Consider the following 279,792-nt stretch of genomic DNA (forward strand, 5'->3'; position numbering starts at 1 on the left):
ATCCCCACTGAACTTCTGGAGAGAGTTTGCTGCACTGAAAGTAAAGGGGCTGAATAATTTTGCACGCCCAATTTTTCAGTTTTTGATTTGTTAAAAAAGTTTGAAATATCCAATAAATGGCGTTCCACTTCATGATTGTGTCCCACTTGTTGTTGATTCTTCACAAAAAAATACAGTTTTATATCTTTATGTTTGAAGCCTGAAATGTGGCAAAAGGTCGCAAAGTTCAAGGGGGCGAATACTTTCGCAAGGCACTGTATACATTTAAAATCATTCAAGAGGTTTTTTTATTGAGTACTAGTGTTACTTTCCCCACTTCAAGAAAAACATATATTTTTTTAAATGTAATTTTGTCCTTGAAACATATAATTGCATTCATTCCTATGGAGTGCCAATAGACGGGTGGCTTCAAAGTCTCTCAATGGCCAATACCTAGCATCAGCAATCCAGGGTTTATAAACTCCTTTTTCAGGACCCTGTCTTTCAAAGATAATTTGTAAAAATCCAGATAATTTCACAGATCTTCATTGTAAAGGGTTTAAACACTGTTTCCCATGCTTGTTCAATGAACCATAAACAATTAATGAACTTACACCTGTGGAACGGTCATTAAGACCGTACAGACGGTAGGCATTTAAGGTCACAGTTATGAAAGCTTAGGATACTAAAGAGGCCTTTCTACTGACTCTGAAAAACACCAAAAGAAATATGCCCAGGGTCCCTGCTCATCTGCGTGAACGTGCCTTGGGCATGCTGCAATGACGCATGAGGACTGCAGCTGTGGCCAGGGCAATAAATTGCAATGTCCGTACTGTGAGATGCCTAAGACAGCACTACAGGGAGACAGGACAGACAGCTGATCGTCCTCGCAGTGGCAGACCACATGTAACAACACCTGCACAGAATCGGTACATCCGAACATCACACCTGCGGGACAGGTACAGGATGGCAACAACAACTGCCCAAGTTACACCAGAAATGCACAATCCCTCCATCAGTGCTCAGACTGTCCTCAATAGGCTGAGAGAGGCTGGTCAGAGGGCTTGTAGGACTGTTGTAATGCAGGTCCTCACCAGACATCACTGGCAACAACGTTGCCTATGGGCACAAACCCACCGTCGCTGGACCAGACAGGACTGGCAAAAAGTGCTCTTCACTGACGAGTTGTAGTTTTGTCTCACCAGGGGTGATGGTCGGATTCGCGTTTATCGTCGAAGGAATGAACATTACACCAAGGCCTGCACTCTGGCGGAATCGATTTGGAGGTGGAGGGTCTGTCATGGTCTGGGGCGGCATCACAGCATCATCGGACTGAGCTTTTTGTCATTGCAGGTAATCTCAATGCTGTGCGCTACAGGGAAGCCATCCTCCTCCCTCATGTGGTACCCTTCCTGCAGGCTCATTCTCGCATGACAATGCAGCCATACTGCTCGCTCTGTACGTGATTTCCTACAAGACAGGAATGTAAGTGTTCTGCCATGGCCAGCGAAGAGCCCGGATCTCAATCCCATTGAGCACATCTGGGACCTGTTGGACTGGAGGGTGAGGGCTAGGGCCATTCCCCCCAGAAATGTCTGGGAACTTGCAGGTGCCTTGGTGGAAGAGTGGGGTAACATATCACAGCAAGAACTGGCAAATCTGGAGCAGTCCATGAGGAGGAGATACACTGCAGTACTTAATGCAGCTGTTGGCCACACCAGATACTGACTGTTACTTTTAATTTTGACCCCCCCCCCCCTCTTTGTTCAGGGACACATTATTCAATTTCTGTTAGTCACATGTCTGTGGAACTTGTTCAGTTTATGTCTCAGTTGTTGAATCTTATGTTCACACAAATATTTACATATGTTAAGTTTGCTGAAAATAAACGCAGTTGACAGTGAGAGGAAGTTTATTTTTTTGCTGAGGTTATATGTCATTATATTGAACCAATGATTTATCTATTCACTAGATGACTGACCGAGGACGCTGTGTTGATGCCACCGTGCCTCAGTCTTGGCACTCCCCCACCAGTGTAAAAAATACATTAATAAAACCCATAAAACCTAGCAGTCAAACAGGGAAATGGTTCCAATATTTTTTCCACCTTTCATTTTTCCCATAGGGGATTTTAGAAACACTTTAAAATATGGGCTGTTTTTCGTGTAGGCTCATGCTGGCGTGACGTTTTGATTACCGTGTAAATCTCTGTGTTTGCTTGTATAGAGTGTCGTACCCCATCAGAACCCAAAATATATGTTTGTTAACAAGGCAATAAATGTAAACATTTTGGGGGGGGGGCAGGTGGTTAGAGAGTTGGGCCAGTAACCGTATAGGTTGCTAGATCGAATCCCCGAGTTGACAAGGTAAAACATCTGTTGTTCTGCCCCTGAACAAGGAGGTTAACTCACTGTTCCCCGGTAGACTGTCATTGTAAAGAAGAATTTGTTCTTAACCGACTTGCCTAGTTTAATAAAGGTTAAAAATGTAATTCCCCACGAATGTTGAAGCGCTCCCCTTGGGCCAATTGAGATATTGCATGCGACTAACACATTTCTGTGAATTACTACAGCTTCCGCCTTGGGCCAATCAGTGATTGTTTAAAATGCCGGATCTCTATGGCAAGACGCAGCATTCACCCAGGTTTCATCAAAATCGGGCCAGTGCTGTATGAGATATCGCGTGTAACTAAAGTACTTATGGATGGAGAAAGATTCACAGTCCCCTCCCCGATTTCATCGTGGGGGCAACAAACACTGTATAGCCTCAAAACATGGTTAAAACGATCATTTTGATATCGTGGAGGGTCAGTCCTTGCATCTATTAATTTGAAAGTTCTCAAGGCCCATCAAAACTGAGGCGGGTTGTGTCTTTGTTATTGTTTCAGTTAAAGACTCTAGCTTTAACAGTAGGCCTATTCAAACAGTTGTTGGAAGTACATCTGATCATGTCTTCATACAGGGGAATTTATTTGAGTCATGGATTGTAATGAAGTGTGCATCTGTTTTCTCTTCCACTGAAAATGTTTTCTATTTTATTTCATTTATTTGTATTACAATAATACATGATACAAAATATGAATGAATACAAGTATACTTAAATAATTTACAAAGGACAGTTGAGTTAGTCCTAGGGGGTATTATAACACGTAACAACACTAAGACCTTCAGCGCCAATAAGACAGAAACGTTGGATGAGGGGTGGGGCTACATCGGACATCATATTCGCGCTCGTCAGAAGGTCATCGCTACCAGTGAGGAAGAGGCGAACGAAAGGGTCAACTTTCGTCAAATTTTGTCCAAGCGGTAATAAGCAGACCGCCTGCATTTCCGATTTTGGGACAACGACTCCAATTGTAGGGGCGGAAACAAAACCATATTATTATACAGTGTCGCTAACGGAAAATTACGGCACGTGGGGGCGGGTTACCGAACATTTTTTTGTGTAACACTGATGGTACATAAGCAGGTAGTATGATAACTTGCAGGTCAATGTTGCGGTGGGTTACCGGGAGTTTAGGGCATATTAGTCTGCATGTTAATTAAGAGTAGATCGGGGCATTTTATCTTGTTATATGTCAGGCAGTTATTGAATGAGATGTCTGATGCCTACAGTCTAGATAGCGCACGTCATAGACTTTAAGCTACTTGCAATACAATTGTGTTTCATAAGGAATTTAGTTGTCGGGATTGTCTTTAATTGACTTAGACATATCTTAGTCGTGTGTCATCAATTTCTTGGTCTATGCTTTGTCATAATATGCCGAATAACGGTTATGAAATAAAGGTTTTCGTCACATTTAGCGTATGTGTAAATTGGAGTGATATTATCTGTTTAGTAATAGTAGCATAATAGGCCATATCGTAATTGAAATTGTTTGGTGGGAGTTAAAGACTACTAGCCTACAAGTTAAAATGGGAGTGGGGTCCGAAAATGCAGCATCCACCACCAAACTATCCATTCGTCATGGGGTATGCAAAGAGGAGACGAATATCGCTCTGAAAGCACCCTTAAACGTAGAGGGTATGTTACCAAAGAAAGTGGGGCACGTGACTGCAGAAAGAGCCACCTGGGGTCGCCGCATTGAGTTTGTCCTTGCATCGGTGGGGTACGCGGTTGGACTTGGGAACGTGTGGCGGTTTCCATACCTCTGCTACAGGAGCGGTGGAGGTAAGCACATGTAGGCTATTGTTGAGTCTTTGGGTCCATCATCTATAAAATACTGTCAGAACAACGGAAGGAGAGGGGTAATGTCAATAATCTAGATTTAAAGTGTGTGCGTTCCATACTGCTATTATGCATAAATCAGATCCTGAACATGTGGAAATGTAAATACAGAATTTTGGTTTGTTTAATTTATAAACCAGTCTAATTACTGAACCAGTTTAGGCACATGCCATATGTTTGCAACCCTGTAGGCTAACCTTCATGAGCCACATGTGAGTGCCTTTGGTTGAACAATGGCCTCAAACAAAGATTAGTGTTTTCACAATTAAACAAGGACTTGCTTTCAGAATAAAGATAATGTATTCATTGTTTAACCCATTACAGTCAAAGCCCTGTCTAACTGAGGCTTAGACTTTTATCACATTTTTTTTTTTTACATGTATTTAACTGCTTATTTTTGTCACTAAACAGTCTCCATATTAACTTCCGTAATTGTTTCCAACTGGTACCGGTGAACATACAGACAAGTCTTGGGAGGTCTGTAGGTGTCCTAGAGCAAAACAACCAACAAGTTTGTGAGAGTCATCTTTCCATAGAAGGGTAATAGTTTGTTGGCCAAACCGTTCGGCTGCTACAGACGATTTTGTGAGAAGACTGTTTTTTGGGATGTCTCATGGTCTGACAAACACTGCTCTAGCTCTGTCACCTTTCACTGCAGATGTGTGAAGTGCAACATTGGCGGATACAGTGGATTGAGACGCATCCAATGTAAAAAAAACAACATATTTCTAGCTAAAACTGACACATTTTTATGGGGATTTTTTAAAATGATGCTAATTATATTTCAGCAGGAGCACAGATGTCGACTTTTATTGATGTTGGATGTTTGTTTCTAGATGGATGTATGCCATTTGACCCACTTCGTGCTGATCTAGTCTTACTTGCAGGTCTAATCTTACTTGCAGGTCTAATCTTACTTGCAGGTCTAATCTTACTTGCAGGTCTAATCTTACTTGCAGGTCTAATCTTACTTGCAGGTCTAATCTTACTTGCAGATCTAATCTTACTTGCAGATCTAATCTTACTTGCATGTCTTTAGAATAGGATTTAGCTAAACTACGCCAAGGCTACGCCAGGTTGGAATTAACTTTGATGTTATGAAGTGGACTTCTTGAAAGAGCCAAGAGGCAATTCTTCCCCCATGTTACTATGTACATTTTTTGGGGAGAAGAAACCAATGGTTGTAATCCAGTATGACTCACTGCACCACCCTCACTTTTTAGACTTCTGATCTATGAGTTGAAAATGTGCCACAAAAGAGATTTTGAAAAGTTAGTTCTTGGCCAACCGGTTGGGGTTTTCCTGTTTTTGCAACAACAACAACAAAAAACCTTGAACATAACTGACAGTAATTAACAAGGTGGTAAAGGTCCTGAAACAAGACACACATAAGTACATCAGAAGAAGTATGTTCCATGCTGAAAATGAACCGCTAGGTAAATTATTATGATAGTTAACTATAAGTGTGAGGAGGACACAAATACACAACGATGACCAAGCAATTTGTTTCAATGGCATCACTGGTTTTATATTTGTTTAATGTCATTTACTTTGCATTGCTTTGGCTTGTCTGGCACAGTTGATATCTAGCTGAGATGAAGTCCAATCAAGAATGACACAGCAAAACAACAAAAACCTCAACAACAGACACTGATGATTGTGTTCTGTTGTATTTCCCTGTTTATAGTTTATTCGATCCCCGTTATCTTTTGCCGAAGCAGCAGCATCCTGGGGTCCACACAAACATGACAAGTAACAAAACACAGCTACACTGATAGACAAGGACAGTCACAGAAATGTAAAATGCAATGATATACAACAACAAAAAATAGTACATACAATACAACAACAAATATTGTGTAATGTAATGTGTGTGTGTGTGCGTGTCCCCTCACTGTCCCCACAATTCCATTAAATGTTGTTTAATTGTTTTTAATGGTAATTTTGTTGTTTGCTTGAGTAATTGGAGATGGAAGGGAGTTCCATGCTAACATGGCCGTGTATAGAACTGTACGTTGTCGTGAATTCATTTTGAACTTGGGGATTGTGAAGAGACCCCTGTTTGTGTGTCTGAGCTGAATGTTATTTGATTATGCAAACTACAAGAGAATCAGTTAATCTCTCGTAAACCCTCAAAAATGAAAGACTGGCATGCATGTTGTTGATGTTAGTTCTGTAAGTGCAGTAAAGGGCAAGGCGTGCTACTCTGTTTTGAGCCAGCTTTCTTTGCTGCACTTGACCATATTGCCGGACAGTAATCAAGATGGGACAAGACCAGAGCCTGAACAACTAGTACAGTTGATTTGTGTCAAACGCAGAATATCTTTTTATAACAGACATACTCCTCCTCATCTTCACAACAACGTTGTCAATATGGCTTAGCCATGATAACTGGTCTCACCCTTTATACACAACTCCAGTTGAGGTTTCGGTCTTAGAAAATGTTTTGAACCAAATACATTGCTTATCATTTTAGATGTATTTAAGACCATGTTATTGTTAATCACCCACTCTGATACTGACTGGAACTCTGTTAACATCCCACACACTATCAAGCATTTCACACACATGATCTAGATACTGACTTAGCACTTGGTGGCCAATAGCAACACCCTAAAACAATAGGCCTTAATAGGTGACGCTGCAACCATAACACTTGACATGGTACTCCCACCGGCTTTGGTCTTTGTCATGGTAGCAACGTAGGCTACAATTTATTTTCAAGAAAACCCTCTCAAAATCAAACGGAGCTCTTTCGTTCCACGTTCAGCATGCGTTGCCCTCTTCTGCCTTGCCATGGGGTTTCCAATAGCTTCACTAACCCCAAAGTCAAAGTTCAGGGATGGTGTCTTTGTGTTTATAAACCTTGCCACGGACCTCACTGTATAACAGAAAGGTGCTACCTTGACAGACAAGTCACACTGGTTTGCTCAGGCACTAAATTAGCAGGCACTAAATTCCTCTGTCATTCATTCACATCCCAGATTATGTACAGTGCCTTGCGAAAGTATTCGGCCCCCTTGAACTTTGCGACCTTTTGCCACATTTCAGGCTTCAAACATAAAGATATAAAACTGTATTTTTTTGTGAAGAATCAACAACAAGTGGGACACAATCATGAAGTGGAACGACATTTATTGGATATTTCAAACTTTTTTTTAACAAATCAAAAACTGAAAAATTGGGCGTGCAAAATTATTCAGCCCCCTTAAGTTAATACTTTGTAGCGCCACCTTTTGCTGCGATTACAGCTGTAAGTCGCTTGGGGTATGTCTCTATCAGTTTTGCACATCGAGAGACTGAAAATTATTCCCATTCCTCCTTGCAAAACAGCTCGAGCTCAGTGAGGTTGGATGGAGAGCATTTGTGAACAGCAGTTTTCAGTTCTTTCCACAGATTCTCGATTGGATTCAGGTCTGGACTTTGACTTGGCCATTCTAACACCTGGATATGTTTATTTTTGAACCATTCCATTGTAGATTTTGCTTTATGTTTTGGATCATTGTCTTGTTGGAAGACAAATCTCCGTCCCAGTCTCAGGTCTTTTGCAGACTCCATCAGGTTTTCTTCCAGAATGGTCCTGTATTTGGCTCCATCCATCTTCCCATCAATTTGAACCATCTTCCCTGTCCCTGCTGAAGAAAAGCAGGCCCAAACCATGATACTGCCACCACCATGTTTGACAGTGGGCATGGTGTGTTCAGGGTGATGAGCTGTGTTGCTTTTACGCCAAACATAACGTTTTGCATTGTTGCCAAAAAGTTACATTTTGGTTTCATCTGACCAGAGCTCCTTCTTCCACATGTTTGGTGTGTCTCCCAGGTGGCTTGTGGCAAACTTTAAACAACACTTTTTATGGATATCTTTAAGAAATGGCTTTCTTCTTGCCACTCTTCCATAAAGGCCAGATTTGTGCAATATACAAGTGATTGTTGTCCTATGGACAGAGTCTCCCACCTCAGCTGTAGATCTCTGCAGTTCATCCAGAGTGATCATGGGCCTCTTGGCTGCATCTCTGATCAGTCTTCTCCTTGTATGAGCTGAAAGTTTAGAGGGACGGCCAGGTCTTGGTAGATTTGCAGTGGTCTGATACTCCTTCCATTTCAATATTATCGCTTGCACAGTGCTCCTTGGGATGTTTAAAGCTCGGGAAATCTTTTTGTACCAAATCCGGCTTTAAACTTCTTCACAACAGTATCTCGGACCTGCCTGGTGTGTTCCTTGTTCTTCATGATGCTCTCTGTGCTTTTAACGGACCTCTGAGACTATCACAGTGCAGGTGCATTTATACAGAGACTTGATTACACACAGGTGGATTGTATTTATCATCATTAGTCATTTAGGTCAACATTGGATCATTCAGAGATCCTCACTGAACTTCTGGAGAGAGTTTGCTGCACTGAAAGTAAAGGGGCTGAATAATTTTGCACGCCCAATTTTTCAGTTTTTGATTTGTTAAAAAAGTTAGAAATATCCAATAAATGTCGTTCCACTTCATGATTGTGTCCCACTTGTTGTTGATTCTTCACAAAAAAATACAGTTTTATATCTTTATGTTTGAAGCCTGAAATGTGGCAAAAGGTCGCAAAGTTCAAGGGGGCCGAATACTTTCGCAAGGCACTGTAGCAGACATGAGGGTCTCTTGATGAGGGAGCCCTCTTGGTCTAATGGTCAAGACGGGGATTTCTCCTACGTGAGACCAGTGTTCAGAGGAGGTCAGAGGAGGGGGTTGAATGTAGCGGCCATGAGTCGGGCTCGTGATGAGGTAGCCCTGTCTGCGACTTCAAAATCAGATCACACCCGTCAAAATTACAATGAGGAGCCTGTATCTCATTCCCTCACCGGAGGGCTTGAAACAAGTATACTGCTGTAATGACTATCCTAGTTGTAACATAGGGAAATTAGACACTGTCATTATAGTAAGACACCATGTGTTGTCTATTCATCCTTCTTAGTGTTTAGCTAGTTGTCATATGGGAGAACCTCCCGAAAGGACAACCATCTCTGCAGCACTACACCAATCAGGCCTTTATGGTAGTGGCCAGACGGAAGCCACTCCTCAGTAAAAGGCATATGACAGCCCACTTGGAGTTTGCCTAAAGGCTCTCAGACCATGAGAAACAAAATTCTCTGGTCTGATGAAACCAAAATTGAACTATTTGGCATGTTGGTGGCAGCATCATGCTGTGGGGATATTTGGCAGCGGCAGGGACTGGGAGACTAGTCCATATCGAGGAAAAGATGAACGGAGCAAAGTACAGAGAGATTCTTGATGAAAACCTGCTCCAGAGCACTCAGGACCTCAGACTGGGTTGAACCTTCTAATAGGACAATGACCCTAAGCACACAGCCAAGACAACGCAGGAGTGGTTTCAGGACAAGTCTGAATGTCCTTGAGTGGCCCAGCCAGAGCACAGACTTGAACCTGATCTAACATCTCTGGAGGAATAAACAGTTACATCAATTTTAGAATAAGGCTATAAAACGTAACAAAATGTGGAAAAAGTCAAGGGGTGTGAGTACTTTCTGAAAGAACTGTATAGTGTATTTACTGTCATCTGATATGATTTCTAGCCTAGTCCTTTGTCTTCTCTAAACTAATGATCACTTCTGGTTAATTTTTCTAACAGGTTTTGTCTACGAGACCGGAATAGACTTTCATAGCATCTTAGAACTTAAGCAGCAGGTTAGGAGAATTAGGTGAAGGTTAGGAAAAGGGTTAGGGTTAGCTAAAATGCTCTCCTAACCTGCTACGAAAAGTCACTTCCGGTCGTAGCTGTTCTTTGTCTAGTCACAACCGTGGAACAAATTCACGGTCGTCTGTAATGACTCACAAATTAATCAAGAAAATGATTTTACTGTTCTTATATTACTAATCTATTTGTGTCCTTCACTTCCTTCTTTTAGGTGCCTTCCTCATTCCTTACTTTCTCATGCTGTTTCTGTGTGGAATCCCCCTGCTCTTCATGGAGTTTGCCATTGGGCAGTATACCCGACTGGGACCAGTGCACGCTCTAGCCAAAATCTGCCCCTTGTTCAAAGGTGAGTGATATCCACAGTCCTATTGTTTACCAAGGCCTCACATTCTATGCAAGAACAGCCACAGGCTGGTTTTATTAAGCATTTAGCTACCATTTCCTGTTTTTAGTCAACGTGGAACAGTCCAGCAAAGAGGCAATGGTGTTTTAATAAGTGCATACAAACAGTAGGCCTACTTGGCAGAGGTAAAGGGATTAACACATGGAGGCTCAGTTTGCCATTGTTCAAAAGGGGAAGGGATAAATAAACTGTCTTATCAGGTTCCGGTGTCACTCAACATTGTGCATGGTTACATGCACCCGGTAATGCGATTATAGTCTGGTCAGATTTAATAAAATAGTTTGATTACACCGATTTCCCTAATAATCCTGTTTACACGGACACATCTGAAATCAAGCTACCTGATGGCACTCTGATAAATGCAGAATAAATGTTCTACCACAGAGACCATGTTATTTTTGGGAAGCATATTTGATTCTGAGTTCAGACATGTAAAGTTTGTATGCGAAAACTACTTCTAAGATTCATACAGTGCCTTCAGAAAGTATTCCTATCCCTTGACTTATTCCACATTTTGTTGTGCTATTGAAAATGGATTCAATCATTTTTTTCCTTCATCAATCTACACAAAATACCCCATAATGACAAAGTGAAAACATGTTGGACATTTTTGCAAATGTATTGAAAATGAAATATCAAAGAGCTTTCCAACATTTGTCCATTTTATTATTTTCAAAATTATTCAAGCTCTGTCAAATTGGTTATTGATCATTGCTAGACAACCATTTTCAGGTCTTGTTATAGATTTTCAAGAGGATTTAGGTCAAAACTGTAACTCGGCCACTTGGGACATTCACTGTCTTCTTGGTATGCAACTCCAGTGTAGATTTGGCCTTGGGTTTTAGGTTATTGTCCTACTGAAAGGTGAATTCATCTCCCAGTATCTGGTGGAAAGCAGACTGAACCAGGCTTTCCTCTAAGAGTTTGCTTGTTCTTAGCTCCTTTCCGTTTTTTTTTTTTATCCTGAAAAATTCCCCAGTCCTTTAACGATTACAAGCATACCAATAACATGATGCAGCCACTACTATGCTTGAAAATGGGGAGAGTGGTACTCAGTAATGTGTTGTATTGGTTTTACCCCAAACGTAACACTTTGTATTCAGGACAAAAAGTGAATTGCTTTGCCACTTTTTTGCAGTAATATTTGTGCCTTGTTGCAAACAGGATGCATGTTTTGGAATATTTGTATTCTGTACAGACTTCCTTCTTTTCACTCTGTCAATTAGGTTAGTGTTGTAGAGTAACTACAATGTTGTTGACCCCCCCCCCCTCAGTTTAATGGCTGAGATATGAGAAACTATGTAACTGTTTTAAAGTCACACCATTGGCCTCATGAGCAGTTTCTTTACTCTCCGGCAACTGAGTTAAGGATGCCTGTATCTTTTTAGTGACTGAGTGTATTGATACACCATCCAAAGTGCAATCAATAACTTCACCATGCTCAAAGGGATATTCAGTGTCTTTTACATCTTTACCCATCTACCAATAGATGTTTGTCACCAAGGGAGTCCACACGTTGGCAGTTAAGGAGTAACAAAAATATTTATTAATAAATAACTAACCAAGTATAAAATTACAAAGGAAAACTAACCTGTGATGTGTGAAAGTAGGCATGTGAGGGATGTAATGGAGATGCATGGACGAAGGTAAAATGTGTGTAAGTGTTGAAGGGTGCACCTAATCAAAAAACATAATCAACCAGATCACAAAGCAAAATGGTGCTGGTGTAGAGAGAGAGCCATGACTGGGCACCAGGAACTTTTATCTCCTAGTTGATCCCAAACACAGGTGCAACTTGTCACCTTAACAACCCAGTCAGCTCCAGTTGTCCCCAATCTGCAAATAAAAGCAGAAACACAGAGAACGTGGCAGGGAGCGTGAGGGGGGAGTAACACCCCCTCCCATAAAAATTGGGGACTAACGAAACCCCGAAAACAAAACCCACAATTACAATTGATCAAAAAACATAAATAATAAAGGTTCAGACACAAAATACTATAATACCATAAAGGTAAGAGGCCCACCAGGTGCCCATGACACCAAACCAATTGACCCCCCCCATCCAACCTCCGCCACGGAAGCAACAATTTAAGAGAAAGAAATGGAGACCGGGTGACAGGAGAGCAGAAGCCAGAGCAACGGGAAGGACAAAATAAACACTGTACAGACCGCCAACCGAAAAGAAAAACAAACGCAACAAAGATTGACTAAAGTGGTGCACAGGAAAGCGCATCAGCCACCACATTATCTACACCTTTTACATGTCGTACATCCAAATGGAACGCCTGCAGGAACAAACATCAGCGCATAATCCTGCGATTTTCCTGTGCAGGAAAGTAAGGGGGTTGTGGTCAGTGTTAACCACAATAGGGACCACACCCAACCCCACATATACCTCAAAATGCTGCAACGCCCAGATTAAGGCAAGGGCCTCCTTCTCCTCCACTGAATAATTCAACTGATAGCTGTTAAACTTTCAGGAGAAATGGCTAACAGGATGTTCAACACCCCCTTCATCTGTTTGAAGCAACACGGCACCTGCCTCCACATTACTGGCATCCACATATAGGCTGAAAGGCAGTTCCAATCGTGGGGCAGCCAACACAGGGTCAGAGCTAAGAAGCAGTTTCACATTTTCAAAAGCACTCTGACAGCAGGAAGACCAGATGAAATCAGCCCTCTTCAATAGATCAGAGGTGCTACAACTGTGGAGCAGTTGCAGCAAAATACCCAGCCATACCTAGGAAGCATTGCAGCTCCTTCTTGGTGGTGGAAACCGATCGATAGCGGCCACTTTAGCCCGCACCAGGAGAACAAGACCCTGCCCGACCACTCTGCCGAGGTAGATCACTGTTGCCTGGGGAATCTCACATTTGGCTAAGTTCCCAGTGAGACAGGCCTCAGCCAAACGCTCAGAGTCCGTATCCGCACCAGATGTCGCTCCCAAGTGTCACTATAAACAACCACATCATCTAGATAAACAGCACAGCCTTCAAGGCCAGAGATCACCCTATTCATAAGACGCTGAAACGTAGCAGGAGCGTTGCGTATGACTCATGTCTGTATAGGAGAAAAGACCTGAAGGAGTAATAAAAGCAGATATTTCACAAGCTTTTGATGACAAAGGCCAGTAACCCTTCAGCAAATCAAACTTGCTGACAAACCGGGCAGCACCAACCTGATCAACACAATCTTCCATCCGTGGGAGTGGCTAACAGTCCGGTTTTGTCACACTAACCTTACGGTAGTCAGTGCAAAATCTAAGAGAACCATCTGGCTTGCTCACCAAGAGACACGGGGAGGCCTAACTGGAGAATGATGGTACAGCAATATCATTAACTAGCATGTACTCAATCCAAGTGACGTAGCTTCTCCAATGAGACACAATAAAAACGTTGTTTAATGGGGACAACAATCCCAACAATATCATGCACTACCAAATGTGTACGAGAAGGTGTCAGCAAACAGACAAACTCAGTGATCAAATCAGTTAACTCTGCTTGACAATCATCAGACATGTGACCCAACAAACCCAACAACAAAAAGTTTGCAAGGGACTCTGAATTCATCAACCTACCCTGCAAAATACCATCAGAGCCCGGCACCCCCTCACCATCACACTATGTGGAGTGATTGACCTCAGATCAACTGATTCCACCAAAAGAAGAGGACTAACCACGTCAGTATTAGCACACAGTTCTGATTTAGCAAATTCAGAAGAGAAACGAGCGCAACTCGCCGGTCAAACAACCTTTTCAGCCTCACCTGAGAGGATGCTAGTTTCTCTTTAGTCATTTCACAAGCTACATACAACCTGTGTCGGAAACTGCTAACATATGACAAAACATTTTGGGGAGGCTCAACCACCTTCCAATCCTCCTTTTAATACAGCAAGGGGACCACACAGTATGCCCAAAAACAAGGTCATTAGGACTGAACCCAGTGCTCTCTTGTGATACTTCTTTAACAGCGAGTAGCAACCAGGGTAACCCCTCTTTCCATTCACGTTCTAATTCAGTGCAGTACGCACGTAGCATTGACTTCAAAGTCTGATTAAAAACGCTCAAGGCCCCCTTGACTCTGCGCATGATAAGAACTGGCCTGATTATGTTTTATACGCAATTGTCGCAAGACTTGTGCAAATATGTGCGAAGTGAAGTTGGAACCCTGATCGCTCTGAATCACCTTAGGTGTTCAAGAAATTGAGATGAACTGTGACAAGCCTTCACAACAGACTTAGAGATAATGTTGCGAAGTGGATAGGCTGCAGGATGTCTTGTAGTCTGACACATCACAGTTAACATGTAGGTGCTACCAGCTTTAGAATAGGGTAAGGGTCCAACACAATAAATAATCAAATGCTCAAATGGCTGGCCTGTAACAGGAATAGGTTGTAGCGGGACTGGCCTTAACATCTGATTAGGCTTCCCAGTCAGCTGACGAGGCCACAAAATTCGATCATAGGGCTTAGTAAAACCTAAGTGACCAGAAACGTCATGAGACGTTTTCAAAACTAGATCTCAAAGCTTAGAAGGAACAATGGTGTCACCCACAAAACCTTTGCTGTGAGGCATTCATTTCCTCACCAACAACTGATCTTGAATGTAGTAACCCTGGGCAGCACTCCTTACCACCTCAACCGGAGGTACTTGATCAAATAAACCTTTTTAAGGTAGGATCAGTGGACTACTCCATTACAAGATCACTACAGGACATAGGCAAAGGTAAATCATTTAACGGATTATCAAACTGTTCGCCAATGTGTTGTGTAAGTTTAGTTTTGACCGTAGTGTCAGCACGGCTCATAGCACGAGTCACGGCGCATGCAGAGAATACCTCCGGGAATCTCTGTACATTTTCATCGATAATCCCTACATGGGATGGGTATAAGAAACCACCAGAGGAGACACGACTACCGGCTAAGTTGTTACCCAAAATCATATCACCTTTCTGCAACGTTCTGAAACGCTATCTATACGCTTCAGGGACCAACTCGTAAGCATGCAGGACAGCAACCTTTTACGTAATCAGCACTATCTGTAGCGCTAAGAGATGAGTGAGCCTTACCGGTCAAAACACACTGTAGCATCAAAGTACGGTCTGCATCAGGCCAAGCCCGAGCGTCTGTTCAAATAACGTAAAAAATAGCTCAGGATCCTTTTCAAAAAATTTTTAGGCAACAACTGGAGATTAATAGCAACATCAAAAGGCGGAGAACGACCAAGGGAAGAGTGTCCCATTGGGGAGCTCGAATAGTCTTTCGCAAAAGAAAATTCGCCTAAAAGCTTGCCTTCTCTGACAAGTTCTAACCGCTGATGTTGCAACCGCAGTTTAGCTTGTTCCGTATCCTGCTTCAAACTTTCCAGATCTTTGTCACGTTGTAGCTGCAATAAAAGCAACTCCTTTTTCTGCTCAAATGTCAAACCAGCACTGGACACAATTTGGAACATCCAATACAGCTGGACGAGGCCCTTCTTTGCGAGGCATTGGAAAACCTCCCTGGTCTTTTGTGGTTGAATCTGTGGTTGAAATTCACTGCTCGACTGAGTGACCTTACAATTATCTGTATGTGTGGGTTATAGAGATGAGGTAGTCATTCAAAAATCATGTTGAACTAAATTATTGCACACAGTGAGTCCCTGCAACTCATGTGACTTGTTAAGCACATTTTTACTCCTGATCTTATTTAGGCTTGCCTTAACAAAGGGGTTGAATACTTGACTCATTTCAGCTTTTCATTTTCATAAAATGTGCAAAACTTAATTCCATTTTCACATTATGCCGTATTGTGTGTAGACCAGTTACAAAAACCTCTCAATTTAATCCATTTTAAATTCAGGTTGTAACACAACAAAATGTGGAAAAAGTCGAGGGGTGTGAATACTTTGAGGGCATTCAGTTGTGCCGAACGCACTTCACTCGCGCTAAAGAGGGAGGCTCGCTCGGCTGGTGCTAGCACATGCGCAGATCAAATAGCTGTAACGCCTATTGTAAGGTGTTTACTTGTTCTAATTATTTGAAAGGTTGCTCAGAACCAGGTGTTTTAATTGCCGTATTCTTAAATTTTGACTTTACGCCGATTTTTAAGTTAAGGTATATGTGACTTTTGCATAATCTGCCTACTGACAATCTGTTTTAATATCAAATTATTACTGTGCAAGTAATCGTACTCCGACAAGGCTCAAAATTGGGTCTTAAAAATATGCTACACCTTTTGTTGACATCAGTTATTTACACATTATGCATTGGACGGATAGCCTACTGGGTTTGGACTTCACAGAATAAAATATTAGAAAATGAATGCAGTCAACTCCCACTCATGAGTATTTACACTATACCATGCATGCAGTAACAATGTGTAGCCCACTTGTTAGTGTAGTGATCAATAATATTTAACAATCTACAATTGATAGACCTGACTAACTCCATTTGATATTAATTTGTCCTTTATTTCTGAACTGTTGGGAGAGGCCTGTAAGTAAGCATTTCACTGTTAGTCTATACCTGTTGTTAACGAAGCATGTGACAAATACAATTTGATGTGATTTATAGTAAAACCATGTGCATTCAAGTATTGTGCGTTTTTAGCTGACTAAGATCAAGGAATGGTCATGAGAAGCGAATGCAAAACGCAAGTATTATTTAATAATGTTGTAGTATGAATGGATTCACAAAGGCATAAAGCTTAAGATACAGAGCAATACTGACATTTAACATAGCAAAGAATGTACAAAGAGATGCCTACTAGGCCTGAGGCCTAGAAGTCTAGGAAATGAGAATTGATCATACAACCTTCCTCCATGGACAGTTTACAGGATAAGAGGGCGAACAACAGACCTTCATTCCATTTATACCAGTTCTGACTTGTTTGTATTCAAAATCAAATTGTTGACCAAACCAAAGGTAATAAAACTAAGATATCAGATTAAACCAGCCAACATCCTCTAGGAAGGGAGTCACATCTACACTATATATACACCAAAATATATGGACACCCCTTTTGTGGACCCGTTGCTGACAGGTGTATAAAATCAAGCATATAGCCATGCAATCTCCATATACTAACATTGTCAGTAGAATGGCCTTACTGAAGAGCTCAGTGGATTTCAATGTGGCACCGTCAGAGGATGCCAACTTTCCAACAAGTTAGTTCATCAAATTTCTGCCCTGCTAGAGCTGCTTCGGTCAACTGTAAGTGCTGTTATTATGAAGTGGAAGTATTTTTGAGCAACAACGGCTTAGCTGTGAAGTGGTAGGCCACACAAGCTCACAGAAAGGGACTGCAGAGTGCTGAAGTGCGTAGCACGTAAAAATTGTCGGTCCTTGGTTGCAACACTCCCACTACCGAGTTCCAAAATGCCTCTGGAAGCAACGTCCGCACAAGAACGGTTCGTCGGGAGCTTCATGAAATGGGTTTCCATTGCCGAGCAGCCTCACATAAGCTTAAGTTCACCATGCACAATGCCAAGTGTCGGCTGGAGGGGTGTAAAGCTCACCACCATTGGACTGGAGCAGTGGAAACGCGTTCTCTGGAGTGATGAATCACGCTTCACCATCTGGCAGTCCAACGGACAAATCTGGGTTTGGCGGTTTCGGTGGAAAAGGTATAATAGTTTGTGCTAGGCCCCTTAGTGCCAGTGAAGGGAAATCTTAATGCTATAGCATACAATTACATTCTAGATGATTCTGTGCTTCAAACTTTGTAGCAACAGTTTGGGAAAGGCCCTTTCCTGTTTCAGCATGACAATACCCCCATGCACAAAGCGAGGTCCATACAGAAATGGTTTGTCGAGATTGGTGTGGAAGAACTTGACTGGCCTGCACAGAGCCCTGACCTCAACCCCATCGAACACCTTTTGGATGTATTGGAACGGTGACTGCGAGCCAGGCGTAATCGCCCAACATCAGTGTCAGACCTCACTAATGCTCTTGTGGCTGAATGGAAGCAAGTCCCTGCAGCAATATTCCAACATCTAGTGGGAAGCCTTCCCAGAGGAGTGGAGCCAAGAGTGGAGCCTTTTTTATAGTATCAAAGTGGGGACCAACTCCATATTAATGCACATATTTGAGAATGGATGTTCGACGAGCAGGTGTCCACATACTTTTGGTATGTAGTGTATGTGTGATAACCCAAGGGGGTGGGCTGGGAACACTTGCATATTCATCAGTCTGTTCCATGTCCATTTTTTGCCTAACCACACATAATCTAGTTCCCAACCCATATCTCCACAGATGGCCAGGTTAGGAGTCAGTTTGTGCACACCAAGAAAGCAGTGGATTACTCTGTTTTGAACATTGTAACAATTACACTTGCTTCATGACAAATCATTCAAATTTAGTGTTTTTATTTGTTCATTATGGTTTGGCCTTTTTGAATTACAGGGATGTGTACTTGATCTGGGTTGTGACTCTGAAAGCACTCATTTGTCATTTTGCTGGACTGTGGTAATAGGAGCACATTATCCTGAGAACCGCCTGTGTCTGCTTGTTTAATCAATTATGTGCATTGTATTGAGTGTGATTGATATTTTATTGAATATACAATTCTGTCTGTCACAAAACCAAATGATTTCAGATTTGTTGTTGGCTGAGATCTTGTACAATGTCAATTTTAGTACCTCAATTAGTCTCCAATTATTTGGCCCTGCTTTTCTGGAAGGGATATTTTGATTGAAATTTAATCAGTGGGGGCTTTTGATTTGAGCTGACGCGCACACATGTTCAGTACATTCTGAATAACAGCAGCCAATTCAAATCTAAATTTGGAATCAAGTATGGGTGATTCAGCATGTTCTTGATATCCACAATATTTCTCTTGATCGAAATTCACATTGTTTTCATGAGCACCTCTTAGAACCCCCCCACCCCCCCCCCCCCCCACCCCCCACCCTTAACACATCTAATTAGCTTAGGATCAGTGGCTCTAAACAAATGTCTTCAGTGTTTTACTTATCACATGAGAGATGAGAGCATAGTATGTTCTCTTTCTAGTGTCCGCTGCAGGGCACTATTTTCCATCTAAGTTAAAGATTTCAAACTTTCTGCCTGGATCTTGTTCTGCAGTCCAGGAGGCACACTTAAGTATTAAACTTTCTAAATAGTGAGTTGTATTTTGTTTAATTCATACTCAATTCTTTTTACATTTTTTTTTTTTTACTCAAGTTCCTTTTGAACACCGACTGGCCTCTGACTACAGAACACTAGCAGTCACGTAATGCTCCCTCCAATGTACAAGAGCCCAGCCATCAACATCCGAATGGCCTCTGACTACAGAACACTAGCAGTCACGTAATGCTCCCTCCAATGTACAAGAGCCCAGCCATTAACATCCGAATGGCCTCTGACTACAGAACACTAGCAGTCACGTAATGCTCCCTCCAATGTACAAGAGCCCAGCCATCAACATCCGAATGGCCTCTGACTACAGAACACTAGCAGTCACGTAATGCTCCCTCCAATGTACAAGAGCCCAGCCATCAACATCTGAATGGCCTCTGACTACAGAACACTAGCAGTCACGTAATGCTCCCTCCAATGTACAAGAGCCCAGCCATCAACATCCATTGACTCTTGGGGTTGAATCAATAAGGTCACGTGTTCTAACTGAAGACTTTTCTCCATAGTTTTTATCTCCTCAAAGACAGAGATAGTCTACCCGGTCAAAGCGTATGGTTCCGTCCCTTGATTTATCGCTCATTTCAGACTGGTAATGGCTCTGTGCTAAGCAGGGGACAAAAGCAGGTAGTTCTTTCTGTATATTTTTTGGGTTGATATTACTATGCCACACTGTGATACACATCACTCCTCTGTTAAATAAAAACAATGTAAACACTGGACTGATGTCCTACAGTGTAATTACTTAATAGTATATGAATGTATCATGGTAAAATCCTCTCCTATTCCTCTCATGACCCACCATTGTATATTTATGTGGGTTGTATTTGTAATGTGATTTGTAATGTGATTTTGGGGGTTGAGCTTGGATACAGAATGCAGCACATTCCTATTAATTCGTAATGTGATTCTATTACAAATCCCATTCCACTCCACATGGCATTGATGAATTTATCATACACCAAACTCATAAGCTCACATTCTATACAACTACGTCTGATGGTTTTCTTCCGTTTCACGACAGCTAAAACTAAGCTGACGGCTCTTCTTCTGCAAAAAGCTTTATTGCTTCTAAAAACCTTCTGGTTTAGGGGCATATTTAAAAATATATATATATTATTATTAAAAAGACAAAGCTTTGCTTTGTTTTCTATTTTGAGCGGCCTTGTATGTACTGTGTTTTGGCTGATTGTCTGTCTGGTATCCTGGTGTCCCTGAGATGTCATCTAATTCGTCAGAGGGTTTGGGTTTGAGTGGGGGGTGTTTACTCCTATGGGGACCGGGAGGGGCTCAGCTTACCTGATTGCTGCTAGCAACGACTGATAACATTTTGTGTTTTGCTTTGGAATTAATCATTTTTTTGGTTGTGTGTCCATTTCCTTGTTTAAGTATGTTTTGTGTGGATTTATATACACAAACAAAACAATGATTTATTTTATTACCAGATGGAACCAGTTCTTCTTAATCATAAGAACCTGTGTCCATTTTGTTGTTGGCGGTATCACAGGCATGTCAGGTGACTTCACCATGACTTAGCTTTACAGGTGCAGTAGCAGAATCTACACAGGGAAACTTTGGTCATGAAAAGGTTCAGTTTAACACAATGGGTTAATATTTGAATAATAGATGTACGTGTAGCATTGGATCAGAAGAGCTTTTGTTTCTGAAATCATAAACCCTGCCAATTAGTTTAATGGCTGGCAAGATTAGCCCAAAAATGTGTTGCAATAGTAAAAGACAGAGATAGTATCAATGCTGCAGTGAAAGATTGAGATCGGCTACATGACTACAGCATGTGTTAGGGGCAAGGTCAAGCTTACTTTATATTCGTAAACGGAGGTATTTGCTTTTATCTGCTTTTTCTTAGTAATTACCTGACAAAATAATTCTTACAGTAACTGAACATTTAGAGGTCGATCCATGACTTACAATTCACATAATGTAAATACATAAAATTTCGCAATTCATAAAATGTTCTAATGTTTTGTACTACTCCTACTGAATTCTCCCTCGTCGGCAGTATTGCAGCCCTGGGTTGTTATTAAACTCGTTTTGACAGGGAGAACGCAAACAACATTACGCCACTCTGGGTGTGTTTGACAAGCCAATAGAGGAGACCATCCCCTTAATTAGTGGTGTGAAGGGAAAGCGCGAACTAGGATGGATGAAAGGAAAGGAGGCTTATGGTGTGCAGTAGTTCCAACTGATCCTGGAGGTCAGTAGGGTTATATTGGGTTGAGAGGTGTGTTCTAGTCGACCCACCCTCCATATTGTCCACAGCATTCCATTATTCTTTCTCTGCGAACAATGCCAATATACACTGAGTGTACAAAACAGTAGGAATACCTTCCTAATATTGAGTTGCACCCCCTTTTGCCCTCAGAACATCCTCAATTTGTCGGGGCATGGACTCTAAAAGGTTTCGAAAGAGTTCCACAGGGATGCTGGCCCATGTTGACTCCATTGCTTCCCACAGGTGTATCAAGTTGGCTGGATGTCCTTTGAGGTGTGGACCATTCTTGATACACACGGGAAACTGTTGCGTGTGAAAAACCAAGCAGCGTTGCAGTTCTTGACACTCTCAACCCGTTGTGCCTGGCACCTGCTACCATACCCCGTTCCAAGGCACCTAAATCTTTTGTCTTACCCATTTACCCTTTGATTGGCACACATACACAATCCATGTCTCAACCTGCCTCCTCCCCTTCATCTACACTAATTTGAAGTGGATTTAACAGATGACATCAATAAGAGGTCATAACTTTCACCTGGATTCACCTGGTTTTGTACACTCAATGTATTTTTTAAAGTTTGGAGCATGAAGCATTTGAGATTATTTTGTGAGGCATCAAACATGACCTGACCTCACAGGGATTTGTTTGTCAAGACACAGTTCTTCTATCGGAGTACATTAATGTACAGAGTCCAGTGGAATGCTTTATGAACAGTAGACAGTCATTACACAGCTGCTAAACTGTTGGAGCCTCGCTACATATTCTAGGAGCGAAGGACTAAACTTTTTTAATCAAAACTATTTAGAGAAACACGTCACTGTTTCTGACTAATGCAATTATAAGATTAACTTGTGGATAATTCTAAATCGGCTGGCTGACACAGTTAATTCCAGCTCTCCGTGATGTTTTCTTATGAGAAATTGCACAACGTTTGGTTATTCAGTGTCCAACTGAGCGACACTTGACCCAGCACAGCAGAGGACCCATGTCAAGTTTGGGTAGTAAACCTGGACTACTCTTATCACAAGGTCTAATCATGCCACGGGGACATTGTTCTAATACTTGAGTCATTGTGTACGCTACTAGAAAAAAAAACGTTTGTTTTTTACCCTCAACAATAAAAAAGAAACTGCAACAAAAAGCTAATGAATAAACAATTGAAACGATGTATGCCTGTTTCGTTTTTCTAAATTTGATCAATTTTGTCATGTTGTTGGACTGTGTCGCAAATGAAATCCCAACTCATTATATCCACAGATGCCTGGAACTGGATGTCCATATGACTCTTCTTCAGTTCCCATAAAATAGAGTGGATTTATTCAAAATTACAAACTGCTTACCTATTTAGTTGTGACCTGGTTATGGCCAATGTCAGGGCCGTGCACAGACGTTTCAGGGGGCAGGTGCATTAAATAAATAAAAGAATAGGCCTATTTTATTTCTGCAACAACACACTCATCACAAATTGTAAGCAAGCTAGTTGCCTCCTAAAGACATGATTGATATCGGAAAAGGTGGGTGGGCTGTCAGCCGATCGTTGATGATTGATGTAAATCTGCTAGCAAGCTGGTTCAATAAATCACAATCCGTAAAATAATTATCTAAATAACTGTATAATATTCATAATCTTCTAACTCATGATATGGCTGGCTGGTTAGTGGCCTGTGGATATTTTAGTATATGATGGTTAGCTAGAGTCGACTATCTCAGGTGCTGCTGCTGATAAACATGTGCAACTCCCAACTAAAGAAAGGATGGAGTTGGGTCTGTAGAAGCAGCCGCTCCTCTGTCTTTTTACCCGTCTCTGTTGCTCGTATCAGCCAACCAGACCTAAATATTGATGAGGTAAATGAAATGTTATGCTGCAGCTTCTGTGGCAGTACTGTTGATACAGTATTCAAAAGAGGACCAGTGCGCTCTCAGAAGTTTGGTTGGTGTGCAAAACCTGTGAATTCAGCAGAAGGCTGCAGAGCCGAAACGGGTGTACGCTATCCCTGATGCAGTGAAAATAATTTTTAAAAATGAATATTTTTGAGTGCGGACCCATCTTTTAAATACTGTTGATATTTAAAATAGGGACTGGCTGTTGGGTGGTGACTTGCGGTCAGTTGGTTCAGAACATAAATGACAAACTGTTCACAACAAAAATATTATGCCACCACCCAAAAAGGCACTTGGCAAGTGGGAGGGCAAAGGGGCAGGTGCTCAGGCAAGGGTAGATCTCTATCTGTGTACATGCCTGGCCAATTTTGCCTTCCAAACACACCGCTTTGAACCGGTCAGTCCTGTTGGTACCGGAACATAACATTATTTGTTTAATTTGAGGAAGCTCAAAGGACTTCTTCTTGAGCTTTCCTGGAAAGTGTTTGTTGGATTTTAGCCACATGCATGGATCTTTGTCCACAGCTAATTGGTAATGGGAGCACTACCATTGTAGTTTACCCATGCTTACCTTTATAGATCTACATACAGTACATGTCCGAAGGAGGCCCACACACAAAAGACACCAGAGGAGAAAGTAGCTACTGCTGCTGGGGCATCACCACTGTAAGAAAGTTCTATGACTTTTCCCTTTTGCCCTACCTGTTGTTCTACAGGTGTGGGCATTGCCACAGTCGTGATCTCCTTTGTGCTCTGCACCTACTACAATGTTCTCATGTGCTGGGCGCTCTACTACTTCTTCAACTCATTCCGAGCCACCTTCCCCTGGCAGTCCTGCAACAACACCTGGAATGCTGTCGGTAACTGCTCCATCGGTTTCCCTGGCAACACCACCCACTTGCATTCGGCCAGTCAGCAATACTTTGAGTAAGCATCAATCTTCTTCAATGAATCCCATTTTTATTGATGTAGGGTCTAGAAGTCACTGGCATGGGTAGGGCTCAGGACTCTTGTGGTTATTGTTATAGCTTGTTTTATCACAACAGAGGTCCCATCCAGATTACTGTAAAGTCAGGGTTCTTGTATTATTGAAGGATAACATCCCTTACTTCTTCTCTCAGTCACAGGCTTCTGGAGATAACCAATGGTATTGAGGACGCAGGAGGACTACGCTGGGAGCTGTTTGGACTCCTTATCCTGGCCTGGGTCATTGTCTACTTGTGCATCTTCAAAGGTGTCAAATCCACTGGCAAGGTCAGAGTGCATTCTCTTCCCGCAACAGCAGCTACTTATGGATATTCCTCTTTAGAACAGTAGATTATTTAGTGTTAGTCATTTGTGGTATTGGCTAACAGAAATGTATAGATATTACTGTTTCATTTTAAATGGTTGCATTCACCAGATACTCTTTGTTCTTAAATGTATACATTTATAACTTGTGTATGCTCTCAGGCTGCCTCATCGGTGGGGAATCATTATTCAAATCTAAAGGTTTTCCATTGCCTTTGGGTCTTACATTGTTGGTGGGTGTTGGAGGAGAACAGATGGGTGTCAAATATCATGTTTCTCCTCCTGGTATTTAGAGGAGACAGAATTTGCTCCACCTCTGTTGCTTCATACATCTTGTATGTTTTGATCTACAATGCATTTAAAATCATGTTATACTTACTGAGTATTTTTATTCTTCTCACTCTGTGCTTTAGGTTGTTTATTTCACCGCCACGTTCCCATACTTCATGCTGTTTGTCTTGCTCATCAATAATGTCCAGCTTCCTGGAGCCAAGAATGGGATGCTTTACTTCCTGAAGCCCAAGTGGAGCAAGCTGCTTGATGTTCAGGTGTGACATACTGTATTAGAGGATGAATGACGATTTAATGGACAGTTTCCCGGACACAGATTATGCCTAGTCTGGGACAAAAAAAAGGATCCATTGAAAAAGGTTTCTAGTCCAAGATTAGGCTTAATCTGTGCCTAGGAAACTGCACAGAAGTGTATTTGTGTTATTGTTTTACAGTACGAGTAAAAACATTGTGTGCATTGCTCACCTTTATCCGCTTATCTCTGCCTTACTACAGGTGTGGGTTAACGCTGCAGCCCAGGTATTCAACTCCATTGGAATAGGATTTGGTACCATGATCTCCATGGCCAGTTACAACAAGTTCAACAATAACATCCTCAGGTTAGAGATGCAGTCTCCTGTACCACTATAGGACCACTTTGTCTTTGTCATCACATGATTTATCTGCAGATACACAGTGTAATTCTATAGTTCAAAAATAACTGTCTCATGGTAACTAAGAGCAGTTAACTGTGTCTTCTCAATAAGACCCAACATGCTTTGTACATCAAAATATCTGTCAATCAAGAGAGGGCATGTAATAGTTGTCAATTATTAAAACTTAATTTACATGTAGGTAATTTAGCAGATGCTCTTATCCAGAGCGACTTAGTCGTGAGTGCATACATTTTCATGTTTTCTTCGTACTGGTCCCCCTTCATACATTCTTCAAAGGGAGGCACTTCTGCGACTCCTTTTTGAAAACCTAGTTCAAATGAGTTCTTTGTTCTCTCTTATTTCTGTGACAACAGCTAAATAGACATAGTATGTGCGATGGGGGTGTTGTGAGGGGGTGTTTTGCAGATGGTCTATGCGAATTGAGAATACTTGGCTTCAACAAAGGCGTAAAGCTGTGGCAATGGTTTCTAACTTCTTACGGCTAGGGGTTCCGCTAGCGGAAGGCAGAGTGAAATTCCAAAATATTTTTTAGAACTATTTAACTCTCATACATTCACAAGTGCAATACACCAAATTAAAGCTTAACTTCTTGGTAATCTACCCATCGTGTCCAATTTCAAAAAGGGAAAGCACACCATATGATTATGTTAGGTCAGAGCCTAGTCACAAAAACACATACAGCCATTTTCCAGACAAAGAGAGGAGTCACAAAAAGCAGAAATAGAGATAAAATGAATCAGATGGCACTCATAGGACTTCATGTTACACAATACATGTATGTTTTGTTTGATAAAGTTCATATTTATATCCAAAAATCTCAGTTTACATTGGCGCTTTGTGGTCAGTAATGTTGTGCCTTGAAAACATCCGGCACATTTTCAGATAGCCACATCAATTTACAGAAATACCCATAATAAACTTTGATAAAAGATACAAGTATTATGCACAGAATTATAGATATACTTCTCCTTAATGCAACCGTTGTCAGATTTCAAAAAAGCTTTATGGAAAAAGCAAACCATGCAATAATCTGAGTACGGCGCTCAGACCCAAAAACAAGCTATGCAGATACCCGCCATGTTGTGGAGTCAGTAAAAGTCAGAAATAGTGTTACAAATATTCACTTACCTCTGATCTTCATCAGAATGCACTCCCAGGAATCCCAGTTCCACAATAAATGTTTGTTTTGTTCGATAAAGTCCATCATTTATGTCCAAATACCTCCTTTTGTTAGCCGTTTAGTAAACAAATCCAAACTCACGAGGCGTGGACAAGTCCAGGCGAAAGTTCAGACAAAGTTCAAAATGTTATATTACAGTTCGTAGAAACATGTCAAACGATGTATAGAATCAATATTTAGGATGTTTTTAACATAAATCTTCAATAATGTTCCAACCGGAGAATTCCTAGAAATGCAATGGAACGCAGGTCACTCTCATGGGTGCGCGTGTGATCAGCTCATGCCACTCTGCCAGACCTCTGGTTGAATCGGCTCTCATTCGCCCCCACTTCTCATTAGAAGCATCAAACAAGGTTCTAAAGACTGTTGACATCTAGTGGAAGCCTTAGGAAGTGCAATATGACCCCATAGACACTGTATATTCGATAGGCAATGAGTTGAAAAACTGCAAACCTCAGATTTCCCACTTCCTGGTTGGATTTTTCTCAGGTTTTCACCTGCCATATGAGTTATGTTATACTCACAGACATCATTCAAACAGTTTCAGAAACGTCAGAGAGTTGTCTATCCAATACTACTAATAATATGCATATATTAGCTTCTGGGCCTGAGTAGCAGGACGTTTACTCTGGGCACGCTTTTCATCCGAACCCCTATCCCAAACAGGCTAAACAAGGGCCTGGTTACTCCTCAGAAGCAACCAAGCACATGGATTGTCCGTCCCTTGCTTTGTGACTCTGGCCAGTTACTGTAGTTTCTCACCACAGACTAGGGCAAGTCCAAAGGGGGAGGGGTGTGACTCTTCATAAACAACAACTGGTGCACTGCTTCCAGTGTGAAGGAAATCTCAAGCTTTTGCTTCACTGATATAGAATACCTCATGGTAAGCTGCAGACCCTTTTATCTACCAAGAGCTTTCTCCTCTGTAATTATCATGGCTGTCTACATCCCTCCACAAGCCAACGCCACTTTGGCATTCAACAAACTGTATGGGGCCATAAACAAACAAAAACCGCAATCCAGAGTCAGCATTTCTGGTGGCCGGCGACTTTAACACAGGGAGACTTAAAACTGTCCTACCTCAGGGCCTCCCGAGTGGCACAGCGGTCTAAGGCACTGCATCGAAGTACTAGAGGCGTCACTACAGATCTGGGTTCGATCCAAGGCTGTATCACAACCGGCTGTGATCGGGAGTCCCATAGGGCGGCACACAATTGTCCCACCGGTTTAGTGGAGGGTTTGTCCGGGGGGGCTTTACTTTGTTCATCACGTTCTAGCAACTTCTTGTGGGGGACCGGGCGCCTACAGGCTGACCTCTGTCGTCAGTTGAACGGTGTTTCCTCCGACACATTGGCGCAGCTGGCTTCCGGGTTAAGCGGGCAGGTGTTAAGAAGCACGGAGCACGGAGTGGCACACTGGTCTAAGGCACGGCATCGCCGTGTTAGCTGTGCCACTAGAGATTCTGGGTTCGAGTCTTGTACCGGTCTCCCGCGACCGGGCGCACAATTGGCCCAGCGTTGTCCGGGTTAGGGGAGGGTTTGGCCGGCAGGGATGTCCATGTCCCATCATGCTCAAGCAACTCCTGTGGCGGGCTGGGCGCAGTGCACACTGACACAGTCGTCAGGTGTACGGTGTTTCCTCCGACACATTGGTGCGGCTGGCTTCCGGGTTAAGTGGGAATTGTGTCAAGAAGCAGTGCGGCTTGGTTGGGTTGTGTTTCGGAGGAAGAACGGCTCTCAACCTTCACCTCTACTGAGACCGTACGGGAGTTGCAGTGATAAGGTAAGACTAACTACCAATGGATAGCACGAGATTTGGGAGAGAAAGAGAGAAAGAAACATTTTCTTTTTTTTAAAGCGCAGTTTTATGGGTCATGTTTTGGAGGACGTATGACTCGACCTTCACCTCCCAAGCTCGTTGGGGAGTTGCAGCGACGACACGAGATCGAAAAAGGGGGTAAAATACGGAAGTGGTCCAATGAAGCAGACAGAATGCTACAAGGCTGTTTTTCAAGTACAGAATGGGAAATGTTCCTTGATTCATTGGATAGCGTTGCGGCTGCATCAATAAGTGCATAGACAACATTATTCTCACAGTGACTATATGAACGTATCCAAACCAAAAAACATGGATTACAGGCAATATCCAAGCTGAACAAAAGGCAAGAGCTACGGCTTACAAGGAACAGGACATGGACGCATACAAGAGAGCCCACTAGACATCTAGCATGCAAAAGGACAATATAGGAGGAAGGTGGAATCCTAATACACTGGCTCCAAAGATTGTCGGATGTGGCAGGGCTTTAATACTATAACGTGAAACCCAGCCGTAAGATGCCCAGTGTTGCAGAACTCCCCAAAAAGTTAAATGCCTTTTATGCTTGCGTTGAGAAATACAATGCTGAGTCTTGCGTGAAAGCCCCTGTTGTTCCGGGTGAGTGGTCCACCATTGGGGTGCCAGGACAGAGAAGAGTTTGGTCATTGTTTTCGGGCTGGTTGTATTGGTGCTAGCTAGGTACCAAGCTAAAGCTAGCTACCCCAGAAGTTGCGGTCAAACAAATTATGCTTTACCAACGCGGTATTGTAAACACATCGTTTGTGGTCGGTGTTTTCTTGTTTGCTGACTTTTTTGTAAAGCTTTGACAGTGCTACTGTATCGTTTTGACACGCAAAGACCTAAACGGCGTTTCATAGTATGTATGTTGTGAAGCTAATAGCAGTGACACTATTACTGTGTAACTCCGGTAGGCAACATTAAGAAAAATAGCGCACTTGGTAGTGTGCACCGGTGCTTGACCAGTCGGCTAAAGCCAACATCACTCACGACAGAGAATGATTGATTGTCAAGGGCAATGAATTAAATTGTCTTGGCTTTAATGGATTTCACCTTTGAGTTGTCTCGCTGAAATGTTCTTACTCTTTCAAATGACTGCTCGACTTGTTGACTGCTCGATCCACACAGCAGACATTGTGGGCTAGGTTAGGAATGCTGAGTTGCATATGTAGCACAATTTTACGTAGCATCATTACGTCATGTTATATAGGTATGCAAGGTATCTTTGACATCGGTTTTTAACATTGGCGTTAAACTAGACATTGGCCGATGTTGGCATTTTTGGCCAATATCAGCCGATTCCTAAATGTTCACCGATATATCGTGCATCCCTACTCAAAATGTTATAGGAGCCAGCCTAGGCTACTGCTCAAATGCTGCTGTAATAGGCTTACATGTTTCTCCTTTGCATGTTTTTTTGGGGGGGTTATTCATTGTCAATCTTTAAAACCGAAGCCAGACTGCAACATTTTAGTAGCCTAGCTAGGTCTATGGCATGTGTCTGTACACTTTCCCTCCGCGGACGCGGTAAATGGAACACATGATGGCAGCACAATTTACATTGAATTCACTGATGCAAGGGCATCAGGCTGTAATTTCATAAAGTAGATGATGCAACTGTTGACTCATTTATACTTGCTTGTGTATCCTATTTTTCTTTTAGTAGTGGCGTGTGGATCCTTTTTCTAAAAACTTTTTGACAACTAAGATGACATTTTCTGTAGGCAACAGCAATGACCATTGGAACCAAAACTTGGCATTGACATTTAGCCTACAACATGTTTAAACTTTTGTTCCGGTAGAAGATTCGGTCCGTGCCATTTAGTGATGATATGATGCACTACAGTGTGGGTGTGGATCTGGGAGGAGGGGTGCGTGTGTGGCAAAGTACTGCCGTTTGGCGTGCAGCACATTTGCAGTACTTGCTGTGACTTGTAGTGCAGCACATCGTGGGCTATATGGAAACAGGCCAAAAATGAATGACAACCTAAATAATTGTGAGGGCCAGGCAGAAGTGTGTCTCGGGCCGGAATCGTCCCGTGGCCCTTGTTTGGCACAAGCTCTAAGGGCACATGGTGTGCGATCAATGACAGCAATGTTAAGTGGACAAGTGACGGTGACTGCATGGAATTCAAATGAGGAGATGGTCAGGTGAGTGAGGGAGAAAAGAGAGAATCTCCACTTAGGAGGAACGAGCTGCCCTGTGCCACCACCGCGATGACCAGAAGCTGTCGGACTATGAGAGAAAATGTAGTCGGATGAAGACAGAGCAGCTGGAGTAGCAGTGTTCTCTGGGGTGATCCATGTCTCTGTCAGGGCCAAAAAGTCTAGGGACTGGAATGAACTCAGCGTTCTTGACCACATATCGGCAGTTCCAAATCCTGCCGGAGACTAGGAATTGCGCAAAGGGTACACTAAATTAGAAGGGTTGCAGCCAAGGGGTGGGGAGTGTCTGTAAAGTGAACTGGGATAGAAAATACATGCCAAAGCTACAAAACAGCAAAATGAGAGAATCTGAAAATAACTAGGTAAAATACTCAAGTGAGAGTGGTGTGGAGCCTTCTACTCTTCCTTCATAAAATAACTAGGCAGAACGTATTTGTTTTGCCGACGATCTTAGTTTTGACACTGACACTGATTACCAAAACCACAACAGTCACAAATTTCTCTGCCCCTTAATCCTGGTTGATGTGTCAACAATCACCTGCAAGTTATGAGTAAGTCAGCAGTTCACACACCAAGTAGGCTAATAGGAAGACAGGCAGCATTTAAAGTAGATGGCCCTAGCTAGCAAAAAGACAGTATTTGACAACCGATTAAGACAATAATTATACTCCTCGGGATATCAGAAGTCCTCTAGTTACAGAATGGTTCTGTTCCCTGAACCTGGTCTCAACAGACTTTTTCAATCTCTCCTTGTCCCAGTCTGTAATCCCAATATGTTTCAAACTGAACAAGAACTCCAAGGTAACCAGCCTAAATGACTATCAACCTGTAGCACTCACATCTGTAATTATGAAGTGCATTGAAAGGCTGGTCATGACACACATCAACACCATCATCTCAAGACACCCTGGACCCACTTCAATTTGTGTACCTCCCCCTACAGATCCACCGATGACGCAATCTCAATTGCACTTTACACTGCCCTCTCACACTTGGACAAGAGGGGAAATAACTGTGTGAGACTGCTGTTCATAGACTACAGCTCAGCGTTCAACACCATAGTCACCTTCAACCCTGGGTCTGAAAACCTCCCTCTGCAACTGGATCCTGGGCCCTCATTTGTCAATGTCGCGTAGAAAAACTTCTAAATTAACTCGTACGAAGAAAATTTATGATGTTCGCAAGTATAAAAAAAAGTTGGTATTTACACACACCTGTAAGTATTTTGCCTTGATAAATCAGACACGTTCTAAAACACTGTGCTAGTGCACGTGCATGCTCATTTACACAAAGAAACACCCTAAATGACCATTTATGGTCACAAATATTCCCTTTAAAGCTACAAGAAATGTCACTAATTTCTGTCTGCCAACATGGAGAAATCAAAGAAGACAAAGAAAAAAAACTTTTGGAGGGAGAAATTGAACTTTTGATCACCTAAGTGGAACAAAAGCCATACTTTTGGAGCCCTCAGCAATGGCTTGACAAATAAGATAAAAAAATATTGCTTCTAGGACTCAATCAGCAGCTGGAAGATGTATGCAACGGCCTAAGAGAGAGAAATCAATCATTGAAAGAACTTGTTGATTGTGTCAAACATGTGAGACAATAAATTCTTGTGAAATGTAAATGTGTTTTCCTTGTTGATTTGATTACAATATTTGGAAGAACAGATACCTTAAACTGTTGTATGATATTGACTCTTGTCCTCAGTGCCGGAGGTATGGATAGTGGGGAAACACTCCGTCAGGCATGGGCTCATCGGGTCTGGTTGGATCATTCAGTGGAATGTCATTTTTGATTGCAATGTTGTGGAGCACACTGCAAGCCTTGACGATGTAGAAAACCTAAAAAATGAATTTGCACATTGTATTACATTCATGTAATGGCATTTAAAGTAATGTCATTTCAGAGGCAAACCTTGCTAGGCTGGTATTGCAGTGCCTCCTGTCCCAGACAAGCACAGCCAATGTTCTTTTGGCAGGTCTATGGTGCATTCCACTGTTCTTGTGCATGCATGGGCTTGGTTGTACCTTGCCTCTTGTTGGTTTGAGGGGTTTGTGAGGGCAGTCATCAAATCAATTTAAAGTTTATTTGTCACCTGCGCCGAATACAGAAGGTGTAGACCTTAGTGAAATGCCTACTTACAGGCTCTAACCAACAGTGCAATTTCTAAGTTGAAAAAGTATTAGGTGAACAATAGGTAAGTAAAGAAATAGACAGTAGCGAGGCTGTATACAGGCACTGGTTAGTCAGGCTGATTGAGGTAGCATGTACATGTAGATATGGTTAAAGTGACTGCATATATGATAAACAGAGTAGCAGTAGCGTAAAAGAGGGGGTGGTGGGTGGCGGGAGACAATGCAGATAGCCCTGGTAGCCAATGTGTGGGGGCACCGGTTGGTTGGGATAATTGAGGTAGTATGTACATGAATGTATAGTTAAAGTGACTATGCACATACAGTGGGGAGAACAAGTATTTGTTACACTGCTGATTTTTCAGGTTTTCCTACTTACAAAGCATGTAGAGGTCTGTAATTTTTATCATAGGTACACTTCAACTGTGAGACGGAATCTAAAACAAAAATCCAGAAAATCACATTGTAGGATTTTTAATGAATTTATTTTCAAATTATGGTGGAAAATAAGTATTTGGTCACCTACAAACAAGCAAGATTTCTGGCTCTCACAGACCTGTAACTTCTTCTTTAACCCTTTGCGACGAGCAAACCCGTATCCGGGAGCGTAATCATAGCCTCAAACGCATTAGCATAACGCAACGGACATAAATACCCCTATAAACTTTTCCTATTCATGAAAATCGCAAATGAAGTGAAATAAATATATTCAAACACAAGCTTAGCCTTTTGTTAACAACACTGTCATCTCAGATTTTCAAAATATGCGTTACAGCCAACGCTAGACGAGCATTTGTGTAAGTTTATCATGGCAGAATGCTATGCTAGGCTCTGCTGGCAGCAGGCAACATTTTCACAAAAATAAGAAAAGCAACCAAATTAAATCATTTACCTTTGAAGAACTTCAGATGCTTTCACTCAGGAGACTCCCAGTTAGATAGCAAATGTTCCTTTTTTCCAAAAATATTATTTTTGTAGGCGAAATAGCTCCCGTTTGTTCATCATGCTTAGCTGAGAAATCGACCCTAAAATGCTACAACTATAACGCCAAACGTTTTACAAAATTTGCTCCATAATATCGACAGAAACACGGCAAACGTTGTTTAGGATCCATCCTCAAGGTGTTTTTAACAAATATATTTGATAATATATCCGTCGAGGCAATTGGTTTCTCATAAGAAGCGATTGGAAATATGGCTACCTCAGTATTTTACGCAAGGTTTTCTGCGGGAGACACCATGTGACCACATGCCATATATGGTCCCTTACAGCCATTCTTCAAGGGAAATGCCTAAAAAGACGTCACAATGCTGTAGACACCTTGGGGAAAACGTGAAAAATGTAAGCTCATTCGTAGCTCATTCACAGCCATATAAGGAGTCATTGGCATGAGGCGGTTTCAAAAAATGCGGCACTTCCTGGTTGGATTTTTATCTGGGTTTTGCCTGTAACATCAGTTCTGTGGCACTCACAGACAATATCGTTGCAGTTTTGGAAACGTCAGTGTCTTCTTTCCAAAGCTGTCAATTATATGCATAGTCGAGCATCTTTTCGTGACAAAATATCTTGTTTAAAACGGGAACGTTTTTCATCCAAAAATTAAAATGGCGCCCCCTAAATCCAACTCGTTACCTGTATTAATGGCACCTGTTTGAACTTGTTATCAGTATAAAAGACACCTGTCCACAACCTCAAACAGTCACACTCCAAATTCCACTATGGCCAAGACCAAAGAGCTGTCAAAGGACACCAGAAACAAAATTGTAGACCTGCACCAGGCTGGGAAGACTGAATCTGCAATAGGTAAGCAGCTTGGTTTGAAGAAATCAACTGTGGGAGCAATTATTAGGAAATGGAAGACATACAAGACCACTAATAATCTCCCTCGATCTGGGGCTCCACGCAAGATCTCACCCCGTGGGGTCAAAATGCTCACAAGAACGGTGAGCAAAAATCCCAGAACCACACGGGGGGACCTAGTGAATGACCTGCAGAGAGCTGGGACCAAAGTAACAAAGCCTACCATCAGTAACACACTACGCCGCCAGGGACTCAAATCCTGCAGTGCCAGACGTGTCCCCCTGCTTAAGCCAGTACATGTCCAGGCCCGTCTGAAGTTTGCTAGAGAGCATTTGGATGATCCATAAGAAGATTGGGAGAATGTCATATGGTCAGATGAAACCAAAATATAACTTTTTGGTAAAAACTCAACTCGTTATGTTTGGAGGACAAAGAATGCTGAGTTGCATCCAAAGAACACCATACCTACTGTGAAGCATGGGGGTGGAAACATCATGCTTTGGGGCTGTTTTTCTTCAAAGGGACCAGGACGACTGATCCGTGTAAAGGAAAGAATGAATGGGGCCATGTATCGTGAGATTTTGAGTGAAAACCTCCTTCCATCAGCAAGGGCATTGAAGATGAAACGTGGCTGGGTCTTCCAGCATGACAACGACCCGAAACAGACAGCCAGGGCAACTAAGGAGTGGCTCCGTAAGAAGCATCTCAAGGTACTGGAGTGGCCTAGCCAGTCTCTAGACCTGAACCCAATAGAAAATCTTTGGAGGGAGCTGAAAGTATTGCCCAGCAACCGCCCCGAAACCTGAAGGATCTGGAGAAGGTCTGTATGGAGGAGTGGGCCAAAATCCCTGCTGCAGTATGTGCAAACCTGGTCAAGTACTACAGGAAACGTATGATCTCTGTAATTGCAAACAAAGGTTTCTGTACCAAAATATTAAGTTCTGCTTTTCTGATGTATCAAATTCTTATGTCATGCAATAAAATGCAAATGACTTACCTAAAATTCATACAATGTGATTTTCTGGATTATTGTTTTAGATTCCGTCTCTCACAGTTGAAGTGTACCTATGATAAAAATTACAGACCTCTACATGCTTTGTAAGTAGGAAACACTGCCGATTTTAAGGTTATCAAATACTTGTTCTCCCCACTGTATGATAAACAGAGTAGCAGCAGCGGAAAAGAGGGGTTGGGGGGGCACACAATGCAAATAGTTTGTGTAGCCATTTGATTACCTGTTCAAGAGTCTTATGGCTTGGGGGTAAAAACTGTTGAAGCCTTTTTGTCCTAGACTTAATGCTCCTGTACCGCTTGCCATGCGATAATAGAGAGAACATTCTGTCAAAGACGCCAGCCACCCCAGTCAATGTTTTGGCCCTTCCTCTGACACCGCCTGGTGTAGAGGTCCTAGATGGCAGGAAGCTTTATCCCAGTGATGTACTGGGCCGTACGCACTACCCTCTGTAGTGACTTGCGGTCGGAGGCACCAGGCAGTGATGCAACCATGCTCTCGATGTTGCAGCTGTAAAACCTTTTGAGGATCCGAGGACCCATTTCAGATCTTTTTCGTTTCCTGAGGGGCTTTGTCGTGCCCTCTTCACGACTGTCTTGGTGTGTTTGGACCATTCTAGTTTGTTGATGATTTGGACACCAAGGAACTTAACTCTTAACCTGCTCCACTACAGCCCCGTCAATGAGAGTGGGTGTGTGCTCGATCCTCCTTTTCCTGTAGTCCACAATCATCTCCATAGTCTTAGTTATTCTGGCACCAACCGGCCAGGTCTCTGACCTCCCTCTAGGCTGTCTCGTCGGGGATCAGGCCTACCACTGTGTCGTCTGCAAACTTAATGATGGTGTTGGAGTCGTGCTTGACCACGCAGTCATTGGTGAACAGGGAATACAGGAGGGGACTGAGCACGCACCCCTGAGAGGCTCCAGTGTTGAGAATCAGCGTGGCAGATGTTGCTACCTACCCTCACCACCTGGGGGCGGCCCGTCAGGAAGTCCAGGATCCAGTTGTAGAAGGAGGGATTTAGTCCCAGGATCCTTAGCTTAGTGGTGAGCTTTGAGGGTACTATGGTGTTGAACACTGAGCTGTAGTCAATGAATAGCATTCTCACTTAGGTGTGTGTACCTTTTTGTCCAGGTGGGAAAGGGCAGTGTGGAAAGGGCATTACCAGCCTTTCAAAGCACTTCAAGGCCACGGACATGAGTGCTACGGGTCTGTAGTCATTTAGGCAGGTTGCCTTCATGTTCTTGGGCACAGGGACTATGGTATTCTGCTTGGAACATGTTGGTATTACAGACTCTATCAGGGACGTTGAAAATGTCAGTGAAGACACCTACCAGTTGGTCAGCACATGACCGGAGCACACGTCCTGGTAATCCGTCTGGCCCCGCAGCCTTGGGAAGGTTGACCTGTTTAAAGGTCTTACTTGTGTCGGCTACGGAGACCTTGATCACAGTCGTCCGGAACAGCTGATGCTCTCATGCATGCCTCAGTGTTTCTTGCCTCGAAGCGAGCATAGAAGTGATTTAGCTCGTCTGGTAGGCTCGTGTCACTGGGCAGCTCGTGGCTGTGCTTTCCTTTGTAGTCTGTAAAAGTTTGCAAGCCCTGCCACGTAAGACTAGTGTCAAAGCCGGTGTTGTACGATTCAATCTTAGCCCTGTATTGACGCTTTGCCTGTTTGATGGTTCGTCGGAGTGCATAGCAGGATTTCTTATAAGCTTCCGGGTTAGAATCCCGCACCTTGAAAGCGGCAGCTCTACCCTTTAGCTCAGTGCGAATGTTGCCTGTAATCCATGGCTTCTGGTTGGGGTATGTACGTACAGTCACTGTGGGGACGACATCCTCAATGCAGTTATTGATGAAGCCAGTGACTGATGTGGTGTACTCCTCAATGCCATCAGAAGAATCCCGGAACATGTTTGTCTGATAGCAAAACAGTCCTGCAGTTTAGCATCCGCTTCATCTGACCACTTTTTTGTAGACCGAGTCACTGGTGCTTCCTGGTTTAAATTTTGCTTGTACGCAGGAGGATAGAATTGTGGTCATTGCCGCACCACTGAGCGCCGTCTTAGTGCCAGCATCTGTCTGTGGTGGTGTTTTTAATGGGTAGCCCCGGTCTCCTGCAGTTATGAACACAACATTCAGATATGGTTTCCCAGTATAGATCTAACATGGCAAATAAAACACAAGTCACTTACCAATAAGCCATCCATCCTCAACAGCTTCTTCTGGAGGTTAAAGCCGACTGAACTGTTCTGCAACAATGAATGAATCGTGTCCCACCTGGCCATTTTGCCACTACATTCAACAAAGCCAAATGTGAGTCACAGATGACCTGCACATTGACAGAATAGAAACCTTTTCTGTTGACGAAGTTGAATTCGTTCAATGATGGTGCTTTTATTGCGATGGGTTTGTAGTCAATTGCTCCAATGTCATTGGAAATGGTATGCAAATCCCTTTTCACTCTGTCCTGCTGTACAGCAGTGTCTGGAAACTGTATGTATTGTGGTGGTCAATGAAATAATGCCATGAAGGACTGCAGGCAATATCCGGCTCATGGTTGGTTGTGAAATGCCAGACCGATCCGCAATATCGCGTTGGAATGTTCCAGTGGCCAAAAATCCCAGAGTGGAGAGGACGTGGGTTTCAACTGGGATGGCATTGGTGCGTTTCGTCTCCCTTTCTGGAGAGAGTTGGTTGGAGAGATGCAATAAAATATGCATTGGAAAACGAAATCTACTAATAAGCCAAGTGTCGCTCTCAGCACAAAAAAAAACTGCTCATTGAAAACACGCTCCCTGCGTAACGCAGCTTGTGCCAGATCCTCCAGCAATGCAAGATTTGCCATTTTGGAGAAGTCACAATGCCTCTGTTGCCTTTTTATATTGTTTAACTAAATTGCCTCCAACCTTGCATACCACTCTCTTTCTAATTTGACTTTTTTTATTCAATTAGGCTTTAATGGCTTCATGTTTATGAATTTGATAGCACCCTGAGAACTATTAGTAGCTTAAGTGTCTATAAAAGAACTACATGAATAAACTATTCATGTATTATCTTTTTCTTCATAGTTTATGATTTGGTCCAGTATGTCAATCCTTTCTCCATTTGGTGGATGGTATTTCATTATCAGTTTGACTTTTCACCCATAAGGTGCTGTTGGTACGCATGGTCAGAGGTGTGCTTAAATTTACACACATTCTCAAGTAGATGTACAAATTGATAAGTCCCACACATTTTCAAGTGTCAGTACGAATTGATAAATCCCACACTTTGCTTAGAAATGATTGCACGCATGGTTTATGAACATTTATTTTCGTACGCAACGTTGATAAATGAGGACCCTGGACTTCCTGATGGGCTGGCCCCAGGAGGGGAGGGTAGGCAACTACACATCCGCCACCTCAGGGGTGTGTGCTTTGTCCTATCGATGGTAGGTCTGATGGCGATGAGACAGAATACAGAGTGGAGGTCAGAGACTTAGCAGTGTGGTGCTAGGACAACAACCTCTCCCTCAACGTCAGTAATACCAAGGAGGTGATCGTGGACTACAGGAGAGAGAGGGGAGAACACATCCACAGGGCTGTAGTAGAGCAAGTCAAGAGCTTCAAGTTCCTTGGCGTCCACATCACTAAGGACTTTAACATTGTCCACACATGCCTCCCGGGTGGCGCAGTGGTTAAGGGTGCTATACTGACAGCTGTACCACCAGAGACTCTGGGTTCGCGCCCAGGCTCTGTCGTAACCGGCCGCGACCGGGAGGTCCGTGGGGCGATGCACAATTGGCCTAGCATCGTCCGGGTTAGGGAGGGTTTGGCCGGTAGGGATATCCTTGTCTCATCGCGCACCAGCGACTCCTGTGGTGGGCTAACCAAGGTTGCCAGGTGCACGGTGTTTCCTCTGACACATTGGTGGGGCTGGCTTCCGGGTTGGATACGCGCTGTGTTAAGAAGCAGTGCGGCTTGGTTGGGTTGTGTATCGGAGGACGCATGACTTTCAACCTTCGTCTCTCCCGAGCCCGTACGGGAGTTGTAGCGATGAGACAAGATAGTAGCTACTAACAATACCACGAAATTGGGGAGAAAAGGGGGGAATTTTTTTTTAAATAAAAAACATTGGAGGAGGACGCATGACTTTCAACCTTCGTCTCTCCCGAGCCCGTAAGGGAGTTGTAGCGATGAGACAAGATAGTAGCTACTAACAATACCACGAAATTGGGGAGAAAAGGGGGGAATTTTTTTTTAAATAAAAAACATTGGAGGAGGACGCATGACTTTCAACCTTCGTCTCTCCCGAGCCCGTACGGGAGTTGTAGCGATGAGACAAGATAGTAGCTACCCAACCAAGCCGCACTGCTACACACCCTCCCAGTCGTGAAGACTGCTCTCGGACCAACAGGCTTCTACGTCCAAGCAATAAGACTGATAAATACTTAATTAAATGGTTACCCAGACTATCTGCACTGACCCTATCTTGCACTGACTTTACAGTACAAACCGTGCATTCTGAAAGTATGCACAGATCACTTGACTTTAAATATATATATTTTTTAATGTTATCCTTATTTTAAAATGGATTAAATAGTTTTTTCCCTCATCAAGTCGTGGCCAAAAGTTCTGAGAATGACACAAATATTAATTTCCACAAAGTTTGCTGCTTCAAATCAAATGTATTTATATAGCCCATCGTACATCAGCTGATATCTCAAAGTGCTGTACAGAAACCCAGCCTAAAACCCCAAACAGCATGCAATGCAGGTGTAGAAGCATGGTGTCTTTAGATATTTTTGTCAGATGTTACTATGGAATACTGAAATATAATTACAAGCATTTCATAAGTGTTAAAGGCTTTTATTGACAATTACATGAAGTTGAAGAGTCAATATTTGCAGTGTTGACCCTTCTTTTTCAAGACCTCTGCAATCTGCCCTGGCATGCTGTCAATTAAGTTCTGGGCCACAACCTGACTGATGGCAGCCCATTCTTGCATAATCAATGCTTGGAGTTTGTCAGAATTTGTGGGGTTTTGTTTGTCCACCCGCCTCTTGAGGATTGACCTCAATTTCTCAATGGGATTAAGGTCTGGGGAGTTTCCTGGCCATGGACCCAAAATATCGATATTTTGTTCCCCGAGCCACTTTGTTATCACTTTTGCCTTATTGCAAGGTGCTCCATCATGCTGGAAAAGGCATTGTTCGTTACCAAACTGTTCCAGGATGGTTTGGAGAAGTTGCTCTCGGAGGATGTGTTGGTACCATTTCTTTATTCATGGCTGTGTTCTTAGGCAAAACTGTGAGTGAGCCCACTCCCTTGGCTGAGAAGCAACACCACACATGAATGGTCTCAGGATGCTTTACTGTTGGCATGACACAGGACTGATGGTAGCGCTCACTTTGTCTTCTCTGGACAAGCTCTTTTCCAGATGCCCGGAAAATGACTTTACCCCAGTCCTCAGCAGTCCTATCCCTGTACTTTATGCAGAATATCAGCCTGTCCCTGATGTTTTTTCCTAGAGAGAAGTAGCTTCTTTGCTGCCCTTCTTGACACCAGGCCATCCTCCGAAAGTCTTCGCTTAACTATGGTTGACAGAGGAAGACCAATGATTCCAAGCATCACCCTCCTTTTGAAACTTCCAGTCTGTTATTCAAACTCAATCAGCATGACAGAGTGATCCCCAGCCTTGTCCTCGTCAACACTCACATCTGTGTTAACGAGAGAATCACTGACATGTCAGCTGGTCCTTTTGTGGCAGGGCTGAAATGCAGTGGAAATGTTTTTTGGGGATTCAGTTAATTTTTATGGCAAAGAGGGACTTTGCAATTAATTTCAATTCATCTGATCACTCTTCATAACATTCTGGAGTATATGCAAACTGCCATCATACAAACTGAGGTAGCAAACTTTGTGAAAATTAATGTTTGTCATTCTCAAAACTTTTGGCCTCGACTGTACACACAATACCCCAAAATGACAAAGCAAAAACACGTTTTTAGACATTTTTGCAAATGTATTAAAAATAAATAAAAAAACATTTACATAAGTAGTCAGACCTTTTACTCAATATTTTGTTAAATAACCTTTTGGCAGCGATTACAGCCTTGAGTCTTAGGTATTACACTACAAGCTTGGCACACCTGCATTTGGGGAGTTTCTCCCATTATTCTCTGCAGATCCTCTCAAGCTCGGTTAGTAGAATGAGGAGCGTCACTGCACAACTAGTTTCAGGTTTCTCCAGAGATGTTTGGGCTCTGGCTGGGCCACTTATCTCCCGAAGCCACTCCTGCGTTGTCTTGGCTGTGTGCTTAATCGTTGTCCTGTTGAAAGGTAACCCTTCGCCCCAGTCAGAGGTCCTGAGTGCTCTGGAGCAGGTTTTCATCAAGGATCTCTCTGTACTTCACCTCAATGACTAAGGCCCTTCTCCCCCGATTGCTGAGTTTGGCCGGGCGGCCAGCTCTAGGAATAGTCTTGGTGGTTCCAAACTAATTCCATTTAAGAATGATGGAGGCCACTGTGTTCTTGGAGACCTTCAATGCTGAATAAATATTTAGATACCCTTCCTCAGATCTATGCCTCGACACAATCTTGTCTTGGAGCACTTCGGACAATTCCTTCAACTTCGTTGCTTGGTTTTTGCTCTGACATGCACTGTCAACTGTGGGACCTGATATAGACAAGTGTGTGTGCCTGTTTAAAACCATGGTGCACAGGTAGCCTAATGGTTAGAGCGTTGGGCCAGTAACTGAAAGGCTGCTGGATTGAATCCCAGAGCTGACAAGGTAAAAATCAGTCGTTCAGGCCGTCATTGTAAATAAGAATTTGTTCTTCTTGCCTAGTTAAATAAAGGTTAAATGGAAGAGGGGGAAAAACCTATAATCACTCACACACTTCACTGACACTCTCACACAAAACCAATTCACATACACGTACACTTTTACACTCACCATATGCTGCTGCTACTCTATTCTTTATTTGACTCTGACTAGGCATCAGGATAGATAATAATCACTTTACCCTGTCTTCATGTACATATCTACCTCAAATACCTCGTACAACTGGTACTGGTACTTCCTGTATCTAGCTACATTTTTTTGTGTATTTTATTCAACTTGTGTTAATATTCTCTTTTATTATAATTTTTTTACTCTGCATCGTTGGGAAGTTCTCGTAAGAAAGCATTTCACGGTTAAGTCTCCAGCCATTGTATTCGACGCATGTGACATAACATTTGATTTGACTGTCCTTCAGTCAAAAAGGCTGGTTTAGTTCTCCTTAGTGATCCATTTGACCATGTTTGTGACTGTTTGTGTTCTGGTCCTCCCCTAGGGACACATTGATTGTCTCCTTAGCTAACTCAGCCACCAGTATCCTAGCTGGTTTTGTGATATTCTCAGCCATTGGCTACATGGCTCATGTCCACAACCTCCCAGTAGACAACATCGCCACAGATGGTAAGTACTTCCTGTTCAAGTGAGACGTCTTTGATGTTATTCATCCATCTATTTTTCTATTTAGTGTCTATTTAATGTTTGGATGGGTTATTGTCTCCTAAAACTTCCTCTCATGGTCCCAGGGGATCATGATTCATCATCTTTTAACCACTAAGTTTGTTAATTCCTTGAATAGTGTTCATTTGTCATAGTCAGTGGTAACATGACATACTAATAGTACCATCAAACAACTTCACCATTGACAGATAGATGTTTAGGGCAGTGTATGAAGGGAAGTAGGTACAAATGTGACCCATATACTCCTGTGAATAACTCTTGGGTATAATACTCATAAAAGTCCAATTGAGTTCAGAACTAACACCTTCCTCATGTTATTAGTTCCTGGAAAACTTACACTGACACAGCGTAGAATACAAAGGTATTAATTCACAATGATGCACTTCTTCTTTCTGGGGTGCTAGTGTGGGAAAACTACAGCATTTGGAGTAATTGCTTTTGTAGAGGCAGACAGTCCTCCCTACCTAACAGGCAGGCGGAGCTCAGAGGGCTGGGCCAGGCTGCATCACACTGGTTTGAGTCCCAGTAGAAGTGTGCACTTGTTCACTTCCCTTCATGGATTTGAATGGAAATGACTTGTACATAGAAAACTCCCTTTAGCCCATGTCTACACCAATCTAATGCTTTTTAAATGTGTGTGGAGTAGTGAATGAGTGCACACTTCAGGAAGAAGGAGAGATTATTTGGACACACCCACTGAGTAGACCTGGGTGACCAGTTAGCATGCCCGTGAGACAAGCGTCACCAGAGCTTCCAAAGTAGTTTCTGTCATGACCCGTGTAAAGACATTTGAATCAACAGAACAGTATTTCTAGCCTCAGTCCTATCCTAAGCTGTGACCGAATAGTAATTTCCCATATTACAATTTGGGAAACCGGATTTGGTGAGGCTCTAAAATACACACAGATCATTTTGGAACTATAAAAAAGGACACTTTAGTCACTAATGACTTGTGGAGTGGGTTGTTCTTCCCCAAGTAAATTGAGAACATGATGCGGTCAAGAAATGAACCTTTTTTAAAATGAACCCTTTCTATTTCTCTCCCTCGTTCTCTCTCTCTCTCTCCCTCGTTCTCTCTCCCTCGTTGTCCCTCTCTCTCTCCCTCGTTGTCTCTTTCTCTCTGTCTGTCTCTGCTATCATTTAACAGGCGAACAATGTGACTTATGTGAAAAGAGGTATAAATCCTCTGATGGAATACCATAACTACTGTACTGGTTATAGGGATAGACAATGAAGTAAGAGATGAAAGTGGTCTCTTTCTCACCACAAGTGTTTTATTACTGGCTCAATATTATGGATTATGAAGTAGTTATTTCATGAATGAGTGTCATAGTCGGTGGATAACCAGGACAGAAAATACCCAGCAAACAGGGAACATTCCCAGAACATTAGTTAAGATTCCCATTCAATTCCTGTGAAACTTTCACATAACCTATTTTGGTTTGCTGTAAAGTAAATACCCACTGTAGTTATTTAAGTTTTTCTATGCGGAGACGATAGGAAAGGAGGGTGCTCTGAATAGTGGATGTCAGCTTACCACTTGGATGTCTACCTCTAGGATTTTGTTCTAAAACAAATACTCTATTATATATGTAATGAATGGGGAATTAAACTTGCATTAGCTTGAGATGAACTGTAGGTGTAACAGCAAAAGTTTATATTGTTCACACAGTGTATTAGGACCTTTTTTGAAGAAAGTCAATTAGGGATTAGCTGCCTGCTGTGTTCTACTGATGAGCACCTGCTCTGGCTTGGATCAGTCCCAAATATGGTCTTGGATACCACTGACTCACTGCTGACCAACTGTTTGACACCCACTGACCTCTTGTGACTTCAGAAGTGTTCAGTGTTCAGTTGCCTCTGAGTTAATAATTTGTGGAAGATTATTTATGATGAATGATTAGATCGTTTTGTTTCCCATCCCTAGCATGACACTTCCTCAGGTAATTGTGAATGGAATGAAACCGACCCAGATATATTTATTACATGACCATTGCTATCATCTTTCTGTATGCCACAATTTTCCATTAATGTAACATTTTTTGTTAGGTCATATTACTAATGAGGTCAACTGCATGAGGGTGGAGAAGGTGTCCCGTCTACCATGTTTTGTTATTGAACGCTTTGACTTCCTAGTGTCGGATGAGATAACCACTGGTTAATCAGTGCCAGGGAAACCGGTTCATTAATCTGTACAATGTTTCCAACTTGGCATCGTTGGCCTTGTCAACCTCTAAACCAGTGTCTTTACCCGTGCTAATGTTGTGGGTGTTTTCCTACCCTTCTTGTTTGATATCCTATGGTGCGTTTGTGTGCCACAGGTCCTGGGTTGGTGTTTGTGGTGTATCCAGAGGTCTTCTCCACTATGCCTCTGCCCCAGTTGTGGGCTCCTCTGTTCTTCTTCATGCTTCTCTGCCTGGGACTGGACAGTCAGGTTAGACACTCATGTAATCTATTTTCAGAGACCACTTTTGGTAAAAACAGACATTGTAGGTCATACAACAATTACTACCTTTTTAATATTTAACTAGGCAATTCGGTTAAGAACAAATTCTTCTTTTCAATGACGGCCTAGGAACACTGGGTTAACTGCCTTGTTCAGGGGCAGAACGACAGATTTTTACCTTGTCAGCTCGGGGATTCGATCTTGCAACCTTTTTGGTTACAAGTCCAACGCTCTAACCACTAGGCTACCTGCCACCCCAGATTGATTACATTTGACATTTACATTTGAGTCATTTAGCAGATGCTCTTATCCAGAGTGACTTACAGGAGCATTTAGGGTAAGTGCATTACTCAAGGTCACAACAACAACAGATTTTTCACAGAGTCAGCTCAGGGATTCGAACCAGCAACCTTTTGGTTACTGGCCCAATGCTCTTAACTGCTCGGCTGACTGATGAGGGAAGAGAGGACGCAGGGCTGCCGGCAAACGTGTGGCGAGCAGGGCATTTGCTCCACCACTTTTATTTAGTTTAATACCCTTTTTATTTGTTACTTTTCTCCCCGATTTCATGACATCCAATTGGTAGTTAGTCTTGTCCCATCGCTTCAACTCCCCTACGGACTCAGGAGAGGCGAAGGTCGAGTGCCACGTCCTCTGAAAAACGACCCTGCCAAGCCGCACTGCTTCTTGACAAACTCTTCGCTTAACCCATAAGCCAGCCACACCAATGTGTCGAAGACACACTGTCCAGCTGGTGACCGAAGTCAGCTTGCAGGCGCCCGGTCCGCCACAACGAGTTGCTAGAGTGCGATGGGACAAGAATATCCCAGCCTGCCAAACCCTCCCCTAACCCAGACGAGGCTAGGCCAATTGTGCACCGCCTCATGGGTCTCCTGGGCATGGCCGGTTGTGACACAGCCTGGGATCAAAACCGGGTCTGTAGTCACGCCTCAAGCATGCCACTCGGGAGGCCCATTAATACACTTTTTTTTGCCGTAAAAGCGTTGAAAACAGGGACAAAGTAGACCTGTTTTTTTTGGGACTGACTTGCCTCATTTGTCAACTTGAGCACAATTCGTAGCCTATGTCCTGTGTGTGTCTTGACCAATAAGATTCATGGAAATCTTATTGCGCACATCTATAGAAAGCAGAGCTCGCTCTCCACTTTACTTTGCTGTTGATACCTAGCCCTACCTTGTTTTCTTGCTAGGTGACTACCGCTTGTAAAGTAAATCCCACCCCCCCTGTGAGAGCAATAAAATAGTGGCTCGCTCTCCACGCCCTGACCAAAAGTTACGTTTCCAGTGTAGCAGGTTAAAAAAAACAGACCACTTTTGCGACGCCTCAGTGTAAATATGTTAGGCTTCAGGAATTTTTTGCAGTTTGGTTCTTTTAATTATTATTATTTTATTTTTTTTATCCCCTGCCTAATGGAACAACCACAGAGCAGGCTCAACTTGCCTGGCTGCCATAAATTGTCTGTCTTTCGCTTAAACAATGGGGATAGGATAGGCCTAGTGGAATTCCTTAGTTTAGTTTTTTTCAGAAAAATAAATCACCTGGAGCAACTTTAGAGCAGCCTCAACTTCCACAACTGCTCAGTTCACTTTCCCCACTGTACTTTGCTCTGCAGTTTGCTATGGTGGAGGTGGCGGTGACGTCCATAATGGACGGCTTTGGCCCCAAGGTGCTACGTGTCCTGAAGAGACAGGAGATCATCGTTCTGACTGTCTGTGTTATTGGCTTTCTTCTAGGCATTCCTCACATCACTAAGGTAAGGTGATCTGTCAGATATTATTACTATCCATCGGGTAACGCCCCGCCCCCTCCTCTCTCTCGGAATGAGACAGTATACTCGTGTTTGGACCTGTTTTATTTTAGCTTCTATCAGTAGACGACTAAGACACATACAGCCAGTAAGTAGTGCATGGTTGACCAGATGATTCTGTCTTGTGGAGTGGGTTGCTTTTCCCCCAGTAGACTGACAACAAGATGCAGTCAGGAAATTAACCTTTTTATAATTAAACCTTTCTCATTCTCTCCCGCTCTCGTCCATCCCCCCCCCCCACACACACACACACACATATACAGGGGGGAATGTACGTATTCCAGCTGATGGACCACTACACTGCTGTGGTGTCTCTCATGTTCCTGGCCTTCTTTGAGGTCCTCGCTGTCTGCTGGGTTTTTGGTAATAACCTCACCTTCTCTCCCATTTATGATGAAATTCAACAGCCTGTTGTGTATTTATACAATACAATAAAAACACTTTGCTTTATAGACAGTATGTATGTCTGAGTAAATGTAAGTATTTAATGCAATGTGTTATTGCAGGACTGCGGCGGATGACCATCGTGATCAAGAGGATGTTGGGAAAGGCTCCCAACATCTATTTCTGCTCCTGCTGGATGTTCTTCTCCCCTGTGCTGGTCATGGTGAGTGCTATGGCCAACTCATGTCTTTTTGATGATGGTGATGAGGACAGTTAGCGTAATGACGGTGATGAGGATTAGTAGTGATAGCCGTACCTACGACTTTATGATCCATTCGTTGTATTAGAGGTTTCATCCAAGTGTAACCTCCTCCCCTGCAGTGCATTCTGATCTCCAGCATCGTCCAGTACACACCCGCTCGCTATGGGAAGTCATACACATACCCTGTCTGGGCAGAGGTGGTGGGCTGGGGAATCTCCCTGGTCTCCATCGTTTGGATCCCCCTGGGAGCCCTGCATGAGATCTGCAGAAATAAGGGCACACTGATGCAGGTGAGCATCTGTTCAGTAAACCAAACAAAACATGCATACTGATACATATATACAGTGCCTTGCGAAAGTATTTGGCCCCCTTGAACTTTGCGACCTTTTGCCACATTTCAGGCTTCAAACATAAAGATATAAAACTGTATTTTTTTGTGAAGAATCAACAACAAGTGGGACACAATCCTGAAGTGGAACAACATTTATTGGATATTTCAAACTTTTTTAACAAATCAAAAACTGAAAAATTGGGCGTGCAAAATTATTCAGCCCCCTTAAGTTAATACTTTGTAGCGCCACCTTTTGCTGCGATTACAGCTGTAAGTCGCTTGGGGTATGTCTCTATCAGTTTTGCACATCGAGAGACTGACATTTTTTCCCATTCCTCCTTGCAAAACAGCTCGAGCTCAGTGAGGTTGGATGGAGAACATTTGTGAACAGCAGTTTTCAGTTCTTTCCACAGATTCTCGATTGGATTCAGCTCTGGACTTTGACTTGGCCATTCTAACACCTGGATATGTTTATTTTTTTAACCATTCCATTGTAGATTTTGCTTTATGTTTTGGATCATTGTCTTGTTGGAAGACAAATCTCCGTCCCAGTCTCAGGTCTTTTGCAGACTCCATCAGGTTTTCTTCCAGAATGGTCCTGTATTTGGCTCCATCCATCTTCCCATCAATTTTAACCATATTCCCTGTCCCTGCTGAAGAAAAGCAGGCCCAAACCATGATGCTGCCACCACCATGTTTGACAGTGGGGTTGGTGTGTTCAGGGTGATGAGCTGTGTTGCTTTTACGCCAAACATAACGTTTTGCATTGTTGCCAAAAAGTTCAATTTTGGTTTCATCTGACCAGAGCACCTTCTTCCACATGTTTGGTGTGTCTCCCAGGTGGCTTGTGGCAAACTTTAAACAACACTTTTTATGGATATCTTTAAGAAATGGCTTTCTTCTTGCCACTCTTCCATAAAGGCCAGATTTGTGCAATATACGAATGATTGTTGTCCTACGGACAGAGTCTCCCACCTCAGCTGTAGATCTCTGCAGTTTATCCAGAGTGATCATGGTCCTCTTGGCTGCATCTCTGATCAGTCTTCTCCTTGTATGAGCTGAAAGTTTAGAGGGACGGCCAGGTCTTGGTAGATTTGCAGTGGTCTGATACTCCTCCCATTTCAATATTATCGCTTGCACAGTGCTCCTTGGGATGTTTAAAGCTTGGGAAATCTTTTTGTATCCAAATCCGGCTTTAAACTTCTTCACAAGAGTATCTCGGACCTGCCTGGTGTGTTCCTTGTTCTTCATGATGCGCTCTGCGCTTTTGACGGACCTCTGAGACTATCACAGTGCTGGTGCATTTATACGGAGACATGATTACACACAGGTGGATTGTATTTATCATCATTAGTCATTTAGGTCAACATTGGATCATTCAGAGATCCTCACTGAACTTCTGGAGAGAGTTTGCTGCACTGAAAGTAAAGGGGCTGAATAATTTTGCACGCCCAATTTTTCAGTTTTTGATTTGTTAAAAAAGTTTGAAATATCCAATAAATGTCGTTCCACTTCATGATTGTGTCCCACTTGTTGTTGATTCTTCACAAAAAAATACCGTTTTATATATTTATGTTTGAAGCCTGAAATGTGGCAAAAGGTCGCAAAGTTCAAGGGGGCCGAATACTTTCGCAAGGCACTGTACTTTTAGATCACAGATACTGTTTTAGCATCGTGCATACATACTGAACAAGTACACTGGTACTCACACATATATACACACAGTCACGCACACACTCACACACAAATCAATAAATCAAATGTATTTTATAAGGCCCTTTTTACATGAGCAGTTGTGATTTACAGATACCCAACCTTAAAACCTCAAAGAGCAAGCGATGCAGATGCACGGTGGCTAGGAAATACTCCCTATAAAGGCAGAAACCTAGAGAGGAACAAGGCTCCGAGGGGTGGCCAGTCCTCTTCTGCCATTGCCGAGTAGAGATTATATGGCCATTAAGGACAGATTGTTCTTCAAGATGTTCAAATGTTTATAGGTGACCAGCACGGTGAAATAATAACCACAGTGGTTATAGAGGGTGCAGCAGTTCAACACATCAGGAGTAAATGTCAGTTGGCTTTGAGCGCGAGCGAGAGAGAGCGACTCAACCGAGGGGACTGTGTGTGTGTGTGAGAGAGAACACACACTGTACATTTATTCCACATGGCAGTCATATAAATATGTTCTGGGCATTGGCAGAAACCGTAGAAGTTAAACTATGTATGTGACTCTGAACCTCTTCTTTTATCGATTCTGTGCCCCCAGAGGATAAAAACAGCCATGACTCCTACAATAGAGTTGGACCCCGTCAACCATCTACCAGAGAAGGAGAGAGTGGACATCCCGGAGTCTGTTGTCTTTATCACTCATCTGTGAACAGGGACAAAAGCACTGTGTCTAGGTTCGTGAGTCACAGTGACTGTGTGAGTCCTCTATTAGGATAGGGAGGTGGGGAGGTTGTTGGGTAGTTTATGTAAATAACTTTTCAAGTATTTATTCTATGAATCACTGATACCATGACACCTAACCTATAGTGAAATAGACAGGGTAAACAGTCAAGGTAAAACCATAGGTTATGGACCTCAAAGATGTCCTTCAAGTGCCATGACATGTCCTTGCCTGGAAGCACTTTATTGCCTTACAGGTACTGGATACCCAAGTGCTTACACACACTTTTTTTTAATAATACAAATATTACAGGTTAGCCTACTCTGACACTTACAAACATATTAATAAAAACGATGATGTCCGATTCATATAATTGGCCAACGAAAAGGGGAGACACCAATACAATATGACGTCCATCTAACCTGGAGGAGGAAATGATTGTCCAAAAACAAAAGTGGCGCAGACCCAATGACAAAGACAGTGAATATGCACACTCACCTGGGATATGTCAATACAAAAAAATATAAAATCATTCAAAATAGGCTACACCAGAAAGCATGATTCGGCCACAGAGGATCAATGGCTTCTTACTCACCTGGGATATGGCTGATGTTCTCCGCTGCTTCCAATAAGATGGGCTACTGTTCGCTCAATTAAGTTAAGCATTTTGATAACTAACAGACCGGTTGGAGTCTCTTCATTGTCATGTCTTTATAGCAATTTGCTTTCCAAACAGTTTTTCCGCGATTGTATTTTTTAAGTATTGCGATATGCCTGGCTGGGTCTTAACTTAATTGAGCGAACAGTAGCCCATCTTATTGGAAGCAGCGGAGAACATCAGCCATATCCCAGGTGAGTAAGAAGCCATTGATCCTCTGTGGCCGAATCATGCTTTCTGGTGTAGCCTATTTTGAATGATTTTATATTTTTTTGTATTGACAGGATCAAGATAATTAGGCTATATCATGTTGGCAATTTAATTAAATGTACTTTAGGGATAGCTTAGCTTCCCATAGCCTTTTGTACACGTCGCCTATGCCTTTTAATGTGGCATAAACACAACGTTTTCATCTAATTGTCAAACAATGACTTAACAACGGCGCTCTAGTAGGCTACACGCGCACGCACATTCGTCCAATCCAAACCCCATCAGTGCAACCGCAATTTGATGAATGGAAAGAGACATCTGTTATAAAACATCTACGTGTATTGTAATGACATTCTGTGATTGTCATTAGGTCTACACTTGTAGCCTGAATTGATGCATCCACTGTTGTCCACGCGCGCCTCAGTGTCCGCCACTCATCTTCGCCTTTTCCGTGTGTGTCTCCGCCACTCATCTCCGCCTCTACAAAGTGGAGGCTAAGTGTTTTCCTCAAACCACAATGCAATTTGGCGCATATACCACCCAGTTTCAAGTCAAATCGCAAATTGTTCATGCTGCTGACATGCAGTAATGTTAAATAATGGTGTAATAGGCTCACGTTTTACTAGTACAGCGTACCCCCCAATATTTAATTTGCCAGGACGCGGTACCGCCTTACTTTCACCCCTGATTATGATATGGTAAAACATCATTCATCATGCCACTAGACTATGAACTCCGGAGGACAACTCGTCCCTCTGGTAATCTCTTCAATCAGCTATTCTCTCCGCTGGACCTAACACATTGTGTCTCCCAACATAAATTGACGAACAATTTTCACCAAATGTAAAAGCCAATGTAGCCAATACACACACAAGCGATAGCCTCCGATAGCGGCATATTTCATATCATCCGAAAGTCGCAAATCATCGTCACCTTGTGGCCAAGGTTTTTACTCACAGTGAGGTCAGATGAGGCTCAGGTGAAATATTGATCAACAAAGTAAAAATCTGTCGTTCTGCCCCTGAACAAGGCAGTTAACCCACTGTTCCCCGGTAGGCCATCATTTTAAATAAGAATTTGTTCTTAAAACTGACTTGCCTAAAGGTAAAAAAATATATATATGCAATTAGATGTATAGAGGTTAACTGTGAGGAAGGAAACCACTGCAGTGCTGCTATGACATCCGTTAGTGGGATGAGTCCAATGTTCTGACATCATTCATCAGCAGTTTTTACACTTGAATGGACTTTGAAGTTTTGTGGTTCTGGTTGGAGTTTTCTATTTTACTTATTACTCTGCCAAAGTGTGTGCCTCAGTTGTGTGTCTTTGTGTTTGTTACAACAATGACAATTGGATCTCAGCTTTACAAGGAGTGCCTTTTATCATTAAAAGATCCAATGACATTGGAATTGTCATGGACTGAAAGGCTCAAATAAATAAATATGATTAGACATGATTTAGATGGTAAAATGTATGAAATAAATACAATGGGGTCTTTTGAGGGGTCACTTAAATATGTGACTAAGTGAAGATACATTTGCCACAAGTGCCATGTATCAAAAATATTGATTTTGGATTGTCAATACTTTGATGAAAATACCCAAAATATATCATAGAGATTATCACCAACCCATCTTAAGGATCATTAAAACATTCACACAATTATAATTTAGTGTTAACTCTCTTTTGATATAAAACAAGATCAAATTCCCATTTAGTTAGCTGTTTAGATGCATTTTGTGTCTGTTTGTCAAACAGCATTTAGTTTTGACTAATTTGTTTATGATGACAATCGTCTATTTCTACCATTGCACAAACCACAATAAGGGGTTAAAAATATAATCATGCCTGATACACTTTTGTTATTCTATGCAATTGTATGGTTGTCACAAAATGCGGGGTTACTGCTGCTGGTTGTTTTTTATTCATTATTCTCATACATTCAAACCAAATATTTTATACATTTTTATTTATTTTCAAATGTTTTTTGTTGTATCAAACAAAATGGTTTATGAAATAACAAACACACTGTTACTATTTCTCCATTGAGTTCTCCATGGTGGTACTACTTTCATGGTAGAAATGTTTATGCTCATATTACGCTTTTAAAATAGCAACTTTCTCCTTTTTTAAAATTGATTTAGCATAAAATAATGATTTCTCTTTTTTATTTACATGTATCTTGTTTAAAGTGTACTTTCAGTTTGACTTATTTTTTTATATCTGAAACATTGAAAAATAAAATTTGATTCATAATACCTGTTTATCACGCAGAGCTATTTGTGTCAAATAAAGAACATTTGGCAAATATGTTTTGATTTTTACGAGCCCTTTCAATTCATCAATGTGTCTCTTCTGAAGAGCATAATTTAACAGTAGATGGCAGCAATGTACAGACAGTAATAATATGCAGCTCAGGGGCATGTTGCCATCCAGGCCAGTACAAATGTCTATGATTATTCTTAACAAGAATTTCTATGTACATCAGCTTATGTTAATACAATTTTGAAAATTTATCATTTTTAGTTGTGGTATTCCTAAAAACTAATTCAAGCTTTTTTAGTCACTTGTATACAGGAGGTGATAACTACAAGCTAGTACTAATATGCTCATTACACATTTTTAGCAGACTGTAATCCTATAGTATACCCTACCTCAGAAACTAGTGGACATCTTTCAGCACTTTAGACAAATATTGTATACTATAGTTCTAATTTGGCGTGCAAACTCACAGCTGAATGTATCTGGTTTCCTGCTTGCAGTTATGCACTCACCAAATCTTATTTTTAATTGATCTAATTAGTCATTGTGAAGAATTATTGGCATAATTAAGCACATCCATTTCCATTCTTCATTTGAGAATGTTTTATTGCACACTGCAGGAATCCCACAGGGACAGATCTGTGCATGGAGAGCGGGAGTCAGAGCAGAGCCTATTTGACTGTAATGCCTTTGGAGGTAGGTAGTTAATTAGCCTCACAGTGGAGCAGTGAGCAGGGTCAGTACCATAGGCCTGCAATGTGATCGATATCCCCTCCCTTCCTGCCCCCTTCGTGAAAAATGTATGGCAGTCACTAAATTACTGCTGGCGGGGCTGCTAGATCAATGGCCATAGACTTCTGCAGCCAATGGGGCAGGAAAGGGTGGACAGTATTGTATGTGGGACTGTCTGGTGTGATGGAAGAGGAGGTTTTTAAACGATGGGCCTCTGGTAAAAGTGGAACGGCATCTGGGAGGAAAAAATCAACTAGCACACTGGTATTCTTGAATACTTCAGAGCACATCTGCTTTCTCAGCCTCTCGACCCATCTGATTAGCATGGCCTCAGACTCCCAGTAACACTGCAGGTATTTGAGAAGCTCTGTGTTTGTGCCGAACAGGGTTCAGTGCCTGTGAAAGACGAGATCAGCAATCATGGGAAATTAAAACGTCTCTTTCCCCGGCTCTGACAGACTTGCAGAGCAGCATTGCTACAGTATATTCTCTCACTCATTCTGTATGTTTGCCATTATAGTGAATGACTGACTATGTTCAAAATAAAATAAGGATAAAATAAATACTATTAAAAACTTACATTTAGAATGATTAATGTTCACTAAATCATTATTTAGAAACATTTACAAATGTCAGTTAAGATGTGAATTTGGGGGTGGTTGTGGCTGAGGATCGTCACGGCCTTCAGATCTACAATGTCATAACCCATAAGGTTTGCTGAGTGATAGTATGGCTACATTGATATGCTGTTAGTTGCAATGTTGAGGCTTGGTTCTGTGTTGACAATGATGTGTCCAATTGTAGCTAAACTATACAGATAAGAACATTACATTATTGAAAGAGCCTTTTATTCTCTCCTATTTGTTTGTGATGCTCCCCTAATCTCCGATGGCAAAGGCAATTCATCTCAATTTATTTTCTTGTCCATCAAAAGAGCAACCCATTTGCTGGGCTAAAGTAAATGTCAGGGACGTTCTGTTGGCAGAGTGAGTGAGGCTGCTGATGTGGCGCTGACCGATGAATCCATGTTCTGATGTCACATTTCAGCCCTCCACCCTTTGGAAACAAATATATCTGACAGTTTGGACATGGAGGGGGAGGTAAATTGATGTCATCATCTGACTTGTTCTTTCCATGTACAACACCAGTTGAGGTTGCGAAAGGTCGCTGGTTCGAATACCTGAACCGACAAGGTTAGAAATCTGTTGATGTGCCTTTGAGCAAGACACTTAACCCTAATATGCTCCAGGGGTGCTGTACTACAATGTCTGACCCTGTGAAACAACACATTTTACTACACCTATCTGGTGTTTGTGACACTTTTTTTCTACAGATTTTTTTCTATGGGAAACATTGTTTTGGTCTGATGTAGATGACAAAGTACATTGCTTACCTTAGCTGGTTAATGTGACCACTGTTAATTTTCATGTGCAATTAATTGTAAACTCCTTGGTTGGAAAGCAATTTGAGGATGCAGTTACCTTTGGAGAAATGAGAAGTGCAATTAGCTAAGAAAACATCCAGACCAAAGGCTTGGTGCTGATTAGAGACCTGGGTTGACAAAGTGGAGGAGGAGAGGAGAGGTGCTGGTTTGAGACTTGGGGCTCTACTATTTGTAGTGCCAGGTAGTGGCTGAATTCAGTAGACCAGGAGCATATGCTCAGTTTATTTGAAAATAATCCTCCAGGATCCCTTCTGTTGTCATGTAGGCCTACACACCTTTAATCTTGCATTTTTTCATTATTTATATTTTCTACCTATTAAAACAGTAACTATAACAACTATTCATTCTTTATTTAACTAGGCAAGTCAGTTAAGAACAAATTCTTATTTACAATGGCAGCGGGTTAACTGTCTTGTTCAGAACAACAGATTTTTACCTTGTCGGCTCGGGGATTTGATTTTGCAACCTTTCGGTTATTAGTCCAACACTAACCACTAGGCTACCTGCCGCCAGATTCTACAGATTCTACAGATTGCAGATTCTACAGATATGCAGATTCTACAGTGAGCTCCTGTGGCACGTTCGTTCGTTCTACTTTCATTTAAGGGTTGTTGTTTTCGTTTTGGTAACAAACGAGCCGAGCCCAAAATAGAGCTCACCTCCCAACAGATAATGAGGGCAAAGATCAAGGCTTCACTAGGACTTCCTTTCTTCTACAAGAAATGCATTGTCTTCAGATTCTTTTGTAGTGACAATTCCCATGAGTCCTTGCTGAGGATGCTGTTGTGTGTATGCCCAAGTAAACAGGAAGAGTGGTTTGTATGTGAGACAGAAAAAAACAAAGGTAGCTAGCTCACTTTTGAATGAATGGCTAAGCCCAACATGCATATATCAACACTTTACATGGGCTTTTACAGGCTGAGGTTCCACGTATCTGAAAAGCAATGCTGCATTTGACATTTTAAGCTATTTTACCCCAAGTACCCACATTTTCCTATTGGCTATATGGTGATGGGAGGTGTCCTCTCCAGTCCTCTCCATGCATCCTTGAGACAGCATATTGGCTGTTTGCTGCTAACAGTCCTGAGAGTGAATGAGTGCTCTTAAGGGCCATCAGATTAATGTGTTTTTCTTGTTCCCGCTGATTGAGCGGGAGGCTGGGGTTCTATTTGGAGCCTGGAGCCAGCCAGGCAGGCGGCTGCAGCTGAATATGCATGAACTCTGGAGGAGCCCGATTGATGGGTCTCCAAATAATAAGAACTTTGGTGAAGTGTGGGCGTGAATCTACCAGCCATCCTCAAAGAAGTCTTCAAAGAAGGATTATATAAAAAGACATGATGGGTTTAAAACAGAGAAAATTATGCAAGGTTGTAGGATGATGGGATGATGGCATAGCTGTGATGTGTTTGGTATGTGTGGGTAGGCATAGCTGTGATGTGTTTGGTATGTGTGGGTAGGCATAGCTGTGATGTGTTTGGTAGGTGTGGGTAGACATCGGGTGCAACTTTGGTTTTAGACATGCAGAGACAAACGAACATACTGTTTGCCAGAATTCAGGCAGCCTTCACAAGACCAAAACATATGCAAATATGTCCCCTTTTGTGCTTTACATCTCCAGCAGAATAATACATTTTCTGAGTGCATGATATTCAGTTTCACTTGCATGTAGTACGTTCTACGGATGGTCTTAAACTGCAGTAATTTATTTCTGTAATTATGTGAACATGACTGGGCATTTTTAACATATGTGTCCATTCATCATCATCAATAGCGTCTCCCAGGTCTTCCTCACATTTTTGTTTAACATGTTTTGTGTCAGCTGTTAAAGCCTCTATGAACCCAGTTTGGAAATCAACTTTAGAGGTTTTTCAGACTGCCTTAAAATAGTTCAAATCTTTGAAGCTTCTTGCTTGTCCAGTGTTTGCTGCAAAGAGAGAAAAAAGTTTTGTATTGGCAAACGTTCACCTCTGTGCTGTCACAGACTGGTCTTCCCTGGCTGTCTGACCCTGATGAGACCCCTGTCACCATCTGATCTTGCTCAGATAGGGCATGACAAAGAATTACCTTGGTGTACATTTATACATTATATTATCCGTGAATAGAATCAGTGGTTAAATAAATGAAATGACCATTATTCCCAGATCCCAGACGGTAGCCTACCCATAAACTCAAGATGGAACTTTGTATCAATTCACTAATAATATACTGCAAAATTCACCTGAGCTCCGTAGATTGGTCTTCCCTGGCTGTCTGACCCTGCAAGGACACCTGTCACCATCTGATCCTGCTAAGACATGATGAGCGTAGTGTTGTGTATTGACCATGACAGTAAAGCCTGTAGAGCTGTTTATACCGTGTCAGTGCGAAAAGTAGGGAATTAGCTAGGGAAACTGATAGATCAACAATGCTACATTACTACACTGACTAATAAAAACGAACATTGCGCTGAAAAAACTCCCAATATCGGTCTTCAATCATTTAGCAGCTGGTTTCATCGTTTGATTCAGGTCTCGTGTGATTGAGCAAAAATAATAGCTAAAGTTGGTGAGCTAGCTAACGTTAGCCAAATTTTGGCTAGCTCTAGCTAATGGTACATCATCAAATTACTTCTGTTGAAACGGGACACAACACAGGCTACAAGACATTTCCATACACACAACAGCTGTTAGAGACTGCTGCCTGAAAGATAGCTAGAGGCTAGCTAGAGCTGAACTGGCTGTGGTAGGTACTAGCTAGCTAATTAGCTCTATCTAATGTCTGTCAAAGTGTTGCCGGTTTCTGCTCTGCTTGCTTCTAAAACTCTGAGAAAAAGTGCAACAGACATCAGCTGGCTCTGTTCATCTCTCCTGTGTTGGTCCTATACACCAGCTTTTCAGAAGCTTTGCCTTCACACAGTCTGTCAGCACGCTCTGTGGTGTCCCTGGGGTCCTAAATCCAGCCAGCTGAAACCGGAAAACAGCCTACCCGACCGCTCTGAGGCATCTGCATTGTCCTAACGCACACCGGTGCCATGTTTTGTATCATGGTGCAATGATAAAACTGGGGGGGACAAACATGCTATTTCAAAATGTGTAAGGGGTCATGTCCCCACCCCGTCCCCAGTGAAAGTTGCGTCCCTGGTAGACATAGCTGTGTTTGGTAGGTGAGGGTATGGTAGACATAGCTGTGATGTGTTTGGTTGGTGTGGGTAGACATAGCTGTGATGTGTTTGGTAGCTGTGGGTAGGGTAGACTCTCAACCATTGTTACTCTTCCTTCCAGGATGGCTACAAGGCCTTCCCCTGACCTCCCTTCGGTAAATCAGATCACAACTTAATTTTGCTATAGGCAGAAACTCAAACAGGAAGTACCCGTGCTAAGGTATATTCAATGCTAGTAGTACCAATCAGAATCCATGCTTCAAGACTGTTTTGATCACGTGGACTGGGACATGTTCCAGGTTGCCTCTGAGAATAACGTTGACGTATACACTGACACAGTGACTGTGTTCATAAAGAAGTGTATAGAGGATGTTGTTCCCACTGTGACAATTAAAACCTATCCAAACCAAAAACCGTGGATAGATGGCAAAACTGAAATTGCGAACCTTCGCATTTAACCACAGCAAGGTGACTGGGAATATGATAGAATAGAAACAGTCCAGTTATGCCCTCCGTAAGACAATCAAACAGGCAAAACGTCAGTACAGAGACAAAGTGGAGTCTCAATTCAACGGCTTGAGACGTATGTGACAGGGTCTACAAACAATCACGGATTATATAGGGAAAATCAGCCACATCGTGGACACCGACGTTTTCCTCCCGTACACGCTAAACACCTTCTTTACCTGCTTAGAGGATATCAGAGTGCCACCGACATGGGCCGCTCCCAAGGACTGGGTCCTCTCGTTCTCCGTGGCTGACATGAATGAGACATTTAAGTGTGTTAAACCTCGCAAGGTTGCGACATCCCTAGCTGTGTCCTCAGAGCATGTGCAGACCAGCTGGCTGGAATGTTTACGGACATATTCAATCTCTCCCTATCCCAGTATGCTGTCCTTGTACCCAGTCTGCTGTCCCTTGTTCCTGTACCCAAGAAAGCAAAGGCGACTGAACTAAATTGCTATCACTCCATAGCACTCACTTCTGTCATCATGAAGTGCTTTGAGAGGCTAGTTAAGGATCATATCACCTCCACCTTACCCGACACCCTCGACCCACTGCAATTTGCATACCGCCCCAATAGATCCACGGATGATGCAATCGCCATCACACTGCACATTGCCCTATATCATCTGGACAAGAGAAATACCTATCTAAGAATGCTGTTCATTGACTACAGCTCAGCTTTCAACACCATAGTATCGTCCAAGCTCATCATTAAGCTCGGGGCCCTTGGTCTGAACCCCACCCTGTGCAACTGGGTCCTGGACTTCCTGGCGGTCTGCTCGCAGGTGGAGAAGGTAGGCAACAACACTTCCACTACACTGATCCTTAACACGGGGCCCCACAAGGGTGCCTGCTCAGCCCCTTTCTGTACTCCCTGTTCACCCATGACTGCATGGCCATGCATGCCTCCAACTCAGTCATCAAGTTTTCAGACGTTGTTGATTACCAACAACGACAAGACAGCCTACAGGGAGGAAGTGAGTGCCCTGCTGGAGTGGAGCCAGGAAAATAACCTCTCCCTCAAAATCAACAAAACGAAGAAGCTGATCATGGACTTCAAGAGAAGGCAGAGGGGGGCCTCCCAGGTGGCACAGTGGTTAAGTGCGCTGTACCGTCCAAGCTCATCATTAAGCTCGGGGCCCTTGGTCTGAACCCCACCCTGTGCAACTGGGTCCTGGACTTCCTGGCGGTCTGCTCGCAGGTGGAGAAGGTAGGCAACAACACTTCCACTACACTGATCCTTAACACGGGGCCCCACAAGGGTGCCTGCTCAGCCCCTTTCTGTACTCCCTGTTCACCCATGACTGCATGGCCATGCATGCCTCCAACTCAGTCATCAAGTTTTCAGCGCCAGCTGTGCCATCAGAGACTCTGGGTTCGCGCCCAGGCTCTGTCGTAACCGGCCACGACCGGGAGGTCTGTGGGGCGACGCACAATTGGCCTAGCGTCGCCCGGGTTAGGGAGGGGTTGGCCGGTAGGGATGTCCTTGTCTCATCGCGCACCAGCGACTCCTGTGGCGGGCCAGGCGCAGTGCGCGCTAATCAAGGTTGCCAGGTGCACGGTGTTTCCTCCGACACATTGGTGCAGCTGGCTTCCGGGTTGGATGCGCGCTGTGTTAAGAAGCAGTGCGGCTTGGTTGGTTTGTGTATCGGAGGACGCATGACTTTCATCTTTTGTCTCTCCCGAGCCCATATGGGAGTTGTAGCAATGAGACAAGATAGTAGCTACTAAAACAATTGGATACCACTGACAATCTGAAATGGTCCACCTACACAGACGGAGGGTGGTGAAGAAGGCTGAAGAAATTTGGCTTGGCCCCTAAGACCCTCACAAACTTTTCCAGATGCACAATTAAGAGCATCCTATCAGGCTGCATCACCGCCTACAGCAACTGCACCCAACGCATCACCAGGAGCACATTGCCTGCCCTTCAGGACATCTACAAAGGAAGGACAAGAATATCATCATCAACCACCCCAGCCAAGGCCTGTTCACCCCGCTATCATCCAGAAGGCGAGGTCGGTACAGGTGCATCCATCACTAGCCGGCTACCACCCGGTTACTCATCCCTGCACTTTAGAGGCTGCTGTCCTATGTACATAGACAATGAACACTGGTCACTTTAATAATGGAACACTGGTCACTTTAATAATGTTTACATACTGTTTTACCCATTTCATATGTAAATACTGTATTCTAGTCAATTCCATCCTATTCAACAATTACTGAATATATACCATTATATCCACATACTCTTCAGATGTATTATACAGCTCTGGAAAAAATTAGGAGACCACTGCAAAATTATCAGTTTCTCTGGTTTTACTATTGTGTTTGGGTAAAATTAAATTTTTTGTTTTATTCTATAAACTACTGACAACATTTCTCCCAAATTCCAAGTACTAATATTGTCCTTTATAGCATTTATTTGCAGAAAATTACAACTGGTCATTGGTCAACAAAACAAAAAACAACTGGTCAACAAAAAAATATGCAGTGCTGTCTGACCTCGAATAATGCAAAGACAATAAGGTGATAGCGGGGTAAACAGGCCGTGTGTCACGCCCTGATCTGTTTCACCTGTTTTTATGATTGTCTCCACCCACCTCCAGGTGTCACCTGTTTTCCCCATTAGTCACTGGGTATTTATTTCCTTCACGTTCCTTGTTTGTCTGTTGCCAGTTTGTCTTGTCAAGTCAACCAGCGTGGTTTTCCGTGCTCCTGCTTTTACCTTTTTGCTAGTCCTCCCGGTTTTGACCCTTGCCTGCCTTGCCTCTGAAACCGTCTGCCTGACCATACTGCTTGCCTGACCATACTGCCTGCCACTCTGTACCTCCTGGACTCTGACCTCGTTCATGATCTTTTGCCTGTCCACAACCATTCTCTTGCCTGCCCCTTGGATTATAATAAATATCAGACTCAAACCATCTGCCTCCCGTGTCTGCATCTGGGTCTCGCCCTGTGCCCTTATACAGTGGCTCAGTTGGTTGATGTCTATTTTCTTACGAATTCTAACTAGCTGGCTAAAGTTAGTTAGGCTAGGGGTTGGGGTTAGGGTTAAGTTTAGAAGTAAGATTAGCTAAAAGGGTTAGCTAACATGCTAAGTAGTTGCAAAGTAGCTTTCCACCCCGAACGACACCCTACTTTTGTTTTTGCCTTAAGCCAGCATCTGTCTCATTTAACCAAACGTAACATAGCATACTAATTTGAATGTTCCGGATTTACGTTTTTATGTCTAGTCTGAGACCAGGCTGTGCCAGCTCAGGGATTTAAACCAGCAACCTTTTGGTTACTGGCCAAACACTCTTAACTGCTAGACTGCCTGCCTCCCCAGTACGTCATGATGCTACTGTAGGACACAAGAGCCATAAAGAATGCCCACAGTGTTATCTGGTCAGATAACATTTCCAGAAGCTGACTGGGCTTTTAGAGACACTGAATATTGCATCAGTTAAGATTGATTGACTAAAATTACTTGTCAGAGTTTAAAAAAAATACTTGTCAGAGTTAAAAAATTACTTGTCAGAGTTAAAAATTACTTGTCAGAGTTAAAAATTACTTGTCAGAGCAACTTAAAATTAAGGTGTTCCTAATGTTTTGTACATTGTGCATATTCTCATTCTGCACCAATTAACTTTCAGCCGTGATGTTTATGGCTGAGACAATCTTCCCAGGATTCTCTCTGCTCCAGTATTTTCCTAATGTGGTACGCTCACCATGTGAGCTGAATCTCTGAGACCTGGGCTGAGTTCCAAATGGCCCCCTATTCCATTTATACTGTAGTGCACTACTTTTGACCAGGGCCCATAGCCAACGTGCACTATGTTGGGAATATGGTGCCATTTAAAAAGCAGACCTGAAACAGCTCTCTGTACTCCCACCGTGAGCATCCCGAGCAACAAAACCCACCTGGACTACATTAGGCAGCCAGTCCTTCTCAGGTTCATGCACCAAACACAAGGTCTCAGAGCACTCATGGATCAATGATGATGAAACTAGACATCATGTACTGTACACTGCCTGTGCCCTTTTTTCTTTCCCTGTTAAGAGTTAACCCAATGAGGGTACATTTAGCAGCAAGGGCTACAATGCAGTGGCCGCAGTACCCAGGAAATGTGCCTACTGAAACTCACTGAAATATATAATTATAATTTCTAGGGATCATCACACAACCTTGTCAAAAATATGTACAGTAATGTCAGCTCAGGGTGCATTCCCGAGAGACGCTCCCTGAATGAAGATTGGATTCACATACATCTTTACTAGTCTTCATACTGTATCAACACTTTCCACCAAGTAAAAGAAATGCCTGATCTTTGGTCTGTTGATTTCCCCAGTGTTATAGCTAAACTAAATGCATGCTCTTCAACCGATCGCTGCCTGCACCTGCCCGCCTGTCCAACATCACTACTCTGGACGGCTCTGACTTAGAATACGTGGACAACTACAAATACCTAGGTGTCTGGTTAGACTGTAAACTCTCCTTCCAGACCCACATCAAACATCTCCAATCCAAAGTTAAATCTAGAATTGGATTGCTATTTCGCAACAAAGCATCCTTCACTCATGCTGCCAAACATAACCTCGTAAAACTGACCATCCTACCAATCCTCGACTTCGGCGATGTCATTTACAAAATAGCCTCCAATACCCTACTCAACAAATTGGATGCAGTCTATCACAGTGCCATCCGTTTTGTCATCAAAGCCCCATATACTACCCACCATTGCGACCTGTACGCTCTCGTTGGCTGGCCCTCGCTTCATACTCGTCGCCAAACCCACTGGCTCCATGTCATCCACAAGACCCTGCTAGGTAAAGTCCCCCCTTATCTCAGCTCGCTGGTCACCATAGCATCACCCACCTGTAGCACGCGCTCCAGCAGGTATATCTCTCTGGTCACCCCCAAAACCAATTCTTTCTTTGGCCGCCTCTCCTTCCAGTTCTCTGCTGCCAATGACTGGAACGAACTACAAAAATCTCTGAAACTGGAAACACTTATCTCCCTCACTAGCTTTAAGCACCAGCTGTCAGAGCAGCTCACAGATTACTGTACCTGTACATAGCCCATCTATAATTTAGCCCAAACAACTACCTCTTTCCCTACTGTATTTTTTTATTTTTTTATTTTGCTCCTTTGCACCCCATTATTTTTATTTCTACTTTGCACATTCTTCCACTGCAAATCTACCATTCCAGTATTTTACTTGCTATATTGTATTTACTTTGCCACCATGGCCTTTTTGCCTTTACCTCCCTTAACTCACCTCATTTGCTCACATCGTATATAGACTTGTTTCTACTGCATTATTGACTGTATGTTTGTTTTCTCCATGTGTAACTCTGTGTTGTTGTATGTGTCGAACTGCTTTGCTTTATCTTGGCCAGGTCGCAATTGTAAATGAGAACTTGTTCTCAACTTGCCTACCTGGTTAAATAAAGGTGAAATAAAAAAAGTAAAAAATTGCCACGGATTGTAGCGGAGCGCTTAGGATAATCTCCTTATTAATTCAGAACCCTGCTAATTAAATCTGCATGTCCTGTTAATAATGCAGGGTCTATTTTTCATGGTTTTCAGAGAGAGCCTGGTGAATTATTGATAACATCATTCACCAGATCTAATAAATATAGGTTGCTATTTCAGTTCAGTTCTCCTCCTGCTTCAGTCATGACTTACTCACTCTCAACTGCCTAGTTAAAGCCTGGTGATGGGGGCATATTTATGTGTACTGTATTTAGCTTCTATTTCAGTTTAGCATTATCAGGTTGCTTGATTGACTGTCATTCCATTAACATTATAACCATGTTGCTAAGCTGCTGTGCCATTAAGCACTGCTAAATACGTACTGTAGGCTATGCTTATGAGAGAACTTTCAACTTGTATGGACTGGCCATTTCTCCCAGAACCACAGAACAGAAGATGCCCTCTAACAGTTGATGTCGATTAAGAGAAAAGTTTTTATGCAACTAAGCACATGATCTTTTGTTTGTGCTTCAGGAGATAAGAGCAGCTTAGCAGAGAGCTGTGCTTAGGGCATTCTACCCTGCAGCCTCCACAGCCTTCCTTAATGGCATGCTATGAAAGGAATTGGGTCTGGGATATCACTCAGTTAGTCTGCTTGTTCATGCAAGCAGTACATATAGTGCCTTGCGAAAGTATTCGGCCCCCTTGAACTTTGCGACCTTTTGCCACATTTCAGGCTTCAAACATAAAGATATAAAACTGTATTATTTTGTGAAGAATCAACAACAAGTGGGACACAATCATGAAGTGGAACGACATTTATTGGATATTTCAAACTTTTTTAACAAATCAAAAACTGAAAAATTGGGCGTGCCCCCTTAAGTTAATACTTTGTAGCGCCACCTTTTGCTGCGATTACAGCTGTCAGTCGCTTGGGGTATGTCTCTATCAGTTTTGCACATCGAGAGACTGACATTTTTTCCCATTCCTCCTTGCAAAACAGCTCGAGCTCAGTGAGGTTGGATGGAGAGCATTTGTGAACAGCAGTTTTCAGTTCTTTCCACAGATTCTCGATTGGATTCAGGTCTGGACTTTGACTTGGCCATTCTAACACCTGGATATGTTTATTTTTAAACCATTCCATTGTAGATTTTGCTTTATGTTTTGGATCATTGTCTTGTTGGAAGACAAATCTCCGTCCCAGTCTCAGGTCTTTTGCAGACTCCATCAGGTTTTCTTCCAGAATGGTCCTGTATTTGGCTCCATCCATCTTCCCATCAATTTTAACCATCTTCCCTGTCCCTGCTGAAGAAAATCAGGCCCAAACCATGATGCTGCCACCACCATGTTTGACAGTGGGGATGGTGTGTTCAGGGTGATGAGCTGTGTTGCTTTTACGCCAAACATAACGTTTTGCATTGTTGCCAAAAAGTTCAATTTTGGTTTCATCTGACCAGAGCACCTTCTTCCACATGTTTGGTGTGTCTCCCAGGTGGCTTGTGGCAAACTTTAAACAACACGTTTTATGGATATCTTTAAGAAATGGCTTTCTTCTTGCCACTCTTCCATAAAGGCCAGATTTGTGCAATATACGACTGATTGTTGTCCTATGGACAGAGTCTCCCACCTCAGCTGTAGATCTCTGCAGTTCATCCAGAGTGATCATGGGCCTCTTGGCTGCATCTCTGATCAGTCTTCTCCTTGTATGAGCTGAAAGTTTAGAAGGACGGCCAGGTCTTGGTAGATTTGCAGTGGTCTGATACTCCTTCCATTTCAATATTATCCCTTGCACAGTGCTCCTTGGGATGTTTAAATCTTGGGAAATCTTTTTGTATCCAAATCCGGCTTTAAACTTCTTTACAACAGTATCTCGGACCTGCCTGGTGTGTTCCTTGTTCTTCATGATGCTCTCTGCGCTTTTAACGGACCTCTGAGACTATCACAGTGCAGGTGCATTTATACTGAGACTTGATTACACACAGGTGGATTGTATTTATCATCATTAGTCATTTAGGTCAACATTGGATCATTCAGAGATCCTCACTGAACTTCTGGAGAGAGTTTGCTGCACTGAAAGTAAAGGGGCTGAATAATTTTGCACGCCCAATTTTTCAGTTTTTGATTTGTTAAAAAAGTTTGAAATATCCAATCAATGTCGTTCCACTTTATGATTGTGTCCCACTTGTTGTTGATTCTTCACAAAAAAATACAGTTTTATATCTTTGTTTGAAGCCTGAAATGTGGCAAAAGGTCGCAAAGTTCAAGGGGGCTGAATACTTTCGCAAGGCACTGTATTATTATCAACCTACATGTATGGAGAAAGAGAGGAACACAAATGGGAAGTGAAACCCCCAAAATGTATCTTACAAGCGTGGATGACTGGGATGGCATCCATCAGGACACAGTTGCGGTCCGCTCAGCTATGTGTTGTGTTCTTAAGTGCCTGAGGATAATTTCTAAATCAACTATCCCCTTGACTCTCCAAGCTTTGATTCACTATAAAGACAATTTTATCAGGATACACAGGAGTTGGCATTGTCCTCATCAAAACATCAGTTCACTTTAAACCTCAACTCCTGTCACAAGACTAACAGCAGTGTGTCTCTCTTTCTCTCTAGCTCTGTTTCTAGTTTATTGATATCTGTTTACTGCCATTAGTGGTGTACAGTGGTGTATAGTTCTGTTTTACAGTAATCTAAGGACTGACTCTGTGCTCCTTAGACAACATTGTGAGTGTGATACATGTGTGTGTTGGTTCATTGTGTTCTCTCAGTCCGACCCCTCTCTGTACCCCTGCAGGGAGCAGTGTCAAGGTGAGAGTGATGATAAACTATAACAGCTCCGTGGCAGCTCCTCATAGCCTGGAGCCACCAGAGGAAAATGGGCTTTTATTTTTAGCCCCTTGCCTTGTTAGGATTCAGATGCCGGGTTCACTAATGATGCTTAATATTCAACAGTGGATGCTTTCCTAATGGCACCACATTCCCTTTACAGTGCACTGCTTTTGACCAGAGCAGTGCACTATGAAGAAAATAGGGTGCATCAAGTGTCTGACATTGTTATGCATGAGCAACTGACCACTCACATTCATGAACTAGAGGGTGGAAGAAAGGGTTTAAACTGGCGGTGGCATTATGTCAACAAAATGATTCATATGTGAACACACTGTACACACTCTCATGAAACTAGTTTGCTTAGGAAAATATGCACTTTTTATGTTTTGAAGTCATTAGTATAGGCAAGTAGTAATTCTGACACCAAAAGTAATCGAGGAGGATTGAAAGCATTTCATAGAGGTAATCTATTATTTTGATTGAAAGCATTTCATAGAGGTAATCTATTATTTTGATTGAAAGCATTTCATAGAGGTAATCTATTATTTTGATTGAAAGCATTTCATAGAGGTAATCTATTATTTTGATTGAAAGCATTTCATAGAGGTAATCTATTATTTTGATTGAAATCATTTCATAGAGGTAATCTATTATTTTGATTGAAAGCATTTCATAGAGGTAATCTATTATTTTCTTGATGGTTGCACAACAGTGTTGTCAGTGCAATGCCATTCCCAGAGGTCAAATAACACCGAAGCTGACAACCGGGTGATTGAGTTTTTTTCCACAGCCGATATTCTGCTTGTTTTGAATCAATGCGTGCTATTCTGGGAGAGGAAGGAACTAGGGGAAATGAGATATCTGATGAACGAATGCAACCCATCTCAGTATTCTACACAAGGTTACAACATACTCCCTAAGTGATGCTGACGGCTTAATATGGTGAAATATAGTTTCCTCCTCTAAAGACTATCCTCTTCATTCCTCTGACCCATTCAGACTCATAGTGTACATGCAAAATGGCACCCTGTTCTCTATATAGAGAATAGGATGCCATTTGGGACAAAACCAAAGACATCATCATACATCCACATCCTGTTAGACCTGACTGGATGTTAGCTACTACACAGCAGGTCCCAGTGAGGGACACTTAGTATTTATTTAGTATTTTAGTATTTATTAGGATCTACAGTGCCTTGCGAAAGTATTCGGCCCCCTTGAACTTTGCGACCTTTTGCCACATTTCAGGCTTCAAACATAAAGATATAAAACTGTATTTTTTTGTGAAGAATCAACAACAAGTGGGACACAATCATGAAGTGGAACGACATTTATTGGATATTTCTAACTTTTTTAACAAATCAAAAACTGAAAAATTGGGCGTGCAAAATTATTCAGCCCCTTTACTTTCAGTGCAGCAACTTCTCTCCAGAAGTTCAGTGAGGATCTCTGAATGATCCAATGTTGACCTAAATGACTAATGAGGATGAATACAATCCACCTGTGTGTAATCAATTCTCCGTATAAATGCACCTGCACTGTCATAGTCTCAGAGGTCCGTTAAAAGCGCAGAGAGCATCATGAAGAACAAGGAATACACCAGGCAAGTCCGAGATACTGTTGTGAAGAAGTTTAAAGCCGGATTTGGATACAAAAAGATTTCCCAAGCTTTAAACATCCCAAAGAGCACTGTGCAAGTGATAATATTGAAATGGAAGGAGTATCAGACCACTGCAAATCTACCAAGACCTGGCCGTCCCTCTAAACTTTCAGCTCATACAAGGAGAAGACTGATCAGAGAGGCAGCCAAGAGGCCCATGATCACTCTGGATGAACTGCAGAGATCTACAGCTGAGGTGGGAGACTCTGTCCATAGGACAACAATCAGTCGTATATTGCACAAATCTGGCCTTTATGGAAGAGTGGCAAGAAGAAAGCCATTTCTTAAAGATATCCATAAAAAGTGTCGTTTAAAGTTTGCCACAAGCCACCTGGGAGACACACCAAACATGTGGAAGAAGGTGCTCTGGTCAGATGAAACCAAAATTGAACTTTTTGGCAACAATGCAAAACGTTATGTTTGGCGTAAAAGCAACACAGCTGAACACACCATCCCCACTGTCAAACATGGTGGTGGCAGCATCATGGTTTGGGCCTGCTTTTCTTCAGCAGGGACAGGGAAGATGGTTAAAATTGATGGGAAGATGGATGGAGCCAAATACAGGACCATTCTGGAAGAAAACCTGATGGAGTCTGCAAAAGACCTGAGACTGGGAGGGAGATTTGTCTTCCAACAAGACAATGATCCAAAACATAAAGCAAAATCTACAATGGAATGGTTCAAAAATAAACATATACAGGTGTTAGAATGGCCAAGTCAAAGTCCAGACCTGAATCCAATCGAGTATCTGTGGAAAGAATTGAAAACTGCTGTTCACAAATGCTCTCCATCCAACCTCACTGAGCTCGAGCTGTTTTGCAAGGAGGAATGGGAAAAAATGTCAGTCTCTCGATGTGCAAAACTGATAGAGACATACCCCAAGCAACTTACAGCTGTAATCGCAGCAAAAGGTGGCGCTACAAAGTATTAACTTAAGGGGGCTGAATAATTTTGCACGCCCAATTTTTCAGTTTTTGATTTGTTAAAAAAGTTTGAAATATCCAATAAATGTTGTTCCACTTCATGATTGTGTCCCACTTGTTGTTGATTCTTCACAAAAAAATACAGTTTTATATCTTTATGTTTGAAGCCTGAAATGTGGCAAAAGGTCGCAAAGTTCAAGGGGGCCGAATACTTTCGCAAGGCACTGTATATTAGCCTTGAGGTGATTGGCCTGATTGGCCCCAATTGGCCTGATTGGCACAGAGGGAAACACGCCAACAGACAAATGACAATACAGCTAATCAATAAACACAACATATGATTATGTAAAGCATTTTGTGACAATTTCTGATTTAAAAAAAGTTTTATTGATTGAATTTGATTGATAATCATCTGGGATTGAAAAGAGCAACGATCAGTTCCAGCAACATCATCATGGAGGATGACAAAGGAAGGGTTCATTAATTCAGGACACCAATTTACATAAGTGGCTCATCAGAGTTGTCCCAAAATTGCACAATTCTGGACTGCTTCAATGTGATTTCATTGTGGGATATCCATAACCTGGTATTCCAAATGTCAAACAAATTATTATTTGCTTATGGATGGGTAATTTTTCTCATGTGAAAAGATTAGTTCTTAATGGTCTCTGTAATCTCTTGATTTGCCTGTGCTTACTGTATTTCCTGTACTGGAATTAAGTTTATTATGTTGTATGAAATGTATTGTGACAAGTAACTTAATTTTCCTGATGTCCGCGGATGTCTATTTGTGTTGGATGAGTGTACGTGGGAAGAGAAGGGGGTTATGGACGGGACATTACAGCCTTATCAAATCCATGGCCTCCTGGAATCCATTAGACGATTGCACCTCTTAGATCCCCATTGTAAATAATCCCTGTTGGTCTGACGACACGGATAGTCGGGAGTCCCACACGCACATTGTGTGTTTGTTGATTATTTTTAATAGGGAAACAGCACATATTAAATTAAAACATCGCTGTAGACCTTCAAGCATTTTCACTACCACCATATTCCACTTAATATACTATCTTTCTTTCTTTCTCTCTCTCTCTCTCTCTCTCTCGCTCTCTCTCTCTCTCTCTCTCTCTCTCTCTCTCTGCTACCATTTAACACAGGGGAACAGAGTGACTTATGGGAAAAGAGGCATCAATAGTGACTGTTATTCTCCATCCGACCCCTTCCCCCTCAGACAGAATACCATAACTACTGAACTGGTTATAGGGATAGACAATGGAGTAAGAGATGAAAGTGGTCTATGAATAAATGTTTTATAGAATATTATGTTACGAATGGATTCCAGAACACATCTAAGAGAGGCCAAAGGGCAAAGGATATGGTGTTCAGAGTACAAAGAGAATATGTTGTTTTGGGCCAGCATTACAATGACACATGACACTGTCTCTCTGTTCCAGCAACTGTCAGTAGAAGACATCTTATGTGTGGAATAATTAATTTAGGCCAAATGTATTTAACAGTGCCTTGTTTGTTAGGTAGGGATTCCTGTGAATAATATTGATGTGATGTTGACAGTACCTTCTCCAAGGAGAGAGATTGCTTTGATGCTTTTATGCAAATCATGTACACCTTTCATACAGATGTAGGATCTTAATTTAAGTCAGTTTGCTACAGCAGGAAAATAATCCTACAGCAAATGTGAATTATTATGTGGATTATAATTCATAGAAGTTTTTGTAGGGGTTGATACATTTTTCGTAAGGGTAAATCAAGTCTGAAATGTAAAAGTTGAAATACACTAAAAGTTAAAAACATGTCTTGCTTTGCAGGAAAGTTCTCCTGCATCAGGGTGATCAAATTAAGATCCTACAGCTGTATGAGGTGGTAGAGTTACTGAAATGGTTTTGTTACTATGGTTCTGGAGGTTCCCACCCAGGACCTTTACCTTAACTGGATCTTACATGATTATCAATCCATGTTTAACAATTCCAAAAATGGATTAAGAACAGACATTAACAATGGCTCCCTGACAATGGGGCTTTTGAAATGTGCAGTCACAAATCGGGTTGAATTCTTGGTCTATTTCACAGCTCACTATGAAGGTAGGGTAAAATGGTTTGTTTTCATACTATGAGAGCTACCATTAAGAGGAGAGCTACCATTAAGATGGTTGTTCACATAAATATCAGGTCTCTCGCACCTGGCATTCGATGTGACATCTAACCCAGAGGACTATTACTCATGATCAGAAATGACGAGCAGCAGCCCAGTATTCTGGGGTAATGGTCATATGGAATACATGTTTACTGTTCTAAAGGTATTCAATGACAGATGAGGTGCCCTTTCTCTTTCTCATAGCGAGACAAAGAGGAATTTGCATGCTGTATGTAGAGAGCTACACCATAGCTGTAGCCTTAGATTTCCCCTGAGACCCTTGTTTACAGGATAAAAGCAGAGCTGGGTTGTTGATGGGGACCTCTCTATGAATACTAATATTAATGGGATATAAAATCATACATATAATTTTTTTCAGAATTTGACAAAGGTTTGTATTGGCTTTCAAGGCCTTATTTGTATTGTGATTGAGCGGAATATGTGTCACGTTCTGACCTTTATTTCCTTTGTTTTGTCTTTATTTAGTATGGTCAGGGCGTGAGTTGTGGTGGGCAGTCTATGTTTGTTTTTCTATGTTTGGTTTCTGTTTCGTCCTAGTATGGTTCTCAATCAGAGGCAGGTGTCGTTAGTTGTCTCTGATTGAGAATCATACTTAGGTAGCCTGGGTTTCACTGTTGGTTTGTGGGTGTTTGTTTCCGTGTCAGTGTTTGTCGCCACACGGTACTGTTTCGGTTTAGTTTCTCCACGTTTCTTTTGTTATTTTTGTATTTCAGTGTTCAGTGCTTTCTTTGATTAAAGTTATGGACACTTACCACGCTGCATCTTGGTCCGATCCTTACTCCTCTTCAGACGAAGAGGAGATCTGCCGTTACAGAATCACCCACCAACCAAGGACCAAGCAGCGTGGTAAAGGACAGCAGCAGCAGCGGCAAAGTACACAGGACTCCTGGACATGGGAGAAGAATCTGAACGGCAAAGGACCCTGGACTCAGCCAGGGGAATATCGCCATCCCAAGGCAGAGCTGGAGGCAGCGAAGGCAGAGAGGCGCTGGTATGAGGAGGCAGCACGGCAGCGCGGCTGGAAGCCCGAGAGGCAGCCCTAAAATGTTTATGGGGGGTGCACACGGGGAGTGTGGCGAAACCAGGTAGGAGACCTGCGCCAACTTCCCGTACTTACAGGAGAGAGAGAGGGACCGGGCAGGCACCGTGTTATGCGGTGGAGCGCACAGTTTCCCCAGTACGTGTGCATACCCCGGTGCGGTACATTCCAGCTCCTCGTATCGGCCGGGCTAGAGTGGGCATCGAGCCAGGTGCCATGAAGCCGGCTCTAAGCATCTGGCCTCCAGTGCATCTCCTTGGGCCGGCGTACATGGCACCAGCCTTATGCATGGTGTCCCCGGTTCGCCAGCACAGCCCAGTGCGGGCTATTCCACCTCGCCACACGGGAGTATTCAACCAGGTAAGGTTGGGCAGGCTCGGTGCTCAAGAGCTCCAGTGCGCCTGCACGGTCCAGTCTACCCAGTGCCACCTCCACGCACCAGCCCCCCGCACCAGCCCCCCGCACCAGGCTGTCTCTCCGTCTTCTGCCTACAGGTGTTCCCGCCTGTCCAGCGCTGCTAGAGCCTTCCTCCTCTCCAGCGCTGCCAGAGTCTCCCGTCTGTCCTGAGCTGCCAGAGTCTCCCGTCTGTCCTGAGCTGCCAGAGTCTCCCGTCTGTCCTGAGCCGCCAGAGTCTCCCGTCTGTCCTGAGCCGCCAGAGTCTCCCGTCTGTCCTGAGCCGCCAGAGTCTCCCGTCTGTCCTGAGCCGCCAGAGCCGCCAGTCTGTCCTGAGCCGCCAGAGCCGCCAGTCTGTCCTGAGCCGCCAGAGCCGCCAGTCTGTCCTGAGTCGCCAGTCTGTCCTGAGCCGCCAGTCAGCCAGGAGCCGCCAGAGCCGTCAGCCAGCCAGGAGCCGCCAGAGCCGTCAGCCATCCAGGAGCCGCCAGAGCCGTCAGCCAGCCAGGAGCCGCCAGAGCCGTCAGCCAGCCAGGAGCCGCCAGAGCCGTCAGCCAGCCAGGAGCCACCAGAGCCGCCAGCCAGGAGCCGCCAGAGCCGCCAGCCAGGAGTCGCCAGAGCCGCCAGTCAGCCAGGAGCCGCCAGAGCCGTCAGTCAGCCAGGAGCCACCAGAGCCGTCAGCCAGTTTTCTTCCGCCTGTCCGGCGCTGCCGGAGTCTCCCATCTGTCCGGCGCTGCCGGAATCTCCCGTCCATTTGGGACCCATGGCTAGGATCCCCAGTCGGAGGTCAGCGGCGAGGGTCGCCGCTCATAAGAGGCCACGGGGGCGGTTGAGGAGGCGGAGAAAAACTGTGATGAAGTGGGGTCCACGTCCCTCGCCAGAGCCGCCACCGCGGACAGACGCCCAAACAGACCCTCCCCTATAGGTTCAGGTTTTGCGGCCGGAGTCCGCACCTGTTGGGTTGAGTTGGGGTGGGCAGTCTATGTTTGGTTTCTGTTTCGGCCTAGTATGGTTCTCAATCAGAGGCAGGTGTCGTTATTGTCTCTGATTGAGAATCATACTTAGGTAGCCTGGGTTTCACTGTTGGTTTGTGGGCGTTTGTTTCTATGTCAGTGTTTGTCGCCACACGGTACTGTTTCGGTTTCGTTTTGTCACGTTTCTTTTGTTATTTTTGTATTTCAGTGCTTTCTTTGATTAAAGTTATGGACACTTACCACGCTGCATCTTGGTCCGATTCTTACTTCTCTTCAGACAAAGAGGAGCTCTGCCGTTACAATATGCACAGTGAAAATGTGTAAAACATTATGCCATACAAGTAGAGTGTGAATGTGCCTTCCAAGTGTCTTGCAAGTAAAATACAATCATGAAATCATTACATCTTTTATATTTAAAAATAATATGTGTATTCTGGTTTACTGACATTTGTATATTCTCTTTCATTTTACAGCACATGCAGCAGAACATTTTGCCAACACATCGCATGTCTACGAAAAGAAGAAAGGAAAAGAAAAGCAGTATTTACAGTGCATTTGGAAAGTATTCAGACCCCTTCACTTTATCCACATTTGTTGCGTTACAGCCTTATTCTAAAATGGATTAAATTAAAAAAAAATCCTCAATCTACACTCAGTATCCCATAATGACAAAGTGAAAACAGGTTTTTAGAAATGTTTGCAAATGTATAATTTTTTTCAAACAGAAATACATTATTTAAACAAGTATTCAGACCCTTTGCTATGAGACTCGAAATTGAGCTCAGGTGCATCCTGTTTCCATTGATCATCCTTGAGATGTTTCCACCACCTGATTGGAGTCCACCTGTGGTAAATTCAATTGATTGGACATGATTTGGAAAGGCACACACCTGTCTATATAAGTTCCCACAGTTGACAGCATATGGCAGAGCAAAATACAAGCCATAAGATCGAAGGAATTGTCCATAGAGCTCTTAGAGAGGATTGTGTCAAGGCACAGATCCAGAGAAGGGTACCAAAAAATGTCTGCAGCATTGAAGGTCCCCAAGAACACAGTGGCCTCCATCATTCTTAAATGGAAGAAGTTTGGAACCACCAAGACTCTTCCTAGAGTTTGCCTCCCGGCCAAACTGAGCAATCAGGGGGAGAAGAGCCTTGGTAATTGAGGTGACCAAGAACACGATGGTAACTCTGACAGAGCTCCGGAGAAGCTTCCAGAAGGACAACCATCTCTGCAGCACTCCACCAATCAGACATTTATGGAAGATTAGCCAGACGGAAGCCACTCCTCAGTAAAAGGCCGCTTCTCATAACAGCCCGCTTGGAGTTTGCCAAAAGGCACCTAAAGGACTCTCGGACCATGAGAAACAAGATTCTCTGGTCTGATGAAACCAAGATTGAATTATTTGGCCTGAATGCCAAGTGTCACATCTGGAGGAAACCTGGCATCATCCCTATGGTGAATCGTGGTGGCAGCATCATGCTTTGGGGATGTTTTCCTGTGGCAGAGACTTGGAGACTAGTCAGGATCAAGGGAAAGATGAACCTGTTCCAGAGCTCTCAGGATCTCAGACTGGGGCCAAAGTTCACCTACAACAGGACAACAACCCTAAGCACACAGCCAAGACAAAGCAGGTATGGCTTCGGGACAAGTCTCTGAATGTCCTTGAGTGGCCCAGCCACTTGAACCCGATCGAACATCTCTGGAGAGACCTGAATATAGCTGTGCAGCAACACTCCCCATCCAACTTGAAAGAGCTTGAGAGGATCTGCAGAAAAGAATGGGAGAAACTCCCCAAATACAGGTATGCCAAGTTTGTAGCGTCATACCCAAGAAGACTCAAGGCTGTAATCCCATTATTGGTTACACAGACTTTTGGCCTTCCATCCTATTCTAACCACCTCTCGCCGGCTTTGTATTCATGTTGCCTGATGAAATTGCTGTAAGATATGATCTTGTTGCCATCTGATGCACATTCAGATGTCATAAATCAGAGCTCTCCCTGTACTATGTTGTGCCTTGATTGATGATATCTGGAAATGTGCATGTACACCCTGGCCCATCTACAGTTGCTAGCCCCAATTCTAACTTGTGCTCTGATATCGGCTTCACTGATTTCTGCTCTCGTAAAAGCCTGGGTTTTCTTCACTTTAACACTAGAAGCTTATTACTTAAAATGGATACATTGATAGTGTGGGTTCACAGCTTCAATCCAGATGTGTTTGTCATTACTGAGACGTGGTTAAGAAAGAGTGTTTTGAATGCTAATGTTAACCTTTATGGTTATAACCTTTTATAACATTTTTCGGCAAGACAGATCTTCCAAAGATGGGGGAGTGGCAATCTTTACCAATGATCACCTTCAGTGCTCGGTTGTCTCCACCTGTCACGACTTCCACCGAAGTCAGCTCCTCTCCTTGTTCGGCGATCAATGTCACCGGCTTTCTAGCCATCGCTGCTCCATTTTCATATTTCTATTTGTTTTGTCTTGTTTCCATACACACCTGCTTCTCATTATCTAATCACACTGCTTGTATTTATCCCTCTGTTCCCCTCCATGTCTTTGTGTGTAATTGTTTAATGTTATGTGAGATGTTCACGCGCTATACTTTTGTACATGTTCCGTGTTTTCTTTTGGGCACTTTGATGTCATTTTGTGCCTATTTCTTGACCGGAATAAAAGTGTACCTGTTAAATCTACTCTGCTCTCCTGCACCTGACTTCACCTCCTGTACAAAGCCGTAACACCACCAAGTCTGTCCCCAAACAATTTGATTTGCAGGTTTTAAGCATTAAACTTTCAAATAGCTCTTTGTTGACTGTTGCTGGATGCTATCATCCTCCATCAGCTGTACCATACCTGCCCTAAGCTCTCTCCTGGCCCCTTACATCAAGTCTGAATTTGTCCTGCTAGGTGACCTAAACGGGGACATGCTTAAACCACCTGACCAAGTCCTAAAACAATGGGACTCCCTAGATCTTTCTCAGATTATTACCAATCCCACAAGGTATGACTCCAAACACCCAGAAAAGGCTACTCTTCTTGATGTTATCCTCATAAATAATCCTGATAGGTATCAGTCTGGTGTTTTCTGCAATGACCTTAGTGATCACTGTTTTACAGCCTGTGTTCGTAATGGCTGCTCAGTGAAACGACCTGTCCTGATTTGTCATAGATGCTTGCTAAAAAAATGTAATGATCAAGCCTTCCTTCATGACCTGGCCTCTGTAAAATGGTATAGAATCAGCTTGGACCTTATTTTTTTATATTTTCAGTGGTATTGTTAACAAACACGCCCCCATAAAGAAAATGAGAATTAAAAACAGGTTCAGTCCCTGTTTTGACTGTGATCTTCCAGAGTTACTCCACCTCAAGAAATGCATTTGGCGAAAGGCTCGGCACACGCATACTGAGGCTGACTGGCTATCGTTCAGGTAAATGAGAAAGAAGTGCACTCAGGCTATCCAGAAGGCCAAAGTTAGTTACTTTAAGGAGCAGGTCTCTCTCTGTGGGTCTAACCCCAAGAAGTTCTGGAAAATGGTTAAAGACCTGGATAATAAACACTCCTCCTCATAGCTGCCCACGTCCCTTAATGTTGATGTGGTTGTTACTGACAAGAAGCACATGGCTGAGCTCTTTAATCACCACTTTATTAAGTCAGGATTCCTGTTTGACTCAGCCATGCCTCCTTGCCTGTCCACCATCTCCTCATCTCCCACCCTTTCTAATGTGACTATCCCCGATTCTTTTCCCTTGCCCCGCTACAAAGTTTCTCCCTGCAGGCAGTTACTGAGTCCGAGGTGCTAAAGGAGCTCCTTAAACTTGACCCCCAAAAAACATCTGGGTCAGATGGTTTAGACCCTTTCTTCTTTAAGATTGCTGCCCCTATCATCACCAAGCCTATCACCAACTTGTTTAACCTGTCTCTCCTTTCTGGGGAGGTTCCCATTGCTTGGAAGGCAGCCACAGTTCGTATTTTATTTAAAGGGGGAGATCAAGATGATCCTAACTGTTATAGGCCTATTTATATTTTGTCCTGTTTATCAAAAGTGTTGGAAAAACTTGTCAATAATCAACTAACTGGCTTTCTTGATGTCTATAGTATTCTCTCGGGTATGCAATCTGGTTTCCGCTGAGGTTATGGATGTGTCACTTCAACCTTAAAGGTCCTTAATGATGTCACCATTGCCCTTGATTCTAAGCAACATTGTGCTGCTTTTTTTTATTGCCTTGACCAAAGCTTTTGATACATTAGACCATTCCATTCTTGTAAGCCGGCTAAGGAGTATTGGTGTCTCTGAGGGGTCTTTGGCCTGGCTTGCTAACTACCTCTCTCAAAGAGTGCAGTGTATAAAGTCAGAAAAGCTGCTGTCTCAGCCACTGCCTCTCACCAAAGGAGTACCCCAAGGCTCAATCATAGGCCACACGCTCTTCTCAATTTACATCAACAACATAGCTCAGGCAGTAGGAAGCTCTTTCATCCATTTATACGCAAATTATAGTCTTATACTCATTTGCCCCTCCACGGATTTTGTGTTAAATGCTCTACAAAAAAAGCTTCCTTAGTGTCAAACAAGCTTTCTCTACCCTTAATCTTGATCTGAACAGCTCCAAAACAAAGGTCATCTGGTTTGTTAAGAAGAATGCCCCTCTTCCCACGTGTTATTACTACCACTGAGGGTTTAGAGCTTGAGGTAGTCAGCTTATACAAAATACAGCACATATCAAAGCTGCAGGCTATAGTTAAATCTAGACTTGGCTTCCTCTATCGTAATCGCTCCACTTTCACCCCAGCTGCCAAACTAACCCTGATTCAGATGACCATCCTACCCATGCTAGATTACAGAGACATAATTTATAGATCGGCAGGTAAGGGTGCTCTCGAGCGGCTAGATGTTCTTTACCATTAGGCCACCAGGTTTGCCACCAATGCTACTTATAGGACACATCCCTGCACTCTATTCTCCTCTGTAAACTTGTCATCGCTATATACCCGTCGCAAGACCCACTGGTTGATGCTTATTTATAAAACCCTCTTAGGCCTCACCCCCCCCCCCCCCATCTGAGATATCTACTGCAGCCCTCATTCTCCACATACAACACCCGTTCTGCCAGTCACATTCTGTTAAAGGTCCCCAAAGCACACATATCCCTGGGTCACTCCTCTTTTCAGTTCGCTGCAGTTAGAGACTGGAACGAGCTGCAACAAACACTCAAACTGGACAGTTTTATCTCAATATCTTCATTCAAAGACTCAATCATGGACACTCTTACTGACAGTTGTGGCTGCTTTGTGTGATGTATTGTTGTCTCTACCTTCTTGACCTTTGTGCTGTTGACTGTGCTCAATAATGTTTGTACCATATTTTGTGCTGCTACCATGTTGTGTTGCTACCATGTTGTTGTTATGTTGTATTGCTACCATGTTGTGTTCTGTGTTGCTGCCTTGCTATGTTGTTGTCTTAGGTCTCTCTTTATGTAATGTTGTCTCTCTTGTTGTGATCTGTGTTTTGTCCTATACTTACAGTGCCTTGCGAAAGTATTCGGCCCCCTTGAACTTTGCAACCTTTTGCCACATTTCAGGCTTCAAACATAAAGATATAAAACTGTATTTTTTTGTGAAGAATCAACAACAAGTGGGACACAATCATGAAGTGGAACGACATTTATTGGATATTTCAAACTTTTTTAACAAATCAAAAACTGAAAAATTGGGCGTGCAAAATTATTCAGCCCCCTTAAGTTAATACTTTGTAGCGCCACCTTTTGCTGCGATTACAGCTGTAAGTCGCTTGGGGTATGTCTCTATCAGTTTTGCACATCGAGAGACTGACATTTTTTCCCATTCCTCCTTGCAAAACAGCTCGAGCTCAGTGAGGTTGGATGGAGAGCATTTGTGAACAGCAGTTTTCAGTTCTTTCCACAGATTCTCGATTGGATTCAGGTCTGGACTTTGACTTGGCCATTCTAACACCTGGATATGTTTATTTTTGAACCATTCCATTGTAGATTTTGCTTTATGTTTTGGATCATTGTTTTGTTGGAAGACAAATCTCCCTCCCAGTCTCAGGTCTTTTGCAGACTCCATCAGGTTTTCTTCCAGAATGGTCCTGTATTTGGCTCCATCCATCTTCCCATCAATTTGAACCATCTTCCCTGTCCCTGCTGAAGAAAAGCAGGCCCAAACCATGATGCTGCCACCACCATGTTTGACAGTGGGGATGGTGTGTTCAGCTGTGTTGCTTTTACGCCAAACATAACGTTTTGCATTGTTGCCAAAAAGTTCAATTTTGGTTTCATCTGACCAGAGCACCTTCTTCCACATGTTTGGTGTGTCTCCCAGGTGGCTTGTGGCAAACTTTAAACAACACTTTTTATGGATATCTTTAAGAAATGGCTTTCTTCTTGCCACTCTTCCATAAAGGCCAGATTTGTGCAATATACGACTGATTGTTGTCCTATGGACAGAGTCTCCCACCTCAGCTGTAGATCTCTGCAGTTCATCCAGAGTGATCATGGGCCTCTTGGCTGCATCTCTGATCAGTCTTCTCCTTGTATGAGCTGAAAGTTTAGAGGGACGGCCAGGTCTTGGTAGATTTGCAGTGGTCTGATACTCCTTCCATTTCAATATTATCGCTTGCACAGTGCTCCTTGGGATGTTTAAAGCTTGGGAAATCTTTTTGTATCCAAATCCGGCTTTAAACTTCTTCACAACAGTATCTCGGACCTGCCTGGTGTGTTCCTTGTTCTTCATGATGCTCTCTGCGCTTTTAACGGACCTCTGAGACTATCACAGTGCAGATGCATTTATACGGAGACTTGATTACACACAGGTGGATTGTATTTATCCTCATTAGTCATTTAGGTCAACATTGGATCATTCAGAGATCCTCACTGAACTTCTGGAGAGAGTTTGCTGCACTGAAAGTAAAGGGGCTGAATAATTTTGCACGCTCAATTTTTCAGTTTTTGATTTGTTAAAAAAGTTTGAAATATCCAATAAATGTCGTTCCACTTCATGATTGTGTCCCACTTGATTCTTCACAAAAAAATACAGTTTTATATCTTTATGTTTGAAGCCTGAAATGTGGCAAAAGGTCGCAAAGTTCAAGGGGGCCGAATACTTTCGCAAGGCACTGTATACTGTTTTTTTTGTATTGTTTTTTATCCCAGGCCCCCGGCCTTTTGGTAGGCCGTCATTGTAAATAATAATTTGTTCATAACTGACTTGTCTAGTTAAATAAAGGTTAAATAAAGGTTAAATAAAAAATATATTTAAAAAATTGCTGCCAAAGGTGCTTCAACAAAGTACTGAGTAAAGGGTCTGAATTCATTTTTTTTTGTATTTTAAAAAAATAAATATGCAACCATTTCTAAAAACCAGTTTTTGCTTTGTCATTATGGGGTATTGTGTGTAGATTGATGACAGAAAGAATATGGCTGTAACGTAACAAAATGTGGAAAAAGTGAAGGGGTCTGAATACTTTCCGAAGGCACTGTATGACTCAACCTTTGGAAATCCATGTGATCCAATGGAAATGCCATTAACTGTTGAACAAGTTTTCGTGTAAATCCCTGATTATATCATTGTGTTCCGGGTATGTGCCCCCTTGTGTATAATACAAATGTATTATTCCACATGTGTGGATCTTGATTTAAATCCTGTTGAATAATAAAACGTTTGGTGTATATCTCCACAATTTCAGTACAAAGTACTGTAAAGAATAGCATAGAACACACCAATACACAGCATATGTTAGGATTTCTCCTGTCCTGACCATTTGTATCCCAATTCTCAGGCTGGACATAGGAACAGACATAACCGTGAATTAATCAAGGGGGAGGTAATGGCCTCTGAACAATATGATTGATTGCATTAGACAAAAATCTGTCCAACCCTGCCTTTCCACTAATCCCATTTTAGAGTGAACAGATTTCTAAACAATGGATTCTTTGTCGTTTTCCTCTGTCTATGTATCGGAGGGGCAGACAAATTGTGGGTCACACACAACCAGCTGACTGACTGAATGCTTTGACTGCTGACTTATGAGGTACCATCTGACCATCCATGGGTGGGCCATTGGGGCCTGACCTCTGACCTGACCTGGCTCCTTATCTCTGGCTAGAGGGCCCTCTCCCAATGGCTCTATGGCCTCATCCATTAAGAAGAGGAGTTCTGGGAGAGGACAGACACAGCCCTTTACTCCATTCTTGGTCTGCATCCCAAATGGAACTATTTCCTATATAGTGCACTACTTTGGTTAGGGCCTATAGGGCTCTGGTCAAAAGTAGTGCTCTATAGGGAATATGGTGCAATTTGGGACGCTTCCTGGGTCATCTCCTGTAAAGGTATTAAACTAACAGTATGACATTTCACAACCTCTTGCAGATCAACCCAGGTTTGCAGTATGTGACCTGTGCTGTTGATGGACAAAACATTTACAGAATGAAACTTTACCTTTGGCATATCAAACAAGCAGGCACATAAACGCAAGATGGTGTCTGGTCCTTTTACTCCAGAGTCCCAGAGGCTTTTGACATACATTAGATGAGACAGAGGCATGACCCTGTCTGCTTCAGCATGAGTAATCTGACTGGGACTCAGTGGACAGGTCAAGGTCTTTCTGTATGTTAACCACAGTCTTCCCGGTCACCGCAGAGCTAGGTGATGTTAATGGGTGGTGACAGTATCAGGGGCCATAGTGCAGGGAGAAACCATCGTCCTCCTGCATACCCTTAGATGATGATGATGCTTTGGCTTGGAATGTGCACTGTCATGTCTGTTATGTCGTGTCAGCAGACTGACTGCTCCTTGTAGATGGGTGAACAAGTCGGTATAAAAGAAATAGTGCCCGCACACTCATGAGCTCCACCACGTACCTCAGCCTGGTCTCATAGACTAAACGCAACATAGTAAATCCGGGACACTCAAATTAGTATGATATGTTTCATTTGGTATGGTTACATGAGAACGATGTTTACTTAACAAAAAACAAAAGTAGGGTGGTTGGTCGTGGTGGATGGGTGGGTGTATAACACGAACTTCTAGCAACCCAAAGTTTGAGAGTTTCAATCTCGTCATGGATAAATGTAGTATTTTAGCTAATTAGCAACTTTGCAACTACTTAGCCTGTTAGCTAACCCTTCCCCTAACCCTAAACTTAACCCTTCTCCTAAGCCTAAGCCTAACCTTAACCCTTTAACCTGTTGAGTGTAGGGGGCAGTATTTTGATGTTTGGATGAAAAACGTACCCAAATGAAACTATTTCTCAGGCCCAGAAGCTAGAATATGCATATAATTGTCATATTAGGATAGAAAACCCTCTAAAGTTTCCAAAACTGTCAAAATATTGTCTGTGAGTATAACAGAACTGGTATTGCAGGCGAAAACCTGAGGAAAATCCAACTAGGAAGTGCCTCTTATTTTGAAACCTCCCTGTTCCATTGCATGCCTTCCCTCCATTTAAAGGGATATCAACCAGCCTTTTATTTAGAAAAATGAGCGAGAACGATAACATCGCGTCAGTGGATCGCTGGGTGTCAGCAGAGTTTTGCATGCGCCAACAGTTTGGAGCAGACATTTTATCTCTCTCTCCTATTGAAAAAGCTACGGTATTATTGATTGTTTATTGTAAAAACAACATGAGGATTGATTATAAAAAACATTTGACATGTTTCTACGAACTTTACGGATACTATTTGGAATTTTCGTCTGCCCCGTCGTGACCTCTCGAGCCTGTGGATTACTGAACATAACGCGCCAAACAAATGGAGGTATTTTGGATATAAAAATAATCTTTATGGAACAAAAGAAACATTTATTGTGTAACTGGGAGTCTCGTGAGAGCAAACATCCAAAGATCATCAAAGGTAAGCGATTACTTGTATTGCTTTTCTGACTTTCGTGACCAATCTACTTTGCTGCTAGCTGTTTGTAATGTTTTGTCTGCTGAGAGAGATGTCCTTACATAAACGCTTGGTTTGCTTTCGCCGTAAAGCTTTTTTGAAATCTGACACGCCAGGTGGATTAACAACAAGCTAAGCTGTGTTTTGCTATATTGCACTTGTGATTTCATGAAAAATAAATATTTTTAGTAATTTAATTTTAATTTGGCGCTCTGCAATTCAGCGGATGTTGACGAAAATGATCCCGCTAACGGGATGGGTGCACCAAGAAGTGAACCTAACTCCTAAACTTAACCTTAACCCTAACCTTAACCCTAACCCAAATCAAATCAAATCAAATTTTATTTGTCACGTACATTTTATTTGTCACAACACACATATGGTTAGCAGATGTTAATGCGAGTGTAGCGAAATGCTTGTGCTTCTAGTTCCGACAATGCAGTAATAACCAACAAGTAATCTAACTAACAATTCCAAAACTACTGTCTTATACACAGTGTAAGGGGATAAAGAATATGTACATAAAGATATATGGATGAGTGATGGTACAGAGCAGCATAGGCAAGATACAGTAGATGGTATCGAGTACAGTATATACATATGAGATGAGTATGTAAACAAAGTGGCATAGTTAAAGTGGCTAGTGATACATGTCATAAAGATGCAGTAGATGATATAGAGTACAGTATATACGTATACATATGAGATGAATAATGTAGGGTACAGTGCCTTGCGAAAGTATTCGGCCCCCTTGAACTTTGCGACCTTTTGCCACATTTCAGGCTTCAAACATAAAGATATAAAATTGTATTTTTTTGTGAAGAATCAACAACAAGTGGGACACAATCATGAAGTGGAACGACATTTATTGGATATTTCAAACTTTTTTAACAAATCAAAAACTGAAAAATTTGGCGTGCAAAATTATTCAGCCCCCTTAAGTTAATACTTTGTAGCGCCACCTTTTGCTGCGATTACAGCCGTAAGTCGCTTGGGGTATGTCTCATCTCATATGTATACGTATATACTGTACTCTATATCATCTACTGCATCTTTATGACATGTATCACTAGCCACTTTAACTATGCCACTTTGTTTACATAATCATCTCATATGTATATACTGTACTCGATACCATACCAGATGATTGAGTTGGAGGCGTGCGTGGCCACGCAGTCGTGGGTGAACAGGGAGTACAGGAGAGGGCTCAGAACGCACCCTTGTGGGGCCCCAGTGTTGAGGGTCAGCGTGGTGGAGATGTTGTTGCCTACCCTCACCACCTGGGGGTGGCCCGTCAGGAAGTCCAGTACCCAGTTGCACAGGGCGGGGTCGAGACCCAGGGTCGAGCTTGGAGGGTACTATGGTGTTGAATGCCGAGCTGTAGTCGATGAACAGCATTCTCACATAGGTATTCCTCTTGTCCAGATGGGTTAGGGCAGTGTGCAGTGTGCAGTGTGGTTGAGATTGAGATTGCATCGTCTGTGGACCTATTTGGGCGGTAAGCAAATTGGAGTGGGTCTAGGGTGTCAGGTAGGGTGGAGGTGATATGGTCCTTGACTAGTCTCTCAAAGCACTTCATGATGACGGAAGTGAGTGCTACGGGGCGGTAGTCGTTTTGCTCAGTTACCTTAGCTTTCTTGGGAACAGGAACAATGGTGGCCCTCTTGAAGCATGTGGGAACAGCAGACTGGTAAAGGGATTGATTGAATATGTCCGTAAACACACCGGCCAGCTGGTCTGCGCATGCTCTGAGGGCGCGGCTGGGGATGCCGTCTGGGCCTGCAGCCTTGCGAGGGTTAACACGTTTAAAAGTTTTACTCACCTCGGCTGCAGTGAAGGAGAGACCGCATGTTTTCGTTGCAGGCCGTGTCAGTGGCACTGTATTGTCCTCAAAGCGGGCAAAAAAGTTATCTGTCTGCCTGGGAGCAAGACATCCTGGTCCGTGACTGGGCTGGTTTTCTTCTTGTAGTCCGTGATTGACTGTAGACCCCTAGCCTAGCTAACGTTAGCCAGCTAGCTAACGTTAGGCACCTAGCCACTTAGCTAGAAATTTGTAACGTATCATGTATTTTGCAAATTCATAACACAGTACGTTTGCAAATTTGTAACAAATTGTATGTTTTGCAAATATGTAACATATAATTCATAGCATATCCTTAGCCACTGGAAGTAGGGGTGCTGAGGGTGTTGCAGTACCCCCTGAAAAATCTTTATAAAAATATATATTAATAATAAATAAAAATGAAAATAAATATTTATTCACAAAATTAGTGCACTGGCCTTTAATAGTCCTGTACTAGCGAACCGATATGGCCGTCTGCAGTGCCCCCCTTGGTGACGAAAAAAATCGCCACACCCCCAAACTACTTCCTGCTGCTATGAACATATCATATGAAATGGGTGATAGACATCCACAACTGAATACATACGAAACATAACATATCACACTAAATGGAGTGTGTCAGATTTAAGTACAGAATAATGTTGAATGCTCTGAGACTAGATTCTGTACCTTTATAAATAAACAAACAGCATTTCGATCCTACAAGGATCTTGCTCAGTTCATTTTCCCGGAAGTTCACCAATTTTACCTGAAGTTCACCACACCCACATTTATAAACATAAGACAAGTAACGATTAGTGCAGTCTATACATAATTAAGTTGAAAGGGGCCGCACATTTAGAGGTAAAGGATGGAAACTGTTTTCCCTCAGTAGTGAGTTTCTGTCAGACGGATGGTTGTCAGGTCAGATTTGTCCCCCCCAGAAAAACGGACACCTTCCTTGACCATGTCCAAGAGGGCAGTTACAGGTGCACTGTCACGTCCTGACCTTAGTTCCTTTTTTATGTCTCTATTTTGATTTGGTCAGGGCGTGAGTTGGGGTGGGCATTCTATGTGTTTGGCCTGGTATGGTTCCCAATCAGAGGCAGCTGTCAATTGTTGTCTCTGATTGAGAACCATACTTAGGTAGCCTTTTCCCACCTGTAGGTTTTGGGGTAGGTTTCGGGTCGAGAGCCAGACCCTGTCCCCCGGTACAAACACGGGGGCCTCACTGCAGTGGCGGTCAGCACTCCTCTTCTGCCGTCCACTGGCTTGTTGGAGGGATTCCTGGACGGCCCTCAAGGTCTCCTTGGAGCGCTGCACCCACTCCTCCACCGCAGGAGCCTCGGTCTGACTCGGATGCCACGGTGTCAGGATCGGCTGGTACCCCAACACGCACTGAAATGGTGACATGTTGGTAGAGGAGTGGCTTAGTGAGTTCTGGGCCATTTCAGCCCAGGGGATGTATCTCGCCCACTCCCCTGGCCGGTCCTGGCAATACGATCGCAGAAACCTACCCACCTCCTGGTTCACTCTCCCCACCTGCCCATTACTCTCGGGGTGATAACCGGAGGTCAGGCTATCCGAGACCCCCAGACGCTCCATGAACGCCCTCCATACCCGGGACGTGAACTGGGGACCCCGATCAGAGATGATGTCCTCCGGCACCCCGCAGTGCCGGAAGACGTGGGTGAATAATACCTCCGCAGTCTGTAGGGCTGTAGGGAGACCGGGCAACGGGAGGAGACGGCAGGACTTAGAGAACCGATCCACAATCACCAAAACCGTAGTGTTCCCCTGAGACGGGGAGAGATCGGTCAGGAAATCTACGGATAGGTGAGACCATGGCCATTGTGGAACAGGGAGGGGTTGTAACTTCCCTCTAGGAAGGTGCCTAGGAGCCTTACTCTGGGTGCACACCGAACAGGAAAATACATAAACCCTAACGTCCCTAGCCAAGGTGGGCCACCAATACTTCTTCCGGAGGCCCCCCACTGTCCTCGACAACCCAGGGTGACCGGAGGAGGGTAGGGAGTGAGCCCACCGAATCAGTTGGTCCCGGACACCAAGCGGCACGTACTTCCGCCCAGCCGGACACTGAGGAGGCGCAGGCTCCGCCCTTAACGCCCGCTCTATGTCTGAGTCCACCTCCCATACCACTGGTGCCATCAGCCTCAAGGCAGGAAGGATGGGAGTAGGCTCGGTGGACCGATCCTCCGTGTCGTAAAGGTGGGACAGTGCGTCAGCCTTTACGTTCTGGGAGCTTGGTCTATATGACAGAGTAAACTGGAATCGGGTGAAGAACATGGCCCACCTTGCCTGACGTGGGTTCAGTCTCCTAGCTGCCCGAATATACTCCAGATTCTGGTGGTCGGTCCAGATGAGAAAGGGGTGCTTAGCCCCCTCAAGCCAGTGTCTCCACACTCTCAGAGCCCTGACCACCGCTAACAACTTCCGGTCCCCCACATCATAGTTACGCTCCGCTGGACTGAGCTTCCTCGAAAAGAAAGCGCAGGGGTGGAGTTTTGGTGGCATACCCGAGCGCTGTGATAGCACGGCACCCACCCCAGCCTCAGACGCGTCCACCTCCACTATGAATGCTAGAGAGGGGTCCGGGTGCGCCAACACGGGTGCATCCGTGAACAGCGCCTTCAACCTATTGAAGGCTCTGTCCTCCTCTGCTGACCACCGCAAACGCACCGGGCCCCCCTTCAGCAGTGAGGTAATGGGAGCCTGGCCAAAAACCCCGGATAAACCTCCAGTAGTAATTGGCAAACCCCAAAAACCGCTGCACCCCCTTTACCGTGGTCGGAGTTGGCCAATTACGCACAGCCTTAATGCGGTCACACTCCATCACCATCCCCTAGGTGGAAATGCGATAACCCAGGAAGGAGACGGCTCGTTTGGAGAACACACACTTCTCAGCCTTGACGTATAGGTCATGCTCCAGGAGTCTACCAAGCACCTTGGAATAGATCAGAATGTCATCGATATAAACAACCACGCCCTGCCCGTGCAGGTCCCTGAGAATCTCGTCTACAAAGGATTGAAAGACGGCTGGATCATTCTTTAACCCATACGTCATGACGAGGTACTCATAGTGGCCCGATGTGGTACTAAACACGGTTTTCCACTCGTCTCCATCCCAAATACGTACCAGACTATACGCGCTCTTGAGATCCAGTTTTGTGAAGAACTGTGCTCCGTGAAATGATTCCACCGCTGTAGCGATGAGAGGTAGTGGGTAACTAAACCCCACTGTGATGGCATTTAGACCTCTATAATCAATGCACGGATGCAGACCTCCCTCCTTTTTGTTCACAAAAAAGTAACTCGAGGAGACGGGTGAGATGGAGGGCCGAATGTACCCCTGTCCCAGAGACTCCGTGACATATGTCTCCATAGCCAACGTCTCCTCCTGGGAGAATGGGTCACGTGACTCTTGGGAAGCGCAGTGTTTACCTGGAGATCTATCGCACAATCCCCTGCCGGTCGATGAGGTGGTAATTTAGTCGCTGTCTTTTTACTGAAAGTGATTGCCAAATCGGCATATTCGGGGAGGATGCGCACCGGGGAACCCTGGTCTGGACTCTCCACCGACGTGGCACAGATGGAAACTCCCAGACACCTTCCAGAACACTCCTCTGACCACCCCTGGAGAACCCCCTGTCTCCACGAAATCTTAGGATTGTGCCGAGCCAGCCAGGGAATCCCCAGCACCACTGGAAACGCAGGCGAATCGATAATAAAGAGACTTATACGCTCCCTATGATTCCCCTGCGTCACCATGTCCAGTGGAACTGTGGCCTCCCTGACCAACCCTGTCCCTAATGGCCGGCTATCTAGGGAGTGCACGGGAAAGGGAGAATCTATCAGCACAAGCGGAACACCCAGCTTGATGGTTAGTCCGCGATCCATAAAGTTCCCAGCTGCACCTGAATCGACTAGCGCCTTATGCTGGGAAGAGGGGAAAAAAATCAAGGAAAAAAATCAAGACAAACATGTGACCAACAGGGGGTTCTGGGTGAGTTTGGTGCTGACTCACCTGGGGTGACCGAGAAGCGTTCCGCCTGCCATCTCGACTCCCAGATGAGCCCCCCCAGCACCGATCTGCCGTGTGTCCTCTCCGACCACAGCTGGTGCAGGGGGAGCCTCCTCCTCCGGTACCCCTCGGCACGGCTCCTCCCAACTCCATCGGAATGGGAGCGGGGGTGCTGGGTGGTGGAACGCACAGGACCCTCTCCAAACACCCGCGGGCAGCCAGCAGATTGTCCAGCCGGATAGACATGTCAATTAGTTAATCTTGGGAGAGAGCGGTGTGCCGACACGCTAGCTCCCTGCGGACGTCCTCCCGGAGACTACACCGGTAGTGGTCTATAAGGGCCCTTTCGTTCCACTCAGACCCAGGGGCCAAGGTCCGGAACTCCAGCGCGTAATCCTGGGCGCTCCTCTTCTCCTGCCTAAGGTGGAACAGTCGCTCTCCCGAGTAGTGAATTCCGAGTAGTGCTCCTTCGCTGAGTCTGGGCCATTCCAGACCACGTTTGCCCACTCCAGAGCACGACCCGTCAGGCAAGAGACGAGGACACTCACCCTCTCCGCTCCCGGGGGAGTCGGTCTCACGGTCGCCAGGTACAGTTCTAGTTGGAGTAAGAACCCCTGACACCCCGCCGCCGCTCCATCATAATCCCTCGGGAGCGCAAGACGGAGAGCGCTGGAGCCGGGGGATGGGGAGAGAGGAGAAGGGGAATCCTGAGCTGGGGAAGCCGAAGGTGGAGAGAGGAGACCACTTCTCTCCCATCGGTCCATTCTCTCCATCATTTGGTCCATGGTGGATCCGATCCGATGGAGGACGGTGGTGTGGTGGAGGACACGTTCCTCCATCGATGGGAGGGGGTTGGCAGCTGCTCCTGCTGACTCCATATTTACCAGGTGCGGTATTCTGTAATGCCCGGGGTGTAGTGGAGGAAGGAGTCAGACGCAGAAGACCGAGAGTTCAGAGTAGCGCTACGTCTTTATTCACCAACCAGGTGAAAACAGACACCACTCAAAACAAATGCCCCAAAACACAGGGGAACTAAACAGTCCCAAAAACAACTCACGTACACGAACAACCGTGACATACAGGCGTGTACAATGAGTACACATAAAACAATCCCGCACACCCAACAGGCTGGCCGGCTGGCTAATAAAGCCCAACTAATAAGCCTAATTAACAACAGGTGTAACTAATAAACAGACAAGGAGGGGGAGGAAAAGATCAGTGGAAGCTAGTAGGCCGGTGACGACGACCGCCGAGCGCCACCCGAACGGGAAGGGGAGCCACCTTCGATAGGAGTCGTGACACATTCGACAATCGGTCGAAAAACTTCAAAACCTTATTCCTTACAATTCATGTCAAAAAAAACTTCAAAACGTTATTCCTTACAATTCATGTAAAAAAACCTTCAAAACCTTATTCCTTACAATTCATGTAAAAAAACCTTCAAAACCTTATTCCTTACAATTCATGTTTTGACTGTATTTTTTTCCATCTTTGAATGTGTTTGTTATTCAATGCATTTCTATGGGCTATAGTAGTAAAGGCCAAATTCAATATTTTATCAAATATTGTTTTTTATTTTTGGCGGATACCTAAATGGGTCCAAAAAGTCCAAATCAAATATCTAAATGATTCATGGTTTGACCATCTTAAAACAATTCCATATGTAAATGTGCAGGCTCTATTTCTTTTACATCTACTTTGTTTGGCCCCACACCCCACTAAATGATGTGTATTTGATCACACTTGACTACTGAACAGTAACAAGTTGTAAGAGGTGCGTAACTGGCTGCAGGGAAGTCAGGCGCAGGAAAGCAGACATAGGTGACCACCGGAGCATTTTATTTAGGCAAAACAAACTGCACCCAGAAACAACAAAATACGGGTTAAAATAACCCGTCGCAAACCGGTTAGAAATGCACATACACTTTACAACAAACAATTCCACACACAGACATGGGGGGAACAGAGGGTTATATACACGTCACGTAATGAGGGCATGTAAACCAGGTGTGTGGGAAAACAAGACAAAACAAATGGAAAATGAAAGGTGAGGGCCTCCCGGGTGCAGCGCCAGCTGTGCCACCAGAGACTCTGGGTTCGCGCCCAGGCTCTGTCGTAACCGGCCGCGACCGGGAGGTCCGTGGGGCGACGCACAATTGGCCTAGCAGTGTCCGGGTTACCACGAAATTGGGGAGAAAAAGGGGTAAAATTAAAAATAAAAAATTAATAAAAAATGAAATCGGATCGGCGATGGCTAGAAGACCGGTGACGTCGACCGCCGAACGCTGCCCATATAAGGAGAGGTACCGACTTCGGCGGAAGTCGTGACACGAGAGCAATGTGTTGACTGTTGATGTGCTGTGAAGTGGAATGCTCTTTAAGCTCAATTTCAACAATTTCATTGTCCAGCGATGGTCTTGGGTTAACTATTCAACTACCGAGACATTTTTACTGTATGCGTCGGTTACATGGAAAACGTGTCATATTTCTATTAGAGAAGTGTGATTTTTGATGTCTAAAACTAGTGAAAATGTTTTGAGATATTTTTAGAGCATAGAATATTCATACTTTGCATTACTCAGCTCAGCTCTGATTAACAAACAGGTTTGCTTACACAAGCTATTTGTTTTAATTTTCATGTATTGTGGATGACTCGTGTGCATGGAGTGCCTGAATTTCTGCTTACCTGGTCTTATTGGCTCAGGCGGTATTTCATTGGACTTATGTTTTGGTTCTGTGAGTGTCTGTGTCTGTTTTTCATTATGTGTTTGGGGGGGGGGGGGGGGGGGGGGGGTGCATGCTGGCCTTTGGAAGCCTGCTTAATGCTGTTTCTGTGCTATTGATTCCAATGTCATCATTTGCAGTGGGAGACTGATCACACTGTGATCAGCGAGAGTGTTTTACACTCGAGGAAGATTTGTTTCTGAGCAGAGCATATGATAGCTCTAGCCATTAAGTTAAGAGATCCTTGTGTGTGCCGGTTAAGCATGCAGCAGCTGAACAGCTGGACATGGATTTGAGAAGGCGGAGGCAAGGATTGTGTGGTGCTCTGTGTAGGCTTCTTCAAATGAGATGAACAGCAGTGAAGGTATCTGCTCTATCCAATACATCCAATTTATAGTCAGGGCCACATGACTGAAATTATGGAGACAGATGAGAGTGGGTGAAAAAAACTCAATTCAACAGAAGTAAAAATGTGAACATTGTGGTTCAAGGCAGCAACACCCCTCAATGTGTAAGTAGATGAAGAGAGAGAGAAAGAAGGAGAGAGAGAAATAAATAAAGGAGAGAGAAAGAAATAGGGAGAGAGAAAGAGAGAGAGAGCAAGCGAGAGACTTTCAATAGGCTAGTATGATTCTCAAGCCAACTGCTGTAAACTGTAGAGATTCCATGTTAGAGAACTTAATCTTGTTTTCATGAGAACAGAATTAGAGGTAGAATGTTTTGGTGCATTGTTGTGACATTACATATTCGAAGCTAATCTGTCATCTTGTCAAGGTGACCATGCTCAGACCTGCCCCTGCCCCATATAATTCATTCAAGACACAAACGTACATACATAGCTCAAACTGTAGGATAAATGTACCATGATTCGTTTGACGTGTAGGGTGGCCTATATGGTTTATAATGTTTCATATATGGAAATCCACAGTCACTGCGCCCTTGGTTGCGCGTCTTTTATGCTGTGTCTCTTTAAATACAGTAGGCAGTGCTGTCGGCCTGTGTGGAGCGCAGAGCGCAGGTTACCGCTGTGGTGTGCACGACCCGCAGGGCTGTTTGACAGGCACTCTGGACACAGAGAGACAAGTCGCCTCACCGTGACACGCTGGCTGCATCATACCGACTTTGACCTAACAGCAGATTACGGGGTACGGAAATGATCGTCTCCTGCGTACCGTCATCAACATAATTGAGTTTGCTTCAAGGACCATATGCTATTCTGCCTTATTCTGTCCTTGTAAATAAGCTTGTGGCAGCATCCACAGAATGCTGTATTGAACTAGACAGAGATTGGTTTGTAACGGGATTGAGAATCGCAGTGACAGAGGACAGACGCACGGACGTTATGGTGAATACATAAATTAGAAACCCTATCGCAACATTTAGACTACCACTGGATCTATACTCTTCATTTTGTGAGGAGCCAAGATTGTGAATAAGAGCTGTATCAGACCGATTCTTATTTCAGAGTTGCGTCTTTCCATTAGGTTCAGACAAATATTTCCGTATATGCGGTAACGGATTGTATTCGACTCTCCCTTGGATTACTCTCTTATGACTCCTATTTGAGGTAGGTTATGCTCCTTATCACATTTTATTTATTTAAATGAAAGTTGTCAAACAATTATAATTTTTTGCCAGATATGAAATTGTAGGCTATTATGGGCGTTTTCTATAAGCAGATAAACATTTACATGTAAATGTATTGTACTCTATAACGTCTATCAGCAGATTTCTAATGTATCAAATCTGGTTCTATCAGCTGGTTTCTACAGTATAATATCTGAGAAATGTGCCCCCATCACAATTGTTGACTTTCAGACAGTGTAGTGTAATTTCAGCAAACCCCATGCAGTGATACAACTTGTTCACTACTCATCATTGGTCCTCTTCTCTCCCCTTGGATCTTTATGTATGCTGCAGTGGGCTCTGACATAAATGTAAGTAATACAAACATCAGAATGTAGCCTACAGCCTATAGCTTATTAAAAGTAGACCCTTATTTTTGCAGCCTGCTGAAGGTTGTGGTGAGAGACCTACTTGTTGTGTTTACTACATGTACTTACATGTATGTGTAACTGATAGATGCATGCACACACACACACACACACACACACACACACACACACACACACACGCACACACACACACACACACACACACACACACACACACACACTACATCTTAATGTACGTCAATTGTAAAGTCTTTTGTTTGCAATGTCTTTTCCGTTACGTGTCGGACCCCAGTATAACTAGCTGTCGCCATTGGCGTCAGCTGATGGGAAACTAAATAAAAATTGTAAAAAACAAATGATCACTGGTAGTTAATGGTGGAAAGAGTCATTATCACTGAGCTGACATGGAAAACATAACAGATGGGCCTACCATCACCGGACCAGGATGCCTGCTTTATTGATTTTAACAGACTCTAAACGCAAGAATAGTTTTATTTAATTCGTTTTCTTGCATATGTTCTACATATATTACAAAGAGGTCATAACAATAGTCCCAGAAAGAGGGTAAAACAATAGTCCCATTAGCAAGTTATTTGATTTTGGACTGGTATGTGATGCTATCTATCTGATTCACCTCAACCTCAAATAAGATCAATTTGTTTAATTTGTGACTGCCAGCACTGAACACAGTGTGGATCTCACAACAACACCTTGTGATACATGCAGGGTTTATTTGGATTATTTAAGTGCTAATGGAAATGTGAGAGCGCCCTAGTCTCCACCAGTAGCCAACTCATCCCAGCGTGTGCCATCATGCCGAGTCAGTGGCTCAGCTAGGCTGCATGTAATTATTCCCCTGCCTGTTATGGAGGGCTGGCTTTATGTAAATATCCTGGGGCCTTGAATCAACACATCGCCACTCTCACTTGACCCAAAGTGTGAAGTAGCTGGACTTTCTTTAGAGCCCTCATGCTAATGTTTAACTAGCATAATGATTTGCAGATCCACATCAGAGAGCAGAGGAGACCTGCCTGTCTCTCTGCCTTCCTGACTTTCTTCTTTCACTTCCTTCACCCTCTGTTGTTCTGTTACTAGAGCTAATGACATGCTTAGATATATGTTTGTAGATTTATTCTCCTTTGTGGCAGCTCAGTAATGGGGCAATTGACTGAAGTGATATTCAGTGGTATTTATCATGAAGCATCATCATCTGTCAGCAGGTGCTCTCCAGAAGCATATTTATTCAGTAAGGACTGGAGGTAAGCAAACATTCCCACATTTAATAGCTTTCTTGGGTCAGAATAACAGAATAGCAATATCTCAAGTCTGTAAAATGACAACAAGGCCTTGAAATGCCCAGTTATTAATGCTAGGACTGTTGCCATTGTACAGTAGCCTATGGGCAATTCCACGGTAACATACATGTATGACAAACAAAAACCATTGATTTGAAAGTTTAACAAACCATACAACTCTATGCACAAGGATACTCTATGCACAAGGAGACTCTATGCACAAGGAGACTCTATGCACAAGGAGACTCTATGCACAAGGATACTCTATGCACAAGGATACATTACTTGGGAAATGTAATTACAGTAAAATCCCCCTCAGGGTTTTATGTAACCACGTTTTCCAAACACTCTGCAGAAAGATAGGGGTGTCAGCTATGACATGGCACCTTGAGTTTGTTTATTGAACTACAGTAAGTGGGGTGAATTTACACCCGTTAACAAAATTACATTATGGGTCCCTGATCTGTACAACACAGAAATGCATAATTATGGATATGAATGTCATTCTCTGTTTCACAAGTTTGGACATCACAGCTGAGAATTGCAGGGCACAGTAGAATACAGCACAGCACAGTAGAATACAGCACAGCAATGCAGAGTAGAGTTTAGTACAGTGCAGTACAGTACAGTAAACTAGAGTATAGTTCAGTACAGAATACAGTACAATATACTGTACTATACTATACTTTTCTTTACTGTCCTTCATTGTACTGTGCTCTACTCAATATACTGTATTGCACTGTACTCTACTCAATGTACTGTATTGCACTGTACTCTACTCAATGTACTGTATTGTACTGTACTATCTAAACTTGGGAAACATATGTCTATGATAGGTTCAGATTTGGTCCATTCCAGTCCATCTGTGGACGTCAACATGAAGGCCAGAGTGGACTGACCAAATTTCAACGACTTTTCAACGTCTATGGACGTCCGGTGTTGGTCGTGTGACATTTTTTGTAAAATCACTATAACTAATTGGTAGGTCTATCTTTACATGTTGCCTCTGTGAACTTTCATTATCGTCGCTCATGACAAATGAGAATTTTTTGGAGGCAATATTTCTTAAACTTACAGAAGGTAAACAATATCTCCAAAACTAAATATAAGTGTTGGTATTAGTTGACAGGGGTGTTTACGTCAACATTATTGCCTTTTGATGTATTTCTGATACCCTTTAAGACTTTTTCTTGTTGATGTTTTTTAAGACCTCTTTTCCATCCATAAATCAAAGCCTTTACTTATGTATGTCTAATTTTTAAGATGGAAAATGGTTGAAAAATGTATCTATGCCTTCATTTCCCAAAAATATAGAGTCTTAGCTTTCATTTGACATTTGTTCCTCATGGGTCCTTTTCCATGGAAATACCCGTTGTCATCACGCTCTCGAGATAAAAGGGTATAAAACCCAGTACCCGCTATTAATGGCAGGTTGTATGTACACTGCTCAAAAAAAATAAAGGGAACACTAAAATAACACATCCTAGATCTGAATGAATGAAATATTCTTATTAAATACTTTTTTATTTACATAGTTGAATGTGCTGACAACAAAATCACACAAAAATGATCAATGGAAATCAAATTTGTCAACCCATGGAGGTCTGGATTTGGAGTCACACTCAAAATTAAAGTGGAAAACCACACTACAGGCTGATCCAACTTTGATGTAATGTCCTTAAAACAAGTCAAAATGAGGCGGGCGGGCGGGCCAGTCCATAGCATCAATGCCTACCTCTTGCAGGATCTGCTGACACACTCCAGCCACATGAGGTGGCTCTTGCATTAGGAGGAACCCAGGGCCAACCACACCAGCATATGGTCTCACAAGGGGTCTGAGGATCTCATCTCGGTACCTAATGGCAGTCAGGCTACCTCTGGCGAGCACATGGAGGGCTGTGCGGCCCCCCAAAGAAATGCCACCCCACACCATGACTGACCCACCACCAAACCGGTCATGCTGGAGGATGTTGCAGGCAGCAGAACGTTCTCCACGGCGTCTCCAGACTGTCACGTCTGTCACATGTGCTCAGTGTGAACCTGCTTTCATCTGTGAAGAGCACAGGGCGCCAGTGGCGAATTTTCCAATCTTGTTGTTCTCTGGCAAATGCCAAACATCCTGCACGGTGTTGGGCTGTAAGCACAACCCCCACCTGTGGACGTCGGGCCCTCATACCACCCTCATGGAGTCTGTTTCTGACCATTTGAGCAGGCACATGCACATTTGTGGCCTGCTGGAGGTCATTTTGCAGGGCTCTGGCAGTGCTCCTCCTGCTCCTCCTTGCACAAAGGCGGAGGTAGCGGTCCTGCTGCTGGGTTGTTGCCCTCCTACGGCCTCCTCCGCGTCTCCTGATGTACTGAGCTGTCTCCTGGTAGCGCCTCCATGCTCGTGACTACGCTGACAGACACAGCAAACCTTCTTGCCACAGCTCGCATTGATGTGCCATCCTGGATGAGCTGCACTAACTGAGCCACTTGTGTGGGTTGTAGAAAGCACCACCAGCATTCAAAAGTGACCAAAACATCAGCCAGGAAGCATAGGAACTGAGAAGTGGTCTGTGGTCCCCACCTGCAGAACCACTCCTTTATTGGGGGTGTCTTGCTAAATGCCTATAATTTCCACCTGTTGTCTATTCCATTTGCACAACAGCATGTGAAATTTATTGTCAATCAGTGTTGCTTCCTAAGTGGACAGTTTGATTTCACAAAAGTGTGATTGACTTGGAGTTACATTGTGTTGTTTAAGTGTTCCCTTTATTTTTTTGAGCAGTGTATTATATAAGTGTCAACACCTTCTACTTTTAAATCAGATGGATTAATTATAAGTCACACATTTTGAGAAATTACATTTTGATTTGATTTATTAGCATCCCCATTAGTCGACGCCAACGACGACAGCTAGTCTTACTGGGGTCCAACATATAACCAAAAATACATTACAAACAAAATACTTCACACTTTACGTACATTTAAAAAAACATCATTATCTTTACTGTAGCTGACAGACTAGGCTAGTGACATGAACGCTCAAGGGGGATTCAATTCTGAGTGAGGCTGTGCCAAGCAGCAACTGGATATCTAAATAATGTTCCTCTAGCCCCCTCACAGTTAGCTTGGAACAAGAGGCAGCCAGGTGCTCTCAATGACTGTTATTGGAATGTTAAATCTAACCATGGGGAAAACTGATGCATGGTACAGTATTTTGTAGTACTACCCATTCGTTCTTATCAAAACGATTGAATTCTCAGCATTCTCAGGAGAATACTGAGAATTCATTCATTCCAATTATACACCAGGGCAGCTGACACGTTCGTTGTGGGTGCTCATTCCTGTCAACCTTACAAGAATCTTTCAAAGAACACTTTTTCAAAATACAGTATGTAAATAAAGGTAACTGCCCAAAAAAAGGAACCACTTTAGTAAATTCCACACAGGTGTAGTCCCTGAGTTAATTACGCATCATGCTTTGGGTCATGTATAAAAACTCCCAGTTTCCCATTGTTTTGGCTACCATGGCTAGAAGAAGAGATCCCAGTGACTTTGAAAGAGGGCTCTCAAAGAATCATAGGGTGCTTAAAGGGTGTGTCTCAGTCACCAGATCTCAACCCAATTTAACACTTTTGGGAAATTCTGGAGCGGCACCTGAGACAGTTTTTTCCACCACCATCAACAAAACACCAAATTTCTCATGGAAGAATGGTGTCGCATTCCTCCAATAGAGTTCCAGACACTTGTAGAATCTATGCCAAGGTGCATTGAAGCTGTTCAGGTGGCTCGTGGTGCCCAACGCCCTATTAAGACACTTTATGTCAGTGTTTCCTTTATTTCGACAGTTACCTGTAGTATTTCAAAGGGGTTTATTGCTAGCAGGCTTAGCACCCAGCCCAATGGAGCACTTTAAAGCCTCTCAGATATGCAGCCCTCTGCAGAGCCATGACCAGAGCAGCACAGTGTCCAGAATCACAGTGATGAAGGCTTTGAATTTCTTCAGCATTTATGTTGCTTCCTTATCTATTTATCCTCTTGTTGACCTCTCAGCGACTCCTCATGGATTGGAACCAGTGGCTCTGGTCTGTGAAGTTAACCAGGGGAGCTGACTTGAAGGAGAACATCCATGTCTGAGCTTGTCATAGCATTGAAGCCCTCTGAACCCTGCTGCTTTATGGGGAGGCACTGTACTTTACTGTATGTATGTTTGATGATGTGCTCTCTCTATCGATATTTCATCATCATGAATGGATGCCAAGATTCTCATTAGAGTGTATACAGAAATAGCCTGGCTATAAAAAACTGAGAATCAGTGTTGAGTGCTTAAGCTCTGGCATGTGGACAATGGCTCCTCACTGTTCCCTGGGCTTCGTCAGTGCAGTGTCTCAGTGAAATTGTACATTAGACAGAGGGAGTTGATGGTTTTCTGTACTCATTGTCAAATGCTGTTTTGGAGCAGAAGAAGGCTGAATGTTTCAGACAAGGAATAATCATAGACAGACAGAACAGCAGATCTCTGACCTGTCAGTTATAAGGAGTTGAATCAGGGGTTGAAGTAAAGAACAGTGAATGATACACGCCCATCAGCTCAATGCAAACAGTATAAAGCCTCCAAATTCAGACAGGTTAATTAGGCATTGTCTCATCTATGACCTCTATAAACAGTGAGACACAGGACTTATATGTATATAGTGATGGCTCAGTCATATGTTTTTCTGAGGGAAATGACAGAAACATATACGTACACTTACAGCTCTGTGATTGTTTCTAGTATAAGTAAGTATGACTATATGTTTCATGTTCTCCTTTGTGGCACAGAGGAAAATGCTCTATTTTTCTGCTAATATTTCCTTAAAGGACAAGATGATTTTGGAGTGGGGATTATCTGCAAGACTCTTTGATCAGTTCCTGGGAAGGCCCAAGGAGGGTTGGCTTTGCTGTGTTCATATCTCAGACAGATTTTTTGCTCAGACCGGGATATTCTGTAACAGTGCGATTTTTCTGTAAATAATACTCAAGTAATAACTGCCTGAAAATGGTATATTAACATTGTGTGGAGAAAGGCCAGACTATGGGAAAGCCCTCAAATATGAGACTTAAGTATAAAGATGATGTCCTAATTGGGTATAACATTGACATTGTGTGTGTGCACGAGTGTGGGTGTGTGTGCGTGCTTATATAGTTACATGTGTTTGTGTGTATGTCGCTGTTATGCATTCCATTCACTTCATCCTCATCGAACACTTTCATGTTTTGTTTATGCTGATGTTGTTATTCTTGAGGAGTTTTAAGAGCCAGCCTGTGGACAGATGTTCCTCTCGGAAGGATGTGAACCCAGGCCTGTCCACTTAGAGTAATACTCCTCCGATGGGCCTCCTCCAGCAGACAGCACATAGAGCAAGGCACCCTGTGTACAGTTTTAGGAAGGTGGTGGTGGGCTGGTACTGGTGTGTGTGTGGGTGGCTGGGGGGTTCAGCATGCTGGGATGCAGCTGTCAGTGAATCACCAGTGTGTTTCCCTGCACGCTGTAGAGTCTGTCACTGTTAACATGTTGTTATGGAAAATTCGGCAACCACAATCTCTAACGGTGTCTGCCTGGCCATTAGCTGTGGGGTCTGCCCACCGAGGAGGAAGGATGATGATTCAGCTGTGTTAAAGGCGTCCCAATGGCCATGGATGACTGCGGGACGCCATAGAAAGGGCAGGCCACTATCAGCACCGTCACAGAAACAAGGAGATGACTTGTCATCAGTCCCGTCATTAGCCAAGGTCATTACTGTAACATTGCTAGTCAGTGTGTGAATCCACTCTATAATGCCGGTTGTGTTTAGAGGTGGCTTGTTTATATACTGTAATGTGGTTATCAACAGCGGGCTCATACCGTCATACCCTCGGTCCTTATTGTATCCTTGAACTTGAATTGATGTTGTGTTTTGATGATTTAAATGTATTCAGTTGGCTTTGTCAGTCATTTATTTATTGTATTGCAGAGGAAGTCAACAGAACAGGCCAGTACCTGTATGCTCATCATATCCAGCATTCACATCATCTATCAATCAACTGGTTTTGAAAGGTTGATACCAGGTCTTCTCAGTTGGCAGAGTTGAAGTAGATAACGCATATGCTATTAAGCTCTTCCCTGACACACACATGGTTATTAACCCAAAATGGCTGATTAGGTCTGATCGTTGGCCACTGTAGAAGAACCTTCCCAAGGCCTAATCACGTGATTCCCTCATCAATAATAACTCTACATCTAACACTACTCTACTCTCCCCTTATGTGTAGGTGTGGGTGTGTGTGGGTGTGGGGGTGTGTGTGTGGGGGGGTGTGTGTGTATGTGTGTGACGGAGAGAAAGAGTGTGGACACTAGAGAATTAGAGAGGGAGGGGAAAAAGAGAGAAAGAATAGTCCATTATGTAGTCAATGGCTGACCTTGAGATACGGCCAGTCATAGGGATTAGAGTATCAGCCAACTGTAATTGCTGACCTACAATAACAGACCCTCTTGTTCATTCTTGAACTTGGTTGCTGATACACAAACAACCCTTTGTATGCATCAAACTACTGGATCATGTTTTCTCTTCCTGGTTTACCAAGAGGGCACTACCTGCCAACACCCATCCTCCTAAAACACAGCCTTTTAGTTCTCTGGTTCCACTTTCAGCACGTCTTAAAGCAGAGAGATGTAGTTACTGGTGCCAGTGTGTAACTCAGAGAGCCATTTATCTTGGGTTAATCCTGAGCCTTAAACTAAAGCCCCATTGATATTTAACACACAACTTCCAAAGCCTGGAGATTTCCACGCTATTATATTCCATTCTGCAAATTAATTCCCATATTAAAGTAATTAATGCCTCCTTAGGCTGATGAGCGTTGGAACATGTGTGAAGAAAGATAAACACAGCATTTATTTCATAATTTATCTTTTTGTTTTGAGCTACAGTTTCTGACTGATGAATTCAGGCTCTGTTTGGTTAACAAGTTGCACATATTACCCAGATCTTTACCTTGCTGGTAGAAGAATGCAACTATAGTATGGTCTGTAGTTACACATACCTAATCTTCACAACAATCTTCTTGCACAATAATCTAGTTTACCAATTTAAGGCCTAGTTATGTATGGTGAATCTGCACTGCATGGGACAGTAGGAAATAGGAAATGGACTGACACACGGGATCCAAACCCATATTCAGAAAGCTCTGTGAAGAATCAGACAGGCTTCACTTAAAAGAGGAAAGGGAAGAGATATTTCATCTTAATGCTCCTTCCTCCCTCCAATGCAGCACCAGTTGTTGGTCTGATAAAGGATATGAGAGGAGAGATCCCCTGTGGGTCTGTCTGTCTGTCTACAGGGAGAGGCAGCAGCCTATCAGGTCTCCTCTCCTCTCCCCTCTTCTTGGTGGACCCTAATTGGGCTGTCACACCTGCCATGCAGATTTGTCAGAATGCTGTGAAGTGAAGTTCCTCGCAAAATCACAGGGTGCATCCCACTGTTCCTGCTAGAAGTCGCTACATACAACAGGCCTGTTACTGCTGTGTAATTCAAATAAAATCCAATTTTATTTTCCACATTTCGTAACCAACAGGTGACTAACAATGAAATGCTTACTTACGATCCCTTCCCAACAGTGTAGAGAGAGAGAAAAAAAATAGTAGAAAAGTAATAACACAAGGAAAAAAACTATTATCATGGAATAAGTGGTTAAACGAGTACTAATGAGGGGCCCACAGTTGGTTATGCACCGTTGGGAACAATTACATGAAGGATGAACCTTAACTGTTCTTACAATATGTTTTCTGCTCTTCATGACTAGGATTTTGTAATGTAATGTAATGCAGTAGCCAAGCTCTGTCTTTTTACTATAAGACCTGCAATTGTTACCGTTCTACAATGTTTTAATTCAAAGAGTTGGCTCCTGCCCTACAAGCATCAAATAGGATGTCTTAAAGACCCAGTACAGTCAAAAACATGATTTCCTGTCTTTAATATATAGTTCTACACTAGGAGATTGGAATAATACTGTGAAATGATGATAATGTCGTTTTAGTGTAAGAGCTGTTTGAAAGGGTTGCCTGAAATGTCAGTCTGCTTTGGTGGGATGGAGTTTTAGCCTGCCTGGTGACATCACCAGATGGTAAATTAGTTAATAGACCAATAAGAAAGAGAGCCAAACCTCTCTGCCAGTAACAGCTAGTTTTAGGTTTTCTCCGGCCACTAGGACCACTCTCAGACAGTCTTAGCAAAATTCTTGCTTGATAAATTGCTCTTTGCTAAGAAGCTTTTTTTTTTTTTAAATGTTTAAAACAATCACAGTAAGGTACTTAATTGTTACCCAGAAATGATTTGATATTGAGATAAAAACATCTGCATTGGACCTTTTAAGTATTAGCCTGGCATTGTTTCTAGTCTGGTGATAAGCAGTAAGCACGCTCATTCATTCTCCATCTGTCAGTGAAGTCACATAGGTCTGGTGAGATGTGTGGTGTCACATTATTACACAGTGCCTGGTCATCCACGTGGCAGGGCCCATGCCATGTCAGCTCCCATTATATCCTGTGTCTACTCTGTGTTGACAGCATGTGTCAGTACCAGGTCTCTTATAGATGTGCCTGAGGAGGACTCAGCTCACTCAGTCCCTCACTGACTCCCCGGTGGAAACATTTCCCCATGCAGCCACATGGACGTAAACAAGGTCTTGCTGAAAGGTTAGATTGAGGCCAGGGTTGGGAATGCTATATTGCTGCTACTACAGTATGTAGCTATGAGTTATTCATGGAGAACATAACCTCAAGTGTTGCTGGTATGATTGTACCTAGGCTGGGAAAAGGCTGTGTGACTTCTGTAGATGAATGATGCTTCAAATCCTAAGTGGGTGTTATACTATTATTCTGTTGAATACAGCCCTCAACCCAGACGGAGGAAGCTGTGTATAAAATATGTGTGTTGGCATGCATGGTGTGTATTCAGGGGCAAAGTGCTTGCCCCTGAATACACTACTCTCCTCTCATCGTACCCATATTTAAAGCAATGTTTGAATTAGGATGTATTACTACTATTTTCCCTTAGCAACCTTCATGGCTCATACAATTTCCTCCTTGCCTTCCTCTACCCCCCTCTTTTCTCTCTTCCTCTTCATCAGTTTTATTATATTTTCCTCCAAGTCTCTACTACAACTCTGCATGGCCACTTCCCCTGAGAAGGAGAGAGAGAATGAGAGAGAATCTCTCCCTCTCTCCATTTCAGCTGGGACTTGAGTGCTTTGTGCACTTCATATTTTATTCATCCTGTGAGTGAGAGGCTGCAGTACAGAGGCTTCCTCAGTCCTGTGAGCCCAGAGCACGTCTCGGCAGCTGTCATACTGTCTGCAGCCCAGCTGCACGTATTCTCCCTTCTGCGGCAGCAGCACACACTCATATCACATCACTCTCCACTGGACACACAACACATGTATACCTCCCCATAAAATACAAAAGCTGCAGTTCCTTGATTTCCTTTTCCTCAGTCTCATGTCATGTGATATTCTGATTGCATGGACACAAAAGGCAGTGCATTCTGAGACCTAAAAAGCAATGATACTGATTCTTAACAGAGTTGCACCTTTTCCTTTTGTTTAATCAGTTTACTAAGAATCTGGAATCACTAATTAGTGATGTGCAACAGGAATGCACTTTAAAAAAATTCTTAACCTCCACTGTTGGATAGGAGATTGAGGTTACAGTAGATTTCACCATGCTCCTCTTCATTATCCATCAACACTTTAGGGCTACACACCTTCATTAGCTTCTTCCTTCCTGTCTGAGTGAAGAGGCAAAAAGAGCATCAACAATAACAACAACATCAGTCTTCCAGAAATAGAAACAGCAGTGAGCAACTGGGACTCCCTCTAACGATGGCCCCTCTTTAATTAATGTGGCTGTGATGATATCTGGCTGCCGGTGCTACTCAGCCTTTTCAGGCAGATTGGCGTGATGAGTAGGCCCATGGTTCATTGGCCGTTCCGCAAGAGGAGGCATGCTCACGGAACTCTCAACCCCAACCTTACCCCACACCACCCCATCACCCTCTCTCTTCCCCAAAACAAGTACATCCAGCCCTGTGGGTCCTGGCCACTGCCTGACATGACTGCTCACTGTTGCAGAGCTCTGATGAAAAGACGAAGTGCCCTGGGCTTTCGGAGGCGATCCACTGCAGTGGTAAAGCAGTGTTCATCAGGGTGAGAAGCAGGTTCACACGCTTCTCTTCCCATCCTCATCATACCCTCTCTTGGTGTGCTAAGGTTCAGGACAAGGCCTCTGGAGTCTGCTCAATCTCCATGGCTCAAAATAGTCACCAGGCTGTTCAGGTTTTCCTGAGGAGAACTAGAAACAGAGTGTAGAGTCTATGGACATTGTGAGGACATTGAGCTTTCTGCACCTAGAAATGCTTTCTGAATAGAAAATGATGCCTTAAAAGCAGTCTACAATGAAAGACTATTTGGAAATCTGAAATGTAGCTCAGTAAATCTCTGCTCTTGCTAATGATACATGTACAGTAGAGGTCGACCGATTAATCGGAATGGCCGATTAATTAGGGACGATTTCAAGTTTTCATAACAATCAGTAATCAGCATTTTTGGACACCGATCACGGCCGATTACATTGCACTCCACGAGGAGACTGCGTGGCAGGCTGACTACCTGTTATGCAAGTGCAGCAAGGAGCCAAGGTATGTATTGATTTCTTAAAATCATTGATTTCTTAAAATCAATACACAAGTATATATTTTTAAACCTGCATATTTAGTTAATATTGCCTGCTAACATGAATGTATTTTAACTAGGGAAATTGTGCCACTTCTCTTGCGTTCTGTGCGACAGAGTCAGGGTATATGCAGCAGTTTGGGCCGCCTGGCTCGTTGCGAACTGTGTTTCCTAACAAAGACAGCCAATTTCGTCAAATGGGGGATGATTTAACAAAAGCGCATTTGCGAAAAAGTACAATCGTTGCACGAATATACCTAACCATAAACATCAATACCTTTCTTAAAATCAATACACAGAACTATGTATTTTTAAACCTGCATATTTAGTTAAAAGAAATTCAGGTTAGCGGGCAATATTAAACTAGGGAAATTGTGTCACTTCTCTTGCGTTCATTGCACGCAGAGTCAGGGTATATGCAGCAGTTTGGGCCTCCTGGCTCGTTGCGAACTAATTTGACCGAATTTTACGTAATTATGACATGACATTGAAGGTTGTACAATGTAACAGCAATATTTACACTTACGGATGCCACCCGTTAGATAAAATACAGAACGGTTCTGTATTTCACTGAAAGAATAAACGTTTTGTTTTCGAAATAATATGGATTTGACCATATTAATGATCTAAGGCTCGTATTTCTGTGTGTTATTATATTATAATTAAGTCTATGATTTGATAGTGCAGTCTGGCTGAGCGGTGGTAGGCAGCAGCAGGCCCGTAAGCATTCATTCAAACAGCACTTTACTGCGTTTGCCAGCAGCTGTTTATGACTTCAAGCCTATCAACTCCAGAGATTAGGCTGGCAATACTAAAGTACCTTAGAACTTTAGTATTAGAACATCCAATAGTCAAAGGTATATGAAATACAAATGGTATAGAGAGTAATAGTCCTATAATAACTACAACCTAAAACTTCTTACCTGGGAATATTGAAGACTCATTTTAAAAGAAACCACCAGCTTTCATATGTTCTCATGTTCTGAGTTCAAATAAATGTTCATTGTTCATTCAGGATTGTTGTAACTGTCATTGTTACAAATATATATATATATATATATATATATATATATATATATATATATATATATATATATATAATCGTCCAATTAATCGGTATCAGATTTTTTGGTCCTCCAATAATTGGTATCGGCGTTGAAAAATCATAATCGGTCGACGTCTTATGTACAGTACAGTATAATATGCAGCCATGTTCTGCTGCATAGTGAAATGTGCCAATTTGAATGTGCCTTTTAGTTTCATTAGACTCCCAGGCTGTTAAAACAAGAAACTGTTTGTTCCTTGAGCCCCTCACGGTATAAGCACATCCTGGTCTAGAGTCAGACTGGCAGACAGACAACTTTCTGTTCCCCCCTAATCATGCGTCATCCTATCTGAATTGGCCTTGAGACATTGTCACACAGCCAAGAGGAGGAGTATTGCATATTGAATGTTGAAAGGGGAGATATTAGACATTAATAGACGTTAATAGACATAGACGTTAATGTTCAGTAGGAAGCACCTAAAGGTTAAGGTCATTAGACATCCTACTCTTGATAAGGCAAAGGTAAAGAATTATCATTCCATCATCATGCTGGTGCGGGAGCTCAGAGAGGCTGTTTTGTTCATGTGGAATCTCATTATGCTCCCTGTAGCTGAGGTGTTGATGCTAAAAGGAGAAGACGGCTTTGCCGGATGGTGGACGGGGGTGAGGGATGGGGGTGAGAGACGAGGGATGGTGGATGGGGGTGAGGGACGGGGGATGGTGGATGGGGGTAAGGGACGGGGGATGGTGGACGGTGTTGAGGGACGGGGGATGGTGGACGGGGGTGAGGGATGGGGGTGAGGGACGGGGGATGGTGGATGGGGGTGAGGGACGGGGGATGGTGGACGGGGGTGAGGGATGGGGGTGAGGGACGGGGGATGGTGGACGGGGGTGAGGGACGGGGGATGGTGGACGGGGGATGGTGGACGGTGGACGGGGGATGGTGGACGGGGGTGAGGGATGGGGGTGAGGGACGGGGGATGGTGGACGGGGGTGAGGGACGGGGGATGGTGGACGGGGGATGGTGGACGGTGGACGGGGATGGTGGACGGGGGTGAGGGATGGGGGTGAAGGACGGGGGATGGTGGACGGGGGTGAGGGACGGGGGATGGTGGACGGGGGTGAGGGACGGGGGATGGTGGACGGGGGATGGTGGACGGTGGACGGGGGATGGTGGACGGGTGATGGTGGATTGGGGATGGTGGACGGGGGTGAGGGATGGGGGATGGTGGACGGGGGTGAGGGACGGGGGATGGTGGACGGGGGATGGTGGATGGGGGTGAGGGACGGGGGATGGTGGACGGGGGTGAGGGACGGGGGATGGTGGATGGGGGTGAGGGACGGTGGATGGTGGATGGGGGATGGTGGACGGGGGTGAGGGACGGTGGATGGTAGACGGGGGTGAGGGAAGGGGGTGAGAGATGGTGGATGGTGGACGGGGGATGGTGGACGGGGATGGTGGACGGGGGATGGTGGACGGGGATGGTGGACGGGGGTGAGGGACGGGGATGGTGGACGGGGGATGGTGGACGGGGGTGAGGGACGGGGGATGGTGGACGGGGGATGGTGGACGGTGGACGGGGGATGGTGGACGGGGGATGGTGGACGGGGGTGAGAGACAGGGGTGAGGGACGGGGGATGGTGGACGGGGTGAGAGACGGGGGTGAGGGACGGGGGATGGTGGACGGGGGTGAGAGACGGGGGTGAGGGACGGGGGATGGTGGACGGGGGTGAGAGACGGGGGTGAGGGACGGGGGATGGTGGACGGGGGTGAGAGACGGGGGTGAGGGACGGGGGATGGTGGACGGGGGTGAGGGATGGGGGTGAAGGACGGGGGATGGTGGACGGGGGTGAGGGACGGGGGATGGTGGACGGGGGTGAGGGACGGGGGATGGTGGACGGTGGACGGGGGATGGTGGACGGGGGATGGTGGATTGGGGATGGTGGACGGGGGTGAGGGATGGGGGATGGTGGACGGGGGTGAGGGACGGGGGATGGTGGACGGGGGATGGTGGATGGGGGTGAGGGACGGGGGATGGTGGACGGGGGATGGTGGACGGGGGTGAGGGACGGGGGATGGTGGATGGGGGTGAGGGACGGTGGATGGTGGACGGGGGATGGTGGACGGGGGTGAGGGACGGTGGATGGTAGACGGGGGTGAGGGACGGGGGTGAGAGATGGTGGATGGTGGACGGGGGATGGTGGACGGGGATGGTGGACGGGGGTGAGGGACGGGGATGGTGGACGGGGGTGAGGGACGGGGGATGGTGGACGGTGGACGGGGGATGGTGGACGGGGGATGGTGGACGGGGGTGAGAGACGGGGGTGAGGGACGGGGGATGGTGGACGGGGTGAGAGACGGGGGTGAGGGACGGGGGATGGTGGACGGGGGTGAGAGACGGGGGTGAGGGACGGGGGATGGTGGACGGGGGTGAGAGACGGGGGTGAGGGACGGGGGATGGTGGACGGGGGTGAGAGACGGGGGTGAGGGACGGGGGATGGTGGACGGGGGTGAGAGACGGGGGTGAGGGACGGGGGATGGTGGACGGGGGTGAGAGACGGGGGTGAGGGACGGGGGATGGTGGACGGGGGTGAGAGACAGGGGTGAGGGACGGGGGATGGTGGACGGGGGTGAGAGACGGGGGTGAGGGACGGTGGATGGTGGACGGGGGTGAGGGACGGGGGTCAGGGACGGTGGATGGTGGACGGGGGTGAGGGACGGGGGTGAGGGACAGGGGTGAGGGACGGTGGATGGTGGACGGGGGATGATGGACGGGGGTGAGGGACGGTGGATGGTGGACGGGGGTGAGGGACGGGAGTGAGGGACGGTGGATGGTGGACGGGGATGGTGGACGGGGGATGGTGGACGGGGGATGGTGGACGGTGGTGAGGGACGGGGGATGGCGGACGGGGGTGAGGGACGGTGGATGGTGGACGGGGGATGGTGGACGGGGGATGGTGGAAACCATGTGAAACATGGAACACTTCACATGTTTAGTTTCATGTTATCAATCAATCAATCACATTTATTTATAAAGCCCTTCTTACATCAGCTTATGTCACAAAGTGCCGTACAGAAATCCAGCCAAAAACCCCAAACAGCAAGCAATGCAGGTGTAGAAGCACGGTGGCTAGGAAAAACTCCTTAGAAAGGCCAGAACATAGAAAGAAACCTAGAGAGGAACCAGGCTATGAGGGGTGGCCAGTCATCTTCTGGCATGGACAAGATGTTCAAATGTTCATAAATGACCAGCAGGGTCAAATAATAATAATCACAGTGGTTGTCGAAGGTGCAACAGGTCAGCACCTCAGGAGTAAATGTCAGTTGGCTTTTCATAGCCGATCATTCAGAGTATCTCTACTGCTCCTGTTGTCTCTAGAGAGTTGAAAACAGCAGGTCTGGGACAGGTCAGGGTTCCATAGCCGCAGGCAGAACAGTTGAAACTGTAGCAGCAGCACGGCCAGGTGGACTGGGGACAGCAAGGAGTCATCAGGCCAGGTAGTCCTGAGGCATGGTCCTAGGGCTCAGATCCTCCGAGAGAGAGAGAGAAAGAAAGAAAGAGAGAAAGAGAGAAAAAGAGAGAGAGAATTAGAGAGAGCATACATAAATTCACACAGGACACCGGATAAGACAGGAGAAATACTCCAGATATAACAGACTGACCCTAGCCCTCCGACACATAAACTACTGCAGCATGTTGCTTTACATGTTGTCACATGCTATCACATTAACTCCACATGTGATCACATGTGAAAATCATGTGTTTTTTCCACAAGGGGAAGCAGGTTAACGTTTTACACAATTCAGATTCAACTACCGTCCATCTGAAACCTGCTCATGCCACCTTCTTGACATTATCTACGGTGTGTGTGTGTGTGTGTGTGTGTGTGTGTGTGTGTGTGTGTGCCAATGGACAGGACAGGATGGGGGTTTGGTGACTAATTCTGTCCAGAAATAAACCGCTATTATATTTAGATAAACAGGAGTCAGAGGTCAGGTGAGCCCATATGCGAGCTGGCTGCTTGGCTCTTTATCTGAATCTGGGCTTTAGGGTATCCTTGGCTGCTGGTGAAGTCAGGTTTCAGTTTGTCATTCAGGTTTTCACATTTGAATTTCATCCAAAGGTGCACTCCGTCATTTCTAAAATCTGAAATCTGCATTCAAAAGAACATGCCAGAAGAGACAATATAGCCAAATGAAGAGATAATAAAACCGCAGGTACAGGTAAAATCATACATACAGGTAAAACCACAGGTACAGGTAAAACCACAGGTACAGGTAAAACCACAGGTACTGTACAGCACAAGCTCTTTCAACTTACCATTACTTGACATGCATTGAGCACCGTCACATTGGTTTGCTTGTAAATACACCAACATCTCTTTCTCCCACTCAGTCAATAGCAGCAGGCTCTGATTGGATCAATGTGTTTGTTGCCGTCTGATTAGCTTGCTAAGTAGAGTGAAGGTAAGGCTGGTGTGAATGGTGGTGTGGAGTAATGACTGGCCAGGATGTTGGATTAGTAACAAAATTTACAGCATTAGTTACAGGTTCTGTTCTCAGTCTGTTTGGAATCTATGATCAGGCCACAAGTGATTTGGTTTTGGGTACAGTGTGTACAAAGATGTATTAGATAGTATGGTTTTGGGTACAGTATGTACAATGCTGTATTAGATAGTATGGTTTTGGGTACAGTATGTACAAAGCTGTATTAGATAGTATGGTTTTGGGCACGGTATGTACAAAGCTGTATCAGATAGTATGGTTTTGGGTACAGTATGTACAAAGCTGTATTAGATAGTATGGTTTTGGGTACAGTATGTACAAAGCTGTATCAGATAGTATGGTTTTGGATACAGTATGTACAAAGCTGTATCAGATAGTATGGAACATGTTGAGTAATGAGCCTCTCACACGAAGTGAATCTGCTATCAAGGAAGTAATGGTAATTTAGTATTTATTCCACAACAACATGTCTCTCTCTCTCTCTCTCCCTCTCTCTCTCGCTCTCTGTGTCTGCCTGCCTTGCTGGTGAAAAGGAGCCAGTCTGCGGTGTCCTGTTTCAGGCTGGCACGCTTTGCTGAGATGCTAATCTTTTCCTGGAATAGATTCAGATCTGAGTCAAAGGGCAGGAAGACTGATGTGAGATATGGTGTAATGTAGGAGCTGGGAGAGAGTGGGAGTTGCCTCCCCCTCTCTGGCTAGGTTGAAAATATACAGGTTAAGACAATGTAATAATTTCATGCCGTTGGGTTAGAAAATAAAAACATTCATTGGACCAGCGCCGTAGCTATGAGATTTATTTCGTAATTAAAGCCACGGGATCCTGCGAGTGGGAACGCTGGAACCAAGGAGCAGCATTTCCAGCCAGAGGAGAAATACAGATATTCTGTGGGCCCTGAATGATCGCTTTGTTCAGGCTGGTGAGTGGAAGACATCTTTTGATCTCCCATTGACAGAGCTTCCCCATTCAGCAGTATTGCACATAATTACTTATTTTAGGGAGCCATCAGAGAGGGCCAATTCACTCAATTGTTTTTCAAATGTCTGTCTATGGCTACCGGACAGAGTGCTGGGTGGGCTGGGTGGAGAGACTGCGTGGGGGGCCAGAGGTTCAGAGGAGTTGAGGAATCTGAGGTATGGGTGACACATGGGTAAGGAGGACAGGATGACAGAACCTCCTCTGTTGGGCCCATCAATGGCTCCTTCTCTGGTTTTGGTTCCTCTCAACCTGTAAAGGTGAAGGGGCTGCTGCACTGTTTTATTCATTCTCTCTGTCCCTTTCTCACTCACACACGCTCCCTATTTCTCTCTCTCTCACTCCTTTCTTCCTTCCCTCCCTCTCTCTCTAAAGCGGAAAGCTTCATGGATAGATTATGTTTCACACAGCTTATTGTCCTGTGGAACAAAAAGAAAGCTGATTCAGCTTTTGTGGAAATGCTAGGTGGAACCTGTACAGTCCAATTTTGATTTGCTTAATTGCACCTCACTGCTCTTGGGCACTTTCCATAATCAAAGGAAAGCTATTATCCCTTTCTGCCCATTTCTTTGTACTCTGTAGTTTCCATGGCACCATATGTTCAGAAAATGGTTCTCATCACCAATGTAGTGACTACATTACACCACACTCAGCTAAGGCTACTGTACAGGCCCAGTTGCTACAGTATAGAATTACATTATTTTGGGGGTCTTTTATTTACCTCTTCTCTTTCACTGTAAAAAGGACACCAATGAGCTTAATGGTCCATTGAGTATTTTAAGGATTACAATGAGCCTTTTCCCTGCCATCCATAAGCTTAATTTCTAAGCTTTATATGGCTGACCTAAAACCCCATCCTTTTGTGCCAAATACAGGGGAATTATTGGGATCTGCCACTTCAATGCGTGCAACTGTGTAAGAATTCACTTGTTTACAAATGTTCGAAATGTGATTTTGCGTAATGCACATCCGTCATTTTCCACCCGTCTAACATGTCTATTTTTGTTTCCCTCCTTCCCTTGGTAGCAGTAAATAACATTTATTTGCAAACCTCACCAAGAGAGGTGTTGAATACTTTCACAGTCAGAACAGCACTGTATCTTCCACCCAATCTCTATAGGCTATATACTGTATCTCTCTCCCATAGACAGATGTTGACAATTATGGCTCATCTGAAGAGTTGTAGGTATTCAAACTATGACTGGTGTTCAATATATCTATTGTCTGGCTGCTGTTCACTGTCTTGTGGTAATTTCAGCACTGCCTCTGGGTAGTTTGTGAGACACAAATACAGCTAGTGTTAGACACTGTGCCCTACTACAGCTAGTGTTAGACACTGTACCCTACTACAGCTAGTGTTAGACACTGTACCCTACTACAGCTAGTGTTAGACGCTGTACCCTACTACAGCTAGTGTTAGACTGTACCCTACTACAGCTAGTGTTAGACTGTACCCTACTACAGCTAGTGTTAGACACTGTACCCTACTACAGCTAGTGTTAGACTGTACCCTACTAATGCTAGTATTAGACACTGTACCGTACAACAGCTAGTGTTAGACTGTACCCTACTACAGCTAGTGTTAGACTGTGCCCTACTACAGCTAGTGTTAGACACTGTACACTACTACAGCTAGTGTTAGACACTGTACCCTACTACAGCTAGTGTTAGACTGTAGCCTACTACAGCTAGTGTTAGACACTGTACCATACTACAGCTAGTGTTAGACTGTACCCTACTACAACTAGTGTTAGACTGTACCCTACTACAGCTAGTGTTAGACTGTACCCTACTACAGCTAGTGTTAGACTGTACCCTACTACAGCTAGTGTTATACACTGTACCCTACTACAGCTAGTGTTAGACTGTACCCTACTACATCTAGTGTTAGACACTGTACCCTACTACAGCTAGTGTTAGACTGTACCCTACTACAGCTAGTGTTAGACTGTACCCTACTACAGCTAGCGTTAGACACTGTACCCTACTACAGCTAGTATTAGACACTGTACCCTACTACAGCTAAAGTTAGACAATGTACCCTACTACAGCTAGTGTTAGACACTGTACCCTACTACAGTTAGTGTTAGACACTGTACCCTACTACAGTTAGTGTTAGACTGTACCCTACTACAGCTAGTGTTAGACACTGTACACTACTACAGCTAGTGTTAGACTGTACCCTACTACAGCTAGCGTTAGACACTGTACCCTACTACAGCTAGTGTTAGACACTGTACCCTACTACAGTTAGTGTTAGACACTGTACCCTACTGCAGTTAGTGTTAGAAACTGTACCCTTCTACAGCTAGTGTTAGACTGTACCCTACTACAGCTAGTGTTAGACACTGTACCCTACTACAGCTAGTGTTAGACTGTAGCCTACTACAGCTAGTGTTAGACACTGTACCCTACTACAGCTAGTGTTAGGCTGTAGCCTACTACAGCTAGTGTTAGACACTGTACCCTACTACAGCTAGTGTTAGACTGTACCCTACTACAGCTAGTGCTATATACACTGTACCCTACTACAGCTAGTGTTAGACTGTAGCCTACTACAGCTAGTGTTAGACACTGTACCCTACTACAGCTAGTGTTAGATTGTACCCTACTACAGCTACTGTTAGACTGTGCCCTACTACAGCTAGTGTTAGATAATGTACCCTACTACAGCTAGTGTTAGACTGTACCGTACTACAGCTAGTATTAGACACTGTACCCTACTACAGCTAGTGTTAGACTCTACCCTACTACAGCTAGTGTTAGACTGTACCCTACAACAGCTAGTGTTAGACTGTACCCTACTACAGCTAGTGTTAGACTGTACCCTACTACAGCTAGTGTTAGACTGTACCCTACTACAGCTAGCGTTAGACACTGTACCCTACTACAGCTAGTGTTAGACACTGTACCCTACTACAGTTAGTGTTAGACACTGTACCCTACTACAGTTAGTGTTAGACTGTACCCTACTACAGTTAGTGTTAGACACTGTACCCTACTACAGCTAGTGTTAGACTGTACCCTACTACAGCTAGTGTTAGACACTGTACCCTACTACAGCTAGTGTTAGACACTGTACCCTACTACAGCTAGTGTTAGACACTGTACGCTACTACAGCTAGTTTTAGACACTGTACCCTACTACAGCTAGTGTTAGACACTGTACCCTACTACAGCTAGTGTTAGACACTGTACCCTACTACAGCTAGTGTTAGACTGTACCCTACTACAGCTAGTGTTAGACTGTACCTTACTACAGCTAGTGTTAAACACTGTACCCTACGACAGCTAGTGTTAGACACTGTACCCTACTACAGCTAGTGTTAGACACTGTACCCTACTACAGCTAGTGTTAGACTGTACCTTACTACAGCTAGTGTTAGACACTCTACCCTACTACAGCTAGTGTTAGACACTGTACCCTACTACAGCTAGTGTTAGACTGTACCGGACTACAGCTAGTGTTAGACTGTACCCTACTACAGCTAGTGTTATACTGTACCCTACTACAGCTAGTGTTAGACTGTACCATACTACAGCTAGTGTTAGACTGTACCCTACCTCAGCTAGTGTTATACACTGTACCCTACTACAGCTAGTGTTAGACTGTAGCCTACTACAGCTAGTGTTAGACACTGTACCCTACTACAGCTAGTGTTAGACACTGTACCCTACTACAGATAGTGTTAGACTGTACCGTACTACAACTAGTGTTAGACACTCTACCCTACTACAGCTAGTGTTAGACACTGTACCCTACTACAGCTAGTGTTAGACTGTACCGGACTACAGCTAGTGTTAGACTGTACCCTACTACAGCTAGTGTTATACTGTACCCTACTACAGCTAGTGTTAGACTGTACCCTACTACAGCTAGTGTTAGACTGTACCCTACCTCAGCTAGTGTTATACACTGTACCCTACTACAGCTAGTGTTAGACTGTAGCCTACTACAGCTAGTGTTAGACACTGTACACTACTACAGCTAGTGTTAGACTGTACCCTACTACAGCTAGTGTTAGACTGTACCCTACTACAGCTAGTGTTAGACACTGTACCCTACTACAGCTAGTCTTAAACTGTACCCTACTACAGCTAGTGTTAGACACTGTACCCTACTACAGCTAGTGTTAGACACTGTAACCTACTACAGCTAGTGTTAGACACTGTACCCTACTACAGCTAGTGTTAGACACTGTACCCTACTACAGCTAGTGTTAGACACTGAACCCTACTACAGCTAGTGTTAGACACTGTAACCCTACTACAGCTAGTGTTAGACATTGTACCCTACTACAGCTAGTGTTAGACTGTACCCTACTACAGCTAGTGTTAGACACTGTACCCTACTACAGCTAGTGTTAGACACTGTACCCTACTACAGCTAGTGTTAGACACTGTACCCTACTACAGCTAGTGTTAGACTGTACCTTACTACAGCTAGTGTTAGACACTGTACCCTACTACAGCTAGTGTTAGACACTGTACCCTACTACAGCTAGTGTTAGACTGTACCGTACTACAGCTAGTGTTAGACTGTACCCTACTACAGCTAGTGTTAGACTGTACCCTACTACAGCTAGTGTTAGACTGTACCCTACTACAGCTAGTGTTAGACTGTACCCTACCTCAGCTAGTGTTATACACTGTACCCTACTACAGCTAGTGTTAGACTGTAGCCTACTACAGCTAGTGTTAGACACTGTACCCTACTACAGCTAGTGTTAGACTGTACCCTACTACAGCTAGTGTTAGACACTGTACCCTACTACAGCTAGTGTTAGACTGTACCCTACTACAGCTAGTGTTAGACACTGTACCCTACTACAGCTAGTGTTAGACTGTACCCTACTACAGCTAGCGTTAGACACTGTACCCTACTACAGCTAGTGTTAGACACTGTACCCTACTACAGCTAGTGTTAGACACTGTACCCTACTACAGCTAGTGTTAGACTGTACCTTACTACAGCTAGTGTTAGACACTGTACCCTACTACAGCTAGTGTTAGACACTGTACCCTACTACAGCTAGTGTTAGACTGTACCGGACTACAGCTAGTGTTAGACTGTACCCTACTACAGCTAGTGTTATACTGTACCCTACTACAGCTAGTGTTAGACTGTACCCTACTACAGCTAGTGTTAGACTGTACCCTACCTCAGCTAGTGTTATACACTGTACCCTACTACAGCTAGTGTTAGACTGTAGCCTACTACAGCTAGTGTTAGACACTGTACACTACTACAGCTAGTGTTAGACTGTACCCTACTACAGCTAGTGTTAGACTGTACCCTACTACAGCTAGTGTTAGACACTGTACCCTACTACAGCTAGTGTTAAACTGTACCCTACTACAGCTAGTGTTAGACACTGTACCCTACTACAGCTAGTGTTAGACACTGTAACCTACTACAGCTAGTGTTAGACACTGTACCCTACTACAGCTAGTGTTAGACACTGTACCCTACTACAGCTAGTGTTAGACACTGTACCCTACTACAGCTAGTGTTAGACACTGTAACCCTACTACAGCTAGTGTTAGACACTGTACCCTACTACAGCTAGTGTTAGACTGTACCCTACTACAGCTAGTGTTAGACACTGTACCCTACTACAGCTAGTGTTAGACACTGTACCCTACTACAGCTAGTGTTAGACACTGTACCCTACTACAGCTAGTGTTAGACTGTACCTTACTACAGCTAGTTTTAGACACTGTACCCTACTACAGCTAGTGTTAGACACTGTACCCTACTACAGCTAGTGTTAGACTGTACCGTACTACAGCTAGTGTTAGACTGTACCCTACTACAGCTAGTGTTAGACTGTACCCTACTACAGCTAGTGTTAGACTGTACCCTACCTCAGCTAGTGTTATACACTGTACCCTACTACAGCTAGTGTTAGACTGTAGCCTACTACAGCTAGTGTTAGACACTGTACCCTACTACAGCTAGTGTTAGACTGTACCCTACTACAGCTAGTGTTAGACACTGTACCCTACTACAGCTAGTGTTAGACACTATACCCTACTACAGCTAGTGTTAGACACTGTACCCTACTACAGCTAGTGTTAGACTGTACCCTACTACAGCTAGTGTTAGACACTGTACCCTACTACAGCTAGTGTTAGACACTGTACCCTACTACAGCTAGTGTTAGACACTGTACCCTACTACAGCTAGTGTTAGACACTGTACCCTACTACAGCTAGTGTTAGACTGTACCTTACTACAGCTAGTGTTAGATACTGTACCCTACTACAGCTAGTGTTAGACACTGTACCCTACTACAGCTAGTGTTAGACTGTACCCTACTACAGCTAGTGTTAGACTGTACCCTACCTCAGCTAGTGTTGTACACTGTACCCTACTACAGCTAGTGTTAGACTGTAACCTACTACAGCTAGTGTTAGACACTGTACCCTACTACAGCTAGTGTTAGACTGTACCCTACTACAGCTAGTGTTAGACACTGTACCCTACTACAGCTAGTGTTCGACTGTACCCTACTACAGCTAGTGTTAGACTGTACCCTACTACAGCTAGTGTTAGACAATGTACCCTACTACAGCTAGTGTTAGACAATGTACCCTACTACAGCTAGTATTAGACACTGTACCCTACTACAGCTAGTGTTAGACACTGTACCCTACTACAGCTAGTGTTATACTGTACCTTACTACAGCTAGTGTTAGACACTGTACCCTACTACAGCTAGTGATAGACACTGTACCCTACTACAGCTAGTGTTAGACTGTACCGGACTACAGCTAGTGTTAGACTGTACCCTACTACAGCTAGTGTTATACTGTACCCTACTACAGCTAGTGTTAGACTGTACCCTACTACAGCTAGTGTTAGACTGTACCCTACCTCAGCTAGTGTTATACACTGTACCCTACTACAGCTAGTTTTAGACTGTAGCCTACTACAGCTAGTGTTAGACACTGTACACTACTACAGCTAGTGTTAGACTGTACCCTACTACAGCTAGTGTTAGACTGTACCCTACTACAGCTAGTGTTAGACACTGTACCCTACTACAGCTAGTGTTAAACTGTACCCTACTACAGCTAGTGTTAGACACTGTACCCTACTACAGCTAGTGTTAGACACTGTAACCTACTACAGCTAGTGTTAGACACTGTACCCTTTCTACAGCTAGTGTTAGACACTGTACCCTGCTACAGCTAGTGTTAGACACAGTACCCCACTACAGCTAGTGTTAGACACTGTAACCCTACTACAGCTAGTGTTAGACACTGTACCCTACTACAGCTAGTGTTAGACTGTACCCTACTACAGCTAGTGTTAGACACTGTACCCTACTACAGCTAGTGTTAGACACTGTACCCTACTACAGCTAGTGTTAGACACTGTACCCTACTACAGCTAGTGTTAGACACTGTACCCTACTACAGCTAGTGTTAGACTGTACCTTACTACAGCTAGTTTTAGACACTGTACCCTACTTCAGCTAGTGTTAGACACTGTCCCCTACTACAGCTAGTGTTAGACTGTACCGTACTACAGCTAGTGTTAGACTGTACCCTACTACAGCTAGTGTTAGACTGTACCCTACCACAGCTAGTGTTAGACTGTACCCTACTACAGCTAGTGTTAGACTGTACCCTACCTCAGCTAGTGTTATACACTGTACCCTACTACAGCTAGTGTTAGACTGTAGCCTACTACAGCTAGTGTTAGACACTGTACCCTACTACAGCTAGTGTTAGACTGTACCCTACTACAGCTAGTGTTAGACACTGTACCCTACTACAGCTAGTGTTAGACACTGTACCCTACTACAGCTAGTGTTAGACACTGTACCCTACTACAGCTAGTGTTAGACACTGTACCCTACTACAGATAGTGTTAGACACTGTACCCTACTACAGCTAGTGTTAGACTGTACCCTACTACAGCTAGTGTTAGACACTGTACCCTACTACAGCTAGTGTTAGACACTGTACCCTACTACAGCTAGTGTTAGACACTGTACCCTACTACAGCTAGTGTTAGACTGTACCCTACTACAGCTAGTGTTAGACACTGTACCCTACTACAGCTAGTGTTAGACACTGTACCCTACTACAGCTAGTGTTAGACTGTACCTTACTACAGCTAGTGTTAGACACTGTACCCTACTACAGCTAGTGATAGACACTGTACCCTACTACAGCTAGTGTTAGACTGTACCGGACTACAGCTAGTGTTAGACTGTACCCTACTACAGCTAGTGTTATACTGTACCCTACTACAGCTAGTGTTAGACTGTACCCTACTACAGCTAGTGTTAGACTGTACCCTACCTCAGCTAGTGTTATACACTGTACCCTACTACAGCTAGTGTTAGACTGTAGCCTACTACAGCTAGTGTTAGACACTGTACACTACTACAGCTAGTGTTAGACTGTACCCTACTACAGCTAGTGTTAGACTGTACCCTACTACAGCTAGTGTTAGACACTGTACCCTACTACAGCTAGTGTTAAACTGTACCCTACTACAGCTAGTGTTAGACACTGTACCCTACTACAGCTAGTGTTAGACACTGTAACCTACTACAGCTAGTGTTAGACACTGTACCCTACTACAGCTAGTGTTAGACACTGTACCCTACTACAGCTAGTGTTAGACACTGTACCCTACTACAGCTAGTGTTAGACACTGTAACCCTACTACAGCTAGTGTTAGACACTGTACCCTACTACAGCTAGTGTTAGACTGTACCCTACTACAGCTAGTGTTAGACACTGTACCCTACTACAGCTAGTGTTAGACACTGTACCCTACTACAGCTAGTGTTAGACACTGTACCCTACTACAGCTAGTGTTAGACACTGTACCCTACTACAGCTAGTGTTAGACTGTACCTTACTACAGCTAGTTTTAGACACTGTACCCTACTTCAGCTAGTGTTAGACACTGTACCCTACTACAGCTAGTGTTAGACTGTACCGTACTACAGCTAGTGTTAGACTGTACCCTACTACAGCTAGTGTTAGACTGTACCCTACTACAGCTAGTGTTAGACTGTACCCTACTACAGCTAGTGTTAGACTGTACCCTACCTCAGCTAGTGTTATACACTGTACCCTACTATAGCTAGTGTTAGACTGTAGCCTACTACAGCTAGTGTTAGACACTGTACCCTACTACAGCTAGTGTTAGACACTGTACCCTACTACAGCTAGTGTTAGACACTGTACCCTACTACAGCTAGTGTTAGACACTGTACCCTACTACAGCTAGTGTTAGACACTGTACCCTACTACAGCTAGTGTTAGACTGTACCCTACTACAGCTAGTGTTAGACACTGTACCCTACTACAGCTAGTGTTAGACACTGTACCCTACTACAGCTAGTGTTAGACACTGTACCCTACTACAGCTAGTGTTAGACTGTACCTTACTACAGCTAGTGTTAGACACTGTACCCTACTACAGCTAGTGTTAGACACTGTACCCTACTACAGCTAGTGTTAGACTGTACCTTACTACAGCTAGTTTTAGACACTGTACCCTACTTCAGCTAGTGTTAGACACTGTCCCCTACTACAGCTAGTGTTAGACTGTACCGTACTACAGCTAGTGTTAGACTGTACCCTACTACAGCTAGTGTTAGACTGTACCCTACCACAGCTAGTGTTAGACTGTACCCTACTACAGCTAGTGTTAGACTGTACCCTACCTCAGCTAGTGTTATACACTGTACCCTACTACAGCTAGTGTTAGACTGTAGCCTACTACAGCTAGTGTTAGACACTGTACCCTACTACAGCTAGTGTTAGACTGTACCCTACTACAGCTAGTGTTAGACAGTGTACCCTACTACAGCTAGTGTTAGACACTGTACCCTACTACAGCTAGTGTTAGACACTGTACCCTACTACAGCTAGTGTTAGACACTGTACCCTACTACAGATAGTGTTAGACACTGTACCCTACTACAGCTAGTGTTAGACTGTACCCTACTACAGCTAGTGTTAGACACTGTACCCTACTACAGCTAGTGTTAGACACTGTACCCTACTACAGCTAGTGTTAGACACTGTACCCTACTACAGCTAGTGTTAGACTGTACCCTACTACAGCTAGTGTTAGACACTGTACCCTACTACAGCTAGTGTTAGACACTGTACCCTACTACAGCTAGTGTTAGACTGTACCTTACTACAGCTAGTGTTAGACACTGTACCCTACTACAGCTAGTGATAGACACTGTACCCTACTACAGCTAGTGTTAGACTGTACCGGACTACAGCTAGTGTTAGACTGTACCCTACTACAGCTAGTGTTATACTGTACCCTACTACAGCTAGTGTTAGACTGTACCCTACTACAGCTAGTGTTAGACTGTACCCTACCTCAGCTAGTGTTATACACTGTACCCTACTACAGCTAGTGTTAGACTGTAGCCTACTACAGCTAGTGTTAGACACTGTACACTACTACAGCTAGTGTTAGACTGTACCCTACTACAGCTAGTGTTAGACTGTACCCTACTACAGCTAGTGTTAGACACTGTACCCTACTACAGCTAGTGTTAAACTGTACCCTACTACAGCTAGTGTTAGACACTGTACCCTACTACAGCTAGTGTTAGACACTGTAACCTACTACAGCTAGTGTTAGACACTGTACCCTACTACAGCTAGTGTTAGACACTGTACCCTACTACAGCTAGTGTTAGACACTGTACCCTACTACAGCTAGTGTTAGACACTGTAACCCTACTACAGCTAGTGTTAGACACTGTACCCTACTACAGCTAGTGTTAGACTGTACCCTACTACAGCTAGTGTTAGACACTGTACCCTACTACAGCTAGTGTTAGACACTGTACCCTACTACAGCTAGTGTTAGACACTGTACCCTACTACAGCTAGTGTTAGACACTGTACCCTACTACAGCTAGTGTTAGACTGTACCTTACTACAGCTAGTTTTAGACACTGTACCCTACTTCAGCTAGTGTTAGACACTGTACCCTACTACAGCTAGTGTTAGACTGTACCGTACTACAGCTAGTGTTAGACTGTACCCTACTACAGCTAGTGTTAGACTGTACCCTACTACAGCTAGTGTTAGACTGTACCCTACTACAGCTAGTGTTAGACTGTACCCTACCTCAGCTAGTGTTATACACTGTACCCTACTATAGCTAGTGTTAGACTGTAGCCTACTACAGCTAGTGTTAGACACTGTACCCTACTACAGCTAGTGTTAGACACTGTACCCTACTACAGCTAGTGTTAGACACTGTACCCTACTACAGCTAGTGTTAGACACTGTACCCTACTACAGCTAGTGTTAGACACTGTACCCTACTACAGCTAGTGTTAGACTGTACCCTACTACAGCTAGTGTTAGACACTGTACCCTACTACAGCTAGTGTTAGACACTGTACCCTACTACAGCTAGTGTTAGACACTGTACCCTACTACAGCTAGTGTTAGACTGTACCTTATTACAGCTAGTGTTAGACACTGTACCCTACTACAGCTAGTGTTAGACACTGTACCCTACTACAGCTAGTGTTAGACTGTACCCTACTACAGCTAGTGTTAGAAACTGTACCCTACTACAGCTAGTGTTAGACACTGTACCCTACTACAGCTAGTGTTAGACTGTACCCTACTACAGCTAGTGTTAGACTGTACCCTACCTCAGCTAGTGTTGTACACTGTACCCTACTACAGCTAGTGTTAGACTGTAACCTAGTACAGCTAGTGTTAGACACTGTACCCTACTACAGCTAGTGTTAGACTGTACCCTACTACAGCTAGTGTTAGACACTGTACCCTACTACAGCTAGTGTTCGACTGTACCCTACTACAGCTAGTGTTAGACAATGTACCCTACTACAGCTAGTGTTACACTGTACCCTACTACAGCTAGTGTTAGACACTGTACCCTACTACAGCTAATGTTAGACTGTACCTTACTACAGCTAGTGTTAGACACTGTACCCTACTACAGCTAGTGTTTGACACTGTACCCTACTACAGCTAGTGTTAGACTGTACCGGACTACAGCTAGTGTTAGACTGTACCCTACTACAGCTAGTGTTAGACTGTACCCTACTACAGCTAGTGTTAGACTGTACCCTACTACAGCTAGTGTTAGACTGTAGCCTACTACAGCTAGTGTTAGACACTGTACCCTACTACAGCTAGTGTTAGACTGTAGCCTACTACAGCTAGTGTTAGACACTGTACCCTACTACAGCTAGTGTTAGACTGTACCCTACTACAGCTAGTGTTAGACTGTACCCTACTACAGCTAGTGTTAGACACTGTACCCTACTACAGCTAGTGTTACACTGTACCCTACTACAGCTAGTGTTAGACTTTGTACCCTACTACAACTAGTGTTACACTGTACCCTACTACAGTTAGTGTTAGACACTGTACCCTACTACAGCTAGTGTTAGACAGTACCCTACTACAGCTAGTGTTAGACACTGTACCCTACTACAGCTAGTGTTAGACTGTAACCTACTACAGCTAGTGTTAGACACTGTACCCTACTACAGCTAGTGTTAGACTGTACCCTACTGAAGCTAGTGTTAGACACTGTACCCTACTACAGCTAGTGTTAGACTGTACCCTACTACAGCTAGCGTTAGACACTGTACCCTACTACAGCTAGTGTTACACTGTACCCTACTACAGTTAGTGTTAGACACTGTACCCTACTACAGCTAGTGTTAGACTGTACCCTACTACAGCTAGTGTTAGACTGTACCTTACTACAGCTAGTGTTAGACACTGTACCCTACTACAGCTAGTGTGAGACACTGTACCCTACTATAGCTAGTGTCAGACTCTGTACCCTACTACAGCTAGTGTTAGACTGTACCCTACTACAGCTAGTGTTAGACACGGTACCCTACTACAGCTAGTGTTAGACTGTACCCTACTACAGCTAGTGTTAGACACTGTACCCTACTACAGCTAGTGTTAGACACTGTACCCTACTACAGCTAGTGTTAGACACTGTACCCTACTACAGCTAGTGTTAGACTGTACCCTACTACAGCTAGTGTTAGACACTGTACCCTACTACAGCTAGTGTTAGACACTGTACCCTACTACAGCTAGTGTTAGACACTGTACCCTACTACAGCTAGTGTTAGACACTGTACCCTACTACAGCTAGTGTTAGACACTGTACCCTACTACAGCTAGTGTTAGACTGTACCCTACTACAGCTAGTGTTAGACTGTACCTTACTACAGCTAGTGTTAGACACTGTACCCTACTACAGCTAGTGTGAGACACTGTACCCTACTATAGCTAGTGTCAGACTCTGTACCCTACTACAGCTAGTGTTAGACTGTACCCTACTACAGCTAGTGTTAGACACGGTACCCTACTACAGCTAGTGTTAGACTGTAGCCTACTACAGCTAGTGTTAGACACTGTACCGTACTAAGCTAGTGTTAGACTGTACCCTACTACAGCTAGTGTTAGACACTGTACCCTACTACAGCTAGTGTTAGAAACTGTACCCTACTACAGCTAGTGTTAGACACTGTACCCTACTACAGCTAGTGTTAGACTGTAGCCTACTACAGCTAGTGTTAGACACTGTACCCTACTACAGCTAGTGTTAGACTGTACCCTACTACAGCTAGTGTTAGACACTGTACCCTACTACAGCTAGTGTTAGACACTGTACCCTACTACAGCTAGTGTTAGACACTGTACCCTACTACAGCTAGTGTTAGACTGTACCCTACTACAGCTAGTGTTAGACACTGTACCCTACTACAGTTAGTGTTAGACACTGTACCCTACTACAGCTAGTGTTAGACACTGTACCCTACTACAGCTAGTGTTAGACACTGTACCCTACTACAGCTAGTGTTAGACTGTACCCTACTACAGCTAGTGTTAGACACGGTACCCTACTACAGCTAGTGTTAGACTGTAGCCTACTACAGCTAGTGTTAGACACTGTACCGTACTAAGCTAGTGTTAGACTGTACCCTACTACAGCTAGTGTTAGACACTGTACCCTACTACAGCTAGTGTTAGAAACTGTACCCTACTACAGCTAGTGTTAGACACTGTACCCTACTACAGCTAGTGTTAGACTGTAGCCTACTACAGCTTGTGTTAGACACTGTACCCTACTACAGCTAGTGTTAGACTGTACCCTACTACAGCTAGTGTTAGACACTGTACCCTACTACAGCTAGTGTTAGACACTGTACCCTACTACAGCTAGTGTTAGACACTGTACCCTACTACAGCTAGTGTTAGACTGTACCCTACTACAGCTAGTGTTAGACACTGTACCCTACTACAGCTAGTGTTAGACACTGTACCCTACTACAGCTAGTGTTAGACACTGTACCCTACTACAGCTAGTGTTAGACACTGTACCCTACTACAGCTAGTGTTAGACTGTACCTTACTACAGCTAGTGTTAGACACTGTACCCTACTACAGCTAGTGTTAGACACTGTACCCTACTACAGCTAGTGTTAGACACTGTACCCTACTACAGCTAGTGTTAGACTGTACCCTACTACAGCTAGTGTTAGACTGTACCCTACTACAGCTAGTGTTAGACAATGTACCCTACTACAGCTAGTGTTTGACACTGTACCCTACTACAGCTAGTGTTAGAAACTGTACCCTACTACAGCTAGTGTTAGACACTGTACCCTACTACAACTAGTGTTAGACTGTAGCCTACTACAGCTAGTGTTAGACACTGTACCCTACTACAGCTAGTGTTAGACTGTACCCTACTACAGCTAGTGTTAGACACTGTACCCTACTACAGCTAGTGTTAGACACTGTACCCTACTACAGCTAGTGTTAGACACTGTCCCCTACTACAGCTAGTGTTAGACTGTACCCTACTACAGCTAGTGTTAGACACTGTACCCTACTACAGCTAGTGTTAGACACTGTACCCTACTACAGCTAGTGTTAGACACTGTACCCTACTACAGCTAGTGTTAGACACTGTACCCTACTACAGCTAGTGTTAGACTGTACCTTACTACAGCTAGTGTTAGACACTGTACCCTACTACAGCTAGTGTTAGACTGTACCCTACTACAGCTAGTGTTAGACTGTACCGGACTACAGCTAGTGTTAGACTGTACCCTACTACAGCTAGTGTTAGACTGTACCCTACTACAGCTAGTGTTAGACTGTACCCTACTACAGCTAGTGTTAGACTGTACCCTACCTCAGCTAGTGTTATACACTGTACCCTACTACAGCTAGTGTTAGACTGTAACCTACTACAGCTAGTGTTAGACACTGTGCCCTACTACAGCTAGTGTTAGACTGTACCCTACTACAGCTAGTGTTAGACTGTACCCTACTACAGCTAGTGTTAGACACTGTACCCTACTACAGCTAGTGTTAGACTGTACCCTACTACAGCTAGTGTTAGACTGTACCCTACTACAGCTAGTGTTAGACTGTACCCTACTACAGCTAGTGTTAGACAATGTACCCTACTACAGCTAGTGTTAGACACTGTAGCCTACTACAGCTAGTGTTAGACACTGTACCCTACTACAGCTAGTGTTAGACTGTACCTTACTACAGCTAGTGTTAGACACTGTACCCTACTACAGCTAGTGTTTGACACTGTACCCTACTACAGCTAGTGTTAGACTGTACCGGACTACAGCTAGTGTTAGACTGTACCCTACTACAGCTAGTGTTAGACTGTACCCTACTACAGCTAGTGTTAGACTGTACCCTACTACAGCTAGTGTTAGACTGTACCCTACTACAGCTAGTGTTAGACTGTACCCAAGTACAGCTAGTGTTATACACTGTACCCTACTACAGGTAGTGTTAGACTGTAGCCTACTACAGCTAGTGTTAGACACTGTACCCTACTACAGCTAGTGTTAGACTGTACCCTACTACAGCTAGTGTTAGACTGTACCCTACTACAGCTAGTGTTAGACACTGTACCCTACTACAGCTAGTGTTACACTGTACCCTACTACAGCTAGTGTTAGACACTGTACCCTACTACAGCTAGTGTTAAACTGTACCCTACTACAGCTAGTGTTAGACACTGTACCCTACTACAGCTAGTGTTAGAAACTGTACCCTACTACAGCTAGTGTTAGACACTGTACCCTACTACAACTAGTGTTAGACTGTAGCCTACTACAGCTAGTGTTAGACACTGTACCCTACTACAGCTAGTGTTAGACTGTACCCTACTACAGCTAGTGTTAGACACTGTACCCTACTACAGCTAGTGTTAGACACTGTACCCTACTACAGCTAGTGTTAGACACTGTCCCCTACTACAGCTAGTGTTAGACTGTACCCTACTACAGCTAGTGTTAGACACTGTACCCTACTACAGCTAGTGTTAGACACTGTACCCTACTGCAGCTAGTGTTAGACACTGTACCCTACTACAGCTAGTGTTAGACTGTACCTTACTACAGCTAGTGTTAGACACTGTACCCTACTACAGCTAGTGTTAGACTGTACCCTACTACAGCTAGTGTTAGACTGTACCGGACTACAGCTAGTGTTAGACTGTACCCTACTACAGCTAGTGTTAGACTGTACCCTACTACAGCTAGTGTTAGACTGTACCCTACTACAGCTAGTGTTAGACTGTACCCTACCTCAGCTAGTGTTATACACTGTACCCTACTACAGCTAGTGTTAGACTGTAACCTACTACAGCTAGTGTTAGACACTGTGCCCTACTACAGCTAGTGTTAGACTGTACCCTACTACAGCTAGTGTTAGACTGTACCCTACTACAGCTAGTGTTAGACACTGTACCCTACTACAGCTAGTGTTAGACTGTACCCTACTACAGCTAGTGTTAGACTGTACCCTACTACAGCTAGTGTTAGACTGTACCCTACTACAGCTAGTGTTAGACAATGTACCCTACTACAGCTAGTGTTAGACACTGTAGCCTACTACAGCTAGTGTTAGACACTGTACCCTACTACAGCTAGTGTTAGACTGTACCTTACTACAGCTAGTGTTAGACACTGTACCCTACTACAGCTAGTGTTTGACACTGTACCCTACTACAGCTAGTGTTAGACTGTACCGGACTACAGCTAGTGTTAGACTGTACCCTACTACAGCTAGTGTTAGACACTGTACCCTACTACAGCTAGTGTTTGACACTGTTCCCTACTACAGCTAGTGTTAGACCCTGTACCCTACTACAGCTAGTGTTAGACACTGTACCCTACTACAGCTAGTGTTAGACACTGTACCCTACTACAGCTAGTGTTAGACACTGTACCCTACTACAGCTAGTGTTAGACTGTAGCCTACTACAGCTAGTGTTAGACACTGTACCCTACTACAGCTAGTGTTAGACTGTACCCTACTACAGCTAGTGTTAGACTGTACCCTACTGCAGCTAGTGTTACACACTGTACCCTACTACAGCTAGTGTTAGACTGTACCCTACTACAGCTAGTGTTAGAATGTACCCTACTACAGCTAGTGTTACACTGTACCCTACTACAGTTAGTGTTAGACACTGTACCCTACTACAGCTAGTGTTAGACACTGTACCCTACTACAGCTAGTGTTTGACACTGTTCCCTACTACAGCTAGTGTTAGACCCTGTACCCTACTACAGCTAGTGTTAGACTCTGTACCCTACTACAGCAATTTTTAGACACTGTACCCTACAACAGCTAGTGTTAGACACTGTACCCTACTACAGCTAGTGTTAGACTGTAGCCTACTACAGCTAGTGTTAGACTGTACCCTACTACAGCTAGTGTTAGACTGTACCCTACCTCAGCTAGTGTTATACACTGTACCCTACTACAGCTAGTGTTAGACTGTAGCCTACTACAGCTAGTGTTAGACACTGTACCGTACTAAGCTAGTGTTAGACTGTACCCTACTACAGCTAGTGTTAGACACTGTACCCTACTACAGCTAGTGTTAGAAACTGTACCCTACTACAGCTAGTGTTAGACACTGTACCCTACTACAGCTAGTGTTAGACTGTACCCTACTACAGCTAGTGTTAGACTGTACCCTACTACAGCTAGTGTTAGACACTGTACCCTACTACAGCTAGTGTTACACTGTACCCTACTACAGCTAGTGTTAGACACTGTACCCTACTACAGCTAGTGTTAAACTGTACCCTACTACAGTTAGTGTTAGACACTGTACTCTACTACAGCTAGTGTTAGACAGTACCCTACTACAGCTAGTGTTAGACTGTACCTTACTACAGCTAGTGTTAGACACTGTACCCTACTACAGCTAGTGTGAGACACTGTACCCTACTACAGCTAGTGTTAGACACTGTACCCTACTACAGCTAGTGTTTGACACTGTTCCCTACTACAGCTAGTGTTAGACCCTGTACCCTACTACAGCTAGTGTTAGACACTGTACCCTACCACAGCTAGTGTTAGACACTGTACCCTACTACAGCTAGTGTTAGACACTGTACCCTACTACAGCTAGTGTTAGACTGTAGCCTACTACAGCTAGTGTTAGACACTGTACCCTACTACAGCTAGTGTTAGACTGTACCCTACTATAGCTAGTGTTAGACTGTACCCTACTGCAGCTAGTGTTAGACACTGTACCCTACTACAGCTAGTGTTAGACTGTACCCTACTACAGTTAGTGTTAGACACTGTACCCTACTACAGCTAGTGTTAGACTGTACCCTACTACAGCTAGTGTTAGAATGTACCTTACTACAGCTAGTGTTAGACACTGTACCCTACTACAGCTAGTGTGAGACAATGTACCCTACTATAGCTAGTGTTAGACACTGTACCCTACTACAGCTAGTGTTTGACACTGTTCCCTACTACAGCTAGTGTTAGACCCTGTACCCTACTACATCTAGTGTTAGACTCTGTACCCTACTACAGCTAGTGTTAGACACTGTACCCTACTACAGCTAGTGTTAGACTGTACCTTACTACAGCTAGTGTGAGACACTGTACCCTACTACAGCTAGTGTTAGACACTGTACCCTACTACAGCTAGTGTTTGACACTGTTCCCTACTACAGCTAGTGTTAGACCCTGTACCCTACTACAGCTAGTGTTAGACACTGTACCCTACTACAGCTAGTGTTAGACACTGTACCCTACTACAGCTAGTGTTAGACACTGTACCCTACTACAGCTAGTGTTAGACTGTAGCCTACTACAGCTAGTGTTAGACACTGTACCCTACTACAGCTAGTGTTAGACTGTACCCTACTACAGCTAGTGTTAGACTGTACCCTACTGCAGCTAGTGTTACACACTGTACCCTACTACAGCTAGTGTTAGACTGTACCCTACTACAGCTAGTGTTAGAATGTACCCTACTACAGCTAGTGTTACACTGTACCCTACTACAGTTAGTGTTAGACACTGTACCCTACTACAGCTAGTGTTAGACACTGTACCCTACTACAGCTAGTGTTTGACACTGTTCCCAACTACAGCTAGTGTTAGACCCTGTACCCTACTACAGCTAGTGTTAGACTGTAGCCTACTACAGCTAGTCTTAGACACTGTACCCTACTACAGCTAGTGTTAGACTGTACCCTACTACAGCTAGTGTTAGACTGTACCCTACTACAGCTAGTGTTAGACACTGTACCCTACTACAGCTAGTGTTACACTGTACCCTACTACAGCTAGTGTTAGACACTGTACCCTACTACAGCTAGTGTTAAACTGTACCCTACTACAGTTAGTGTTAGACACTGTACTCTACTACAGCTAGTGTTAGACAGTACCCTACTACAGCTAGTGTTAGACTGTACCTTACTACAGCTAGTGTTAGACACTGTACCCTACTACAGCTAGTGTGAGACACTGTACCCTACTACAGCTAGTGTGAGACACTGTACCCTACTACAGCTAGTGTTAGACACTGTACCCTACTACAGCTAGTGTTTGACACTGTTCCCTACTACAGCTAGTGTTAGACCCTGTACCCTACTACAGCTAGTGTTAGACACTGTACCCTACCACAGCTAGTGTTAGACACTGTTCCCTACTACAGCTAGTGTTAGACACTGTACCCTACTACAGCTAGTGTTAGACTGTAGCCTACTACAGCTAGTGTTAGACACTGTACCCTACTACAGCTAGTGTTAGACTGTACCCTACTATAGCTAGTGTTAGACTGTACCCTACTGCAGCTAGTGTTAGACACTGTACCCTACTACAGCTAGTGTTAGACTGTACCCTACTACAGTTAGTGTTAGACACTGTACCCTACTACAGCTAGTGTTAGACTGTACCCTACTACAGCTAGTGTTAGAATGTACCTTACTACAGCTAGTGTTAGACACTGTACCCTACTACAGCTAGTGTGAGACACTGTACCCTACTATAGCTAGTGTTAGACACTGTACCCTACTACAGCTAGTGTTTGACACTGTTCCCTACTACAGCTAGTGTTAGACCCTGTACCCTACTACAGCTAGTGTTAGACTCTGTACCCTACTACAGCTAGTGTTAGACACTGTACCCTACTACAGCTAGTGTTAGACACTGTACCCTACTACAGCTAGTGTTAGACTGTAGCCTACTACAGCTAGTGTTAGACTGTACCCTACTACAGCTAGTGTTAGACTGTACCCTACCTCAGCTAGTGTTATACACTGTACCCTACTACAGCTAGTGTTAGACTGTAGCCTACTACAGCTAGTGTTAGACACTGCACCCTACTACAGCTAGTGTTAGACTGTACCCTACTACAGCTAGTGTTAGACACTGTACCCTACTACAGCTAGTGTTAGACTGTAGCCTACTACAGCTAGTGTTAGACACTGTACCCTACTACAGCTAGTGTTAGACTGTACCCTACTACAGCTAGTGTTAGACACTGTACCCTACTACAGCTAGTGTTACACTGTACCCTACTACAGTTAGTGTTAGACACTGTACCCTACTACAGCTAGTGTTAGACAGTACCCTACTACAGCTAGTGTTAGACTGTACCTTACTACAGCTAGTGTGAGACACTGTACCCTACTACAGCTAGTGTTAGACACTGTACCCTACTACAGCTAGTGTTTGACACTGTTCCCTACTACAGCTAGTGTTAGACCCTGTACCCTACTACAGCTAGTGTTAGACACTGTACCCTACTACAGCTAGTGTTAGACACTGTACCCTACTACAGCTAGTGTTAGACACTGTACCCTACTACAGCTAGTGTTAGACTGTAGCCTACTACAGCTAGTGTTAGACACTGTACCCTACTACAGCTAGTGTTAGACTGTACCCTACTACAGCTAGTGTTAGACTGTACCCTACTGCAGCTAGTGTTACACACTGTACCCTACTACAGCTAGTGTTAGACTGTACCCTACTACAGCTAGTGTTAGAATGTACCCTACTACAGCTAGTGTTACACTGTACCCTACTACAGTTAGTGTTAGACACTGTACCCTACTACAGCTAGTGTTAGACACTGTACCCTACTACAGCTAGTGTTTGACACTGTTCCCTACTACAGCTAGTGTTAGACCCTGTACCCTACTACAGCTAGTGTTAGACTCTGTACCCTACTACAGCAATTTTTAGACACTGTACCCTACTACAGCTAGTGTTAGACACTGTACCCTACTACAGCTAGTGTTAGACTGTAGCCTACTACAGCTAGTGTTAGACTGTACCCTACTACAGCTAGTGTTAGACTGTACCCTACCTCAGCTAGTGTTATACACTGTACCCTACTACAGCTAGTGTTAGACTGTAGCCTACTACAGCTAGTGTTAGACACTGTACCGTACTAAGCTAGTGTTAGACTGTACCCTACTACAGCTAGTGTTAGACACTGTACCCTACTACAGCTAGTGTTAGAAACTGTACCCTACTACAGCTAGTGTTAGACACTGTACCCTACTACAGCTAGTGTTAGACTGTACCCTACTACAGCTAGTGTTAGACTGTACCCTACTACAGCTAGTGTTAGACAATGTACCCTACTACAGCTAGTGTTACACTGTACCCTACTACAGCTAGTGTTAGACACTGTACCCTACTACAGCTAGTGTTAAACTGTACCCTACTACAGTTAGTGTTAGACACTGTACTCTACTACAGCTAGTGTTAGACAGTACCCTACTACAGCTAGTGTTAGACTGTACCTTACTACAGCTAGTGTTAGACACTGTACCCTACTACAGCTAGTGTGAGACACTGTACCCTACTACAGCTAGTGTTAGACACTGTACCCTACTACAGCTAGTGTTTGACACTGTTCCCTACTACAGCTAGTGTTAGACCCTGTACCCTACTACAGCTAGTGTTAGACACTGTACCCTACCACAGCTAGTGTTAGACACTGTACCCTACTACAGCTAGTGTTAGACACTGTACCCTACTACAGCTAGTGTTAGACTGTAGCCTACTACAGCTAGTGTTAGACACTGTACCCTACTACAGCTAGTGTTAGACTGTACCCTACTATAGCTAGTGTTAGACTGTACCCTACTGCAGCTAGTGTTAGACACTGTACCCTACTACAGCTAGTGTTAGACTGTACCCTACTACAGTTAGTGTTAGACACTGTACCCTACTACAGCTAGTGTTAGACTGTACCCTACTACAGCTAGTGTTAGAATGTACCTTACTACAGCTAGTGTTAGACACTGTACCCTACTACAGCTAGTGTGAGACACTGTACCCTACTATAGCTAGTGTTAGACACTGTACCCTACTACAGCTAGTGTTTGACACTGTTCCCTACTACAGCTAGTGTTAGACCCTGTACCCTACTACAGCTAGTGTTAGACTCTGTACCCTACTACAGCTAGTGTTAGACACTGTACCCTACTACAGCTAGTGTTAGACACTGTACCCTACTACAGCTAGTGTTAGACTGTAGCCTACTACAGCTAGTGTTAGACTGTACCCTACTACAGCTAGTGTTAGACTGTACCCTACCTCAGCTAGTGTTATACACTGTACACTACTACAGCTAGTGTTAGACTGTAGCCTACTACAGCTAGTGTTAGACACTGCACCCTACTACAGCTAGTGTTAGACTGTACCCTACTACAGCTAGTGTTAGACACTGTACCCTACTACAGCTAGTGTTAGACTGTAGCCTACTACAGCTAGTGTTAGACACTGTACCCTACTACAGCTAGTGTTAGACTGTACCCTACTACAGCTAGTGTTAGACACTGTACCCTACTACAGCTAGTGTTACACTGTACCCTACTACAGTTAGTGTTAGACACTGTACCCTACTACAGCTAGTGTTAGACAGTACCCTACTACAGCTAGTGTTAGACTGTACCTTACTACAGCTAGTGTGAGACACTGTACCCTACTACAGCTAGTGTTAGACACTGTACCCTACTACAGCTAGTGTTTGACACTGTTCCCTACTACAGCTAGTGTTAGACCCTGTACCCTACTACAGCTAGTGTTAGACACTGTACCCTACTACAGCTAGTGTTAGACACTGTACCCTACTACAGCTAGTGTTAGACACTGTACCCTACTACAGCTAGTGTTAGACTGTAGCCTACTACAGCTAGTGTTAGACACTGTACCCTACTACAGCTAGTGTTAGACTGTACCCTACTACAGCTAGTGTTAGACTGTACCCTACTGCAGCTAGTGTTAGACACTGTACCCTACTACAGCTAGTGTTAGACTGTACCCTACTACAGCTAGTGTTAGAATGTACCCTACTACAGCTAGTGTTACACTGTACCCTACTACAGTTAGTGTTAGACACTGTACCCTACTACAGCTAGTGTTAGACACTGTACCCTACTACAGCTAGTGTTTGACACTGTTCCCTACTACAGCTAGTGTTAGACCCTGTACCCTACTACAGCTAGTGTTAGACTCTGTACCCTACTACAGCAATTTTTAGACACTGTACCCTACTACAGCTAGTGTTAGACACTGTACCCTACTACAGCTAGTGTTAGACTGTAGCCTACTACAGCTAGTGTTAGACTGTACCCTACTACAGCTAGTGTTAGACTGTACCCTACCTCAGCTAGTGTTATACACTGTACCCTACTACAGCTAGTGTTAGACTGTAGCCTACTACAGCTAGTGTTAGACACTGTACCGTACTAAGCTAGTGTTAGACTGTACCCTACTACAGCTAGTGTTAGACACTGTACCCTACTACAGCTAGTGTTAGAAACTGTACCCTACTACAGCTAGTGTTAGACACTGTACCCTACTACAGCTAGTGTTAGACTGTAGCCTACTACAGCTAGTGTTAGACACTGTACCCTACTACAGCTAGTGTTAGACTGTACCCTACTACAGCTAGTGTTAGACACTGTACCCTACTACAGCTAGTGTTAGACACTGTACCCTACTACAGCTAGTGTTAGACACTGTACCCTACTACAGCTAGTGTTAGACTGTACCCTACTACAGCTAGTGTTAGACACTGTACCCTACTACAGCTAGTGTTAGACACTGTACCCTACTACAGCTAGTGTTAGACTCTGTACCCTACTACAGCTAGTGTTAGACTGTACCCTACTACAGCTAGTGTTAGACTGTACCCTACTACAGCTAGTGTTAGACACTGTACCCTACTACAGCTAGTGTTACACTGTACCCTACTACAGCTAGTGTTAGACACTGTACCCTACTACAGCTAGTGTTAAACTGTACCCTACTACAGTTAGTGTTAGACACTGTACTCTACTACAGCTAGTGTTAGACAGTACCCTACTACAGCTAGTGTTAGACTGTACCTTACTACAGCTAGTGTTAGACACTGTACCCTACTACAGCTAGTGTGAGACACTGTACCCTACTACAGCTAGTGTTAGACACTGTACCCTACTACAGCTAGTGTTTGACACTGTTCCCTACTACAGCTAGTGTTAGACCCTGTACCCTACTACAGCTAGTGTTAGACACTGTACCCTACCACAGCTAGTGTTAGACACTGTACCCTACTACAGCTAGTGTTAGACACTGTACCCTACTACAGCTAGTGTTAGACTGTAGCCTACTACAGCTAGTGTTAGACACTGTACCCTACTACAGCTAGTGTTAGACACTGTACCCTACTACAGCTAGTGTTAGACTGTAGCCTACTACAGCTAGTGTTAGACACTGTACCCTACTACAGCTAGTTTTAGACTGTACCCTACTACAGCTAGTGTTAGACTGTACCCTACTACAGCTAGTGTTAGACACTGTACCCTACTACAGCTAGTGTTAGACACTGTAGCCTACTACAGCTAGTGTTAGACACTGTACCCTACTACAGTTAGTGTTAGACTGTACCTTACTACAGCTAGTGTTAGACACTGTACCCTACTACAGCTAGTGTTTGACACTGTAGCCTACTACAGCTAGTGTTAGACACTGTACCCTACTACAGCTAGTGTTAGACTGTACCTTACTACAGCTAGTGTTAGACACTGTACCCTACTACAGCTAGCGTTAGACACTGTACCCTACTACAGCTAGTGTTAGACTCTGTACCCTACTACAGCTAGTGTTAGACTGTACCTTACTACAGCTAGTGTTAGACACTGTACCCTACTACAGCTAGTGTGAGACACTGTACCCTACTACAGCTAGTGTTAGACACTGTACCCTACTACAGCTAGTGTTAGACACTGTACCCTAATACAGCTAGTGTTAGACTGTAGCCTACTACAGCTAGTGTTAGACTGTACCCTACTACAGCTAGTGTTAGACTGTACCCTACCTCAGCTAGTGTTATACACTGTACCCTACTACAGCTAGTGTTAGACTGTAGCCTACTACATCGAGTGTTAGATACTGTACCCTAATACAGCTAGTGTTAGACTGTACCCTACTACAGCTAGTGTTAGACTGTACCCTACTACAGCTAGTGTTAGACACTGTACCCTACTACAGCTAGTGTTAGACTGTAGCCTACTACAGCTAGTGTTAGATACTGTACCCTACTACAGCTAGTGTTAGACTGTACCCTACTACAGCTAGTGTTAGACTGTACCCTACTACAGCTAGTGTTAGACACTGTACCCTACTACAGCTAGTGTTAGACACTGTAGCCTACTACAGCTAGTGTTAGACACTGTACCCTACTACAGCTAGTGTTAGATTGTACCGGACTACAGCTAGTGTTAGACCGTACCCTACTACAGCTAGTGTTAGACTGTACCCTACTACAGCTAGTGTTAGACACTGTACCCTACTACAGCTAGTGTTAGACACTGTACCCTACTACAGCTAGTGTTAGACACTGTACCCTACTACAGCTAGTGTTAGACTGTAGCCTACTACAGCTAGTGTTAGACACTGTACCCTACTACAGCTAGTGTTAGACACTGTACCCTACTACAGCTAGTGTTAGACTGTAGCCTACTACAGCTAGTGTTAGACACTGTACCCTACTACAGCTAGTTTTAGACTGTACCCTACTACAGCTAGTGTTAGACTGTACCCTTCTACAGCTAGTGTTAGACACTGTACCCTACTACAGCTAGTGTTAGACACTGTAGCCTACTACAGCTAGTGTTAGACACTGTACCCTACTACAGTTAGTGTTAGACTGTACCTTACTACAGCTAGTGTTAGACACTGTACCCTACTACAGCTAGTGTTTGACACTGTAGCCTACTACAGCTAGTGTTAGACACTGTACCCTACTACAGCTAGTGTTAGACTGTACCTTACTACAGCTAGTGTTAGACACTGTACCCTACTACAGCTAGCGTTAGACACTGCACCCTACTACAGCTAGTGTTAGACTCTGTACCCTACTACAGCTAGTGTTAGACACTGTACCCTACTACAGCTAGTGTTAGACACTGTACCCTAATACAGCTAGTGTTAGACTGTAGCCTACTACAGCTAGTGTTAGACTGTACCCTACTACAGCTAGTGTTAGACTGTACCCTACCTCAGCTAGTGTTATACACTGTACCCTACTACAGCTAGTGTTAGACTGTAGCCTACTACATCTAGTGTTAGATACTGTACCCTAATACAGCTAGTGTTAGACTGTACCCTACTACAGCTAGTGTTAGACTGTACCCTACTACAGCTAGTGTTAGACACTGTACCCTACTACAGCTAGTGTTAGACTGTAGCCTACTACAGCTAGTGTTAGATACTGTACCCTACTACAGCTAGTGTTAGACTGTACCCTACTACAGCTAGTGTTAGACTGTACCCTACTACAGCTAGTGTTAGACACTGTACCCTACTACAGCTAGTGTTAGACACTGTAGCCTACTACAGCTAGTGTTAGACACTGTACCCTACTACAGCTAGTGTTAGATTGTACCGGACTACAGCTAGTGTTAGACCGTACCCTACTACAGCTAGTGTTAGACTGTACCCTACTACAGCTAGTGTTAGACACTGTACCCTACTACAGCTAGTGTTAGACTGTACCCTACTACAGCTAGCGTTAGACACTGTACCCTACTACAGCTAGTGTTACACTGTACCCTACTACAGTTAGTGTTAGACACTGTACCCTACTACAGCTAGTGTTAGACTGTACCCTACTACAGCTAGTGTTAGACTGTACCTTACTACAGCTAGTGTTAGACACTGTACCCTACTACAGCTAGTGTGAGACACTGTACCCTACTACAGCTAGTGTTAGACACTGTACCCTACTACAGCTAGTGTTTGACACTGTTCCCTACTACAGCTAGTGTTAGACCCTGTACCCTACTACAGCTAGTGTTAGACTCTGTACCCTACTACAGCTAGTGTTAGACACTGTACCCTACTACAGCTAGTGTTAGACACTGTACCCTACTACAGCTAGTGTTAGACTGTACCCTACTACATCTAGTGTTAGATACTGTACCCTACTACAGCTAGTGTTAGACTGTACCCTACTACAGCTAGTGTTAGACTGTACCCTACTACAGCTAGTGTTAGACACTGTACCCTACTACAGCTAGTGTTAGACTGTACCCTACTACAGCTAGTGTTAGACTGTACCCTACTACAGCTAGTGTTAGACACTGTACCCTACTACAGCTAGTGTTAGACTGTAGCCTACTACAGCTAGTGTTAGATACTGTACCCTACTACAGCTAGTGTTAGACTGTACCCTACTACAGCTAGTGTTAGACTGTACCCTACTACAGCTAGTGTTAGACACTGTACCCTACTACAGCTAGTGTTAGACACTGTAGCCTACTACAGCTAGTGTTAGACACTGTACCCTACTACAGCTAGTGTTAGATTGTACCGGACTACAGCTAGTGTTAGACCGTACCCTACTACAGCTAGTGTTAGACTGTACCCTACTACAGCTAGTGTTAGACACTGTACCCTACTACAGCTAGTGTTAGACACTGTACCCTACTACAGCTAGTGTTAGACACTGTACCCTACTACAGCTAGTGTTAGACTGTAGCCTACTACAGCTAGTGTTAGACACTGTACCCTACTACAGCTAGTGTTAGACACTGTACCCTACTACAGCTAGTGTTAGACTGTAGCCTACTACAGCTAGTGTTAGACACTGTACCCTACTACAGCTAGTTTTAGACTGTACCCTACTACAGCTAGTGTTAGACTGTACCCTACTACAGCTAGTGTTAGACACTGTACCCTACTACAGCTAGTGTTAGACACTGTAGCCTACTACAGCTAGTGTTAGACACTGTACCCTACTACAGTTAGTGTTAGACTGTACCTTACTACAGCTAGTGTTAGACACTGTACCCTACTACAGCTAGTGTTTGACACTGTAGCCTACTACAGCTAGTGTTAGACACTGTACCCTACTACAGCTAGTGTTAGACTGTACCTTACTACAGCTAGTGTTAGACACTGTACCCTACTACAGCTAGCGTTAGACACTGCACCCTACTACAGCTAGTGTTAGACTCTGTACCCTACTACAGCTAGTGTTAGACACTGTACCCTACTACAGCTAGTGTTAGACACTGTACCCTAATACAGCTAGTGTTAGACTGTAGCCTACTACAGCTAGTGTTAGACTGTACCCTACTACAGCTAGTGTTAGACTGTACCCTACCTCAGCTAGTGTTATACACTGTACCCTACTACAGCTAGTGTTAGACTGTAGCCTACTACATCTAGTGTTAGATACTGTACCCTAATACAGCTAGTGTTAGACTGTACCCTACTACAGCTAGTGTTAGACTGTACCCTACTACAGCTAGTGTTAGACACTGTACCCTACTACAGCTAGTGTTAGACTGTAGCCTACTACAGCTAGTGTTAGATACTGTACCCTACTACAGCTAGTGTTAGACTGTACCCTACTACAGCTAGTGTTAGACTGTACCCTACTACAGCTAGTGTTAGACACTGTACCCTACTACAGCTAGTGTTAGACACTGTAGCCTACTACAGCTAGTGTTAGACACTGTACCCTACTACAGCTAGTGTTAGATTGTACCGGACTACAGCTAGTGTTAGACCGTACCCTACTACAGCTAGTGTTAGACTGTACCCTACTACAGCTAGTGTTAGACACTGTACCCTACTACAGCTAGTGTTAGACTGTACCCTACTACAGCTAGCGTTAGACACTGTACCCTACTACAGCTAGTGTTACACTGTACCCTACTACAGTTAGTGTTAGACACTGTACCCTACTACAGCTAGTGTTAGACTGTACCCTACTACAGCTAGTGTTAGACTGTACCTTACTACAGCTAGTGTTAGACACTGTACCCTACTACAGCTAGTGTGAGACACTGTACCCTACTACAGCTAGTGTTAGACACTGTACCCTACTACAGCTAGTGTTTGACACTGTTCCCTACTACAGCTAGTGTTAGACCCTGTACCCTACTACAGCTAGTGTTAGACTCTGTACCCTACTACAGCTAGTGTTAGACACTGTACCCTACTACAGCTAGTGTTAGACACTGTACCCTACTACAGCTAGTGTTAGACTGTACCCTACTACATCTAGTGTTAGATACTGTACCCTACTACAGCTAGTGTTAGACTGTACCCTACTACAGCTAGTGTTAGACTGTACCCTACTACAGCTAGTGTTAGACACTGTACCCTACTACAGCTAGTGTTAGACTGTACCCTACTACAGCTAGCGTTAGACACTGTACCCTACTACAGCTAGTGTTAGACACTGTACCCTACTACAGCTAGTGTTAGACTGTAGCCTACTACAGCTAGTGTTAGACACTGTACCCTACTACAGCTAGTGTTAGACTGTAGCCTACTACATCTAGTGTTAGATACTGTACCCTAATACAGCTAGTGTTAGACTGTACCCTACTACAGCTAGTGTTAGACACTGTACCCTACTACAGCTAGTGTTAGACTGTAGCCTACTACAGCTAGTGTTAGATACTGTACCCTACTACAGCTAGTGTTAGACTGTACCCTACTACAGCTAGTGTTAGACTGTACCCTACTACAGCTAGTGTTAGACACTGTACCCTACTACAGCTAGTGTTAGACACTGTAGCCTACTACAGCTAGTGTTAGACACTGTACCCTACTACAGCTAGTGTTAGATTGTACCGGACTACAGCTAGTGTTAGACCGTACCCTACTACAGCTAGTGTTAGACTGTACCCTACTACAGCTAGTGTTAGACACTGTACCCTACTACAGCTAGTGTTAGACTGTACCCTACTACATCTAGTGTTAGACACTGTACCCTACTACAGCTAGTGTTAGATTGTACCGGACTACAGCTAGTGTTAGACACTGTACCCTACTACAGCTAGTGTTAGACTGTACCCTACTACAGCTAGCGTTAGACACTGTACCCTACTACAGCTAGTGTTAGACACTGTACCCTACTACAGCTAGTGTTAGACTGTAGCCTACTACAGCTAGTGTTAGACACTGTACCCTACTACAGCTAGTGTTAGACTGTACCCTACTACAGCTAGTGTTAGACTGTACCCTACTGCAGCTAGTGTTAGACACTGTACCCTACTACAGCTAGTGTTAGACTGTACCCTACTACAGCTAGTGTTAGAATGTACCCTACTACAGCTAGTCTTACACTGTAACCTACTACAGTTAGTGTTAGACACTGTACCCTACTACAGCTAGTGTTAGACACTGTACCCTACTACAGCTAGTGTTTGACACTGTTCCCTACTACAGCTAGTGTTAGACCCTGTACCCTACTACAGCTAGTGTTAGACTCTGTACCCTACTACAGCAATTTTTAGACACTGTACCCTACTACAGCTAGTGTTAGACACTGTACCCTACTACAGCTAGTGTTAGACTGTAGCCTACTACAGCTAGTGTTAGACTGTACCCTACTACAGCTAGTGTTAGACTGTACCCTACCTCAGCTAGTGTTATACACTGTACCCTACTACAGCTAGTGTTAGACTGTAGCCTACTACAGCTAGTGTTAGACACTGTACCCTACTACAGCTAGTGTTAGACTGTACCCTACTACAGCTAGTGTTAGACTGTACCCTACTACAGCTAGTGTTAGACACTGTACCCTACTACAGCTAGTGTTAGACTGTAGCCTACTACAGCTAGTGTTAGACACTGTACCCTACTACAGCTAGTTTTAGACTGTACCCTACTACAGCTAGTGTTAGACTGTACCCTACTACAGCTAGTGTTAGACACTGTACCCTACTACAGCTAGTGTTAGACACTGTAGCCTACTACAGCTAGTGTTAGACACTGTACCCTACTACAGTTAGTGTTAGACTGTACCTTACTACAGCTAGTGTTAGACACTGTACCCTACTACAGCTAGTGTTTGACACTGTAGCCTACTACAGCTAGTGTTAGACACTGTACCCTACTACAGCTAGTGTTAGACTGTACCTTACTACAGCTAGTGTTAGACACTGTACCCTACTACAGCTAGCGTTAGACACTGTACCCTACTACAGCTAGTGTTAGACTCTGTACCCTACTACAGCTAGTGTTAGACACTGTACCCTACTACAGCTAGTGTTAGACACTGTACCCTAATACAGCTAGTGTTAGACTGTAGCCTACTACAGCTAGTGTTAGACTGTACCCTACTACAGCTAGTGTTAGACTGTACCCTACCTCAGCTAGTGTTATACACTGTACCCTACTACAGCTAGTGTTAGACTGTAGCCTACTACATCTAGTGTTAGATACTGTACCCTAATACAGCTAGTGTTAGACTGTACCCTACTACAGCTAGTGTTAGACTGTACCCTACTACAGCTAGTGTTAGACACTGTACCCTACTACAGCTAGTGTTAGACTGTAGCCTACTACAGCTAGTGTTAGATACTGTACCCTACTACAGCTAGTGTTAGACTGTACCCTACTACAGCTAGTGTTAGACTGTACCCTACTACAGCTAGTGTTAGACACTGTACCCTACTACAGCTAGTGTTAGACACTGTAGCCTACTACAGCTAGTGTTAGACACTGTACCCTACTACAGCTAGTGTTAGATTGTACCGGACTACAGCTAGTGTTAGACCGTACCCTACTACAGCTAGTGTTAGACTGTACCCTACTACAGCTAGTGTTAGACACTGTACCCTACTACAGCTAGTGTTAGACTGTACCCTACTACAGCTAGCGTTAGACACTGTACCCTACTACAGCTAGTGTTACACTGTACCCTACTACAGTTAGTGTTAGACACTGTACCCTACTACAGCTAGTGTTAGACTGTACCCTACTACAGCTAGTGTTAGACTGTACCTTACTACAGCTAGTGTTAGACACTGTACCCTACTACAGCTAGTGTGAGACACTGTACCCTACTACAGCTAGTGTTAGACACTGTACCCTACTACAGCTAGTGTTTGACACTGTTCCCTACTACAGCTAGTGTTAGACCCTGTACCCTACTACAGCTAGTGTTAGACTCTGTACCCTACTACAGCTAGTGTTAGACACTGTACCCTACTACAGCTAGTGTTAGACACTGTACCCTACTACAGCTAGTGTTAGACTGTACCCTACTACATCTAGTGTTAGATACTGTACCCTACTACAGCTAGTGTTAGACTGTACCCTACTACAGCTAGTGTTAGACTGTACCCTACTACAGCTAGTGTTAGACACTGTACCCTACTACAGCTAGTGTTAGACTGTACCCTACTACAGCTAGCGTTAGACACTGTACCCTACTACAGCTAGTGTTACACTGTACACTACTATAGTTAGTGTTAGACACTGTACCCTACTACAGCTAGTGTTAGACTGTACCCTACTACAGCTAGTGTTAGACTGTACCTTACTACAGCTAGTGATAGACACTGTACCCTACTACAGCTAGTGTTAGACTGTACCCTACTACAGCTAGCGTTAGACACTGTACCCTACTACAGCTAGTGTTACACTGTACACTACTACAGTTAGTGTTAGACACTGTACCCTACTACAGCTAGTGTTAGACTGTACCCTACTACAGCTAGTGTTAGACTGTACCTTACTACAGCTAGTGTTAGACACTGTACCCTACTACAGCTAGTGTTAGACACTGTACCCTACTACAGCTAGTGTTAGACACTGTACCCTACTACAGCTAGTGTTAGACCCTGTACCCTACTACAGCTAGTGTTAGACACTGTACCCTACTACAGCTAGTGTTAGACTGTAGCCTACTACAGCTAGTGTTAGACACTTTACCCTACTACAGCTAGTGTTAGACTGTACCCTACTACATCTACTGTTAGACACTGTACCCTATTACAGCTAGTGTTAGACTGTACCCTACTACAGCTAGTGTTAGACTGTACCGTACAACAGCTAGTGTTAGACACTGTACCCTACTACAGCTAGTGTTAGACTGTAGCCTACTACAGCTAGTGTTAGATACTGTACCCTACTACAGCTAGTGTTAGACTGTACCCTACTACAGCTAGTGTTAGACTGTACCCTACTACAGCTAGTGTTAGACACTGTACCCTACTACAGCTAGTGTTAGACTGTACCTTACTACAGCTAGTGTTAGACACTGTACCCTACTACAGCTAGTGTTAGACTGTACCGTACTACAGCTAGTGTTAGACTGTACCCTACTACAGCTAGTGTTAGACTGTACCCTACTACAGCTAGTGTTAGACTGTACCCTACTACAGCTACTGTTAGACTGTACCCTACTACAACTAGTGTTATACACTGTACCCTACTACAGCTAGTGTTAGACTGTAGCCTACTACAGCTAGTGTTAGACACTTTACCCTACTACAGCTAGTGTTAGACTGTACCCTACTACAGCTAGTGTTAGACTGTACTGTACTACAGTTAGTGTTAGACTGTACCCTACTACAATTAGTGTTAGACTGTACCCTACTACACTTAGTGTTAGACTGTACCCTACTACAGCCAGTGTTAGACTGTACCGTACTACATTTAGTGTTAAACTGTACCCTACTACATTTAGTGTTAGACTGTACCCTACTACAGTTAGTGTTAGACTGTACCTAAATACAGCTGGTGTGTTGTACACATCTGTACAACTTCTGACATGTCACTAACCTTAGTAAACAGTGTTTCACCAGTTGCCAGGGACAACATATTTCCTTGTGCTACTTTATGAGAGACGGATAGATAATAAAGGAGCACTAGTGGCGTCAGCCTGTTTTTGTTAGCTTCAGAGGACCATCGAACGACACAGGAAATGTCTGGGGATTCTCCCACACAGCCTCACTGATGAGCTTCCACAGCCTTTGAGTGGCTACCATTAATTAATTGTATTTGGAATTGAGCCAATCACTGAGGCCGGGCGGCACACTCTAGGATCAAACATGGGGTCTAATTAAAATGGTTGACACGAAGATGTGAAACTGTGTGGCTGGATACCACTGCACCACTGCCAGAGATACAGAGCAAACAGAGCGGCTCCCGTGCTCTGGCCCCACTGCCCCTCAATACTTATATTGCAGGGACATCCTGGGCACAGCAGTTTTCAAGGCTCCAGTAACACTGAAAAGGCACCATTTGTGGTAATATGTAGAAAGAGCTGTGTCACTGAGGAACTAAGCCCCGAATCGGTCTTCATTTTCAAACCTCAGTTAAAGCATTGTCTTGGGATGCTGTATCAACAGATTCACGAAGTGCTTGGTGTAGGTGTTTTATTTCATTTTTGATATATATATATATATAAACTCAGCAAAAAAAGAAACGTTTTTCAGGACCCTGTCTTTCAAAGAAAATTAAAAATAACTTCACAGATCTTCATTGTAAAGGGTTGAAACACTGTTTCCCATGCTTGTTCAATGAACCATAAACAAGTAATGAACATGCACCTGTGGAACAGTCGTTAAGACACGATCAGCTTACGACGGTATGCAATTAAGGTCACAGTTATGAAAACTTAGGACACTAAAGAGGCCTCTACTGACTCTGAAAAACACCAAAGAAAGATGCCGACGGTCCCTGCTCATCTGCGTGAACGTGCCTTAGGCATGCTGCAAGGAGGCATGAGGACTGTAGATGTGGCCAGGGCAATAAAATGCAATGTCCGTATTGTGAGACGCCCAAGACCACGTGTAACAACCCCTGCACAGGATCGGTACATCCAGACATCACACCTGCGGGACAGGTACAGGATGGCAACAACAACTGCCTGAGTTACACCAGGAATGCAAAATCCTCCCATCAGTGCTCAGACTGTCCGCAATTGGCTGAGAGAGGTTGGACTGAGGGCTTGTAGGCCTGTTGTAAGGCAGGTCCTCACCAGACATCACCGGAAACATCGTTGCCTATGGGCACAAACCCACCGTTGCTGGACCAGACAGGACTGGCAAAAAGTGCTCTTCACTGACGAGTCGCGGTTTTATCTCACCAGGGGTGATGGTCGGATTCTCGTTTTTTCGTCGAAGGAATGAGCGTGACACCGAGGCCTGTGCTCTGGAGGGGGATCGATTTGGAGGTGGAGGGTCCGTCATGGTCTGGGGCGGTGTGTCACAGCGTCATCGGACTGAGCTTGTTGTCATTGCAGGCAATCTCAACGCTGTGCGTTACAGGGAAGCCATCCTCCTTCCTCATGTGGTACCCTTCCTGCAGGCTCATCCTGACATGACCCTCCAGCATGACAATGCCACCAGCCATACTGCTCGTTCTGTGCATGATATCCTGCAAGACAGGAATGTAAGTGTTCTGCCATGGCCAGCGAAGAGCCCAGATCTCAATCCCATTGAGCACGTTTGGGACCTGTTGGATCGGAGGGTGAGGGCTAGGGCCATTCCCCCCAGAAATGTCCGGGGACTTGCAGGTGCCTTGGTGGAAGAGGGGGGTAACATCTCACAGCAAGAACTGGAAAATCTGGTGCAGTCCATGAGGAGGAGATGCACTGCAGTACTTAATGCAGCTGGTGGCCACACCAGATACTGTAAATTTTTATTTTGACCCACCCCCCTTTGTTCAGGGACACATTATTAAATTTCTGTTAGTCACAAGTCTGTGGAATTTGATCAGTTTATGTCTCAGTTGTTGAATCTTATGTTCATACAAATATTTACATATGTTAAGTTTGCTGAAGCTTAACGCAGTTGGCAGTGAGAGGACGTTTTTTTTGTTGCTGAGTGAGTATATATATAAGCGTTTACTCCTCCTTCGATGGTTCTGTTATGATCTTCTGCTCACCAAATGACGATGCTTTAACAATCCCAAATTAAATCCAATGCATTGACCAATAAATGGTAGCTTTAAAAAAAATGTTGTTTTAACCCTCAATCAGTGCAGTGCTCTTTAGAACATGATTTCCACAGGTGTCTGTGCTAGCATTACTATGAAGCAGGCCCCCATCAGCCATGCACCCAAAGTGGTTGAATCCACTATGAGAGTGGGAGGCAGGGGACGTGCAATCACTGCACTAGGTTCTAATGTAAACATGGTCATTGCTGGGGGAGGGTTGAGGTCTTTAGTGTGATTTGGTTTGAGAGCCATGACTGATGCATACTGGCAGATAGCAGGGTAAATATATCGGGAGAGGAGAGAGGAAAGAGGGGCCCCTGAGTAAAGGGGTTTGTTGTGCCTGTTTAACAGGCGATAATGCTTTTAACCAATTTAGTGCCTGATGGACAATTATGCAATGTAGGGATAGATGGAGGTGGGCTTTGTTCACATGCATGTTTTCTTCACATGCACACAAACACACAGGCACACACAGGCTCACACGTATACACAGAGGCACTCACAAACAATTTCCTCTGTTGCATAGTGGTGCCAGTGCACATGACACCCCGTTGTTTTTGGCGATGGTAGTGCTGAATACTAGAGTGCTGTAGTAATATGTCTGTGTCTATTCTCTATTATTGTTAATGTCTGCTATCAGTTCTGCTAGCAGTCTCCTTGGACAAGAAGGGGCCTTAAGGAAGGTTGGTCCCAAAATCCTCTCTATGGCCCCAGACAGTCCTTTCTATGGCCCCACACTAGCCCCTCTCCAGCCCCACACTAGCCCCTCTCCAGCCCCACACTGGCCCCTCGTCAGCCCCATACAGTCCTCTCGTCAGCCCCACACCGGCCCCTCGTCAACCCCACACAGTTCTCTCGTCAGCCCCATACAGTTCTCTCGTTAGCCCCACACTGGCCTTTCGTCAGCCCCACACATTCCTCTCGTCAGCCCCACACAGTCCTCTTGTCAGGCCCACACAGTCCTCTCGTCAGGCCCACACAGTCCTCTCGTCAGGCCCACACAGTCCTCTCGTCAGGCCCACACAGCCCTCACGTCAGCCCCACACAGTCCTCTCATCAGGCCCACACTGGCCCCTTGTCAGGGCCACACTGTCCTCTCGTCAGCCCCACACAGTCCACTCGTTAGGCCGATACAGTTCTCTCGTCACACTGCCCCTTGACAGCCCGACATTGTACACTCATTAGGCCGACACAGTTCTCTCGTCACACTGCCCCTTGTCAGCCCGACATAGTACACTCATTAGGTCGACACAGTTCTCTCGTCACACTGCCCCTTGCCAGCCCCACATAGTACACTCGTTTGGCCAACACCTCTCGTCAGTACCACACAGTTCTCTCGTCAGCCCCACACAGTTCTCTCGCCAGCCTGACACAGTTCTCTCGTCAGGCACGCAGTCCTCTCGTCAAGCCCGCACAGTCCTCTCGTCAGGCCCCCACAGTCCTCTCTTCAGGCTTGCACAGTCCTCTCTTCAGGCTTGCACAGTCCTCTCTTCAGGCTTGCACAGTCCTCTTGTCAGGCCCGCACAGTCCTCTTGTCAGGCCCGCACAGACCTCACGTCAGGCCCCCACAGTCCTCTCGTCAGGATTGCACAGTCCTCTTGTCAGGCCCGCACAGTCCTCTCGTCAGGCCCGCACAGTCCTCTCGTCAGGCCCACATAGTCCTCTCCTCAGATCCGCACAGTCCTCTCGTCAGCTCCACACAGTCCTCTCGTAAGTCCCACACATTCCTCTCGTCAGCCCCACACAGTCCTCTCGTCAGCCCCACACAGTCCTCTCGTCAGACCCAAACAGTCCTCTCGTCAGGCCCCCACAGTCCTCTCTTCAGGCTTGCACAGTCCTCTCTTCAGGCTTGCACAGTCCTCTTGTCAGGCCCGCACAGTCCTCTCGTCAGGCCCCCACAGTCCTCTCGTCAGGCCCGCACAGTCCTCTCGTCAGGCCCCCACAGTCCTCTCGTCAGGCCCCCACAGTCCTCTCGTCAGGCCCCCACAGTCCTCTCGTCAGGCCCGCGCAGTCCTCTCGTCAGGCCCCCACAGTCCTCTCATTAGGCCCACACAGGCCTCTCGCCAGCCCCACACAGTCCTCTCGCCAGCCCCACACAGTCCTCTCGCCAGCCCCACACAGTCCCCTGCCAGCCCCACACAGTCATCTCGTCAGCCCCACACAGTCCTCTCGTTAGGCCCACACAGGCCTTTCGCCAGCCCCACACAGTCCTCTTGCCAGCCCCACACAGTCCTCTCGCCAGCCCCACACAGTCCTCTCGCCAGCCCCATACAGTCCCCTGCCAGCCCCACACAGTCCTCTCGTCAGCCCCACACAGTCCTCTCGTTAGGCCCACACAGGCCTTTCGCCAGCCCCACACAGTCCCCTGCCAGCCCCACACAGTCCTCTCGTCAGCCCCACACAGTCCTCTCGCCAGCCCCACACAGTCTTCTCGTCAGCCCCACACAGTCCTCTCGTCAGCCCCACACAGTCCTCACATCAGCCCCACACAGTCCTCTCGTAAGTTCTCTCGTCACTCTGCCCCTTGTCAGCCCGACATAGTACACTCATTAGGCCGACACAGTTCTCTCGTCACACTGCCCATTGTCAGCCCCACATAGTACACTCGTTTGGCCGACACAGTTCTCTCGTCAGCACCACACAGTTCTCTCGTCAGCCCCACACAGTTCTCTCGCCAGCCTGACACAGTTCTCTCGTCAGGCACACAGTCTTCTTGTCAGGCCTGCACAGTCCTCTCGTCAGGCCCCTACAGTCCTCTCGTCAGGCCCGAACAGTCCTCTTGTCAGGCTGGCACAGTCCTCTTGTCAGGCCCGCACAGTCCTCTCTTCAGGCCCGCACAGTCCTCCCGTCAGCCCCACACAATCCTCTCGTCAGTCCCACACAGTCCTTTCGTCAGCCCCACACAATCCTCTCGTCAGCCCCACACAGTCCTTTCGTCAGCCCCACACAATCCTCTCGTCAGCCCCACACAGTCCTCTCGTTAGGCCCACACAGGCTTCTCGCGGACCACACACAGTCCTCTCGCCAGCCCCACACAGTCCTCAGGTCAGCCCCACACAGTCCTCTCGTCAGTCCTCTCGTCAAGCCCACACAGTTCTCTCATCAGCCCCTGCTCAGCCATGTTATTATGCTGTTATCTCTGCTGTAGACCACAATCTCATGAGAGAAAAGCAGTCACAGCCAAGCCCAACACAAACAAGGGAGAGGATCGATTAAAATAAATACAACTCAGCTGTTGTCAACTGTTTCCAAAAATGCACCCTATTCCCTCCCTACAGTATATTGTGCACTGCTTTTGACAAGGGCCCATAGGAGTGAGTTGCCTTTAGGGTGCCATTTGAGATGCAAGCCTTGGTCTAACTGTTTAAGAGCCTCTCCATGTTTCCCAAGAATTCAGGAGTGGAATGGGGTTCTTGGCAAAGAAAATACAAAATATCGGAAATTGGACACATATGTACTGTAAGGTCCAAGCCAAACCACGTTTCATGTCGTAGTTGTTTGACCATGGGAGAATGTTATTTTCTGGGACTGATTTGTTTTATTTTATTGATGTACTGCACAACACAGTTCTGCAAATCCCTCTCATCAGAATGTCATTCCTTACTAGGAATATTTCCACATAATTTGTTTTCTTGGCATTGGAACATGATAAATCTTTAAAGACATTTATGGGAATAATGCTGGACTGTCCCTTCATGATGCATGAAATCATGAAAATAATATCTAGAGAAAGGTATCTCTTTGTCACAACTTCCGCCGAAGTCGGCTCCTTTCCTTGTTCGTGCGGCGTTTGGCCATCGACGCCACCGGCTTTCTAGCCATCGCCGAACCATTTTTCATATGTCCATTTGTTTTGTCTTGTTCCATACACACCTGGTTTTCATTCCCCAATCAATCTACATGTATTTAGTCCTCTGTTCCCCATCATGTCTTTGTGTGTAATTGTTCATTGTTAACGGTGTATGTTCACGCTCGATACTTTTATAGTTTATATTCCGTGTTTTTTGGGCACTTATGTCATTTTTTGTGCCTATTGTTGAACGGAATAAAAGTGTGCCTGTTTACTCTGCTCTCCTGCACCTGACTTCGCCTCCCTTACACAGCCTTAACACTCTGTACGTGATTTAAACGAAAGATAATCCAATAACCTTACATAGACAATTAAGGATAATGAATGAAAAAAGATTTAATAAGTAGTTCCAATTGAATTATATATAAGTGGTCTGTATTATCCTCATCTGGGGCCAAATACATGGCATTTAAACAGGACTAACTCAGCCACCTCTCCAAAAGACAAACACTCTTCAGGCTGCTACTGTCTTTCTCTCTCCCTCGCCTTCTTTAACAGCTTTAACCACTCCACTCCTCTACAAACAATGCTCACACTGCCACTCGAGCTACTATCTCTAAAACCCCAAACCTGTCTCTAAAACCCAATACAATGTCTCTAAACCCCAATCCTGTCTCTAAAACCCAATACAATGTCTCTAAAACCCAATCCTGTCCCTAAAACCCAATATAATGTCTCTAAAAACCAATCCTGTCTCTAAAACCCAATACAATGTCTCTAAAACCCAATCCTGTCTCTAAAACCCAATGCACTTTCTCTAAAACCCAATCCTGTCTCTAAAACCCAATACAATGTCTCTAAAACCCAATCCTGTCTCTAAAACCCAATACAATGTCTCTAAAACCCAATCCTGTCTCTAAAACCCAATACAATGTCTCTAAAACCCAATCCTGTCTCTAAAACCCAATACAATGTCTCTAAAACCCAATCCTGTCTCTAAAACCCAATGCACTTTCTCTAAAACCCAATCCTGTCTCTAAAACCCAATACAATGTCTCTAAAACCCAATCCTGTCTCTAAAACCCAATACAATGTCTCTAAAACCCAATCCTGTCTCTAAAACCCAATACAATGTCTCTAAAACCCAATCCTGTCTCTAAAACCCAATACAATGTCTCTAAAACCCAATACATTGTCTCTAAAACCCAGTCCTGTCTCTAAAACCCAATGCACTTTCTCTAAAACCCAATCCTGTCTCTAAAACCCAATACAATGTCTCTAAAACCCAATACTGTCTCTAAAACCCAATGCACTTTCTCTAATACCCAATCCTGTCTCTAAAACCCAATACAATGTCTCTAAAACCCAATCCTGTCCCTAAAACCCAATCCTTTCTCTAAAACCCAATACAATGTCTCTAAAACCCAATACATTGTCTCTAAAACCCAATCCTGTCTCTAAAACCCAATGCACTTTCTCTAAAACCCAATCCTGTCTCTAAAACCCAATACAATGTCTCTAAACCCCAATACTGTCTCTAAAACCCAATGCACTTTCTCTAAAACCCAATCCTGTCTCTAAAACCCAATACAATGTCTCTAAAACCCAATACTGTCTCTAAAACCCAATGCACTTTCTCTAAAACCCAATCCTGTCTCTAAAACCCAATACAATGTCTCTAAAACCCAATCCTGTCTATAAAACCCAATACAATGTCTCTAAAACCCAATACTGTCTCTAAAACCCAATGCACTTTCTCTAAAACCCAATCCTGTCTCTAAAACCCAATACAATGTCTCTAAAACCCAATCCTGTCTCTAAAACCCAATACAATGTCTCTAAAACTCAATCCTGTCTCTAAAACCCAATCCTTTCTCTAAAACCCAATACAATGTCTCTAAAACCCAATACATTGTCTCTAAAACCCAATCCTGTCTCTAAAACCCAATGCACTTTCTCTAAAACCCAATCCTGTCTATAAAACCCAATACAATGTCTCTAAAACCCAATACTGTCTCTAAAACCCAATCATGTCTCTAAAACCCAATGCACTTTCTCTAAAACCTAATCCTGTCTCTAAAACCCAATACAATGTCTCTAAAACCCAATACTGTCTCTAAAACCCAATGCACTTTCTCTAAAACCCAATCCTGTCTCTAAAACCCAATACAATGTCTCTAAAACCCAATCCTGTCTATAAAACCCAATACAATGTCTCTAAAACCCAATACAATGTCCCTAAAACCCAATCCTGTCTCTAAAACCCAATACAATGTCTCTAAAACCCAATACAATGTCTCTAAAACTCAGTCCTGTCTCTAAAACCCAATGCACTTTCTCTAAAACCCAATCCTGTCTCTAAAATCCAAAACAATGTCTCTAAAACCCAATACTGTCTCTAAAACCCAATGCACTTTCTCTAAACCCCAATCCTGTCTCTAAAACCCAATACAATGTCTCTAAAACCCAATCCTGTCTCTAAAACCCAATCCTTTCTCTAAAACCCAATACAATGTCTCTAAAACCCAATACATTGTCTCTAAAACCCAATCCTGTCTCTAAAACCCAATGCACTTTCTCTAAAACCCAATCATGTCTCTAAAACCCAATACAATGTCTCTAAAACCCAATACTGTCTCTAAAACCCAATCATGTCTCTAAAACCCAATGTCTCTAAAACCCAATCCTGTCTATAAAACCCAATACAATGTCTCTAAAACCCAATACAATGTCTCTAAAACCCAATACAATGTCCCTAAAACCCAATCCTGTCTCTAAAACCCAATACAATGTCTCTAAAACCCAATCCTGTCTCTAAAACCCAATACTGTCCCTAAGTGTCATATGGGGAAGATATATAATAGGTTGTGACAGAGCTGTCAGAAAGCCGGCAAAGTAGGACTGGGTAGGACTGGGTAGGACAGACAGGCAGGTGTTCAGGGCAGGTGGTCCCAGTAGATTTGTTCCCTGAGTGAGGTGTCACAGAGGGAGGGGACTACCGCCACGCTGCAGGATGGCTCTGTGCCTAGTGCTCAATGAGTCCCAGGGCAGATATGAAATATATTTAGGGAGTGTCCTGCAGCGCCATGGTCCACTGCACGCGCTGAGCTCAACGATTAACTCTGACATTTCTCCTCCAAGAATCCGCTCTGATTAAATATTTGCTGGCTCATTTAATATGAATGTGAATTAATGGCCAATCAGAGGGCTAGCGCCTGTCCTGTATGACTGATGGCTCAGCAATGACTTGGCTGACAGATTCGCCACTCTCACCACTACCACCCTCCCCTCTCTCCTCCCTTAACCTCCTCAACTGCTCTCCACAAAAAGTCATGCTTCCATTTTTCTCAATCATTTCTGGATAATACTGGAGGAGGTTCAGAGAGTGCAGCAACAAGGGCCTCTTGTAGCTCATATAACCATTGTAATTGTAAACAGAATGAGGACACCTGTCGCTCTCTACCCCCTCCTATCTCTTCTGTCTCACTGGGCTCTACTTTCGGCTGGCGCTAAGGAGGCGCAAGTGTCAAACGCACCTTAGTTTGCAGTTTCGTCATGTAAAAACTGGCACACTGGCATTTTCCAGCCCTAATGCCAGGCCCGACAATTTATCTGTCTAACATCAGATCACTTGCCCTGAGGTGGGAGGGGTTGCAATATTTTTGGTGTGTCCTTAAAAACAAGTCCAAAAGTGACAATTTCATGCAGCGCTAATGGGAAGTTTTAAGACCCAGAAAAAGGTAACGTAGTTGATAATGGCATGGATTTTGAGAGGAGAAGCGCAGCCAGGGCGGGCTCTAGCCTTTAGCGGGATAAAAACAATATTTGTTTGGGTTTTTTGCCCTCATGCTATTTAAAATGTATTTTATTTAATTTAACCTTTATTTAACTAGGCAAGTCGGTTAAGAACAAATTCTTATTTACAATGACGGCCTACCCCTGCAAAACCCGGACGATGCTGGGCCAGTTGTGCGCCACCCCATGGGACTCCCAATCATGGTCAGATGTGATACAGCCTGTATTTTTTCATTATTCCCATACCTTATACTTCATTTTGCCTGTTTCAGAGTAGGCTATCCAATTTCTCTTTGCTAAGAATCTATTTTTGTTTCTTTTGGACCATTTTAATAGAAAACAATCATTTTTAAAGAGCGCCCCTCATCCAATTAATAGAAAAGTGTGTTCCTCCAAACTATCCCATCGTTTAATGCCATATCAACAGCAGATTCATTGTTTTATTCACCTCGCACATCGGCAGCGATACAATTGACAGGAGTCTAGTATTTTGTATACATAAAGACATTGAGGCCTGCAGTACATGTGCACACAGTACCATGGAAAAAGAGAAGTGATTTATGCACAGGCGGTAATTGGGGAGACCGGCTCGTGGTAATGGCTGGAGCGGAATTCATGGAAGGGTATCAAATACATCAAACATGTTTTGATGCCATTCCATTTGCTCTATTCCAGACATTATTATGAGCCGTCCTCCCCTCAACAGCCTCCACTGGATTGATGAAATAATGCTTCTGACTCAATCCTATTTAGAAATATTGTTGTTAGTAAAGTAGATTGGTTGTTTTTCATTTAATTTAATAAAAAATCTAACTTATTAGAAAGACTCAACATCCATGGGTTTATGGTGAGAAAGTACATTGCTCGAATGCATTGCAATTTCGTCTGCTATTTCTGGAGAAGGGCAAATATGATCTGTAAGATGGTTCCATGATGTTTACATCTGTGAGCAGTACAATGGTGAGTGGACATTCCCCCTTTCCTTTATATTGGATCTTTATCCAGCAATTGTGGTGCCTGTAACTGTATTAGACAGACTGCAATTTACAGGCCTAACCCCTATATCAGTGCGAATGTTATAGCCTACATTTAACAATGTATTTTCATATTGAAGCAATACAATTAGAACAATGTGGACTGTAAAATGTGGGGCAGGCTATTTAACGAACTAGTCTATAATGGACTAACATTCTAATTGAAGTTGATGACAGTGCAATAAATAAAAGGCCATAAATACACAAAACACATATTTAGCTATGGAGCACGTTCTGATTGGCCAGTGAGGGGCCAAGCTTCTACATGTTTATTAATAAAAACCCATCCCTTTTGCACCACTGCCAGCTACTGTGCCAATAATTACATTTCTGAAAATAGCAAATATATTTCTATCACACCCCCGAACATATAACATATAACACTACTGCCAGCACTAAGATTTAACATTGTGTTAGGTTTGTTCAAATAGAGCCTACTGTCGAAGCCATCCAAAATCTCTTTCAATGTCTACTTTTGAAGTCAGTGACCACTCCTAATAAAATCATTTGACCTTGCAAATTTAGAAATGCTCTTATAAAGTGAAGTTTGAAGTTTAGGGTTACATTTTTTCCATTACATGCTTATAAATGATTAATGGGGTGATTGTCTGTGTGTCTGTGTGTGTGCCATAAAGTACGCGACTACGGCACCTGGTGGAGGTTTGGAGCACCAGTACCCTTAAAGCCCCAGTGCGATCAAAAACATGATTTGCTATGTGTTTTATATATACTGTACTTCCACACTAAGAGGTTGGATTAATACTGTGTAATTGTGAAAATTATGATAATGCCCTTTTAGTGTAAGAGCGGTTTGAAAAGACCCCCTGAAATTTCAGGCTGTTTTGGTGGGATGGAGTTTTGGACTGCCTGGTGACATCACAAGGTGATAAATTACTTAATAGACCAATACACTTCAAACAGATATACAGTGGGGAGAACAAGTATTTGATAACCTGCAAAATTGGCAGTGTTTCTTACTTACAAAGCATGTAGAGGTCTGTAATTCTTATCATAGGTACACTTCAACTGTGAGAGACGGAATCTAAAACAAAAATCCAGAAAATCACATTGTATGATTTTTAAGTAATTAATTTGCATTTTATTGCATGACATACGTATTTGATACATCAGAAAAGCAGAACTTAATATTTGGTACAGAAACCTTTGTTTGCAATTACAGAGATCATACGTTTCCTGTGTGGCTGTGTGCACAAGCCCATCCCAGCCTTGTGCAGGTCTACAATTTTATCCCTGATGTCCTTACACAGCTCTCTGGTCCTTGCCATTGTGGAGAGGTTGGAGTCTGTTTGATTGAGTGTGTGGAAAGGTGTCTTTTATACAGGTAACGAGTTCAAACAGGTGCAGTTAATACAGGTAATGAGTGGAGAACAGGAGGGCTTCTTAAAGAAAAACTAACAGGTCTGTGAGAGCCGGAATTCTTACTGGTTGGTAGGTGATCAAATACTTATGTCATGCAATAAAATGCAAATTAATTACTTAAAAATCATACAATGTGATTTTCTGTATTTTTGTTTGAGATTCTGTCTCTCACAGTTGAAGTGTACCTATGATAAAAATTACAGACCTCTACATGCTTTGTAAGTAGGAAAACCTGCAAAATCGGCTGTGTATCAAATACTTGTTCTCCCCACTGTACATACCCCACCAGACACGCCACTATGGGTTTCTTCATGGTACCCAAACCAAAAACAGATTTAATGCGTCACTCAGTTATGTATAGAGCCATGTCATTGTGGAATGCTCTGCCACCAGAGGTTACTCAAGCAAAAAGCAAGTTTAGCTTTAAAGAACTATTAAATAACTATTAACTACTATCACAGCACCTCTCCTCTTTCTAAAGATCTACTTTAACTGTACTGTATATAAGAATGACTATGTATATATCAATAGTGTGTAAATAGTATTTTTGTTGTCTTATTTTATTTAAATTTGTATTTATTTTATTCATGTTCCGTACTTTGTCATGTATTGTATGTTTTATGTGGACCCCAGGAAGAGTAGCTGCTGCATGTGCAGTAGCTAATGGGGATCCTAATATACTAAACTAAAGTATATACTAAACTAAAGTAAATTATTGCTTGAGAAATTTCCCTTTGCTAAGAATTTATTTTTGTTTCTTTTGGACCATTTTAATAGAAAACAATCACAGTAAAGTCAAATGTAAAAGTTGTAGTGACCAGTTGGGAACCAGAATAACCATGAAACACAAGGAGGCAAGATTTAATAAAAAAGTAGGTCGTTTGGAAAATGTATAAAAAATTCTGTAGGCCACCCATATAAAGGGGTTAGGGTGAAATCAATTCCACAAAAGGGAAAAATTGTTCCTCATGCTTTAAATTGTGGGTGAAATCAGGCAGCCTACGCAGACCACTCAAATCCTTCTTTTACTCCTGCTCCTTCTAGTAGATAGAGCCCAGATCCGGCTCTTTCAAATGGTCCTGTGGCACAAAAAAACAGGGAACAGTAAATATGTCTCAACCAGAGGAGGCTGGTGGGATGAGCTATAGGAGGATGGGCTCATTGCAATTGCTGGAATAGTATAAATGGAACGAAGTCAAACATATGTGTGTTTGATACCAATCCATTTATTTCATTCCAGCCATTACAATGAGCCCATCCTCCTATAGCTCATCCCACCAGCCTCCTCTGGTCTCAACTGTTTGCTCACAAGGTTCAGGAATTGTTGCCGTCATGATAATCACCTCTTCAAATCAATCGACAGCAGTAATAAGCCAATCTTCAACATCAATTGTCAATACTTTAAAAGCAGTTGTCCAATCTTTCAAAAATGTGTGTCCATTGTTTAAAAGCAGTGAGCCGTGTATAGCTGGTAAATTAAAAAAGGAGTGAGATTAAAAGCCAGCAATATCGGTCCTTCAACAGTCCAGTAAAAGCATTTTAAATGTTTCACTTCCCTGTTCAGTTTGTGATACAGTCCAGAATTTGCTGGTTAACCGTTTAATGACACTTCGTCGTCACTAGTTACTACAGCCACAAAGTCATAATATTGGCTAAACCTGTCCTATTTTTACCATTTCAAATCAAATCAAAGTTTACTGGTTGCGTACACAGATTTGCAGTTGCAGCGAATTGCATAGGTTTCTAGCTCCAACAGTACAGCAATATCTATCAATACAATAACAATACACACATAATCACAAAAATATAAGAAATATGTCAGAGCAATGTCAGAGTCCGGAATATAAATATATACATAAATGGTGTGTATAGACAGTATGGAGAGTACATGAATAGAAAAGGTGTGTACAGCAATAGTTATATAGGATGAGCCATGGGTCATGACTAAAATATGGTAAATACATATAAAGTGGGTAAAAAAACAATATGTAAACATTGTTAAAGTGACCAGTGTTCAATGTCTCTGTATACATGAGGCAGCAGTCTCTAAGGTGCCGGGCAGATTACCGGGCGATAGCCGGCTACTGATGGATGTTCAGTCTGATGGTCCAGAGATAGAAACAGTTTTTCAGTGTCTCGGTCCTGGCTTTGATACACCTGTACGTACTGTCTCCGTCTGCTAGATTGTAGCAGGGTGAACAGGCCGTGACTCGGATGGCTGAGGTCCTTGATGATCTTCTTGAACTTCCTATGACACCGGGTGCTGTAGATGTCCTGGAGGGCAGGCAGTGTGCCCTCAGTGATGAGTTGGGCTGACCGAACCACTCTCTGGAGAGTCATGTGGTTGCGTGCGGTGCAGTTGCCGTGTCAGGTGGTGATGCAGCCCGACAGAATGCTCTCAATGGTGCAAGTTTGTGAAAGTTGCGCCCCATGTTCAGCCAGGGGTAAACAACAGACTGCTGCGACCTGAATGGCTAAACGCAATACGCAACATCCGGGACTAGCATTCCTAGGCTTAAACCACTCTAGCATGGTGGTGTAAAATGGTGTTTAAGAAAGTAAGTGTGCATATTTTCCCAATGTATTTTTAGTCTTTGCCATTCAATCGCGATAAGGAGGAAATAGATGCCTTTGCAATCTGAATGAAGAATGTATTAGGTACGAACCGGCATACTGTACACTGCCTTTAAACGGTAAGACGAAACGACTGAATTCTGCAATGTTGCCGGCCTTTGGACAAGTATTCCCTCCATAGTAACACTCCAATGTTGACATCGATGCTCCTGCGACAGAGACGTTTTATTAAGGCCTGAGTCTGTAAGCTGCAGTGATGAAAAGCCAATATCAGGCATGACAAGAGGTCCATTTATCTGAGCAGACGTGCTCCCAGTTTTAAGATACCTGAAAACCTGCTCGGACCTCTACACCTTCATTCCACAAACCATTGGGTGTAAACACATGCCTTATAAGGACAATAGCATGACATAGCCTGCACTTCACTTCGACCATGTACTCACATTTCACTAACCTCATCACCCAAATGTTTCAGTCAAACACAACCAGGCCCTGCCTTCTCACTGAGGAACTATCATTCATACTGTGTGGAGAGAGTTGGGACGTGTGTGTGTCTAAACTTAATTTGACCTGAGCTGATTCATGATCTATCTTGATACCATAGATTAATATCTGAGTAAGTGATAGCTGTAAGCTAAATAAAGTCCATGTCAACAAACTAACATATGGACTGTTCCTGGTTCCTCTCAGTCCTCATTAGCTTACAGAAATACAGAGCTCAGAAGAGTCCCACTCATAATAACCCAGAGGTGCCTGGTGTGCATCCCAAATAGCACCCTATTCCCTATACTGCACTACTTTTGAACCTAATGGGCCCTGGTCGAAGGTTATGCACAAAAAAGGTAATAGGACACATTGCTGGTATTAATCTTGTGGTTTCTATCCACACCTGGATGTGATCCACTCCCCCAGGGCGGTCCTGGATCGTACCCAGACCACCACGGGGGTAATGCAGACAGGGAGATTGGGTTGTTCGGGGTTGCTGGGGGTTTCAGGTGACACAGGTGCTTTGTTGATTTGTCTTGAACCAGACAGCAAGGCACGGGGGCGAGTGTCACCATGGGGGTTCTGAAAAATTCCATGGGCCTCTGGACGGTGTTCTGTTACCACCTCGGTGTGAATCCCCTCCCAGCCAAGTGCCGCTGTGGCCCTGGACAGAACAGAACAGAGAGGCCTTTCACAGGGATAGAGGACCTGGGGAGTGGGCACTCAGCCGCTACAGCAGGGTTCCCCAACAGGCGGCCCGTGGGCCAAATTTGTCCCTCACATGGTTTTATTTGGCCCCCCAAGTTTTCTGGGAAAAAGAATAATAAATTAAATAAATAAATAAACACACCAGGAAATCAACTCCAAGTTATTTTAATTTAAGACAAAGAATGTAGCCAGATCCTGATCTGAGACCACTGAAACAGAAAGAATAATGACAATCAAATGTTTTCACCAATTCAGCAACTCATACCATCCATAACGAAGAGGATGTTACCTATACTGCTAGACTCTATTGTTGGCCGTTTTTTATTACCTACTGAAACACCTTGATTAACAGAAATAGAACCAGTGGAGATGCCACAGGGTAGAACTCTTATTTCCCTTCCCCTTCCAATGTTCCCATTCCAACTTCATTTAGCAGAGATAAAGAAGCCTGTAGAGCTCAGAGCTGGTTTGAACAGAGGACCACCCACATTGGGTTTATGAACTGAAGAAAACAACAACCACAGCCCAAGGATTTTCATTCACCCTAATGTGCTGTTTGCTACTGCTTCTGCCTTGATTGTGTTGAGATTTTGTTTTTTTCTTTACCTTCTGGTGCATGATGGTTGAGTGTTGCTGAGGAGGTGGGGAGGTGGTGTGTGTGTTGTAGGAGCCCACAGAGAGGATTAATGTGTCTTATTATACTTTCAGATGGCGAGCCTCGACCTCCTTCACAGACCGTCACGGTGAATGGATGGACACACAAAGGCACAAGGATCTCAGCTCAGAGAGTGAATTAAAGCCTCTTCCATCTGCACAGCGGGGGAAAGGGCCTCTGTGGAGCCGGGAAGGCACAAGCCAGAGGTCGATAGCGAGAGAGAAGTAATGCTGCTTCGGTGATTGTCTTTCAGTCTGAGCCACTCACCTTTCCTGCCATGGCGCTACGGTCAGCTCTCTGTCCTCCTGATGCTCTCTCAGTGGGAACGTAAAGAGACACACACTGGAGACACACTCTCCAGCTCCACACACACCCACACACCTCCACGAGGAGTGTGGACAGACCTCATGCAGAGATCTCATACACACACACACTCAGGAGCACAACACACCTTTGTTGTATGTTTTAGCCTGATAGGTCATTATTTGTCCCTTCCCAGAATTTGATTAAGATTTTATATTGTGACTCTCTCTGCTGTTTGATTGGACCTCTCAGAAGCTTTAGGGTTGTTGTCCTGCAGTTTTATGGTTGTGTCTCTCTGGGACGTTGTGACTGAGCGGCAGGTAGAGCCAGCATGGCTAGGCCTTTGCTGAAGATTCAGCGCTACTTCCGGAGGAAACCTGTGCGCTTCTTCTCCTTCATCCTCCTCTACCTGACAGCCGGGAGCCTGGTGTTCCTGCACTCTGGCTTCGTAGGGGACAACTCCACAGGGGCCAATGGGGGCCGGGACCCCCTGGTGGCGTCTGAGATGGGGAACAGGGTGCCCTCCTCAAATGGCCGGCGGGTAGGGATGATGGGAAGGGTGTTCAAGGAGAACCGCAGACCCACCCCGAGGAGGTACGGCCCTCCATGGATGAAAGGAGCTGCTGGGAAGGACAGCCATGATTGGAGGGCCCGGGGAGGAGACTACACAAGCAGCTGGAACCGCGCCCTCAAAGGACGCAAAGCCAAAGATCTGGACGAGGGACGGGGTGAGTTAACAGTTTGTCGAGATGTACTAGTTGGATAGTACCTAGATGGTTTGTACTGTTGGGACTCTTAACTTGATTTTACACATAACAATCAGTTTCACTTAAAAACACCACTTGACTACAGTTAATTTGTTTTATAGATAGCCTGAAGAAATAAACAGCCTGAAGAAATAAACTGTCAATTTTAGTGACTATCATACCTAAGTTTCACCTTGAGTATTCGCTGTTCATTATGAAAGATATTCCATGATACACACAGACACGTGTGGATAGGCACATACACATTCACACTCAAGGTTAATGTGCTTGGATATTGTGATTGTATATTTAAGAGGCAATTGGCACTTCAGGTGATGCCTCTCCAGAGAGATGAAGAGCCTGTGTGAACAGAGTGACTCCTCTCTCTCTCTCCCAGGGAGATCTGGAACCAGAGGCTTAATTAGTTCAGTGGTCCCACCCACCCTGGTCCTCCTTAGCCACAGTCAGGCAATACCCACCAGCAGGCCATAAACATGGTTATTTTGGGGGATATTCAGAACGTACAGATTCATCTCACAGTGATAGCAGGTTTTCCCCAAATACGTTTACCCATATCATAGAGCTATCCCTAGCAACACCCTGTGTGACATTGTATATACAGAGCCTTGCGAAAGTATTCGGCCCCCTTGAACTTTGCGACCTTTTGCCACATTTCAGACTTCAAACATAAAGATATAAAACTGTCTTTTTTTTGTGAAGAATCAACAACAAGTGGGACACAATCATGAAGTGGAACGACATTTATTGGATATTTCAAACTTTTTTAACAAATCCAAAACTGAAAAATTGGGCGTGCAAAATTAGATGGCGCTACAAAGTATTAACTTAAGGGGGCTGAATAATTTTGCACGCCCAATTTTTCAGTTTTTGATTTGTTAAAAAAGTTTGAAATATCCAATAAATGTCGTTCCACTTCATGATTGTGTCCCACTTGTTGTTGATTCTTCACAAAAAAATACAGTTTTATATCTTTATGTTTGAAGCCTGAAATGTGGCAAAAGGTCGCAAAGTTCAAGGGGGCCGAATACTTTCGCAAGGCACTGTATTTACTAGGTACCCAGATGCCACAGACAAGTGACTTGGAACCAAAACACAAAATCTAAAAATACAATTAAAATAAAAAATTACAATGATTTGAGGATTGTCTCCATACCTGCCCACTAGGCTAATCCGGTCTGATGTTTGAAGGGTTCCAACTCCCAACAGAAGGTTTCTAAGTATAGATCTTTGGTAAAATCCTGCACAGCTTGTTTTCATTGGCCTTATATTGCATGTCCATGGCAATTAACCTTTCCCAAAAAGAACTGGCTTGAGCTCCAGTAAAGTGATGAGGATTCATTTAGCCTGGGACTCCGCATGGCTGGCTGCTGTGAACAGCTGGCAGTGTCAGGAGTGCACAGCACAGCGCAGCACAGCACAGTGCCCTGATTCGCTCACATCTAATCATGTTATCCTCCACATTGATCTTTATACTTCCCATACTGGAAAATAAAGTATATAGTAGAATTTATAACAGAGGACAGCAGTTAACTGTATAGTCATAGAAATATAATATTATTCTTCGTAGTACGAGGATAACTAGCTACTTATAGTAAGAATATGCATTAGAGAAATATGTATTACAAGCACAAGCACTTCCTGATTGGAATTGATTTGCACAGTGATTGTTTTTGTGGCATTCGGATGGAGAGAAGCACAAACATGCTTTATGTAGTACATGTAATAGAGCTACGGATTAAAAGATCTCTACGTAGTATGTATAATAATAATACTAATTTGGTGGGTGCTTATATTTGTCCTATTTCACTCATGTACAAGTGTGTATTATACGCATGTGTGAATTGGAAATGTGCTTTGTAGCATATTGCAACTCCCCCTGAGACACACTCGGAGAGTGGGGTCACAAACAAGCTCAGCCATTATCAATGGCGACCCTGGAGCAATTAGCTTTAAATGTCTTGCTCAATGGCACATTGACAGATTATTCACATTGGATTAGAACTAGCGGCCTTTCTGTTACTGGCACAACCCTCTAAGAGCTAGGCTACCTGCCGTCGTGATTAGTGGTTTCAAAGCAGCGCAGCTCCCTTTCATCCATGACTCTTCTGTCCCACAATGCCAGGCCCTTGTCATGTTCTCTTCAAGAGCATCCACACCCAACCTGCTCCCCACTATAGACACATGCATGCATGCGCACACATGCACACACACAGAGAAAACACACACACTGTCTGAAATAAACTTGAAGCAAATACTGTCGTCCCCTGTATCCAACCTCCTCATCTACCCTGTTTAAAGGAATAGTCCAGCAAGTGTATTGTTGTTATCCAGTACAGATGAATGCTATGTGTTAACATCCCTCATGAGGCCAGAGCATTACTGTACATATAACAAGATTATATGATCAGATAATAACATGATACGAGAGTGGAGACAATAAGCTGTGAGTCAAACTCAGAGAAGCAGATCATCTAAAGCACAGATTTCAGACCAAAGGACACATTTCAACTGTTCTATTGTCCATTGCTTGTGTTTCTTGACCCAGGCAAGTCTCGTCTTCTTATTGGTGTCCTTTAGTAGTGGTTTCTTTGCAGCAAATCCACCATGTCACCTAATAATCCACAGTTTACAATTGGCTCATTCATCCCCCTCCTCTCCCCTGTAACTATTCCCCAGGTCGTTGCTGCAAATGAGAACGTGTTCTCAGTCAACTTACCTGGTAAAATAAAGGATAAATTATTTATTTTTTACATTAAATGAAGGCCTGATTAACGTAGTCTCCTCTGAACAGTTCATGTTGAGAAATTATGTGTCCTTTACTTGAACTCGGTGAAGCATTTATTTGGGCTGCAATTTCAGAGGTGCAACTGCACAGGTTTTTGAAATTTTCCAAATTGATTGACCTTCATGTCTTAAAGTAACGATGGACAGTCATTTCTCTCTGCTTATTTGAGCTGTTTTTTTATTTGTATTTTTTTATTTAACCTTCATTTGACCTAGACAAGTCAGTTAAGGACAAATTCTTATTTACAATGACGGCCTACCCCAGTCAAACCTGGATGACGCTGGGACAATTGTGCGCCGCTCTATGGGACTCCCAATCAAGGTCGGATGTTCTTGCCATAATATGGACTTGGTCTTTTACCAAATAGGTATACCACCCCTACATTCAGTATACCACCCTACCTTGTCACAACACAACGGATTGGCTCACGCATCGTTGTACGAGATTTTCAGTTTCTTGGCAATTTTTCACATGGAATAGCCTTCATTTCTCAGAACAAGAATAGACTGACAAGTTTCAGAAGAAAGTATTTTGTTTCTGGCCATTTTTAGCCTGTAATCGAACCCACAAATGCTGATACTCCAGATGCTCCACTAGTCCAAGATGGCGTAGCAGTGGGTTGTCTGTTTTGATTGTCTTGTCCCGTCCCTTGTAAATATTGTTTTTCTTCGTATATATTTTTATTATTTTGAATCTCATTTTCTTATCTACGGCTGAACATACTCTCCTGCAACCCGCCTCATCCAATGTGGTATGGATCTGCTATTTTTACACTTTTGAACCGGAACCCCCTTCAGCAGCTAGCCAGCTAACTAGCTACTAGCTAGTAGTCAGTTAGCCACTGCTAGCGGTCATCACCGTTATCTTGGACTGCCAGCCTCAGCCCGGGCATCTCCTGCCAGCCTGCACAGCGCGATATCTACCCAGAGCATATCGGACTGCTTTTCTCTACCACATCTCCGGATTCCTACTGCAAGCTCTGAACCTTTACTCCGGATCACCACAGCTAGCTAGCTGCTATCCGGTTGGCTACTCCTGTCTAACGTCTCTGTCCCGACGCAAGCAGCAGTTAGCCTGGAGCTAGCCTCGAACTAGGCCCATCTCCCATCTCCCAACTGAAGAGATCCATCAGATAATTCCTGGGCTTCAATACCTCTTCTGGTATTGGCCTGAACCCTTTGCTGCCGACACGGAGCCCCACCGATCCATCACGACTGGTCTGCCGACGTAACCGTCCGAGGGTGTTTCAACAGGCTCTCCAGTTGCAAAGTCGCCCTGAGGCCCATCTGCTAGCCTGCTGCTAGCCCTGGCCTGCTAGCTCTCTGAATCGCCGTGCCTCCAACTCGCCTAGCTACTCACTGGACCCTATGATCACTCGGCTACACATGCCTCTCCCTAATGTCAATATGCCTAGTAATTTTTGTCTTCTTTCTCTGTAGAGCCTCCAGCCAAGCTCAATATGCCTTAGCTAGCCCTTATGTTCCACCCCCCACACATGTGGTGACCGCACCTGGCTTAAATGGTGCCTCTAGAGACAACACCTCTTTCATCATTACTCAATGCCTAGGTTTACCTCCACTGTACTCACATCCTAACATACCCTTGTTTGTACATCATGCCTTGAATCCATTCTTCCGCGCCCAGAAACCTGCTTCTTTTACTCTCTGCCCCGAATGCACTAGACAACCAGTTATTTTAGCCTTTAACCGTACTCTTATCCTACTCCTCCTTAGTTCCTCTGGTGATGTAGAGGTTAACCCAGGCCCTGCAGCCCCCAGCATCACTCCCATTCTCCAGGCACTCTCATTTGTTGACTTCTATAACCATAAAAGCATGGTTTCATGCATGTTAACATTAGAAGCCTCATCCCTAAGTTTGTTTTATTCACTGATTTAGCACACTCCACTCTGAATCCTGGCTTAGGAAATGTCCACACCTAACTATAACTTTTTCCGAGAAGGTAGAACTGCCAAAGGGGGTGGAGTTGCAATCTACTGCTGCGATAGCCTGCAGAGTTCAGTCAGACTATCCAGGTCTGTGCCCAAACAATTCTAGCTTCTACTGTTAAAAATCCACCTTTCTAGAAACAAGTCTCTCACCGTTGCTGCTTGTTATAGATCCCCCTCGGCCCGCGGTTGTGCCCTGGACACCATATGTGAATTGATCGCCCCCCATCTATCTTCAGAGCTCGTACTGTTAGGTGACCTAAACTGGGATATGCTTAACACCCTGGCTGTCCTACAATCTAAGCTGGATGCCCTCAATCTCACACAAATCATCAAGGAACCTACCAGGTACAACCCTAAATCCGTAACCATGGGCACCCTCTTAGATATCATCCTGATCAACGTGCCCTCTAAATGCACCTCTGCTGTCTTCAACCAAGATCTCAGCGACCACAGCCCCCATCACTGTCAAACTGTCAAACACTCCCTTAAACACTTCAGCGAGCAGGCCTTTCCACTCGACCTCTCGCTTTCCTCTCCATCTTAAATAAGCATGCCCCATTCAAGAAGAACTAAGAACAGACATAGCCCTTGGTTCACTCCAGACTTGGCTGCCCTTGACCAGCACAAAAACATCCTGTGGCATTCTGCATTAGCATCGAATAGCCCCCACGCAGTGGCGTGCCGTGGGCCTGGGACCTGGGCCTTCAGTGAGGCCCTACACAGTCCCACCCGAATTAATCCACCTCTTATTACCATCATTATGATGCCATGGCTCTGGACACTATATATTTAGACAGAAATGCAGTATAACCAGGTGTTGCGTCGCACCCAAAGTTTCACCGTGATGATAAAGACATAACTATTCACTGAAAATAAAATAAAGAAAACAAATAATTTGCAACATAGGCTATTTGCCATTTTATTTTGTTAATATATAGGCTATTTAATATTAATGAAATAAAATGCGAAACATACCTACACATTTAATAAAAAATCAAATGCATTGTATGCCTACACACCAAAGACTGATTATTTGAACACAAAATCCATCCTCCTTTCTTTCCTCAAGAAGACTTCAATGGCTCTGTTGTACAGTCTATCTGTGCGTTTTAGTTCCACCAATAAGTCATTTTCTATCAACATGGAGGCTAATGCTGAAAGCCGAGTCTGTCCAGTAGGCCGAGAATGGCCGCTTGACAGAAGCCGTGGACACAGGGATAGTCACTGTCACACATGCCAATGTGTAAAGTTGCCCCATGTCCTCATTCAGATTTTTCTGCTTAAGGAAATCAAGGAGATCAGAGGGACTTTTCCCTTCAAAATCAGTCATAGCATACATTACAGTCAGTTCTGTTTTTAGCTTGGATAGGTCGAACAGTGTTCCGTGACTCTCTGTTAAGCTGGAGAAGGCTGTTTGTGGGATTTTTTTCCAGGTAGGTCTGAAAGTGCTGGGGGTCCAGGAGGGAGAGAAACATACATTTTTTTGTGGTCTTGAAACGTGTTTCGTATCTGGCAAAGAATGTTGTCCAGAATATTGCTGTGGAGTTGTTGGTAGTATGTGCGAGGGTCTCCTTGTGCTGGGCCTCTGCTTGCACTGGGTGAACTTGAGAAGCAGTGTAAAAACAATGTTGTTGAACGCTGAGCTGTAGTCAATGAACAGCATTCTCACATAGGTGTTCCTTTTGTGCAGGTGGGAAAGGGCAGTCTGGATTGTGATTGAGATTGCATCATCTGTGGATGCTAACATGATTATGGATAATGATAAATAATGATGAGTGAGAAAGTTACAGAGGCACACATATTATACCCCCAAGATATGCTAACCTCTCACCATTACAATAACAGGCGAGGTTGGCATTTTTTTGGAGGTATGATATTTATGCCTTTGTAACTTTCTCACTCATTAGCATCCACATTAATGTAAACGTTTTCCGAAACATATTCTATTTGATTTACTATAAAGGGACTCCAAAATTACATAATATTTATCCCTCATTTCTCTTGGGCACAACATAATCCGAAACACAACCAAAACAAACTCCAAGTTTGTAGAGTCATAAGCTTGATGTAGCTTGATGTAGTCATTGCGTGCTAGGAATATACTAAACTTTTGACTACTTTAATACACTGTAAGTGAATTTGTCCAAATACTTTTGGTATTTTACTGTTGCATCACATGAAACATTTTCTCATATCCAAAATGCTGGAGTATAGAGGCAAATTTAAATGTTTAGCTTCGCTGTCCAAATAAATACCTAGGGGAGTGTATCTCTGCTTCCCTGAATGACTGGCTTCTGATCGGATTATTTCATTTCATAAACTAAGCACAAAAAAGGAAGGCGGAAGGGCAGCCCCATTGAAGCGCAGTTCAGTTGAGCTAAATCACCGCTTCCCTTTGACCTAAAGCAGATTAGTGATCATGCTCAGTCCGCTCCGTTACCATGTCTGGGAGGAAGCTTACTGCAAACTGGAAACCACATATCCTGAGGCTGTATTTATTGTAGCTGGTGATTTTAACAAAGCAAATTTGAAGAAAACATTACCGAAGTTCTCCAAACACATTGACTGTAGTACTCACTTTGGAAAAACATTGGACCACTGCTACTCAACTTTTCGAAATGCCATCAAGGCCCTCCCCCGCCCTTCCTTTGGCAAATCTGATCACGACTCTATTTTGCTCCTCCCTTCCTATAGGCAGAAACTAAAACAGGAAGTACCGGTACTAAGGTCTATTCAACGCTGGTCTGACCAATCGGAATCCATGCTTCAAGATTGTTTTGATCACGCAGACTGGAATATGTTCCAGTTCCAGTCTCTGAGATTAACATCAACAAATATACGGATATGGTGACTGAGTTCATCAGGAAGTGTATAGGAGATGTTGTACACACTGTAACTATGAACCTATCCAAACCAGAATCGGTAGATAGAATGCAGCATTCGCGCAAAACTGGATGCGCAAACCACCGCATTCAAATAAAGGTTAAATAAAAATGTTTTAAACGTTTTTTAACCATTGTGACTGGGAATATGGCCGAATACAAACAGTGTAGTTATTCCCTGTGTAAGGCAATCAAACAGGCAAAACGTCAGTACAGAGACAAAGTCGCAATTCAACGGCTCAGATACGAGACGTATGTGGCAGGGTCTACAGACAAACGCGGACAACAAAGGCAAAAACCAACCACGCCACGGACACCGATGTGTCCGGACAAGCTAAATCAAATCAAATTTATTTATATAGCCCTTCGTACATCAGCTGATATCTCAAAGTGCTGTACAGAAACCCAGCCTAAAACCCCAAACAGCAAGCAATGCAGGTGTAGAAGCACGGTGGCTAGGAAAAACTCCCTAGAAAGGCCAAAACCTAGGAAGAAACCTAGAGAGGAACCAGGCTATGTGGGGTGGCCAGTCCTCTTCTGGCTGTGCCGGGTGGAGATTATAACAAAACATGGTCAAGATGTTCAAATGTTCATAAATGACCAGCATGGTCGAATAATAATAAGGCAGAATAGTTGAAACTGGAGCAGCAGCACAGTCAGGTGGACTGGGGACAGCAAGGAGTCATCATGTCAGGTATTCCTGGGGCATGGTCCTATGGCTCAGGTCCTCCGAGAGAGAGAAAGAAAGAGAGAATTAGAGAGAGCATATGTGGGATGGCCAGTCCTCTTCTGGCTGTGCCGGGTGGAGATTATAACAGAACATGGCCAAGATGTTCAAATGTTCATAAATTACCAGCATGGTCGAATAATAATAAGGCAGAACAGTTGAAACTGGAGCAGCAGCACAGCCAGGTGGACTGGGGACAGCAAGGAGTCATCATGTCAGGTAGTCCTGGGGCATGGTCCTAGGGCTCAGGTCCTCCGAGAGAGAGAAAGAGAGAAGGAGAGAATTAGAGAACGCACACTTAGATTCACACAGGACACCGAATAGGACAGGAGAAGTACTCCAGATATAACAAACTGACCCTAGCCCCCCGACACATAAACTACTGCAGCATAAATACTGGAGGCTGAGACAGGAGGGGTCAGGAGACACTGTGGCCCCATCCGAGGACACCCCCGGACAGGGCCAAACTAAACACCTTCTTCTATCACATCTACCTTACCCTAGACCCACTTCACTTTTCTTACCGCCCGGGTCAGAACCCCGCCCTGTGAAACTGGGTCCTGGACTTCCTGACGGGCCGCACCCACGTGGTGAAGGTAGGAAACAACACCTCCTCTTCGCTGATCCTCAACACAGGGGCCCCACAAGGGTATGTGCTCAGCCCCAGCCTGTATTCCCTGTTCACCCATGAGTGCGTGGCCATGCACGCTGCCAACTCAATCATCAAGTTTGCAGACGACACCACAGTGGTAGGCTTGATTACCAACAACAACGAGACGGCCTACAGGGAGGAGGTGAGGGGCCCAGAAGTGTGGTGCCAGGAAAATACCCTCTCACTCAACGTCAACAAAACCAAGGAGCTGAACGTGGACTTCAGGAAACAGCAGAGGGAGCACACCCCTATCCACATCGACGGGAAAAGGTGAAGGAGAAGGTGGAAAGCTTCAAGTTCCTTGGCGTACACATCACTGACGATCTGAAAGGGGACCCCCCCACAGACAGTGTGGTGAAGAAGACGCAACAGCACCTCTACATTTCTGAAGAAATGTGTCTTGTCCCCTAAAACCCTCACAAACTTTTACAGGTGCACAATTGAGAGCATCCTGTTGGATTGTATTACTGCCTGGTATGGCAACTGTACCAAGGCAGAGCTCTCCAGAGGGTGGTGTGTTCTGTCCAACGCATCATCGGGGGCAAACTATCTGCCCTCCAGGACACTTACAGCATTCAATGTCACAGAAAGGCCAAAAAGATCAAGGACATCAACCACCCGAGCCATGGCCTGTTCACCCAGCTATCATCCAGAAGGCAAAGTCAATACAGGTGCATCAAACCTGGGACCGAGAGACTGAAAAACAGCTTCTATCTCAAGCCCATCAGATTGTTAAATAGCCATCACTAGCCGGCTACCACCCGGTTATTTAACCTTGCACCTTAGAGGCTGCTGCTCTATATACATAGACTTGGAATCACTGGTCACTTTAATAATGGAACGCTAGTCACTTTAATAATGTTGACATACTGCTTTACTCATCTCATATGTATATAATATATTATATTCTACTGTATTTTAGTCATTGCCATTCCGACATTGCTCGATCTAATATTTATATATTTTTAATTCCATTCTTTTACTTTCGATTTGTGTGTATTGTTGTGAATTGTTAGATACTACTGCACTGTTGGATCTAGGAATGCAAGCATTTCACTATACCCACAATAACATGCTAAATATGTGTATGTGGCCAATAACATTTTATTTTATTTGAGCAGGAAGGAAGGGTGAGGATCAGCCAGTCCCATTGCAGAAGGACATTACCAGCCTTTCCTCCCTCCCCCCGCCTTACCTCCTCCCTATCTACTCACTTTGATAAGTCAGGAAGTGTATTGAGTGCCGTTGCAGTAATAGGCCACTAGAAGGGGTTGTGTGTCTATATAAATAAATAAACATGCCCGTCTGGTGTTGATTCCTTGAGCAGCAACGTTGCCCTCAATATGTCTGCATTGAATGGAGCAGATGGATGATGATGTTGGATTGGACTTTAAAGTTCTTCTACTAATATACAGAATGTCTCAACAGAATTGTTTATACTATTTTTTTCTGTTAAAACTATAATTTACCATTACTATTTATAAGCAATTACCATTGAAAATGTACTACTGTAAATGTGCATGTTAAACTCACATAACTTGGAATAACTTTTTATTGATAAGCAATTTTCTTTGTGTTCTACCCAAAACTGTATTATTGCCTCTCCCCCTTATCTCCCATAATATTGCTCTGCTTAAATTGTGCATTTTTAAAAATTTGTAATGAGAAATGTTTTGTTCTTCTCTCTTAAAGCGAATTACATCGGCTGCTATATAGACAACACGGCGAAAAGAGCACTCAGGGGAGTGTCCTTTTTTGACTACAAGAAAATGACGGTCTTCCGTTGCCAGGACAACTGTGCTGAAAGGTAGGCCTGGGAATATAAAAAGTCACAAACACAGGATCGAAGTGAGGAATAAAGGTTGTGTACCAGAGTGGAGATGAACTCTTTCACTCTCTCTCTCACTGTATCTCTTTCTCTCTCTCTTTCTCTCTCTATTTCTGTTTCTCTCTTTGCCTGCCTCTTTCCTCCTCATACCATATTTTCTTCACATCATCTGTTTTTCCAGTTTCCCCTGGCCTCCTCCTCTCCCTCTCTCATCCTATGGATGGCTCAGCCCAACACTCACCACTGACTCACAGGAGAGGAGAGAAAGAGAGGAGGCGATATACTGTATATACATAAACAGTATATAAGGAGAAGATATATATATGCGAGAGTGAGGAGAAGTGCAGTAGAGAGCAAATTTTCATCTTTCTCCTCTGCTCCTCTCTCTCGCTCTCTGTCCACACCCCTCCCAGAGCAAGCTGCTGATATACAGTGCCTTCAGGAAGTATTCACACCCCTTGACTTTTTCCACATTTTGTTGTGTTACAGCCTGAATTATTTATGGTTTAAATTAAGATTTTGTGTCACTGGCCGACACACAATACCTCATAATGTCGAAGTGGAATTATCTTTTTAGAAATGTTTAATTAAAAATGGAATGCTGAAATGTCTTCAGTCAATAAGTATTTAACCCCTTTGCTATGGCAAGCCTAAATAAGTTCAGCAGTAAGAATTTGCTTAACATTTTTTTTATTTTTTATTTTTTACAATTTAGTAATTTAGTAGACGCTCTTATCCAGAGCGACTTACAGTAGTGAGTGCATACATTTTTGTACTGGTCCCCCTTGGGAATCGAACCCACAACCCTGGCGTTGCCTGCGCCATGCTCTACCAACTGATAATAAGTTGGATTGACTCACTCTTTGTGCAATAATAGTATTTAGCATTATTTTTTAATATCTACCTCATCTCTGTACCCCACACATACAATTATCTGTAAGGTCCCTCAGTCAAGCAGTGAATTTCAACCACATATTCAACCAAAAAGATCAGGGACGTTTTCCAATGCCTTGCAAAGAAGGGCACCTATTGGTAGATGGGTAAAAAAAACAGACATTGAATTTCCGTTTGAGCATGGTGAAGTTGTTAATTACACTTTGTATGGTGTCTCATACACCCAGTCACTACAAAGATACACGTGTCCTTCCTAACTCAGAGGAAGGAAGCCGCTCGGGGAGTTCACCATGAGGCCAATGGTGACTCTAAAACAGTTACAGAGTTTAATGGCTGTGATAGGAGAAAACTGAGGATGGATCAACAACATTGTAGTTACTCAACAATACTAACCTAAATTATACAGTGAAAAGAAGGAAGCCTGTACAGAATAAAAATATTTGAAAATATTCATCCTGTTTGCAATAATACACTAAAGTAAAACTGCAAAAAATGTGGCAAAGAAATTAACTTAATGTCCTGAATACAAAGTGTTATGTTTGGAGCAAATCCAACACAACACATCACTGAGTACCACTCTTCATATTTTCAAGCATGGTGTTGACTGTGTCATGTCCTGTATTTAATTTTCAATAAATTTGCTAACATTTCTAAAAACATGTTTTCTCTTTGTCATTATGGTGTACTGTGTGTATATTTCATCCAATATATTTAATCCATTTTGAATTCAGGCTGTAACACAACAAAATGTGGAATAAGTCAAGGGGTATGAATAGTTTCTGAAGGCACTGTACAGACATCAATGAAGCAGAGAAGTGCACCATTGTGACTAGCTAGCTAGGGCTTTCCTTGATTGGCAGTTGATTGTGTGATTTCTTCAGGGTAAAGGATGTGTTGTGCTGGCAATCTATTGGCACTATAAAGGCCTCTCAGGAGTCAAGTGTGCATCCCTCATGTGCCACTGCCAGGTTACTGTTCCCCAGGGAGTGTACAGGCCTTGTGTGTTTGATGGATAGAGCCTTCCAGTATACTGTACTGTGCATGGACTCATAATCAGCGTCACCCTAAAAAAAGCTCTGGTGTCTTGGTGCAGTATTAATGCATGCACTCTCTCTCTCTGATACTGACCTTGTCTACCCAGAGAGCTCTCTTCATCTTGGAGAGGGTGAGTGAGGTTACTGCCGGTTACCCAACTGACTGTCTATGAGTCATTCAACCCTATTAGTGGACTGACTCTGTGGAGAGAGCTGCTGAGAGAGAGGGTCGTGGGCGTCTTGCAGTTGCATGAATAATCGAGTGCTAAAATACAAAACCACTTCCATCTGGTCAGACATTGCAGAGACAAGATGTTGGCAGGTTGTCAGGCGGTCAGGGCCAGGTATAGACTTTTGGAGGCTTGAAGCAAGATTTGGTTGGGGGCCCCCACACCTCACTGCAAAATATTTTAGTGCCCCCCTTTTGACAGTGGAGAGAAACATACATTTCCTGCAAATTCTACACATTTTGCCATGGGGCGGAGAGAGAACTTCTATTTTATAACAAATTTCATGCAATTCTATCCATTTTGCAATGGGATGGAGAGATATTTTATGCAGTATTAAAGCTAGTTTCCTGCAATTCTACACATTTTGTAATAATTTATGCCATGTTAAGATGATATCGGAGTGAAAATCACTAACAAAATCATGTGACTTGCATGCCCAGTCGGTATCTAACATGGCTAATTGCGTGACTGCCATTGACTGACATACCAAGAGAAATCAGCTGATGCACAACCAAATTTAGAAATTGCAACTGGTGTATTCTTATATACTTACTCTCAATCGTAAGTTCCAAAATAAATATCTCTCTCTCTATATATATATATATTATATATAAGCTTTTGTCGCTTATGCCTGGAACCAGCACTGTGGGCAGTAACCACCACCCCCACCCCCGACTAGAAGCCCTGAGAGTCTCTCTGCATTAGTTGCAACCAATGCTGAACATTTGTGTGCAAGCCTGAGCCTCTCTGTTATTAATGATGATATTAACACTACCCCCTATATTTCCTTTTCACTAGGGGATACCTGTATTCAGGCCTAGAGTTTGGGGCAGAGTGCTACTGTGGCCACAAGATCCAGGCCCCCAATGCATCTGAGAGTGAATGCAACATGGAGTGTAAGGGCGAGAAGGGCAACCTGTGTGGAGGGGCCAACCGCCTGTCAATCTACAGACTGGAGCTGGGCCAGGAGTCAGCGCGCCGTTGTGAGTCTCAACCACCCATCACCACAATGAACGCTGTTGTCTGTTTATCCATGTAACCCTCTGAGGGTAAATGGATATGTCGTGAGCTGCGGTGGGATGGGGCGTTGAGTGTGAAGGGATGTTCAGAGGCCACAGGGGAGGGTGCTCCTCCTCCCTCTCCACCGCTTCTTTGACTCCCAAGATCATAGCCACCAGTGTGCAATCTTTGGCAGTATATCTATTGCTCAGGGAAGAGGCTCCAAGCTTGTTTATATTCAGAGTTACGATAACAACATTGTTATTGTTATTTCTCTTTTTACCTGTCTGCTAAAGCAGATTGCAGATTGCTGAGCAATTCTCTTTTTCAATGTGTGTATGCATGCCCTGACACATCCGACGCTGATTTCAGTACCTGCTGCATATTTCAAAATAGTAAATGAAAAGGAGGATGTTTTGCCCTCTGCACTGCAGACTGTTATCGTCAGATTGCCTGGGGAACAGTGCAGCCTCCCATTTTCCCCTCAGAATGTATGTAGAATACTAAAGAACCGGAGAGACATGAGTAAAAACTCCCACCTCTTTCCGCCTTTCTTTTCCACTTATCATGTTCCTTTCCCGAATCTCTATTTACAGAGAAATGACAAGGGGAGAAACTCCCTTTAACATGCATTGCTAGCTCAAAATCTGATATAGACGTGACTATTGTCGTGTCTATAATATACACCTCTGTGTTACTGAAGCAGAAACATAATGTGAGGTCTCCCCACACATTAAACCCAAGCAAACATACTTGCACTTCATGCAGCGAAATATTTCCATGTGCATGTCAGAAAGGTGCTCTGGTTCTCATGGCCTTGGGCTAATATATATACTGAATAAAAATATAAACACAGCATGCAACAACTTCAAAGTTTTGACTGAGTTGCAGTTCAAAGAAGGAAATCAATTACCTTAGGCCCTAATATATGGATTTCAAATGACTGGGAATACAGATATGCATCTGTTGGTCACAGATACCTTAAAAAAAGCTAGGTGCGTGGATCAGAAAACCAGTCAGTATCTGGTGTGACCACCATTTGCCTCATGCATTCCAACACACAGTTTATCAGACTGTGCAAAGTTGCTGGATATTTTTTATTTAACTAGGCAAGTCAGTTAAGAAAAATTCTTATTCACAATGACAGCCTAGGAACAATGGGTTAACTGTCGTGTTCAGGGGCAGAACGACAAATCTTTACATTGTCAGCTCAGGGATTCGATCTAGCAACCTTTTGGTTACTGGCCCAATGCTCTAACCACGAGGCTACTTGCCATGGTTACACATGCAATGAGGTTGTGAGGCTGGTTGGAGGTTCTGACAAATTCTCTAAAATTAAGTAATTCCCCGGCAACAGCTCTGGTGGACATTTCTGTGGTCAGCATGCCAATTGCACATTTTCTCAACACTTGAGACATCTGTGTCATTGTGTTGTGTGACAAAGTTGCACATTTTAGAGTGGCCTTTTATTGTCCCTAGCACAAGTTGCAACTGTGTAATGATCATGCTGTTTAATTAGATTATTGATATGCCACACCTGTCAGGTGGCTGGATTACCTTGGCAAAGGAGAAATGCTCACTAACAGGGATGTAAACAAATTTGTGAACAAAATGTAAGATAAATAAACATTGTGTAGCATATGGAACATTTCTGGGATCTTTTATTTCAGCTCAGGAAACATGGGACCAACACCTCACATTATTTTTTTCCTGTATACTGTAGTTGCGTGACAAACTAGCACAGGAAGCTCCAATGAAACATTTCATTACCAAAGAAGGAAATAGTTTCTTATGTGAGTGAAGGCAGGAGGAGGGGATAGAGGAAGACCTAAAGAAGGTGGGAGGAGGGAGTGAGAAACTGAGAGATGGGGAGAGAGGGAGAAAGAGAGACAGAGAGAGAGAGAGAGAAAGCATAAGACAAAAGATAAAAAGTGAGAGAGAAAGTAAGAAAAAGAGTGGGTGCTGGTGCTGGGGTGTCTCTCCTCCCCTGTATGCAGCTGTGAGAGTTCTGGAGGCAGGAGTCACATCTAAAATACATTTAGTCCCTCACACACTATGACTAACTCCTCAAGGTCTCCAACACACGGACCACCTACCATGGAAAATATATTGGCTGTAACGCCCTGCTGTCTGTACATACCAATGAGTGTTCTCGCATCTCTTGGTGCATAACCTACACAGACTGCTCACTTCCCTGTTATTTCCTGTTGTACAGTATGACTGGGCCTGTTAGTTACTGTTTTACAGTATGGCTGGGCCTGTTATTTGCTGTTTTACAGTATGGCTTGGCCTGTTATTTGCTGTTTTACAGTATGGCTGGGCCTGTTATTTGCTGTTTTTCAGTATGACTGGGCCTGTTATTTGCTGTTTTTCAGTATGACTGGGCCTGTTATTTGCTGTTTTACAGTATGGCTGGGCCTGTTTTTTGCTGTTTTACTGTAAGGCTGGGCCTGTTATTTGCTGTTCTACAGTATGGCTGTGCCTGTTTTTTTGCTGTTTTACTGTATGGTTGGGCCTGTTATTTGCTGTTCTACAGTATGGCTGGGCCTGTTATTTGCTGTTTCACCTTAGGGCTGGGCCTGTTATTTGTTGTTCTTCATTATGGCCGGGCCTGTTATTTGCTGTTCTACAGTATGGCTAGGCCTGTTTTTGCTGTTTTACCGTAGGGCTGGGCCTGTTATTTACTGTTTTACTGTAGGGCTGGGCCTGTTATTTGCTGTTTTACTGTAGGGCTGGGCCTGTTATTTGCTGTTTTACTGTATGGCTAGGCCTGTTATTTGCTGTTTTACAGTATGACTGGGCCTGTTATTTGCTGTTTTACAGTATGACTGGGCCTGTTATTTGCTGTTTTACAGTATGGCTGGGCCTGTTATTTGCTGTTTTACAGTACGACTGGGCCTGTTATTACTGTTTTACAGTATGGCTGGGCCTGTTATTTGCGGATTTACAGTATGGCTGGGCCTGTTATTTGCTGTTTTACAGTATGGCTGGGCCTGTTATTTGCTGATTTACAGTATGGCTGGGCCTGTTATTTGCTGATTTACAGTATGGCTGGGCCTGTTATTTGCTGATTTACTGTAGGGCTGGGCCTGTTATATGTTGTTCTTCATTATGGCTGGGCCTGTTATTTGCTGTTCTACAGTATGGCTAGGCCTGTTTTTTGTTGTTCTTCATCATGGCTGGGCCTGTTATTTGCTGTTCTACAGTATGGCTGGGCCTGTTATTTGCTGTCCTACAGTATGGCTGGGCCTGTTATTTGCTGTTTTACTGTAGGGCTGTGCCTTTTATTTGCTGTTTTACTGTAGGGCTGGTCCTGTTTTGTTGCTGTTTTACTGTAGGGCTGTGCCTTTTATTTGCTGTTTTACTGTAGGGCTGGGCCTGTTATTTGCTGTTTACTGTAGGGCTGGGCCTGTTATTTGCTGTTTTACTGTATGGCTGGGCCTGTTATTTGCTGTTTTACAATATGGCTCGGCCTGTTATTTGCTGTTTTACAGTATGACTGGGCCTGTTATTTGTTGTTCTTCATTATGGCCGAGACTGTTATTTGCTGTTCTAAAGTATGGCTAGGTCTGTTTATTGCTGTTTTACTGTAGGTCTGGGCCTGTTATTTGCTGTTTTACTGTAGGGCTGGGCTTGTTATTAGCTGTTTTACTGTAGGGCTGGGTCTTTTATTTGCTGTTTTACTGTATGGCTAGGCCTGTTATTTGCTGTTTTACAGTATGACTGGGCCTGTTATTTGCTGTTTTACCGTATGACTCGGCCTGTTATTTGGTGTTTTACAGTATGGCTTGGCCTGTTATTTGCTGTTCTACAGTACGGCTGGGCCTGTTATTTGCTGTTTTACTGTAGGGCTGGGCCTGTTATTTGCTGTTCTACAGTATGGCTGGGCCTGTTATTTGCTGTTTTCCTGTAGGGCTGGGCCTGTTATTTGCTGTTTTACTGTAGGGCTGGACCAGTTTTTTGCTGTTATACTGTAGAGCTGGGCCTGTTATTTGCTGTTTTACTGTAGGGCTGGTTCTGTTATTTTCTGTTTTACAGTATGGCTGGGCCTGTTTTTTGCTGTTTTACTGTAGGGCTGGGCCTGTTATTAGCTGTTTTACAGTATGGCTGGGCCTGTTATTTGCTGTTTTACTGTATGGCTGGGCCTGTTATTAGCTGTTTTACAGTATGGCTGGGCCTGTTATTTGTTGTTCTTCATTATGGCCGGGCCTGTTATTTGTTGTTTTACAGTATGGCTTGGCCTGTTATTTGCTGTTCTGCAGTATGGCTGGGCCTGTTATTTGTTGTTCTTTATTATGGCCGGGCCTGTTATTTGCTGTTTTACAGTATGGCTGGGCCTGTTATTTGTTGTTCTTTATTATGGCCGGGCCTGTTATTTGCTGTTTTAAAGTATGGCTGGGCCTGTTATTTGTTGTTCTACAGTATGGCTAGGCCTGTTTTTTTCTGTTTTACCTTAGGACTGGGCCTGTTATTTGCTGTTTTACTGTAGGGCTGGGCCTGTTATTTGCTGTTTTACTTTAGGGCCGGGCCTGTTATTTGCTGTTTTACTGTAGGGCTGGGCCTTTAATTTGCTGTTTTACTGTAGGGCTGGGCCTTTTATTTGCTGTTTTACTGTAGGGCTGGGCCTGTTATTTGCTGTTTTACAGTATGGCTAGGCCTGTCATTTGCTGTTTTACAGTATGACTGGGCCTGTTATTTGCTGTTTTACTGTATGGCTAGGCCTGTTATTTGCTGTTTTACAGTATGGCTTGGCCTGTTATTTGCTGTTCTACAGTATGGCTGGGCCTGTTATTTGTTGTTCTTCATTATGGCCGGGCCTGTTATTTGCTGTTCTACAGTATGGCTAGGCCTGTTTTTGCTGATTTACAGTATGGCTGGGCCTGTTATTTGCTGTTTTACTGTAGGGATGGGCCTGTTATTTGCTGTTTTACTGTAGGGCTGGGCCTGTTATTTGCTGTTTTACTGTAGGGCTGGGCCTTATATTTGCTGTTTTACAGTATGGCTGGGCCTGTTATTTGCTGTTTTACTGTATGGCTGGGCCTGTTATTAGCTGTTTTACAGTATGGCTGGGCCTGTTATTTGTTGTTCTTCATTATGGCTGGGCCTGTTATTTGCTGTTCTACAGTATGGCTAGGCCTGTTTTTTGTTGTTCTTCATCATTGCTGGGCCTGTTATTTGCTGTTCTACAGTATGGCTGGGCCTGTTATTTGCTGTTCTACAGTATGGCTGGGCCTGTTATTTGCTGTTTTACTGTAGGGCTGTGCCTTTTATTTGCTGTTTTACTGTAGGGCTGGGCCTGTTATTTGCTGTTTACTGTAGGGCTGGGCCTGTTATTTGCTGTTTTACTGTAGGGCTGGTCCTGTTGTTTGCTTTTTTACTGTAGGGCTGTGCCTTTTATTTGCTGTTTTACTGTAGGGCTGGGCCTGTTATTTGCTGTTTACTGTAGAGCTGGGCCTGTTATTTGCTGTTTTACTGTATGGCTGGGCCTGTTATTTGCTGTTTTACAATATGGCTGAGCCTGTTATTTGCTGTTTTACAGTATGACTGGGCCTGTTATGTGCTGTTTTACAGTATGGCTGGGCCTGTTATTTGCTGTTTTACAGTATGACTGGGCTTGTTATTTACTGTTTTACAGTATGGCTGGGCCTGTTATTTGCTGATTTACAGTATGGCTGGGCCTGTTATTTGCTGTTTTACAGTATGTCTGGTCCTGTTTTTTGCTGTTTACTGTAGGGCTGTGCCTTTTATTTGCTGTTTTACTGTAGGGCTGGGCCTGTTATTTGCTGTTTACTGTAGGGCTGGGCCTGTTATTTGCTGTTTTACTGTATCCTGGGCCTGTTATTTGCTGTTTTACAATATGGCTGAGCCTGTTATTTGCTGTTTTACAGTATGACTGGGCCTGTTATGTGCTGTTTTACAGTATGGCTGGGCCTGTTATTTGCTGTTTTACAGTATGACTGGGCTTGTTATTTACTGTTTTACAGTATGGCTGGGCCTGTTATTTGCTGATTTACAGTATGGCTGGGCCTGTTATTTGCTGTTTTACAGTATGTCTGGTCCTGTTTTTTGCTGTTTTACTGTATGGCTGGGCCTGTTATTTGCTGTTCTACAGTATGGCTGGGCCTGTTATTTGTTGTTCTTCATTATGGCCGGGACTGTTATTTGCTGTTCTAAAGTATGGCTAGGCCTGTTATTTGCTGTTTTACAGTATGACTGGGCCTGTTATTTGCTGTTTTACAGTATGACTAGGCCTGTTATTTGCTGTTTTACTTTAGGGCTGGGCCTGTTATTTGTTGTTTTACTGTAGGGCTGGGCCTTTAATTTGCTGTTTTACTGTAGGGCTGGGCCTTTTATTTGCTGTTTTACTGTAGGGCTGGGCCTGTTATTTGCTGTTTTACTTTAGGCCTGGGCCTGTTATTTGCTGTTTTGCAGTACGACTGGGCCTGTAATTTGCTGTTTTACTGTACGGCTGGGCCTTTTATTTGCTGTTTTACTGTAGGGCTGGGCCTGTTATTTGCTGTTTTACTGTATGGCTAGGCCTGTCATTTGCTGTTTTACAGTATGACTGGGCCTGTTATTTGCTGTTTTACTGTATGGCTAGGCCTGTTATTTGCTGTTTTACAGTACGACTCGGCCTGTTATTTGGTGTTTTACAGTATGGCTTGGCCTGTTATTTGCTGTTCTACAGTATGGCTGGGCCTGTTATTTGTTGTTCTTCATTATGGCCGGGCCTGTTATTTGCTGTTCTACAGTATGGCTAGGCCTGTTTTTTCCTGTTTTACCTTAGGGCTGGGCCTGTTATTTGCTGTTTTACTGTAGGGCTGGGCCTGTTATTTGCTGTTTTACTGTAGGGCTGGGCCTGTTATTTGCTGTTTTACTGTAGGGCTGGTTCTGTTATTTTCTGTTTTACAGTATGACTGGGCCTGTTTTTTGCTGTTTTACTGTAGGGCTGGGCCTGTTATTAGCTGTTTTACAGTATGGCTGGGCCTGTTATTTGCTGTTTTACTGTATGGCTGGGCCTGTTATTTGCTGTTTTACAGTATGACTGGGCCTGTTATTTACTGTTTTACAGTATGGCTGGGCCTGTTATTTGCTGTTCTACAGTATGTCTGGGCCTGTTATTTGTTGTTCTTCATTATGGCCGGGCCTGTTATTTGTTGTTCTACAGTAAGGCTGGGCCTGTTTTTTCCTGTTTTACCTTAGGGCTGGGCCTGTTATTTGCTGTTTTACTGTAGGGCTGGGCCTGTTATTTGCTGTTTTACTGTAGGGCTGGGCCTGTTATTTGCTGTTTTACTTTAGGGCTGGGCCTGTTATTTGCTGTTTTACTGTAGGGCTGGGCCTTTAATTTGCTATTTTACTATAGGGCTGTGCCTGTTATTTGCTGTTTTACAGTATGGCTAGGCCTGTTATTTGCTGTTTTTCAGTACGACTGGGCCTGTTCTTTACTGTTTTACAGTATGGCTGGGCCTGTTATTTGCTGATTTACAGTATGGCTGGGCCTGTTATTTGCTGTTTTACTTTAGGGCTGGGCCTGTTATTTGTTGTTTTACTGTAGGGCTGGGCCTTTAATTTGCTGTTTTACTGTAGGGCTGGGCCTTTGATTTGCTGTTTTACTGTAGGGCTGGGCCTGTTATTTGCTGTTTCACTTTAGGCCTGGGCCTGTTATCTGCTGTTTTGCAGTACGACTGGGCCTGTAATTTGCTGTTTTACTGTACGGCTGGGCCTTTTATTTGCTGTTTTACTGTAGGGCTGGGCCTGTTATTTGCTGTTTTACTGTATGGCTAGGCCTGTCATTTGCTGTTTTACAGTATGACTGGGCCTGTTATTTGCTGTTTTACTGTATGGCTAGGCCTGTTATTTGCTGTTTTACAGTACGACTCGGCCTGTTATTTGGTGTTTTACAGTATGGCTTGGCCTGTTATTTGCTGTTCTACAGTATGGCTGGGCCTGTTATTTGTTGTTCTTCATTATGGCCGGGCCTGTTATTTGCTGTTCTACAGTATGGCTAGGCCTGTTTTTGCTGTTTTACCGTAGGGCTGGGCCTGTTATTTGCTGTTTTACTGTAGGGCTGGGCCTGTTATTTGCTGTTTTACTGTAGGGCTGGGCCTTTTATTTGCTGTTTTACTGTATGGCTAGGTCTGTTATTTGCTGTTTTACAGTACGACTGGGCCTGTTATTACTGTTGTACAGTATGGCTGGGCCTGTTATTTGCGGATTTACAGTATGGCTGGGACTGTTATTTGCTGTTTTACAGTATGGCTGGGCCTGTTATTTGCTGATTTACAGTATGGCTGGGCCTGTTATTTGCTGTTTTACAGTATGGCTGGGCCTGTTATTTGCTGATTTACAGTATGGCTGGGCCTGTTATTTGCTGTTCTACAGTATGGCTGGGTCTGTTATTTGCTGTTCTACAATATGGCTGGGCCTGTTTTTTTGCTGTTTTACTGTAGGGCTGGGCCTGTTATATGTTGTTCTTCATTATGGCTGGGCCTGTTATTTGCTGTTCTACAGTATGGCTAGGCCTGTTTTTTGTTGTTCTTCATTATGGCTGGGCCTGTTATTTGCTGTTCTACAGTATGGCTGGTCCTGTTATTTGCTGTTCTACAGTATGGCTGGTCCTGTTATTTGCTGTTTTACAGTATGTCTGGTCCTGTTTTTTGCTGTTTTACTGTATGGCTGGGCCTGTTATTTGCTGTTCTACAGTATGGCTGGGCCTGTTATTTGTTGTTCTTCATTATGGCCGGGACTGTTATTTGCTGTTCTAAAGTATGGCTAGGCCTGTTATTTGCTGTTTTACAGTATGACTGGGCCTGTTATTTGCTGTTTTACAGTATGACTAGGCCTGTTATTTGGTGTTTTACAGTATGGCTTGGCCTGTTATTTGCTGTTCTACAGTATGGCTGGGCCTGTTATTTGCTGTTTTACTGTAGGGCTGGGCCTGTTATTTGCTGTTCTACAGTATGGCTGGGCCTGTTATTTGCTGTTTTACTGTAGAGCTGGGCCTGTTATTTGCTGTTTTACTGTAGGGCTGGTTCTGTTATTTTCTGTTTTACAGTATGACTGGGCCTGTTTTTTGCTGTTTTACTGTAGGGCTGTGCTTGTTATTAGCTGTTTTACAGTATGGCTGGGCCTGTTATTTGCTGTTTTACTGTATGGCTGGGCCTGTTATTTGCTGTTTTACAGTATGACTGGGCCTGTTATTTACTGTTTTACAGTATGGCTGGGCCTGTTATTTGCTGTTCTACAGTATGTCTGGGCCTGTTATTTGTTGTTCTTCATTATGGCCGGGCCTGTTATTTGTTGTTCTACAGTATGGCTGGGCCTGTTTTTTCCTGTTTTACCTTAGGGCTGGGCCTGTTATTTGCTGTTTTACTGTAGGGCTGGGCCTGTTATTTGCTGTTTTACTTTAGGGCTGGGCCTGTTATTTGCTGTTTTACTGTAGGGCTGGGCCTTTAATTTGCTGTTTTACTTTAGGGCTGGGCCTGTTATTTGCTGTTTTACTGTAGGGCTGGGCCTTTAATTTGCTATTTTACTATAGGGCTGTGCCTGTTATTTGCTGTTTTACAGTATGGCTGGGCCTGTTATTTGCTGTTTTTCAGTACGACTGGGCCTGTTCTTTACTGTTTTACAGTATGGCTGGGCCTGTTATTTGCTGATTTACAGTATGGCTGGGCCTGTTATTTGCTGTTTTACTTTAGGGCTGGGCCTGTTATTTGTTGTTTTACTGTAGGGCTGGGCTTGTTATTAGCTGTTTTACTGTAGGGCTGGGCCTTTTATTTGCTGTTTTACTGTAGGGCTGGGCCTGTTATTTGCTGTTTTACTTTAGGCCTGGGCCTGTTATTTGCTGTTTTGCAGTACGACTGGGCCTGTAATTTGCTGTTTTACTGTACGGCTGGGCCTTTTATTTGCTGTTTTACTGTAGGGCTGGGCCTGTTATTTGCTGTTTTATTGTATGGCTAGGCCTGTCATTTGCTGTTTTACAGTATGACTGGGCCTGTTATTTGCTGTTTTTCTGTATGGCTAGGCCTGTTATTTGCTGTTTTACAGTACGACTCGGCCTGTTATTTGGTGTTTTACAGTATGGCTTGGCCTGTTATTTGCTGTTCTACAGTATGGCTGGGCCTGTTATTTGTTGTTCTTCATTATGGCCGGGCCTGTTATTTGCTGTTCTACAGTATGGCTAGGCCTGTTTTTGCTGTTTTACCGTAGGGCTGGGCCTGTTATTTGCTGTTTTACCGTAGGGCTGGGCCTGTTATTTGCTGTTTTACTGTAGGGCTGGGCCTGTTATTTGCTGTTTTACTGTAGGGCTGGGCCTTTTATTTGCTGTTTTACTGTATGGCTAGGTCTGTTATTTGCTGTTTTACAGTATGGCTGGGCCTGTTATTTGCTGTTTTACAGTACGACTGGGCCTGTTATTACTGTTTTACAGTATGGCTGGGCCTGTTATTTGCGGATTTACAGTATGGCTGGGACTGTTATTTGCTGTTTTACAGTATGGCTGGGCCTGTTATTTGCTGATTTACAGTATGGCTGGGCCTGTTATTTGCTGTTTTACAGTATGGCTGGGCCTGTTATTTGCTGATTTACAGTATGGCTGGGCCTGTTATTTGCTGTTCTACAGTATGGCTGGGTCTGTTATTTGCTGTTCTACAATATGGCTGGGCCTGTTTTTTTGCTGTTTTACTGTAGGGCTGGGCCTGTTATATGTTGTTCTTCATTATGGCTGGGCCTGTTATTTGCTGTTCTACAGTATGGCTAGGCCTGTTTTTTGTTGTTCTTCATTATGGCTGGGCCTGTTATTTGCTGTTCTACAGTATGGCTGGTCCTGTTATTTGCTGTTCTACAGTATGGCTGGTCCTGTTATTTGCTGTTCTACAGTATGGCTGTGTCTTTTATTTGCTTTTTTACTGTAGGGCTGTGCCTTTTATTTGCTGTTTTACTGTAGGGCTGGGCCTGTTATTTGCTGTTTACTGTAGGGCTGGGCCTGTTATTTGCTGTTTTACTGTATGGCTGGGCCTGTTATTTGCTGTTTTAAAATATGGCTGAGCCTGTTATTTGCTGTTTTACAGTATGACTGGGCCTGTTATGTGCTGTTTTACAGTATGGCTGGGCCTGTTATTTGCTGTTTTACAGTATGACTGGGCTTGTTATTTACTGTTTTACAGTATGGCTGGGCCAGTTATTTGCTGATTAACAGTATGGCTGGGCCTGTTATTTGCTGTTTTACAGTATGGCTGGGCCTGTTATTTGCTGATTTCCAGTATGGGCCTGTTATTTGCTGTTTTACTGTAGGGCTGGGCCTGTTATTTGCTGTTTTACTGGAGGGCTGGGCCTGTTGTTTGCTGTTCTACAGTATGGCTGGGCCTGTTATTTGCTGTTTTACTGTAGGGCTGGGCCTTTTATTTGCTGTTTTACTGTATGGCTGGGCCTGTTATTTGCTGTTCTACAGTATGGCTGGGCCTGTTATTTGTTGTTCTTCATTATGGCCGGGACTGTTATTTGCTGTTCTAAAGTATGGCTAGGCCTGTTATTTTCTGTTTTACAGTATGACTGGGCCTGTTATTTGCTGTTTTACAGTATGACTAGGCCTGTTATTTGGTGTTTTACAGTATGGCTTGGCCTGTTATTTGCTGTTCTACAGTATGGCTGGGCCTGTTATTTACTGTTTTACTGTAGGGCTGGGCCTGTTATTTGCTGTTCTACAGTATGACTGGGCCTGTTATTTGCTGTTTTACTGTAGAGCTGGGCCTGTTATTTGCTGTTTTACTGTAGGGCTGGTTCTGTTATTTTCTGGTTTACAGTATGACTGGGCCTGTTTTTTGCTGTTTTACTGTAGGGCTGGGCCTGTTATTAGCTGTTTTACAGTATGGCTGGGCCTGTTATTTGCTGATTTACAGTATGGCTGGGCCTGTTATTTGCTGTTTTACAATATGGCTGGGCCTGTTATTTGCTGATATGCAGTATGGCTGGGCCTGTTATTTGCTGTTCTACAGTATTGCTGGGTCTGTTATTTGCTTTTTTTACAGTATGGCTGGGCCTGTTATTTGCTGTTTTACAGTACGACTGGGCCTGTTATTTACTGTTTTACAGTATGGTTGGGCCTGTTATTTGCTGTTTTACAGTACGACTGGGCCTGTTATTTACTGTTTTACAGTGTGGCTGGGCCTGTTATTTGCTGATTTCCAGTATGGGCCTGTTTTTTGCTGTTTTACTGTAGGGCTGGGCCTGTTATTTGCTGTTTTACTGGAGGGCTGGGCCTGTTGTTTGCTGTTCTACAGTATGGCTGGGCCTGTTATTTGCTGTTTTACTGTAGGGCTGGGCCTGTTATTTGTTGTTTTACAGTATGACTGGGCCTGTTATTTGCTGTTTTACAGTATGATTGGGCCTGTTATTTGCTGATTTCCAGTATGGGCCTGTTATTTGCTGTTTTACTGTAGGGCTGGGCCTGTTATTTGCTGTTTTACTGGATGGCTGGGCCTGTTGTTTGCTGTTCTACAGTATGGCTGGGCCTGTTATTTGCTGTTTTACTGTAGGGCTGGGCCTGTTATTTGCTGTTTTACAGTATGGCTGGGCCTGTTATTTGCTGATTTCCAGTATGGGCCTGTTATTTGCTGTTTTACTGGAGGGCTGGGCCTGTTGTTTGCTGTTCTACAGTATGGCTGGGCCTGTTATTTGCTGTTTTACTGTAGGGCTGGGCCTTTTATTTGCTGTTTTACTGTATGGCTGGGCCTGTTATTTGCTGTTCTACAGTATGGCTGGGCCTGTTATTTGTTGTTCTTCATTATGGCCGGGACTGTTATTTGCTGTTCTAAAGTATGTCTAGGCCTGTTATTTGCTGTTTTACAGTATGACTGGGCCTGTTATTTGCTGTTTTACAGTATGACTAGGCCTGTTATTTGGTGTTTTACAGTATGGCTTGGCCTGTTATTTGCTGTTCTACAGTATGGCTGGGCCTGTTATTTACTGTTTTACTGTAGGGCTGGGCCTGTTATTTGCTGTTCTACAGTATGGCTGGGCCTGTTATTTGCTGTTTTACTGTAGAGCTGGGCCTGTTATTTGCTGTTTTACTGTAGGGCTGGTTCTGTTATTTTCTGGTTTACAGTATGACTGGGCCTGTTTTTTGCTGTTTTACTGTAGGGCTGGGCCTGTTATTAGCTGTTTTACAGTATGGCTGGGCCTGTTATTTGCTGTTTTACTGTATGGCTGGGCCTGTTATTTGCTGTTCTACAGTATGTCTGGGCCTGTTATTTGTTGTTCTTCATTATGGCCGGGCCTGTTATTTGTTGTTCTACAGTATGGCTGGGCCTGTTTTTTCCTGTTTTACCTTAGGGCTGGGCCTGTTATTTGCTGTTTTACTGTAGGGCTGGGCCTGTTATTTGCTGTTTTACTTTAGGGCTGGGCCTGTTATTTGCTGTTTTACTGTAGGGCTGGGCCTTTAATTTGCTGTTTTACTATAGGGCTGTGCCTGTTATTTGCTGTTTTACAGTATGGCTGGTCCTGTTATTTGCTGTTTTTCAGTACGACTGGGCCTGTTCTTTACTGTTTTACAGTATGGCTGGGCCTGTTATTTGCTGATTTACAGTATGGCTGGGCCTGTTATTTGCTGTTTTACAATATGGCTGGGCCTGTTATTTGCTGATATGCAGTATGGCTGGGCCTGTTATTTGCTGTTCTACAGTATTGCTGGGTCTGTTATTTGCTTTTTTTACAGTATGGCTGGGCCTGTTATTTGCTGTTTTACAGTACGACTGGGCCTGTTATTTACTGTTTTACAGTATGGTTGGGCCTGTTATTTGCTGTTTTACAGTACGACTGGGCCTGTTATTTACTGTTTTACAGTGTGGCTGGGCCTGTTATTTGCTGATTTCCAGTATGGGCCTGTTTTTTGCTGTTTTACTGTAGGGCTGGGCCTGTTATTTGCTGTTTTACTGGAGGGCTGGGCCTGTTGTTTGCTGTTCTACAGTATGGCTGGGCCTGTTATTTGCTGTTTTACTGTAGGGCTGGGCCTGTTATTTGTTGTTTTACAGTATGACTGGGCCTGTTATTTGCTGTTTTACAGTATGATTGGGCCTGTTATTTGCTGATTTCCAGTATGGGCCTGTTATTTGCTGTTTTACTGTAGGGCTGGGCCTGTTATTTGCTGTTTTACTGGAGGGCTGGGCCTGTTGTTTGCTGTTCTACAGTATGGCTGGGCCTGTTATTTGCTGTTTTACTGTAGGGCTGGGCCTTTTATTTGCTGTTTTACTGTATGGCTGGGCCTGTTATTTGTTGTTTTACAGTATGACTGGGCCTGTTATTTGCTGTTTTACAGTATGATTGGGCCTGTTATTTGCTGTTTTACAGTATGGCTGGGCCTGTTATTTGCTGTTTTACTGTAGAGCTGGGCCTGTTATTAGCTGTTTTACAGTATGGCTGGGCCTGTTATTTGCTGATTTCCAGTATGGGCCTGTTATTTGCTGTTTTACTGTAGGGCTGGGCCTGTTATTTGCTGTTTTACTGGAGGGCTGGGCCTGTTGTTTGCTGTTCTACAGTATGGCTGGGCCTGTTATTTGCTGTTTTACTGTAGGGCTGGGCCTTTTATTTGCTGTTTTACTGTATGGCTGGGCCTGTTATTTGCTGTTCTACAGTATGGCTGGGCCTGTTATTTGTTGTTCTTCATTATGGCCGGGACTGTCATTTGCTGTTCTAAAGTATGGCTAGGCCTGTTATTTGCTGTTTTACAGTATGACTGGGCCTGTTATTTGCTGTTTTACAGTATGACTAGGCCTGTTATTTGGTGTTTTACAATATGGCTTGGCCTGTTATTTGCTGTTCTACAGTATGGCTGGGCCTGTTATTTACTGTTTTACTGTAGGGCTGGGCCTGTTATTTGCTGTTCTACAGTATGGCTGGGCCTGTTATTTGCTGTTTTACTGTAGAGCTGGGCCTGTTATTTGCTGTTTTACTGTAGGGCTGGTTCTGTTATTTTCTGGTTTACAGTATGACTGGGCCTGTTTTTTGCTGTTTTACTGTAGGGCTGGGCCTGTTATTAGCTGTTTTACAGTATGGCTGGGCCTGTTATTTGCTGATTTAAAGTATGGCTGGGCCTGTTATTTGCTGTTTTACAATATGGCTGGGCCTGTTATTTGCTGATATGCAGTATGGCTGGGCCTGTTATTTGCTGTTCTACAGTATTGCTGGGTCTGTTATTTGCTTTTTTTACAGTATGGCTGGGCCTGTTATTTGCTGTTTTACAGTACGACTGGGCCTGTTATTTACTGTTTTACAGTATGGTTGGGCCTGTTATTTGCTGTTTTACAGTACGACTGGGCCTGTTATTTACTGTTTTACAGTGTGGCTGGGCCTGTTATTTGCTGATTTCCAGTATGGGCCTGTTTTTTGCTGTTTTACTGTAGGGCTGGGCCTGTTATTTGCTGTTTTACTGGAGGGCTGGGCCTGTTGTTTGCTGTTCTACAGTATGGCTGGGCCTGTTATTTGCTGTTTTACTGTAGGGCTGGTTCTGTTATTTGTTGTTTTACAGTATGACTGGGCCTGTTATTTGCTGTTTTACAGTATGATTGGGCCTGTTATTTGCTGATTTCCAGTATGGGCCTGTTATTTGCTGTTTTACTGTAGGGCTGGGCCTGTTATTTGCTGTTTTACTGGAGGGCTGGGCCTGTTGTTTGCTGTTCTACAGTATGGCTGGGCCTGTTATTTGCTGTTTTACTGTAGGGCTGGGCCTGTTATTTGCTGTTTTACAGTATGGCTGGGCCTGTTATTTGCTGATTTCCAGTATGGGCCTGTTATTTGCTGTTTTACTGGAGGGCTGGGCCTGTTGTTTGCTGTTCTACAGTATGGCTGGGCCTGTTATTTGCTGTTTTACTGTAGGGCTGGGCCTTTTATTTGCTGTTTTACTGTATGGCTGGGCCTGTTATTTGCTGTTCTACAGTATGGCTGGGCCTGTTATTTGTTGTTCTTCATTATGGCCGGGACTGTTATTTGCTGTTCTAAAGTATGTCTAGGCCTGTTATTTGCTGTTTTACAGTATGACTGGGCCTGTTATTTGCTGTTTTACAGTATGACTAGGCCTGTTATTTGGTGTTTTACAGTATGGCTTGGCCTGTTATTTGCTGTTCTACAGTATGGCTGGGCCTGTTATTTACTGTTTTACTGTAGGGCTGGGCCTGTTATTTGCTGTTCTACAGTATGGCTGGGCCTGTTATTTGCTGTTTTACTGTAGAGCTGGGCCTGTTATTTGCTGTTTTACTGTAGGGCTGGTTCTGTTATTTTCTGGTTTACAGTATGACTGGGCCTGTTTTTTGCTGTTTTACTGTAGGGCTGGGCCTGTTATTAGCTGTTTTACAGTATGGCTGGGCCTGTTATTTGCTGTTTTACTGTATGGCTGGGCCTGTTATTTGCTGTTCTACAGTATGTCTGGGCCTGTTATTTGTTGTTCTTCATTATGGCCGGGCCTGTTATTTGTTGTTCTACAGTATGGCTGGGCCTGTTTTTTCCTGTTTTACCTTAGGGCTGGGCCTGTTATTTGCTGTTTTACTGTAGGGCTGGTTCTGTTATTTGCTGTTTTACTTTAGGGCTGGGCCTGTTATTTGCTGTTTTACTGTAGGGCTGGGCCTTTAATTTGCTGTTTTACTATAGGGCTGTGCCTGTTATTTGCTGTTTTACAGTATGGCTGGTCCTGTTATTTGCTGTTTTTCAGTACGACTGGGCCTGTTCTTTACTGTTTTACAGTATGGCTGGGCCTGTTATTTGCTGATTTACAGTATGGCTGGGCCTGTTATTTGCTGTTTTACAATATGGCTGGGCCTGTTATTTGCTGATATGCAGTATGGCTGGGCCTGTTATTTGCTGTTCTACAGTATTGCTGGGTCTGTTATTTGCTTTTTTTACAGTATGGCTGGGCCTGTTATTTGCTGTTTTACAGTACGACTGGGCCTGTTATTTACTGTTTTACAGTATGGTTGGGCCTTTTATTTGCTGTTTTACAGTACGACTGGGCCTGTTATTTACTGTTTTACAGTGTGGCTGGGCCTGTTATTTGCTGATTTCCAGTATGGGCCTGTTTTTTGCTGTTTTACTGTAGGGCTGGGCCTGTTATTTGCTGTTTTACTGGAGGGCTGGGCCTGTTGTTTGCTGTTCTACAGTATGGCTGGGCCTGTTATTTGCTGTTTTACTGTAGGGCTGGGCCTGTTATTTGTTGTTTTACAGTATGACTGGGCCTGTTATTTGCTGTTTTACAGTATGATTGGGCCTGTTATTTGCTGATTTCCAGTATGGGCCTGTTATTTGCTGTTTTACTGTAGGGCTGGGCCTGTTATTTGCTGTTTTACTGGAGGGCTGGGCCTGTTGTTTGCTGTTCTACAGTATGGCTGGGCCTGTTATTTGCTGTTTTACTGTAGGGCTGGGCCTTTTATTTGCTGTTTTACTGTATGGCTGGGCCTGTTATTTGTTGTTTTACAGTATGACTGGGCCTGTTATTTGCTGTTTTACAGTATGATTGGGCCTGTTATTTGCTGTTTTACAGTATGGCTGGGCCTGTTATTTGCTGTTTTACTGGAGGGCTGGGCCTGTTGTTTGCTGTTCTACAGTATGGCTGGGCCTGTTATTTGCTGTTTTACTGTAGGGCTGGGCCTGTTATTTGTTGTTTTACAGTATGACTGGGCCTGTTATTTGCTGTTTTACAGTATGATTGGGCCTGTTATTTGCTGATTTCCAGTATGGGCCTGTTATTTGCTGTTTTACTGTAGGGCTGGGCCTGTTATTTGCTGTTTTACTGGAGGGCTGGGCCTGTTGTTTGCTGTTCTACAGTATGGCTGGGCCTGTTATTTGCTGTTTTACTGTAGGGCTGGGCCTGTTATTTGCTGTTTTACAGTATGGCTGGGCCTGTTATTTGCTGATTTCCAGTATGGGCCTGTTATTTGCTGTTTTACTGGAGGGCTGGGCCTGTTGTTTGCTGTTCTACAGTATGGCTGGGCCTGTTATTTGCTGTTTTACTGTAGGGCTGGGCCTTTTATTTGCTGTTTTACTGTATGGCTGGGCCTGTTATTTGCTGTTCTACAGTATGGCTGGGCCTGTTATTTGTTGTTCTTCATTATGGCCGGGACTGTTATTTGCTGTTCTAAAGTATGTCTAGGCCTGTTATTTGCTGTTTTACAGTATGACTGGGCCTGTTATTTGCTGTTTTACAGTATGACTAGGCCTGTTATTTGGTGTTTTACAGTATGGCTTGGCCTGTTATTTGCTGTTCTACAGTATGGCTGGGCCTGTTATTTACTGTTTTACTGTAGGGCTGGGCCTGTTATTTGCTGTTCTACAGTATGGCTGGGCCTGTTATTTGCTGTTTTACTGTAGAGCTGGGCCTGTTATTTGCTGTTTTACTGTAGGGCTGGTTCTGTTATTTTCTGGTTTACAGTATGACTGGGCCTGTTTTTTGCTGTTTTACTGTAGGGCTGGGCCTGTTATTAGCTGTTTTACAGTATGGCTGGGCCTGTTATTTGCTGTTTTACTGTATGGCTGGGCCTGTTATTTGCTGTTCTACAGTATGTCTGGGCCTGTTATTTGTTGTTCTTCATTATGGCCGGGCCTGTTATTTGTTGTTCTACAGTATGGCTGGGCCTGTTTTTTCCTGTTTTACCTTAGGGCTGGGCCTGTTATTTGCTGTTTTACTGTAGGGCTGGGCCTGTTATTTGCTGTTTTACTTTAGGGCTGGGCCTGTTATTTGCTGTTTTACTGTAGGGCTGGGCCTTTAATTTGCTGTTTTACTATAGGGCTGTGCCTGTTATTTGCTGTTTTACAGTATGGCTGGTCCTGTTATTTGCTGTTTTTCAGTACGACTGGGCCTGTTCTTTACTGTTTTACAGTATGGCTGGGCCTGTTATTTGCTGATTTACAGTATGGCTGGGCCTGTTATTTGCTGTTTTACAATATGGCTGGGCCTGTTATTTGCTGATATGCAGTATGGCTGGGCCTGTTATTTGCTGTTCTACAGTATTGCTGGGTCTGTTATTTGCTTTTTTTACAGTATGGCTGGGCCTGTTATTTGCTGTTTTACAGTACGACTGGGCCTGTTATTTACTGTTTTACAGTATGGTTGGGCCTGTTATTTGCTGTTTTACAGTACGACTGGGCCTGTTATTTACTGTTTTACAGTGTGGCTGGGCCTGTTATTTGCTGATTTCCAGTATGGGCCTGTTTTTTGCTGTTTTACTGTAGGGCTGGGCCTGTTATTTGCTGTTTTACTGGAGGGCTGGGCCTGTTGTTTGCTGTTCTACAGTATGGCTGGGCCTGTTATTTGCTGTTTTACTGTAGGGCTGGGCCTGTTATTTGTTGTTTTACAGTATGACTGGGCCTGTTATTTGCTGTTTTACAGTATGATTGGGCCTGTTATTTGCTGATTTCCAGTATGGGCCTGTTATTTGCTGTTTTACTGTAGGGCTGGGCCTGTTATTTGCTGTTTTACTGGAGGGCTGGGCCTGTTGTTTGCTGTTCTACAGTATGGCTGGGCCTGTTATTTGCTGTTTTACTGTAGGGCTGGGCCTTTTATTTGCTGTTTTACTGTATGGCTGGGCCTGTTATTTGTTGTTTTACAGTATGACTGGGCCTGTTATTTGCTGTTTTACAGTATGATTGGGCCTGTTATTTGCTGTTTTACAGTATGGCTGGGCCTGTTATTTGCCCTTTTACAGTATGACTGGGCCTGTTATTTACTGTTATACAGTATGGCTGGGCCTGTTATTTGCTGATTTACAGTATGAGCCTGTTATTTGCTGTTTTACAGTATGGCTGGGCCTGTTATTTGCAGTTCTACAGTATTGCTGGGTCTGTTATTTGCTATTTTACAGTATGACTGGGCCTGTTATTTACTGTTTTACAGTTTTGGCTGGGCCTGTTATTTGCTGTTTTACAGTATGGCTGGGCCTGTTATTTGCCCTTTTACAGTATGACTGGGCCTGTTATTTACTGTTATACAGTATGGCTGGGCCTGTTATTTGCTGATTTACAGTATGAGCCTGTTATTTGCTGTTTTACAGTATGGCTGGGCCTGTTATTTGCAGTTCTACAGTATTGCTGGGTCTGTTATTTGCTATTTTACAGTATGACTGGGCCTGTTATTTACTGTTTTACAGTATGGCTGGGCCTGTTATTTACTGTTTTACAGTATGGCTGGGCCTGTTATTTACTGTTTTACAGTATGGCTGGGCCTGTTATTTGCTGTTTTACTGTAGGGCTGGGCCCGTTATTTGCTGTTCTACAGTATGGCTGGGCCTGTTATTTGCTGTTCTACAGTATGGCTGGGCCTGTTATTTGCTGTTTTACTGCAGGGCTGGGCCTGTTATTTGCTGTTTTACTGTATGGCTGGGCCTGTTATTTGCTGTTTTACTGTAGGGCTGGGCCTGTTATTAGCTGTTTTACAGTATGGCTGGGCCTGTTATTTGCTGTTTTACTGTATGGCTGGGCCTGTTATTTGCTCTTCTACAGTATGGCTCAGCCTGTTATTTGCTGTTCTACAGTATGGCTGGGCCTGTTATTTGCTGTTTTACTGTATGGCTGGGCCTGTTATTTGCTCTTGTACTGTAGGGCTGGGCCTGTTATTTGCTGTTTTACAGTATGGCCGGGCCTGTTATTTGCTGTTCTACAGTATGGCTGGGCCTGTTATTTGCTGTTCTACAGTATGGCTGGGCCTGTTTGCACTGTGTTTGCCCATAGGGACAGTCTGGGGAGGAAGGTTGTTGAGACAGCCAGTGCAGGAGAGCCAGGCAGTCCCTGGTGTGATGGCAACGGCTCAGGGCAGGCCGCTTCTGTGTCAGGGCAGGCTGCTGCTGGGTCAGGGCAGGCTTCTCTGTGTTAGGTTCCTAGCAAGGCCAAGGGAAGGGTCGATGGATACTATTGGGGTAAAAAGCTTTTTTCAGTCAGAACACACATGAAAATGGGTTAGTGATCAATACTAATCTAGTATGTTGTGTTGGTTGTGTTTATCCTTGGTTCAGATGGGAGTGCCATCTTTAAAGGGTGCTTCCACAGACCTGACAACATCACCCTCGCCCTGCCCATCAGCGCTGTCATCCAGAACATGTCCGTGGAGAAGTGTGTGGACTTTTGCACAGAGAAGGTGAGGGAAATGTACTTGTTGTGATGTCAGATTTTGATGTGTGTTTGCTTGTTTGCTGAGGAAGAGAAAGAGGTTAGCTGTGTTCGAATACCCATACTAACATACTGTATACTACATACTTAATGAGGACATACTACATAGTATATACTATTACTTAATTTTATTATACTGTAAACAAACATTATCCTTTCAAAGGAGCTACTAGGGCTGCATTTCAAACTCATAAGACACACCCTCCTCCACTTACCCTCGCCCTTTGCCCTTGGGGGAATCCCCATGGCCATCTTTGTCTTTGGTCCAAATGATAAGCCAAGCAAGGGAAGTTGGCAACGTAATCCCCTCAGCCCTCGTTTTTGAGTGAGATTGCGAGTGTACAATTATGTTCACTCCGGGCCTGAAACGGCCCGTAATTCAATTTGCGATGATTGTACATCCGCTAAGAAAAGTCAGCCAAAACTTAAAACCAACATTAATATGGAGTCAACACACAAGTGTAAGTACAAATGAATGCAAATAAGTTAGAAATTGTGATACTAATGCACATGACGACTCAAACATGTAACATACAGTGGGGCAAAAAACTATTTAGTCAGCCACCAATTGTGTAAGTTCTCCCACTTAAAAAGATGAGAGAGGCCTGTAATTTTCATCATAGGTACACTTCAACTATGCCAGACAAAATTAGAAGAAAAAAAATCCAGAAAATCACATTGTAGGATTTTTTATGAATTTATTTCCAAATTATGGTGGAAAATAAGTATTTGGTCAATAACAAAAGTTTATCTCAATACTTTGTTATATACCCTTTGTTGGCAATGACAGAGGTCAAACGTTTTCTGTAAGTCTTCACAAGGTTTTCACACACTGTTGCTGGTATTTCGCAGACCAGAAAGTGAAGATGGACATGGGCGGCATCCCATGTTTCCTCCGCGCGCCGGAACCAGTCGTCCACCGCAGGAGCCTCGGTCTGACTCTGATGCCAAGGAGCCAGAACCGGCTGATACCCCAATACACACTGGAAGGGGGTGAGGTTAGTGTAGGAGTGGCGAAGTGAGTTCTAGGCCATTTCTGCCCAGGGCACGAATGCTGCCCACTCCCCCGGCCGGTCCTGGCAATAGGAAACTTACCCACATCCTGGTTTATTCTCTCCACCTTCCCGTTACTCTCAGGGTGAAAACCTGAGGTAAGGCTGACCGAGACCCCCAGACGTTCCATGAACGCCTTCCAGGCCCTCGACGCGACCTGGGGACGCTGATCAGACACTATATCCTCAGGTACCCCGTAGTGCCGGAAGACGTGTGTAAACAAGGCCTCCTCAGTTTGTAGGGCCGTAGGGAGAACGGGCAATGGGAGGAGACGACAGGACTTACAAAAACGATCCACAACGACCAGGATCACGGTGTTACAATGGGAGGGAGGAAGATCGTCAGGAAATCTACCGACAGGTGCGACCACGACCGCTGTGGAACGGGTAAGGGTTGTAACTTACCTCTGGGCAGGTGCCTAGGAGCCTTGCACTGGGCACGCACCGAGCAGGAGGAAACATAAACCCTCATGTCCTTAGCCAAAGTGGGCCACCAGTACTTCTCACTAAGACAGCGCACCGTCTGACCGGTACCAGGATGACCAGAGGAGGGTGACGTGTGGGCTCAATAGATCAGCCGGTCGCGGACAGCAGACGGAACGTACAGACATCCACCTGGACACTGGAGGGGAGCGGGCTCTGTACGTAACGCATGCTCAATGTCCGCGTCCAGCTCCCACACGACCGGCGTTACCAGGCAGGAGGCCAGTAGTATGGGAGTGTGATCCGTGAGCCGCTCCTCTGTGTCATACAGCCGGGACAGTGCGTCTGCCTTCACATTTTGGGAACCTGGTCTGTAGGACAGGGTAAACACAGAACGGGTAAAAAAACATGGCCCACCTTGCCTGACGAGGATTCAGTCTCCTCGCTGCCCGGATATACTCCAGGTTGCGGTGGTCAGTCCAGATGAGGAAAGGGTGTTTAGCCTCCTCAAGCCAATGTTTCCACGCCTTCAATGCTTTAACCACAGCCAACAACTCCTGGTCCCCCACATCATAGTTCCGCTCCGCCAGGCTGAGCTTCTTCGAGAAGAAGGCACAGGTGCGGAGCTTCGGTGGCGTGCCTGAGCGCTGAGAGAGCACGGCTCCTATCCCAGCCTCGGACGCGTCCACCTCCACTATGAACGCCAAAGAGGGATACGGATGGGCCAGCACGGGAGCCGAAGTAAACAGAGCCCTTAGGTGCCCAAAAGCCCTGTCTGCCTCAGCCGACCACTGCAAACAAACAGGACCCCCCCTTCAGCAGTGAGTTAATATGAGCAGCCACCTGGCCAAAACCCCGGATAAATCTCTGGTAGTAATTGGCAAACCTTAAAAGCCGCTGCACTTCCTTTACCGTGGTGGGAGTCGACCAATTACGCACGGCTGAAATGCGGTCACTCTCCATCTCCACCACCGATGTGTAAATGCGATACCCTAGGAAGGAGTCGGCCTGCTGGAAGAACAGGCATTTCTCAGCCAGGTCATGCTCCAACAGTCATCCAAGTACCCTGCGCACCAAGGACACATGCTCGGCACGTGTAGCGGAGTATATCTGAATGTCATCGATATACACCACCACACCCTGCCCGTGCAGGTCCCTGAAAATCGAATCGAAGAATTAGAAGACTGATGGAGCATTCATTAACCCGTACGGCATGAAGAGGTACTCATAATGTCCTGAGGTGGTACTGAACGCCGTCTTCCACTCGTCTCCCTCCCGGATACGCACCAGGTTGTAAGCGCTCCTGAGATCCAGTTTTGTGAAGAAGCGCGTCCCGTGCATTGACTCAATCAACCTTGGCGATGAGAGGTAGCGGGTTACTGTACCTCACCATGATTTGATTGAGACCTCGATAGTCAATGCATGGGCGCAGACCTCCCTCGTTCTTCTTCACGAAAAATAAACTAAAGGAGGCGGGTGAAGTGGAGAACCGAATGTACCCCTGACGGAGTGATTCAGAGACATATGTCTCCATAGCCACCTCTCTGCTTGCGACAGGGGATACACGTGACTCCTGGGAAGTGCAGCATCTACCAGGAGATTTAACGCACAATCCCCCTGTCGATGGGGTGGTAATTGAGTTGCCTTCTTTTTGGAGAAGGCGAGAGCCAAATCGGCATATTCTGGGGGGATGCACACGGTGGAGACCTGGTCTGGACTTTCCCTCCTCCAGCCTTCCTAAGCGCAGCCTCTCCCAGCTCCATGGGCACCGGAGCGGGGGTGCTGGAAGATGAAACCGACAGAGCCCTCTCTGGACGTCCGCTGGTGACCAGCAGGTTATCCATCCGGATGGACAGATCCACCAGTTGGTCAAAGGTGATGGTGGCATCCCTGCAGGCCAGCTCCCGCCGGACGTCCTCGGGCAGGCTGCATCGATAGTGGTCGTTAAGGGCCTTGTCGTTCCATCCTGTTCCGGCGGCCAAAGACCGGAATTCGAGGGCGAACTCCTGGGCGCTCCTCGTCCCCTGCCTCAGGTGGAAGAGCCGCTCCCCCGCCGCTCTACCCTCGGGCGGATTGTCAAAGACTGGGTGAACTTCGAAGTGGTCCATCTCCTTCTCCCCACATGGCGTTTGCCCACTCCAGAGCTCTCCCTGAGAGGCTTGAGACGAGGGCGGACACCCTCTCCCTTCCAGATAGAGCTGGGTGAACGATGGCCAGGTATAGGTCCAGCTGTAATAGGAACCCCTGGCACCGTGCTGCCGTCCCATCATACTCCCTGGGAAGGGAGAGAAGCATCCTACTGGGATCGGATCCAGGAGGGGCGGGTAGAGATACCCCTGGTTGTGCTGGTTGAGGCCCTGGAGAGACTCCTTGTCTCTCCCAGCGGTCCATGGTCTGGACAACGCGATTCATCGTGGCGCCAAGATGTTGCAGGTGTGCGGGGAACAAGACAAAACAAATGGAACAATGAAAAATGGAGCGGCAATGGCTATAAGGCCGGTGACGTCGGCCGCCGAACGCCGCCCGTACTAGGAGATGAGCCGACTTCGGTGGAAGTCGTGACATATCCGCTCTCATTGGACTTTGGCTGCATATTTTCCTACATTTTCTTAAAATCTGGAAATGTATGAAGCCATGCCCATTTCCTGAAAAATTGCATTATGGACCCTAAAAGCACTGAAATAGTGTCCACTGCATGTATACTTCGTATTTTGGCGAATTTATTATGTCATCCGGGAACTTTTGGCATACTAACTATATCCATACTATGATTAATAAGCATACTATATACTCAATTTACATCAAAAATAGTATGGTTAGTGCGGTTAGTATGAGTATTAAACACAGCTATAGTGTTGTGTGCATGTGTATCATATGCATATATCTTTCTCCCTCTGACATCCCACTCCTCTCTCCTTCCTGCCCTCAAGGAGCTGTCCCTAGCGGTTCTAGCTGGAGACAGGTGTCTCTGTGGGTTCCCCACCCCCCACTTCTCCCTCCATGAGATGGAGGATGAGGAAATGTGCCTGCACCGCTGCCATAGTGAAGAGTTTGAGAGCTGTGGGAATGACAAGTACTTTGTGGTGTACCAGACACAGGTCCAAGGTAAACGAGTCACTATGTGCCACTGACCACATCATTCTAAGCTCTCTCTAGTTGTAATGACTGGACATCATTTACTATTACCAATGTCATTCATATTAAAGGTTGGATTTCCATAGATTTGTATTGATGCTCTTTGAGTAGAACAGAAGGTGCAGAGTGCTGAAAGTGGTACAGGAGTGGCAGTATTTCTGGCCATGAGCTGGTGTTGGGAGGGTGTTCTTGTGAAATGGCTAGCTCACTTATTTCACACCATCACACCATCACACCCCCACCCCCCCCCCACCCCCCCCCCCCCCCCCACCCCCCATGTGGCTGTTTTATCACACTTCTGCAGATGGCTGCTCAGATAGGCTGTGAGCGATGCTGCCTTAGTGCTGTAGCAACTCTAATTACATTCAAAAGCAGAAATAGAGGCTCAAATAAACTGTGTACAACAACATACTGGTCTGGACCAGTCATATTATAAGGATACCATTAAAAACAACAGTCAATGCAACTCAAAAAAGGAAGCCTGTGTAGTTGTTTAAAAAGTTATATATTTAATACTATTCACTGGCCATGTTTTATGTGACCTTTATTTTCTGCTCCAGTATGAGGAAGGTCTGTGCATCCACAGCTGTCTCAGCACAAAATTGTTAAGACCAAAAATGCCCTCAGTGCCCGCCAAAATTAGAGAGAACATTGCTCATGACTCCTTTCTATGTGTTAAAGCCTAACACTGTAAGATAACATTTTATAACTTAGTCATGTTGGCAGAAGAACAAGCTTTCAAATTATGCCCACCTGACCAAGATTGCATTTATAAGGGGCTGTTTTTTTTATTGCGTAAACAACAACATAATTGTTAATTAATTTGTTTTCCCTCATGTAACCCTACTGGTTGTGCAGTTGATTTCTGAATGTAATGTACAATTTAGGCCTTTGCTTTTTACTGTGATTTTTAATGTTATTCCTTGCTTTTGCAGGTCTAATTGCTATTGATAGATATACAGGTTTGTGTTATTGATGGGTATAGGGACAATGGCCAATGTAGCCAGTTGGTTGTGCTCTGAGGTGAGCACTTGCACAGTGCTCCTGTTGTCCGGCTGTCCACTCAGGTGGTGTCGGAATTGGCAGTGCATCTAGCGTTATACTTTCATGGCCTTGACTGGCTAGGGTCCTAAATCGATGGTTACAGTTTGTGCTGTTTTAATGAGCACGTCTTGGCCTATCAATCTTTGTGGTTCTTCTCTTCAACATACTGTTGTGTGATTTCTTGCGTGCAAAATGACAATAGTTGTGTATATGGCTGCATTTCAGATATACAGTACCAGTCAAAAGTTTGGACAAACCTACTCATTCAAGGTTTTTTCTTTATGTTTACTATTTTATAGATTGCAGAATAATAGTGAAGACATCAAAACTATGAAAAAGCACATATGGAACATGTAGTAACCAAAAAGTAGAATTATATTTTAGATTTTAGATTCTTTAAAGTAGCCACCCTTTGTCTTGATGACAGCGTTGCACACTCTTGGCACTCTCTCAACCAGCTTCACCTGGAATGCTTTTCCAACCGTCTTGAAGGAGTTCCCACATATGCTGAGCACTTGTTGGCTGCGTTTCCTTCACTCTGCGGTCCAACTCATCCCAAACCATCTCAATTGGGTTGAGGTCAGGTGATTGTGAGGCCAGGTCATCTGATGCAGCACCGCATCACTCTCCTTCTTGGTCAAATAGCCCTTACACAGCCTGGAGGTGTGTTGGGTCATTGTCCTGTTGAAAATCAAATGATAGTCCCACTAAGCGCAAATCAGGTGGGATGGCGTATCTCTGCAGAATGTTGTGGTAGCCATGCTGGTTAAGTGTGCCTTGAATTCTAAACAAATGACGGACAGTGTCACCAGCAACGCACCTCCACACCATCAAATCAAATCAAATCAAATTGTATTTGTCACATACACATGGTTAGCAGATGTTAATGCGAGTGTAGCGAAATGCTTGTGCTTCTAGTTCCGACAATGCAGTAATAACCAACAAGTAATCTAACTAACAATTCCAAAACTACTGTCTTGTACACAGTGTAAGGGGATAAAGAATATGTACATAAGGATATATGAATGAGTGATGGTACAGAGCAGCATAGGCAAGATACAGTAGATGGTATCGAGTACAGTATATACATATGAGATGAGTATGTAAACAAAGTGGCATAGTTAAAGTGGCTAGTGATACATGTATTACATAAGGATACAGTCGATGATATAGAGTACAGTATATACGTATGCATATGAGATGAATAATGTAGGGTAAGTAACATTATATAAGGTAGCATTGTTTAAAGTGGCTAGTGATATATTTACATCATTTCCCATCAATTCCCATTATTAAAGTGGCTGGAGTTGAGTCAGTGTCAGTGTGTTGGCAGCAGCCACTCAATGTTAGTGGTGGCTGTTTAACAGTCTGATGGCCTTGAGATAGAAGCTGTTTTTCAGTCTCTCGGTCCCAGCTTTGATGCACCTGTACTGACCTCGCCTTCTGGATGATAGTGAACAGGCAGTGGCTCGGGTGGTTGATGTCCTTGATGATCTTTATGGCCTTTCTGTAACATCGGGTGGTGTAGGTGTCCTGGAGGGCAGGTAGTTTGCCCCCGGTGATGCGTTGTGCAGACCTCACTACCCTCTGGAGAGCCTTACGGTTGAGGGCGGAGCAGTTGCCGTACCAGGCGGTGATACAGCCCGCCAGGATGCTCTCGATTGTGCATCTGTAGAAGTTTGTGAGTGCTTTTGGTGACAAGCCGAATTTCTTCAGCCTCCTGAGGTTGAAGAGGCGCTGCTGCGCCTTCTTCACAATGCTGTCTGTGTGAGTGGACCAATTCAGTTTGTCTGTGATGTGTATGCCGAGGAACTTAAAACTTGCTACCCTCTCCACTACTGTTCCATCGATGTGGATAGGGGGGTGTTACCTCTGCTGTTTCCTGAAGTCCACAATCATCTCCTTAGTTTTGTTGACGTTGAGTGTGAGGTTATTTTCCAACACCACACTCCGAGGGCCCTCACCTCCTCCCTGTAGGCCGTCTCGTCGTTGTTGGTAATCAAGCCTACCACTGTTGTGTCGTCCGCAAACTTGATGATTGAGTTGGAGGCGTGCGTGGCCACGCAGTCGTGGGTGAACATGGAGTACAGGAGAGGGCTCAGAACGCACCCTTGTGGGGCCCCAGTGTTGAGGATCAGCGGGGAGGAGATGTTGTTGCCTACCCTCACCACCTGGGGGCGGCCCGTCAGGAAGTCCAGTACCCAGTTGCACAGGGCGGGGTCGAGACCCAGGGTCTCGAGCTTGATGACGAGCTTGGAGGGTACTATGGTGTTGAATGCCGAGCTGTAGTCAATGAACAGCATTCTCACATAGGTATTCCTCTTGTCCAGATGGGTTAGGGCAGTACTAAATTTGGCCCAGTGGCTGTAAGTAAAATGCTATTAATAACGTCAGAGCTCAGGCTCTGCGCTTCACAGTGCTATATTGTTTTTTACATTATTTTAAAAAAACATTTTAGTAATTTAGCAGATGCTTTTATCCAGACGGACGTACAGTTACAGACTTATAGTTAAGATAGCTAAGTGGGACAACCACATATCATAGTGTATAGAGGTGTATAGAGAGAAGAGGAGAGGGTCTAGTACCGAGCCCTGGGGGACACCAGTCTTGAGAGTACGTGGAGCAGACACAGATCCTCTTCATGACACCTGGTAGGAGCGGCATGCCAGGTAGTATGCAATCCAAGAGTGTGTAGAGCCTGAGACGCCCAGCCCCGAGAAGGTAGAGAGGAGGATCTTATGGTTCACTATATCGAATGTAGCGGATAGATCTAGGAGGATGAGAACAGAGGATAGAGATTTAGCTTTGGCAGTGTGGAGAGCCTCCATGACACAGAGAAGAGCAGTCTCCCTCCTTGACACAGAGGAGAGCAGTCTCGGTTGAGTGATGCGTCTTGAAGCCTGACTGGTAAGGGTCAATTAGATCGTTCTGAGAGAGATAGCTAGAGAGTTGGTCAAAGATGGCACACTCAAGTGTTTTGGAAAGAAAATAAAAATGTGATACTGGTCTGTATTTTTTTAACATCAGAGGAATCGAGTTTGACTGACCTGACCTTAAGCACCTCATGCAACAAGAAGTTGCTAATTGGGCAACCTTTGCACGTTTTGTTGTCTGAGTGAGGGAAATGATGTAAATTAGGATGACTAGATGCATTTTGAAAGATAAGAAGTTCAGGATTATAATAAATACAGCTTTGATGTCATACAAGCAAGCCAAACACCCCTGAGTCCAAATGTGCACTTCATATTTCCATTTCATAAAACTAATGTTATATACCTTGTCAACATTTATGATCACTATCTTTGATGTACAGTTACAAGAGGACATTGCTTCATACCCTGGGTTGTTCTGAACAGACTTGACCCATATTTGTCTATCGTGAAGAAAATCCATAGCAGAACACCGTCCTCATATGACCAATGTTCCCTCTAAATTGTGCATGTGCTCCTGCAGGACTGCCCTGCAGAAAAAATACCAAACTGTGCAGAGATGCAAGAGATTGAAATTCACTGAGTTCGCCCCATTAGTTTGCACTATATAGATCAAGTTTTTCCTGTGATCTAGTCAACATTATATCAGCTCCTTTTCAATGCAACAAACCATAACAAATCTAACTTTGCAAGCTTGAGTCTGTAATTTTGTTGTAGGCAGAGCCAGAGGGCAATGGAGTAAAAGTATTATTATAAGAATAGGTCAGCAATGGGGAGTTAATGCTTCTTCCTACAAGAGCACAACACTTGTAGACTGCATTTCAAGCTGTCTTTGAAAAGCTAGTCAGGTAAAAAGCTTGTGTCTTAATTAAAGGGGCAGTGTTTTATTTTGAGACAGGCTTGAATATGCAAATACGCTAATATGCAGAGGGATAGCCTACATTGTCTAATTATCTGTATGGTAGTAATAATTCATTGTAGTTTGTAAAGTGGTTTCTTGCACCATACAATGAAATTTACAGTCACCTACAGTATTTGGCCTATGGTGTTACAGACCAAGTAAAAAATCATGAATTAATGTCAAGCCCTTCATAATGTAAAAACCTTTTTAAAAGTGTCATGCAATGTAGGCCTGCATTGAACACCACATATAGGCTACTGTAGGCTATATCATAGAAATCAAAAGCTATTTCCATGTGAACATGTTATTGGATTTGCTCCATTGGTTTTGTTGGTAGGGCTACATTATACCAAAATAGCCACAATAGCCTATTGGCTACTGTCTAAAACTGTAAGGGTACAGCCTCAGTGTTCACTGTAAACCCAGCCTGGAAGTTGCACAAAATTCTCACATCTTCAAGTTTCAGCTCACAAGAACAAAAATGCCCTCAGTGCCCGCCAAAATTAGAGAGAACATTGCTCATGACTCCTTTCTATGTGTTAAAGCCTAACACTGTAAGATAACATTTTATAACTTAGTCATGTTGGCAGAAGAACAAGCTTTCAAATTATGCCCACCTGACCAAGATTGCATTTATAAGGGGCTGTTTTTTTTATTGCGTAAACAACAACATAATTGTTAATTAATTTGTTTTCCCTCATGTAACCCTACTGGTTGTGCAGTTGATTTCTGAATGTAATGTACAATTTAGGCCTTTGCTTTTTACTGTGATTTTTAATGTTATTCCTTGCTTTTGCAGGTCTAATTGCTATTGATAGATATACAGGTTTGTGTTATTGATGGGTATAGGGACAATGGCCAATGTAGCCAGTTGGTTGTGCTCTGAGGTGAGCACTTGCACAGTGCTCCTGTTGTCCGGCTGTCCACTCAGGTGGTGTCGGAATTGGCAGTGCATCTAGCGTTATACTTTCATGGCCTTGACTGGCTAGGGTCCTAGAGGGGCCACCCTCTAGGGTGGTACGGCAACTGCTCCGCCTGGTACGGCAACTGCTCCGCCCTCAACCGTAAGGCTCTCCAGAGGGTGGTGAGGTCTGCACAACGCATCACCGGGGTCAAACTACCTGCCCTCCAGGACACCTACACCACCCGATGTCACAGGAAGGCCATAAAGATCATCAAGGACATCAACCACCCGAGCCACTGCCTGTTCACCCCGCTATCATCCAGAAGGCGAGGTCAGTACAGGTGCATCAAAGCTGGGACCGAGAGACTGAAAAACAGCTTCTATCTCAAGGCCATCAGACTGTTAAACAGCCACCACTAACATTGAGTGGCTGCTGCCAACACACTGACACTGACTCAACTCCAGCCACTTTAATAATGGGAATTGATGGGAAATGATGTAAATATATCACTAGCCACTTTAAACAATGCTACCTTATATAATGTTACTTACCCTACATTATTCATCTCATATGCATACGTATATACTGTACTCTATATCATCGACTGTATCCTTATGTAATACATGTATCACTAGCCACTTTAAACTATGCCACTTTGTTTACATACTCATCTCATTTGTACATACTGTACTCGATACCATCTACTGTATCTTGCCTATGCTGCTCTGTACCATCACTCATTCATATATCCTTATGTACATATTCTTTATCCCCTTACACTGTGTACAAGACAGTAGTTTTGGAATTGTTAGTTAGATTACTTGTTGGTTATTACTGCATTGTCGGAACTAGAAGCACAAGCATTTCGCTACACTCGCATTAACATCTGCTAACCATGTGTATGTGACAAATAAAATTTGATTGATTTGATTTGATTTGATTTAAATCGATGGTTACAGTTTGTGCTGTTTTAATGAGCACGTCTTGGCCTATCAATCTTTGTGGTGCTTCTCTTCAACATACTGTTGTGTGATTTCTTGCGTGCAAAATGACAATAGTTGTGTATATGGCTGCATTTCAGATATACAGTACCAGTCAAAAGTTTGGACAAACCTACTCATTCAAGGTTTTTTCTTTATGTTTACTATTTTATAGATTGCAGAATAATAGTGAAGACATCAAAACTATGAAAAAGCACATATGGAACATGTAGTAACCAAAAAGTAGAATTATATTTTAGATTTTAGATTCTTTAAAGTAGCCACCCTTTGTCTTGATGACAGCGTTGCACACTCTTGGCACTCTCTCAACCAGCTTCACCTGGAATGCTTTTCCAACCGTCTTGAAGGAGTTCCCACATATGCTGAGCACTTGTTGGCTGCGTTTCCTTCACTCTGCGGTCCAACTCATCCCAAACCATCTCAATTGGGTTGAGGTCAGGTGATTGTGAGGCCAGGTCATCTGATGCAGCACCGCATCACTCTCCTTCTTGGTCAAATAGCCCTTACACAGCCTGGAGGTGTGTTGGGTCATTGTCCTGTTGAAAATCAAATGATAGTCCCACTAAGCGCAAATCAGGTGGGATGGCGTATCTCTGCAGAATGTTGTGGTAGCCATGCTGGTTAAGTGTGCCTTGAATTCTAAACAAATGACGGACAGTGTCACCAGCAACGCACCTCCACACCATCAAATCAAATCAAATCAAATTGTATTTGTCACATACACATGGTTAGCAGATGTTAATGCGAGTGTAGCGAAATGCTTGTGCTTCTAGTTCCGACAATGCAGTAATAACCAACAAGTAATCTAACTAACAATTCCAAAACTACTGTCTTGTACACAGTGTAAGGGGATAAAGAATATGTACATAAGGATATATGAATGAGTGATGGTACAGAGCAGCATAGGCAAGATACAGTAGATGGTATCGAGTACAGTATATACATATGAGATGAGTATGTAAACAAAGTGGCATAGTTAAAGTGGCTAGTGATACATGTATTACATAAGGATACAGTCGATGATATAGAGTACAGTATATACGTATGCATATGAGATGAATAATGTAGGGTAAGTAACATTATATAAGGTAGCATTGTTTAAAGTGGCTAGTGATATATTTACATCATTTCCCATCAATTCCCATTATTAAAGTGGCTGGAGTTGAGTCAGTGTCAGTGTGTTGGCAGCAGCCACTCAATGTTAGTGGTGGCTGTTTAACAGTCTGATGGCCTTGAGATAGAAGCTGTTTTTCAGTCTCTCGGTCCCAGCTTTGATGCACCTGTACTGACCTCGCCTTCTGGATGATAGTGAACAGGCAGTGGCTCGGGTGGTTGATGTCCTTGATGATCTTTATGGCCTTTCTGTAACATCGGGTGGTGTAGGTGTCCTGAAGGGCAGGTAGTTTGCCCCCGGTGATGCGTTGTGCAGACCTCACTACCCTCTGGAGAGCCTTACGGTTGAGGGCGGAGCAGTTGCCGTACCAGGCGGTGATACAGCCCGCCAGGATGCTCTCGATTGTGCATCTGTAGAAGTTTGTGAGTGCTTTTGGTGACAAGCCGAATTTCTTCAGCCTCCTGAGGTTGAAGAGGCGCTGCTGCGCCTTCTTCACAATGCTGTCTGTGTGAGTGGACCAATTCAGTTTGTCTGTGATGTGTATGCCGAGGAACTTAAAACTTGCTACCCTCTCCACTACTGTTCCATCGATGTGGATAGGGGGGTGTTACCTCTGCTGTTTCCTGAAGTCCACAATCATCTCCTTAGTTTTGTTGACGTTGAGTGTGAGGTTATTTTCCAACACCACACTCCGAGGGCCCTCACCTCCTCCCTGTAGGCCGTCTCGTCGTTGTTGGTAATCAAGCCTACCACTGTTGTGTCGTCCGCAAACTTGATGATTGAGTTGGAGGCGTGCGTGGCCACGCAGTCGTGGGTGAACATGGAGTACAGGAGAGGGCTCAGAACGCACCCTTGTGGGGCCCCAGTGTTGAGGATCAGCGGGGAGGAGATGTTGTTGCCTACCCTCACCACCTGGGGGCGGCCCGTCAGGAAGTCCAGTACCCAGTTGCACAGGGCGGGGTCGAGACCCAGGGTCTCGAGCTTGATGACGAGCTTGGAGGGTACTATGGTGTTGAATGCCGAGCTGTAGTCAATGAACAGCATTCTCACATAGGTATTCCTCTTGTCCAGATGGGTTAGGGCAGTGTGCAGTGTAGTTGAGATTGCATCGTCTGTGGACCTATTTGGGTGGTAAGCAAATTGGAGTGGGTCTAGGGTGTCAGGTAGGGTGGAGGTGATATGGTCCTTGACTAGTCTCTCAAAGCACTTCATGATGACGGAAGTGAGTGCTAGTAGTCGTTTAGCTCAGTTACCTTAGCTTTCTTGGGAACAGGAACAATGGTGGCCCTCTTGAAGCATGTGGGAACAGCAGACTGGTATAGGGATTGATTGAATATGTCCGTAAACACACCGGCCAGCTGGTCTGCGCATGCTCTGATGGCGCGGCTGGGGATGCCGTCTGGGCCTGCAGCCTTGCGAGGGTTAACACGTTTAAATGTCTTACTCACCTCGGCTGCAGTGAAGGAGAGACCGCATGTTTTCGTTGCAGGCCGTGTCAGTGGCACCGTATTGTCCTCAAAGCGGGCAAAAAAGTTATTTAGTCTGCCTGGGAGCAAGACATCCTGGTCCGTGACTGGGCTGGATTTCTTCCTGTAGTTCATGATTGACTGTAGACCCTGCCACATGCCTCTTGTGTCTGAGCCGTTGAATTGAGATTCTACTTTGTCTCTGTACTGACGCTTAGCTTGTTTGATAGCCTTGCGGAGGGAATAGCTGCACTGTTTGTATTCGGTCATGTTACCAGACACCTTGCCCTGATTAAAAGCAGTGGTTCGCGCTTTCAGTTTCACGCGAATGCTGCCATCAATCCACGGTTTCTGGTTAGGGAATGTTTTAATCGTTGCTATGGGAATGACATCTTCAACGCACGTTCTAATGAACTCGCACACCGAATCAGCGTATTCGTCAATATTGTTATCTGACGCAATACGAAACATGTCCCAGTCCACGTGATGGACGCAGTCTTGGAGTGTGGAGTCAGCTTGGTCGGACCTCAGCGTGGGAGCCTCTTGTTTTAGTTTCTGTCTGTAGGCAGGGATCAACAAAATGGAGTCGTGGTCAGCTTTTCCGAAAGGGGGGCGGGGCAGGGCCTTATATGCGTCGCGGAAGTTAGAGTAACAATGATCCTAGGTCTTTCCACCCCTGGTTGCGCAATCGATATGCTGATAAAATTTAGGGAGTCTTGTTTTCAGATTAGCCTTGTTAAAATCCCCAGCTACAATGAATGCAGCCTCCGGATAAATGGTTTCCAGTTTGCAAAGAGTTAAATAAAGTTTGTTCAGAACGATCGATGTGTCTGCTTGGGGGGGGATATATACGGCTGTGATTATAATCGAAGAAAATTCTCTTGGTAGATAATGCGGTCTACATTTGATTGTGAGGAATTCTAAATCAGGTGAACAGAAGAATTTGAGTTCCTGTATGTTTCTTTCATCACACCATGTCACGTTAGCCATAAGGCATACGCCCCCGCCCCTCTTCTTACCAGAAAGATGTTTGTTTCTGTCTGCGCGATGCGTGGAGAAACCCGTTGGCTGCACCGCCTCGGATAGCGTCTCTCCAGTGAGCCACGTTTCCGTGAAGCAAAGAACGTTACAGTCTCTGATGTCCCTCTGGAATGCTACCCTTGCTCGGATTTCATCAACCTTGTTGTCAAGAGACTGGACATTGGCAAGAAGAATGCTAGGGAGTGGTGCACGGTGTGCCCGTCTCCGGAGTCTGACCAGAAGACCGCCTCGTTTCCCTCTTTTTCGGAGTCGTTTTTTTGGGTCGCTGCATGGGATCCACTCCCTTGTCCTGTTTGTAAGGCAGAACACAGGATCCGCGTCGCGAAAAACATATACTTGGTCGTACTGATGGTGAGTTGATGCTGATCTTATATTCAGTAGTTCTTCTCGACTGTATGTAATGAAACCTAAGATGACCTGGGGTACTAATGTAAGAAATAACACGTAAAAAAACAAAAAACTGCATAGTTTCCTAGGAACGCGAAGCGAGGCGGCCATCTCTGTCGGCGCCGGAAGCGAGGCGGCCATGTCTGTCATACCTCCTCCTCCATGATTCACGGTGGAAACCACACATGCGGAGTTCATCTGTTCACCTACTCTGCGTCTCACAAAGACACAGCGGTTGGAGCCAAAAATCTAAAGTTTGGACTCATCAGACCAAAGGATAGATTTCCACTGGTCTAATGTCCATTGCTCGTGGTTCTTGGCCCAAGCAAGTCTCTTCTTTATATTGGTGTCCTTTAGTAGTGGTTTCTTTGCAGCAAAAGTCTCCTCTGAACAGTTGATGTTGAAAGGTGTCTGTTACTTGAACTCTGTGAAACATTTATTTGGGATGCAATCTGAGGTGCAGTCAACTCTAATGAACTTATCCTCTGCAGCAGAGGTAACTCTGGGTCTTCCTTTTCTGACAGTCCTCATGAGATCCAGTTTCATCAAAGCGCTTGATGGTTTTTGCGACTGCACTTGAAGAAACTTTCAAAGTTCTTGACCTTTTCCAGATTGACTGACCTAGTGATGGATCATTTCTCTTTGCTTTTTTGAGCTGTTCTTACCATAATATAGACGTGGTCTTTTATCAAATAGGGCTATCTTCTGTATACCCCCCTACCTTGTCACAACACAACTGATTAGCTCAAACGCAACTTCTTGACGCTACCCATCCCTTTAGCGGGATAATTGTCATCAACAACCACTGAATTGCACAGCGCCACATTCAAATAATATTACTAAAAATATTTATATTCATGAAATCACAAGTGCAATATTGCAAAACACAGCCTAGCCTTTTGTTAATCCACCTGTCGTCTCAAATTTTGAAAATATGCTTTACAGCGAAAGCAATCTAAGCATTTGTGTAAGTTTATCGATCACTCGACAAAACATTATGTACACTTAGCATCAAGTAGCTTGGTCACGAAAATCAGAAAAGCAATCAAATTAATCGTTTACCTTTGATGATCTTCAGATGTTTTCACTCACGAGACTCCCAGTTACACAATAAATGTTCCTTTTGTTCCATAAAGATTATTTTTATATCCAAAATACCTCCGTTTGTTTGGCGCGTTATGTTCAGAAATCCACAGGAAAGAGTGGTCACGACAACGCAGACGAAAATTCCAAATAATGTCCGCAATGTCCACAGAAACATGTCAAACGTTTTTTATATTCAATCCTGAGGTTATTTTTAAAATATATAATCGATAATATATAAACCGCAACTGTCTTTATCAGTAGGAGAGGGAGAGGCAATGGCTGCCAAAACTCATGCGAACACCTGACGCGATGTTATCTTTCTCCCTCATTTTTCAAAATAAAAGCCTGAAATGTCTGAAGACTGTTGACACCTTGAGGAAGCGATAGGAAAAGGAATCTGGTTGATATCCCTTTAAATGGAGCAAAGGCAGGCTATGGAACATGGATTTTTCAAAATAGAGGCCACTTCCTGGTTTGATTTTCCTCATGGTTTCGCCTGCAGCATCAGTTCTGTTATACTCACAGAAAATATTTTGACAGTTTTGGAAACTTCAGAGTGTTTTCTATCCTAATCTGTAATTTATATGCAAATTATAGCATCTGGTCCTGAGAAATAGGCTGTTTACTTTGGGAACGTTATTTTTCCAAACTAGTGGCCCCTAGCATCAAGAGGTTTTAAGAAGGAAAGAAATTCCTGTTAATTGAAATGTATTACAGGTGACTACCTCGTGAAGCTGGTTGAGAGAAAGCCAAGAGTGCAAAGCTGTCATCAAGGGAAAGGGTGGCTGCTTTGAAGAATCTGAAATATAAAATATATTGATTTGTTTAACACTTTTTTTTGTTATGATTCCATATGTGTTATTTCATAGTTTTGATATCTTCACTATTATTCTACAATGTAGAAAAAAGTCAAACTTAAGAAAAACCATGGAATTAATAGGTGTCCAAACTTTCGACAAGTACTGTACAACTTTACCGTGAAATGCTTACTCATGAGCCCTTTCCCAACAATGCAGAGTTAAAATGTAAGAAGGAAATAGTAACACAAGAAATTAACTATAACGAGGCTATATACAAGGAGTACCGGTACCAAGTCAATGTGCTGGGGGTAAGAGGTAGTTGAGGTGAAAATGAGTCTATACTGTAAAAGTGATACTATGAAAACGACACAGCCTACTTTTTCACCCCTTCCCTGCTCTCTTGCTATATATAGTGTGTGAGTGTTGCTCTCGGAATGCGCATTTGCTCTTATTCACAGCAGATTTAAATTGGCTACTGTCAGGTAGGAGAGATGTGTTCCAAACAAAACAACTAAAAGTGTGGTCAACGGCACAGCTAGGAGAGCTCAAAAAAAAACCTTATAGTTAAAGACTCTTCTTTGAGTCATAAGAGTGCTTTGAAATTACTTAGGAATCAAATCAAAGTTTATTTGTCACGTGCACTGAATACAACAGAGGTAGACCTTACAGTGAAATGCTTACTTACAGGCTCTAACCAATAGTGCAGAGAACAAAAGTGTGTGTGTGTGTGTGTGTGTGTTTGTAAATAAAGAAATAAAACAACAGTAAAAATACATTTTGAAAATAAGAGTAGCAAGGCAAAATAGACATTACCAGCCTTTCAAAGCACTTTAAGGTTACCGACGTGAGTGCAACGGGTCTGTAGTCATTTAGGCAGGTTGCCTTTGTGTTCTTGGGCAAAGGGACTATGGTGGTCTGCTTGAAGCATGTTGGTATTACAGACTCAATCAGGGACATGTTGAAAATGTCAGTGAAGACACCTGCCAGTTGGTCAGCACATGCCCGGAGCACACGTCCTGGTAATCCATCTGGCCCCGCAGCCTTGTCAATGTTGAACTGTTTAAAGGTTTTACTGACGTCAGCTACGGAGAGAGGGATCACACAGTCGTCTGAAACAGCTGATGCTCTCATGCATGCCTCAGTGTTGCTTGCCTCGAAGCGAGCATAGAAGTGATTTAGCTCGTCTGGTAGGCTCGTGTCACTGGGCAGCTCGCGGCTGTGCTTCCCTTTGTAGTCTGTAATAGTTTGCAAGCCCTGCCACATCCGACGAGCGTCAGAGCCGGTGTAGTATGATTCAATCTTAGCCCTGTATTGACGCTTTGCCCTTCGTCGCAGGGTATAGCGGGATTTCTTGTAAGCTTCCGGGTTAGAGTCTCGCACCTTGAATGCGGCAGCTCTACCCTTTAGCTCAGTGTGAATTTTGCCTGTAATCCATGGCTTCTGGTTGGGGTATGTACGTACAGTCACTGTGGGGACAACGTCCTCAATGCACTTATTGATAAAGCCAGTGACTGATGTGGTGTATTCCTCAATGTCATCGGAAGAATCCCGGAACATGTTCCAGTCTGTGATAGCAAAACAGTCCTGTAGTTTAGCATCTGCTTCATCTGACAATTTTTTTATAGACCGAGTCACTGGTTCTTCCTGCTTTAATTTTTGCTTGTAAGCAGGAATCAGGAGGATAGAGTTGTGGTCGGATTTACCAAATGGAGGTCGAGGGAGAGCTTTGTACGTGTCTCTGTGTGTGGAGTACAGCTGATCTAGATTTTTTTCCCTCTGGTTGCACATTTAACATGTTGATAGAGATTTGGTAGAACTGATTTAAGTTTCCCTGCATTAAAGTCTCCGGCCACTAGGAGCGCCTCCTCTGGGTGAGTGGTTTCCTGTTTGCTTATTTCCTTATGCAGCTGACTGAGTGCGGTCTTAGTGCCGGCATCTGTCTGTGGTGGTAAATAAATAGCCACGAAAAGTATAGCTGAGAACTTTCTAGGCAACTAGTGTGGCCTGCAAATTATCATAATATACTCTCCTTCAGGCGAGCAAAATCTAGAGACTTCCTTAGATTTCGTGCACCAGCTGTTGTTTACAAATATGTACTGTTGTTTACAAATATGTACAGACCACCCCAACTCGTCTTACCGGAGTGTGCTGTTCTATCCTGCCGGTGCAGCGTGTATCCCACTAGCTGAATATCCATGTCGTCATTCAGCCACGATCCCGTGAAACATAGGATATTACAGTTTTTGATGTCCCGTTGGTTGGATATTCGTGATCGTACCTCGCCTAGATTATTGTCCAATGATTGCACGTTGGCGAGTAATTTTGACGGTAACGGCAGCTTTCCTAGTTGCCTTCTGCAGGTCCGGACGAGGCATACGGCTCTTCTTCCTCTGCGTCGCTTCCTTTTGCGAATAATTGGGATGTCTGCCCTGTGGGGTGTTTGGAGAATATCGTGTGAGTCCTGCTTGCTGCTGTTGTTGTTGTTGTTGAATTTATTTTTGTCTTATCCGAGGTGAATGATCGCTGTCCTGATACTGTATCTAGAAGCTCTTTTATGCCGTAAGATACGGTTGCAGAAACATTATGTACAAAATAATTTACAAATATCGCAGAACTGTGCACACTTTGGAGAGATGCGTGGCCATGTGGAGACACCAGTTAGTCCTCTCACTCAAACCTTCTATTTGTTGTACATACCCCACATTTTCCCAGGAATATTCTTATCATGTTACTGAATGTATCCAGAGTATTCTCAGATTTCGTTATCAAAGCAGGCGGCGAAAAGTACAGTAAATGTAAAATGCATAAAATCAACAGGGTAATGTTTGGATTCAGTCTTGTGTCAGGTGAACTGTTGTGTCCTCAACTTTGATCTTATAACTTTCCCATTGTTGCGTTCTGAGAATATGAAATATGCTTATTCATGTCACTGAGGGAGAGAGGGTAATGTGTAACATTTACATTATATCAGGAATCCTATTGAAAGATTGAGTACTTAGGGTTAGATGGTCTGGAACAGAAGTTAATGGTTACCTGTGGACGGAAGGTATATAGTGTGTGCAATTAAACTTGTAAGGTGCTGAGTGCAGGGAAGAGATCACATGTGGCAGGCATTGATAAGGGGAGAGAGCCGTGGATTAGTGATGGCCTTATTACTTAGTTTCCTGCCTAGCAGTAAAGAAACAATGTTTGTTCAGATGTGTAGGAGGAGACTCAGCCTAGGAGGAAGGGTTAAATATCAGTGCTTGTGTGAAAATGTTTTTGTCTGAATGCAGCTGTATTGACCCCCTGGGAAGAATTAACTTAGCTTTCATAGTGTCCGTTGAGTTTTTTACTCTGAGAATTAGAACCTAACACCATAATCTCCTAACTGTTCCCTTTCAGTTGCTACCATGCAACATTTACATTTATCCCTATCCATATAGGCCAATTCCCACGAGTGTAAAGGGTTGACTTCTCTGGGATCGTTCGGGACGCTAGCGTCCCACCTCGCCAACAGCCAGTGAAATTGCAGGGCGCCAAATTCAAAACAACAGAAATCTCATAATTAAAATTCCTCAACCATACAGGAATTTTACACCATTTTAAAGATACACTTCTCGTTAATCCAACCACAGTGTCCGATTTCAAAAAGGCTTTTCGACGAAAGCAGAACATATCATTATGTTAGGTCAGAAACTAGTCACAGAAAGAATTCAGCCATTTTCAGATTTCAAAACAACTTTATGGCAAAAGCACAATATTCAATAATCTGAGAACAGGTTCAGCCACAATAGCAAGCCATACAGTTACCCGCCAAATTGTGGAGTCAACAAAAGTCATAAACAGCATTATAAATCTTCACTTACCTTTGCTGATCTTCGTTGGAATGCACTCCCAGGACTCCCAATTCCACAAGAAATGTTTGTTTTGTTTGATTGCGTACATATTAATGTCCAAATACCTCCGCTTTGTTTGCGCGTTTAGTTCACTATTCCAAAGGCAAGCTCAAAATCTAGATGAAAAGTCAAAAGAGTTCCATTACAGTTTGTAGAAATATGTGAAACAATGTTTACAATCAAGCCTTAGGGTCTTTTTATAATAAATCTTCAATAATATTCCAACAGGACAATAGCGTATCCATTACAGAGGAAAAAGAAGGAACGGCTCTCCCGCGTGACCGCGCAGTAAACAACTGATTGGCCTCAGCCTAGTCCACTTGTTGAAACAGCTCTTATTTGACACCCTTCCACAATAGAAGCCTCAAATAACTTTCTAAAGACTGTTGACATCTGCTGGAAGCCTTGGGAAGTGCAATCTGGCCCCATAGACACAGCATATTGGATAGGCAATCACTTAAATGAAACTACAAACCTCAGATTTCCCACTTCCTGGTTGGATTTGTCTCAGGTTTTCACCTGCCATATGAGTTCTGTCATACTCACAGACATCATTCAAACAGTTTTAGAAACTTCAGAGTGTTTTCTATCCAATACTACTAATAATATGCATATATTAGCATATGGGACAGATTAGCAGGCAGTTTACTCTGGGCAACTTATTCATCCAAGCTACTCAATACTGCCCCCCTGTCACCAAGAAGTTAAACAGCCTCCAGAGTTACAACATCATAATCTACACAGAGCTCCACTCACACCAACCACATTACTCACAAAGCTTGCACGTCTACTGAGTCAGTCTCTAGGTCATGAGGGTCATTGTGTTGTATAGTGCAGGACATTTGAAGCAATGACTGGATTTCAATGGCGATATACATTACCTTTGCCCAGTTCTTTCTCTGTAGTAGAAGCACCTGTCTGCTCAAGGTCTAGGCACTTGTCATCTCCCGCCTGGACTACTGTGACTCGCTGTTGGCTGGGCTCCCCGCTTATGCCATTAAACCCCTGCAACTTATCCAGAACACTGCAGCCCGCCTGGTTTTCAAACTTCACAAGTTCTCCCATGTCAACCCGCTCCTCCGCACACTCCACTGGCTTCCAATCGAAGCTCGCATCCACTATAAGATCATGGTGCTTGCCTACGGAGCAGCAAGAGGAACTACCCTCCCTACCTTCAGGCTATGATCAAACCCTACACACCAACCCAAGCACTCCATTCTGCCACCTCTGGTCTATTTGCCCTCACACCCTTACGGAATGGGAGGGCAGCTCCCACTCAGCTCAGCCCAAGCTCTTCTCTGTCCTGGCACCCCAATGGTAGAACCAGCTTCCTGAAGCTAAGACAGCAGAGTCCCTGTCCATCTTCCAAAAGCACCTGAAACCCTACCTCCTCAAAGAACATCTTAAATAATCCCCCTTCTAAAAAATGTTAAATGTAGGATGTATGACCCTGAAATAGCTTTCTATGTTCACCTGTCATGCTAAAGTACATAGGCCCTTTGACATTCTCACTCACTCTCCAGCTAGTATTGTATTTAAAGTTTGTGTCTGGTTCATAATACATTTTTTGGAAGGAACGCAAATAATTCTGAGTATTTCATGTATTATCATGTATTATTGTGTATCATCTATTATTGTGTATCACATGTGTGACCTGTGTTCTTTCCTGTGTTTCCTCAGATAACCGTTGTATGGACCGGCACTTCCTGCCCACGCGCTCCAAGCAGCTGATGGCCCTGGCCAGCTTCCCCGGGGCTGGCAACACCTGGGCACGCCACCTCATAGAGCTGGCCACTGGCTTCTACACAGGCAGCTACTACTTTGATGGCTCCCTCTACAACAAAGGTACTGTAGGCCTAACCTGGAGGTAACAGGTGACATGGGTACTGGATAGTTAGTTATACATTGGGAAGTCATGCAGTCACTTAAACAGCCAAAATTACACTATTAAGCATGGTCACGTTTTGTCGTTGTTGTTTCTTCTTTTAAAAGGCTTCAAAGGTGAGCGAGACCATTGGCGGAGTGGTAGGAACGTCTGCATTAAAACACATGAGAGCGGCAAGAAGGAGATTGAAGCCTTTGACGCCAGCATCGTCATGATCCGCAACCCTTATAAAGCCCTCATGGCTGAGTTCAACCGCAAGTACGGCGGCCATATTGGATTTGCCTCACAGGCCCACTGGAGAGGGAAAGGTGAGACTTCAGCCAATGATACAGTGCCCTTATTGCTATGTAATTATTGCTGTAATTACAGTGTAACAACTATTGTCATTGCTCTTTATATCACTTTATTTACACTGTACTTAGGGTTGGGGTTGAGCCAGGATGTGGACAAGAGGCTAGGGTATGGGCTAAGGTTAATAGGGTTACTGCTGTAAGTACAGTGTAAGTACAATGTGTAGTTACAATACTGTTACACAGTAATTGCGTGAGTATAGTTGTACAGTAATAAGGGTAATGTAAAGTTTTACCCAATTGTCTGCATTATTGATGAGTCATGACTAGGTGAACTCAACAGATATGAACAGGGTTGGTATAATGTAGATGTGCCCTTCCTCCATTATGCTACTGTGTGCCAATGTTCAGTGGCTCTTTCCTTATCAACTAATGTGATAAACCACAGAGGATTTCAATTTACAGTACCAGAAAAAGTTTGGACACGTCTACTCATTCAAGGGTATTTCTTTATTTTGACTATTTTCTACATTGTAGAATGATAGTGAAGACATCAAGACTATGAAATAACACATATGGTATCATGTAGTAACCAAAAAAGTGTTAAACAAATCAAAACATATTTTATATTTGAGATTCTTCAAAGTAGCCACCCTTTGCCTAAAATCTAAAATCTAAAATCTATTTTAATTTGTTTAACACTTTTTTGGTTACTACATTATTCCATGTGTTATTTCATAGTTTTGATGTCTTCACTATTATTCTACAATGTAGAAAAAAGTAAAAATAAAGAAATACCCTTGAATGAGTAGGTGTGTACAAACTTTTGACTGGTAACGGGTGTCAGGGTAGCCTAGTGGTTAGAGCGTTAGACTAGTAAGTGAAAGGTTGCAAGTTCAAGTCCCCGAGCTGACAAGGTACAAATCTGTGTTTCTGCCCCTGAACAGGCAGGTAACTTACTGTTCCTAGGCTGTCATTGAAAATAAGAATTTGTTCTTAACTGACTTGCCTAGTAAAATATATATGTATTTTTTTAAATGATAGAATGGCGTTTTGGACTTCGCCTTCTGCATTAACACTAAGAGAGAGTCAGATAGGACCTCGAGGAAGTGCCAGTATGTTGTCACTATGTAGTTTTGGCTTGTGTGAACCTTAGCCTAGCCAATATGAGAAACTATACTTGGTTTTGTGAGACGAGTACAGCAGATGTGCAATGCATGTGTGAGTGTACAGAACATTAAAGACACCTGCTCTTTCCATGACATAGACTGACCAGGTGAAAGCTATGATCCCTTATTGATGTCATTTGTTAAATCCATTTCAATCAGTGTAGATGAAGGGGAGGAGACAGGTTAAATACTATTTCAGTATGCATGTTGAGAAATGAACATTGGTATATGTTGGTAAGATAAGTGTAAGGGATAAGTTAAGGCTTACGATAAGAGCCTTTCAGAGGGAAGACTTCTCTTTGCATGTTTTCTCCAAAATACAAATTTGAGTAATCAGTTTCTCTGCACACTTTCTAGACTCTACAATCCCTTTTTCAATTTGAATTGTCTTCTGATATTTTTTTTATTTTATTTTTTTAACAAATTATCGTGTTATAAGATTTTCTCAATTTCAGCTTCTCCAACAGGCAGATTTTTTTTATGTTGTGTTGTCGCATTATGTATTTTTCCCTCGACACACTCGAGTGTGTCAGCAACCATGGCAACCGGCTCCTATCTGAAATCTCCAGTGAGATTTTCCTGTGAGAGAGATGAAGACTTGCAGACCCCGGCATGCAAAACCATCAGCAGATTCAGACTGCTGTCTGCCATGATTGTTTCTCTTTTATTTGTAGGTGTAGCGATGGGAGCGTTAGAGAGAGAAAAGGCTTTCTGACAGCTGCCAGTTGTGATCTGGAGGGAAGAAGAGTCCATGGCATGCTCCAAATGACACCATAATACCTATAAAGTTCAATACCAGAGCCCATAGGGGTATTGAACTAAATAGGGAATAGGGTGCAGTTTGGGATGGAATATCTGAGTCAGCAGGACATTGTGTAAGAATGTTAGAGTTACTGTTGCCTTTCAACGCACTGTCACTGTAGCCTTATACAATTACCTTGGGGGCATAACTTATTTTGGTCAGATTTTGAATGCTACACATGCATAAGTATCAGTAGGCTATGTGTCATATTCGGAAGTGGTCTCTGAATGATTATGTGGATGATTGAATTTGTCAAAAAGATTATCCGACATTCTCTAAACCAACAATTGTCCCTTGGCTACATAATTCAGTTATTCACTCAGCTCTTTTCACTTTACTGTATAAGCTTTTTGGCCCCCTGGGCCCCAACTACTTTCACATTTTCATATTGTGCTAAGAGGCTAACATTCTGTACTTCCTGATTTCCAGAGGAGCTCAACAACCTTGGTCCATGGCCAGAAATTAACTGCACATTCTGACTTCTAACTGAATCCCAACTAGCTGACAAGCAAACAAACGTCTATCCATTCACATACTACATTCAAATGGTTGAATTGTACTATCCTGCTCTGATTAGGACAGTCTACTGTAGTTATTTAACCAAACCTTCCTGGGCTTGGCATACAAAACATGAGGTTTGTTCAAGGGGGATTTAATAGCTGTGGTGTTTTGGGCCTCCAGATTTTGTGTTGCTATCTGAGAAGAGAACTGTGGCAGACTCTGTTTCACTTTAACATGCAATGTCCTTCTGTAGTTCACTATGACAGTGTAGCTTCCACTCCCATATAATCTGAACCCCCAAGCCTGCACTACTAACTCAGCAGGGATTACACTTTAACAAGTATCCCTCTCCTCCTAGTAAAGATACAGCACATGATAATAGAGTCCTGGCTTTGCCTGCCAATTCCTTTATGAACTGTAGATTATAAATGATTGAAAAGTTTCTCCAGTAAAGTATTCCAAAATTGTATGGTGAAGCGAACTGTCTTAACAGCCAATTGAACAACAGTGTAGACTGTGGGGTGCTGGTAGACCTACTGGTGCCACAACAGGAGATCTCTGTCCTAGCTGTTACCTGCTCAACAGTATGTTCTCCCATGAAGCTCTCCATTGACCCTGGTGGTAAATCCTGAGCCTCCCAGACTGCAGCAGGTCTGTCTGTCTGCTAAAAGGACTAAAACTTGCTTTGCTACATGTCATTAATTGAATCCCCTTAAGGAAGCCTGTGTCTCAGAGAATGCATTATGTGCTGTGATTACACTAGTTGAATTGCACCAGACCTCTCAAATGAAATAACATCAGTGTTTGAAGATTATTCTGCAGGGAAAGGGGATGGGGGATGGCGGTGTGTACCTTTCTTCACAGCTTAATTTCCTGCTAGAAAAAAAGGATGTGCCTGCTAGAAGAGAGGCCTCCTCTGGTGAATTCACTACCCAGGAATCCCTGCTGCAGAAATTACCTGCTTCTCTCAAATTGTATTCTTTACTGCTGTTCATTCAACCAATAGTTCCCCATTTATGGGTGTTCCATTTTTCTTATTAGAATAAGTTACACTTTGATGTATCCGGGGCTCAATTGTGTACCCTTAAAAAAATAAAAATAAATCGGTGTCCTGTGTTGTTTTGCAGAGTGGCCTGAGTTTGTGAAGAACTATGCTCCTTGGTGGGCATCCCACACACTGGACTGGCTGCGTTATGGGAGGAACGTCCACGTGGTCCACTTTGAAGAGCTGAAGAGGGAGCTGTTCTCCAAGCTCAAGGACATGGTCCTGTTTCTGGGCCTGGAGGTGGCCGAGGACCGCCTGCTCTGTGTAGAGGGACAGAAGGATGGCAACTTCAAGCGCTCTGGCCTGCGTAAGCTGGAGTACGACCCGTACACACCCGAGATGCGTGCTAGCATTGACGAACTGGTCATGACTGTAGACGCTGCCCTTAAGAAGAGGAACATGGCCGGGGTGCCCAAGGAGTACCGACCAACTTCGAGATGATATGATCTCCTTTCCTTTCCCTCTCTCTCTCTCTTTCTCACTCTGTTATTATATCTCTTCCCTTTGCACATATTGTTCTGGGATCAATGGCATCCATGTACAAAAATTCACATGAACTGAAAATCTATGTGAAGGAAATACGTTTGTATTTAAAGTACTTCCCTATTCCCCTCCACCTCTTTATTTGTCTCCTTATTTCTCACATCCCTTTTTCTTTATTAGTTTAACTGGCTGATTATGACAACAGCATCATGATATATACTGCTTTAGAAATGACATTTAGCTACTTGGCTGATGAACATGGATTCATTGGGGAACTCAAATAAGGACCAATGAGAAGCACTTCCCCCTCTATGCACATGTATGTGTTGTGCACTATGACTTAACATTAAGGTACAGTAGCTGTGTTGGAAGCACATCCAAGTACATAATGGTTGGATTACTGTCAGCTGACCAAAAGGAGCAAATTCCTGTTAATCTGAAAGTGATGATTAAAAAGAACTGTCAGAAGTCTATGTGTATGCATAATGTATGTTTTTGAATAGGATCTGCTGCTATCACAGATTAGAATAACAAATACTCTTTTATGAAATGGTTTAAAAATGGTCACAAAACCTTTTAATGGTCTGTCATTTTCCGACTAAATGTTTTGTTTTGTTAGAGCTGAAATATACTATATGTATACTTCCGTTTGCTGAATACTGTATATTTGAAAGCTACTGAACTTAAAATGAGGATGTGGTCCAAACCAGTGCCTTAGATAGCTGCAACACTCAGGATCCGATCCGTGACTTGGTTGGAGAAAGCAACCAACCGAGTTTGCGAAAGCAAACAAGGCCTAGATTGAATCAGATAAAGAATTAACTGGTGATAGCAGACACCCAAATAGAGGATGATTTGGCAAGTCAGAGGTGGAACTGCATTGGAGCCTTCAAATCGGTGAGCAGCTGCTCTTGTGATCATTGTCATGAAGCAACACCCGCCCCACTCAAGTTAGAAGTTCAGAACGAGAAAGTGTAGGCTATATAAGAAATAATTACGTTCAAATGTAAAAAATCTTTAAATAAAATGAGGGTTTCTATCATCCTAATGAAGGTGTAGATTACATCTCACATTCCAGTGTTCTAATTTTTTTAACAATGCTGCATAGGGTTTCTGATAATGCAACTCAGTGCGATCCAATGGCAATTTCTGTGTTAGGTATAATGCCAGGAGCCACTTGTGGCTGTGCTGGCTGAGTGGATTTGACAGCTCTAATCGCTATCGGATATTGGCTAAAGCGGATCTGATTGAATAGAGCCAAGTCAACCTAGAAGAAGAGGCAGTGAATGGGACTGAACACTCGTCTCTCCATCCATTCCTGCGGACACACCATGAGGACCGGTCTCCCCACTCTTCTCCTCATTCTTCAGCAGAGCCTGAGGTGATACAGCACGATCATACAGCATCTCTAGTTTTCTGGAGCATTGGCCTCACATAAAACTGTGCTGTATCAGTCCTACTGATGTATTATACAGAAGTCCTTTTGGTTACTGACAACAGCTCTGGAACACTGAATATTAAACCCTCTATAGTTTGTTTTGACCAACAGGCTCAATGGAACATTCCTGTCTCTTTTCAAGACAGCCCTTTCAATAACTAGCCTTGATTCTACTGATCAACTCATCGACTGCTTGTTCATCCGTCTCGTCAGAGGTGGTCAGCTAACCACACTGTGCACAATGAATTTATTGTGGATTCATTGAACGTTATTTTCTGTAAACAGCTCTATTTCGTATCTACCACTTCTGCTAAATGACTCTGCAGAACCAGTAGTTTTTTCTCAAAATGGTGGCCTTATTGCTTAATAAACTGGTCACTTAATGCATTACCAGACGCACTAGCGTTGAGTGTTCTAACTTCTGAAAACAAAATACCAAGGTTCTAGTTATGCAATTAATGCAACTGCTGTGTCTGAAATGATAGAATGCTTGAGAACTCAAACAGATTTCCATTGGACTAATACAGTGCCTTCAGAAAGTATTAATACTTGTTCCACATTTTGTTGTGTTACTGCCTGAATTCAAAATGGATTACATTCATTTCTCACCCATCTACACACAATACACCATAATGACAAACTGAAAATATGCTTTTAGAAATGTTTGCAAATGTATTGAAAATTAAATACAGAATTATCTCATTTACATAAGTATTCACACTTTGTAGAGTGCACCTTCGGTGGCAATTACACCTGGTTAAGTCTCTAAGTGCTTTCCACACCTGGATTGTGCAACATTTGCCCATTATTCTTTTTTAAATTCTTCAAGCTCTGTCAAATTGGTTGTAGATCATTGTTTGACAACCATTTTCAGGGCTTACCATAGATTCTAAGTAGATTTAAATCAAAACTGTAACTCAGCCACTCAGGAACATGAACTATTTTCTTGGAAATGCAACTCCATTGTAGATTTGGCCTTGAGTTTTAGGTTATTGTCCTGGTGAAAGGTGAGTTAATCTCCCATTGTCGGGTGGAAACCAGACTGAACCAGGTTTTCCTCTAGGATTTTGCATGTGCTCAGTTCCATTCCATTTCTTTTTATCCTGAAAAGCTCCCCAGTCCTTAACGATTACAAGCATAAACTTAACATGATGCAGCCACCACTATGCTTGAAGATATGGAGAGTGGTACTCAGTAATGTGTAGTATTGATTTTCCACAATAATAACACTTTGTATTCTGGACAAAAAGTTAATTGCTTTGCCAATTGTTTTGCAGTATTACTTTAGTGCCTTGTTACAAACATGATGGATGTTTTGTAATATTTGTATTCTGTACAGGCTTCCTTATTTTCACTATGTCAATTTGGTTAGTATTGTGGAGCAACTACAATGTTCTTGATCCATCCTCAGTTTTCTCCTATCACAGCCATTAAACTCCAACTGTTTTAAAGTCACCATTGGCCTCATGGTGAAATCCCTGAGCGGTTTCCTTCCTCTCCGGCGACTGAGTTAGGAAGGACTCCTGTATCTTCGTAGAGACTGGGTGTATTGATGCACCATCCAAAGTGTAATTATAATGTCACCATGCTCAAACTTAGAACTATTGTCTGCTTTTTTGTACCCATCTACCAATAGGTGCCTTCCTTAGCGAGGCATTGGAACACCTCCCTGGTATTTGTGGTTGAATATGTTTGAAATTCACTGCTCAACTAAGTTACAGATAATTGTATGTGTGGGGTACAGAGATGATGTAGTCATTCAAGAATCATGTTAATCCCTATTATTGCACACAGAGTGACTTGAGCTCATTTTTACCCCTGAACTTATTTTGTCTTGCCATAACAAATGGGTTGAATACTAACCCTAACCCTTTTTGAAAGAACTGTAGATTTCAGTACAGGCTGGGGTTTACAATCAATGATAGTATGCCACCTCACTTTGTTGCAGAGGAATGTCATTCAACACCGTTGAGTTCTCAAGCATACCCACATAGTATACTGTAACTGTATTTTTAGATTTTGTGTCTGTATGATTGACTTCATAATGAAGAGATAATGTAGGTTGATTATTTAACTAAAAGTCTAAGGTGTTGGGGGGAGGGGTTCTACTAAGCTACTGTAACATATGGCATTGTTTTAAGATGGTCATACCATAGATGATTTAGCTATTGGTTTTAACATTTTAGGACCCCTTTAGATAAACAGAAAATATGACATTATTTGATAAAAGTATTGAATTTGGCCTTTACTACTGTAACCCATAGAAATGCATTGAATAACACATTCATGAACAGCAAAAAAGACAAAATGATTCTAAAAAGGAATAACGTTTTGAAGTATCTGTCCCATATCCAGAAGCGGTGTGTGGGTAAAATCACTGTGGAAGCCAGAAAAAGTCATATTACAACCAATGTTATGTGATAATTGCATTGTTTGCTCTATAACCTGTTCATTAATTTGCCTTGCGACCGTGATACAGTATATAGGCCTAAAGGCCGAGACAATAAGAAGACACAGTGGCAGAATAAATTCAATCACACCTTTGTTTTATCACAAAACCGGAGAGCACACTCTGTCCGGTTTAGTCAACAAAGCATATTGCATGTAACAAACAGTACATGACCTACAGCATGGTCTTCTTGACAGCATGGTCATGAAAGTTCATGTTTCCACCATTTTCGGGACCACTAAACAACTGTTGATTTCGAACCACAGAGTGTTACAGCAAGTTACAAAGGAAACAAGAACTGTCTCCACTATTCCAGCACCATTTCAACTTCAAATCAAACATCAAATCACCTCTGCTTAGTCTAATACAGTGACAACTAAAAGATACCAAAAACAATTAAGTCCAGTCTACGTAAACTAAATATGATGTGGCTGTCCATGGTTCTGATTTCTGTGTGTGTGCGTTTGTGCATGTATAGAAATATGCTGATGCCATCCTCCTCTCTTTCATGTTGATGAAACGGTTTATCACTCTGTCATAAAGTACACGCTTTTATTTTTTGTTGTCCAAGGCTACCTGTCTAAAATGCTTGCTAGCTAGCTGAACTTCCATTCAAGGATTGGTATACTCATTTATCACCATCACCAGCTGGGTGTTCTGTATGCAAGGAGTTTAATATTCATTTAAATAAAAAAATATAAAAAAATATATCTACATCTATAGCTACATATTGAACTTCCATCCTCTTAGGTCAGGGGCACAAAATGTATGAATTAATGGTTGGATCAGAAACACCCTTATAAACATTGGCCAGTACGGAGAAATAAGTAAAATCTCAAGTCAAAATTGCTATCTCCATCCATGACTAATTTAGGAAAGTGACAATTTAGCTAGCTAGCCACCAGCGGACAACACAATGAGATTCAACAATTGAAGTTGTTTCTGTCAATGACGAATGCTCTATTCAATGCAATGGCCTGTATCAATGTCATACTCGTTTGGACCAGACAGCATTAGATAGATGGCCTACACATAGAGAGAGAGAGATGGGTGCTGTTTTGCACACTCTGATGCTTTCTCCGGTGAGATGCATTCAGCCTCTTTCGAATTTAAGGAAAATGATGAAACACAGAGAGGTGAAAGCTACATTTGATATGTTTTTGCTAAATGTTCTTGGTACATTTTTTGTGGGAAGCCTAACTGAAAGCTTACTACTCCAAAGGATGAAAAGGCATTTTCTTAGATTAGTTTAGATTAGAGTTATCTACTATACTGAATTTTACTTGATATATGATCCTTGATTATTGTTATGAGTAATACTGAGTGACACACCCCATTTTCTATTGTAGATTGCTTTGGTATCGAAGAACAAGCTATACAATAGTCCCACCCATACTGTAGGTACTGTGCATCAAGAGCATAGAAAAACAAAATACATCAAAATAATCTGTAAGTGAAGCATTCTGGCTCAATTTTATTCACCCACCACTTTATGTTAACTGATGATCAATGTGCATATGTCTCTATTGTAGACATACTGTAGAGCAATGAAAGACAAGATTACTTGCTATATATATATATATATATATATATATATATATATTATATATACATATACATATATACACACACACACATACATACAAACACACATATTTTTATAGTACGTGCAACTAAATCAAACAAGTATTATGGGACAGATGATTACTTCAATTTTTGGACAGACTTTAACTTTAAGTGGCTATGACTTTCATTAACAGGCTGGCACTATCTGAAAGGGGGTGTCACATTTGAATGCATTTTGTATGGAATTAATGTAATGTGATTACACCCCCCAAAAATAAGGTAATACAATGGAAGTAATGGACAGTGATTCCAAATAAACATCTGAAAAAATATATAATATGACAGTAAAAGTACAAACTCGACAAGGACAAAGATTAAACCCCCTGTCACAGGCGTCGGAAGAAGTGGACCAAAGTGCAGCGTTGTGAGCGTACATATTCCTTTTGTTTATAGAAATGCAGCCAAGGACACGACCGTGAAGCTTAACTTCGGCTATAATGCCTCTAACAAAGTTAACTACCCACACTGAAAGGAGGGGCAAAAAAGGGCCACCTAAGTATGATTCCCAATCAGAGACAATGATAGACAGCTGTCCCTGATTGAGAACCATACCCGGCCAAAACATAGAAATAAAGAAACATAGAAAACAAAACATAGAATGCCCACCCCACATCACACCCTGACCTAACCAAATAGAGAAATAAAACAGCTCTCTAAGGTCAGGGCGCGACACCCCCCCTTTGTTGATCAATGAGGAACACATGATATTGTGTAATGTTGACCTGAATATATGCCCAGGATATTCCTGGTATTAAATGTTTCTTAATGCTCCAATGAAGGATGACTGTGATGTTTGTTCTAATCAGTTACATACACACATACAGTTTCAAAGTAATGACATCAACAACACAAATATATTCATCATTCCCAGTTTTATGAATCACTCACCAAAGTTGTTGCTTAGTATGTATTTAATTCCCATTTTGCACATTTGACTACCCTTACAAAAATAAACATAAAAAAATGTGGTTTTCGGACACGTGTGAACAAATCACGTGAAAAATGTCACGTGAGGAATACAGTGCCATCAGAAAGTATTCAGACCAAGAGGGTCAATACTGATGCTGAAGTCACAGGTGGGCATACCTCATCACGTGACTATTTAATTGTACATTTTAACATGTTAAACAGGATCAATAAGGAGACACAGAGTAAGCTTATTTTCACTGGGGTTCTCTTCCAATGTATATTTATTACACATTTCTCTCAATCTCGGAACCTTGACTCTTCAAATTCAAAATCCTCTCTTTGTAGAAAAGCATCTGTTTACATTAATTCCAATAGCAAACACATTCACAATTTTTCAAATACATTTAATACACTGGCATAAAAATGAACAAAATCCAAATGGACATCAAACAGTAATGGAAGCTAAAACTAGCTAGCTGGGATGAAATGGCAGGCTAGCTAGCACCTAGCACTAAGCTAGCTAGCAAGCTAGCAGTTAGAAATTAGCATGCAGCTATTAGATATAGATGAAATAAAAAATTACATTCTAAAATACATATTAACGTGGTTCATATGTACACATGCAAATACACTCAATATGATCCCTTGTTTGTAAAAATCTTTACCATTTAAGAGACCCGAAAAGTATCAAATATTTGTTTTAAATCATCTGAGATGCCAACATGTTACCATTGACTTTCATTCAAAAGTGATTTAGCTAGCTAGTTACTTAGCTTCGCTATGCTCATGTTCATGGAAAAAAATCTCATTTGTTTTTCACTTGGTCAAAACAATTAAATCATCAAAATGACCCAAAAAGTCATTACAGTTCAGTTAAAAAATGTCTCTCTAGATTTTGAAAACGTAACCATGCATACAAACTGGAACACAGGATATTAAAAATAAGGAGACACCGCTAGCTAACTAGCTTCACGGTTCTTTTCACCGGGCTACTTTCAACAGCCACAGACCAACGTATGAAGAGAGCATGCGCCTGCAGCAGAAACACTCCGAATGCCTCCTCCTCGTGGTAGCACTAAATATACGTGTATCAAGGCAACACTATGGAGGGGAAAAAAATGAAGTGGATGGCACCATAATACATTTTTATGCACTTTAATTATGACTTAATTAAAGTAGAATGGCATTACATAATTTGCAATTCCCACATGTGGAAAAATTGCTACTGCAACATGTTAACACCACTTTTTCACATGGGAGGAGAATAACACTATTTCAGACCCATATGTGACCTTGCAATTACACAATGTTTTTTACATGTAAACTTGCAACTCATGGTAGGAGAAAACACGTTATTCTCCTCACATGTGAAAGGTGGTGTTAACTTGTTAACTCTAAATTTAATACATGTGAACATATAGATTCACATGAGAAAGTTTCAGCTTGACATGTGAAAAAAGCTATTTCACAATTTGTAAGAGACAGTATGAAGTTCCAAAGGCTTCACGTTCATCCAAAATAGTTGTTGACAAACAGCGGTTTTGTGAAGTATAAACACAGGGCTCTTCAATAAGATTCTCAGCTCCTCTATAGGATATGTAATTACACTTGACCTTTCAGTGTCACAGCAGATGACCTGACAGATGAATGTTGGCACGGTGGGCTGAATTACATTTCATGGTACAAATCTGATTACACAAAAACCTGTCAACCAAAAGATTGGTGATGCATGGCAGGAAATGCAGAACAATACAGTACAATATTGTTGCTTATGTTACTTGAGTGGTGATGAAAATGACATTCAACTACATTTAAACAATACCGTTACAGCAATTGTGTGTGTGTTACAGGAAATCACTTTAAATTAGTTATTTCCTCAGGGTTAAAACATTTGCATAGTTTGCATAACAGTTGGCTAAGACAGAGCAACTCTTATATTGTCACAACTATGGACCTTAATATGTGAACTTAATGGGTTATTGTATATAAAATATACTTAAAAGGGGCATAAGTTTGCCCTGTTTTACAATATTTGTTGAAAGGCAATCAGACATTTGTATAAACTTTTGAATCAGCCTGGGAGAAAGAGGTCCCTCTACTCCTTGAAGAGCGTTCCTCCTCATCAAAAGCATTTTCAATCTTAGAAAGGATTGAGTTAAAGAATTTCTGCTTGAAGTCTTTGCCCATGAATGCATACAGAAATGGGTTCAGGCAACTGTTTGCACTAGCCAGAGTTGTAGATATACTTAGCCCTTTACGAATAACAGTTAGAGAAGTTTGATCACCGGCTTTAAGTTCCAGAAGGATGAAGACATGGTATGGAAGCCAGCTGATGAAAAACATGGCTATCAGTGCAGTCAGGACCTTGAAGGCTTTGGAGGACCTGGTCATCCTGTTGGTTCTCAGTCGCAGGATGAGGACAGAGTAGCAGAAGATGATGATGAGGACCGGGAGCACAAAGCCACTGATAAATCGACTGACAGCTACAGTTATGTGACTGTTAAGGTGTGGGTATTGATTAAAGCATGTTATGCCATCTGGGGATACCTGACGAATCACTGTGGAGGGAATGCTCAGTGCAACAGAGACGGCCCAGGCAAAAACCACAACTGCAGAGGCCCTCCTCACGGTTCGCTGGTTCTGGGCCCAAACTGGGAATACGACAAGTAGATAACGGTCAACACTGATGACGACTAGGAGGAAGATGCTACTGAACATGTTGAGGAACATCACAAAAGAGGTGAACTTGCACATGAAGTGCCCTAAGATCCACTCCTTTGTTACCATGTAGATTATGTTGAAGGGGAGACAGGCACAGAATATGAAGTCGGAGATGGCCAGGCTGAGGTACCAGGTGGTGTTGACCGTCTTTTTCACCTTGAGACCAGCTATCCAGATGACCACCCCATTCCCACAAACCCCCAGCAGTAAGATGACCACATTGACCACAGGGAGTATGTAGTCCGATGGTGAACTGGGTGATGTATCCGGTGGTTGGCCAAATGAGGACTGAGTTGGAGGGGCTTTGCTATCATCATAATCATAATCATCAATCGTTGGATTTTCTGATGTCACTGCTGCCATGGCTCTCTCGTTCTGTCCAAACACAAGTATAAAAATCAGCTACATCAGAGAAAACAAACAGCAGGACCATTGAATATCATTTCATTCAATACATTAATTTAAGATTTGAAATGTCAGTATTTAGAATGTTATTGAAAAGCTTATGCTGTGTCAACTCAGAACATTTTGTTAAGTTAACTAAGTGATAAAATATTAGTTGCATTGTAATATATTCATACCATTTTATGTCCGTGAGGTAAAACAAATAAAAAAACACAGTGCCATTACATGGCACACTATGTCATGAAAATCTCTTATTGACACAAATGCATGATTTACTTGAAGGTACAAGTTATCTGCACTTTGTTTTAAGCTATGCTTTTAGTAGTTCCTTTATAATTTATTTCAATTCAGGAACTGAAATTGACACGCAATTTCAAAACTTGAATGAAGCGAAAATAAACCTCAACTTGAATTGCAGCTTCCACCTAAACCTGGTCAGGCACAGCATCCATAATATAACACTGACTTTGGCCCTTTGGATATTGCAGAGGCTGCAGGTTCATATATTCTGAATCTCATCTTTGTAACTCTTGATAAACTAATGTAATTACACTCACTTTTCAAAAACACTGTTCACCCTGGATTCACACAGCTTGAAATAATACTTTTCAAATGTTTGTTCATGTTTTGAAAGTAACTTTTTAGTTATCAGATTTTATTATTTATTTATTTTCTTACTTTGGTGTGTCCAACACAAAGATGGTTGGACACAATTCGTTTCTGTCACAACTACAGGTATTTATGACTTTTAATTATATAAATAAATAAAAAATGCATGAAACATAAACAATATTGTAACCAAGTTAACATAAAGCCTAATAAGTGTATATCAATTGACATTCCGTCCCTCAAAACATTGGATTTAATCATAAAAAGGCACTCACCACACACACACACACACAACAGAAACAGCCTGCTGCAGAATCATAAATGCAGTTAAGTAGGAGACAATATTTTTTCTGCTTGTTGTACTCATTTCCTTTTAACAAGCAGCTTCTCTTTCTGTGGTTTACACCAAATATTTACATAAATAACCACAAACATTATGCAATACAATACAAGATCGTTGCTTAGTCAGCTTCTTCAGAGAAACAAATTAAACAGGCAGATTGAACAGAACAATGCTTGTGTTTTTACAAATACATGAACAATTCCAACTTCCAATGAGTTCACAGCGGTTGTGTGAAATGTGTTTTCCATGTATTGTTCAACCTGAATATCAACACAGGAGTCTCCAATTATTTTCTCCATCCTGGTCTCAGAGCATATTGTATAATTCTGTATGTAAATCTAAGATACTCCATTTTGTATGATATGTTACGAAACGTATGGTATGCATTCATTTGTGGATGTCCATCACCCATTTCGTATGATATGTTACGAATGACAATTATATATTATTCTATTATATGTTATGAATTTGCAAAACATATGATATGTTATGGATTTTAGCCAGGTGGCTAACGTTAGCTTGGCTAGGGGTTAGGGTCAAGTTTAGGAGTTAGGTTAAATGGTTAAGGACAGAATTAGGGTTAGGGTTAGCTAAATTAGCTAACATTCTAAGTAGTTGCAAAGTAGCAAAAATAAGTAAGTAGTATAAAAGATGCTATTTATGTAAAATGCTAAAGTTGTCTGTGATGAGATTCGAACTCGCAACCTTTGGTTTGCTAGACGTTTGCATTAGGGGAAGAGTTAGCTAACATGCTAAGTAATTGCAAAGTAGCTAATTCGCTAAAAATGCTAAAGTTGTCTGTGATGAAATTTGAACTCGCAACCTTTGGTTTGCTAGACGTTTGCATTAGGGCAAAGGTTAGCTAACATGCAAAGTAGTTGAACAAGTAGTAAGTAGTTGAAAAGTTGCTAATTTGCTAAAGATGTCCATGATGAGATTCGAGCTCGCAAACATTTGGTTTGCTAGACGTTTGCCTATATAACCATACCAAACGTAACATATATCATACTAATTTGAGTGTACCGGATTCACAATTAATATGTTATGTCTAGTCTATAAGACCAGGCTGAATTCTCAGATCCTCTATAGCAGGTACGCTAAGGGGTACGCGCAATACATGACAATTTGAAAAATAAGCCACAGGAGTTTGAGCGAGAATAAAGAAGACTTTTGAGTAGTAAGACATGTATAAAAGCAACAGATACAGTTAATAAGAAGGGGCTAGAAGCGTCTTATATGGTGAGCTACCGAGTGGCTAAGACAGGCAAGCCCCATACTATTGTGGAGGACTTCATTCTTCCTGCTACCGCGTATATGGCTGGGACAATACTGGGATAAAAGGACAAAAAAACTATACAGATAATGTCTTCATCAAACAACACTGTTTCACGACGCGTCAGTGACATGGCAGGAGATGTTTTAAAACAATTACTGCTTCGCATACAAGCCAATTAATTATATGCTTTACAGCTGGATGAGTCAACAGACGTGGCGGGCCTGGCACAGCTCCTGGTATATGTCAGTTACATTTATGAGGGGGTCAATTAAGGAAGACATCCTCTTCTGCAATGCACTGGAAACCAGGACAACATGAGAGGATATTTTTAAAGTACTGGACAACTTTGTGACATCAAGAGATCGGGAAGGGATTGCCTTCCATGGGAACAGGTGGAGACAGCTAGGAGAGCAGAGGCAGCCGGAGAAAGGAACCAGCGGTATGTGGGAACACTGCTGGCAAGGAAGCCCGAGAAGCAGCCCCGGGGAGTGTGGCAGAGTCAGGAAGCAGACCTGAGCCAACTCCCCGTGCTTACCGTGGCGAGCATGGGACTGGTCAGGCCCCGTGCTATGGGGTGATGCGCACGGTACAGAGGCTGAGTATTCACAGGCCGGTATGCTGGGTGCCAGCGTCCCGCATTTGCCGGGGAGAAGCTGGCATCCAGCCAGAACGGGTGGGGTCAGCTCTGCGCTCGAGACCGCCAGTGCCTCCGTCAGTTAGGAGCCGCCCTTCACTCCGGCGCTGCCGGAATCGCCCTTCACTCCGGAGCTGCCAGAGCCGCCCTTCACTCCGGAGCTGCCAGAGCCGCCCTTCACTCCGACGCTGCCGGAGTCTCCCGCCTGTCCGGTGCTGCCGGAATCTCCCGTCCATTCGGGCCCGCTGCAGGGGTCCCCAGTCCGAGGTCGGCGGCGAGGGTCGCCGCGCCAAGGGTGCCACTTAAGTGGGCCAAGAGCATGGTGGAGTGGGGTCCAAGTCCCGCGCCAGAGAAGCCACCGTGGACAGACGCCCACCGAGACCCTCCCCTATAGGTTCAGGTTTTGCGGGGGGTGGGGGGGGGCTGTCACGTTCTGACCTTAGTTTCTTTTTATGTCTTTGTATTAGGTTGGTCAGGGCGTGAGTTGGGGTGGGTAGTCTATGTTCTTTTTCTATGTTATATTTATATGTCTTGGCCTGGTATGGTTCTCAATCAGGAACAGCTGTTTATCGTTGTCTCTGATTGAGAACCATACTTAGGTACCCTTTTCCCCCACCTGTTTTGTGGGAAGTTAACTTTGTCTTTGTTCAGGGCACATAGCCCAAAGCTTCACGGTTTGGTTTTTGTTCTTTGTTTTGTCTGCGTCAATTTTGAATAAAGAGAAAATGTACGCTTACCATGCTGCACCTTGGTCCAGTCCTTTCAACAGCCGTGACAGACACCCTGTGCGGATTGCCACCGCACATGTCGTTCAGCCTACTGTTACGAAAAACACAAAATTTAAACATTGCACCCCAAGGCCTGTAAATCTGTAAGCAGTTGTGACATTAACAAGAAATGTCCAAAATGCCAATGCAATTACAACCTTAAAATAGACAGCCCTAAACCGCATGTGTGTGGAATAATGCATTGTCCAATCTGTAAAGGGCCTTTGAAAAGCAGAGACGCTGAAGATGCCACACGAGTGTTGTATAGCCCTTGGCTGAAGATGAACATTCAAAGAAATACGTGTTCTATGATTTTGAGACAAATTAGCAATCGGGTTAATTTGCCTATTTTTGTATATGACTTTAAATGGTGAAAAGTGGTCGGCATAGGGACCCAATTGAGCACGGCTCTTTCTAAAACACTTTAGAAAACCCCAGTACAGAAACTTCACGTTTATGGCGCACAATTCTAGAACCTATGACTCCTACCTTCTTCTGAACCCCTTGATACAGCAAGGCGTTGCATCCAGTGTCATAGCTCAAGGTAGTAAAATTGTGTGTTTTGTAGACCCCGCCGTCAACCAGAGATACATTGACAGTTTCTTACCCATGAGAAAACTCTGTGAAAGGATGGTTTCCCCACTTCTTCACATCTGAGGAGAATCTACATTATATTGGATCTTATCCCAGCCCCGAAATGTACGGGAGTGATCAAATGTCTCCCAAAGAGCGTGAGAGATTCATGACGTGGTACGAGACAGTAAGACAGAGCAACTTTGATTTCCATAAAGAGATGGAATCATACTGTAACAATGATGAGGTTATACTTCGTGAAGGATGCCTCAGATTCAGAAAAGAGGTAATCAAAGATGCAGGCATTGACCCCTGGAGTTGTACAACTATTGCATCGGCATGCATGAAAACCTATCGTACACACTTTCTACCTACAGCATCTATAGCTATCCCCTCGCCTGACAACTACCGACGCCAATTCAAGTCATACTCTAGTGGCTCCATTCAATGGTTGGAGTACTTGGCCGAGGATAAAGACGTTTTTATTCAGCATGCTTTGAATAAAGGAGAAAATAATATTGGACCCTGCAGTGTAGATGGATACACACAGATTGACGGGGTTGAGCCCATGTTGTTGGGGTTGAGACCAACGGTTGTTTCTTCCACGGTTGTAAATCTTGCTTTGTGCCCCAGGCCATGTGTGTCCTAACCCAAAAGACTTTTGGGGAAATGTACCAAGAGTTTCAAGACAAATTGGATTCTTTACAGGCTACTTACGGGTTAAAAGTGGATGTGTTGTGGGATCGTGAATGGATTACACTCAAAAAGTCTGATCCTCATGTTCGAGCCTTCCTTTCCAGCTTTGACACACCAGAACCCTTGGAACCACGACAGGCCTTGTATGGAGGCCGTACCAATGCTTTGACATTGCGGTATGGAGCGCAACCCGTCGAGACAATTGGATATGTAGATTTTACATCCCTTTATCCTCATGCAATGAGTTCCTCATGCTATCCTATGGGGCATCCTGAAATTATTCACCACGACTGACTTACCCCAAAACTATTTTGGTCTGGTCAAAGCAACTGTCTACCCTCCTAGGGGTTTGTTTATACCAGTGTTGCCTTACAAGGGACCTCAAGGAAAACTTTTCTTTCCCCTTTGTCGCACCTGCAGTGAAAACAACAACCAGGAAAACCCTTGTGATCACTCAGATCAAGAAAGAGCCCTGACAGGTGTATGGGTCACAGTTGAATTCTCTACGGCTCTAGAGATGGGGTATCGTGTGGCCAAAATCTTTGAAGTGTGGAACTTTTCCAGGAAATCAGACACTCTTTTTAATGAGTACATCAAGACCTTCTTGAGATGCAAGCAAATGGCTTCAGGCTATCCTGTTTCGGTCACAGATCAAGAGAGCAAAGACAAGTACATTCAAGACTATCACGACAGAGAAGGCATACTTCTTGACCCTGACAGAATAGAGGTCAACAAAACCAAAAGAAATGTGTCGAAATTGTACTTGAACTCGCTTTGGGGCAAGCTTTCGGCAGAGATGCAATATGCTAACAACGTCGATCATTAAAGACCCTGAAGAATTTTAGGAATTTGTTTTTTCGGATCAATACGAAATTTCACATTTTTCATTCTTGAGTCAAGACATTGCCCTGGTGCAATGGAGGCGTAACAAGAAGTGGGTTCTACCCCCGGGTAATGTAAATGTGTTTCTTGCCGCATTTACCACTGCCTATGGCCGACTTGAACTGTACACCCTCATGGAGCAGCTTCAGAGGTGAGTTCTTTATCACGGCACAGACTCTATGGTCTATGTAAGCAAACAGGGTGATTGGAGCCCCCCTCTTAGCAACTATCTGGGTGGTTTAACGAGTGAACTCGAAGATGGTGACCATATCACAGAATGGTCCTCCTGTGGTCCCAAAAGCTATGCTTTTAGGACTAAAGACAATCACGTGGTGTTGAAAGCCAAAGGCGTGACTCAAAACTATGAAAATGCCCTGCGTGTAAACTTGGAATCAATTACACGCTTGGTCGAGGGGTTCAAAAACGACCGGAATAGTGACTTTTTGAGAGATTTTGAGCTCCTACAAAAAAATTGTTAGGGATAAAAAGGGCTTCCATCTAAGGAATGCCCCACTTACTAAAATATTCAGGGTAGTCTATGACAAGAGACTGCTTTTGCCTGACGGGACCACATTGCCCTTTGGCTACTGACATATGCTACAAGCCCCAGTGTGTCTTAAAGCTTAATGAAACTAGGGGGCACTATTTTCATTTTTGGAAAAATAACGTTCCCAAAGTAAACGGGCTACTTTGTCAGGACAAGATGCTAGAATATGCATATAATTGACAGCTTAGGATAGAAAACACTCTAAATTTTCCAAAACTGTAAAAATATTGTCTGTGAGTATAACAGAACTGATATTGCAGGCGAAAGCCTGAGAAAAATCCAATCAGGAAGTGACTCTTATTTAGAAAGCTCTGCGTTCCTATGCGTCCCTATTGAGCAGTGAATGGGATATCAACCAGATTCCTTTTTCTATGGCTTCCCTAATGTGTCTAGTGTCACAATACATAGTTTCAGGCTTTTATTTTGAAAAATGAGCCTGAACGACAACATTGCGTCAGTGGTCAGCTGGAGGCTCTCAGAGTGTTTTGTGCGTAATAGACAAATGCGGCCATTGTTTCTCTCTTTCCTACTAAGAAGCCACCTGTCCCGGTTGATATATTATCGAATAGATATTTGAAAAACACCTTGAGGATTGATTATAAAAAACGTTTGCCATGTTTCTGTCGATATTATGGATCTAATTTGGAATATTTTTCGCCGTTGTCGTGACCGCAGTTTCCGGTGGATTTCTCAACCAAACGTGAAATACAAACGGAGGTATTTCGGCTATAAAAATAATCTTTATGGGACAAAATTAACATTTGCTGTCTAACTGGGAGTCTCGTGAGTGAAAACATTCGAAGCTCATCAAAGGTAAACAATTTAATTTGATTGCTTTTCTGATTTTCATGACCAAGCTGCCTGCTGCTAGCTAGGCATAATGCTATGCTAGGCTATCGATAAACTTACACAAATGCTTGTCTTGCTTTGGCTGTAAAGCATATTTTCAAAATCTGAGGTGACAGGGTGATTAACAAAAGGCTAAGCTTTGTTTCAATATATTTCACTTGTGATTTCATGATTATGAATATTTTCTAGTAATATTTTTTGTCCATTGCGTTATGCTAATTAGTGTCAGTTGATGACAATTCTCTTCCGGATCCGGGAGAGGGAGTTCCAAGAGATATAATGACTGCTATAGAAGGTTTTGACCCCCGGTTGCAACTACCATTTTCAGCCTTAATCGCAGGCCCATCCAATAGTGGTAAAACTTGTTTTGTAAAAAGTATTTTAGAGAATTCTGAACATGTGTTATCTCAAAAGCCTGATAATATTGTGTGGAGTTATTCATGTTATCAACCTCTGTATGATGAATGTTGAAGAAAATAAAAATCAAGATTGTTGAAGGAATACCTGAATCCCTGTCTGATGATGAACTTCTCCCTGCTCATAAAAACAATCTGCTGGTTTTGGACGATATGCTATTTGCAGGTAGCGAACATCCCGCAATTGCACAAGATTTTACCCAATATACTCATCATAGAAACCTGTCCGTGCTTTACTTGGTGCAGAATGTGTTTCACCAAGGTAAAAATAGCCACACCATTAGTTTGAACGCCAATTACATGATTTTGTTCAAAAACCCTAAACACCATTTTCTTATTTAATCGTTGATATAAAAGCAAATACTCCAGAACACCTGAGGCTACGAACCGGTCTGTTCCCATGGGAGTGGCCGGCTGCGTACATTCCTAAAAAGTAACCGCTATGTCTCTATGTTTAAAAAGAAACCTGCCCCTCTTGAGAAGCCTAGTTGGGGCTACAGCTAAAGAACGGAAGGCCATCTTGGGTCACTGTTCTTCAGATCTCATATTATCCCTATGTGAGATTGCTATGAATCTTTTCAAAGGACGCATTCCACTCACCCTGACCCAATTGAAAAAATTAAAGAGACAAAAGACAATAAAAGGGCCAGTCTTCAAAAGAAAAGTCATAGCATACAACAGTCTGGGGGTTTTCTTCTACCTTTACTAAGTATAGCCGCGCCCTTCATCACCAGCCTTATTGCTGCCAAACGTGGGGGTTGAACACAGAGTATGATGGCCAATAAAAAAGGATTTGGTGCCTCAACAAGAGTTGGATAGACTTAAAAAAAACAAATGCAGGGTCCTGAAAATATCAGACAAACAGCGGAAAATTATTTGGATTCGGCCATGACAGAGATTTTGAACCGAAAAGGATTGAACCCCTATGATAAGGTCCAAAAATACACAAACCTATTGCAAAGGTATTTGGCCTTGGTAAAACAAGGTGCGAGAGAGACCAACCATTTAACGCTTTCCCTACCGGACCCTTTAAAAGATGACGAGCCTAGCGAGAGCCAAACCTCTGTAATGCCTGTACCTGCGAGCTTACCGGCTGAAGATCAAATGCCTGTTGAAGATAAAGTTATGCATGACATGTTGACACATGTTCCGGCACATAACAGGAAAGATGTTGGATACATTATGAACAAGATAAAAGACTCAAAGGGGACCGCTACTTGGAATGACAAAGGAGAGTTTATTCTTCAGGGCTCTGTTGTCAGGGGTTTACATATGCTTGACTTGCTTAAAAGTACCACGGCTGCCCCCAAGGTTGCTGATGACAGAAGATCTCCCGGGTGGCGTCAGTTTCTTAAGGCCCTGGCAATCCTCAACATTCCCCTCTCAGGGGGTACCCAACTATAAGCTTCGTCAACAGATTCAAGCTTTAAAATAAAAACCTTCAACGAGCTACAGCACCTCTAAAGATGCCCCAACAACCCCTCCCCCCTATGAAAGGGATGATGATAACTAATTTACCCCCCTGAACATCTCCGGACCTTTTCCTAATCCCGATCTCTCAGGGTGGTTAGACTTTTGAATGACTTTGAATGACTATGATTAAATGCAATAAACTCTATTAGAAAAAATAAGCAATTTAACATTTGTGGCAGTCTTGAAACAGTTGACGTGAGCATATGCCTTGATTACACGGTCTTACAGTAAAGGACACATATTTTAACACTTTTAATATTTTCTAACAAAACAAGCTACAACGTTATCATTACTTCTTAAATCATCATTATAAAGGGACATAATCTTCAAAAGACACTCCCCGGGCTCTTTGGCATAGGTAGAATACACAGTGGTGACCGCATGTAGTGGAAAGGTTATCTTGCACTTGTTTGATGCAGTAGTATATATTTGATCCGTTTTTGATTTGGGGAAATGGGAAAAACCGAGGGGGAAGCCGTAGGAATCAAAAAAAGTTTAGATTTTTCTTCCTCCTTCGTCTTCTAATGTCACAGCTAGCCAATGTTCACCCGGCATGTGTTTAGGATGGGGACGGCTGCTCCGGCCATTTCTCAATAGGTAATTCATCACAAGCCAACACTCCACAAAATTGTTTTCCAATCAATCGACTCATGAGCCCTTCCAACTCTTGGGTATTCATGGCTTTGCTCAACGATCCTTAATAATAATCCACTAAGACCTGTCTTCGGGCATTCACATCCAAGATTGAATCAGAGCATGCATAAACAATCATGCTAACGGTACAGGCTAAAGGTGTACGAAAACGCATTTCCAGTCTGAGGTTACCTTGGGACACCACAGACAGATTTCCTGATAAATTGATAAATTTATCAGGAAATTGAAAGCATACAAATTGAAAGCATACAATATGTAACCCTCTGCAAAATCATTTCTGTCAATAGGTAAAGAGAGATCTTTTCAATGCCTCCCAGGAGCCTGGAATAGATTGTAAAATTCTCGCACAGATATGTTGTTATTAAATTGAGGTTGGAAAGCCTTTGCAGGGACCTGACGTCCGTCCTGACAGAGAGCTACATACTCTGCATTGAAGTGTTGAAAATTAAATGGGTTTTTATGTAAGCTGTCCGTATTAGAGGCGTGATCAACCAAACCTATAACAACGTATCGGGGTAAAGGGCCTAGAAAAAGGTTTTCTTGACTGCAGATTCTACTGCCCACAGGTATGCTAAAGGTTTTCATGGTAATTCTTTGGAGAGGGTAAAGGGCATTTCCTTTCTTCAAAGCCTGTGAGTGACCCAGACGAACTGCCGGAGATAGACACTTTTTTAAATAAAAAGTGTTGCCCCCAACACTTTTAAACTAAAGTCCCCGTCCTGGGAAGACATCAGGCAAAACTCATCCTTGGCCCTGGTTAATTTTATTCTGAAATCAACTGAATTTAAGAGTAAACGATCTTGAAAGAAAATGTCAGAATGTATAGACCCTAGCAGATGAAACTCTCGAGATTCGGCACAGTAGCGAGCGCGTTCCTCCAGTCCTTTGTTTGCACCGGTGGAAGGGTCTGTCGATTCCATAGAAACTCCTGCAGTATCCTTGCTAAACAGCCCTGTGCTGAATTGTGTCTTGAGAGTGTCTTCGGAGTAGTTGAGTAAACACTCCATGATGGCCCTATAAGGGTATGTGGCACTGCTTTGACTGATTAGACGTTCACCCAAAGTCACATCCACTTGGGAGAAGATGGTGGCGACTGGGTAATTAATGAGACTCACTTTGGCATCGTCTGCAATATTAGTAGCATCTCTTTTGGTCACTTTTAGACGTAAATGCACCAAGGTGTTGTTGAGGTTCAGATAGTTGTCAACGTGGCCTGGTATGAAAAATTCTATAGGACCGTTGTCTGTAATGGCAGAGAGTGGGGCTCCACATACTGGTCCTCTCTATTGAATGTTGGGTTAAGGGGGCCGTGAAAAGATTGAGCTCTGTCTTTATAGCTTCAGAGGACATGCGGTGTAAAAGAGCCATGTTGCTTGTTCTTTTAGAAAATACTTCAGAGTATTCTTAATGTCGTTTTTGGTCCAGACCTCACTTTAGCACGTTTTTGACTTACTGAGTTTCTTTTAACTGTTAACCTCCGCTTTTTAGGGGCAAGCCTGCACCTTATACCCGGAGGTCTCTTTTTTGGTCTTCGAGACAACTTCATAAGCCTTCTTGATGCTCGGCATCTGGTGACGCCCTTCTGGTCATAGCATTGGCTATGGCTACAACCTCACTTACTGTATTTTTAGCCGCTGATTTTAAATGTGGTTTGGCTATGCTGAGGCCTCTCTTCATTAATGGTAAAACCATCCTAAAGAGGTTACAAAATATACCTCCTATCCCCGAACCGTACATGGTTGGGGATCCATAATAGCCGGGTAACCCATTACCCACTTGAGCAACATAGTATGAGACATAACGGTTAGGGTCGAGATGTTGGTGGTCCATAACCCTTTTAATTGATTTGTATTATGTTTATAAAAATATCTAATACTAATACTTATATTATATATGTAGAGAGGTTTTGGTGGGTCTAAAGTGGAGTTTTACAATCGTTTTACCATAAGTAAATTCAATGTTTTCGTTTTGATCCGTTTTAAGCTCAACCAGAATGTTTTCGATATATTTCTTGCTTACAGGTACGTAGTGTGGCTTGTCGTAGTTGACAGTGACTATATCGCCGTCCTTTCCGTCTATATGAACTGTTCTCAGGAGGGGCACACAGCTGTCTCCGACCCTTTGATAGGACATGATGTCGGTATACACAAATATGCTGTAAAATCCTGCATGTATATCCGCAGGGAATGGGAATAATTTATCTTTCACATACGTCCATTTATTGGGACCTATCCCCAAAATGTAGGCTAAATTACCACTGGTCTTTATACCCCCATCAGCATCCCCTGAGATTTGTACACGTTTATGTATAGGGTTGTAGATCAAGAGTATTTCCATATTGTTCAGGGTTAGGAGTTCATTCAACTCTGAGACGATCCTGTCGACAGTTCTATAGAACCCTTTTTTAAGCCTAATAAGTTTCGCAGGTTCTGATATCCTTTTGCAATAAAAATCCCGGTCCTTATCTTTGATATTATACCAACTATGAGGGTATGTAATCTTGCTGAGACCTACTTCCCAGGCCTCTGATAACTTCATTGGCTTTGGAAAATTGGTTGTATAATTCAAAATCTGATTATTGCGATATATATGTGCAGACGCATTACTGGGGAGAGTCAGGTAGAAGCCGCTGTGTTCCATGATGCACGCGCGAATGATTTTATAATATAGAATGTATTTATAATGCATGAGGGTTTAAGTTAACCCCCGATGCCTCCACCACATCGTGCTCTAATACCCAACTGTTGACCTTTTGGGGTCAGTTTTTGGAGCGGACCAGCACCCATTTTTTTTTTACCCTTTTCTCTCTTTTGATCTAGAATCTCCTCCACGTGAAAGACTTTGTCTTTACCCAACTGTACCTTCTGTAATTCCTTCTCCTAAAAAGATCCCTCTATAAGCTCCCCGTCAAATATATTTTAACTTGTAGACCAGGGGTATGCGCGGTAGACATTCGGTAACGATGAACACCTCATCGCTGTAACCTTGCTCAAATTTTTTGTCGAAAACACCCCTCAACTTGGATATACGCATCAAGTCCCCCACTATGAATTTAAAATCAATTTTTTTCTTACGGCGAAGGGGGAACAAACCATACAGATTTTTAAAGAGTTTTAAAGAGTTTTCAGAAGAGACCTCAGAGAGCTTCCTCCGTATACTCTTATGGAAGCTGTTGTTGTACCTCTTTACTAAATCTTGAACTATATCGATATATCTATGCGTGTTGTGAGCTGTAAAATATCGCCACATCCGCTCCTTCAGAGTTCTGTTAAAGCGTTCAACAACTGAAGCTTTCAAATCTGAGCCTGTAGCAAAATGTACTATGTTGTGCTTCTTCATGAGTTTCTGAAAAGTATTATTAAAAAATTATGTTCCGCCATCAGTCTGCACTTTCTTGGGGGCTCCTCCTTCCTTCAAGATAGAGTCAAAGGCCCGGATCACCTCTGCCCCGCTCTTATTTTTTAAGACCCTTACAAAGGCTATTTTAGAGAAAATATATATAACCGTTAGCATGTAGCGATTTCCATATTTTTTATCTTTCAAGGGCCTGCATGTCACATAGATCCGCCTGAAAGTGTGACAAGGGATGAGTAGAAAAAAGTATTTCTTGGAAATTGTTTTCGTACAGGTTTATGCAAAGTGTATGCATCCTGCTCTGCTAACCACTCATTCACTTTAGCAGCGCTTAACCAGCTATCTGTCTCGGTATTTGGGTTCTATACACACTTAGAAACCACTTTTTTGGCGCATCGTATATTATGGCTTTATACTTCGCCCTTTCTCTATGTTTCCGCAGAGGTCCTGCTTCCATTGTTACAGTCATCAAAGCTTTGCCACTGATCACAAAATCCATGTTTATTTTTAAAATCTTGTTTAGTGTTCTGGGTCCGCATGTCTTGTTCTGGACTTTATTTATAATGTGTCTGCCGCAAATACAATCCCCCGGACATTCCTACTTCATAGACAACAACCCTAAGGGCAATACAATAGGGTGGGTGTGGGGTCACCCTCTTTGAAATGTTCAAACACATCCCGTCCAATTCAACCAGGTCCCTACACATCATTCATCATGACAACTTCAAAGGAACAGATGCAATATAGATATAAAATAACACACCCTCTAACACACAGGAATAGGATGTCCTGGCCGGATGCCCATATTTGGGCATGTACGCATCATCCGGACATAGGGTCATAAATCAACATTTTGACCCGTGCCGTCTACTTTATTCTCTCTGCAAAGCATCCGAGTGAGCTGGGTGAGCAATTATGCAGGTACTTTTCAGAAATGGACGACACAAACTGGATTCGCTAGATTTCTGGATAGGGCTAAGCTCAGAGATTCTTGCCTTGGCAAATCGCACTGTTAAGACACTGATGCTCTTTGCAATCACGTGCCTATGTGGGAGTGGATTCTCGCCCCTTACTAGCATGAAAACTAAATACAGGCACAGACTGTGTGTGGAAAATTATTTAAGACAGACTCTCTCCAATATAACCCAACATTGCAGAGTTATGTGCATCCTTTCAAGCATACCCTTCTCATTAACCTGTGGTGAGATATTCACCATTTTTGATGAACAAATAAAGTTTTATATGTAAGATGGCTAAATAAAGAGCAAAATTATTGATTATTATTATTATATTATTATTTGTGTCCTGGTCCTATAAGAGCTCTTTGTCACTTCCCACGAGCCGGGTTGTGACGAAAACCTCACTCGTTATTATTTTCAATAAATGTATCGTATAGTGTGTGTGTGTGGCAGGCTTACAATGATAGCAAAAAAACAACATTTGAGAGTGCGCTGACCCGGTGCTAGAGGGGGTACGCAGCAGGAGGTTGAATGTTTGAATGGGTACGGGACTATAACAAGTTTGGGAATAACTGCTTTATAGGATATGTAATTACACTTGACCTTTCAGTGTCACAGCAGATGACGTGACAGATGAATGTTGGCACGGTGGGCTGAATTACATTTCATGGTACAAATCCGATTACACAAAAACCTGTCAAACATAAGATGGGTGATGTGTGGCAGGAAATACAAATACTACTGACTGTCAACATACAGACAATATTCAACATTTGTTACTCGTTTTTGGTGATGACATTTTTTGCATATGGTAGTTTGCATTGCAGCTGATATAGATAACATAGAACCAACATTCTATGAATCGTTGTCATAATCCTTATCATTGAATTGGCAATTTGGACATGTCCTTAAAACCTCTACAGGATCGATGCCACGGGACGGTTGAGCTAAGGTTGTAAGGTTGTAAGCAACAAGAACATTTTCCAGGACATGGACATATCTGATATTGGCAGAAAGCTTACATTCTTGTTAATCTAACTGCACTGTCCAATTTACAGTAGCTATTAGTGAAAGAATAACGTGCTATCGTTTGAGGAGAGTGCACAGATATTAACTTGAAAAGTTATTTATAAACCAATTTGGCACATTTGGGCAGTCTTGATACAACATTTTGAACAGAAATGCAATGGTTCATTGGATCAGTCTAAAACTTTGCACAGAAAAACATCCCCACAGCATGATGCTGCCACCCCCATGCTTCACCGTAGGGATGGTGCCAGGTTTCCTCCAGACGTGATGCTTGACATTCAGGCCAAAGAGTTCAATCTTGGTTTCATCATGGTCTGAGAGTCTTTAGGTGCCTTTTGGCAAACTCTAAGCAGGCTGTCATGTGCATTTTATTAAGGAGTGGCTGTCTGGCCAATACCATAACGGCCTGGTTGGTGGAGTGCTGCAGAGATAGAGTTCCTCTGTGGAGATGGGAGAACCTATCAGTGACCATCAGGGTCTTGGTCATCTCCCTGAGGTATTTGAGGTTTAAAAAGTAAAAGTTTCAAAATTCCACAGAAATTTCATTTCGAAAAATGTACATCAACCCCTACAAAAACGGATAATCCAAAATCAAATTCACATTTCCTGTTGTTGCTGTACGAAACTGGCTCAAAATAAGATCCTACATCGGTATGTGTCAGGTCCTGCAAGCTCTAGTCCTGTCTTAGCTTGATTATTGTCCAGTTGTGTGGTCGAGTGTTGCAAGGAAAGACCTAGTTAAGCTGCAGCTGGCACAGAGCGGCACGTCTTGCTCATCATTGTAATCAGAGGGCTAATATAAATAGTATGCATGCCAGTCTCTCTTGGCTAAGAGTTGAGGAGAGACCGACTGCATCACTTATTTTTATAAGAAACAATGTGTCATCTGGATTATCCAAATAAAGTGTGACCAATATCTCCACAAGACCATACTCAATTTACTCATGAGAGAAACAAATCAAACAGGTAGATTGTTCGACATTATGTTAACATGAGACAAAGAACACGACTTGTGATTTTTTTCATTCTCCATCGTAGACAGTATGGAGCTGCCTAAGATTAAAATATATAGCATTGGGTTGAGGAAAATGTTTGCTGTGGCTACAGTGGTACCCACCATCAGTCCAGCTTTTATAACCGCCAGGTCGTAGCTTTGGTGGATCAGCTCAAACAGAACAAAGACATGGTAGGGCAGCAGATGAAGAACGTGGCTATCAGGGCAGTCATAAGTTAAGGGCTTGGAGGACTTGATCATCCGGTTGGTCCTCAGTCGCAGAATGATGACGGAGTAACAGAGGATGAGGAATGGGAGCACAAGTCTCCTGATAAACCGACCTACAGTGATCATCTTGTGGCTGTGTTGGTTTGTCTAGTTGTTGAAACACATGCTCTTCCCGACATGAGTCTTGGCATCGCGGAACACCAAGGAGGGGATGCTCAGTGCGACATAGGCAACCCAGACCAGGAACACCAATTCAAAGGCCTTGCCAATGGTGGAGTGTTCCTGAGCCCGCACTGGAAACGACACTGACACACAGTGGTCAACACTGATGACGACCAGGAGTAATATGCTGCCGAACATGTTCAGGAACATCACAAAAGAGCTGAATTTGCACATAAAGAGCTCAAAGATCCACTCCTTTGTTTCCGGGTAAATGATGTTGAAGGGTAGACTGGCACAGAATATGATGTCGGAGACGGCCAGGCTGAGGTACCAGGTGGTGTTGACCATCTTTTTCATATTGTGACCAGCGATCCAGATGACCACGCCATTCCCACAAACCCCCAGAAAAAAAACACATTGACCACCATGAGGGAAATGCATAAAACCTCCATGAAGCATGTATTAGGGGTTTTGAAAGCTACCTCCTCCTCACGAGGAGTAACAAGTGGAATTGCTATATTCCCCATAATCATAACCAAAACCATAAATGGTTTCAGAATCCTCCATTGTGTAGCAGTTCTTTGGCTTGCAATACCTGTCAAGATAAGATATTGTAGTTAGGAAACGGTTTTGATCACCCCTAGTTCTCTACCCCTACATCCGCTTCAGAGGAAGTGTACATACACTTAGGTTGGAGTCATTAAAATTCGTTATTCAACCACTCCACAATTTTCTTGTTAATAATAACAAACTATAGTTCTGGCAAGTCGGTTAGGACATCTACTTTGTGCATGCCACAAGTCATTTTTCCAACAATTGTTTACAGACAGATTATTTCACTGTATCACAATTCCAGTGGGTCAGAAGTTTACATTCACTAAGTTGACTGTGCCTTTAAACAGCTTGGAAAATTCCAGAAAATTATGTCATGGCTTTAGAAGCTTCTGATAGGCTAATTGACATCATTTGAGTCAATTGGAGGTGTACCTGTGGATGTATTTCAAGGCCTACCTTCAAAGTCAGTGCCTCTTTGCTTGACATAGTGGGAAAATCAAAAGAAATCCGCCAAGACCTCAGGAAAATATTGTAGACCTTCAAAAGTCTGGTTCATCCTTGAGAGCAATTTCCAAACGCCTGAAGGTACCACGTTCATCTGTACAAACAATAGTACACAAGTATAAACACCATGGGTCCACGCAGCCGTCATACCTCTCAGGAAGAAGACGCGTTCTGTCTCCTAGAGATGAACGTACTGTAAGGTCCTGGGTGTCGTGAGGGTGAAATCAGGCGCAGGAAGGCAGAGTTCAATAAAGTGCTACTTTAATGCACACACGGTGAACTACGGTCAACCCACTTACGGGTGCTCAAACCAAATGCCCCAGACACAGGGAAACGAAAACAGTCTAGCACTAAATACACAAACATGTACATCTAATGCAAACACCAGGGTTACAATAATCAAACCCGCACAAAGAACCAGGCGGACCGGCTGACTAATAAAGCCTCACTAATTATAACCAACTCAAAACAGGTGTACTCAATAAACACATAAGGAGGGGGAGAAAATAATCAGTGGCAGCTAATAGGCCGGCGACGACGACCGCCGAGCCCCACCCGAACGGGAAGTGGAGCCACCTTCGGTCAGAGTCATGACACGTACTTTGGTGTGAAAAGTGCAAATCAATCCCAGAGCAACAGCAAAGGACCTTGTGAAGATGCTGGAGGAAACAGGTACAAATGTATCTATATCCACAGTAAAACGAGTCCTATATCGACATAACCCGAAAGGCCGCTCAGCAAGGAAGAAACCACTCCCGCAAAACCACCATAAAAAAGCCAGACTACGGTTTGCAACTGCTCATGGGGACAAAGATCGTACTTTTTGGAGAAATGTCTACTGGTCTAATGAAACAAAAATAGAACTGTTTGCCATAATGACCATCATTATGTTTGGAGGAAAAAGGGGGAGGCTTGCAAGCCGAAAAACACCATCCCAACCGTGAAGCACCGTGGTGGCAGCATCATGTTGTTGGGGTGCTTTGCTGCAGGAGGGACTGCAGGGGGAAATTATGTGGATATATTGAAGCAACATCTCAAGACACCAGACAGGAAGTTAAAGCTTGGTCGCAAATGGGTCTTCCAAATGGACAATGACCCCAAGTATACTTCCAAAGTTGTGGTAAAATGGCTTAAGGACAACAAAGTCAAGGTATTTGAGTGAGCCTTGACCTAAATCCTATAGAGCATTTGTGAGCAGAACTGAAAAAGCGTGTGCGAGCAAGGAGGCCTACAAACCTGACTCAGTCACACCAGCTCTGTCAGGAGGAATGGGCCAAAATTCACACAATTTATTGTGGGAAGCTTGTGGAAGGCTATGCTACCAAATACTAATTGAGTGGATGTAAACTTCTGACCCACTGGGAATGTGATGAAAGAAATAAAAGCTGAAATAAATCATTCTCTCTCCTATTATTCTGACATTTCACATTCTTAAAATATAGTAGTGATCCTAAAAGGCATAAAACAGATAATTTTTTACTAGGATTAAATGTCAGGAATTGTGAAAAACTGAGTTTAAATGTATTTGGCTAAGGTGTATGTAAACTTGCGACTTCAACTGTAGGTAATCTACGTCTGTTTCCTAACATATCCACTTTAAATCAAATGTTATTTGTCACATACACGTGTTTAGCAGATGTTATTGTGGGTGTAGCGAAATGCTTGTGTTTCTAGCTCCGACTGCGCAGTAATATCTAACAAGTAATTTCTAACAATTTCACAACATATACCCAATACACACAAATCTAAGTAAAGGAATGGAATTAAGAATATATAAATATATAGACGAGCAATGTCAGAGCAGCATAGACTAAGACACAGTAGAATAAAGTAAATACATGTAAGAGATGAGTAATGCAAAATATGTAAACAATATTCAAATGACTAGTGTTCCATTTATTAAAGTGGCCAGTGATTTCAAGTCTATGTATATAGGCAGCAGCCTCTGATGTGCTAGTGATGGCTATTTAACAGTCTAATGGCCTTGAGATTGAAAAACGGCTTCTATATCTCGGTCCCAGCTTTGACGCACCTGTACTGACCTCACCTTCTGGATGATAGTGGAGTGAACAGGCAGTGGCTCGGGTGGTTGTTGTCCTTGATGATCTTTTGTGCTTTCCTGTGGCATCGGGTGCTGTACGTGCCCTGGAGGGCAGGTCGTTTTCCCCCGGTGATGCATTGTGCTGACTGCACCACCCTCTGGAGAGCCTTGCGGTTGCGGGCGGTGCGGTTGCCATACCAGGCGGTGATACAACCAGACAGGATGCTCTCAATTGTGCATCTGGAAAAGTTTGTCAGGGTTTTAGGTGACAAGCCAAATTTATTCAGCTTCCTGAGGCCGAAGAGGCGCTGTTGTGCCTTCTTCACCACACTGTGTGGGTGGTCCATTTAAATTTGTCAGCGATGTGTACACCGAGGAACTTGAAGCTTTACACCTTCTCCACTGTGGTCCCGTCGATGTGGATGGGGGGGGGGGGGTGCTCCCTCTGCTGTTTCCTGAAGTCTGCGATCATCTCCTTTGTTTTGTTGACGTTGAGTGAGGATATATTCCTGGCACCACGCTCCCAGAGCCCTCACCTCCTCCCTGTAAGCTGGCTCGTCATTGTTGGTAAACAAGCCTACTACTGTTGTGTCGTCTGCAAACTTGATGATGGAGCGTGCATGTCCAGGCAGTCATGGGTGAAGAGGGTGTACAGGAGAGGGCTGAGCATGCAGCCTTGTGGGGCCCCAGTGTTGAGGATCAGCGAAGTGGAGGTGTTGTTTCCTACCTTCACCAGCCTGGGCGGCCCGTCAGGAAGTCTAGGACCCAGTTGCACAGGGCGGGTTTCACACCCATGGCTTCAAGCTTAATGATGAGCTTGGAGGATACTATGGTGTTGAATGCTGAGCTATACTCAATGAACAGCATTCTTACATAGGTATTCCTCTTTTCCAGATGGAATAGGGCAGTGTGCAGTGAAATGGCGATTGCATCGTCTGTGGATCTAATGGGCCGGTAAGCAAATTGAAGTGGGTCTAAGGTGACTAGTATGGTAGAGGTGATATGATCCTTGACTAGTCTCTTAAAGCACTTCATGATGACAGAAGTGAGTGCTACGGGGCAATAGTAATTTAGTTCAGTTACCTTTGCTTTCTTGGGTGCAGGAACAATGGTGGACATCTTGAAGCATGTGGGACAGACTGTGATAGGGTGAGATTGAATATGTTGGTAAACACACCAGCCAGCTGGTTTGCACATGCTCTGAGGACACTGCGGCTAAGGATGCCATCTGGGCTGGCAGCCTTGTGAGGATTAACATGCTTAAATGTCTTACTCACGTCGGCCACAGAGAAGGAGAGCCCACAGTCCTTGGTAGCGGGCCGCGTCGGTTTCACCGTGTTACCCTCAAAGTGGGAAAAGAAGGTGTTTAGCTTGTCCAGAAGCATGACATCGGTGCCGCGACGTGGCTGGTTTTCCTTTTGTAGTCCGTAATTTCCTGTAGACCCTGCCACATACTTCTTCTGTCTGAGCCATTGAATTGCGTCTCCACTGTCTCTATACTGATGTTTTGCCTGTTTGATTGCCTTGCGGAAGGAACAACTACACTATTTGTACCCTACCATATTCCCAGTCACCTTGCCATGGTTAAATGCGGTGGTTCGCGCTTTCAGTTTTGCACGAATGCTGCCATCTATCCACGGTTTCTGGTTAGGGTGGGTTTTAATAGGTACAGTTGGTACAACATCTCCTATACACTTCCTGATCAATTCAGCCACCATATCAGTATATTCGTCAATGTTATTATTGGAGGCTACCCAGAACATAACCCGGTCCGCGGGATCAAAACAATCTTGAAGCATGGATTCCAATTGGTCAGACCAGCGTTGAAAAGTCCTTAGCACGGGTACATCCTGTTTGAGTTTCTGCCTACAGGAAGGGAGGAGCAAAATGGAGTCGTGGTCAGATTTGACAAAAGGAGGACGGAGAGGGCCTTGCAGGCATCCCGGAAGTTGGAGTAGCACTGGTCGAGTGTTTTAGCAGCGCGAGTACTACAGTCAATGTGTTGATAGATCTAAGAGCTAGAAGCACGTCAGCCCTCTCTGTCGGCGCCATCTTCAAACACGTTTTAGGTGGTCTAGTGGTTAACAGCACCACCTTCAACACAAATGTACTACAGTATATGTGCTCGTGGCCATGTGGGTTCAAATTCCATACCCATCGCTACGTTGTCAAACTGTCACCTCACTATCCTTCTTTTACTTTCTCCCATTTCTTCAATAAAATATCTGAAGAGTGCTCTTAAAAAAAGATAAAATACTGATATCTTTAAGTGTACTCGAAAATGTAACATATGTTTTACAAGTATTGAAAACATCCCCACAGTACTTAAAAATATATTAAGTATCTTAAGATCCTATCTAGGGGTTGGGGTGTACGGTTTGAGTATAGCCTGAAGGTAGGGAGGGGCAGTTCCTCTTGCTGCTCCATAGGCAAGCACCATGGTCTTTCAGCAAGCTTCGACTAGAAGCTAGTAGTGTGTGGAGGAGCGGGGTGACATGAGAGAACTTCGAGAGGTTGGAAAACCAGGTGGGCTGCAGCATTCTGGATAAGTTGCAGGGGTTTGATGGCACAAGCGGGGAGCCCAGCCAACATCAGATGATCTGAAGTAATAGTTCCAAAAGGAAGGGAAAGACCATACCCTACCTTACAGACCTTGTCAATACAGCTTTGACTCACTTGTGATATACCGTACTAACACTACGTTTTTGAGCAATACAACAAACTGAGTGTGCAGTTTCCCAAAGATGTCCAATCGCACCATTACTTTCATTACTCTATTTTGGCTTTCAAAGAAAATAAAATGTATTCATCACATCCTTCATAAACAGGTGTAGACTAACAATGCATAGAGAAAGAAAATAGAGAAATAAAATGAAAGTAAAACACGTAATAATAAATCCACTATGAATAGCGATAACTTGGCTATATAAATGGGGTACCAGTATCGAGTCGATGTGGAGGGGTACAAGGTAATTGAGGTAGATATGTACAAATAACTAGGAATAAAGTGGCAGATTAACAGTAGCAATAGTGTATTGCATGTCAAAGAAGTTAATGAAAAAAGGGCAAATGCAGATTGTCCGCAATGTCCAGGTAGCTATTTGGTTAACTATTTAAAATAACCATTTAGCAGTCTGGGGATAGAAGCTGTGCAGGGTCCTGTTGGTTCCAGACTTGGTGCATTGACACCGCTTGCCGTGCGGTAGCAGCGAGAACAGTGGCTGGGCCTTCCTCCAACACCGCCTGGTATAGAGATCCTGGATGGCAGGGAGCTCGAAACCAGTGATGTATGCACTATCCTCTGTAGTGCCTTGCTGTCGGATGCCAAGCAGTTGCCATACCACGCGATAATGGTGACTTTAAAACAGTTACAGAGTTTAATGGCTGTGATAGGAGAAACTGAGTATGAATCAACAACATTGTCATTTACTTTGGTATTGTGGAGTAACTACAAAGTGAAAAGGAGTAAACCTGTACAGAATAAAAATATTCCAATACATTCATCCTGTTTGCAATAAGGCATTAAAGTAAAACTGCCAAAGAATGTGACAAAGAAATTAACTCTATGTCCTGAATACAAAGCGTTAAATCCAACACATCACTGAGTACCACTTCATATTTTCAAGCACGGTGGTGGCTGCGTCATGTTATGGGTATGCTTGTCATTAGCAATGACTTGGGAGTTCTTTAGGAAAAAAAGAAACGGAATAGAGCTAAGCACATGCAAAATCCAAGAGGAAAAGCAGACTGAACCAGGTTTCCAGCAGACACTGCGAGACAAATTCACCTTTCAGCAGGACAATAACGTAAAACACACCGGATTTGCTTACTAAGAAGAAATTGAATGTTCCTAAGTAGCCTAGTTACAGTTTTGACTTAACTTGACTTGAAAATCTATGGCAATACTTGAAAATGTCTGTCTAGCAATGATTAACAACCAACTTGACTGAGCTTGAAGAATCTTTTTAATAATAATGTGCAAATATTGTACAATCAAGGTGTGGAAAGGGGCTGCCAGGTGGTTCTAACATGTATTGACTCATGGGTGTGAATACTTATGTAAATTCGATATTTCTGTATGTCATTTTTTTTAAACTTGCAAAAAAAAAAGTTATTCACTTCTTCATTGTGAGTTATTGTGTGTGGATGGGTGAGGAAAAACATATTTAATCAATTTAATCTAATTCAGTCTATAACACAACAAAATGTGGAATGTCAAGTGGTATGAATACTTTCTGAAGGCACTGTATTTGACTCGTTAAGCAAATGTTTACTCCTGAGCTTATTTAGGCTTGCCATAACAAAGGTGTTGAATACTTGACAATTCGGCTTTAAAAGTTTAGTACATTTTTAAACATAATTACACTTCGACATTATGGGGTATTGTGTGCAGGACAGTGACAATATCAATTTAACATATTTTAAATTCAGACTAACAGAGCAAAATGTGGAAAAAGTCAAGGGATGTAAAAACTTTAAAGGCACTTTACACAGCATTATCATAGGCACTACTTTATTTTGTTACTGTGGAACTTAGAGCATTGATACTAATTGAGTACTGCACCTATGCATGAATGCAGTGTGCTTGAACGATAAATCATGTTAACGTTATCTCTGTTTCAAGTATCATGTATTACTGTGTGTTGTACTAAGGACACAACCAAATTGGCAAGGATTTGAAGGAATCCCAACCGTGTAAAGGACACCGGAATTGTGGAGACAACGGACACAAAAAAAGTGTCTATATTTGCTTGATATTAAGGATACCACGTTGTTAGCACTAACCATAATGGGCCTGCTGCTGGACAAATGAGGGGGTGTGTGAGTAAAAAAGGAATAAAGGAAAAAGTTATAGGATTGTCTCCCTTTCCTAGCTCGACTAAAACAAACAAAGCAAAAATGTTTTCATGTGTAGGACAAATGGACAATATCGATTGCACCATAGAGGATTGGGCTACATATGCGGAGAGAATTGAGCAGTATTGCTTTGGTAATGGGTTAGAAAATGAGGGAAGTGGCAGTACTTCTCAGGATAATAGGAGCAAAAACATCTAACTTGCTACGTAGCTTTACAGCGCCAACAAAGCCAGCAGAGGAAACCTTCATAAAGATGTGTTAGACTCACCTAAATCCGAAGCCGCTGGTCATAGCCAAATGTTTCCGATTTCACAAACAGAATCAGCAAAAGACAGAGTCAGTACCGGAGTACATTGCAGAGCTCCTTCGACTCTCGCAGCTCTCAGCTTGGGATTGTCGGACACACTCAGAGACAGGCTTGTATGAGGGTTACACAATGAGAGCACACAGAAACAGCTCTTATCTGAAAGAGATCTGACATTGGTGAGCGTACTTGAACTGCCGCAAAAGACGCAGGCGGGTTACAGAGTAATCAAGTTTCACACCTGACATCAAGAGAAATCACATGCATGCTTTCGGTGCGGTAAAAAGTCACGAATGCCCGATTGCTGGTTTAAAGACAAAGACTGTAGACAATGTAATAAAAGAGGACACATACAAAAAATGTGCTAATCAAAGCAGAGTGATAAAGACAAAAATGTGAAACTGATTCAAAATGACTGATGTAGAATACGTCCCTTTCGTAAAGAGATAATATGGGTGACAACGGAGGTAGAGGGGGTGGCACTAAAAAGGAAATTAGACACATGGTCAGCTCTGTCTGTCAACTCACAAGGGCTACAAGAAAAACTTTCCAAATGTGAAACTGAAACCTACCACAGTGAAGTTAAAAACATACCCAGGTGAGAACTCCAATGGGAAAACTCAGTGGACACACTTTGGAGTTTTTGTGCTACAAAAAAGAGGTGTACCTTTGTTTGTTATGGAATGGCTGAGGAGCGTTTAGCTTATCTGGCAGTCAGTAAAGGTGATGCAAATCACTTCAAAACAGAGCAGTCGCTCTACTGACAAAAAAATGAACACAGCTACTGTCTCAGTCAGCACAGGTGTTCCAAGACAGAGTAGGCACCCTGAAACACAAAGCACAGATCGTACTCAAGGATGACTTGAAGCCGAAGTTTCAAAAGGCTCGTCCCGTACCTTATGCCATCTGCCCCAAGATCGGGGCAAAGCTCCAGTGTATGGAAGATGAAACCATTCTCTCCAAAGTCAACTGGTCTAACTGGGAAACAGCCATTGTGCCCATAATCAAAAAGACTGTTGCCATATGCATCTGTGGTGATTTCAAGGTCACAGTAAATCCTGTACTAAATCCAGAACAGTACCCGCTACCACGGATAGAGGACATCTTCACATCACTGACAGAATGATCTGGCTCAAGTGTAGCAGCAGATGGAAATGGAGGAGCCATTACAAAAATATCTCACCATCAACACACACAAGGGCCTTTAACACTACAACCGGCTGGATTTTGGAGTCTCCAGTACCCCAGCGTTATGGCAACTCGCTATGGACCAAGTCCTCCAGGGCATTCCCGGCACACAGTGCTATCTGGACGATATCATTGTGATGACGACGAACATCTGGCAAACCTATAGGAGGTTCTCACTCGACTGGCAAAGTACGTCTTGAAAGCAAATATTAGTTCAAGATCTCCATCGAGTACTGTGGGCAATTCACAGACACGGCCTTCACAAATGTCAGGACAAGATTTACGCAGTTCTGAAAGCACCAAAGCGGGAAGATGAGCCAGCTCCGCTCATTCCTGGGCCTTGTCAATATTACTACCCAACCTCTCCACTGTGTTGCACCCTTTGCACTGTTGGCTGCAACTGGAAAGCAAATGGAAGTGGTCTGAACAAGCTTGAAGAGACCCCAAAAAAGCTGATCTCTTCAGAAGAGGTGTTAACACACTATGATCCCAGCATATCACTACGCCTAGCCTGCGATGCTTCTCTGTATGGCATCGGCGCTGTACTCTCTGTCATGACGTTGGCCTGGGGTAGGTTTATGACAGTAATAAATCCCTCTTCCCCCCTTTTTCCTCTCTCTAACCTACTGATGTTACATTTGCAAACCCCTTGGTTAACATAGATATTCTGGGAACATCAGAAGGTGGGGGGAAATTAACTATATTCTGGTAATCCGACCAATTGAACATATGCGGTGGTACTTAATGAATATGATGTCAGTTCGGTTGTCTTCTGAGACATTCTCATCAATGATAAGATGACATAAACTCTACAGTGGAAAGTCTACACATCAGAGTTATTGGATTCACATGGAATTGTTGTTCAATTTAAATGTTTGAATATGAAATTATTCGTGATGGGATGAAATGTGATTTTAGCTTCTAAAATGGGAGATTTGGGTTTTCATAAGGTTAGGGCTCTGCTCAATCAGTGGCCCGCCCCTGTGAAGGGACATGGGTTATAAAAATGTTCAAACACGCCCTCCTCTCCCTTCCTATATAAAGCCTTGACGACAATATAACCTCCTGTTCCGAGGATGTGAGGAAAATGGTCCGATGTCAGAATGGTTCAGATTATAACTACAGAACGAAGCCAACATCAGCGTGAGCTTTGGTTGCGAATGGTATGAACTTTGAACTCTTATTCACTACAGAAGTGATACCTCCTAGCCGTTGAGTTAGCAACAGCAGCTGCAAATGGGGGATAGGATGGAACAGACAGAGTATCCCGTCTATCACACAACGACGTTACTACAACGTATCCAATTGACCACCAGAGACATTCTTCAAAGGACAAAGGACTCGGTTTGGCAACACAGCCTTCCATCTACCACCAACCTACCAAAGCGCAGCTCAGAGTAAATATTTATTGCATTTTCCTTTTCCAAATGGGCGGTAATTTAGAATGCATAAGATACTGTATTTACGATAGCACAGCTTCTTCCTTTGTTACTCAGTCTTCCCACTCTTTCACTCCAACCCAGCCCCTTTTCTTTTGTGTAACAAGCTGTCATATCTGTTCCGCCCGCTAGAGACGTTTTCCTTTATGACGTAATTTGTAATCAAGTTATGATTAATTTATGTGTATGTGTAATTCTGTGTGATTAGTTAGGTATTTAGTAAATAAACAATTTAACCCAATTTTGTATTGCTGATTCAACTTGTTAGCTAGGGTTTGTGAAGATAACCAAGAATTTACAACTTTCAGATGAGACTGAATTAAGGTGATGATTATTATTGACTGCTATTGATGTAAAATATTACTAGATCTTTAAGAGTTTATTTGGAAGATAACAGCTCTATAAATATTATTTTGTGGTGCCCCGACTCTCTAGTTAATTACATTTACATGATTAGCTCAATCAGGTAATATTAATAACGGAGAAATTATTTTATAGAATAGCATGTCATATCACTTAATCCGGCATAGCCAAAGACACAACATTATTGGTGCTCCCGTGCGTGGAATCTAAAATAGAATGAGGCTTTCATTTTGATTCAGCCTGTATATAATTGAAAAGCAGACTACATAATATACCAAGTTTATTATACACATTTTTGGAGTGATAGAGACAAGCATTATCGGGTGTGTGTGCTGAGCATTCCCCGCCTCCGTGTTGTTCTCTGACGTAGTCAGTGGGTAACGTAAGCTAATACATTTCTGTAGGAGGGCTGATAAAGCTAATTATAGAAATCTGCCTTGCGTTTGGCCAAACGCAGGGCTATTTCTGCCTGGCACGTTTCAGACGCGGGTAGGCTCGGTCATTATTAATTTCTCGAGCGAGGACAAAGAGCCAGCCGATTGAAATTCAGGAGATATAAGCTTGACAAGCGATATATATCTCCGTTTCTCTTGCGCTTCCTCGCGAGTAGACCGCGGTGCATTTCTTGTTGCCGCGTGTTCCGGTTAAAACATTGTCAAATAACGCCGAAAAGGGTTTGAACATAATACGTTATAAGAAAAAAGCTTTCCCTTGTCAAGGGAATACTATGTGCTATATTTCAGGCACAAAGTAGGGTTAACTTGCACGAGATGCTAAAGCTAACAAGGGAAAATAGCCATTTTCCTTTCCTTGTGCCACGTTGAAATTCCTCCGCCTTGTGGAATGGAAGTCCCGCCCCGGGTAGTTCCGTTTGATTTCAGCGTGTGAAATCATTGACCGCTGACGTGTGCCCTACTATATTCGTTCATGAAGAATTATTCAGGTAACACTCAAGTCATTACTTATGATATCCAGACGGATATCAATGTCTTATCCAATTGAACTAATAAGTGTAAATATGGCAATTTACATTCTCAAATAGATATTTTAAATAATATCCAAATTGATGAGTTTTCTAAATGAGACATTGTAATCTTTTTTCCAAACTAACCTAGATGAAGCAACTTCTCAGGTTAATTAAAGTTTAATTCCCAAATAGCCTATACAGGTTTGATTTATCATTAAATTGATCAATCAGTAAAATTTGGTTTTTGCAAAACCATTCTGTAATCCAGTACTGACAGAAGCCCCGCCCCAGCGGGAATCCCATGTGGCTTCGGCCTTAGGGAGAAGCGTACCATAGCGGTGGTGAATGTTCCCAACATTTGATCTACTGTTTACACTTATGATATCCAATCAATGGAGATTGTATGGATTATCGCCTCATTCAATTTAATAAGTTAAATTGTTGGACATACCTTAATGTTCTTTCAATCAAATGAGACATTTTAAACTTCTCATAATAATCTGGATGAAGCAACATTTCAGGTTAATTAAAGTTTCATACCCAGATAGCCTACCCAGGTAGGATTAATCATTGGCATTGATTAATAAATTAATTCAATTTGCTTTTGCAAATTCATTCACGTCCAACTTCCACATTACTGGTACGGTACTGATGGTTCGTCAACATCTATAAATAGATTAAACCTGTCTTTGCAGCTTCCAATGAATTCCAAACCCAAACTTTGAAAAAAAAATAGGAACATTTTTCCTCTAAATGTTTCTAATAATGTGCAAGCTATCAAAGGAGGTGGTCACCACTCCTCCACTAATTAGTGAACCTCCGCCCATAAAAGGATTGATCTCTGACCTCAGCAGCGATACCAACCCTAATTATGCCATTAGCGAAAAAACAGCCGAAATTGCAAACTCTCTCCAAAATCAACCATCAAACACAGGCTGTGTGACGGTTCTCCACACTTTTGCACTGATGTATCACCATAAAAATGTGGCATCGGTCCAATACCACAGTGCACAGCTGAAGCACGTGCCAGACATGACTAACATGAGGGGACAGGTGGAGAGAACTGAGCAGCTATTGACAAAAGCAGGAAATTAAAAAATTCTGCTAGTCGAGGAACTGCGTTTGAAATCTGAACAATTAAAAGTAATTGCAAATACTTATGACGATGAACGAGCACAAACTCTTCAACAAAATCGTTGTCTCCAGGAAGAACTAGATTTAGCCAAAACTAAATACGATGAAGTCCACTCCAAACTAGATATATCCGTTGGGTTATCTACAAATAGGAGCGCGCAATTTGATAACATGCAGGCAGTTTTGTTGAACGTTACTCAGAGTAACAGGGTTCTACTCAAAATTCTGCAGACCAAAGACAATCAATTAGTGAACACAATAACTAAGTTGGATGACAAATCAGCAGAACTCATTGAAGTTGCTGACCAAATGAATGATGAGAGAAATAGGGTGATGAAGATGGACATTTTGATTTCTAAGCAAGCGGAAGAAATCTCATTACTGAGTCTCTCGCACCGTACTCAACACCTCTATCTGCAAACCATGACAGATAAGATTGAGATCGAAAGGAGCAAGTGTGACACTCACGTGTCCAAAATCAGTACTCTAAGCGCTCAAGTGGACTCTGCAATGCAGCAGAATACCACCTTTGGTACCATCTGGAGGAAGTCCAGAATGGTCACGCTCTACAGAGTGACTATCCATCCAAGCAAACAGAGCCCGGTACTCAAAGGAATGAAGACGATAGGTTTCAGACATTGCCTCCATCATGTGTCCCTCAGTCATCTCCTGTCGGCTATTCGGCACTGAGTAATATGGCGCTTCTTGGCCAACAAAGCCAAAGCTTGGCTTCTCCTCTTGGCCTTTCGGCCCCACTTTCCCCACAGGATGAAGCCAACCCTCTCCGCCCGCTTGATGCGGAATAACTTGACAAACTCGTCAAGAATTTCCCCACCTTTGATCCCGTTCCAGGTCAGCCAAACGATACTGAGACGTTCCTAGCTGACATAGAGGATGCGTTGGGTGGCTACCCGAACGCTACAGGTTCTGACAGGGTTTACCTGTTTAAGCGAACGTCGAATAGACAAGGTTCATTCGGCCTACAACAACAACAAGTGCTAAATGACTACGCTAAACTTGCCACAGCTTTAAAATTTGAATTCAGTGGCTCTGAAACTCGCAAACATGATAGCTCACTGGCTAACACAGTCAAACAAGCTCAGAACGAACACCCACAAGCTTACTATCATAGGCTTCATTCAGCTTACTTTGGCCTACTCACTGAAACAGGCATGGAAGACCTGTTACCATTTAAACAAATATTCCTGTCGAACATGTATCCTACCTTCATTACCTACTTGGGCCCTGCCACCCACGTTGGCTTGCCTATCTTACAACTCAGAGAGCTTGCAAGCACAGCTTTTGAGGCATCAAAAGCTCGCAACGCTAAGAGCCCTGACCACTCGGTTTTGAAGTTTGACCAGGAGCACTCACTCCAGTTAGAGGGTGCATTACCAGGTATTGGAGCGTTAAGAGATGACGCACAACAACAGTTTCTACAACGAAACCATGATTCCAATAACCTCCGCGGTCGAAATAACTGTAAAGTACGTCGCCATCAAAACGACTACCGCTACAATCGACCTGTTCAATACGTTCCTGCACCCAACCCACACAAAGTGTCAGAGCACAAGGGTAACAAAGGATTAAAGGATGATCAAAACGTAGACCACTGCTCTTCCACTGCGTGAAGAGCAGTGAAGCGAGAAACATTTGAGAAAAGGGTAAAAGATAAGTCATAAGGACTAGACGGAGAATTACCAGACACCAGGTCCGCAGGAATTAACACCCATAGCAAGGACGTTAAAACTCAAATCTCTCCCGCTCTCACTCGAGACCCTATCCAGGGCCGGCTTGATCAAGAAACAAGCCCACTGGCTTTGTCTATAGACTCTGATACAAAGGTTGCGAAGAAAAAGCTCAAACGCTTCTTTAAAGCCAAGCCCACTCGAACTCGGAAAAGTCGATCTGCTTCCACCTTGAACAGAATTGTACACATCACGTCGTTGCGAACGACTACTCCACTTTGTGGGGAATATGTCCACTAAACACTAATCGAAACGCCCATACCTGGAAACAGTCCTGGAGGACTGCTTAACTTGTCATGCGCTAATTGATTCGGGTGTGACAATACCACTCATCTCTCAAACATTGTTTGATTATCTAAAAAGGGCTTAGAAGCCAACTAAACGTTGGTTAAAAGTGGAACGATGCGACACTACACTTTGAGGGGTCACTCAGACTACCTCGCCTCTCACATTGAGAGTCATGCTGAAACTACACTTCAAGGACGTATTGCTCGTCCACCCTGTGTATTTTACAAGCCTCGAAACTGTACCCCTGCTACTTGGAGCAGACTTGATGGATCGGTTACTCCCATTGATGGATTGGAAAACAAACCAGGTATGGTCACAGGCTAGAGTGCCTTCTCCACCGACCACACTGTCTTCCCCTAACGCTAGCTGCAACGCAGTCATTCACGAGGGGTATCTGTCGAAAGCACCCCTTGGGAAAAATATGTTTAGGAAACACTTGGTGCAGAATCCGATCCAAGGATATATTACGATATCTCGACACATTCCATCAGGCAATCTGATTGAAAATTATTTTCATGATTTCGAGCCAGCTGTCTCTGTGAATGAGCAACTTCCCTCCTCCTTGCAGTCGTGCAATATGGTCGTTGAGATAAACTTCTCTTGCCCTTCGGACACTTCCGCAAACACTGCGGCCGTCCCAGCAAGAAAAACATTGATGCGCCGAGTATACTCTGCTTACGATGACACACCTTCCACTTTGTGGGGGACTGTCAACCCTTACAAGGACACTAATGGCGTCAGTCCAGCAACTGACCCGATGACTCCCACTGGTGAAACACTTTGCGATATCACAGACCGATATCCTTGTCTCAGTTTGCAGGTACTGAAGAGGTTGCCACATGCGGACGCGGTGGTGACTGACAGACCTCGACAGCCACTGAGGGAGTTGAAGCACAAACACCAGGAGATTTGGTTGAAAGGTTACAGCCACTCTCATAATAACGCGGCCACTGACAACTCGTACATAGGGTCCGAACTTTTCGTTTGCGCCTCGGATACCAACACCACCCGCTGGTGGGGGGGTCCCGAGACACAAAGGGGGGGACTAGTAGCCCAGACCCATGATGAGCCTTATCGAGGCCGGTGGGGGGGTCGAGACTACGGGCAACACCGTACGAGACCGCCAGAGCATAAATCAAATCTAATTGTAAACTCCCCTTTAAGGACAGTGAGGAGCAGACAGGCCCCTAGACGGGGATTATCTTAGAACACATCTAAGATAGTACTGAGGTGTACCACACTGGTCGTATAGGAAGTCCAGTGGACTTGTCCACCTCAAAAACAAATGGCAAAAATAATCATTCCTTGCCATGTGTAGTAGTCACTACAAGACAAGTAGTAAAATGCTCTAATCATGTATTCCTGTAGGATAACATTTCAGAATAAATCGGTAGGACAACTGGACCCCTTGAGTAACAGTACCAATACCACAGTCAGTCCAGCAACACTCAGTAAGAGGATTAGTAACCTCACGAGTTAAATTGTTATTGATATTAGCAACATAGGAGTCACTCAGAGTGCAGCACGGGGAAAGGAATCTCCATTGCACTCTTCCAATGGTTAACACACGCCACTAATAAATAGAACCCTCCGTTCAGGAGAAAAGTTATTAGAAGTCATGAACCACGATCACACCACGTATGACTGGTCTAATACTTAGAGTACTTCCTTCATGAGGTTAGCTCCTCCGTGGATAACATAGCTATGAAGTATACTTCCGCCATTACAATATTGGAAGACAGTGACTGGTAGTAAAACCACTATAGACTCCCTCGACACCAATTCTGACTGACCTCCAGGCATTGACTTGAAAATTACCTGACTACGTCAGACTCATTCTGAACAAGTTGTAATCTGCCAGGATACTTGGTTTCCTTCCCTTGACATGTACGTTTGCTTAAGCATAAACACACATGCACAACGGAACATCCAATTAGGATTTATGCTAGGATCACTTAACCTTTTACGACTAGGGGGCAGTATTTTAATTTTTGGATAAAAAACGTTCCCGTTTTAAACGGATATTGTGTCACGACAAGATGCTTGACTATGCATATAATTGACAGCTTTGGATAGAAAACACTCTGACGTTTCCAAAACTGCAACGATATTGTCTGTGAGTGCAACAGAACTGATGTTACTGGCGAAACCCAGATAAAAATCCAATCAGGAAGTGCCGCATTTTTTAAAACCGCTTCATGCCAATAACTCCTTATATGGCTGTGAATGGGCTACGAATGAGCTTACGCTTTCTACGTATTCCCCAAGGTGTCTACAGCATTGTGACGTATTTTTAAGCATTTATGTTGAAGAATAGCCGTAAGGGACCACATTGAGAAAGTGGTCACATGATGGCTCCCGCAAAAAATCTTGCGTAAAGTACTGAGGTAGCCATTTTTCCAATCGCTTCTTATGAGAAACCAACTGTCCCGACGGATATATTATCGAATAGATATGTGGAAAACACCTTGAGGATTGATTCTAAACAACGTTTGCCATGTTTCTGTCGATATTATGGAGCTAATTTGAAAAAAAGTTTGTTGTTGTAGTGACCGCATTTTCCGGTCGATTTCTCAGCCAAACGTGACGAACAAACGGGAGCTATTTCACCTACAAAAATAATCTTTTTGGAAAAAAGGAACATTTGCTATCTAACTGGGAGTCTCCTGAGTGAAAACATCCGAATTTCTTCAAAGGTAAATGATTTAATTTGATTGCTTTTCTTGTTTTCGTGAAAATGTTGCCTGCTGCCAGCAGAGCCTAGCATAGCATTATGCCATGATAAACTTACACAAATTCTTGTCTAGCGTTGGCTGTAAAGAATATTTTGAAAATCTGAGATGACAGTGTGATTAACAAAAGGCTAAGCTGTGTCTCAATATATTTAATTTGTGATTTTCATGAATAGGAAGATTTTGTAGGAAGATTTATGTCCGCTGCATTATGCTAATTAGTTTGAGGCTATGATTACGCTCCCAGATCCGGGTTTGAGAGTCACAAGAATTAAGGGTCCGAGCAAAATACCAGCCTTAGTAGTTGAACATTTATTTTGAGGCCTTTAACTGTACAGCTACAGCACTCACCAGTTTTCTTCTTAGAAGTCCATAGGTCATACCTGTAGACTGCTCAAAACTAGTGCCTTACAGCTGTAGACTTACGTTGAAGGATTTTTATCAAAATTGACTAAACAATGTATGCATTTGGCGAAGAGTTATAATTCACAAAGTGGTCTGTCGTCTGTTAAAGAAGATGTTGGTACATAGGCCAAGAGGAAGGGTCAATAGACAACTCGTGATCACAGTGAAACTAACAGCAGGAAATATGTCTGGTCCCCAACCAGGGCTTTGAGAAACCGTTGGGCGTGCAGTAGATTGTGTAACATATGGTAGCAGAAGATAAGCAATGTGTATGTGTTGGAATTGAATTGAAAAGCAGCTTTGTCATGATCCAGGAGGAGGAGGGACATTATCGTAAGACGTGACGCAATGTGTTGTATATAAACTAATGTACATGTGATTATGCTCAGAGCTCTCGGAAATAAACGCTACTGATTACTTTTGAGACTGGTCTCTGTCCATTTTATGCAAATAAGTATCTTACAAATTCTTAGGAACGGACAGAGTGTTTTAATTGAATTGGTTAATGAACGTATAGGAATTAAATTCCTCTAACAATTTGGTCCTTCGAGCCGGATCTAAATATCTGTCCCTGTCATCTGAAGGTAACAAGCCTAGAACTGTGCACAGGCGGGCCTTGGTCCCGTAAAACAAAGTCCTGTCTCCTGACATTGGGGCTCTATAACAGGCCGGTATACAGACTAGATCCAACCAACACTGCTTTTCCCAGTCGGCGACAAGGTCAGTAGCCTCTATTTTCGAATTTGGGGGGAATGTGTTAAGATATCTTTGATTTGATGTTCTAAAATTATTGATCAATAATAGGAGCTTGAGTATTCCTAGCAGATTCACTCAGGGTTTTACCTTGTTGTTTAAAGATCGATAGAACAAGAACGTGTGCTCACCGTTCTTGTGATCATTTTGACCCCACGGGGTGAGATCTTGCGTGGAGCACCAGATCGAGGGAGATTATTAGTGGTCTTGTATGTCTTCCATTTCCTAATAATGGCTCCCACAGTTGATTTATTCAAACCAAGCTGCTTACCCATTGCAGATTCAGTCTTCCCAGTCTGGTGCAGGTCTACAATTTTGTTTCTGGTGTCCTTTGACAGCTCTTTGGTCTTGGCCATAGTGGAGTTTGGAGTGTGACTGTTTGAGGTTGTGGACAGGTGTCTTTTATACTGATAACAAGTTCAAACAGGTGCCATTAACCTTTCTGGTCTCCCCATCCCGGATCCGGGATCGTGAATACAGACTCAAGCTCATTACCATAACGCAACGTTAACTATTCATGAAAATCGCAAATGAAATGAAATAAATATGCTAGCTCTCAAGCTTAGCCTTTTGTTAACAACACTGTCATCTCAGATTTTCAAAATATGCTTCTCAACCATTGCAAAACAAGCATTTGTGTAACAGTATTGATGGCTAACGTAGCATTTAGCATTAGCATTCAGCTGGCAACATTTACACAAAAAAACAGAAAAGCATTCAAATAAAATCATTTACCTTTGAAGAACTTCAGATGTTTTCAATGAGGAGACTCTCAGATAGCAAATGTTCAGTTTTTCCTGAAAGATTATTTGTTTAGGACAAATCGCTCCGTTTTCTGCGTCACGTTTAGCTATGAAAAAACCCCTGTATCCAGGATTGTGTAAATCTATCAGCAAGCTCATTAGCATAACACAACGTTAACTATTTATGAAAATCGCAAATGAAATGAAATAAATATGCCATCTCTCAAGCTTAGGCTTTTGTAAACAACACTGTCATCTCAGATTTTCAAAATATGCTTCTCAACCATAGGAAAACAATCATTTGTGTAAAAGTAGCTAGCTAGCGTTAGCATTTCGCGTTAGCATTTAGCGTTAGCATTAGCGTTAGCATCCAGCACGCAACATTAACAAAAACATAAAAGCCTTCAAATAAAATCATTTACCTTTGAAGAACTTCTGATGTTTTCAATGAGGATACTCTCAGTTAGATAGCAGATGCTCAGTTTTTCCAAAAAGATTCCTTGTGTATTAGAAATAGCTCCGTTTTATACATCACATTTGGCTACCAAAAAAAATCTGAAAATTCAGTCCTCAAAACGCGAACTTTTTTCCAAATTAACTCCATAATATCGACTGAAAACATGGCAAACGTTGTTTAGAATCAATCATCAAGGTGTTTTTCACATATCTCTTCATTGATACATCGTTCTTGGACACATGCTTTCTCCCCTGAATCAAATGGTAAAGTAGAAGCAGCTGGCAATTGCGCACCGAATTCGACGCAGGACACCAGGCGGACACTTGGAAAATGTAGTCTCTTATGGTCAATCTTCCAATGATATGCCTACAAATACGTCACAATGCTGCTAAGACCTTGGGCGAACGACAGAAAGTGTAGGCTCATTCGTTGCGCAATCACAGCCATATAAGGAGAGAATGGAAAACAGAGCTTCAGAAATTCTGCTAATTCCTGGGTGATGCATCATCTTGGTTTCGCCTGTAGAATGAGTTCTGGGGCACTTACAGACAAAATCTTTGCAGATTCTGAAACTTCAGAGTGTTTTCTTTCCAAAACTGTCAAGAATATGCATAGTCGAGCATCTTTTCGTGACAAAATATCGCGCTTAAAACGGGAACGTTTTTTATCCAAAAATGAAATAGCGCCCCTAGAGCTCTAACAGGTTAATACAGGTAACGAGTGTAGGACAGAGGAGCCTCTTAAAGAAGTTACAGGTCTGTGAGAGCCAGAAATCTTGCTTTTTTGTAGGTGACCAAATACTTATTTTCCACCATAATTTGAAAATAAATTCATTAAAAATCCTACAATGTGATTTTCTGAAATGTTTTCCCCTCATTTTGTCTGTCATAGTTGAAGTGTACCTATGATGAAAATTACAGGCCTCTCTCATCTTTTTAAGTGGGAGAACTTGCACAATTGGTGGCTGACTAAATACTTTTTTGCCCCACTGTAGCTATTAAAAAATATATATTTTAAAAATCCTGCTTATCTTAATTTCCATAATTAACTATTAATATTTGTTGTAATGTAGGCAGTTTATGCAACGGATTGTTACTTCTTACCAATATTGCCATTACAAAAATTACATTTTGACAAGTAATTATCATTTTAGGAAACAATTATTGTGATTCATCCTATATTTTCCCTAACATATTTACTCCCTTGCAACAGTTGTGGGATACACACACACACACACACACACACACACACACACACACACACACACACACACACACACACACACACACACACACACACATATACATACATACACACACAACCCCTTTCCCCCGCAAACAAACATACATTCAGATGCTCAACAGTTGCACCATCTCAGAGCCCAACTCAAGAAAGGCCTTGATTTACAAATGCATATACAGTTGCATCTGTATGAGAAGGCATGCAAAATTGAGCAGCAATGGGGAGATTTGATTAACCGTTGTCACGTCCTATGTGATGGAGATCAGATATACCCCCTTCCCCTGAAACACCCACACGCAGTCCCCCGTTGTGACCATATTCCCAAGCATCTCTGTGCAGTCAGACCTTTGATGATTTTGTGCCACCAGGGCCACAATAATATGCCCCCTCTCTGAATATCCGAGTGTGACCCCCTCCCCATGGGTTACTGCAGCTAGTGTTGCCAGCACTGCCACGGCCTAGGTGGGGGCACCCCACCGGAATCCCCCCCGGCTAGGTACAAGGTCATCAAGGATTTTTATTAGCAGCTTTGAGAATTTACTTGTATATTATACTCTCCCATCCAGGGGCTTTGGCTTTGTAGGACCAACCCTGCCAGGCAGGCTCAGAATCTTGAGGGGGCAGTGCTGCTTTAGTAGGTCTCTGACCACATTCATCTTTCTGATTTGGCTTTGTATAGGCTACTTACAGTAGCCCAATAAAACAGACAAGGACTTCTCCTTAGTGTATGGGTCTTTCAGGTGGGTGTCTAGGGTTGGGTTGGGGGCCATTCCATCATGATAGGACAATACAAATAAAAAAAATAATAAATATTAATAATTTATTTTACAATGTATATCCCATATCTGCACAAAATTGAAAGCTCTCTCTCATCATCCCTGCTCACAAACACACATGGGCTCTGGGTTTTGCAACCAGTAACCTTTTTCACTCACTTAACTCCACACTTTTCCGAACACAAAAACACACACTGCACCTTCCATCACAATACATGTGCACACATCCACATACTATGCCTTCTATGTCCTCTGTGTTTTACCTCTTCGATGTTGATTCAGTACTTTTGTGTTCCAGTTACTTATATTTGAAGATGTATTATTTAGCTAATTATCCTTTCTTCTATTGCTGTCTTATCAATTTATGAAATACTGTAAATGGAAAGTCTAAAACTAATTAATTTCCAAACACAACAGTTGGATCATTCTGAAAATTGGCACATTCAGTTCTTCAACCAATGGTAATGTTAGACGATTAGTGTACATCGAATTAGAATAGGTGTCAAACAGAGGGTGCATAACCTTACATGAAGTTTGGTATAACTTGTGTCCAAATCAGCCAAATATGTATACTTATAGAAGATGATCTTGCATTTTTAGCTTTCAAGTAGGCTGGGGGCTGATGTCAAGTACTATAGCAAGTCCTATGGCGATTAAAACAGTGATACCTGGCTCCCTTCTGTGTTTTAAAATGTCAGTGTATCGTTCAAGTGCCTCTTTTTAGGAGATAGTACAGTCTGATTGTAGTATGGGATTTTGCTAATCATGGCGATAAGCACAATACTTTCAACTGATAGACTTCAAACTTGAATCAATATGTCAATATATTTATTCAAAATATATTGTAAATGCTCCTGCGGAACATTTCAAAACAAGTTTTCTGTGTGCTGTCTGAGAGGGGGGATACACCTTTCTTTGTTCTCAGTAATACATGGACAACATAGTTGTATTCTTGACTATATTATACCCCCCCAATTACATTTTTGTCTCCCCAATTTCAATCTTGTCTCATCGTTGCAACTCCCCAACGTGCTCGGGACGTGAAGGTTGAGTCATGAGTCCTCCGAAACACGAGCCGCCAAACAACACTTCTTAATACCCGCCGGCTTAACCCGGAAGCCAGCCGCACCAATGTGTTGGAGGAAACACCGTTCAACTGACGACCGAAGTCAGCCTACAGGCGCCCGGCCCACCACAAGGAGTCGCTAGAGTGAGATGAGCCAAGTAAAGCTCCCCTGGCCAAACACTCCCCTAACCCGGACGACATGCTCCGTCCTATGGGACTCCCGATCATGGCCGGTTGTGATACAGCCCGGGATCAAACACGGGTCTGTAATAACACCTCTAGCACTGCGATGCAGTGCCTTAGCCCGCTGCGCCACTCGGGAGGGCCAATACAGTTGTATTCTATTCAATATTTTGTCACCTAGTGAGTTGAAAAATATTTGCAACAAAGGGAAGACCTCTATTGCACACTTCTCGCATCCTCTCTCCTTGAAAGCCAGAGGTCCCTCCCCTCTAACCTTGTCCTCCGATGGGTTTTGAGAAAGAGATGAGTGAGGAAGCAAGGAGTATTCAATTGAGATCTTCCCAAGGACTTGAGGACTCTGTCTGGAGGAGTATGTAATGTTTTATTGTTGCCAATAAAAAGTGAGCATTAACAGCCAATTGTCCCATTTTGACAACCCTTTCGTAGACTTCTCCAGACTTCCAATAGTTGCTTTAAAATGGGACTTGGTAGCTGTCCTTGTAACAATGTGATTCTGGTGGCTATTGTATGCTTACAGTTGTTGAAACCTCTTGTATGGGTTCAGGAGGAAGAAATTGAATTGAACTGCATTTATTTGGGTAAAATACATAACAACATATACCACAAGATGTTTTCCTTGAGGATAGAACTTGAAAATATGAATAATTAAGTATTAATTAAACACTTATTTTAATCATATAGCAAATAATGGGTGACACTAGCACCGCTGAATAATTCAAGGTCTCAGAGCGAGTGACGTCACTGATTGAAACGCTAATAGCGCGCACCACCGCTAACCATTTCACATCGGTTACACTCATCCCCTTTTGGCCTCCTTTCCGCAGCAACCAGTGATCCGGGTCATGGCACCAATGTAACAGTATAGCTTCCATCCCTCTCCTCACGCCCTGCACACATCGACAACAGCCACCCTCTGTTGTAACTTTAATGTGTTACAGAGTTAATGTTTAAGTTAATTCATTGAGCTGTCTCTAAAGATATTTCTTTACAGTTATTTACATTTGTAATTGTATTGGTTTTTATTGAATTAAGCTTTTTGACTGCAAGTT

At 43.4% G+C, this 279,792-nt stretch overlaps 5 protein-coding genes across 10 annotated transcripts; 2 read left to right on the top strand and 3 right to left on the bottom strand.

Moving 5' to 3' along the window:
- Positions 1–3,189: 3,189 nt before the first annotated feature.
- On the top strand, positions 3,190–51,583 carry LOC110536105 (sodium- and chloride-dependent GABA transporter ine). The gene is made up of 13 exons (XM_021621662.2): positions 3,190–4,149; positions 10,114–10,248; positions 24,251–24,461; positions 24,656–24,788; positions 25,238–25,372; positions 25,611–25,714; positions 43,223–43,347; positions 45,726–45,838; positions 47,484–47,624; positions 47,942–48,041; positions 48,185–48,285; positions 48,444–48,614; positions 50,922–51,583. The coding sequence occupies exons 1-13, from the start codon at positions 3,894–3,896 to the stop codon at positions 51,030–51,032; spliced, it is 1,836 nt and encodes a 611-aa protein (XP_021477337.2). The 5' UTR covers positions 3,190–3,893; the 3' UTR covers positions 51,033–51,583.
- A 43,391-nt stretch (positions 51,584–94,974) lies between these two features.
- On the top strand, positions 94,975–229,455 carry LOC110536106 (WSC domain-containing protein 2). 5 transcript variants are annotated; one of them, XM_036935964.1, is made up of 10 exons: positions 94,976–95,515; positions 95,771–95,885; positions 165,512–166,489; positions 177,216–177,330; positions 180,308–180,492; positions 201,493–201,614; positions 206,052–206,226; positions 224,490–224,654; positions 224,802–225,002; positions 228,584–229,455. In XM_036935964.1, the coding sequence occupies exons 3-10, from the start codon at positions 166,093–166,095 to the stop codon at positions 228,940–228,942; spliced, it is 1,719 nt and encodes a 572-aa protein (XP_036791859.1). In that variant the 5' UTR covers positions 94,976–95,515; positions 95,771–95,885; positions 165,512–166,092; the 3' UTR covers positions 228,943–229,455. The 5 variants fall into 5 exon arrangements, with proteins under 5 accessions (XP_036791860.1, XP_036791859.1, XP_021477339.2 ...); XM_021621664.2 differs by having other exon boundaries at positions 95,869–95,885; XM_021621665.2 differs by lacking the exon at positions 95,771–95,885.
- LOC118937392 (proline-rich extensin-like protein EPR1) lies at positions 109,508–111,943 on the bottom strand. The gene has a single exon (XM_036936330.1). It carries the CDS (start codon positions 111,941–111,943, stop codon positions 109,508–109,510), a length of 2,436 nt encoding a protein of 811 aa, XP_036792225.1.
- A 5,696-nt stretch (positions 229,456–235,151) lies between the features above and the next one.
- On the bottom strand, positions 235,152–242,885 carry LOC110536108 (C3a anaphylatoxin chemotactic receptor). 2 transcript variants are annotated; one of them, XM_021621668.2, is made up of 2 exons: positions 242,132–242,885; positions 235,152–238,502 (listed from the first exon to the last, which is right to left on the bottom strand). In XM_021621668.2, exons 1-2 carry the CDS (start codon positions 242,240–242,242, stop codon positions 237,453–237,455), a joined length of 1,161 nt encoding a protein of 386 aa, XP_021477343.2. In that variant the 5' UTR covers positions 242,243–242,885; the 3' UTR covers positions 235,152–237,452. The 2 variants fall into 2 exon arrangements, with proteins under 2 accessions (XP_021477343.2, XP_021477344.1); XM_021621669.2 differs by lacking the exon at positions 242,132–242,885 and adding an exon at positions 239,417–239,705.
- Positions 242,886–254,787: 11,902 nt separating this feature from the next.
- Positions 254,788–255,379, bottom strand: LOC110535076 (chemokine-like receptor 1). The gene has a single exon (XM_036936624.1). It carries the CDS (start codon positions 255,332–255,334, stop codon positions 254,963–254,965), a length of 372 nt encoding a protein of 123 aa, XP_036792519.1. The 5' UTR covers positions 255,335–255,379; the 3' UTR covers positions 254,788–254,962.
- Between the last annotated feature and the right edge of the window lie 24,413 nt (positions 255,380–279,792).

Source organism: Oncorhynchus mykiss, chromosome 11 (assembly GCF_013265735.2).
Source record: "Oncorhynchus mykiss isolate Arlee chromosome 11, USDA_OmykA_1.1, whole genome shotgun sequence".
In the NCBI taxonomy this organism is placed as follows: Eukaryota; Metazoa; Chordata; class Actinopteri; order Salmoniformes; family Salmonidae; genus Oncorhynchus; species Oncorhynchus mykiss.

What these genes read in the sequence shown, in the direction of transcription:
- LOC110535076 (XM_036936624.1), bottom strand. Translation starts at nt 255,334, where the DNA reads ATGAAAAAGATGGTCAACACCACCTGGTACCTCAGCCTGGCCGTCTCC.
- LOC118937392 (XM_036936330.1), bottom strand. Translation starts at nt 111,943, where the DNA reads ATGGTTTCCACCATCCCCCGTCCACCATCCCCCGTCCACCATCCACCG.
- LOC110536108 (XM_021621668.2), bottom strand. Translation starts at nt 242,242, where the DNA reads ATGTTTAAATTTTGTGTTTTTCGTAACAGTAGGCTGAACGACATGTGC. An exon ending in CTGGACCAAGGTGCAGCATG is followed by an intron (nt 238,503 to 242,131) that starts GTAAGCGTACAT and finishes GTGTTTGGACAG; the next exon opens with AACGAGAGAGCCATGGCAGC.
- LOC110536105 (XM_021621662.2), top strand. Translation starts at nt 3,894, where the DNA reads ATGGGAGTGGGGTCCGAAAATGCAGCATCCACCACCAAACTATCCATT. An exon ending in GCATTCCTCACATCACTAAG is followed by an intron (nt 47,625 to 47,941) that starts GTAAGGTGATCT and finishes ACACATATACAG; the next exon opens with GGGGGAATGTACGTATTCCA. An exon ending in CGCTGTCTGCTGGGTTTTTG is followed by an intron (nt 48,042 to 48,184) that starts GTAATAACCTCA and finishes GTGTTATTGCAG; the next exon opens with GACTGCGGCGGATGACCATC.
- LOC110536106 (XM_036935964.1), top strand. Translation starts at nt 166,093, where the DNA reads ATGGCTAGGCCTTTGCTGAAGATTCAGCGCTACTTCCGGAGGAAACCT. An exon ending in CAGGACAACTGTGCTGAAAG is followed by an intron (nt 177,331 to 180,307) that starts GTAGGCCTGGGA and finishes CCTTTTCACTAG; the next exon opens with GGGATACCTGTATTCAGGCC. An exon ending in TGGCTCCCTCTACAACAAAG is followed by an intron (nt 224,655 to 224,801) that starts GTACTGTAGGCC and finishes TTCTTTTAAAAG; the next exon opens with GCTTCAAAGGTGAGCGAGAC.